At 46.4% G+C, this 288,358-nt stretch overlaps 2 protein-coding genes and 1 pseudogene across 3 annotated transcripts; 1 reads left to right on the top strand and 2 right to left on the bottom strand.

Annotated features, from left to right (window-relative positions):
* Nucleotides 1-74,832: 74,832 nt before the first annotated feature.
* On the top strand, nt 74,833-74,951 carry LOC134898355 (5S ribosomal RNA; annotated as a pseudogene).
* A 23,288-nt stretch (nt 74,952-98,239) lies between these two features.
* On the bottom strand, nt 98,240-266,797 carry SPADH (spermadhesin family member). Of its 2 annotated transcripts, XM_063961877.1 has the most exons (10): nt 266,666-266,797; nt 246,877-246,942; nt 235,149-235,181; nt 172,539-172,692; nt 169,761-169,975; nt 156,305-156,440; nt 151,293-151,513; nt 127,904-128,079; nt 99,513-99,901; nt 98,240-98,628 (listed from the first exon to the last, which is right to left on the bottom strand). In XM_063961877.1, the coding sequence occupies exons 1-10, from the start codon at nt 266,745-266,747 to the stop codon at nt 98,373-98,375; spliced, it is 1,728 nt and encodes a 575-aa protein (XP_063817947.1). In that variant the 5' UTR covers nt 266,748-266,797; the 3' UTR covers nt 98,240-98,372. The 2 variants fall into 2 exon arrangements, with proteins under 2 accessions (XP_063817947.1, XP_063817948.1); XM_063961878.1 differs by lacking the exons at nt 246,877-246,942; nt 266,666-266,797 and adding an exon at nt 245,330-245,505.
* Nucleotides 266,798-268,663: 1,866 nt separating this feature from the next.
* On the bottom strand, nt 268,664-269,894 carry LOC135056547 (deleted in malignant brain tumors 1 protein-like). Its single transcript, XM_063961879.1, has 2 exons — nt 269,510-269,894; nt 268,664-269,005 (listed from the first exon to the last, which is right to left on the bottom strand). Exons 1-2 carry the CDS (start codon nt 269,884-269,886, stop codon nt 268,756-268,758), a joined length of 627 nt encoding a protein of 208 aa, XP_063817949.1. The 5' UTR covers nt 269,887-269,894; the 3' UTR covers nt 268,664-268,755.
* Nucleotides 269,895-288,358: the final 18,464 nt, after the last annotated feature.

The following is a 288,358-nucleotide window of genomic DNA, read 5'->3' as shown; positions in this document are numbered from 1 at the left end:
GGTAGCACAGTGAATGTTCCACTGAGTGATACACTGTAACGCTGGTAGCACAGTGATTGTTCCACTGAGTGATACACTGTAACGCTGGTAGCACAGTGATTGTTCCACTGAGTGATACACTGTAACGCTGGTAGCACAGTGAATGTTCCACTGAGTGATACACTGTAACGCTGGTAGCACAGTGAAAGTTCCACTGAGTGATACACTGTAACGCTGGTAGCACAGTGATTGTTCCACTGAGTGATACACTGTAACGCTGGTAGCACAGTGAATGTTCCACTGAGTGATACACTGTAACGCTGGTAGCACAGTGAATGTTCCACTGAGTGATACACTGTAACGCTGGTAGCACAGTGATTTTTCCACTGAGTGATACTCTGCAAATGCTGGTAGCACAAGGAATGTTCCACTGAGTGATACACTAACGCTGGTAGCACAGTGAATGTTCCATGGAGTGATACACTGTAACGCTGGTAGCACAGTGAATGTTCCACTGAGTGATACACTAACGCTGGTAGCACAGTGAATGTTCCACTGAGTGATAACTGTAACGCTGGTAGCACAGTGAATGTTCCACTGAGTGATACACTGTAACGCTGGTAGCACAGTGATTGTTCCACTGAGTGATACTCTGCAAATGCTGGTAGCACAAGGAATGTTCCACTGAGTGATACACTGTAACGCTGGTAGCACAGTGAATGTTCCATGGAGTGATACACTAACGCTGGTAGCACAGTGAATGTTCCACTGAGTGATACACTGTAACGCTGGTAGCACAGTGAATGTTCCACTGAGTGATACACTGTAATGCTGGTAGCACAGTGAATGTTACACTGAGTGATACACTGTAACGCTAGTAGCACAGTGATTGTTCCACTGAGTGATACACTGTAATGCTGGTAACGCAGAGAATGTCCCACTGAGTGATACACCGTAACGCTGGTAGCACAGTGAATGTTCCACTGAGTGATACACTGTAACGCTGGTAGCACAGTGAATGTTCCACTGAGTGATACACTGTAACGCTGGTAGCACAGTGAATGTTCCACTGAGTGATACACTGTAACGCTGGTAGCACAGTGAATGTTCCACTGAGTGATACACTGTAACGCTGGTAGCACAGTGAATGTTCCACTGAGTAATACACTGTAACGCTGGTAGCACAGTGATTGTTCCACTGAGTGATACACTGTAACGCTGGTAGCACAGTGAATGTTCCACTGAGTGATACACTGTAACGCTGGTAGCACAGTGAATGTTCCACTGAGTGATACACTGTAACGCTGGTAGCACAGTGATTGTTCCACTGAGTGATACACTGTAACGCTGGTAGCACAGTGATTGTTCCACTGAGTGATACACTGTAACGCTGGTAGCACAGTGAATGTTCCACTGAGTGATACACTGTAACGCTGGTAGCACAGTGAATGTTCCACTGAGTGATACACTGTAACGCTGGTAGCACAGTGATTGTTCCACTGAGTGATACACTGTAACGCTGGTAGCACAGTGAATGTTCCACTGAGTGATACACTGTAACGCTGGTAGCACAGTGAATGTTCCACTGAGTGATACACTGTAACGCTGGTAGCACAGTGATTTTTCCACTGAGTGATACTCTGCAAATGCTGGTAGCACAAGGAATGTTCCACTGAGTGATACACTAATGCTGGTAGCACAGTGAATGTTCCATGGAGTGATACACTGTAACGCTGGTAGCACAGTGAATGTTCCACTGAGTGATACACTAACGCTGGTAGCACAGTGAATGTTCCACTGAGTGATAACTGTAACGCTGGTAGCACAGTGAATGTTCCACTGAGTGATACACTGTAACGCTGGTAGCACAGTGATTGTTCCACTGAGTGATACTCTGCAAATGCTGGTAGCACAAGGAATGTTCCACTGAGTGATACACTGTAACGCTGGTAGCACAGTGAATGTTCCATGGAGTGATACACTAATGCTGGTAGCACAGTGAATGTTCCACTGAGTGATACACTGTAACGCTGGTAGCACAGTGAATGTTCCATGGAGTGATACACTGTAACGCTGGTAGCACAGTGAATGTTCCACTGAGTGATAACTGTAACGCTGGTAGCACAGTGAATGTTCCACTGAGTGATACACTGTAACGCTGGTAGCACAGTGAATGTTCCACTGAGTGATACACTGTAATGCTGGTAGCACAGTGAATGTTCCACTGAGTGATACACTACCATCAGGGCCGGATTAACAATGGGGCGGATGGAGCTGCAGCTCCAGGCCCCACATCAGAATAGGCCCATAGCATCTCCTGTGCTGCTGTAGGCAGAAAAAAATGCTTTCCTGCTACAGCAGCCTGCAATGGCCACCCGAGGTCTCCCCGCCCTCCAGTAGTGGCTGTAAGCCTGCAGCAAACCCCGCACTCCCTTCTCCTGTGATGTCGGCGGTACAAAGACTACAAACCCCACCGCGGTGCAGACAATATCTTTATACGCATGATGGCGCAGTAAAAGGCTTCCCTAGCCTGATATGCGCCGCACGCGTGATTACACGGCACCTCCTCCAAACCGCGTGATGTCGCAAAGTACCGCCCCACCACCACCGCATCATGATGGAAGCATTGGCAGCGACTCCAGCGAGCATTTAGAGCAAGGCGCTCCGTGAAGGCGGCCTGTGTCTTACATGACTGATCATCCTGAGGTGAGCTGTCAGCCTTGCTGGCTGCTGCACGCTTTATATAATAATTATAAATAAGGCACAGACATATGAGATATATATATATATATAATATGTGTTGAAAGCGACACTGCTCAAAATGTGATAAGCTAAATCATAAAAAATGCACTAGCACAGTGCCCTCCAAAATGCTTCATGTACTGTTCAGCGTAATTCACCATGTTCTAATGGCAGCACTCGAAATGACAACACCAGGCCGTTATATGACAACATCGGGGTTATACACCCTGACGGAAATGCATATAATGGAGCATTGAAATATTGGTAACCATACTGCTTGGTGTTGTCATTTTGAGTGCCACTGTTAGATTATATATATATATATATATATATATGTATATATATATATATATGTATATATATATATATGTATATATATATATATATATATATATAAAACTTTATTTTTATTTATTTTGAAAATACAGTACTACTTGTGCATAAAAGTTGGACTCAGTGACTTCTAAAAATAATCAACACATAAAAGCAAAAGATGCACACCTACTACTTATATATTGGAAGTGTACATATGTGTAATATATACTATAAATATCTATGTGTATATATTAAAAATACTTAAAGCATGTATGATTTTTATTTTATATACACACATACATGCATATCTCTTGTGCTGCCTGACGGGCGTTAAACTCCCAAAACATTGCTTACCTCCAGTTTGTAGATGTGATGTCCTTGATATATATATATGTCCTTGAATTTGGGGTCCCTGGCACTCCGGACTTACATTCACCTTGCTCCGGTGCCCTGCCTGCAGACCAGCGCCTATATATAAATCCTTTATGTGGGCAGCACTCAGAGACTTGCAACCAAAGTTTTAAAGTGCAAAAAAAGACCCTAGTGGGCCAATTTATTAGTAACGTTTCGGGGTGTTCGGGGTCTGAGGAAGGGGAATAACACCCCGAAACGTTACTAATAAATTGGCCCACTTGGGTCTGTTTTTGCACTTTAAAACTTTGGTTGCAAGTCTCTGAGTGCCGCCCACATAAAGGATTTATATATATATATATATATATATATATATATATATATACACACAAACACACACACGCTGTTCTACCCGTTCTTCGCATGGGAGTTTCGAATTTTCTCGATTGTAAATATAGACGAGTGTTAAAAATCTGGAAAATATGTAGAGCTGTGAATTTGAAACGTCGTAATGTAAGTAAATATGAATCCATGGTTCTTGCCGTTTCCCAAGGAGCACCTGTAGCTGATATAGTAAAAAGTGACAATTCTACACACTGTAGGTGCAATCCAAATTTTTAGCCGATTGTCCGTTCGGGTGTAATCGTTCATGCAATGCAAGCCACGCATCGGTAATGACGTCATTATGTCACCCCCTTTTCATCCCCTTAGGGGAGGTTTATAAAAAATCTAATTACGTAGTTTTCCAATTTCCCACCTGAAGAATCCCTGTGTTACATCTCATCTTCCTGACATATCGGGGAGTGAGAAAATTAGTGATCAGTCAGTAAGTGAGTGAGGGCTTTTGCATATTTTATATATATATATATATATATATATATATATATGTATATATACATACATATATATATATATATATATATATATATATATATATACCAGTCTGTTAGGTCTGGCACTCCTCGTCCCGGCTGGGTATTTGCTCCGGTGCCCTCCCTGAGCAGGGTGGCTCTATGTAGGATACGTGGAAGGCGGCACTCAGGAGACTTTCAAAGATGTGAACAGCGTGCTTTAATATCAACGTTTCGGGAGGCGAACTCCCTTCCTCAAGATACAGCAAGACAAGTGACAAAATGGTGCAAACTACAAACTTAAATACCTTACCTTCCCCTGGCTCGGTCATCTCCGTCGCGGCTAGCGTCGTCCCGGACCACGGAGTCCGCACTTCCGGTTTCGGCAAACCCGCCCCTTCCGGATGACGACCTTCCGCTGCCGGGCGCCGCAGCCGCTGGGAGAAACCACGCAGGCAAGAGCCAGCGTTGTCATGGGGATGTGTTGCTATAACAACAAAACATAAACAAATAAAACTTTAGTGCAAATCTGATCACAGAACGTGAATCTCTAAGCAAATATAGTAAAAACATGTGAGACAACCTGGATGACACACGCTGTGCTAGCAGAGTGTGATATAAATAATCCTAGAACATAAGGGCCTGTGTATGTGTAATTAAAACATATCTAGAACAATAGTTCTAGAAAGTGTACAACTTCAAGTGCAATTATAAAATTTAAAAACTTTCGGGCACATCTTGTTAATGTCATATAGATACCTCTATATATCTCAATATGGCCGACAGCTAACTGGACCTGACTCTGTAGTCCATAACCTCTGGCGGGGACCAGAGAAGGGGAAACGAGAAACACGGAAAGAGGTGAAAGATAATGAATAAATGAAATGCAGGTGACCCGTGCCCTCAGGGGGTAGCTGTCGTTATGGGCATATGGAGGTTGCCTGTCATTACGGTTCCTGAATCAATGACTACATTCACAGGAAACAACTCAAGCTTAGGTATTCATTTAGGCCACGGGGATGGATCGTGTCTAGCTTATGGATCCATCTCGCCTCCAATTGCAGCAGTTGTTTAGCTCGGTTGCCTCCACGTGTTGAATCGGGCACCTGGTCCACTATTTTGTAGCGGACTGAGGCTAAACTGTGGCGCATCTGTGCGAAGTGACGCGCCACAGGTTGTTCGCTGGTCCCTGACACTAGTGCTGCTCTAATGGCTGACCTATGTTGGGCCATGCGTTCTTTGAATAAACATTGAGTTTTACCTATATAATACAGGCTGCAGGGGCAAATCAGCACATAGATGACAAACATGGAGCTACATGTCAACGGTTTAAGAATTCTCATCTTTTTCCCAGTATGGGGATGTGGGATGGAGTCCCCCGTCAGCATGTAGCTGCATGTGGTGCATCCCAAACATTTGAAACAGCCTGCCTTTCGGGTCAGAAAGTGTGTAGTTGGCCGTGCTTTCGTAAACCCTGTAACATCATTCTTGACTACCAGGTCTTTGATGTTAGAGCTGCGTGTATAACACGGCATTACTCTGCTGTTCTTTAGGCTGGACAGATTGGGGTCTGATGTAATCATGGGCCACCACTGTTTAACTCTTCTGGTGGTCCTTCTACTGGAGGTATTAAACTGATTCACCCAGGCCATTGTGGGAGCAGTAGGTGCTGAATCCTTGGCTTGTAGTAATTCCTGTCTGTTGAGGGATAAGGCCCTTGCTCGTGCTTTTTTTAAAAGACTATACGGGTAACCTCTCTGTAAGAAGCGGTTGGTCATTAGTTCTAGCTGGGCCTCCAATTCCTCCGGGGCGCTAGTAATTCTGCATACCCTGAGGTACTGAGAATATGGTAACCCCTGGATTAAAGCTGGGGGGTGGAAGCTATCGTACCTAAGGAGTGTGTTGCGATCCGTAGGCTTTGAATATAATGTGGTATGCAACATCTCTCCTTGCACCAGAATTTTGGTGTCTAAAAAGCATATCTCAGACCTGTGAGTAGTCAAAGTAAATTTGATCGGACTGGATGTATTATTGTGGACCTCTATTATTTTGGTCAGGGTTCCCTCTTCTCCTGTCCAAAACAATAAGAGATCGTCTATATATCTCAAGTACAGAAAAATGGACCTGGTAATCTCAGTATTCTCAAAGAAAATTTGCCTCTCAACCTCCCACATGTAAGTATTTGCTAGCGACGGGGCCACTGCTGACCCCATCGCACAACCGGTCTTCTGAAGGAAAAACCTGCCATTAAATAGAAAATAATTGTGGCTTAGGGTATATTCCAGTAGGTTGACGAATAGGTCCACATCCGGACCCGTGTACTTGGGATTATTGGTGATGAGATGTCTCACCGCTGCTAGTCCCGCTTGATGTGGGATGCATGTATACAGGCTGGCCACATCAAGCGTGGCCAGTGTAATACCAGGAGGGATGGGTCCTAACTCTGCAAACTGTCTTAACAGCATGCTGGTGTCCTTCAAATGGGTGGAAGTGGCTTGAATGCATGGTTGCAAGAAAAAATCTAAATATCTAGCTATTGGTTCGCATATGGAACCTCTAGCTGAGATAATGGGGCGCCCGGGCGGATGCTGTGCATCCTTGTGGAGTTTAGGAATGGAGTAGAAGACAGGGACTACAGGGTGTGGACACTGTAATCTGGTATAGATATCCTGGGAAATCAGCCCTTCCTCTTTAGCACTTGATAACATCTGCTCTAGTTCTATCTTAAACCGGGCAGTCGGATCACCATTAAGTAACACATATGTCTGACTATCAGAAAGCAAACGATCACATTCTGCTATGTAGTCGTCAGTGTCCAGGATGACAATGGCACCCCCTTTATCTGCGCCCCTGATAATGATATCCTGTCTGGCGCTCAGATCTTTGAGGGCGCTGTGTTCTTCTTTGGACATGTTTCTGTATACATGTGGAGGGGGCTCATCCTGCAAATGTTCTACCATCCGTGTGAATGTTTTAATTGCCGTGTTTTGAGACACCGGATCGAACTGTGAGCCAGACGTCAATCCTTTTATAAGGGGCATGGCAGTCCCTTTTCGTCTGTAATCGACCTGTTTGTCAAAGTGCTCTTTGAGTTTTAAGCTTCTATTAAACCTGTAGGTATCGATCTTCCACTGGAAGTCGTCTGGTGTTTTGGTCGGTACATATGACAGTCCTCTGCTCAAGACAGCAGTCTCAGCTGGCGTTAATGCTGAACGGGACAGATTGAAAATTAAGTCCGACGTGGCTTGGGTGGTCTTCCTCCCCGCTTGCCGCCTCGACTGGCCACCCCGTCTGGTGGGTTTCTTCTTCTGCCTGATGCCAATGCCCGGGTAACTGCCCCTAAAGGGACACCCTGGGCAGATACCGCAGAGTCAGATACCGCTGTCTCGTCCGTTTCACTTGCCGAAGTACTTGCATGAGGTCTGTACGTCCTTCGCCGGTATGTCCTCTCTGTCTTTCCTCTAGTAACCACATCGTTGGCTTTTGCTAGCCAGGTGTAAACCCTGTGTTGCTCATAGTCAGCTTGCACACGAAGCAATTTGGTTTTCTTATATTTGAGCAACTCAAGCCGATATGTTTCTACCTGGTTCTTCAGCTTATCCAGCCAGTTAGTGGTTTTGTCATCAGAAAGGCTCTGGAGGTGTTGCTCCTCAAATGTGCGAAGCTTCTCCCTGGTTACATTGACCTCCCGGGTGGATTCCTCTATAACCAGGAGCATGAGGTCCATTGCACATTTATTTAGGATTGAAATCCATCTTCTACAGAAGTTCGCATTGTGGCGTCCAATAGTAGGGATATTTTGTACCCGAAATCCCCTGGGGATCTGCTTACTTCTGTAATAATCTGATAATGTACGTCCGTGGTACATAAAGTCCACTTCTCTCTTACGTAGCTTGTACAACTCACGGAACAGTTCCTCATTAGAAGATGTCAACTTTTCTTCAAAGGCAGGCTCTTTCAGCAGGATGTTTTCTGCCTCGATGTCAGAAAAACTTAAGACGTCGTAATTGTCACATTGTAGTAGGTATGTCTGCGCGTCTCCAGGGTCCCCTTCGGAGGTAGCCATGTTGAATCCAGGGGGAAAGCCCCTTCCGTGACTTACTGTAAATGTGAGTCACCTGCTGTCGCTGTGGATCTATGACATGTGCCAGAAAGTACACAGTGGAGTGCAGCGTGCTCTGTGCTGGGTGCTCGTGTGGCTTGCCGAGCCAGTGTCTGAATAAGTGATTCAAGAATGTCTCAGGAGGGTGCCCCGACCTGGTGGAACTAGGAGAAAGCGGCTCCAAGTCCCCCAAATGTACCAGTCTGTTAGGTCTGGCACTCCTCGTCCCGGCTGGGTATTTGCTCCGGTGCCCTCCCTGAGCAGGGTGGCTCTATGTAGGATACGTGGAAGGCGGCACTCAGGAGACTTTCAAAGATGTGAACAGCGTGCTTTAATATCAACGTTTCGGGAGGCGAACTCCCTTCCTCAAGATACAGCAAGACAAGTGACAAAATGGTGCAAACTACAAACTTAAATATGGACTACAGAGTCAGGTCCAGTTAGCTGTCGGCCATATTGAGATATATAGAGGTATCTATATGACATTAACAAGATGTGCCCGAAAGTTTTTAAATTTTATAATTGCACTTGAAGTTGTACACTTTCTAGAACTATTGTTCTAGATATGTTTTAATTACACATACACAGGCCCTTATGTTCTAGGATTATTTATATCACACTCTGCTAGCACAGCGTGTGTCATCCAGGTTGTCTCACATGTTTTTACTATATTTGCTTAGAGATTCACGTTCTGTGATCAGATTTGCACTAAAGTTTTATTTGTTTATGTTTTGTTGTTATAGCAACACATCCCCATGACAACGCTGGCTCTTGCCTGCGTGGTTTCTCCCAGCGGCTGCGGCGCCCGGCAGCGGAAGGTCGTCATCCGGAAGGGGCGGGTTTGCCGAAACCGGAAGTGCGGACTCCGTGGTCCGGGACGACGCTAGCCGCGACGGAGATGACCGAGCCAGGGGAAGGTAAGGTATTTAAGTTTGTAGTTTGCACCATTTTGTCACTTGTCTTGCTGTATCTTGAGGAAGGGAGTTCGCCTCCCGAAACGTTGATATTAAAGCACGCTGTTCACATCTTTGAAAGTCTCCTGAGTGCCGCCTTCCACGTATCCTACATAGAGCCACCCTGCTCAGGGAGGGCACCGGAGCAAATACCCAGCCGGGACGAGGAGTGCCAGACCTAACAGACTGGTACATTTGGGGGACTTGGAGCCGCTTTCTCCTAGTTCCACCAGGTCGGGGCACCCTCCTGAGATATTCTTGAATCACTTATTCAGACACTGGCTCGGCAAGCCACACGAGCACCCAGCACAGAGCACGCTGCACTCCACTGTGTACTTTCTGGCACATGTCATAGATCCACAGCGACAGCAGGTGACTCACATTTACAGTAAGTCACGGAAGGGGCTTTCCCCCTGGATTCAACATGGCTACCTCCGAAGGGGACCCTGGAGACGCGCAGACATACCTACTACAATGTGACAATTACGACGTCTTAAGTTTTTCTGACATCGAGGCAGAAAACATCCTGCTGAAAGAGCCTGCCTTTGAAGAAAAGTTGACATCTTCTAATGAGGAACTGTTCCGTGAGTTGTACAAGCTACGTAAGAGAGAAGTGGACTTTATGTACCACGGACGTATATTATCAGATTATTACAGAAGTAAGCAGATCCCCAGGGGATTTCGGGTACAAAATATCCCTACTATTGGACGCCACAATGCGAACTTCTGTAGAAGATGGATTTCAATCCTAAATAAATGTGCAATGGACCTCATGCTCCTGGTTATAGAGGAATCCACCCGGGAGGTCAATGTAACCAGGGAGAAGCTTCGCACATTTGAGGAGCAACACCTCCAGAGCCTTTCTGATGACAAAACCACTAACTGGCTGGATAAGCTGAAGAACCAGGTAGAAACATATCGGCTTGAGTTGCTCAAATATAAGAAAACCAAATTGCTTCGTGTGCAAGCTGACTATGAGCAACACAGGGTTTACACCTGGCTAGCAAAAGCCAACGATGTGGTTACTAGAGGAAAGACAGAGAGGACATACCGGCGAAGGACGTACAGACCTCATGCAAGTACTTCGGCAAGTGAAACGGACGAGACAGCGGTATCTGACTCTGCGGTATCTGCCCAGGGTGTCCCTTTAGGGGCAGTTACCCGGGCATTGGCATCAGGCAGAAGAAGAAACCCACCAGACGGGGTGGCCAGTCGAGGCGGCAAGCGGGGAGGAAGACCACCCAAGCCACGTCGGACTTAATTTTCAATCTGTCCCGTTCAGCATTAACGCCAGCTGAGACTGCTGTCTTGAGCAGAGGACTGTCATATGTACCGACCAAAACACCAGACGACTTCCAGTGGAAGATCGATACCTACAGGTTTGATAGAAGCTTAAAACTCAAAGAGCACTTTGACAAACAGGTCGATTACAGACGAAAAGGGACTGCCATGCCCCTTATAAAAGGATTGACGTCTGGCTCACAGTTCGATCCGGTGTCTCAAAACACGGCAATTAAAACATTCACACGGATGGTAGAACATTTGCAGGATGAGCCCCCTCCACATGTATACAGAAACATGTCCAAAGAAGAACACAGCGCCCTCAAAGATCTGAGCGCCAGACAGGATATCATTATCAGGGGCGCAGATAAAGGGGGTGCCATTGTCATCCTGGACACTGACGACTACATAGCAGAATGTGATCGTTTGCTTTCTGATAGTCAGACATATGTGTTACTTAATGGTGATCCGACTGCCCGGTTTAAGATAGAACTAGAGCAGATGTTATCAAGTGCTAAAGAGGAAGGGCTGATTTCCCAGGATATCTATACCAGATTACAGTGTCCACACCCTGTAGTCCCTGTCTTCTACTCCATTCCTAAACTCCACAAGGATGCACAGCATCCGCCCGGGCGCCCCATTATCTCAGCTAGAGGTTCCATATGCGAACCAATAGCTAGATATTTAGATTTTTTCTTGCAACCATGCATTCAAGCCACTTCCACCCATTTGAAGGACACCAGCATGCTGTTAAGACAGTTTGCAGAGTTAGGACCCATCCCTCCTGGTATTACACTGGCCACGCTTGATGTGGCCAGCCTGTATACATGCATCCCACATCAAGCGGGACTAGCAGCGGTGAGACATCTCATCACCAATAATCCCAAGTACACGGGTCCGGATGTGGACCTATTCGTCAACCTACTGGAATATACCCTAAGCCACAATTATTTTCTATTTAATGGCAGGTTTTTCCTTCAGAAGACCGGTTGTGCGATGGGGTCAGCAGTGGCCCCGTCGCTAGCAAATACTTACATGTGGGAGGTTGAGAGGCAAATTTTCTTTGAGAATACTGAGATTACCAGGTCCATTTTTCTGTACTTGAGATATATAGACGATCTCTTATTGTTTTGGACAGGAGAAGAGGGAACCCTGACCAAAATAATAGAGGTCCACAATAATACATCCAGTCCGATCAAATTTACTTTGACTACTCACAGGTCTGAGATATGCTTTTTAGACACCAAAATTCTGGTGCAAGGAGAGATGTTGCATACCACATTATATTCAAAGCCTACGGATCGCAACACACTCCTTAGGTACGATAGCTTCCACCCCCCAGCTTTAATCCAGGGGTTACCATATTCTCAGTACCTCAGGGTATGCAGAATTACTAGCGCCCCGGAGGAATTGGAGGCCCAGCTAGAACTAATGACCAACCGCTTCTTACAGAGAGGTTACCCGTATAGTCTTTTAAAAAAAGCACGAGCAAGGGCCTTATCCCTCAACAGACAGGAATTACTACAAGCCAAGGATTCAGCACCTACTGCTCCCACAATGGCCTGGGTGAATCAGTTTAATACCTCCAGTAGAAGGACCACCAGAAGAGTTAAACAGTGGTGGCCCATGATTACATCAGACCCCAATCTGTCCAGCCTAAAGAACAGCAGAGTAATGCCGTGTTATACACGCAGCTCTAACATCAAAGACCTGGTAGTCAAGAATGATGTTACAGGGTTTACGAAAGCACGGCCAACTACACACTTTCTGACCCGAAAGGCAGGCTGTTTCAAATGTTTGGGATGCACCACATGCAGCTACATGCTGACGGGGGACTCCATCCCACATCCCCATACTGGGAAAAAGATGAGAATTCTTAAACCGTTGACATGTAGCTCCATGTTTGTCATCTATGTGCTGATTTGCCCCTGCAGCCTGTATTATATAGGTAAAACTCAATGTTTATTCAAAGAACGCATGGCCCAACATAGGTCAGCCATTAGAGCAGCACTAGTGTCAGGGACCAGCGAACAACCTGTGGCGCGTCACTTCGCACAGATGCGCCACAGTTTAGCCTCAGTCCGCTACAAAATAGTGGACCAGGTGCCCGATTCAACACGTGGAGGCAACCGAGCTAAACAACTGCTGCAATTGGAGGCGAGATGGATCCATAAGCTAGACACGATCCATCCCCGTGGCCTAAATGAATACCTAAGCTTGAGTTGTTTCCTGTGAATGTAGTCATTGATTCAGGAACCGTAATGACAGGCAACCTCCATATGCCCATAACGACAGCTACCCCCTGAGGGCACGGGTCACCTGCATTTCATTTATTCATTATCTTTCACCTCTTTCCGTGTTTCTCGTTTCCCCTTCTCTGGTCCCCGCCAGAGGTTATGGACTACAGAGTCAGGTCCAGTTAGCTGTCGGCCATATTGAGATATATAGAGGTATCTATATGACATTAACAAGATGTGCCCGAAAGTTTTTAAATTTTATAATTGCACTTGAAGTTGTACACTTTCTAGAACTATTGTTCTAGATATGTTTTAATTACACATACACAGGCCCTTATGTTCTAGGATTATTTATATCACACTCTGCTAGCACAGCGTGTGTCATCCAGGTTGTCTCACATGTTTTTACTATATTTGCTTAGAGATTCACGTTCTGTGATCAGATTTGCACTAAAGTTTTATTTGTTTATGTTTTGTTGTTATAGCAACACATCCCCATGACAACGCTGGCTCTTGCCTGCGTGGTTTCTCCCAGCGGCTGCGGCGCCCGGCAGCGGAAGGTCGTCATCCGGAAGGGGCGGGTTTGCCGAAACCGGAAGTGCGGACTCCGTGGTCCGGGACGACGCTAGCCGCGACGGAGATGACCGAGCCAGGGGAAGGTAAGGTATTTAAGTTTGTAGTTTGCACCATTTTGTCACTTGTCTTGCTGTATCTTGAGGAAGGGAGTTCGCCTCCCGAAACGTTGATATTAAAGCACGCTGTTCACATCTTTGAAAGTCTCCTGAGTGCCGCCTTCCACGTATCCTATATATATATATATATATATATATATATAAGATATCAGTCCAACTCAGCCGGCACTCACATTAAATACTGAAATGCTCCGGTGTCCATTTCAATAAATCACTTGATCGTTGTCTGTGGTCCTGAGAAAGAGGCTGTGTCCCCGAAAATGTTTGATCTGACCTAACCTTAATACAGTTTTGTACACGCTGACAGCCTCCTGAGTGCCGTTCTTACTTGGAGTGGTATATATATTAGATAGATATACATATACACACAGGGGCGTATCTAGAGAGGAGGGGACCCGTGTGCAGTCTCCGGGTTTGGATCCCCTCCACTCCCATCCCATAGCCGGCAGCAGCACTTTTAGCGCTCTGTGTGAGCACTAGAGACTCTGGCACAGTGCCAGACTTTACAGCGCATGCGCAAGTCTCAGAAAAAATGGCGCTGCAACCATGTTTTCGAAGACCTGCGCATGCACTGTAGACTCTGGCACTGTGCCAGATTCTCTAGTGCTCACACAGAGCGCTAACAGCTCTGCTGCGGCTGCCGGCTATGGGACTCGGGAGAGGAGGGGACCCACACCCAGACACCAGAAAGATAAGTATATAGAAGAAATGGGTGCAGTGTGTGCACCCATTATAGATACACCACTGTATACACACACTTACACATACATACATGCTTACATATATATTTTGGATAAGATTTACTGTGTCCTTGGACATAGAAAGGGGAATCCAATTGTTTCTTGCATGCCCATAAGTAATGGCAGCACGACAGAGCTATTCAATTGCTTATCATGGCCAAAAGCATCGGGTTTAACTGCGGAAAGTGCCTAAATCTGTCTAAAACTATTGGGCATGCTGCCAAAACAACAGCTTGCGTGTTACAACAGCCAATTTTTCTGAGATTTCTGCTCACCACCTCAAGTGGCTGTGAGCAGAAATCATACAGTCATGGCAATACAACTGAATAGTTCCGTCAGGTGCCCATTACTATGGGCACCCAAAAGTAGAGAAAAAATCCCCCCCAGTGACTCTCTCCATTCTATCTCCTTTTTCTCTCTCAATTGATAGATAGATAGATAGATAGATAGATAGATAGATAGATAGATAGATAGATAGATAGATAGATAGATAGATAGATAGATGTAGAGAGATATAGATTTTTAGATAGATTTTTTTATTTTCCAAACACAAAAGTGTGTGTGTGTGTGTGTGTGTGTGTGTGTGTGTGTGTGTGTGTGTGTATATATATATATATATATATATATATATATATATATATATACTGGCCACGCACACATATCAGTAGCCCCCGTCACACCCCCCTGCGGAAGCACACAATAGGCCCTTTGAAAATTTCAGCTCCAGGCCCATGAGGACCTTAATCTGGCACTGAACGCTGGTAGCACAGTGAATGTTCCAATAGGTGATACACTAACGCTGGTAGCACAGTAAATGTTCCAATAGGCGATACACTAACACTGGTAGCACAGTGATTGTTCCACTGAGTGATACACTAACGCTGGTAGCACAGTGAATGTTCCACGGAGTGATACACTGTAACGCTGGTAGCACAGTGAATGTTCCAATAGGCGATACACTAACACTGGTAGCACAGTGATTGTTCCACTGAGTGATACACTAACGCTGGTAGCACAGTGAATGTTCCACGGAGTGATACACTGTAACGCTGGTAGCACAGTGAATGTTCCACTGAGTGATACACTGTAACGCTGGTAGCACAGTGATTGTTCCACTGAGTGATACACTGTAACGCTGGTAGCACAGTGAATGTTCCACTGAGTGATACACTGTAACGCTGGTAGCACAGTGAATGTTCCACTGAGTGATACACTGTAACGCTGGTAGCACAGTGAATGTTCCACTGAGTGATACACTGTAACGCTGGTAGCACAGTGATTGTTCCACTGAGTGATACACTAACGCTGGTAGCACAGTGAATGTTCCACGGAGTGATACACTGTAACGCTGGTAGCACAGTGAATGTTCCAATAGGCGATACACTAACGCTGGTAGCACAGTGATTGTTCCACGGAGTGATACACTGTAACGCTGGTAGCACAGTGAATGTTCCAATAGGCGATACACTAACGCTGGTAGCACAGTGATTGTTCCACTGAGTGATACACTGTAACGCTGGTAGCACAGTGAATGTTCCACTGAGTGATACACTGTAACGCTGGTAGCACAGTGAATGTTCCACTGAGTGATACACTGTAACGCTGGTAGCACAGTGATTGTTCCACTGAGTGATACACTGTAACGCTGGTAGCACAGTGATTGTTCCACTGAGTGATACACTGTAACGCTGGTAGCACAGTGATTGTTCCACTGAGTGATACACTGTAACGCTGGTAGCACAGTGATTGTTCCACTGAGTGATACACTGTAACGCTGGTAGCACAGTGATTGTTCCACTGAGTGATACACTGTAACGCTGGTAGCACAGTGAATGTTCCACTGAGTGATACACTGTAACGCTGGTAGCACAGTGATTGTTCCACTGAGTGATACACTGTAACGCTGGTAGCACAGTGAATGTTCCACTGAGTGATACACTGTAACGCTGGTAGCACAGTGAATGTTCCACTGAGTGATACACTGTAACGCTGGTAGCACAGTGAATGTTCCACTGAGTGATACACTGTAACGCTGGTAGCACAGTGAATGTTCCACTGAGTGATACACTGTAATGCTGGTAGCACAGTGAATGTTCCACTGAGTGATACACTGTAACGCTGGTAGCACAGTGAATGTTCCACTGAGTGATACACTGTAACGCTGGTAGCACAGTGAATGTTCCACTAGGTGATACACTGTAACGCTGGTAGCACAGTGAATGTTCCACTGAGTGATACACTGTAACGCTGGTAGTACAGTGAATGTTCCACTAGGTGATACACTGTAACGCAGGTAGCACAGTGATTGTTCCACTAGGTGATACACTGTAACGCTGGTAGCACAGTGAATGTTCCACTAGGTGATACACTGTAACGCAGGTAGCACAGTGATTGTTCCACTGAGTGGTACTCTGCAAACGCTTGAAGCACAAGGAATGTTCCACTGAGAGATACTCTGCAAACGCTGAAAGCCCAAGGAATGTTCCACTAAGAGATACTCTGCCAACGCTGGTACACAGGAGACGTTCAGTTTAGAGAACTCACTGAACGCTGCTAGCACTGGTGATCATAGAAGAGACAATACTCAGGCGCCGGAGCGCTGCACGGCGTCTTCCTTTGAACTTACCGCTCTCTCCCAATTGGTGGAAGGGGCCGATGACGTCACTCGTCCACCATGCTCCCGTGAATGCCAGGCGCAATGGCGGCGCCCACACCCCGGGAACCTGCCGGAGGAAGCAGCAGCAAGATGCAACAACCCGGAGCCCACCAGGGGCGGCGACCGCCGGGAGACCCAGCGCAGCCGGAGCGGTAAGCGTGGCAGCTGCAGCGCCGCGAGTGTGACACTACTACTTTCATAGATAGGACGCAAGCTTCTATGTAATATATCCATTGAGGATTTCACTTATTACTGAAGGAAGATTTTCTGTGAGTGAAAAGGAGATCGTATAGTGAACTAATTCCAGTTATGCTCTAGCAAGGTCTGGCACCTAAAAGTGAGAGATCTTGGGAGATTGAACCATAACATATAGGGGGTCATGTATGGTTTTGAGTCACAACAAGGATCTGACATTATCAAATGAGAGATCCACAGGTGACATTAATTTACAAACCATTTTAAAACACACTCACTACCTTGAACGTACAATACTGGATATTGCGAGTGAGAGGTAGAGGGACTTTACATCTGACACTATAAGTGAGAGATGATCCACCAATTTTCACTGTGGAAATATATGTGAGCGACACCTGACATTATATGTGAGAGGTGAAAAGTTGACCTAACCTATATGTAAAGAATTTCTCTATTTTTGAAATCTGACATTTTACGTGAGAGATACTATAAATTATATTTCATCATATCTCTTTCCATCTTTCTGTGTGTCAGGATAGATTCTTCTATACAGAAATATCTAGCATACTAGCCCTATCTACTTACATTCGGACTAAGAGGATGTATATATCATGATGACCTTCTATTAAATGGATTTGATATGAAAAGATATAACGGGATCCGGACTGAATGTCGACAGTAACTAGGTCGACAATGTCTAGGTTGACCACTATTGGTCGACAGTAACTAGGTCGACAGGGTGTCTAGGTCGACGGGGTCTTTAGGTCGACATGTTCTAGGTTGACAGGTCAAAAGGTCGACATTAGTTTTTCACAATTTTTTTTCTTTTTTTGAACCTTTTCATACTTAACGATCCACGTGGACTATGATTGGAACGGTAATCTGTGCCGAGCGAAGCGGTAGCACCATGCGAGGGGACGCGGTGCACTAATTGGGGTTCCCGGTCACTCTACGAAGAAAACAACACCAAAATAACATTAAAAACTCATGTCGATCTTTTGACCTGTCGACCTAGAACATGTCGACCTAAAGACCCTGTCAACCTAGACACCCTGTCGACCTAGTTACTGTCGACCAATAGTGGTCGACCTAGACATTGTCGACCTAGTTACTGTCGACTTTCAATGCCACACCCGGATATAACATCCAGTTGCAGAATACAGATAATCGCCATGCTATAGAACTCCATCTAACATACTGTAATTTCTGGGAAATGAGCCAAGGCTTTCTACAAGAGCACAAAAGTGATACTTTGTTACAAACCCATGACCACAAGAAATACAATTGTATCCAATTTTCTTTCCAGGCTATATACTATAATCCCTATAAAAGCACAAGGATATTATATTTCATGAATACTTACAATATTTTCTGAAGCAGAAATATAACATAAGGAATTTGTACAGAGACATTAATTATAGAGGGTCATAAACGCCATACAAAATGAAGCAGTTACAGCAACAGGTTTGTCAGTCTGACTCACTGTTAACATGCATAAGATTTGTAAACCTTCCAGGCCTAGGCACTCTAATGCTAACCACCACATCAGCCTATCGCCTGGCCAGCTTTATACCAGCTCACGGGTGGGCTGATTGCTTGATTGTGAACCTCACTGCAAAACTTGATAACCAGACCAGCCTACACCCTGAAGTTAGGGACACAACTTTTGGGATGCTTATCTGTGCAGTCTAAAAGCAAATCAGTAGGCAGCAGCTCCCAAACCCCTACACCTGTGCCAACACCACCCCAACAAATAGCCCACACCAGAGGTGGGTCTCGGCAGGCCTGGGGTGACAGGGGTGTAGGTAGCCGCAGGCACTTACAAGCTTAATCTGTTAACAAAACCAAATTTTTTTTCTAAAAAAAAAAAAGATTTGTTGTGTTTATAATTGTGTACTTTGTTATTAAAGTGCCATAATAGTTTTTTGGAACCTTTTCATGCAGGTTTGACTGCTACAAAAGAATGGTTTAAATTAAAATAAATATATTATTTTGGAATATTTGTGTGCTTTATGAGTCCAACCCCATTTAGATAATTAATGTTTTAAGTATCCATGAGCAAGGTATATGTGTTTTATTTAAGGTTTATTATACTGTATTTGTAACCTCTAGAACAGGGCTGGCCAAACCGGTCCTCGAGATCTACCAACAGTACACATTTTCCAGACCTCCTAGCTGGTGCACAGGTGTAGTCATTGCTAATTAAGATGTGCTGCATTCATTCCTAACTGACAATTCTACAGATCTCCAGGAGGCCTGGAAAACATGAACTGTTGGTAGATCTCGAGGACCGGTTTGGCCAGCCCTGATCTAGAAAGTATCAACATGTCACAACACCTTTTACATTTCTCTAATCCAGAGTTTAAAAAGTAACCCTGTGTACAGATGGAGCCTTTCTTATCCATGCCTGCCTAGTCGCAGGTGTGCACTCCCAGCGTGACTAGGCGCTCCATCCACATAGTCACGCCAGGAGTGCACAAGCTGCTTACCATTCAAAGCATCACTGTCCGAGCGCGCGGTCGGAGACGCTCTCCATTAAAGTGAATTGGGAGCGTCTCCGTCCGGGCACGAGTGTCTCTGTCCAGACAGAGACACTCGCAGTGACTAAGGGCGTCCAGGTGGGTGAGCCTAGTCACACAGAGAGCCTGAATAACGGAGGATCCATTTACATGTATGGTTGTTTTAATCTAAATCATTGGGTACTAATATATGTATATATATATATATATATATATTCGGCGTGTAGGCGGCACTCACGGCATGAAATAAGACAACAGACGCAAGTCTGGATTGCAAAATCAACGTTTCAATGTTATGTGAACATTTTTTGTCAGGATCAAAATATATAACCGTGCCACTCACCTATATACCCCCGTCTGATGGTCCATGGCGCCAGCGGCCCGTCGCGTCTCGCTCGTTGAATGACGTAATGCTGAGGCGCCGGCTTCGGCGTCATGGAGCACCCGGACCGGAACACCTCTAAAAAGTGATAAACAAGAATTGTCTCATGTGTAGAAATAAATCCGCAGTACAAGTCTAGACAACATATCATGAAATCCAATGCTTAATTAATAATAAACATAGAGCTAAGTGCTCGATGCTAAGAGGCGTTAATTGCACCATTTTTGTCTGACTTTAACTGTTGAATGTAACACACGCTGTAGGACACAAATTCGGAAACATGTATACATAATAACAATCACATTGTAGCAAATGCTGTCCAGATTGAATCAGCGCATCAAAAGATAAGATGATGTAAAGTATAGTAAAGAGAAAAATGAATGTATGTCAATGGACGATGGAGATAATACAAAGTTTGGAAACGTGTGTAGTGGAAGTGATAAAGCTCGCTATCTAATGCTGCATTTAGATCGCAAATGCCGGATCCTACCCGGTAAGAGAAACGTGTCCTTACCGGGTGAGATCCGGCATTTGCGCTCCGTTGCAGGCTTTCCGTCCCGGCAATATACCGGGTCGGTTGCCATAACAACGGAGCGCGAAGCAGCAGCAGGGGCAGGGGTGGAGGCGGTGCTGGGAGATGAGCTCATCTCCTGCGCCGCCTCTCCCTATCTTGTGAATGGGAACCGTGTCGCATCGACACAGCTCCCATTCACACCGCACCTGACCCGGTAATCAACCCGGGTAAAACCCTTCTTTTTTACCGGGTTGATTTACCGGGTCAGGCGACCCGCTAAATCGCCCAGTGTACTTTCACATCGCACACTGACCCGGGTCGACACGGCAATATGCCGTGTCGATACCGGGTTATTTGTGCGATGTGAAAGGGGTATAAATGAATGCAGATAACCCTGCATGTTCGTTAAGCCCACGAGGGGACAGGGTGTCCAACAAACATATCCACTTAGCTTCTGCTTTCAATAAGAGTTGGCCACGGTCACCACCTCTGTATATACACCACTGTATATACTGATCTACCTCATAAGGGACACAAATTTGCATTTACTACCGGGTAAACGTGAGAGTTTATTCTTAATGCACACTAACCACACTGAAGTGTATCTTATTGCTGCTCTTTCTGAAAAATTCCGATTTATGAGAAAAGATATTTAAAAGTGTTTGTTAAGTGTGTTTTATTATCCAGTCCTTTTACTCCTGGGAATATAGCTTTGCTACACCTACATATCTTACTTATAACATAAATAGAATGTAAGTTTAATAGTTCTGTAAAACCTCAAATTACCTCACAATACTGCACTATTGTACTTCTCCTTGTTTATTCTATTCAAATATATAATTGTTGGCAAATGTCTACTTATGTTCAATAAAGACATTACAAAATATTCAATAGTCAAAGCCAAACATAATTCTGTAAAATACTAGCCAACAAGGAAGTCTATCTTACTCTGTTTATACAAATGCTTCCTGAACGAATACTTTGTCTAGAATCAGGAAGTCTTCCTGTAAAATACATTTCTGTAAATCAGCTTTAATTTCCCCATATAAGCACAATTAATTACTCACTTAATATGTCACTCACAGTTGACCTAACAAAGTTCATATATAATTAAACAGGAAGTAAAATAAATCTAAGATGTAAGCAGTCCAGGAAGGTATGTAGTCATAATGTTGATAATGAAAATCTAGACAATCATAAGGCCGACATGAAAGTGTTCAATGTTATAAAGTCAACACCCAAAATGTTGACACTGACATTATGTTGATACGGTCATTAGGTCAATAGATAAATAGTTGTTATTAGTATTATGCTTTATACTACATAAAAATCTTAAGGGCCCCATACACTAGAACGATAATGCCCAATTTCATCCAATTTCGGCACTCAGGCCGATATATCAGATGAAATCGGGCATTTTGGAGGTGTTTCCGATCCAATCCAATGCGCGTTCCCATGACTGTTATGTCGGATTCCCTAGGTCGCTAGTGCTGCACTCATGAGATATCATAATCTCCTGGAACTGTATGGAAAAAGGTGTGTTTTTTTGTGCCTGTGATATATCGCCTGCAATATATCGTAGGAAGTTTGACTGACATTCTCAGGACACTCCCATCAGCGGCAGCAGCAGCAGCAACGCAGCAGGAGAGCTCATCAGATAAATCCAATCAAATTGGATATTTCATTGGCCATAGAAAGTATTTCCACACTGTCCACCAATGTAATCACACTGTCCACCAATGTAATCACACTGTCCACCAATGTAATCACACTGACCACCAATGTATTCACAGTGACCACCAATGTATTCACACTGACCACCAATGTAATCACACTGTCCACCAATGTAATCACACTGACCACCAATGTAATCACACTGTCCACCAATGTAATCACACTGACCACCAATGTATTCACACTGACCACCAATGTAATCACACTGACCACCAATGTAATCACACTGTCCACCAATGTAATCACACTGTAATCACACTGTCCACCAATGTAATCACACTGTCCACCAATGTAATCACAGTGACCACCAATGTATTCACAGTGACCACCAATGTATTCACACTGTCCACCAATGTAATCACACTGACCACCAATGTAATCACACTGTCCACCAATGTAATCACACTGTCCACCAATGTAATCACACTGACCACCAATGTATTCACAGTGACCACCAATGTATTCACACTGTCCACCAATGTAATCACACTGTCCACCAATGTAATCACACTGACCACCAATGTATTCACACTGACCACCAATGTAATCACACTGACCACCAATGTAATCACACTGACCACCAATGTAATCACACTGACCACCAATGTAATCACACTGACCACCATTGTAATCACACTGACCACCAATGTATTCACACTGACCACCAATGTATTCACACTGTCCACCAATGTATTCACACTGACCACCATTGTAATCACACTGACCACCAATGTATTCACACTGTCCACCAATGTATTCACACTGATCACCAATGTATTCACACTGACCAGCAATGTATTCACACTGACCACCAATGTATTGTAAATTATTCACATTTTATTTATTTCTGTGTGCCTAAAGTTATTTTAACGCCCAAATGGCCATGTGTTTTCCCCACCATTGTACCCTAATACTGCACCTTGGGGGTAATTCCAAGTTGATTGCAGCAGGATTTTTGATAGCAATTGGGCAAAACCATGTGCACTGCAGGGGAGGCAGATATAACATGTGCACTGCAGAGGAGGCAGATATAACATGTGCACTGCAGAGGAGGCAGATATAACATGTGCAAAAAGAGTTAGATTTGGGTGGGTTATTTTATTTCTGTGCAGGGTAAATACTGCCTGCTTTATTTTTACACTGAAAATTAGATTGCAGATTGAATACACCCCACCCAAATCTAACTCTCTCTGCACATGTTATATCTGCCTCCCCTGCAGTGCACATGGTTTTGCCCAATTGCTAACAAAAATCCTGCTGCGATCAACTTGGAATTACCCCCCTTGTGTCTCTGTGTTCCCAAAGTCATTTTAACCCCCAAATAGCCATGTGTTTTCACTGCCACTGTACCCCCATGCTGTACCATTGATGTTTGTGTAATGAAGAAAGTTTTTACAAAAAAACCTTCATTTTAAAAACATCAGTCATTTTAAAAACATATATTATACAAATTTAAACACCATTTAACCATATAAACATTTAACCATAGAAACATATAATGATTTAACCATATACCTTAAGTAAACCCATTTGTAAAAAAACAAAATGTAACAGTTTGTGCGCTACTTTTTTTTCCATTAAAGATATGACTCTAGATCAAGACAGACTTCATCACCAGCCTACTAGAAATGTACCGTGGAATTGAGTGTTTATGGAAGATCAAAGACAAGGGCTATTCTGATAAAGTGCGACGGAATGTGGCCTTGGAGTTGCTAGTGGAGTAATGCAGGCCCTCTGTGTCCAGTGCTGACAAGGAATGGGCCAAGAAAAAGATACAGAACCTGCGTACTGTGTTCCGCGAAGAACACAAAAAAAATGGAACAGTCCAAAACGTCTGTAGCAGGTTCTTCCCAGGTTTACAAGACCTCGCTCTGGTACTACCCCATGCTGGAGTTTGTCCTGGACCAGGAAGCTACCCAGACAGGTTTCACCTCCCTCCCTTGGACTGCAACACCAGAGCCTGAAGACGGTGACCTATCTTTGTCTGCCTCTGTAAGCATATTTTTTTGAATACATTTTTAAGTTTTTGCAAGTTCCATCATCAGTCCAACACAGTACACTTAAATGTGGGCCTCCTGCCAATCGACTGCACCCACCCCGTTAAAATAGGCCAGGTACTCGTCCCTGACCTCTTTTGCCCATTGACTTGCCCTAGAATGGAGTGGAGGTGGTTCCACAGAGGGAAATGGTGAAGTCTTGTCTGGGTCTCCTGGCGCTGCTCTGGTCTGTGTCCTATGCTGAGTTGTTTAACTGCGCAAATAGTTATGCAGGAGACAGCACTCGGTTACCACCCAATCTATCTTCTCCACCTTCAAATTGATAGCCATTAGGAATATGTGGAAGTGGCTAGACAGGATGCCAAAGTGTTTGCTACAATTCGTCATGCCCTTGTCAGCTGCCTTTGGGGGTCTGGCTTCATAATGTTCTCGTGAAGTGCGAATGCCTCATCAGCCACGAAAACAAAATTGAGGCCACGCTGGGTTTGCTCCCTAGATGGCAAGTTCAGGGTTTTTGTGGTGAGCCGCTCATAGAAGGTGGTATTCTTCAGCGACCCACCGTCTGATGCACAACCGTTTTTGCCAACATTAATGAAGATGAATTCATACTTGGCATTCACCACTGCCATCAGCACGATGCTGTAATACCCTTTATATTTATAATAAAGGGATCCTCTGTTTGCAGGAGGGTTGAAGCAGATGTGCTTGCCATCTATCGCTCCACCACATTTAGGGAAATGCCAGTTGGTGGCAAACTCCTCTGCCACGGATTGCCATTCTGATGTACTTGCAGAGAGTTATTAAAAAAATAGAAATAAAATATTAAAACATGTATTTATACAGTGTATTTTTTTTACCTACTACAGAGTGGAAGTGTGGAGATTCCCGCCACCCCAGACCTCAGCATCATCCAGGATACGGAGGAATCCCAGCCCTAAGTTCCTACCCCTGAAACACCAGCTACCCCTGTTACCTCTGCATCACCAGCTCCTCCGCTGCGCCCACAGAAGAGAACACATAAAAATTTAATATCGACCAGGAGAGCAAATACATTATATTTCAAGAGATCAGGGCAAGACTGCCCTTTACAGCATATGTGTGTTCTCCCAATCAAATCTGTGCCCAAAACAACATATAGCCCTCCATCTTAAAATACCACACCATATTTATTGGGAATTAGAACATTGTTTAGGGTCTTGTTTTAAAGTTAGTAATTCCCAATAAATATGGTCTGGTATAGGATATATAGTGTTTTGGGGTCAGATTTTTGGGGTAGGATACACGCATGCTGTAGGTGCATGATAATGGGGCTGGGACCATTAATTCTGCACTTTACAGCATGTGTGTATTCTCCCAATCCAATCTGTGCCCAAAACACCATATAGCCTTCCATCTTAGGAGTAAACGTATCACCCCATAATTATTGGGAATTAAAAGTTAAATAAACTGTTATTTAATCCTTTTAATTATTTATATATATATATATATATATATACTCACACCAAACGCCGGCACTCGGTCCGCCCCACAGGGCTATCTTGCTCTGGTGCCCTCCACAAGGGTAAATACCCCATACATGCACAGCCAAATGATGAGGCGGCACTCAGAGACTGAAATTTCAAAGTGACTTTAGTGCAAAAGCTGCATCAGCAAATCATGATTTGCTGATGCAGCTTTTGCACTAAAGTCACTTTGAAATTTCAGTCTCTGAGTGCCGCCTCATCATTTGGCTATATATATATATATATATATATATATATATCAGAAATGTAAAAGACATCATATCACATTTTGATGTGCCATGTTGGCAAATAATTGCATAAAGTTCTATGTGCCATGTTGGCCAATAATTGCATACATTTGCAGTTGTTTAAAAGAAAGAAAAAAACACTTTTTTTCTATAAACAGTTTAAAAGTAACTAAACAATACTGGTCCTGCAGCACCTTGACAATTGCCTTGCAGTTGTCAGGGATGATCTGACCCAAAGCCTGGAGGGAGATGAGGGTCCCGATCTTCATGTCTTCCAATGACCACCCTGTAGCCAGGAACCTTTGAGTAGCAGTCAGCCTCTCCTCAGCAGGGATGGCCCTCCACATCTTGGTGTCCTGCCTCTCAATGTAGGGAGTCTCAAGGCCCAGCAACTCCTGGAAGGTAGCGTCATCCATTCAAAGGTAGTTGCGATAATCTTCAGGGCTGTTGTCCTTAATCTCGTTAAGGAGCGACATGTGAGAGAGAGTCCTCCCTCTTCATCAGCCACTCCTTGCTCCAAACAGACCTCAGCCTCTTCCATTTCAGATCCCTGTCATGTTTCAGCTTCAGGTAGCCATAGGCTTTCAGAAGTTGATTACTCTAGAAATCCCTTTGTGAGGAAGCAACTCTTCAGTACCTGACCGCAGACTGAAAATAGATAACATCACAAAAACACTCTTAGGTTATAAAACTTAACTTTGAATAATTGTTATGATAAAAGGTTTCCAGTATAATCAGAACCTGTGGGTTGGGTTTAAAAGGTGAAGTATAAACAAACAAATGACACTAAACATGCAGCATTTTTAAAATTGACACCAGGCATCCTAATTCAATAAGATAGATCAAAAATATTATATTGATATTTATCAGAGTGTATCATGCAAGGTATAGGCATCAGTTTGTGATAGGAGAGGCATGGCTACTGGGGTGGTTAAGGGATTCTGCTTCTCCGTATCTGCCTGAGGCATCGAATATGGGGTGAGAGATCCTTAACAGCATCAGCCAATGGAAAGGCTGAAGAGATTGGACTTCGAGTGCGTGTCTTCGTTTCTGCTGTTGGATGATGACCTAACAGTCAGTGCATACGACATACTTGCCTACTTTTGAAAAAGCATTTCAGGGAGATTGTGAAAGTAACACCTATCAGCGCGGGCGCATACTACTACATCGGGGAGGCGTGTCATGAAAATGACTTACATCCAAATGTAAATGAGCCCCAAAGTTAGTAAGATCTATATGTTGAATAAAAGACTCTGATATTTTGCAGGATTTGTTTGTGTATTGTGACTTACAAGAGGTTCAATATACTGTAAGTGGCCATAGGGATCATTGTGCCTTATAACCAATGCAAGGAAATGGCACTAAGGATCCCATTTGAATGTATGTATCTCTGATTTATTTTTCTCCCAAGAATGAGGGAGATTGATGGACTTTTCAGGGAGTGAGGGAGATTGCTGCTATTTCAGGGAGTCTCCTGCAGAATGAGGGAGGGTAGGCAACTATGGCATACGATGAGAGAACTATTTACGCTTCCTTCTAATCCAACTTGAAAAAAATGTAGAAATAATGGACTAATGTTTTCCAGATTGTCCATACTGCAAGCTGAATAGATTATTCCCTCAATAAATACAGTATCAATCATAGCAGTGGCTTAAATTATATGATTCTGCAATGTAATAACAGTGTCTAGAATCTCTAAATAGGCAGAATAAATGCTGCTGACTGAAATTCTGTGTCTTTAGGATATTGACACATATTGTGACAGTATAATATATCACACCTGAATAGTAGTGCACAATAAATAACCAGAAATTGAGAGGGCTGATCACCAACAGTAATCGATTCCTTGTAGGTGAGAGACAATGTATTTAGCAAAACGTGCTACAGGTTGAATAAGTTGTTTCCACAAATAGATACAATATTAATTGTAGCAGCAGTTTATATATTAGCATCAGTGTTTCACATTACTGCAGAGATGACCATATATTCTCTACCTCATTAATAGCCCTCAATGGTATAAACACATTCTAACATACAGTACTGATGAACAGTGTGCCTGAGTTACAGCATACAGTAAATTGTAGTGGACTCCTGTCAGTCAGGAATAAAAATTCCCTGTTATCTTAAGTCTGCCAACTTCCCAGAATATTTATCCATATATTAATCTCCTAGATAAACAGGTATTCCACGTGTGTGGCTCCTATGGAGGATATATGCTGCTGTATATACAGTACATAGCCTCTAATACATCAGGTAGAGCCCCTATTACACATTATGCCAGGTAGAGTCCCCTTTTACACATTATGGCAGGCAGAGTCTCCTTTTAAACATTAGGCCAGCTAGAGTTACACGAGAGGGAGAGAGAGGTAGAGAGAAAGTAAGGTGGCAGGTAGAGAGAGAGAGTGGTGGGAAGTAGAAAGAGTGGGAGAGGTGGGAGGGGGAGAGAGGTGAAGGGGGGGGACACACTTGTATATGAGACATACCATTAGCCTGCAGGTGGGTGGCTACCTGGGGCTGGCTTTATGTGCCATTTAGAAATTATTGGCAACCGCAGTACGTCACCAGACATGCCGAGAGCAGAGCCAGCGGTGAGCGCTAGCGCCCGGGGTCTTCCGTGTGTTGCAGCGTGACATGCAGACGCAACTGGCTGTGTTTGATGAAGGGATTCCTGGGCCCTCATATAAGTAATCTCCCAGACCCCCGCAGGGGGTTACACTGCACTGCTCCAACACACATACACACAGGGTTACACTGAACTGTTCAATCACACATACACACAGGGTTACACTGCACTGCTCACACACACTTGGTTAAAGTACACTGCACACACACATATTGTACATATATAGCTGCCGCCTGTCCCTACCTACTTTTAGTGCTGATCTGCTGTGTCAGTCAGGGCCCCCTCCTCTCCATTTCTGAAGTGCGCTGTCACAGTGACAGTCACACACACACAGCGCTGGCAGAAGCGACGGCTGTGTTTCCGGGAAGCAGCTGTAGCCTCTACGGAAGCGTCCTGGCACAGCGGAGCGGGACGGTACCTCTTCAACCATGCGCAGTACTGCACTGGTCGTTCCCGCTTACTGCCTCGCGCCGAAGCGTCCTGGCGCAGCGGGACAGCACATCATCAACCATGCGCCGTCCTGCACTGGTCGTTCCCGCTTACTGCCTTGCGCCGAAGCGTCCTGGCGCAGCGGGACAGCACATCATCAACCATGCGCCGTCCTGCACTGGTCGTTCCCGCTTACTGCCTTGCGCCGAAGCGTCCTGGCGCAGCGGGACAGCACATCATCAACCATGCGCCGTCCTGCACTGGTCGTTCCCGCTTACTGCCTCGCGCCGAAGCGTCCTGGCGCAGCGGAGCGGGACAGCACATCATCAACCCTGCGCCGTCTTGCACTGGTCATTCCCGCTTACTGCCTCGCGCCAGCGCCCTCTCCTTTTTAGTAAGTCTGGAGCTACTCTAAAACTGCTAAGTAGTTTGTGATCGCAATAATGCGAATACATCGGTCGCAATTTTAGGATGCTAAGATACACTCCCAGTAGGCGTAGGCTTAGCGTGTGTAACTCTGCTAAATTCGCCTTGCGACCGATCAACTCGGAATGAGGGCCATTGTGTCGTACAGTGATAAAATACACATGATTACTTTCCTGGCCCTGGTCCTACCTATTAACTCCACCAATTGCCAATATGTTATTATTCATATGCTAGGCAATATTGTATTGTGTTATTATTATAGTGTACAGTTATGTTTTATCTGTTATATTTGGAATATGTATTTTATTTGGTTATACTCTGTTCAATGTGTGTAAATATTAACAGGAATAAATCTATGCCAGAGTGTTATTTAATATAGATAAATATTCCCATAGGTGGTCATTCTGAGTTGTTCGCTCGTTGCCGATTTTCGCTATGCTGCGATTTGTTGCTAAATGCGCATGGTACGTAGTGCGCATGCGCTAAGTTATTTTACACAAAACTTAGTCGATTTGCTGGTGTTCCTGCTCCGCTTTTCAGTCGCTCTGCTGATCTGTGAGTGATTGACAGGAAAGGGTCATTTCTGGGTGTTAACTGAGCGTTTTCTGGGAGTGTGCTAAAAAACGCAGGCGTGTCAGGGAAAAACGCGGGAGTGTCTGGAGAAATGGGGGAGTGGCTGGCCGAACGCAGGGCGTGTTTGTGACGTCAAACCAGGAACTAAACTGACCGAGCTGATCGCAATCTAGGAGTAGGTCTGGAGCTACTCAGAAACTGCAAGAAAATATTTAGTAGCAATTCTGCTATGCTAAGATACACTCCCAGAGGGCGGCGGCCTAGCGTGTGCAATGCTGCTAAAAGCAGCTAGGGAGCGAACAACTCGGAATGAGGACCATTGTTCTAAAACCCCTGACAGTGCAATTAGATGTGATTAGGATGAGTAGGTTCAGTAGTAAACAGGTTATGTATGAGCCTGGAAAAAATAATTTAGCTTTAGGGCACTGTACTGAATGTCGCTCCTGTCTAATGTATATCAGCAGCTGATTGGGATTAAAGAGGTATGCCAGCCTCTTGAACCAAACCAAAAACACAAATAATCCCAGTTGACGCTTAATAATATAAATGCAACCAATATTATAAATAAAATACAATTTATTCACATAAAATCGAAATAACCTCCCAGGGGTTTAACTATACATTTAATATGATGTTTGAAAATAGTATATTAAGATGATCAACAACAGTAAAAACCTATACCAGTACACCATGGATTTTATTATCCCAATTAATTGGCTAACTGGTGTTGTTTTTTATGTTCATGTTACCAGCTTGATGATATCCAAAAGGAAGGCTGTCAGTAGTCATGTAGTCTGTCCCGACATTGATAAATGGTATCCAAACAGTCGCAACAATGTATTAGCCTGTACTGTGGAAAGGAGAAAAAGTGTCCACTGAGCTCCGGCACGCTATGTGCTGGCTGGCAATTGCAGGATGCCCGAAGATTAATGTTTATGTCCTGTTTATACAACATAAGGGTGGATGGGAGGGCCCATGGACAATTCTATCTTGCACCTCTTTTTCTTCTTTGCATCATGTGCTGTTTGGGGACTATTTTTTTAAAGTGCCATCCTGTCTGACACTTCCGTATATGTCCAATGGTACTGCCATTTAAATCCAGTGATTTTGCTATACAATTCCAGTGATTTGGACGTTTAATTCCAGTGATTTGGACATATAATTCCAGTGATTAGGACATATAATTCCAGTGATTTGGACATATAATTCTAGTAATTTTGCAGTATAATCCAGTAATTTGGATGTATAATTCCAGTGATTTTGCAATTTAATTCCAGTTATTTGGACATATAATTCCAGTAATTTGGACGTAAAATTCCCGTGATTTGGATGCATAATTCCAGTGGGAATTATTTGTATCGCTTGGCTTAGTTATACAGCTACCTCATTGCACCTCTTCGACATCTTTGCATGAGGTGATGTTTGGGGCCTAGTTTTTGAAAAGTGCCATCTTGTCTGACACTGCTGTATGAGTCATGGGGTACTGCTGTATTAGTCCTGTGGTACTTCTGTATAAGTCCACCAATTGCAGAATTTTTTAAAAATGACAGGGGTGCGCAGGAAATGCTGTCAGTAAACCAAACAATTGCGGCCCACTCTCGACATTCAGCCACTGTGTGACACTACTGGATGTGTCGCTTGGCTTAGTCATACAGCTACCTCATTGCACCTCTTCTACATCTGTGCATGAGATGCTGTTTGGGGCCTAGTTTTTGAAAAGTGCCATCCTCTCTGACACTGCAGTGCCACTTCTAGATGGGGTGGTATTCATGTGACCGGCGGTCTGCTGACCGACAGTCACATGACCTCCTCCACCATCCCGCCGGCTCAGTATCCCGATGGTCGGCATACCGACCAACAGGGACTATGTCCACCCGTGGGTATCCACGACACCCATAGAGTGGGAATAGAACTTGTGGCGACCACAGGTCGCCACCTAGCCCGCAGTGTGGCGAGCGCAGCGAGCCCGCAAGAGGCTTGCTGCACTCACCCCTCCCCGCCGGGATCCCGGCGTCGGTATGCTGCCGGGATCCCGGCGTCGGTAAGCTGACCGGCAGTCAGGAGACCGCCGGTCAGCCATACTACACCCCCTAGATGGGCCATGTATTTGTGCTGCACACTTGTGTCGCATGGCTTAGTCACACAGCAGCCTCGGTGCACCTCTTTTTCTTCTTTGCATCATGTGCTGTTTGGGGCATTTTATTATATTTGCCCTCCTGTCTGACACTGCAGCGCCACTACTAGATGGACCAGGTGTTTGTGCCGCACACTTGTCATTTAGCTTAGTCATACAGCCACCTCGGTGCAACCTTTTGGCCTAAATACAATATTGTGAGGTGTTCAGAATATACTGGAAATGAGTGGAACTAAGGCCCTTATTCCGAGTTGATCGCTCGCAAGGCGAATTTAGCAGAGTTGCTCACGCTAAGCCGCCGCCTACTGGGAGTGTATCTTAGCTTCTTAAAATTGCGAACGATGTATTCGCAATATTGCGATTACAAACTTCTTAGCAGTTTCAGAGTAGCTTCAGACTTACTCGGCATCTGCGATCAGTTCAGTGCTTGCCGTTCCTGGTTTGGCGTCACAAACACACCCAGCGTTCGCCCAGACACTCCCCCGTTTCTCCAGCCACTCCTGCATTTTTTCCGGAAACTGTAGCGTTTTCATCCACACGCCCATAAAACGCCGTGTTTTCCGCCAGTAACACCCATTTCCTGTCAATCACACTACGATCGCCGGAGCGAAGGAAAAGCCGTGAGTAAAAATACTATCTTCATAGCAAAATTACTTGGCGCAGTCGCAGTGCGAACATTGCACATGCGTACTAAGCAGAAATCTGCTGCGATGCGATGAAATTTACCGAGCGAACAACTCGGAATGAGGGCCTAAATGTTATTGAGGTTAATAATACCATAGGATCAAAATTACCCTCAAATTCTTTGATTTTAGCCATTTTTATGTTTTTTTCAAAAATCATCCATATTCAAAACCAAAACACGAAAGGGTTGTTTTGGTAAAACCAAGCCACAACCAAAAGACAAAACACAAAAAGTGCCAGCCGCACATCTCTAATTTTACACTGCAATTTAGATTTCGGTTTGAACATACCCCACCCAAATCAAACTCTCTCTGCACATGTTATATTTGCCCCCCTGCAGTGCACATGGTTTTGCCTAACTGCTAACAAATTTGCTGCTGCGATCAACTCTGAATTAGACCCAATGTTCAGGAGAAATATTGATGGTGACTCATTTGCTATCAAGCTTTCTATCTATGGGGGTCATTCCGAGTTGTTCGCTCGCAAGCTGATTTTAGCAGATTTACTCACGCTAAGCCTACTGGGAGTGAATCTTAGCTTCTTAAAATTGCGGACGACGGATTCGCAATATTGCGATTACACACTTCTTAGCAGTTTCAGAGTAGCTTCAGACTTACTCGGCATCTGCGATCAGTTCAGTGCTTGTCGTTCCTGGTTTGACGTCACAAACACACCCAGCGTTCGCCCAGACACTCCCCCGTTTCTCCAGCCACTCCTGCGTTTTTTCCGGAAACGGTAGCGTTTTCATCCACACGCCCATAAAACGCCGTGTTTCCGCCCAGTAACACCCATTTCCTGTCAATCACACTACGATCGCCTGAGCGATGAAAAAGCAGTGAGTAAAATACCTAACTGCATAGCAAATTTACTTGGCGCAGGCACAGTGCGGACATTGCGCATGCACACTAAGTGGAAAATCGCTGCGATGCGAAGAAATTTACTGCGCGAACGACTCGGAATGACCCCCTATGCTCTTAAATGAATGCAGACAAGTACAGTTTTTACAGTAACTTGTAAACTGATAAAAACAGCTAGAATCCTGTAATGTAGACCTCTTTTTCTGCATACAGTATAATTAACATCGATAACAGCATAAGTACGGGTTCAGTATATAGACGTGTGGCTTCATGGGGATGGGACATGGCCACAGAATAGCGCCAATTTACATCACCCCACACAGTAGTGTCCATAAGTTACATTACACATACTGTACAGTAGTGTCCATTATTCATATCACACCACACAGCAGTGTCCATAAATCACATTACACCACACAGTAGTGTCCATACAGTAGTATTCGTAAATAAAATTACACTACACCAGGGGTGTCCACCCAGTCAGAGGCAAAGAGCCAGAAAAGATCTGTAGTCAAGGGTAAGAGCCACTATAATGCGCATGCCACTATCAAGCCACACCCCATTTTTGTGCACTCACCTTTCGGTATGACCCTTGTAGGAGTATGACCTTGTGTCATAACCCTGTTTTTAGTCATGTTATACAGTGCCACATACATATAATGCCCCAGTACAAAGTCACATACATATAAAAATGCCAAAAAATCGGTGCCTCCACAGGCCTCCACAGTGCCAGATACATATATGCCCCCAGTGCAAGATACACATGTCGACACAGTGCCAGATACATATATGCCCCCAGTGCCAGAGACACATGTCCTCACAGTGCCAGGAACACATGTCCCCACAGTGCCAGATACATATATGCCCCACAGTGCCAGATACAAATATGCCCCACAGTGCCAGATACAAATATGCCCCACAGTGCCAGATACAAATATGCCCCACAGTGCCAGATACACATGTCCCCACAGTGCCAGATACATATGTCCGAACAATGCTTCCCCCCAAGTGCTGCTCACAATGCTGCTGCGGTTTGTGAGGGCAAGGAGGAGAGCGCAGAGTGCGCCTCTCCTGCCACTCAGTCTCTGGTGGCAGAGGTGTTGGAACAGGAGGAGCAAGGGGGAAAATCACCCCCCCCCCAAACATGAGAGGTGCCGGCTGATATAAAGGAGAAGCGATGTGCGGTCAGTTGAAAGACCACACATCAATCCCCATGTAGTGCAGGGACCAATCAACGCTCCCCTACCCTTGACTCCCAGCAGGGTAGTGCCCTAATTAGCGGCACAGAAACAAAATAACCCATCCAAATCTAACTGTCTCTGCAGATGTTATATCTGCCCCCCCCCCGCCCTACAGTGCACATGGTTTTGCCCAGCTGCTAACAAATTTGCTGCTGCGATCAACTCTAAATTACCCCCACTGTCTCTTGCTCTACCTGACATTCTTCCTCTCTCCCTCCCTGACACATGTCCCTCTCTCTCTCTTTCTATCCTTGGCACTCTTCCTCTCTCTCTCCTGACCATGGTGTCGCCTCCATTTCGTTCCTGTAATTTGGCCTCCTCTTCCGGTGGTTTCTCCACCAGGGGTGCCAAAAAGATATTCTAACTTGCCTTCCCCACCTATAAATGTACTGACATCCCTGTCTGGTAAGGTCGTCACTCTGTCTTCAATTAGGCGCCGGTCCATGAGCCAATCAAATCTTGCAAATACAAAAAAAAAATCCTTTAGGACCTATAAATTGCGCAAAAGTCACAAGGCAGCCTGCTAGGTACTCACAATCTCCAAGGTACCCCTCCAAAGTACCCAAAATCTAAATCAAGAGTGAAGCGGGTGGTGGAGAAAGTATTCCCTCAGGCGCTCAGCACAAGGGTTTAGAGAGAGGAGATACTGAAATGATCCCCCTCTCGATGTAAATATGAGAGGTGGAAATTATAGAAGGAATTTTAGAATGAGGTCTCCATTGCAAACATCACTACCTGTGAGAAATCGGTATGTGGTGTTTGAGGATAAAAAGACGCATAGAGGTAAAAGGGGTAGAAATAACAACAAAAAAAGAAGGAAGGGCCCCAAAAAATGGAAAAGAAAGAAAAAAATCTAGAATAAAGTCCAAAAAAAATTCTGCTCAATCATAGGAGTGTATAACTCAATTACCGGTGAGTTTGGGAACAGGGAATGAAATAGGCGTCAACAGGGAAAAGGGGGTTAAAATTTGTAATATCAGTACACCGATTCTTAGTGAATATGAAACTAAGGTCTTAGAAAAAGGTTATAAATATGCCCCAGCTGTTCCCATAAACAAATTCCAGACTTTCATAGATATCCATATATTTATAAGGAAATTATGCATCAAAAAATTCTTCTTAACAAAAGAGACGGTGGAAGAAATATGAAATACGGAAGTAACAGAACAAACACCTTTTAAACCCAAGTCCGTTTTTTATCCAGCACATGTCAAAGGTAATTTTATTGAAAATTTTTGCCAGTCAGTACAGGAAGATTTAAGAGAAATCAAACCGACAGGGATTAAATATAATTTAACAAGAAAGGAAAGGGCAGCATTGAAAGATTTACAGTCAAATAAGGAACTTGTTATTAAATCGACAGATAAAGGGGGAGGTAAAGTGGTAATGGACAGAGAGTGGTACACAAGGGAGGTTGAAAATCATTTGGGGGACCGACAAACTTATCAGAAATTGAGGTCGGATATAACTGAAAAGATTAAAACCAGTTTTTCGGAACTCATTGAGAAATATAGTAATTTAGGGGTTCTAGAAGAAAAAGAGGTAAAATTCCTTATAAATTAAAAAACAGTTGTCCCCACTCTGTACTTATTACCTAAAGTGCATAAAAATCCCACCCATCCCCCAGGAAGACCTATAGTCGCAGAGATAGACTATGTGACTGCTAATTTGTCAGAGTATATCGATTATTTCTTACAGTATCTAGTTTTGAAAAATGTTTCACATCTTAAAGATACAAAAGACCTTTTAACTTCAATATCCATGGCCCCATGGGAAGAAAATGTAATTATGGTCACGGCAGATGTAAAGTCACTTTATTCGATCATTGAACATGAGGCTGGGATTAAAGCTGTCACTTCCGCACTTTGCAATAGCACTTTAGAGGGCAAGATGCAAATTTTTATTTTAGAGGGGATTCATTTTATCTTAAATAATAATTATTTCACGGTAGAAAGAGATTTTTTTATTCAGAAGGTCGGTACAGCCATGGGCACCAGGTTCGCTCCAAGTTGTGCCAACATTTTTATGGGGCAATGGGAAATAGATTATATTTGGAATAACAACCCATTTGGAGTGAACCTGGTGTCCTGGAAAAGGTATATTGATGACATTTTGTTTATAAGGAGAGGAAGTAGGGAAGCACTCAATTGTTTTTGTGCCTATTTAAATAATAATGATCTCAATATCCAACTTACTTTCAATATAGATATATGACAAGTAGATTTTTTGGACATCACTCTTTCTCAGGAAGATGGCGGTTTCTGTACCAAGACCTTCATTAAAGAAACTGATTCACAGGCTTTTATTAATATCACTAGTTGTCACCATCATAGCTGGTTAGATTCGATTCCACAAGGGCAGTTGAAAAGGTTTTAAAGAAATTGTACCAGTGATGAGGTTTTTAAACAGCAGGCGGATCAATTGAAGGACAGATTTGAAAAAAGCGGTTAGAACAGTGAAAAGATAGATAAAGCTATACAGGAAGTGGGTTTGATAGACAGGAAAAATTTGTTATGTGATAAGCCGTGGGAACAACTAAGAAACAACATTAAATGAAAGAAGAATTTTGATTGGGCTTTTATTACAAGTTTTAATGCACAACACAGAACTCTCAAAAGGTCTTTTAGAAAGAACTGGGATATCCTTAAATGAGATCCAGTTGTTGGAAAGGTAATCCCGGACCAATCAGTTTTTATTATAGAAGGGTGCCCAACTTAAAAAATTCATTAGTTTAGAGTTATCTCCCCCCAAGAAAGGGAGAAGGTAGAGTTTTAACGAAAGGCTTTCATCGTTGTGGAGATTGCATTGGGTGTAAGGAAATAAAAAGTGATGGGACAAAAAAACTGGATGTAGTATGCATGAATGCAGTGGTTCCCAAACTGTTTTGAATCACGGTGCCCTAGAGTATCAGAATTTTCTTCATGGCATCGCTAGGCCAATAAGTTCTTATTGAGAAATTTAGAAAGAAATATTAAATTAAGTAGATTGTGTTTATATGTCATCCTTAGGCTCAATTTTGTGGTAAGGGTCAAGATGTGCTTCTGTTTGTCCATATATTTTCTGATTGGCAGCCACCAGCACTAGTTTTGCCCTTTATATTGAACGTAAATAATTTTAATTGGTCCTGGACTACCAATCCAAGGCACCACTGCAAGTGTCCTGAGGCACCCCAGGGAGCCACGGCACACAGTTTGGGAACCACTGCATTAATGGAAAGACAGTCAAGATATATGACTTTATTACCTGCAATGTTAAAACGTGGTATATTTTATAGTGTTCATGTCATCTATTTTATATTGGACGCACCACAAGATCATTAAAAATATGCATAAGTGAACACTGCAGGAACATTAAAAAAAGGTCTAATTACCCATGCACTATCTAATCACTTCAAGATTCACCATAATAGTTCTGTAAATGGAATTGTTAGATTTGCGGGTTTTAAATGAATCAAACCTACAAATAGACAAAAGGATACTATGACGATGTTGGCAAAAAGTGAAATGCAGTCTATTTATGAATTTAATACACTGCATCCATCTGGGTTAAATAATGATTTCGAACTCAAATGGTTTTTATACATTTTTATGTATTTATATGTTTTCGCTATACCCTTTTTAAATGTTTTAATGTAATTTATGTTTCCTTTTAGGCTTTTAGGTTTTACTACCTCTGAGAGTTGGATTTTTCTATCTGGAAATATCATAATGTATTTTATATATGTATGTGCCGTGGAGATGCAATCATATCAATGAGACCGGTCACCACCTCCGGGTCTTTTGGATGGCAAAATGGGGAATGAATGGTTGGCGGAAGTACTGAGCCACATGCAGAGGATCAAAGTGCCGCATGCAGCTCGAGAGCCATGGGTTGACCACCACAGCACTACACAGTAGTGTCCATACAGTAGTGTTCGTAAGTCACATTTCACCACACAGTATTACACCTTATACACGTTATGCCACACAGTGAAACTCCTTAAACATGATATGTCAGACACAAACCTTCCTCCTTCTCATTCATTCCTGACTTTGATTGAATGCTTGCCCTTGTGGTTCTCCATCTATAAAGTCCCCCTACTCTCCCCTGAACTATGCTGTAAGAGTCCCGTAATGTTCTGAGTGAGTGGCTGGTTCTGTTGCTAAGGGACATTGGAGCCCCACAAATGAGGTTAGGGGAGGTACATTGCTGCTGTGCACCCCTTACAGGTATTAGTAAGGGGACACAGGAGAAGGGTGTATGGCTGTGAATGGCTGGGCACAGGTATTAGAGAGGACATAGGAGAAGGGGGTGTAAATTTGATTGGCTAAGGTCAGGTATTAGAGGAGTGACATGGAAGAAGGGGGTGTGGATGTGAATGACTGGGGACCAGTATTAGTGAGGGGACATGGGAGAAGGAGGTGTAAATGTGAGTGGCTGGGGACAAGTATTAGTGAGGGGACATGGGAGGAGTTGTAAATGTGAGTGGCTGGGGACATATATTAGTGGGGGACATGGGAGAAGGGGGTGTAAATGTGAGTGGCTGAGGACATATATTAGTGGGGGACATGGGAGAAGGGGGCGTAAATGTGAGTGGCTGGGGACATATATTAGTGGGGTACATGGGAGAAGGGGGTGTAAATGTGAGTGGCTGGGGACAGGTAGTAGAGGAGTGACATGGAAGAAGTGGGTGTGAATGTGAATGTCTGGGGACAGGTATTAGTGAGGGGACATGGAAGAAGGGGGTATAAATGTGAGTTGCTGGAGATATATATTAGTGGGGGACATGGGAGAAGGGGGTGTAAATGTGAGTGGTGGGGGACAGGTACTAGTGAGGGGATGTGAAGGGGATTGCCACCTTCCCCTCCACGGAGCGACGGGCGGCGGAGCGACGGGCGGCGACGCAGCGGCGGTTTCCAGTCTGGAGGGGCTTACATCCGAAAGGATTCAAGCCCCTCCAATCCCAGCGGCGCATTTCAAACGGCGCGCCAAGCGCGAGCCAATCAGGGCTCGCGCCTTGGCCGCCAATCAGAGCTCGCCGCGGCGGGCCAATCGGGGCTCGCCGCGTCATAGCTCCGCCCGCTCCCGGCGCCATATAAGAGGCGCTGCGGAGCGGGAACAGTCAGTCGGGCGGCGGACGGCAGAGAAGAAAGAAGAGCTCCAGCGGAAGAAGACGTCAGCGGGACCCAGCAGGACGGCGGAAGGCGGCGACCAGCGGCGGGAGTCCGGCGGAGAGTGCTGCAGCGTGTGGAGAGCAAAAGAGCTAACGAAGCTCCCCGCTGCAGCCTCTCCCTCCGCGACAGGTAGGCGGCCTTGGGCCACCTCCACCTACTTGTAGTCCTCCCTAGAGCACCAGGGACAGGCACTAGGCCTGCGAGGAGAGTCAGGCCATGTCGGCCTGTGCGCCCAGTAGGCAGGCCTCCAGCCTGTGCCCACTCCAGGCTTCGGCCTGTGCCCACTCCAGGCCTCCGGCCTGTGCCCACATCAGGCTTCGGCCTGTGCCCATTCCAGGCCTCCGGCCTGTGCCCACACCAGGCTTCGGCCTGTGCCCACCCCAGGCTTCGGCCTGTGCCCATTCCAGGCCTCCGGCCTGTGCCCACACCAGGCCTCCGGCCTGCGCCCTCAACAGGCCTCCGGCCTGCGCCCTCAACAGGCCTCCGGCCTGCGCCCTCACCAGGCCTCCGGCCTGCGCCCTCACCAGGCCTCCGGCCTGCGCCCTCACCAGGCCTCCGGCCTGCGCCCTTCCCCCAGGCGCCGGTCTGCGCCCCTCTGGCTGGAAGTGGGCTGTGCAGTAGCTCCTGAGGGATCCACGGCTGGTGTTTGAAGTCGACCGGCCCCACGCGGTGTATAGTCCTGGGTATTGGTAGTGTGGAGTAACGTTCCCGTCCCACACGTCGCCATCCCCCGGCCGCCGGAAGTGGGCCACCGTCTGCGCCAGACCCCCGTCCTTCAGTGTGGGCCGGTGCCCAACACCTGGAAGGTAGGATTGGTAAACCGGGGTATACTGTTGGGCCGGGGAATTATTCCACTGACTTGCCGGGTAGTGAACGTGATTAATTAGTCCGGTCTCTGTTAGATTGGGGTAGAACCAGTAGCCTCCAGTTGTTTAAGTTTGTTTGTTTAGGCAGGCGTAGTTGGCTGTAGCGTTGTTTGCCGTAGTGTAGCCTGCAAGTAGGGAGGCTGTTCTTGTCCCAACAGGAGCGGAGAGTCGCGACAATCAAGGTGACCTGCAAGTTGGAAGTGAGTATCACCCTGTGCCCGTCTGTCTGTCATCCCTTTCCCCGGATACCGGTCGAGAGGGTCGGCTCGCGGACGCGAGGGCCCTCCCCTCTCAACACACAACGTGCGAGAGCGCGAGTGTGTGAGAACAGGGTAGCTGAGGCCTAAGGGCCAGTGATGACCTTCCGCCCAGCCGGTGAATGTCGCGGCTACCCCTGACGCGCCCCGTACTCTAGACGAAGGTCGGGTGCACGTCTCAACCGGTATATCCCTTTCTTTGCAGACCCCCGTCATCCGCGGTGAGGTGGTGTCCGCCCTGGAGAGTGGTCTCGAGAGTGAAGTCTCTGACGCGTCTGGATATCGTCTGTGGCGGTGTTGCACAGGTGGGTGGAGTGACGACACCTGCACAGCAGCAGGCGGTACATCCTTGTTAGCCGCTCACATTTGGCGTAGTCGGCAGGATGGACGAAGATCAGTCACTACCCACAGCCGAGAAGCCATGGGCAGAGGTGCCGAAACTACCCTCTCGGAGAAGCTCGACTGCCAGCACCACTGATGTGGTACCGAGGAGAACGGACGACGAGCGACGAAGGTCATCGCGTCGACTTAACGTCGGACCAGCCCTCGCCCACCTACCCCGTTACGACGGTCGCAATATGACCCTAGAGGACTGGAAGGCCCGACTAGAGGCGACGTTCCTTATTTATCGGGTGCCCGACGACCTACAGGTGCCCCTCGCCCTGAATTCTCTGGAAGGCGAGGCTCGTCGGACGATTCTTTTGCGGCCCGACGATGAACGCGATGAGCTGGAGGAGATCTATAATATCCTGGGGGATATTTATGGGGACACCTCCTCGGCGGGGACCCTCCGGCAGCGTCTGTTTGGCCGGTTCCAGAGGGAGGATGAGTCCATCCCCCAGAATGCAAACGCGCTCCAGGAGATGATGGGAGAAGTACGTCGGAAAGACCCCGATGGGTTTGGGGCGCTCACCAACACCAGCCAGATATTGCGGGATCAGTTCGCCATGGGACTCCGGAACGTGCCGCTGAGGCAGGTGATGCTGGATAAGATATCCCAGGATGACACCCTGACCTTCCATCAGGTGGAGATCGACGCCATAGCCAGGGACCGCAATGCCAATTACGGGCCACACGCCGTTTTTCCCCATTGGGTACAGCCGATCTCCGCGCCCGTGGCTAGCAGGGAGACCAATCCCTTAGAGACCTGTGTGCAAGACCTGAAAGAGGCCTTCCTCCGGGTGACCAAAGAAATGAGGGAAGAGGTCTCCCAGCTGAGGGAGGAGGTGTACCGGCGTGACCAGCGGGGCACGGAGTCCCGTGAGCGGGACACCAGGTGGCCCCGTGGACGAGGCACGGAACCGGACGGCCGTCCGGGCGAGGGCCGAGGCCCTCATTGTTACCGATGCCATCGGTATGGGCATATTGCGCGGACCTGTACCGAAGCAATCCCGGAGGCGCAGTTAAACTGACCTCCCTCGCGGTAACGGGACCACCCGTGGGGGACAGCGATGAGGGGAGATCAGCCATTAACGAACAGGCTGAATTGGTAGGAGAGTGTCCCGTGGTAGTCAGCCGAGGCGGGAAAGATCAGTCCTGCCTGTTGGATACCGGCTCTCAAGTATCCACCATTTCCGAGGCCTGTTTCCTTGAACATTACGCCCATCTTAAAAGTGAGGTGTCCGAGAGCTTCATTACCCTCACGGCAGCTAATAACCTACCCATTCCCGTGGTGGGGTTGGTGTGGATGGAGATGGTAGTTTGTGGCCGAGAGCTGGGTAGGAAGGGGCTGCTGGTAGTCAGCAGCCCGGGGCTGAGCCATGGCCCAGTGATCCTCGGGATGAATGTACTCCGACATCTCGACCAGCTCTTGTTCCAGGAAAATGGGCCACAATATTGGAAGAATCTGGGAGTCCGGCGCCCCGTCCAGCAGGCACTCCAACAAGTGGGACGACGGGGGACCAGGGCCCTAGGGGCAATCGATGAGCACCTGGGTCTTTTGAAGGTCGGTCACCACCAGCGCCTGGAGTTGCCACCTCGCCAAGAAGTCCTGATCCCTCTGGAAGTACGGACTCATCAGAGCCTAAATGGCATGGAGGTGATGGTAGAGCCCACTGATGTGCTGAGGGTAGGGTCTGGAGTGATGGTGGCACGGACCGTGTCGGTGGTGACCGGGGGAAAGGTCTCCGTCCGCTTTTGCAATCTCACCGACCAGCTTTGCCGAGTCCCGGCTGGGACAGTCATTGCTCAGGTGGTGGCGATTCACAAGGATAGCATTCAAGGTATGCGAAAACTCTCCCTACAGCCAGAGGCTTCCGAAGCATGGGCATTATCTGTTCAAGTGGAGGAGCAGGAGGGGGCCTGCCCCGAGTGGAACGGCACAATTATCCGTACGCAGATGGACGTGTCGCTGGAAGAGTGCGCGGCCGGGGACGTAGCCAAGCTGGACCAGATGCTCTGGAACCGTCAGAAGGTGTTCTCCCGGCATGAGGAAGATTTCGGGTATACGGAGGACCTGCAGCATGAGATCCGCACCAGAGACGCCCCCCCGGTTCGGGAGCGGTATCGGCCGATACCGCCCCGGTTGTACCAAGAAGTAAAGAGCATGTTGCGTCAGATGCTGGACAACCATGTGATCCAGGAGAGCAAAAGTCCCTGGGCTGCACCCATTGTCTTAGTCCGGAAGAAGGACGGGACTATCCGGTTCTGTGTGGACTACCGGAAGTTGAACAGTTGCACCGTCCGGGACGCTTACCCTCTCCCTAGGATCGAGGAGTCCCTAGCTGCACTGGGCAATGCAAATTTTTTTTTGACCCTGGACCTGGCCAGTGGGTACTGGCAAGTGCCGGTGGCCCCCCAGGATAGGGAGAAGACCGCATTCATTACTCCCATGGGGTTGTTCGAATTTTGCCGCATGCCGTTTGGGTTGAACAATGCGCCCGCCACATTCCAGCGGATGATGGAGAGGTGCTTGGGAGACTTGAACTTTGAAGCTTTGCTGGTTTACTTGGACGACATCATCGTGTTCGCCGCGACCTTGGAGGAACACTTTGCTCGACTCGACCTGGTTCTTCAGCGGTTGGAAGCATACGGCCTGAAGCTCAAGCCCTGGAAGTGCCACCTGTTGAAATCCAGTTTGGAGTACCTCGGGCATGTGGTGTCACGCGATGGGGTGTACCCAACCCCCAGCAAGGTGGCGGCCGTCCAGGAATGGAAGGTGCCCACCATTGTCACGGAATTGCGGGCATTTCTGGGTTTGGTGGGGTACTACCAGCGCTTCATCAAGGATTTTGCCCGGATTGCGGAACCCCTACATGCCTTGCTTCGAGGGATTGCGACCACGAAGAAAGCTGCCCTGGAGACTTGGGGAGAAGCGCAGAACCTGGCCTTTGACCAACTGAAAGGAAGTCTCACGGAAGCTCCGGTGTTGGGATACGCAGACTTTGAGAAGCCCTTCGTCCTATACACGGATGGGAGTCTGCAGGGGTTGGGCGCGGTCTTGGCTCAGGTCCAGGATGGGCAGGAGCGGGTGATTGCTTACGGCAGTCGTAGCCTGCGAGAGACCGAAAGGAACCCAGACAACTACAGTTCCTTCAAGTTGGAACTGCTGGCAGTGGTGTGGGCCGTGACCGAGAAATTTGCGGAGTACTTGACCGCCGCTCACGTGGATATTTTTACGGATAACAACCCCTTGGCGTACCTGGAGACCGCCAAGTTGGGTGCCTTGGAGCAACGGTGGGTGGCCAGGTTGGCCAAGTTCTCCTACAAGATCCGCTATCGATCGGGGAAGAGTAATACCAACGCAGATGCCCTGTCTCGCTTTCCGGTGGAAACCCCCGAACCTGGTGGGGAAGAAGAGGACTGCGGCGAAGAAATGCCGGATCTCACTCGTGTGCGGCAGCCCACGGCCGGAGAGTTGTGCCAACAAAACGCCCAGACTGCCTTACTTAGGTACACGGAGATGGACTGGGCACAGGAACAGCAGGCCGATGAGGGTTTGGACGTCGTTCGACAGTGGGTACAGAGGGGTCATATGCCATCTCGCCGAGAGCAGGATGGACTGACCGGGTTCTGTAGGAAGGTGGTGCGTCGTTGGGACCAATTGCGGGTCTGCGCTGGTACCCTACGGAGACACTGCTACTTGGAACAGGAAATGCGTACTGTTGAGCAGGTGGTCGTGCCAGAAGCCCGGGTGCGGTCGCTGGTGGAAGAGGCGCACGAGCAAGGGGCCCATTTGGGACCCTATAAAACATACCATTGGTTGAGACGCCAATATTTCGCCCCCCGGCTGCAAGCAGTCGTGGACCAGGTGTGTCGTGAGTGCAGGCGGTGTGCGGTAGTTAAGCCGCAGGAACAGCATGTGCCCATCCAGACGATCCGGACCAGTCGGCCGCTGGAGATGCTGATGATCGACTACGTGTTGATCGGGGAGTCTGTAAGTGGGCACCAGTATGCCCTGGTAATGACTGACCACTTCACTAAATTCACGGTAGTGGTTCCCACCCGAAACCAGACCGCGGAGTCGGCAACACGAGCGATCGTCGAACATTTAATTCGGCAGTACGGTTGTCCTGATCGGATCCATTCGGATCAAGGTGCCTGTTTCCAGGGGCAGCTGATGGAGCGCCTCTGCCAGCTTTATGGCGTTCAAAAGTCCCGCACAACACCTTACCATCCGCAGGGGAATGGCGCCTGCGAGAGATTCAACCGGACTCTGCTGCAGATGCTCCGCGTGTTGGAGCGTGCTGAGAAGCAGCGATGGCCCGAACGTGTTCAGGAGCTGGTCTGGACTTACAACAACAGAGTTCATCACACCACGGGATTTTCCCCTTTTTTCTTGTTGTTCGGCCGACCCGGACGGGAGGCACACGACTTACAACTGTCCGGGACTGAGGAGGTAACGCCCCTCGCCCCTGCCGAATGGGTCGAGGACCATCGCCTACGTCTGAAGGCGGCACACGAGTTGGCTGGGAGGCTGATCGCAGACCACCAGCATCCACCTGTGAGGTCCCACGAACCTGGATCGTTGGCCGTGGGCCAGCGAGTGTTGGTGCGAGAGGTTCGCCCAGGGGGGAAATTGTCTGAACGGTGGGAAGTTACCCCATATCTTGTTCGCCGTCGCTTGGACCCAGGTGGACCAGTGTATCAAGTGGAGTCTACCGATGGGACGGGACGCCTGCGCACGCTACATCGGAGTAAACTGCGACCTTGTCCGTTCCCGGATCCGGTGAGCGGGGCTGAGTCCCCTGTAGCGGAGGACGGGGTGGGGGCCCCTATCTGGGAAACTCTGACCCCTCTGTCAGACGAGGAATGGTGTTGCCGGTTGAGGAGAATCAGCCGGAGGAGGCATCAGAGCCTCAACCCCCAGCCGAAGTAGTGGCCTCTCCCCTGCCAAGACGCTCTCTGCGTTCAAATAGGGGCGTCCCGGGCCCTCGCTACGCGGATCCAAACATTGTATGGTCGGATTCTTGCTTTGTGGGGACCACAAAGGACAAAGGGGGGGGAAATGTGAAGGGGATTGCCACCTTCCCCTCCACGGAGTGACGGGCGGCGGAGCGACGGGCGGCGGAGCGACGGGCGGCGACGCGGCGGGCGGTTTCCAGTCTGGAGGGGCTTACATCCGAAAGGATTCAAGCCCCTCCAATCCCAGCGGCGCATTTCAAACGGCGCGCTAAGCGCGAGCCAATCAGGGCTCGCGCCTAGGCCGCCAATCAGAGCTCGCCGCGGCGAGCCAATCGGGGCTCGCCGCATCATAGCTCCGCCTGCTCCCGGCGCCATATAAGAGGTGCTGCGGAGCGGGAACAGTCAGTCGGGCGGTGGACGGCAGAGAAGAAAGAAGAGCTCCAGCGGAAGAAGACGTCGGCGGGACCCAGCAGGACGTCGGAAGGCGGCGACCAGCGGCGGGAGTCCGGCGGAGAGTGCTGCAGCGTGTGGAGAGCAAAAGAGCTAACGAAGCTCACCGCTGCAGCCTCTCCCTCCGCGACAGGTAGGCGGCCTTGGGCCACCTCCACCTACTTGTAGTCCTCCCTAGAGCACCAGGGACAGGCACTAGGCCTGCGGGGAGAGTCAGGCCCTGTCGGCCTGTGCGCCCAGTAGGCAGGCCTCCAGCCTGTGCCCACTCCAGGCTTCGGCCTGTGCCCACTCCAGGCCTCCGGCCTGTGCCCACATCAGGCTTCGGCCTGTGCCCATTCCAGGCCTCCGGCCTGTGCCCACACCAGGCTTCGGCCTGTGCCCACCCCAGGCTTCGGCCTGTGCCCATTCCAGGCCTATGGCCTGTGCCCACACCAGGCCTCCGGCCTGCGCCCTCAACAGGCCTCCGGCCTGCGCCCTCAACAGGCCTCCGGCCTGCGCGCTCACCAGGCCTCCGGCCTGCGCCCTCACCAGGCCTCCGGCCTGCGCCCTTCCCCCAGGCGCCGGTCTGCGCCCCTCCGGCTGGAAGTGGGCTGTGCAGTAGCTCCTGAGGGATCCACGGCTGGTGTTTGAAGTCGACCGGCCCCACGCGGTGTATAGTCCTGGGTATTGGAAGTGTGGAGTAACGTTCCCGTCCCACACGTCGCCATCCCCCGGCCGCCGGAAGTGGGCCACCGTCTGCGCCAGACCCCCGTCCTTCAGTGTGGGCCGGTGCCCAACACCTGGAAGGTAGGACTGGTAAACCGGGGTATACTGTTGGGCCAGGGAATTATTACACTGACTTGCCGGGTAGTGAACGTGATTAATTAGTCCGGTCTCTGTTAGATTGGGGTAGAACCAGTAGCCTCCAGTTGTTTAAGTTTGTTTGTTTAGGCAGGCGTAGTTGGCTGTAGCGTTGTTTGCCGTAGTGTAGCCTGCAAGTAGGGAGGCTGTTCTTGTCCCAACAGGAGCGGAGAGTCGCGACAATCAAGGTGACCTGCAAGTTGGAAGTGAGTATCACCCTGTGCCCGTCTGTCTGTCATCCCTTTCCCCGGATACCGGTCGAGAGGGTCGGCTCGCGGACGCGAGGGCCCTCCCCTCTCAACACACAACGTGCGAGAGCGCGAGTGTGTGAGAACTGGGTAGCTGAGGCCTAAGGGCCAGTGATGACCTTCCGCCCAGCCGGTGAAGGTCGCGGCTACCCCTGACGCGCCCCATACTCTAGACGAAGGTCGGGTGCACGTCTCAACCGGTATATCCCTTTCTTTGCAGACCCCCGTCATCCGCGGTGAGGTGGTGTCCGCCCTGGAGAGTGGTCTCGAGAGTGAAGTCTCTGACGCGTCTGGATATCGTCTGTGGCGGCGTTGCACAGGTGGGTGGAGTGACGACACCTGCACAGCAGCAGGCGGTACATACTTGTTAGCCGCTCACATTTGGCGTAGTCGGCAGGATGGACGAAGATCAGTCACTACCCACAGCCGAGAAGCCATGGGCAGAGGTGCCGAAACTACCCTCTCGGAGAAGCTCGACTGCCAGCACCACTGATGTGGTACCGAGGAGAACGGACGACGAGCGACGAAGGTCATCGCGTCGACTTAACGTCGGACCAGCCCTCGCCCACCTACCCCGTTATGACGGTCGCAATATGACCCTAGAGGACTGGAAGGCCCGACTAGAGGCGACGTTCCTTATTTATCGGGTGCCCGACGACCTACAGGTGCCCCTCACCCTGAATTCTCTGGAAGGCGAGGCTCGTCGGACGATTCTTTTGCGGCCCGACGATGAACGCGATGAGCTGGAGGAGATCTATAATATCCTGGGGGATATTTATGGGGACACCTCCTCGACGGGGACCCTCCGGCAGCGTCTGTTTGGCCGGTTCCAGAGGGAGGATGAGTCCATCCCCCAGTATGCAAACGCGCTCCAGGAGATGATGGGAGAAGTACGTCGGAAAGACCCCGATGGGTTTGGGGCGCTCACCAACACCAGCCAGATATTGCGGGATCAGTTCGCCATGGGACTCCGGAACGTGCCCCTGAGGCAGGTGATGCTGGATAAGATATCCCAGGATGACACCCTGACCTTCCATCAGGTGGAGATCGACGCCATAGCCAGGGACCGCAATGCCAATTACGGGCCACACGCCGTTTTTCCCCATTGGGTACAGCCGATCTCCGCGCCAGTGGCTAGCAGGGAGACCAATCCCTTAGAGACCTGTGTGCAAGACCTGAAAGAGGCCTTCCTCCGGGTGACCAAAGAAATGAGGGAAGAGGTCTCCCAGCTGAGGGAGGAGGTGTACCGGCGTGACCAGCGGGGCACGGAGTCCCGTGAGCGGGACACCAGGTGGCCCCGTGGATGAGGCACGGAACCGGACGGCCGTCCGGGCGAGGGCCGAGGCCCTCATTGTTACCGATGCCATCGGTATGGGCATATTGCGCGGACCTGTACCGAAGCAATCCCGGAGGCGCAGTTAAACTGACCTCCCTCGCGGTAACGGGACCACCCGTGGGGGAGAGCGATGAGGGGAGATCAGCCATTAACGAACAGGCTGAATTGGTAGGAGAGTGTCCCGTGGTAGTCAGCCGAGGCGGGAAAGATCAGTCCTGCCTGTTGGATACCGGCTCTCAAGTATCCACCATTTCCGAGGCCTGTTTCCTTGAACATTACGCCCATCTTAAAAGTGAGGTGTCCGAGAGCTTCATTACCCTCACGGCAGCTAATAACCTACCCATTCCCGTGGTGGGGTTGGTGTGGATGGAGATGGTAGTTTGTGGCCGAGAGCTGGGTAGGAAGGGGCTGCTGGTAGTCAGCAGCCCGGGGCTGAGCCATGGCCCAGTGATCCTCGGGATGAATGTACTCCGACATCTCGACCAGCTCTTGTTCCAGGAAAATGGGCCACAATATTGGAAGAATCTGGGAGTCCGGCGCCCGGTCCAGCAGGCACTCCAACAAGTGGGACGACGGGGGACCAGGGCCCTAGGGGCAATCGATGAACACCTGGGTCTTTTGAAGGTCGGTCACCACCAGCGCCTGGAGTTGCCACCTCGCCAAGAAGTCCTGATCCATCTGGAAGTACGGACTCATCAGAGCCTAAATGGCATGGAGGTGATGGTAGAGCCCACTGATGTGCTGAGGGTAGGGTCTGGAGTGATGGTGGCACGGACCGTGTCGGTGGTGACCGGGGGAAAGGTCTCCGTCCGCTTTTGCAATCTCACCGACCAGCTTTGCCGAGTCCCGGCTGGGACAGTCATTGCTCAGGTGGTGGCGATTCACAAGGATAGCATTCAGGGTATGCGAAAACTCTCCCTACAGCCAGAGGCTTCCGAAGCATGGGCATTATCTGTTCAAGTGGAGGAGCAGGAGGGGGCCTGCCCCGAGTGGAACGGCACAATTATCCGTACGCAGATGGACGTGTCGCTGGAAGAGTGCGCGGCCGGGGACGTAGCCAAGCTGGACCAGATGCTCTGGAACCGTCAGAAGGTGTTCTCCCGGCATGAGGAAGATTTCGGGTATACGGAGGACCTGCAGCATGAGATCCGCACCGGAGACGCCCCCCCGGTTCGGGAGCGGTATCGGCCGATACCGCCCCGGTTGTACCAAGAAGTAAAGAGCATGTTGCGTCAGATGCTGGACAACCATGTGATCCAGGAGAGCAAAAGTCCCTGGGCTGCACCCATTGTCTTAGTCCGGAAGAAGGACGGGACTATCCGGTTCTGTGTGGACTACCGGAAGTTGAACAGTTGCACCGTCCGGGACGCTTACCCTCTCCCTAGGATCGAGGAGTCCCTAGCTGCACTGGGCAATGCAAATTTTTTTTTGACCCTGGACCTGGCCAGTGGGTACTGGCAAGTGCCGGTGGCCCCCCAGGATAGGGAGAAGACCGCATTCATTACTCCCATGGGGTTGTTCGAATTTTGCCGCATGCCGTTTGGGTTGAACAATGCGCCCGCCACATTCCAGCGGATGATGGAGAGGTGCTTGGGAGACTTGAACTTTGAAGCTTTGCTGATTTACTTGGACGACATCATCGTGTTTGCCGCGACCTTGGAGGAACACTTTGCTCGACTCGACCTGGTTCTTCAGCGGTTGGAAGCATACGGCCTGAAGCTCAAGCCCTGGAAGTGCCACCTGTTGAAATCCAGTTTGGAGTACCTCGGGCATGTGGTGTCACGCGATGGGGTGTACCCAACCCCCAGCAAGGTGGCGGCCGTCCAGGAATGGAAGGTGCCCACCATTGTCACGGAATTGCGGGCATTTCTGGGTTTGGTGGGGTACTACCAGCGCTTCATCAAGGATTTTGCCCGGATTGCGGAACCCCTACATGCCTTGCTTCGAGGGATTGCGACCACGAAGAAAGCTGCCCTGGAGACTTGGGGAGAAGCGCAGAACCTGGCCTTTGACCAACTGAAAGGAAGTCTCACGGAAGCTCCGGTGTTGGGATACGCAGACTTTGAGAAGCCCTTCGTCCTATACACGGATGGGAGTCTGCAGGGGTTGGGCGCGGTCTTGGCTCAGGTCCAGGATGGGCAGGAGCGGGTGATTGCTTACGGCAGTCGTAGCCTGCGAGAGACCGAAAGGAACCCAGACAACTACAGTTCCTTCAAGTTGGAACTGCTGGCAGTGGTGTGGGCCGTGACCGAGAAATTTGCGGAGTACTTGACCGCCGCTCACGTGGATATTTTTACGGATAACAACCCCTTGGCGTACCTGGAGACCGCCAAGTTGGGTGCCTTGGAGCAACGGTGGGTGGCCAGGTTGGCCAAGTTCTCCTACAAGATCCGCTATCGATCGGGGAAGAGTAATACCAACGCAGATGCCCTGTCTCGCTTTCCGGTGGAAACCCCCGAACCTGGTGGGGAAGAAGAGGACTGCGGCGAAGAAATGCCGGATCTCACTCGTGTGCGGCAGCCCACGGCCGGAGAGTTGTGCCAACAAAACGCCCAGACTGCCTTACTTAGGTACACGGAGATGGACTGGGCACAGGAACAGCAGGCCGATGAGGGTTTGGACGTCGTTCGACAGTGGGTACAGAGGGGTCATATGCCATCTCGCCAAGAGCAGGATGGACTGACCGGGTTCTGTAGGAAGGTGGTGCGTCGTTGGGACCAATTGCGGGTCTGCGCTGGTACCCTACGGAGACACTGCTACTTGGAACAGGAAATGCGTACTGTTGAGCAGGTGGTCGTGCCAGAAGCCCGGGTGCGGTCGCTGGTGGAAGAGGCGCACGAGCAAGGGGCCCATTTGGGACCCTATAAAACATACCATTGGTTGAGACGCCAATATTTCGCCCCCCGGCTGCAAGCAGTCGTGGACCAGGTGTGTCGTGAGTGCAGGCGGTGTGCGGTAGTTAAGCCGCAGGAACAGCATGTGCCCATCCAGACGATCCGGACCAGTCGGCCGCTGGAGATGCTGATGATCGACTACGTGTTGATCGGGGAGTCTGTAAGTGGGCACCAGTATGCCCTGGTAATGACTGACCACTTCACTAAATTCACGGTAGTGGTTCCCACCCGAAACCAGACCGCGGAGTCGACTTAACGTCGGACCAGCCCTCGCCCACCTACCCCGTTACGACGGTCGCAATATGACCCTAGAGGACTGGAAGGCCCGACTAGAGGCGACGTTCCTTATTTATCGGGTGCCCGACGACCTACAGGTGCCCCTCGCCCTGAATTCTCTGGAAGGCGAGGCTCGTCGGACGATTCTTTTGCGGCCCGACGATGAACGCGATGAGCTGGAGGAGATCTATAATATCCTGGGGGATATTTATGGGGACACCTCCTCGGCGGGGACCCTCCGGCAGCGTCTGTTTGGCCGGTTCCAGAGGGAGGATGAGTCCATCCCCCAGAATGCAAACGCGCTCCAGGAGATGATGGGAGAAGTACGTCGGAAAGACCCCGATGGGTTTGGGGCGCTCACCAACACCAGCCAGATATTGCGGGATCAGTTCGCCATGGGACTCCGGAACGTGCCCCTGAGGCAGGTGATGCTGGATAAGATATCCCAGGATGACACCCTGACCTTCCATCAGGTGGAGATCGACGCCATAGCCAGGGACCGCAATGCCAATTACGGGCCACACGCCGTTTTTCCCCATTGGGTACAGCCGATCTCCGCGCCCGTGGCTAGCAGGGAGACCAATCCCTTAGAGACCTGTGTGCAAGACCTGAAAGAGGCCTTCCTCCGGGTGACCAAAGAAATGAGGGAAGAGGTCTCCCAGCTGAGGGAGGAGGTGTACCGGCGTGACCAGCGGGGCACGGAGTCCCGTGAGCGGGACACCAGGTGGCCCCGTGGACGAGGCACGGAACCGGACGGCCGTCCGGGCGAGGGCCGAGGCCCTCATTGTTACCGATGCCATCGGTATGGGCATATTGCGCGGACCTGTACCGAAGCAATCCCGGAGGCGCAGTTAAACTGACCTCCCTCGCGGTAACGGGACCACCCGTGGGGGAGAGCGATGAGGGGAGATCAGCCATTAACGAACAGGCTGAATTGGTAGGAGAGTGTCCCGTGGTAGTCAGCCGAGGCGGGAAAGATCAGTCCTGCCTGTTGGATACCGGCTCTCAAGTATCCACCATTTCCGAGGCCTGTTTCCTTGAACATTACGCCCATCTTAAAAGTGAGGTGTCCGAGAGCTTCATTACCCTCACGGCAGCTAATAACCTACCCATTCCCGTGGTGGGGTTGGTGTGGATGGAGATGGTAGTTTGTGGCCGAGAGCTGGGTAGGAAGGGGCTGCTGGTAGTCAGCAGCCTGGGGCTGAGCCATGGCCCAGTGATCCTCGGGATGAATGTACTCCGACATCTCGACCAGCTCTTGTTCCAGGAAAATGGGCCACAATATTGGAAGAATCTGGGAGTCCGGCGCCCCGTCCAGCAGGCACTCCAACAAGTGGGACGACGGGGGACCAGGGCCCTAGGGGCAATCGATGAGCACCTGGGTCTTTTGAAGGTCGGTCACCACCAGCGCCTGGAGTTGCCACCTCGCCAAGAAGTCCTGATCCATCTGGAAGTACGGACTCATCAGAGCCTAAATGGCATGGAGGTGATGGTAGAGCCCACTGATGTGCTGAGGGTAGGGTCTGGAGTGATGGTGGCACGGACCGTGTCGGTGGTGACCGGGGGAAAGGTCTCCGTCCGCTTTTGCAATCTCACCGACCAGCTTTGCCGAGTCCCGGCTGGGACAGTCATTGCTCAGGTGGTGGCGATTCACAAGGATAGCATTCAGGGTATGCGAAAACTCTCCCTACAGCCAGAGGCTTCCGAAGCATGGGCATTATCTGTTCAAGTGGAGGAGCAGGAGGGGGCCTGCCCCGAGTGGAACGGCACAATTATCCGTACGCAGATGGACGTGTCGCTGGAAGAGTGCGCGGCCGGGGACGTAGCCAAGCTGGACCAGATGCTCTGGAACCGTCAGAAGGTGTTCTCCCGGCATGAGGAAGATTTCGGGTATACGGAGGACCTGCAGCATGAGATCCGCACCGGAGACGCCCCCCCCCCCGGTTCGGGAGCGGTATCGGCCGATACCGCCCCGGTTGTACCAAGAAGTAAAGAGCATGTTGCGTCAGATGCTGGACAACCATGTGATCCAGGAGAGCAAAAGTCCCTGGGCTGCACCCATTGTCTTAGTCCGGAAGAAGGACGGGACTATCCGGTTCTGTGTGGACTACCGGAAGTTGAACAGTTGCACCGTCCGGGACGCTTACCCTCTCCCTAGGATCGAGGAGTCCCTAGCTGCACTGGGCAATGCAAATTTTTTTTTGACCCTGGACCTGGCCAGTGGGTACTGGCAAGTGCCGGTGGCCCCCCAGGATAGGGAGAAGACCGCATTCATTACTCCCATGGGGTTGTTCGAATTTTGCCGCATGCCGTTTGGGTTGAACAATGCGCCCGCCACATTCCAGCGGATGATGGAGAGGTGCTTGGGAGACTTGAACTTTGAAGCTTTGCTGATTTACTTGGACGACATCATCGTGTTCGCCGCGACCTTGGAGGAACACTTTGCTCGACTCGACCTGGTTCTTCAGCGGTTGGAAGCATACGGCCTGAAGCTCAAGCCCTGGAAGTGCCACCTGTTGAAATCCAGTTTGGAGTACCTCGGGCATGTGGTGTCACGCGATGGGGTGTACCCAACCCCCAGCAAGGTGGCGGCCGTCCAGGAATGGAAGGTGCCCACCATTGTCACGGAATTGCGGGCATTTCTGGGTTTGGTGGGGTACTACCAGCGCTTCATCAAGGATTTTGCCCGGATTGCGGAACCCCTACATGCCTTGCTTCGAGGGATTGCGACCACGAAGAAAGCTGCCCTGGAGACTTGGGGAGAAGCGCAGAACCTGGCCTTTGACCAACTGAAAGGAAGTCTCACGGAAGCTCCGGTGTTGGGATACGCAGACTTTGAGAAGCCCTTCGTCCTATACACGGATGGGAGTCTGCAGGGGTTGGGCGCGGTCTTGGCTCAGGTCCAGGATGGGCAGGAGCGGGTGATTGCTTACGGCAGTCGTAGCCTGCGAGAGACCGAAAGGAACCCAGACAACTACAGTTCCTTCAAGTTGGAACTGCTGGCAGTGGTGTGGGCCGTGACCGAGAAATTTGCGGAGTACTTGACCGCCGCTCACGTGGATATTTTTACGGATAACAACCCCTTGGCGTACCTGGAGACCGCCAAGTTGGGTGCCTTGGAGCAACGGTGGGTGGCCAGGTTGGCCAAGTTCTCCTACAAGATCCGCTATCGATCGGGGAAGAGTAATACCAACGCAGATGCCCTGTCTCGCTTTCCGGTGGAAACCCCCGAACCTGGTGGGGAAGAAGAGGACTGCGGCGAAGAAATGCCGGATCTCACTCGTGTGCGGCAGCCCACGGCCGGAGAGTTGTGCCAACAAAACGCCCAGACTGCCTTACTTAGGTACACGGAGATGGACTGGGCACAGGAACAGCAGGCCGATGAGGGTTTGGACGTCGTTCGACAGTGGGTACAGAGGGGTCATATGCCATCTCGCCGAGAGCAGGATGGACTGACCGGGTTCTGTAGGAAGGTGGTGCGTCGTTGGGACCAATTGCGGGTCTGCGCTGGTACCCTACGGAGACACTGCTACTTGGAACAGGAAATGCGTACTGTTGAGCAGGTGGTCGTGCCAGAAGCCCGGGTGCGGTCGCTGGTGGAAGAGGCGCACGAGCAAGGGGCCCATTTGGGACCCTATAAAACATACCATTGGTTGAGACGCCAATATTTCGCCCCCCGGCTGCAAGCAGTCGTGGACCAGGTGTGTCGTGAGTGCAGGCGGTGTGCGGTAGTTAAGCCGCAGGAACAGCATGTGCCCATCCAGACGATCCGGACCAGTCGGCCGCTGGAGATGCTGATGATTGACTACGTGTTGATCGGGGAGTCTGTAAGTGGGCACCAGTATGCCCTGGTAATGACTGACCACTTCACTAAATTCACGGTAGTGGTTCCCACCCGAAACCAGACCGCGGAGTCGGCAACATGAGCGATCGTCGAACATTTAATTCGGCAGTACGGTTGTCCTGATCGGATCCATTCGGATCAAGGTGCCTGTTTCCAGGGGCAGCTGATGGAGCGCCTCTGCCAGCTTTATGGCGTTCAAAAGTCCCGCACAACACCTTACCATCCGCAGGGGAATGGCGCCTGCGAGAGATTCAACCGGACTCTGCTGCAGATGCTCTGCGTGTTGGAGCGTGCTGAGAAGCAGCGATGGCCCGAACGTGTTCAGGAGCTGGTCTGGACTTACAACAACAGAGTTCATCACACCACGGGATTTTCCCCTATTTTCTTGTTGTTCGGCCGACCCGGACGGGAGGCACACGACTTACAACTGTCCGGGACTGAGGAGGTAACGCCCCTCGCCCCTGCCGAATGGGTCGAGGACCATCGCCTACGTCTGAAGGCGGCACACGAGTTGGCTGGGAGGCTGATCGCAGACCACCAGCATCCACCTGTGAGGTCCCACGAACCTGGATCGTTGGCCGTGGGCCAGCGAGTGTTGGTGCGAGAGGTTCGCCCAGGGGGGAAATTGTCTGAACGGTGGGAAGTTACCCCATATCTTGTTCGCCGTCGCTTGGACCCAGGTGGACCAGTGTATCAAGTGGAGTCTACCGATGGGACGGGACGCCTGCGCACGCTACATCGGAGTAAACTGCGACCTTGTCCGTTCCCGGATCCGGTGAGCGGGGCTGAGTCCCCTGTAGCGGAGGACGGGGTGGGGGCCCCTATCTGGGAAACTCTGACCCCTCTGTCAGACGAGGAATGGTGGTTGCCGGTTGAGGAGAATCAGCCGGAGGAGGCATCAGAGCCTCAACCCCCAGCCGAAGTAGTGGCCTCTCCCCTGCCAAGACGCTCTCTGCGTTCAAATAGGGGCGTCCCGGGCCCTCGCTACGCGGATCCAAACATTGTATGGTCGGATTCTTGCTTTGTGGGGACCACAAAGGACAAAGGGGGGGGAAATGTGAAGGGGATTGCCACCTTCCCCTCCATGGAGTGACGGGCGGCGGAGCGACGGGCGGCGGAGCGACGGGCGGCGACGCGGCGGGCGGTTTCCAGTCTGGAGGGGCTTACATCCGAAAGGATTCAAGCCCCTCCAATCCCAGCGGCGCATTTCAAACGGCGCGCCAAGCGCGAGCCAATCAGGGCTCGCGCCTTGGCCGCCAATCAGAGCTCGCCGCGGCGAGCCAATCGGGGCTCGCCGCGTCATAGCTCCGCCTGCTCCCGGCGCCATATAAGAGGCCCTGCGGAGCGGGAACAGTCAGTCGGGCGGTGGACGGCAGAGAAGAAAGAAGAGCTCCAGCGGAAGAAGACGTCGGCGGGACCCAGCAGGACGTCGGAAGGCGGCGACCAGCGGCGGGAGTCCGGCGGAGAGTGCTGCAGCGTGTGGAGAGCAAAAGAGCTAACGAAGCTCACCGCTGCAGCCTCTCCCTCCGCGACAGGTAGGCGGCCTTGGGCCACCTCCACCTACTTGTAGTCCTCCCTAGAGCACCAGGGACAGGCACTAGGCCTGCGGGGAGAGTCATGCCCTGTCGGCCTGTGCGCCCAGTAGGCAGGCCTCCAGCCTGTGCCCACTCCAGGCTTCGGCCTGTGCCCACTCCAGGCCTCCGGCCTGTGCCCACATCAGGCTTCGGCCTGTGCCCATTCCAGGCCTCCGGCCTGTGCCCACACCAGGCTTCGGCCTGTGCCCACCCCAGGCTTCGGCCTGTGCCCATTCCAGGCCTATGGCCTGTGCCCACACCAGGCCTCCGGCCTGCGCCCTCAACAGGCCTCCGGCCTGCGCCCTCACCAGGCCTCCGGCCTGCGCCCTCACCAGGCCTCCGGCCTGCGCCCTTCCCCCAGGCGCCGGTCTGCGCCCCTCCGGCTGGAAGTGGGCTGTGCAGTAGCTCCTGAGGGATCCACGGCTGGTGTTTGAAGTCGACCGACCCCACGCGGTGTATAGTCCAGGGTATTGGAAGTGTGGAGTAACGTTCCCGTCCCACACGTCGCCATCCCCCGGCCGCCGGAAGTGGGCCACCGTCTGCGCCAGACCCCCGTCCTTCAGTGTGGGCCGGTGCCCAACACCTGGAAGGTAGGACTGGTAAACCGGGGTATACTGTTGGGCCGGGGAATTATTCCACTGACTTGCCGGGTAGTGAACGTGATTAATTAGTCCGGTCTCTGTTAGATTGGGGTAGAACCAGTAGCCTCCAGTTGTTTAAGTTTGTTTGTTTAGGCAGGCGTAGTTGGCTGTAGCGTTGTTTGCCGTAGTGTAGCCTGCAAGTAGGGAGGCTGTTCTTGTCCCAACAGGAGCGGAGAGTCGCGACAATCAAGGTGACCTGCAAGTTGGAAGTGAGTATCACCCTGTGCCCGTCTGTCTGTAATCCCTTTCCCCGGATACCGGTCGAGAGGGTCGGCTCGCGGACGCGAGGGCCCTCCCCTCTCAACACACAACGTGCGAGAGCGCGAGTGTGTGAGAACTGGGTAGCTGAGGCCTAAGGGCCAGAGATGACCTTCCGCCCAGCCGGTGAAGGTCGCGGCTACCCCTGACGCGCCCCGTACTCTAGACGAAGGTCGGGTGCACGTCTCAACCGGTATATCCCTTTCTTTGCAGACCCCCGTCATCCGCGGTGAGGTGGTGTCCGCCCTGGAGAGTGGTCTCGAGAGTGAAGTCTCTGACGCGTCTGGATATCGTCTGTGGCGGCGTTGCACAGGTGGGTGGAGTGACGACACCTGCACAGCAGCAGGCGGTACATCCTTGTTAGCCGCTCACATTGACATGGAAGAAGTAGGTGTGAATGTGAATAACTCTGGTCAGCTATTAGTGAGGGTACATTGGAGAAGGGAGTGTGAAAGGTTGGGGTTTGAACAATAGCCCATCTGTGAGATGCAGGGAAGCTGCCAGGCCTGTTGGTCACCCAGTAGAATGATGTTGCCACCATTGTAAAAGTGAGGTATGTACCTCCTCACAAAGCTGTGTACAGTTACCAGCCAGGGAGGCAGACCATCACTTCATGTGCTCTGTACAACAACACAGGTGACCACACCCTATCACTTGCCAGATTCCGGCTGACCTGCTGAAGATTGCAATGGGATAGAGTGCAGCTCAGAGGAAGAGAAAGAAGGAAACTGGAAGCTGAGGTGGGGTGGTGAGAACAGGAAAAAGCACAAGTAACAGAATAGATGGAGGTGTAGAAAGGGAGGGAGGGAAGACATAAAATGGGTGAGAGTAAAATAGTGAGAGTCAGGAAGGGCGGGGGGAGGAATGGGTATGAGTGTGAAAATGTTTATGTATATTGTATATGTGTGTAAATCACTATAAATCATTTACACACCTATTCAATACACATATACATTTTCACACTCATACCTCCTCCACCTTTCCTGTCTTCCCTCTCTTGCCCTTTGTTCATCTCTATACATTCTGTTGCTTGTGCTTTTTCCTGTAAGTCCCCACTCATTCTCTGTGCTGTGCTGTATCCTATCGCATGATGCACTTTATATACCCCCCCCTCCGGTTTCCACCTTTCTCTTTGCGGTATCATATCGCATGCTGCACTTTATATACCCCCCTCCAGTCTCCACCTTTCTCTTTGCGGTATCCTATCGCATGCTGCACTTTATATACCCCCCCCCCCCCCCTCCGGTTTCCACCTTTCTCTTTGCTGTATCCTATCGCATGCTGCATCTGCACTTTTAACTTGAAATAATGTATGAAATGTTAAAGATGAATATAAATATAAAATTTAACTTTTATTAGTATCACTGGATAAAAACAATCAGTGGTCAATAAGGTAAGGTAACATTCAAATATTATGATGACGTGACTAGCAAATAAATGCTGATGCTAACTAGAATAAAAATAAAAAGAACTAAATAATAGTGCAATTAATAACAATGAAATGCTAATATTAGCATAATAAATTCCGGCTGCCAGGATCCAATCAGAGTGTCCTAAGGAATTGACCTAAATCGTTTTCGGAGACAAATAAGCTACCAATGTGTCTTAGCCCCGCATTAGTAAATAATTGGAACAATTTATGAAAACTGAAGTATTCAAAAGACAGGAGATTATAATATAACCAGCTTTCATGAGAGAAACAGCAGTAGGAAATAAGATAGCAAGGTGAATCTGCTTTCAGTGTTAGACTCTGAGCATAATGGACCAGTCTGAACTCTACTAAACTGAGTCTTCCTCAATGGTCTCCCACTAGAGTACTGACCCTGCCCAACACTGATTAGCTTCCAAGATCGGACGGCTTTGGGCGTTTCCAGTGTGGTACAGTATAATAGTAGAGAAAAATGAACGATAATGGAAACTCTGGAATCACTGATAAGAGTTCACGAAATTTATAGTATAAAGAATTAGATGGATCTGCTGCCAATGTTTGACATGGGTGAACCCTGAATCAATGGTGACAGTCCATAAAAGATAGGTAAAATTAGAATGAAAAGAGGAAAAAAAAAGGGGGGGGGGGAGTGTGACCAATATAGAAGGCCCTATCGGAGAATTTAGAAGTTAATTCACAATGAGCATTTCAAAGTATTAATAATTCCTAATAGCAGTTACTGGCGTAAAGCAGAGGCTAAGGAGACAGCTGTACTGTCCATAAATAAACCGCATGGATTATGGTAGGATACCTTGTAGTTTCCACATCAGTGATAAGAATCTAAGGTGTCTATACTTAAAGATTGTAGGCCCACAAAAAAATATCAAAATAACCGAGTGGCAAAACTGCAATACAACAGAGATATTTCTAGTGCCAGATACAAAAAAAGTATCAAAAGTTGAGCCAAAGAAGAAAGGAATAACAATGTAACCAATACTCAGTAAGTATCTGAGACTGTGAGTGCATATGATCAGTATAAAAGAATATCTGAAAACATAAACACAATCAAGCTAGATAGGAGACTTCAAACATAATATTAATGGACAACTGAGTGCTGATTAACACACTGGCGTGTATTGTATTATTTAATTAAACTAATAATGGCTGCTAGAGACGATAAATGCAAGTAAATCATTTAGTGCGGATGACAGTTAAATGATTATACCTTCAAAAAATAGGAGAAATAAAACAAGGTAGCAATGCTGGGGATAAATAAATAAATGGATATACTGATGTTACCCATAGCAGGTCATTCAGCGAGGATGTCAGTTGAATAATTATAAAAGATGGACAAAAATTAGGAAAAGGATTGCAATGCTGGGGGTAAATAAACAAATGCAATGATATTACCCACAGCAATGACAGAGGGAGAGTCCTGATCCTAGTGCATAAAGTTTCCGTCACTGTAGGGGATGAACGTGGTGGCCGTGCTGGGAAAGTACCAGGCGCAGGTGGATGCAGACGTCCCGTGCTACGGTCGACCTCAGCAGTAATCGTGAAGTAGAAAGTCCTGTAACATGCGGAAATAGGTCTCCGTCAGTGAAGGACAGAACGTGCGGCCAAGCTGAGGGGACATACGGCGTAGGCGGATGTTAATGTCCCATGCAGCAATCAGTCCACTGCAGCGGCAGGTGTCAGTGGATACATGTCATGACACTACCATCCTATTTTCTTACAAAAACTGCATGACATCTGTCTGGATGGGGAATGTATCCTGGTCAACCTTGATGTGGAAGCCCTATACAGTAGTATCTCTCACCACCAAGGGGTCCAAGCAACTAAATTCTTCCTTGATATGAAAGAAAAAAACCAATTCAATGACTTCCTCTGTGAAATGCTAAGCTTTGTACTTAACAAAAATTTCTTTACATTTTGTGATAAATTTTTTCAACAAATTCGGGGGACAGCTATGGGAGCAGCGTGCGCTCCCACATATGCCAACCTGTTCCTCTGTGGGTGGGAGCAAACAATAGTTTTCAGTGACGACAATCAGGAGTATACACAACACATTTTGAACTGGCTCAGTTACATAGATGACATTCTGGTAATCTGGGACAGTAACGAACAGCTCCTATTAGATTTCATTACCCTTCTGAATGACAACGACCTCAATATCTTCTTGACCCACACAATAAGTAAAAACAAGGTATCATTTCTGGACCTTAACATTTACAAGGCAGATAATGGGACACTGGCCACGGAGCTTATTCGGAAAGACACAGCTACCAATAGTATCCTATACCAGACAAGTTCACATTTTCCGCCTACTATCGAGAATATTGACAAAGGGGAATTTCTCAGACTTAGACGCAACTGTATAGAGAATAATTTGTACAAACAAAAGAGTTGAGAACTTGCGACACGATTACAAGCCCGTGGATATAGTAAACGTGCCCTAAAGAGAGCTGAAAATTCTGTTCTCAAAATCAAAAGAGACACCCTGATCTTCCAAGACAAACAGAAGGTTAAATGCGATGATTCTCAGATCCGGTTTGTGGGCACTTTCTGCCCAGAGTGGCGTCAAATAAAAAATGCAATTCAGAAACACCTACCGGTCTTACATCAGAATGCAGACCTATCACCCTTTTTGGACTCCACTCCTCAAATAAGTTGGAGAAGATCTAAAAACATGAAGGATATGCTCGTCCAGAGACACTATACACGTGATCCCATTAAATCCAGAAATATAACAGGATCTTTTCCTTGTGGCCAGTGTAGAGCCTGCCCTCAGATTCAGATAACAGATCAAGTACAAGACAGATGGGGACGAAACATCCCCCTGCAACATTTTTTTCAATTGTGACACACAGGGTTTGGTCTATTGTTTAATTTGTAGCTGTAATTAATGTTATGTTGGTATGACCTAGAGATGAGCGGGTTCGGTTTCTTTGAATCCGAACCCGCACGAACTTCACTTTTTTTTCCACGGGTCCGAGCGACTCGGATCTTCCCGCCTTGCTCGGTTAACCCGAGCGCGCCCGAACGTCATCATGACGCTGTCGGATTCTCGCGAGGCTCGGATTCTATCGCGAGACTCGGATTCTATATAAGGAGCCGCGCGTCGCCGCCATTTTCACTCGTGCATTGAGATTGATAGGGAGAGGACGTGTCTGGCGTCCTCTCCATTAGAATAGAGATAGATAGATTAGATAGAGAGAGATTGTGCAGAGTCGCAGACAGAGTTAGTTTACCACAGTCAGTGACCAGTGCAGTTGCTAGTTAACTTTTATTTAATATAATATATCCGTTCACTTCTCTCTGCTATATCCGTTCTCTGCCTGAAAAAAAAAACGATACACAGCACAGTCAGTCACACAGTGTGACTCAGTCTGTGTGCACTCAGCTCAGCCCAGTGTGCTGCACAGTCATCAATGTATAAATTAAAAGCTTATAATTAATTGTGGGGGAGACTGGGGAGCACTGCAGGTTGTTAGCAGGAGCCAGGAGTACAATTATATTAATTAACAGTGCACACTTTTGCTGCAGGAGTGGTGACCAGTGCCTGACCACCAGTATAGTATTGTTGTATACTACTAATATCTCTTTAAATATCAACCAGTCTATATTAGCAGCAGACACAGTACAGTGCGGTAGTTCACGGCTGTGGCTACCTCTGTGTCGGCACACGGCAGGCAGTCCGTCCGACCAGAATTGTATTATTTATTATTATATACCTACCACCTAACCGTGGTTTTTTTTTCATTCTTTATACCGTCATAGTGTCATCCTAATTGTTACGAGTATACTACTATCTCTTTATCAACCAGTGTACAGTGCGGTAGTTCACGGCTGTGGCTACCTCTGTGTCGGCACACGGCAGGCAGTCCGTCCGACCAGAATTGTATTATTTATTATTATATACCTACCACCTAACCGTGGTTTTTTTTTCATTCTTTATACCGTCATAGTGTCATCCTAATTGTTACGAGTATACTACTATCTCTTTATCAACCAGTGTACAGTGCGGTAGTTCACGGCTGTGGCTACCTCTGTGTCGGCACACGGCAGGCAGTCCGTCCGACCAGAATTGTATTATTTATTATTATATACCTACCACCTAACCGTGGTTTTTTTTTCATTCTTTATACCGTCATAGTGTCATCCTAATTGTTACGAGTATACTACTATCTCTTTATCAACCAGTGTACAGTGCGGTAGTTCACGGCTGTGGCTACCTCTGTGTCGGCACACGGCAGGCAGTCCGTCCGACCAGAATTGTATTATTTATTATTATATACCTACCACCTAACCGTGGTTTTTTTTTCATTCTTTATACCGTCATAGTGTCATCCTAATTGTTACGAGTATACTACTATCTCTTTATCAACCAGTGTACAGTGCGGTAGTTCACGGCTGTGGCTACCTCTGTGTCGGCACACGGCAGGCAGTCCGTCCGACCAGAATTGTATTATTTATTATTATATACCTACCACCTAACCGTGGTTTTTTTTTCATTCTTTATACCGTCATAGTGTCATCCTAATTGTTACGAGTATACTACTATCTCTTTATCAACCAGTGTACAGTGCGGTAGTTCACGGCTGTGGCTACCTCTGTGTCGGCAGTCGGCAGGCAGTCCGTCCATCCATAATTGTATTATTATTATAATATATACCACCTAACCGTGGTTTTTTTTTTCATTCTTTATACCGTCATAGTGTCATACTAGTTGTTACGAGTATACTACTATCTCTTTATCAACCAGTGTACAGTGCGGTAGTTCACGGCTGTGGCTACCTCTGTGTCGGCAGTCGGCAGGCAGTCCGTCCATCCATAATTGTATTATTATTATAATATATACCACCTAACTGTGGTTTTTTTTGCATTCTTTATACCGTCGTCATAGTGTCATACTAGTTGTTACGAGTATACTACTATCTCTTTATCAACCAGTGTACAGTGCGGTAGTTCACGGCTGTGGCTACCTCTGTGTCGGCAGTCGGCAGGCAGTCCGTCCATCCATAATTGTATTATTATTATAATATATACCACCTAACCGTGGTTTTTTTTTCATTCTTTATACCGTCGTCATAGTGTCATACTAGTTGTTACGAGTATACTACTATCTCTTTATCAACCAGTGTACAGTGCGGTAGTTCACGGCTGTGGCTACCTCTGTGTCGGCAGTCGGCAGGCAGTCCGTCCATCCATAATTGTATTATTATTATAATATATACCACCTAACCGTGGTTTTTTTTTCATTCTTTATACCGTCGTCATAGTGTCATACTAGTTGTTACGAGTATACTACTATCTCTTTATCAACCAGTGTACAGTGCGGTAGTTCACGGCTGTGGCTACCTCTGTGTCGGCAGTCGGCAGGCAGTCCGTCCATCCATAATTGTATTATTATTATAATATATACCACCTAACCGTGGTTTTTTTTTCATTCTTTATACCGTCGTCATAGTGTCATACTAGTTGTTACGAGTATACTACTATCTCTTTATCAACCAGTGTACAGTGCGGTAGTTCACGGCTGTGGCTACCTCTGTGTCGGCAGTCGGCAGGCAGTCCGTCCATCCATAATTGTATTATTATTATAATATATACCACCTAACTGTGGTTTTTTTTGCATTCTTTATACCGTCGTCATAGTGTCATACTAGTTGTTACGAGTATACTACTATCTCTTTATCAACCAGTGTACAGTGCGGTAGTTCACGGCTGTGGCTACCTCTGTGTCGGCACACGGCAGGCAGTCCGTCCGACCAGAATTGTATTATTTATTATTATATACCTACCACCTAACCGTGGTTTTTTTTTTCATTCTTTATACCGTCATAGTGTCATCCTAATTGTTACGAGTATACTACTATCTCTTTATCAACCAGTGTACAGTGCGGTAGTTCACGGCTGTGGCTACCTCTGTGTCGGCACACGGCAGGCAGTCCGTCCGACCAGAATTGTATTATTTATTATTATATACCTACCACCTAACCGTGGTTTTTTTTTCATTCTTTATACCGTCATAGTGTCATCCTAATTGTTACGAGTATACTACTATCTCTTTATCAACCAGTGTACAGTGCGGTAGTTCACGGCTGTGGCTACCTCTGTGTCGGCAGTCGGCAGGCAGTCCGTCCATCCATAATTGTATTATTATTATAATATATACCACCTAACCGTGGTTTTTTTTTCATTCTTTATACCGTCGTCATAGTGTCATACTAGTTGTTACGAGTATACTACTATCTCTTTATCAACCAGTGTACAGTGCGGTAGTTCACGGCTGTGGCTACCTCTGTGTCGGCAGTCGGCAGGCAGTCCGTCCATCCATAATTGTATTATTATTATAATATATACCACCTAACCGTGGTTTTTTTTTCATTCTTTATACCGTCGTCATAGTGTCATACTAGTTGTTACGAGTATACTACTATCTCTTTATCAACCAGTGTACAGTGCGGTAGTTCACGGCTGTGGCTACCTCTGTGTCGGCAGTCGGCAGGCAGTCCGTCCATCCATAATTGTATTATTATTATAATATATACCACCTAACCGTGGTTTTTTTTTCATTCTTTATACCGTCGTCATAGTGTCATACTAGTTGTTACGAGTATACTACTATCTCTTTATCAACCAGTGTACAGTGCGGTAGTTCACGGCTGTGGCTACCTCTGTGTCGGCAGTCGGCAGGCAGTCCGTCCATCCATAATTGTATTATTATTATAATATATACCACCTAACCGTGGTTTTTTTTTCATTCTTTATACCGTCGTCATAGTGTCATACTAGTTGTTACGAGTATACTACTATCTCTTTATCAACCAGTGTACAGTGCGGTAGTTCACGGCTGTGGCTACCTCTGTGTCGGCAGTCGGCAGGCAGTCCGTCCATCCATAATTGTATTATTATTATAATATATACCACCTAACCGTGGTTTTTTTTTCATTCTTTATACCGTCGTCATAGTGTCATACTAGTTGTTACGAGTATACTACTATCTCTTTATCAACCAGTGTACAGTGCGGTAGTTCACGGCTGTGGCTACCTCTGTGTCGGCAGTCGGCAGGCAGTCCGTCCATCCATAATTGTATTATTATTATAATATATACCACCTAACCGTGGTTTTTTTATACCACCTAACCGTGGCAGTCCGTCCATAATTGTATACTAGTATCCAATCCATCCATCTCCATTGTTTACCTGAGGTGCCTTTTAGTTCTGCCTATAAAATATGGAGAACAAAAAAGTTGAGGTTCCAAAATTAGGGAAAGATCAAGATCCACTTCCACCTCGTGCTGAAGCTGCTGCCACTAGTCATGGCCGAGACGATGAAATGCCAGCAACGTCGTCTGCCAAGGCCGATGCCCAATGTCATAGTACAGAGCATGTCAAATCCAAAACACCAAATATCAGAAAAAAAAGGACTCCAAAACCTAAAATAAAATTGTCGGAGGAGAAGCGTAAACTTGCCAATATGCCATTTACCACACGGAGTGGCAAGGAACGGCTGAGGCCCTGGCCTATGTTCATGGCTAGTGGTTCAGCTTCACATGAGGATGGAAGCACTCAGCCTCTCGCTAGAAAACTGAAAAGACTCAAGCTGGCAAAAGCACCGCAAAGAACTGTGCGTTCTTTGAAATCCCAAATCCACAAGGAGAGTCCAATTGTGTCGTTTGCGATGCCTGACCTTCCCAACACTGGACGTGAAGAGCATGCGCCTTCCACTATTTGCATGCCCCCTGCAAGTGCTGGAAGGAGCACCCGCAGTCCAGTTCCTGATAGTCAGATTGAAGATGTCAGTGTTGAAGTACACCAGGATGAGGAGGATATGGGTGTTGCTGGCGCTGGGGAGGAAATTGACCAGGAGGATTCTGATGGTGAGGTGGTTTGTTTAAGTCAGGCACCCGGGGAGACACCTGTTGTCCGTGGGAGGAATATGGCCGTTGACATGCCAGGTGAAAATACCAAAAAAATCAGCTCTTCGGTGTGGAGGTATTTCACCAGAAATGCGGACAACAGGTGTCAAGCCGTGTGTTCCCTTTGTCAAGCTGTAATAAGTAGGGGTAAGGACGTTAACCACCTCGGAACATCCTCCCTTATACGTCACCTGCAGCGCATTCATAATAAGTCAGTGACAAGTTCAAAAACTTTGGGTGACAGCGGAAGCAGTCCACTGACCAGTAAATCCCTTCCTCTTGTAACCAAGCTCACGCAAACCACCCCACCAACTCCCTCAGTGTCAATTTCCTCCTTCCCCAGGAATGCCAATAGTCCTGCAGGCCATGTCACTGGCAAGTCTGACGAGTCCTCTCCTGCCTGGGATTCCTCCGATGCATCCTTGCGTGTAACGCCTACTGCTGCTGGCGCTGCTGTTGTTGCCGCTGGGAGTCGATGGTCATCCCAGAGGGGAAGTCGTAAGCCCACTTGTACTACTTCCAGTAAGCAATTGACTGTTCAACAGTCCTTTGCGAGGAAGATGAAATATCACAGCAGTCATCCTACTGCAAAGCGGATAACTGAGGCCTTGGCATCCTGGGTGGTGAGAAACGTGGTTCCGGTATCCATCATTACTGCAGAGCCAACTAGAGACTTGTTGGAGGTACTGTGTCCCCGGTACCAAATACCATCTAGGTTCCATTTCTCTAGGCAGGCGATACCGAAAATGTACACAGACCTCAGAAAAAGAGTCACCAGTGTCCTAAAAAATGCAGCTGTACCCAATGTCCACTTAACCACGGACATGTGGACAAGTGGAGCAGGGCAGGGTCAGGACTATATGACTGTGACAGCCCACTGGGTAGATGTATGGACTCCCGCCGCAAGAACAGCAGCGGCGGCACCAGTAGCAGCATCTCGCAAACGCCAACTCTTTCCTAGGCAGGCTACGCTTTGTATCACCGCTTTCCAGAATACGCACACAGCTGAAAACCTCTTACGGCAACTGAGGAAGATCATCGCGGAATGGCTTACCCCAATTGGACTCTCCTGTGGATTTGTGGCATCGGACAACGCCAGCAATATTGTGTGTGCATTAAATCTGGGCCAATTCCAGCACGTCCCATGTTTTGCACATACCTTGAATTTGGTGGTGCAGAATTTTTTAAAAAACGACAGGGGCGTGCAAGAGATGCTGTCGGTGGCCAGAAGAATTGCGGGACACTTTCGGCGTACAGGCACCACGTACAGAAAACTGGAGCACCACCAAAAATTACTGAACCTGCCCTGCCATCATCTGAAGCAAGAAGTGGTAACGAGGTGGAATTCAACCCTCTATATGCTTCAGAGGTTGGAGGAGCAGCAAAAGGCCATTCAAGCCTATACAATTGAGCACGATATAGTAGGTGGAATGCACCTGTCTCAAGTGCAGTGGAGAATGATTTCAACGTTGTGCAAGGTTCTGATGCCCTTTGAACTTGCCACACGTGAAGTCAGTTCAGACACTGCCAGCCTGAGTCAGGTCATTCCCCTCATCAGGCTTTTGCAGAAGAAGCTGGAGGCATTGAAGAAGGAGCTAACACGGAGCGATTCCGCTAGGCATGTGGGACTTGTGGATGCAGCCCTTAATTCGCTTAACAAGGATTCACGGGTGGTCAATCTGTTGAAATCAGAGCACTACATTTTGGCCACCGTGCTCGATCCTAGATTTAAAGCCTACCTTGGATCTCTCTTTCCGGCAGACACAGGTCTGCTGGGGTTGAAAGACCTGCTGGTGACAAAATTGTCAAGTCAAGCGGAACGCGACCTGTCAACATCTCCTCCTTCACATTCTCCCGCAACTGGGGGTGCGAGGAAAAGGCTCAGAATTCCGAGCCCACCCGCTGGCGGTGATGCAGGGCAGTCTGGAGCGACTGCTGATGCTGACATCTGGTCCGGACTGAAGGACCTGACAACGATTACGGACATGTCGTCTACTGTCACTGCATATGATTCTCTCAACATTGATAGAATGGTGGAGGATTATATGAGTGACCGCATCCAAGTAGGCACGTCACACAGTCCGTACTTATACTGGCAGGAAAAAGAGGCAATTTGGAGGCCCTTGCACAAACTGGCTTTATTCTACCTAAGTTGCCCTCCCACAAGTGTGTACTCCGAAAGAGTGTTTAGTGCCGCCGCTCACCTTGTCAGCAATCGGCGTACGAGGTTACATCCAGAAAATGTGGAGAAGATGATGTTCATTAAAATGAATTATAATCAATTCCTCCGCGGAGACATTGACCAGCAGCAATTGCCTCCACAAAGTACACAGGGAGCTGAGATGGTGGATTCCAGTGGGGACGAATTGATAATCTGTGAGGAGGGGGATGTACACGGTGATATATCGGAGGGTGAAGATGAGGTGGACATCTTGCCTCTGTAGAGCCAGTTTGTGCAAGGAGAGATTAATTGCTTCTTTTTTGGGGGGGGTCCAAACCAACCCGTCATATCAGTCACAGTCGTGTGGCAGACCCTGTCACTGAAATGATGGGTTGGTTAAAGTGTGCATGTCCTGTTTTGTTTATACAACATAAGGGTGGGTGGGAGGGCCCAAGGATAATTCCATCTTGCACCTCTTTTTTCTTTTCTTTTTCTTTGCATCATGTGCTGATTGGGGAGGGTTTTTTGGAAGGGACATCCTGCGTGACACTGCAGTGCCACTCCTAGATGGGCCCGGTGTTTGTGTCGGCCACTAGGGTCGCTAATCTTACTCACACAGCTACCTCATTGCGCCTCTTTTTTTCTTTGCGTCATGTGCTGTTTGGGGAGGGTTTTTTGGAAGGGACATCCTGCGTGACACTGCAGTGCCACTCCTAGATGTGCCCGGTGTTTGTGTCGGCCACTAGGGTCGCTAATCTTACTCACACAGTCAGCTACCTCATTGCGCCTCTTTTTTTCTTTGCGTCATGTGCTGTTTGGGGAGGGTTTTTTGGAAGGGCCATCCTGCGTGACACTGCAGTGCCACTCCTAGATGGGCCCGGTGTTTGTGTCGGCCACTAGGGTCGCTTATCTTACTCACACAGCGACCTCGGTGCAAATTTTAGGACTAAAAATAATATTGTGAGGTGTGATGTGTTCAGAATAGGCTGAAAATGAGTGTAAATTATGTTTTTTGAGGTTAATAATACTTTGGGATCAAAATTACCCCCAAATTCTATGATTTAAGCTGTTTTTTAGGGTTTTTTTAAAAAAACACCCGAATCCAAAACACACCCGAATCCGACAAAAAAAATTCGGTGAGGTTTTGCCAAAACGCGGTCGAACCCAAAACACGGCCGCGGAACCGAACCCAAAACCAAAACACAAAACCCGAAAAATTTCCGGCGCTCATCTCTAGTATGACCACAAGAAAATTTAAAACCAGAATCCTTGAGCACATGGGAACCATCAGAAATGCCTCATCAGACTTGTTAAAGGGGAAGAAATTAACAACTTTAGCAAGACATTTCCACGCACAACACCAAGACTCTCCCCATGAGATACGTGCATTTGGGCTTGAGAAAGTCCATTTAGGTATACCTGGAGGTGACCTGAGCAAAGAGCTCATTCAAAAAGAAAGTGAGTGGACATTAAGGTTGGGAGGATTAAAACCATTGGGCCTTAATGAGTACATTAATTACAGTGTCTTTTTATAAACACACATTCCTCTTCAATTCCAATCTACTCCAATGAGGACGGGATCTGTATATCTTATATAGGACCCATAATTCAGCCACATTTGCATTAATGAATCTCTGTAATATCTCATACACCACACATTTACCCTCACTTCATACCACTGCCATTACCGTATTTTCACTCAATTTTCCTTCTCATACTGTTTAGATTTTTTCTATCTTGTTTTCAATAATAATTTGCAATTTTTCAGATTCCCACTGATATATACTTTCTGACACCGTTTACTTTCACTGATTTTTGATAAAAAATTCTCTTTTACTTTTACTTTAATCTATAAATTTGCCAAGGTGTATAATTGTATTCATTATTTTTACATTGCACATGTCCTACCTTATACAGTCATTACACTATTCTCTCACTTTATTTCACTACATATCCCTTTTTCTCACATCATTATCTTTATCTCTTCATCATTTATTAGACACTTATATTTTCACTGATCAGTATCTCACTTTATTCATTTTGATTATATCTGTAATTGTTCATCCCTTCAATTATTATCTTTTCCTCGTCTATTCATTTTTCTCATACCTTTTTTTTCACACATTTCTCTAGACATTTGTTTGTATTTATTAATTTCTCACACATATCACACCCATTTTTTCTTATTGTTATAGCCATATCTAGCGACTTATAACTCAGCTCTTATCAAGAGCCTAACGTCTAACAATCTTTTCTGTTTTCGCTACAATATTTCAGCATCCAATTTATCATCCAGAGGGTTAATTATTGTTAATTTAATGAGCTATTACTTGTTTAATCTATTTGGGTTATTCTTATAATCTTTATAATGTTCCATTTATTTTATTCCTCTTTATTTATTTATTTTTCTTTTCTTGTAGAGGGTGTATTAATGATATTATGGCCACATCTCCCTTAATAAGCGTTTGTCCAATAAGATCGATTAGAACTAGCATTTAAGCTTTTTCTCTGGCCCGGTACTCTAGGCCATTAGCTTCTTATAACCTCTTAATATATTACCTACATTATATATATTCCCTCCTCTAGTAATAATATTAAGGTATCCATGGTCCTGTCATGTAAACGCGTGTAAACTTATATTTTAAAAATTATTTTTTTATTTGGCTGTGTTTTAACTTTCTCTGTTTTACATATATATTTTTTTCTCTTTTATGTGATATCACCTGCAGGTTTTCCCTGCCGAGTTCAATTGGTCTTTGACTATAATATACAGCCTGGTTAGGCTGCATGAGCCTAATGATTGCAGCTGGCAAGAAACCAATCCGTTTATTTATCTCAGCTGCTATGATATACATCCGTCTAATGATTGGATACGAACCGGCTCAGACCACGTTAAAAACCTGCAGAGATATAGGCCGCAACAGGTAGTGATCAAGCCCGGCAGACGGGTGAAATGCGTCTTCCGACCGCCTCTCCTTTCCGGCTCTCCAGAGTGCCGCTTATCCACTGACACCTGCCACTGCCCTGCGCCTTTCCAGCCCCGCTGATCTGTCCACAGCGATTGAGACTGTTTCCAGCCTTTTGACCGCCTCTCCTTTATCCATGCCCGGAGTGCTGAATATCAACTCACGCCTGCCGCTGCCCATTCTCAACGATAGAGACTGATTGCTGCATGGGACATTAACATCCGCCTACGCCGTATGTCCCCTCAGCTTGGCTGCACGTTCCGTCCTTCACTGACGGAGACCTATTTCCGCATGTTACAGGACTTTCTACTTCACGATTACTGCTGAGGTCGACCGTAGCACGGGACGTCTGCATCCACCTGCGCCTGGTACTTTCCCAGCACGGCCACCACGTTCATCCCCTACAGTGACGGAAACTTTATGCACTAGGATCAGGACTCTCCCTCTGTCATTTGCTGTGGGTAATATCATTGCATTTGTTTATTTACCCCCAGCATTGCAATCCTTTTCCTAATTTTTGTCCATCTTTTATAATTATTCAACTGACATCCTCGCTGAATGACCTGCTGTGGGTAACATCAGTATATCCATTTATTTATTTATCCCCAGCATTGCTACCTTGTTTTATTTCTCCTATTTTTTGAAGGTATAATCATTTAACTGTCATCCGCACTAAATGATTTACTTGCATTTATCGTCTCTAGCAGCCATTATTAGTTTAATTAAATAATACAATACACGCCAGTGTGTTAATCCGCACACAGTTGTCCATTAATATTACGTTTGAAGTCTCCTATCTAGCTTGATTGTGTTTATGTTTTCAGATATTCTTTTATACTGATCATATGCACTCACAGTCTCAGATACTTACTGAGTATTGGTTACATTGTTATTCCTTTCTTCTTTGGCTCAACTTTTGATACTTTTTTTGTATCTGGCACTAGAAATATCTCTGTTGTATTGCAGTTTTGCCACTCGGTTATTTTGATATTTTTTTGTGGGCCTACAATCTTTAAGTATAGACACCTTAGATTCTTATCACTGATGTGGAAACTACAAGGTATCCTACCATAATCCATTCGGTTTATTTATGGACAGTACAGCTTTCTCCTTAGCCTCTGCTTTACGCCAGTAACTGCTATTAGGAATTATTAATACTTTGAAATGCTCATTGTGAATTAACTTCTAAATTCTCCGATAGGGCCTTCTATGTTGGTCACACTTTTTTCTCCCCCTCCCCCCCCCCCCTTTTTTACTCTTTTCGTTCTAATTTTTCCTATCTTTCATGGACTGTCACCATTGATTCAGGGTTCACCCCTGTCTAACATTGGCAGCAGATCCATTTAATTCCTAATACTATAAATTTCGTGTACTCTCATCAGTGATTCCAGAGTTTCCATTATCATTCATTTTTCTCTACTATCATACCACACTGGAAATGCCCAAAGCCGTCCGATCTTGGAAGCTAATCAGTGTTGGGCAGGGTCAGTACTCTAGTGGGAGACCATTGAGGAAGACTCAGTTTAGTAGAGTTCAGACTGGTCCATCAGTGGCGCACGCAGGGGGGGTTTCCGAGTACCTGGAAACCCCCCTGGCCGCCGATCTAACGTGCAGCTGACCGATTTTTATTATTATTATCGTGGGTCCTGGAGAGGAGAGACCCACCTGCAGTCCTGAGTACCAGTGATCGCAGCATGCACAGAAGAAGTAGGCCACCGGGAGTGTGAGATCGGGAGCCGGATGAGCTGAGCCTGCAGAGTCAAAAGGACCAGCGACCACAGAAAGGACCCCTTTCCGGAGGATAGTTGCCCGCAGCACTGCCTGACTGTACGGAGCGCCTGGAAGAGCCGCCGTTGGTGGAGGGACGTCAGCACCGTGGTGGAGGGACAGCAGCCGCATAACAGACTTAGGGGAAGACGGCTATCCTGACATGGAAAGTGGAGGAGCAGTGCTGGCCGGTGACTGAAATCGCAGGCACCGCAGAAGACACCCCGCCTACCCGGAGAAGGACCCTAGAAGGACATCCTGCTGCTGCTGTGCGGAGGAAGGCGCTGACACGATCCCAGAGCGTAGAGGAAGACCCCGATAGAGGACCAAGAGACGACACCTGTATGCGGAGCACAGAATCGGACCTTTGTCGGCGAGACCTGTGACAAAGTGCACAGCTCGGTGCGGTGCTCAGCATCCCGGGCAGTGCTGAAGACCAACAGCCGATCCTAGGTGGCAGAAGAGCCCCAGCTTGGGGTGAGCCCTTCCGCTGCCAATATTGCCCTTTTAACCCCTTCCGCTGCAATACTCTGCCTGAGTAAAGTAATGGGGTAGGCTCACCTGTGTTTTTTTCCTCGCTGCCTCAGTGTAGTTAATGAGGGGGTAGGAACAAAGTGCTTTGCATTGTGCTAAAGTTTAAAGGGGTAGGTTTCCCTGTTGTTATCCTCTTCCCATTATTTAATTTATAAAGGGGGAATGTTCCCCTTATCCTTGTGAGTGCAGGGAACAACGGCTCCTCGGGTCCTCCCGCTTTAGGTAAGGTACCTGTCCAGCCGTGCAGTGGTGCTTTTCTTTTCTTCAAGAACCCCCTTTTCCGCGTTTTTGTCTCTCTTTTAAGGATCCTCAGTCACTTTGGGACCTCCTCTGCTCCCTCGGCTTCTCACTACCACTGGCTACAGGGTCCTCAGCGACAGGCCGCCCTCTGGTCACTCTGCACTACAACATGGGTACGGATGATAATGATGGTGTCTCTGTGCTTTCTGTTTACGAGGGGGGTGGGGGGGGTGTCAGTAACTGTGCTCTTTTTCTTTGGCTCTGTAACCAATTATTTGGAAACCCCTATTTCAAAATCCTGCGTTTGCCACTGTCCATTATGCTCAGAGTCTAACACTGAAAGCAGATTCACCTTGCTATCTTATTTCCTACTGCTGTTTCTCTCCTGTCTTTTGAATACTTCAGTTTTCATAAACTTTTCCAATTATTTACTAATGCAGGGCTAACACACATTGGTAGCTTATTTGTCTCCAAAAACTGTTTAGGTCAATTCCTTAGGACACTCTGATTGGATCCTGGCAGCCAGAATTTATTATGTTAATAATAGCATTTCATTTTTATTAATTGCACTAATATTTAGTTCTTTTTATTTTTATTCTACTTAGCATCAGCATTTATTTGCTAGTCGCTTCATCATAATATTTAAATGCTACCTTACCTTATTGACCACTGATTGTTTTTATCCAGTGATACTAATAAAAGTTACATTTTATATTTATATTCATCTTTAACATTTCATACATTATTTCAAGTTAAGAGTGCGCCTACAAAAGAGTCTTTTTTTTTTCTCCATATTGCTGTCGTTAGTAGTTATATTGACTCGGGGTGCACCACCAAATTAGAATTAGAAAACCACGTTTTCTTTGTATATTTTATTTTGGTAATTAAAATTGACACTTGATATCTATTATACACTGGTGCGGTATTTCTCCAAACATATGCATCTGCACTTTATATACCCCCATTCCCCCACCCCGCATGAGCGCAGTACAAATTTGTTTTGTTAAAATGGGCCAGTCACACATTCATCACACAAACACTCTCCATCCTCACCTGCAGAATGGGCTGGGCACCATTGATTATGAACCGCCCCTTGTAACAAAATGTTATGATTCACTTTTTCCCTGGGAGGGTGCAGAGACAATAAAACGTGAGTCCTTTAGAATCATGTCTTATTGTCCCCATCTCCTCCCCATTGGCCTGCAAATCATGGTATTTTGCTAAGGAGCTCTTTGCATCTCTTAAGATCTGTGTCAGTTAAAAAGAAAAATGTTGCATAGAACTTAAACCTATGTTGCTGAACTGTATGGATCCAAATGAAGATGTTGCAAACCATTAGGACCTGCGAAGCAAAAAAAAAAACCTTGATCTCTAAGTACAACATGCTTAGCAGAATCACATTGTTTAATTTCCTCGTTCACATTCCCTAGCTTCTTTTCCAGTATTTTAATTAAGGGCAGGGATTAAAGTGAGCCGGAATGGGGTGGAACTGCGTTCCATCAGTTCCACTTGGATACGGAACACAGTTCCACCTCCTCCAGCTCACCTAACCTGATATGTGCCCGGCGCCGCAGGGAGATGCCGGGCGCCCGCTGAGATTTTGTTATCAGCGGGCACCCGGCTCCCTCTCCACAGAGGAAGCTGACAACAGGAGCGTGCTATGGGAGAGACGTCATGATAATAGAAAATAATCCCTCTCCTGGCGCTGCACAAAAAGAGCTGCAAATAAAAAGTACCAAATAGACCACCAATCTTTAACAAATTGCAAAAAAGAAAAAGATACTCTCACTTTTGCGCTCAATGTCCCAGAAGTCCAAGTTTGTCCCAATGGACAGATATCATCCAATCAACATGAAAAATAAAAATAGAAATACAACATAGTGTAATCCTGTAACGAAGATTGATCTTTCACCACTGTGTACCACGTAGGATGAGGGTGTTGATATAGTCCCAGATAAGAAGATCATACATCCACCTCTTTTTTCAAAGGCACCGCGTGTGATATGCAGTGTCTTTTTCAAGATTCACAGTGTGACAAACCCTGGAGCGTAGTGTGTCCTGTCTGATCAGATCAGGACAAACTACGCTCCAGTGTTTGTTACACTGTGAATCTTGAAAAAGACGCTGCATAGCGTCGAAACGCGTCGACACAGTGCTTTTGGTGGATCTCACAGCAGCCAACCATAGTGGGGTTATATCAGCAATTGATATCCGGATCCTTTGCTGTTAACTGAATACCAACTTATTTTTCCCCATATGGTATGACTGTTTTGCTTCCTACTTTTGTCCACTCTGATATTAAAAGGAGTTTTTTCCTAATTGGAATATATTTCTGGCTTTTCATTTAACACGGGAAATAACATGATTCATCCGTTTGTGTGAGGAGAGTCTTGAAGATCACTAAAGAAACCTTTATGGGCCTTCAACACGCTTCTAGAAGTAAGCATACATGTAAGAGTTCATCACCTTAATTCCTGCATATCACACTCGGTGCCTTTGAAAAAAGAGGTGGATGTATGATCTTCTTATCTGGGACTATATCAACACCCTCATCCTACGTGGTACACAGTGGTGAAAGATCAATCTTCGTTACAGGATTACACTATGTTGTATTTCTATTTTTATTTTTCATGTTGATTGGATGATATCTGTCCATTGGGACAAACTTGGACTTCTGGGACATTGAGCGCAAAAGTGAGAGTATCTTTTTTTTTTTTAGAGACGTCATGATGTCTCTCTCATAGTGTTGAGGAGCGGACGCCAGGAGGATCACAGCGGTCGGACGCGGGAGCGGGTGTGAAAGTCGAAATTGCATTTTACTCTCAGAATGCAATATTAGCATGTGTACGTACGCAATTTTGCGTACTACGGTACTTGCGGATTACCGCATCTTACCCTTATAACTGTAGAACATACAGACAAAAGGGGGTGCAGATGCACTAAGCGATCATTACAGTATAATTTGGTAAATTATAAGAGGTTGTTAGTATATCGTTGGTCAATGATATTGGCCTACCCACCAAACGTCCAGGTCACCTCTTGTCGGGCAGGTTCCTAACACTATGGGGCCAACATCCGGAACGCAGGAAACCCCCAAACATGATCCAGCAAAGGACCCCCCCAGGGCATCACACTAAAAAATAGTGATAGTAAAGGGATATAAAGTGTGAGTATATGGAGGTCCCTACTATGAGTTTAAAGGTAGAGAGTATGTGAAAAAAAATGTGCATACATAAATAATAGACAAACAGGATATAAAAAGTGACTGTGTATTTAAATGGTGATGCCCTGAGACAGTCCAGCCAAAACAGGCACGGGGGACCCTACGTCCAAACGCCGACCCCAAGTTGACTGACACTATGTATAAATAAATAGGACTTATTTAAAATTATGCCTGCGTCACTGTGCAGTCCTTGTTGGTTTCCCTGCTTAAAAACATAGAGGGTGGTGGAGGAGGGGTGCCAATCTAGATTTGAGGCATTCTCAAACCTCAGGTGTGTATTTCTACACATATACATAGTAGGGGAAACGGTTCTAAATTGCACACCCTCCAGTAATGAAAGGTGCTATGCTGATGAGAATAAAGTAGTACACACAGACAAAAGGGGGTGCAGATGCACTAAGCGATCAAACAGTATAATTTGGTAATTCATAAGCGGTTGTTAGTATATCGTTGGCCAATGATATTGGCCTACCCACCAATCGTCCAGGTCACCTCTTGTCGGGCAGGTTCCTAACACTATGGGGCCAACATCCAGAACGCAGGAAACCCCCAAACATGATCCAGCAAAGGATATATATATTTATTTATACATAGTGTCAGTCAACTTGGGGTCGGCGTTTGGACGTAGGACCTCTCATTTATTTAGGTATTAGTGGGCATATAACTCTATTGGGGGGGTGGGTGTACACAAATAGATGCAGCTTGCGTCTACAGTAAACTATTTTGTAGTGCTTTAAAATATAGTGAATTTCACAGGGGCTTGGTAAGTATGGTGTTTTTTAATTAAAAAAAATATGTGCGAGAGTGATTGCGGGCAAGCTACAGAGGGCTAACTACTGGGGGCAATCTACTGGGGGAAAACTGCTGGGGGAAAACTACAAGGAGGCAAGCTACTGAAGGAAAACTACAAGGGGGCAAGATACTGGGGGAAAACTACAAGGCGGCAAGCTACTGGGGCAAACTACAAGGGGACAATATACTGGGGGCAAACTACAAGGGGAATAAATACTGGGGGAAAACTACAAGGGGGCAAGCTACTGTGGGCAAGCTACAAGGGTGCAAACTACTGGGGGCAAAATACAGGGGGCCATTACTACTTGGGGCCAAACTATTGGGGGCATAACTACTGGGGCATTTCTACTGGGAGCAAACTACATGGGGCTAAACTACTGGGGGGATAAACTACAAGGGGGCAAACTACTGGGGGCATTACTACTGGGAGCAAACTACATGGGGGCTAAACTACAGGCGCTAACTACTGGGGGCTAACTACAAGGGGGCAAGCTACTGGGGAAAACTATAAGGGGGCAATCTACTGGGGGCAAACTACAGGGGCGCATTACAACTGTGGGCATAACTACAGTTGCTCAGTACTACTGGGGGCATAACTACAGGGGCGCATTACTACTGGGGGTATAACTACAGGAGCGCATTACTACTGGGGGCATAACTACAGGGGCTAAACTACTGGAGGCATTATTAATTGGCGGCTAAACTACAGGGAGGATAAACTGCAAGGGGGCTAAACTACAAGAGGGCAAACTACACGGGGCATTACTACTGGGGCTAAACTACTGGGGGCATAACTACAGGGGCTGAACTACTGGGGCATTGCTACTTGGGGCAAACTAGTGGGGGCAAACTACATGGGGCTGAACTACAGCGGCTAAACTACTGGGGCATTACCAGGCCCGGCGACAGGGGGGTTCAAAGGGGACACTTGTGACGGGCCCCATGATTCTGAGGGGCCCCGGACCCTCAGGAAACTCGGAAGTCCAGTTGTTGCCATGTATGCTGTTGATCTAGAAAAAGGCAGCCGGCATAATCAATCAAAGATCTTTGATCCTGGCAATGCAGTACTTTGGAGAAATGGAAATGGGGAGGTTGATAGACAATGGGAGGCTGAACGACACAGAACAATTGGAAGGCTAAGAGCCATGGGAATGGGGAGTCTGATAGACAGTGGGAGGCTAAGAGACACAGGGGAAAGGGAAAGATGGTGCTGGAGGACTGGAGCGATACAGGCAAGGAGTGAAGCCGGGGAGAGAAGGAGGAGGGGGTAGGTGAATAGGCCAGTGGCTGACTTGTACCTACCTTGAAGGGATGGGGGGCCCCAAAAATATGAGTGTACTGGGCCCCAAAATTTCTGTTGCCGGCCCTGCGCATTACTACTGGGGGGCTAAACTGCAGGGGGCTGAACTACAGCGGCTTAACTACAGGGGGCATTACCACTGGGGGCTAAACTACATGAGGACTAAACTATAGGGGCTAAACTTCTGGGGGCATCTCCTATATGGACCTGTGGGTTTGTTTTTTTTAAGAATCTTTTAACCATCTAGTTTATTGAATGCACAAAACATGGCATGTGTTCAAATTCACCCAGTTATGATGGTTGTACAATGTTATCGGAAGTTACAAATCCTGAGGAGTAAGCCATTTTACTACCACATACCTGAGTTTTCTCTACAAACTGACACTCTGACTTCTTGGTGAAGCCAGTGAGTATGAGTAGCCTGCTTGTGAATGAAATGGTGTTGTGCAACTTGTGTGTCAGATGTTGCTGCTGATACACCCACCCAATGGGCTGTCACAGTCATGTAATCTTTAGTTACCAGAACTGCTCATATCTGTAGTTAAGTGGATAGTCAGTACAATGGCAATTTGTAGGCAAAAGACTAACTTTTTGTTTTACTGCCCGGTACAGGTGAGGAATTGCTATTATTGTCAAATGGAATTCAGATGGAATTTGCGAGTGGGGACATATGACTTCAATTAACCAGATGCATTAATGATGGATATTGGATGCAGGTCTGCTACAGTACTTACATAACCATCATAGCTTCAGTGATTCGCTGTGCAGCAGGATGGCGGCTGTCGTACTTTACTCCTCTTGAAAATTATTGTTTCATAGACAATTGTGTGAAACTAGTACTAGCTTTGTCCCCTTCTTAGGTGAAGATTTACCCCCAGCAGCATAGCAGCCCTAGTGTGTAATGATTCTTCTTGTGACTACTGGATAGGGGAGGAGTTAGTTTGCATTGCAAATTGGATGCAGGGATGCCTCTGATTGCTACTGATTTTGATGAAGGTATTGGTGGTGGAGATTGCATGTGCTGTTATCTATCCATGCTGCCAGTAGCTGATGCTGGACTACAGGTTTATATGAATTTCCAGATTTTTATATATTATTTAAATGAACTTTCTGCAAATGCCATAACAGGGAGGAGGTGTCTAGATGATTAAGATCGCTACCTCTGCTTTATTTGGCACAAAAAGGTTACAGATGCCTTGACAAATGTGAGGATTTGGGTAATAAATGTACCCATGTGGAAGAAGTGGCTTTTTCCATCTTTTGCCAACTCATGACAACGTGCTTGTTATTATCTCTGGCAAGAACTTTTGTCACTGGTGGCTGACTTACTTTGACACAAACATCATCATTAATATCTTCATACACATATTCCCCTAATCCTGTTGCACATTCACAGTAGCTTCCTCAATTTCTATCTACCATCATTACTTTTAGTACTACTCATCCTCACACAGGGTTGAACATGGAGGAAGGAGTGTTGTCTATGATAACAGTGTCAGAATCAAAAATGTCAGACTCACATATAGCACCAGTGCCAGATTAAGACCATATGGGCCTGGAGCTGAAATTTATGATGGACCTATTGTGAGCCTTGGCAGAAGGTCTGATAAGCACTGCAGTGGGGGTGGTCTAAATAGGGGGTGTGGCCTGTGTAATGGGTCTGGACTGTCACAGTTATACTTTTAATTGCATTGCTTTCCAGTGTGCATATCTGTGTCATAAATATCTGAATGAAACCAGTGGCGAAATTACCACTGTTGTAGAGGGTGCACCGGATATGAGATCCTGAAGGCAGTAGGTTCCTGTTGTCACTGAGGTGGATGGACTGCCTCTGTATACCCTCTTTCCCAACAATTATGCTATTTGGTCTGGTGATGTAGTGTCCCACCACAAACTTTCATTAAAAAAACATGCATGCAAGTGAAAGATATACCTCCAAAGCTTGGACCTAACTATAGTGGGTGAAAGGGGTTACATTGCTATTGGGCCTAGAGGCTTAGGGTGTCTGGACCCAGATAAATTGCATAAATTGCTAAGCAATTGGGTCTGATCCATTTGTCCAGCTTGAGTTGTGTGAAATTACATTTTCAGTAAGCGGAGTGTGTAGTGGATGTCATAATGGTAAGAGGGCATGTGTGTGGGCATGTAGCATTATTCAAACTAGAGGCCACTGTAATGTGCCGCAATATGAACTGGAGAGCACTGTAATGTTTCATAATTTGATCTGCTGATTGTAATGTGGAGGGCACTATAATGTTACATAATATGAACTGGGGCACTGTTATGTGGCATATTTGGACATTCTAATGTGGCACAGTATGAACAGGGAACACTGAAATATCAATAATATGAACTGGGCACACTGTACAGTATGTCATAATGTGAATTGGGGATAGTCTGTACTGGCAGCCCTACAATGTAACATACAGTAAATGAAGGAACTACAATGGTTTATATAATAAACTAGGGCACTATTATGGGGCATAACATTAACTAGGGCACTACTATGGTTCAGAAAACCAACTAAGGGCCCTATTATGGGGTGTAAAATTAATAACTGCTGTGGAGAGATGTCTCTCAGGAATCATTGGGACAGGGGCCCTTTCAACATGTTGCCATGGGGCCCCCAAAGTTCTGGTTACGCCTCTGCCTCAAAGCTTGTTTAGTCATCTACTAATTTAATTATTTAAATAGGTGGCATTCAGATCCCCAAAAGACTGGATCACCCAGCATCGACAATAGTACAAAGATGACGTCTAACCACACAACCAGAGCCGTATTGAGGGGGGGTCACAGGGGGTAGTTTACCCTAGGCCACCCTGCTGCTAGGGGCCATACAGTTCAGTGTGCAGCTGCAGTGCAAAGTGCCCCACAAGCTGCATAAATGTTAAAGAAAAAAGAGGGACAGGGCAGAGGGGTGGAATCCAAGCTGGTGGGCGGGGCTACACGGCACTGCTTTCAGTTTCCCTGCAGGCAGCATGTGAGAGGAGGGAGGAGAGAAGGCAGTAGGAGCAGCAATAGACAATGTGCCCACAGCCCACCCAGTCAATGGGGGGAGATTCAAATTAGTGATGAGCGGGTTCGGATCCTTGGGATCCGAACCCGCCTGAACTACACCTTTTTTTTCACGGGTCCGAGCTACTCGCATCCTCCCGCCTTGCTCGGTTAACCTGAGCGCGCCCGAACGTCATCCCGCGGTCAGATTCTCGTAAGATTCGTATTCTATATAAGGAACCGCGCATCGCCGCCATTTTTCACTCGTGCATTGGAGATGATCGTGAGAGGACATGGCTGGCGTCCTCTCAGTTTCTATGTTCAGTGTGCTGCAAATATCTGTGCTGCAAATATCTGTGCTCAGTGTGCTGTAAATATCTGTGCTCAGCGTGCTAATTGCTTTATTGTGGAGACTGGGGACCAGCAGTATTATATAGTAGGAGGACAGTGCAGAGTTTTGCTAACCAGTGACGACCAGTATTATACGTTCTCTGCCTGAAAAACGCTCCATATCTGTGCTGCATTTGTAGTATATAGGAGGAGGACAGTGCAGAATTTTGCTGACCACCAGTATAACTATATATATATATATATATATATATAGAAATAAAGACTACGGCGCTTAGGTGCGGCTTTGTGTTATCTATACCTTAAATTTTAAAAATAACCTTTTTGTAAGAAATAGAAAAACACTTCTCACAATATTAAGTGAGTGGCAGCTTATAATACAAGAAAATGTGCTTGGCATGCACACATAAAAATTAAGGAATTGGTGACAATAAGCGCCCAAGAGTGTGATTTATATAACAAGGTAAGTATAAATGAAGGTATCAAGGGTGGGTATATTGAAACTAGTTAAAATAACTTATCTGAAAACCAGAGAAGCTAATTTCAGGCGATGCTTCTTGGATGCTTAATACATGTTGAAAAGAAGAAGAGCAAACATAGGGGTAAATTTACTAAGGTCCCGATTTTGACCGAGATGCCGTTTTTTCTTCAAAGTGTCATCTCGGTCATTTACTAAACTCAAATCACGGCAGAGATGAGGGCATTCGTATTTTTTTGAAAGTAGTTGTAAAAAAATACGAATGAATACACCATCGGTCAGAAAACGCCAGCAAATTAGTAGAACTCGGTCATTTACTAAAAAGTGCAAATCTCCAAAGAGGAAAACACTGCCGTGAAAAATTACAAATCGCAAAAAAGTGCTAAAAAAAAGCAGACCTGCTTTTTTGAGCCGTGAATGCATAGACATGCAGGGATCCATGAGATCCGTGCATGTCTATCAGTGGGAAGGGGTGGGAAAGTTGATTTTTTTCACACAAAAAAAATGCGTGGGGTCCCCCCTCCTAAGCATAACCAGCCTCGGGCTCTTTGAGCCGATCCTGGTTGCAGAAATATGGGGAAAAAAATGACAGGGGTTCCCCCATATTTAAGCAACCAGCATCGGGCTCTGCGCCTGGTCCTGGTTCCAAAAATACGGGGGACAAAAAGAGTAGGGGTCCCCCATATTTTTAAACCAGCACCGGGCTCCACTAGCTGGACAGATAATGCCACAGCCGGGGGTCACTTTTATATAGTGCCCTGCGGCCGTGGCATCAAAAATCCAACTAGTCACCCCTGGCCGGGGTACCCTGGGGGAGTGGGGACCCCTTCAATCAAGGGGTCCCCCCCCCCAGCCACCCAAGGGCCAGGGGTGAAGCCCGAGGCTGTCCCCCCCCCCCCATCCAATGGGCTGCGGATGGGGGGGCTGATAGCCTTTGATGTAAATGAAAAGATATTGTTTTTAGTAGCAGTACTACAAGTCCCAGCAAGCTTCCCCCGCATGCTGGTACTTGGAGAACCACAAGTACCAGCATGCGGCGGAAAAACGGGCCCGCTGGTACCTGTAGTACTACCACTAAAAAAATACCTAAAAAAACACAAGACACACACACCTTGAAAGTATAATTTTATTACATACATACACACAAACATACATACATACATACTTACCTATGTTCCCACGCAGGTCGGTCCACTTGTCCAGTAGAAACCAAGGGTACCTGTTGAATAAATTATACTCACGAGATCCAGGGGCCCAGGGTCCTCGTCGCATCCATTTATAATCCAGGTACTTGAATAAAAAAACAAAACGCAGAGCCGAGCCACGAACTGAAAGGGGACCCATGTTTTCACATGGGTCACCTTTCCCCGAATGCCAGAAACCCACTCTGACTTCTGTCTAAGTGGGTTTCTTCAGCCAATCAGGGAGCGTCACGTTGTAGCACTCTCCTGATCGGCTGTGTGCTCCTGTCCTAACTGACAGGCGGCACACGGCAGTGTTACAATGTAGCGCCTATGCGCTACATTGTAACCAATGCTGGGAACTTTCTGCTCAGCGGTGACGTCACTTTAGGTCGAAAATGTACACAGACGTCAGAAAAAGAGTCACCAGTCTCCTAAAAAATGCAGTTGTACCCAATGTCCACTTAACCACGGACATGTGGACAAGTGGAGCAGGGCAGACTCAGGACTATATGACTGTGACAGCCCACTGGGTAGATGTATTGCCTCCCGCAGCAAGAAATGTAGTGGCGGCACCAGTAGCAGCATCTCGCAAACACCAACTCGTTCCTATGCGGCTACGCTTTGTATCGCCGCTTTCCATAAGAGGCACACAGCTGACAACCTCTTACGGAAACTGAGGAACATCATCGCAGAATGGCTTACCCCAATTGGACTCTCCTGGGGATTTGTGACATCGGACAATGCCACCAATATTGTGCGTGCATTATATCTGGGCAAATTCCAGCACGTCCCATGTTTTGCACATACATTGAATTTGGTGGTGCAGAATTATTTAAAAAACGACAAGGATGTGCAAGAGATGCTGTCGGTGGCCCGAAGAATTGCGGGCCACTTTCGGCATTCAGCCACCGCGTGCCAAAGACTGGAGCACCAGCAAACAGTCCTGAAACTGCCCTGCCATGATCTGAAGCAAGAGGTGGTAACGAGGTGGAATTCTATCCTCTATATGCTTCAGAGGATGGAGGAGCAGCAAAAGGCCTTTTAAGCCTATACATCTGCCTACGATATAGGCAAAGGAGTGGAAAGGCACCTAGCGCAGTGGAGAATGATTACAATGTTGTGCAAGGTTCTGCAACCCTTTGAACTTGCCACACGTGAAGTCAGTTCAGACACTGCCAGCCTGAGTCAGGTCATTCCCCTCATCAGGCTTTTGCAGAAGAAGCTGGAGAGATTGAAGGAGGAGCTAAAACAGAGCGATTCCGCTAGGCATGTGGGACTTGTGGATGGAGCCCTTAATTCGCTTAACCAGGATTCACGGGTGGTCAATCTGTTGAAATCAGAGCACTACATTTTGGCCACCATGCTCGATCCTAGATTTAAAACCTACGTTGTATCTCTTTCCGGCAGACACAAGTCTGCAGAGGTTCAAAGACCTGCTGGTGAGAAAATTGTCAAGTCAAGCGGAACGTGATCCATCAACAGCTCCTCCTTCACATTCTCCTGCAACTGGGGGTGCGAGGAAAAGGCTAAGAATTCCGAGCCCATCCGCTGGCGGTGATGCAGGGCAGTCTGGAGCGAGTGCTGACATCTGGTCCGGACTGAAGGACCTGCCAATGATTACTGACATGTCGTCTACTGTCACTGCATATGATTCTGTCACCATTGAAAGAATGGTGGAGGATTATATGAGTGACCGTATCCAAGTAGGCACGTCAGACAGTCCGTACGTATACTGGCAGGAAAAAGAGGCAATTTGGAGGCACTTGCACAAACTAGCTTTATTTTACCTAAGTTGCCCCCCCCCCTCCAGTGTGTATTCCGAAAGAGTGTTTAGTGCAGCCGCTCACCTTGTCAGCAATCGGCATACGAGGTTACTTCCAGAAAATGTTGAGAAGATGATGTTCATCAAAATGAATTATAATCAATTCCTCTGTGGAGACATTCACCAGCAATTGCCTCCAGAAAGTACTCAGGGACCTGAGATGGTGGATTCCAGTGGGGACGAATTAATAATCTGTCTGTGAGTTGGATGTACACAGTGAAAGGGGTGAAGAATTGGAGGAAGAGGAGGAGGTGGACATCTTGCCTCTGTAGAGCCAGTTTGTGCAAGGAGAGATTGATTGCTTCTTTTTTTGGTGGGGGCCCAAACCAACCAGTCATTTCAGTCACAGTCGTGTGGCAGACCCTGTCGCTGAAATTATGGGTTTGTTAAAGTGTGCCTGTCCTGTTTATACAACATAAGGGTCGGTGGGAGGGCCCAAGGACAATTCCATCTTGCACCTCTTTTTTCTTTCATTTTTCTTTGCATTATGTGCTGTTTGGAGACAATTTTTTTGAAGTGCCATCCTGTCTGACTCTGCAGTGCCACTCCTAGATGGGCCAGGTGTTTGTGTCGGCCACTTGGGTCGCTTAGCTTAGTCATCCAGCAACTTCAGGGCAAATTTTAGGACTAAAAATAATATTGTGAGGTGATCAGAATAGACTGAAAATGAGTGGAAATTATGGTTATGGAGGTTAATAATACTTTGGGATCAAAATGACCCCCAAATTCTATTATTTAAGCTGTTTTTGAGTTTTTTTTGTAAAAAAAAAACACCCGAATCCAAAACACATCCGAATTCAACAAAAACATTTCAGGGAGGTTTTGCCAAAACGCGTCCGAATCCAAAACATGGCCGTGGAACCAAATCCAAAACCAAAACACAAAACCCGAAAAATGTCCGGTGCACATCACTAATTCAAATGTTTGAAAAGTCAGTTGTGAGTCTATTTTTTCCTATCTAATAGACAGGAAAAAACCATTGGCCCAGTTCAGTTATACATGCACAGCCACATATACACGTATACACACTTACATATATACAAATACACACCCAGCCACATATACACACAGACATATACACACACACACACACACACACGATACCACCAATACACACACAGCCACATATCTACATACTCACAGCCACAGATACACAAACACACACACAGCCACATTACACACACACACCGCCACAGCAATATTTACACACACACACACATTGCCCCCACCCTGACACTCTCCGCCATCAGTTCCCTCTTCTCACCTGTTGCCGGGCAGCCGTGGTGTCAGCATGTGGGAGCTGGAGCCGGGCATCTGCTCTGTTTGGTGGGAGCTGGCCAGCCATGGTCCAGAAGCGGGAACTGGGCTGCTGCTCTGTAGGGGGCGGGAGCCAGGCAGCCAGGGGGTGTTATGCGGGAGCCGGGCGTGTCATGCAGGTTCCAGGCAGCCGGGTGTGTCTGGCGGGAGATGGGCAGCCGATGGTGATATGCAGGAGCTCGGGCGTATCATGCGGGTGCCAGGCAGCCGGGGGTGTCTGGCGGGAGTTGGGAAGCCAGGTGTGTCATGTGGGAGCCGGGCACACAGGGTTGTTTTGCAGGAGACGGGTAACCAGGGGTGTCATGTTGGGCAGCAGCACTGTCACCAGAGGCAATAGAGAAGGTGCGCCCTTCAGAGCTGGAGCCCGGCGGCAGCCGACTCCATTGCCTCCCGGACTTCCGCTACTATATATACAGTGTATGGTATGTGTGTGTATGTATATATATATATATATATATATTATACATAGTATGTGTGTGTGTATAAATGCATGTATTTCCTGCCAACCATCACGTTTTAGTGGACTGTCCTGTTTTTCAGGTACTGTCCCACCTGTGGGCTGGAGAAAAGGTAGGTGTTAGGCGCCGGGGTCCGCTCGTCGGTGCGGCCCGGCGCCTAGCAACCAGGGACGCCGTGCACGTACAGCCGCCGGCTCCCTGGCAACGCTAGACGCCGGGCGCACGGAGCCGCGCAGACCCTAGCAACGGGGACGCCACGTTCGGGCCGCGTTCCCCGTTGCTGGGTCTTTTCTAATTGTATAATGGTGTGCTGGCCGTGCAGCATGCAAGCTGCACGGCATTACTTGTGATTACCCAGTCTGGCTCCTGATTGGGGAGCTCACAGTTATAAGCACCCTTTGGACTTCTCACAGACGCCGGTGATAGCTTCCTGTTTGCCTGTGTCGGTTACAGAGAGTTTCCAGTCCTGCTCAATCCGGTTGTTCCTGTCCTCAGTGATCCTATACTCGGAAGTTGTCATCTATTCCTGGAGTCTGACCGAGCACCTTTAACATCCTGTGGTGTTCGTGAGTCGCGGCGTAGCCGTGTGTTGCGGCTTGACCGCTTACTGTTTATTATTTTGTATCTTTGTGTTCTGGAGCTTTTGCGGAGGATTCCGCTCCCCCTGATCCACTCTGGTATCCAGCGGTGCTGGATAGGAGTGACGGATCAGTGGATCTTTGGTTGTCCTTTTCCCTGGCGGCTAGTCCGCACATACTTTTTGGTTTAGTTAGTTAGCTTGTAACCCCTGGCCTGGTTGCTTAGTCAGAGGGCCCCTTGTTATCACCCTGTCTCGGATTTCCCTTTGTCTCCCATTAAGACCTGAGGGGGCATCGGAGTTGGGCAGACTTAATCCGCCCTTCAAACGCGGCTGCCATGGGCTCAAGCAACCATAGTCTCGCAGGGGATTTCTGATAACACGGGCGAGACAACGGAGTTAGGGCGCCAGGGGTTACTAGGCTCTCCTGCTCCCACAACCAGTATATCTTTCCAGTACTCAGACCTCTGCCATAAGATCTCCTCTGGTCTGGAGTACGGGAATCATAACATTATCACCGGCCAGACTAAAATTTAAAATTAAACAGGAGTAATTTTTCCCTTGTTCAGTTGGGAGATTTGTCGGCCTCATGAATCCCACCGGTGTCGGGCCAAATCCTGGCCAGCTTCTAGTTAGCCAGATTCAAGAACTTACTCAGATGGTTCAGGATCTGTCCCTTCGGGTGAGGTCACAGGAAGATCTGTTACGGACTTCCCCGAGGGTCATTCCTGAACCAAAAATGCATCTGCCTGACCGTTTTTCTGGGGATAGAAAACAGTTTTTTAATTTTAAAGAGTCTTGTAAACTTTATTTTCGTTTGAGACCAGTCTCCTCAGGTACGGAGGCTCAGCGGGTTGGAATTATTATTTCTCTGCTTCAGGGGGATCCTCAGACCTGGGCTTTTGGTTTAAAGACAGACGATCCGGCTTTATTTTCTGTAGACGCCTTTCTAAAGTCTTTAGGGCTATTGTATGACGACCCTGATAGAGAGGCATCCGCCGAGAGTCAGTTACGTGCTCTCAGACAGGGTAGGAATCTCGCAGAGATTTATTGTACGGAGTTTCGCCGTTGGTCGAACGACTGTGGATGGAATGACCCAGCCCTGCGCAGTCAGTTTCGCCTCGGCTTATCTGAGTCTATAAAAGACAGTCTCCTTCAGTATCCCGCTCCTGAGACTCTCGATAAACTCATGGAGCTCTCTATTAAGATTGATCGTCGGCTCAGAGAGCGGAGGGCTGAAAAAGGAGCATCTGTCGGGTCAACTCCTTGTGTTTTTTCCATCCCTGTGGACATAGAGGAGCCTATGCAGATAGGTCTCTCCAAACTGTCTCCTGAAGAAAGAACCAGAAGGCAAAATTCTGGTCTTTGTTTATACTGTGGAGGTAAGGGACATTTTGCCCGTAGTTGTCCGAACAAGTCGGGAAACGTCTCGACCAAGTGAATTGTGAGGGGGTTCACTTTGGTCTGCAGCTTATCTCCTCAAATAATTCACTGTTAGTCCCAGCTAAAGTTTCCTTTGGCAGCCTCTGTTCTTCAGTCTCTGTTTTTGTGGACAGTGGAGCTGCAGGGAACTTTATGGATTTAACATGGGCCAAGACCTTAGGTATTCCTCAGTTAGCCTTGGGTAGGTGCATCACCATGCATGGTTTAGATGGGAGTCCCTTGTCCAATGGGGTTATTTCTCTCTGTACACCTCCTGTTCTACTCTCGGTAGGAGCTCTGCATTCTGAAAAAATTGAGTTTTTCCTCACCCATTGCCCAGCAGTTCCAGTGGTTCTGGGTCACCCTTGGCTGGCCTTTCATAATCCCATCATTGATTGGCAGTCGGGGGAGATCTCACAATGGGGTACCATCTGTAATAAGGAATGTATTACGCTTCCCATCAGAATAGCTGCTGCCATTCCCGCACCCATTCCTGTGGAATACCAGGATTTTGTTGATGTTTTTTCCAAGGGCAATGCGGATATTCTGCCTCCCCATAGGCCTTATGATTGTGCTATTGAGCTAATTCCTGGTGCCACTTTGCCTAAGGGAAGGTTATATGCATTGTCCGGACCTGAAACTGTGGCCATGAATGAGTATGTTAAAGAAAGCCTAGGGAAAGGATTTATCAGGCCATCTAAATCCCCTTTAAGTGCAGGCTTCTTCTTCGTAGAGAAGAAGGATGGTTCACTCAGACCCTGCATTGACTTTAGAGCCTTGAATAAAATCTCAGTAAAAAATACTTACCCTCTGCCACTGATCTCTGTCCTCTTTGATCAGCTACGTTCGGCTGTGATTTTTTCTAAGATTGACCTGAGAGGAGCATATAACCTTATCAGAATCAAGTCAGGGGATGAGTGGAAAACGGCATTCAGTACTCAGTCAGGCCACTATGAGTATCTGGTTATGCCATTCGGCCTGTCTAACGCTCCGGCAGTTTTCCAGGATCTCATTAACGATGTGCTCCGTGAATTTCTTGGAAAATTCGTTGTAGTCTACTTAGACGATATTTTGATTTATTCTGACTCTGTAGAACAACATGTTACCCAGGTGCGTCAGGTTCTAAAAAAATTACGTGAAAATCACCTATATGCCAAGCTGGAGAAGTGTGAATTTCATGTCACGGAGGTATCCTTTTTAGGATACATTATTTCCCCTCGGGGATTCCGTATGGAACCAAAGAAGCTCCAAGCCATCCTTAGTTGGGCGCAACCCACCAACTTAAAAGCAATTCAGCGCTTTTCAGGGTTTGCGAACTACTATAGAAGATTTATTCACTCTTTCTCTGACCTAGTTGCTCCCATTGTGGCACTGACTAAAAAGGGAGCAGATCCTACCAATTGGTCACGTGAAGCTGAGTTATCTTTTCAGGCCTTGAAACAAGCCTTTGTCTCAGCCCCTGTCCTCAGACACCTCAACCCAGAATTGCCTTTCATTGTTGAGGTTGATGCCTCAGAGGTTGGAGTAGGGGCTATCCTATCTCAGAAGGATCCGGATTCCCTTGAATTACATCCTTGTGCCTTTATGTCCAGGAAATTCTCTTCTGCTGAATCCAACTACGATGTTGGTAACCGGGAATTTCTGGCTATTAAATGGGCTTTCGAGGAGTGGAGGCATTGGCTTGAGGGAGCGACTCATATCATTTCAGTTTTGACTGATCACAAAAATCTTCAATACATTGAATCAGCTAAACGACTGAATGCCCGGCAGGCTCGTTGGGCTTTATTTTTTACTCGTTTCAAATTCATTATCACCTTCAGGCCAGGTTCCAAGAATACCAAGGCAGATGCCCTGTCACGCAGTTTTCTTCCAGTTCAAGACAACAGTCCTGTTACTCCCATACTTCCGTCTTCAGTCATTCGGGCAGGCCTCACACAGGATTTATTTACCCAGTTAAAGCTGCTTCAACATGAAGCTCCTGGAAATACTCCTGCTGGTCGTCTTTTTGTCCCTGAGTTTTTGAGAGCAACTGTTTTGACGGAGTTTCATGATAGCAAAGTTGCCGGGCATCCGGGAATCGCTAAGACTTTGGAATTAGTCTCCCGCTCAGTATGGTGGCCTGGTCTTTCCAAAGACATTAAGGAGTTTGTTTTTTCGTGTCAGGTCTGTGCACAGCATAAAGTTCCCCGTTCTTTGCCTATCGGTCAGCTTATGCCCTTGAATGTTCCTCTTAGGCCATGGTCTCATATCTCCATGGATTTTGTGGTGGACCTCCCTCTGTCAGCCGGATGCCGAGTCATATGGGTGGTAGTGGACCGTTTTAGTAAAATGGCCCATTTTATTGCTCTTCCCCGATTGCCATCTGCCCAGGGATTGGCAGTCTTGTTCCTCCGCCATGTTTTCAGACTCCATGGGTTACCCACTGATATTGTTTCCGATCGGGGTCCACAATTCATTGCACAGTTTTGGAAATCTTTTTGTGTCTCATTGAAGATGAAATTATCTTTAACGTCAGGCTACCATCCCCAATCCAACGGGCAGACTGAGCGAGTTAATCAATCACTAAAACAATATTTGCGGTTGTACTCGGCCAAACTCCAAAATGACTGGTCTGAGTTTCTTCCATTGGCGGAGTTCGCTTACAATACTGCCTGTCATTCCTCCACCAATGTGTCTCCATTTTTTGCAGTTTTTGGTTTTCACCCCAGAGCTAATTCCTTTTTTCAACATTCCTCTGTCTCCTCACTGACCTTGACCTCTCATCTTAGGCTCATTTGGAGAAAAGTGCACCTGGCTCTCAGAAAAGCGGCATTTCAGGAAAAGAGATTTTCTGACAGGCTCCGGCGGCCGTGCACTTTTAAAGTAGGAGATAGGGTATGGTTGTTGACTCGCAACATTAAACTTCGACAAACCTCAGCCAGATTGGGTCCTAAATTTATTGGACCATTTCACATTATCAAAAAAGTCAATCCAGTTGCCTTCCGGTTACGTTTACCAAAAACTTTACGGATCGGAAATACTTTCCATTGCTCATTGCTGAAACCATATGTTTCGTCCAGTAGATTTCCTCGTAAGATATCTCAGGGGAGATCACCTATAGATGTACAAGGTCAGCAGGAGTTCTTGGTGGAGAAGGTTCTCGATTCCAAGTTGTCCCGGGGTCGGCTTTATTTTTTGGTGCATTGGAGAGGGTATGGTCCAGAAGAAAGGTCTTGGGTCCTGGATAAGGATCTCCATGCCCCGAGGCTCAAGAGGGCATTTTTTCGAGAATTTCCTCGGAAACCTGGCTTTAGGGGTTCCTTGACCCCTCCTCAAGGGGGGGGTACTGTTAGGCGCCGGGGTCCGCTCGTCGGTGCGGCCTGGCGCCTAGCAACCAGGGACGCCGTGCACGTACAGCCACCGGCTCCCTGGCAACGCTAGACGCCGGGCGCACGGAGCCGCGCAGACCCTAGCAACGGGGACGCCACGTTCGGGCCGCGTTCCCCGTTGCTGGGTCTTTTCTAATTGTATAATGGTGTGCTGGCCGTGCAGCATGCAAGCTGCACGGCATTACTTGTGATTACCCAGTCTGGCTCCTGATTGGGGAGCTCACAGTTATAAGCACCCTTTGGACTTCTCACAGACACCGGTGATAGCTTCCTGTTTGCCTGTGTCGGTTACAGAGAGTTTCCAGTCCTGCTCAATCCGGTTGTTCCTGTCCTCAGTGATCCTATACTCGGAAGTTGTCATCTATTCCTGGAGTCTGACCGAGCACCTTTAACATCCTGTGGTGTTCGTGAGTCGCGGCGTAGCCGTGTGTTGCGGCTTGACCGCTTACTGTTTATTATTTTGTATCTTTGTGTTCTGGAGCTTTTGCGGAGGATTCCGCTCCCCCTGATCCACTCTGGTATCCAGCGGTGCTGGATAGGAGTGACGGATCAGTGGATCTTTGGTTGTCCTTTTCCCTGGCGGCTAGTCCGCACATACTTTTTGGTTTAGTTAGTTAGCTTGTAACCCCTGGCCTGGTTGCTTAGTCAGAGAGCCCCTTGTTATCACCCTGTCTCGGATTTCCCTTTGTCTCCCATTAAGACCTGAGGGGGCATCGGAGTTGGGCAGACTTAATCCGCCCTTCAAACGCGGCTGCCATGGGCTCAAGCAACCATAGTCTCGCAGGGGATTTCTGATAACACGGGCGAGACAACGGAGTTAGGGCGCCAGGGGTTACTAGGCTCTCCTGCTCCCACAACCAGTATATCTTTCCAGTACTCAGACCTCTGCCATAAGATCTCCTCTGGTCTGGAGTACGGGAATCATAACAGTAGGGAGGGAACGCTCCCACCTGCTGTGTGCATGATGCTGGAGGCAGCACAGCAGCTGTGGAAGTCATGGGCATGCCCTCTGCGTGAAGTGATATTTTTACGTGACGTGTGTCCATGCTCGCTGTTTATGTACACGCAGAAGGCTTGCGCACTATGGCTCTTATTGAGAAGTGGATGAGTAGCGGCTCATGCAGCAAAGTACTGATGTACAGTATTTTGTGCATGGACCAGACCTGTACTGCATGTGCGCAGTACGGGTCTGTGGCGCCAGACATAAGACGGCATCAGACTGTCAGTGATTGACAGTCTGATGCCGTTTGGGGGCAGCAGCGGCCTCCATTTCTCCAAACAGAGGCATGTCTCCGGGGACACAGTAGGTCAGGATCTCTGTCAGAGGATGGAAATTTCCTGGCCTTTGGTAGGTATTGTGGCGGCCGGCTTGCTCAACCCCTTGGGTCACGCAGCCAGCCAATGCTTGTCGGGATTTAGGGGGTTCAGGATGTAACCAACGAAATCCCCATCCTTGGACATAGTTCATATCAGTAATGCAGCTGGAGGCATGACGCCTACTGCTGCATTACCACATTAGTGCTATCGTCAGTAGCGGCTCTTGCCACAGACAAGCAGGCTTTTTGCCCAGGGCGCCGCTACCCTGAGGGCGCCGCTGTGGCAAGAGCGCTACTATTATCCACCCTCCCCGCTCCCCGGCTCCTGGCCTCCGGCTGCAGCGAGCACCATGTGCGCCCGCTGCAGCCGGCGTCGCTGACTGACGCTAGAGGTCAATATTGACCTCTAGTGTCAGTGCGGCGCTGCTATGGGAGAGACGTCATGACGTCTCTCCCATAGAGAGGAGCCGGCGTCTGGAGACAGCTGAAGCAGCAAAAGCATCGGTCCGGAAGCAGAAGCGAGGCTGGTAAGTATTGTGATTTTTCTTTTAGGGTTTCAAAGCAGCTACAGGGGGCACATACTGGGGGCACATCTACAGGGGGCACAACTACTGGGGGCACATACTGGTGGCACTGCTACAAGGGGCACAACTACTGGGGGCACATACTGGGGGCACTGCTAGAGGGGGAACAGCTACTGGGGCAAATCAACTAAGGGCACCGCTACTGGGGGCACTACTGCAGGGGGCACTACTGCAGGGGGCACTACTACAAGGTGCACAGCTACAGGGGGCACAACTACTAGGGGAACAACTACAGGGGCACTGCTACAGGGGAAACAGCTACTGGTGGCAAATTAACAGGGGCACAACTACTAGGGGCACAGCTACTGGGCAAATCTACAGGGGGCACAACTACTGGGGGGCACAGCTATAGGGGGCAAATCAACTGGGGGGCACAGCTACTGGGGGCACTTCTACAAGGGGCACAACTACTAGGGGAACAACTACGGGGGCACAGCTACAGGGGGCAAACAAACTGGGGGCACAGCTACTGGGGGCATTATTACATGGGGAACTACTACGGGGCACTGCTACAAGGGGCTCAACTACTGGGTGAACAACTACAGGGGGCACTGCTACAGGGGAAACAGCTACTAGGGCAAATTAACTGGGGGCACAGCTACTGGGGGCAAATCTACAGGAGGGCACAACTACTGGGGGCATAGCCAGCTACAGGGGGTAAATCTACTGGGGGGCACAACTACTTGGGGCAAATCAGGGGGCACAGCTACTGGGCGCATAACTGTGACCACAACCCTCCCCTATGAAGCCATGCCTCTGTTTTGCCATGAAGGGGGGGGTGTCAGTGGAAACTTTCGCAATGGGAGCCATAAGGTGTAGACTCGGCCCTGGCTATCGCTGCTGCTTTTATGTAAGCGGCAGTGATAGCTACTCCGTCCACATCTGGATGAGGACCTCCCAGTTTTAAATGCCCCGGGCCCCCCAAAGCCATAATCCAGCTCTGCACACAACAGATGTACAGTAGGTGTGATGGTGTCACAAATGAGTTTTCTGCACTACATTTTTTTTTTTATCAAATGTCAATTTATCCAAAATGTCTTTTTGATAACTGTTTATTTCGTTTTTTTTTATTTACTTTTTCAATTAAAAGCAAAGGATTAAAATATTTTAATTTATTGTTAATACATTTTAGAATTATGATTTATCTAGCATTAATTTATTTAAAACTGAGAATTTCTGTTCTGTTCTTTATTTCTTTATAACCACATTAGGTTAAAACTTGTTGACACTTTATTTGTGTTCCAGAAGTTGTACAGGTCCTGCGACAACATGAACTTGCTCATTATGGGGTTCAAGCGATCTCTTGTGTCTCTTCACACAGCCCCGACTGCAGCGAGACTGGTAGTCGTACTGCTTACACACAACAAGCTTGCACTGTATATACAATTTCAGATGTTGCCTTAAGAAGCTAGCAGCACTGAATCCAAACCGAGCTGTCCTCCATGAGGGAGTATTGTAGGTTTTATAGTCAGGGATTGTTCTGCACCTGATAAACAAAGAAAAAAAATATATGTTTTCACTTTCTGGTATCACAGGGCTTATTCATTTCATAAGGCAGTACGATTCCTATTTTTCATACAGTGAACTGGATTTCTTTTAATAGGACAGTGTGGTTACAGTGTCTCTTAGGGGCCTTTATCATTAAATATTTGTGGGATATTCCCCTATATCCACAAATATTAAGTATCCTCCAGATGTACTATGGAGGTATCGCTGCACATATCTCATATATCTGCATCAGTCCTATTTTTGTCCACAAATGCAGCTCTTACAGGTATCTATGGGGACTGAGAAGCTGGCGGCATTACCAGGCTCTGGAATGAAAAGCATTCTGGAGCTTCTCTATGATAGGATAACACCATCTCCAGATCACATTATCCTAGTAGCTTATCGGCTACTAATCCGTACATTTTTCCTCCAGCTCCCGCTCCATCAGACCCCCAGGGAACATGAACCAGGAAGCAGTGTGATAGCGTTTCTCTATGACACTGCTTCCAGCTCTTTGCCAGGATGGGCTCTTATTGGAGACTATCTCCTGGCAAGAGCATTTTAGTAAATTTGTGTGAAAAAATACATTTTTACATTGTGAATTTGGGAACAATTTTTTTTTATCCCAACTGCTTTAAAAATACAGAGTAATAAATATGCCCTATAGAGTGAACTTGTTCAATATCTGCATCCTGGCAACAATCAAGCAATTGACAGCTACATTTGGTTCATAGTCTACTACATTGACTATACTGTTGTAAAGTATAGTATACATAATGAAGAATTCAACTCACAAAGTAACTGTTCTCTTTTGTTTTTAAGCAACAGGCACTTTAAAAAAAGAAATACAAATACAAATAATAAACAGGTATTCCTACTTACCCATTACGTATGATGTAATTCACATTTTTTGTGAAATCTAAAGGATCAGGGGAAGCCACACATGTATCTACAAATAGAAGTAGCTCCTGGTCTGCAGTGTCCAAGGTTATTTGCAGAAACAAGTTCTGGTTGATGTTTACATAGTACGGATACTCATTCACTGGGTATGTGAAACTTGGAGACTGGAAGACCGTTAAATTAGCGGAATATAGGCCATATTGAGTTAAAGTGCTCTCCACTATGTCATCAGTGTTGTAGAGGGCCTTCACCATAGTGTATTGGTACATCTGGCATCTCAAGGTTAGTCTTAACTGTTTTCTGTGAATTAGCATTGGGCCAGTAGAGCGAGTGAAAAGAGTGTTTGTATAGCTGATCACGTCATTTTGAACCTGATGAATAAAATACAAAAATTAGCTGCTAGGCAACTGTTGAAAACTCATATAATGTGGAAATTGAGGCTAAATTACAGTCAAACGCAGATATATTTTTATATTTTAACATGAAAGGCTCAGCATTGTGAACAGAAGCAGAACTCTGGGAGGCAACGGAGTCATCTGCTGCCGGGCTCCTGCTCTGAAGGGGGGCACCTCTCCTCCCATTCTGTGACACCATTGAATTAAGTTCATTGATAGCTGTCACTGTCTTTTCAGTGGCCGACTTCCTCACTGGTCCCTGCACCTTACAAGTCACACCATCTTTATTATATTGTAGATACATATTTTACAAGAATCACACCCAAGATTAGAAACCACAACCAATTACACTGGAAGCAGACACATTACTGATGAACATGTGTGCCCCATGTATAGGAAATATGAGAATTCTACCTATATGAAATTACTTCTCTGAAAATTACACGTAAGTTCATATAGTTACAATTCTTATCCTTTCTGTACAGGAGCAAATAGCTCCATCAGTAAAGTATCTGTTATCAGTGTAACAGGTCATGGGTTCTCATCCTGTGTATGACTGCTAAGAAATGTGTGATTTAAAATAAAAGACAATTAAATGTATAAATACAGTATATATTTTTTTTTCCAGAACCCTCCATACGTACACACACACACACACACACACACACGCACACACGCGCACACATACATACATATATTTATCTTAATATAGGAAATAGGGGGGCACCAATATTTATCTTTCCTCCTGGCGACTGTGACGAACTTACGCCACTGATTGTGAACAACAGATTTTTCTTGAGGTGCTGTCTTTGTCATTGACTTATAAGAGCCTATTATGCAATAACTTATATAGTAACTTACAGTACATTATGTGAACATGTGTCTCTGAATCTAAAGTTTCAGAAAAAGTTGTATCTGGAGTAAGTTCTATAGGAAAAGAATATTCTGGTGGTACTGCAAGGTCTATCCCATCTTACTGTACATGGGAAGCAGTTAACTTCCCGAATATCGATATACTAAGAATGCCGCAATTCCGGTCTCTAGATACCGACGCCACACACATGGTACTCGGTGTCACAATACCAACAGCCGGAATCCCGAACATCCATTCAGTGGCATGTGCTGGCGTTTTGCCACGGTTAGGTTTAGGTAGGAGAAGGAGGTTAGGGTTAGGTACCGGGAAGGGAGGGTTAGGTTTAGGCACTTAGAAGGGGTGGCTAGGGTTAGGCACCAAGCGGGGAGGGTTAGGTTTAGGCAGCAGGGAAGGGAGGGTTAGGCATCCACATGGGAAGGTTCGGGTAGGGGGCAGAGGAGAGTTTGGTAGTGCTGGGCCCTGACCCTCAAAAGAATGCACAAATTACTTGAAATACAGAATGTGAAGTGCTGTGTAGAACATAAGATGACAGTGGATCAAATATAAACAAATTTTAATAAATGACATTCATATATTGCATAAAATACATAAAATACAAATCTAACAACCACAAATCCTATAGGCTGATGAACTGTCCTGTGAATGTGTAGAAATGTGTTTTCCGGCGCTGGGACAGTGTGCCCACTCCCACCACAACCAGCAGCATGCAGGGGACCTTCGTTCCCTGCAGGACAAAGTGGCAGACAGCGCTGGGGCAGTGTATCTGTCCCCAGCACTGATGGGGCTACAGCAGCAGAGTGCAGGGGATCTGTGTCCCCTGCAGAGTGCGGTTTACAGATCGGCGGCCAATCACAGGTGGGCGCGTCATAGGCCCCACCCCTGGGTGACATCAGATGCCGCCAGGATGTGAAGAAGAGAGGAGGCCACGTGGAAGAGCGGCAAAGAGTTCCTGAGGCCGCGGAAGAGGCCAGAAGATGCCACAGTCCAGGAGGATGTCCAGCGGCAGCTGAAGGCGAAGAAGAGACGGTGGTGCCGCTGGCCAGGATGGGCCAGCGACAGAAGAGCACATCCAGACTGCAGCCTTCTCCACCGTTAGGTAGGCCTTCTAAGGCCCTACACCTACAGTATCCTCCCTAGGCCACCAGGGATCATGCATTAGGCACATTCAGGCCATAGGCACAGTAGGTGGGCACTAGGCCCACAGCCTAATTCAGGCACACATTAGAGGGCATTAAGCCCTAGTTCCAGTGCGGCCCAGTAGGTACATAAGTTGACCCTGGGCATTAGGCCCAGGTCACCCATCTGGATCCACGTTAGGTGGGCACTAGGTAATTGGCAGGCCTTAGATCTGGGAGGACAGCTAGGGGGCACTAGGTCCAGTATAAATAGAGTGCCCCCACATGTGAATAAGAGTGATTTGAGCACCAGGTCCAGTCACTGTAAATGGGAGTGATCCCCAGTAATTTCAAGTAAGTTTTCCCCTATGTCAAGGAGCGGTCCAGCTCCACACATGTAGGCACAACAGTTCTAGGAGTTAGGAATTTAAAGGGACAGGACGTTGTTTGTTTGTTCTGTGATATTGTGATGTGTGCTGTTTCGTGTGCAGGGCAAAGTTGTTTTTTTTAATTTGTGCATTGTTTGTGTTGCACCACACACATCTGAGCTAGATTGAGGGCTCTGTAATAGAAGCTAGTGTAGCGGATGCACGCTAGGTTAGCTTTTGGCCCTGCACAGCTGTTTTGCCTCCTTACAGGGACCTGTAAGCGAAGAAAATTATACCCCTTTCATACCAGCAGCTTTGAACACAGGTTTTTGGCACATAAGTGCGCATAACCCGTGTTCCTGTGCGGTGTGAAAGGTTCCAGGGACAATATACCCAGTTGAGTGACCAGGTATTTCAACCCTGCTAGCGAGCAGGGATGAACTCGTGTGCAACCCGGTTCGCTATGCGGTGTGAACGGGAGCCGGGTCAGTGTGAACCGTTTCCTCTTCACAGAGTGGATGGGCGGCACTTGGAGATCATGTGATCTCCCAGCACCACCCACGCCGTGTCACCGCCGTCGTCAGCATCCCGGCACTATGCCAGGTTGCAGTCTGTGGTGTGAAAGTGGTACTGAGGTGGGTCGCACAGTGGGAGTTCCCGTGTCAGGCTCCTGGGTGCGACCCGCCTCAGATGATGTTAAAGTGGTATTAGAGTACAAGTTTGGCAACAGTAAGCATCATCTGTGTCTGTCTGTCCCATGAGCACCGGTTCAGCGGACCAAGCTCAGACATGCAAGGTCCAGCTACATCTCAGCGCGTGAATGCTGCATAGATGAGAGTTGGGTGGCTGAGGCTATGTGCCAATGATGATTTTCACCTAACCGGTGAAGATCGCCGCCACCCCTGGAATATCATCTTTTCCGGTGGAAAAAGTTGATACTCCTTCATTGGTTTGCTTTCCTTCCTAGTTCGGCTGTCGTCTGCTTCTGGGAGGGGATCGCCGTGTTCAGGTCCAAGTGAAGATTCCAGGTCTTTTGAGGTTTCCGTGACCTGAAGGTGAGAGTGTGGCACGAGGTAAGCAGTGGGACTACACCTGCACGGCAACAGGTACTGCACCCGCACCCCTTTCACACATGCACACACTCTAGTCTCAGTACAGTAATGTGTCTTTGCTGTTAGTTTTTTTATAAAATGCAGAGTGTGCTGCTTAAGTAAAAGTCACTTAGCCAGGGATTAATAGTTAAAGTTTGTTAGTGTAAAAGAAAAGCAAAGTTGTAAAGTGGAAGTTAGGCTGAAATAGACAATATGTTAGTGCAATTGTTTTCCTCCTCAGAATAATGGGCAGCAACACAAATCTGATGCATATGGTATCCGAACTCCAAGTCGACAACAAAAAGGTTGACACATACCTAAGGTCGACGCCAATTGGTCGACACACCTTAGGTCGACATGGACAAAAGGTCGACAGGAGTTTTTCAAAATTGTTTTATTTTTTGGAACCTTTTCATACTTAACGATCCACGTGGACTACGATTGGAACAGTAATCTGTGCCGAGTGAAGTGGAGCGGAGAGAAGGCACCATGCCCGAAGCATGGCGAGCAAAGCGAGCCATGCGAGGGGATGCAGTGCACTAATTGGGCTTCCCTGTCACTCTACGAAGAAAACGACACCAAAAAAACATAAAAAACTCATGTCGACCTTTTTCCACGTCGACCTTGTTCCTGTCGACCGTTTGTCCATGTCAACCCTTTGTCCATGTTGACCTAAGGTGTGGCGACCATTTGGCATCGACCTAAGGTGTGTCGACCTTTTTGTTGTCGACCTGGAGTCCCAGACCCATGCATATAAATCAGAAGCTGAAAGATGTTTGAGCTCACACAGTGCAATGTGGTCCAATCGCAGGACTGTCATAATAACCCTTTGTGTGCTTATCAGGCACTGAGGTTTAACTTATGTGTGCTGATAATATCACTGATTGCGCTCACTACAGGCGGATTTCCCATAAGGAAACCTAGGGCCCAGCGGGTCTCAAGGGGCCCCATAAATATATCTTGGTTGTCCAAAACATTCCCAGAGGAGCATTGCACGATTACGCGTGACATCATGACTCCACGAGTACCCGTCAGCAGTGGCGGAACTAGCGAGCGGTGGGCCCAGGTGCGACAAAATGCTTTGGGCCCCCTCATCCCATCCAAGTACACCCCCTCACCCCTGGAGAGGTTCTGGTGAGGGGGACCTGCTCAGGGCCAGAGAAATGGATACCTAGCAACAGTGCCGTAACTAGACATTTTAGCACTGTGTGCAAGAAACGGCATCGGAAAACAGGGGCAGTGTGTGCCGTAGGCGCGCGCAAAAATACATAGTGGCATGGCTTCGTGGGGAAGGGGTGTGGCCACAAAATAATACCAATTCATAAAACGGTGCACAGTAGTCTCCATTGTTCAAATTACGCCGCACAGTAGCACCACTACACCAGGTAGAGACCCTTTTACACCTTACGGCGGACAGATTCCTGTTTTTACACATTACTGCAGACAGCGTCCCCTTTTTACACATTACGGCAGACAGCGTCCCCCTTTTTACACATAACGGCAGACAGTGTGCACTTTTTACACATAACGGCAGACAGCGTCCCCTTTTTACACATAACGGCAGACAGCGTGCCCTTGTTACACATAGCGGCAGACAGCGTACACTTTTTACACATAACGGCAGACAGCGTGCCCTTGTTAAACATATCGGCAGACAGCGTCCCCTTTTTACACATTACGGCAGACAGCGTCCCCTTGTTACACATTACGGCAGACAGCGTGCCCTTGTTACACATTACGACAGACAGCGTCCCCCTTTTTACACATTACGGCAGGCAGATTCCCCCTTTTTACACATCACGTGAGGCAGATTCCCCCTTTTTACACATTGCGGCAAAGATTCCCCCTTTTTACACATTACGGCAGACAGATTCCCCCTTTTTACACATTACGGCAGGCAGTTTCCCCCTTTTTACACATTACATCAGGCAGATTCCCCCTTTTTACACATTGCGGCAAGCAGATTCCCCATTTTTACACATTGCGGCAAACAGATTCCCCATTTTTACACGTTGCGGCAAGCAGATTCCCGATTTTAAGAAAGAAAGAAAGAAAGAAAGAAAGAAAGAAAGATTATACTTACCCTCTCCGCTGGCTCAGGCTCCTCGGTGCAGCTTCTCGTCACGATTCCCGGGCAGGAGAGAAGGAGGAGGAGGGAGATGGAGGAGGGAGCCGCAGCAGCGCTGTGTTATTGGTGGAGGCGCTGCTGCTGCTGTCCCTCTACTTCACTATAGGCTGTTCTCGGAAGACAGCCTATAGTGAATCAGAGGGACAGCAGCAGCAGTGCCTCCACCAGTAACAAAGCGCTTCTGTGGCTCCCTCCTCCACCTCCCTCCTTCTCCCCCGTACCGCTGCTCCTCTCCTCTCTGTCCGGGCGGCTGTGTGCTGCGGGCAGCGGTTGCCCGCAGCACACAGCGGCATGTAATGTGTCAGTTTGACTCATTACATGCTTTGGGCCCCTGGACAGAGGCGGGCCCCAGTGCAACGCACTGGTTGCACTGGCGGTAGTTCCGCCTCTACCCGTCAGCACTCCCAGAGTTCCGCTGTCTGCATTGTGCCTCGGACAGGAGGGCCTGCCACCAGTCCCAGCACAGTAGCAGCTGCCAGTATCTAGCAGCGAGAGACAGAGGCAGAGTCAGACTGGCAGTCACTGGCTGAGTGAGGAATCGTGATCTAGATGACATTTACAGAATGTGTAAACAACAAACAATATATATTATTACTTAGGTTACCATATAATGATGACTGAATTATATATGATTTATTTTTTATAGTAGGCGGGGAGTGTACAGGACTGTCTTATATTACAAGTATATTGTAATATACATCATAATCATGATATTATAAGTATTAGTACATCAATTCAGGAAGATGGCTCATGTACCAATTTTTTTGATGTTAGGTACTTAGAATATACTGGTATTAAAAGGCAATCTGTCCACTCCCCATCTACCATACATTCTAAATAAATACCATACCATGCATTCTAAATAAATACATTCTATAGTGTAGTGTAGTCACTGTCTAGTTTTTGAAATGACCCTGGCACCCCAGGCAGGCACCCAGTGCTTGCAGTCTGAAAACCTTTGTTGCATGTCATGTTCCACTAAGCTGGGCACAGGCACGCACATCACTGTGCATGTACCCTTACCTACCCTGATCCACCACACCACCAACTATTTGTGTCTAAACCACAGCCTCCCCTGCAGATGCCAGCTCACAGTGCCCCACTGCAGATACCACCTCGCAGCGACCTTCTAATCCCTAGCACTCAGATCAGTCTTGTTCGTGTGCTGTATGTATGGAGTAATGGGAAAAGGGCCCCGCCTTTGTAGTACTAAGAGGGAAAAACTTAGGGTTAGGGTATTGGAGTTAGTTTAGGAGTTTGGATGTGGCTATTAGGAATAGGGTACTAGGGTTGGTGCAGCAGATTGGGTAAGAGTATTAGGGTAAGGTTAAGGAATTAGGGATAAATTATTAGGGTTGATGTAGGGTTTATCAGCTTGAGTTCCGGGTTGGGTTTGGGGTTAGGGTTGAGTTAGGGTCAGCATTATAGTAAGGATGCTATGCATTCTTGATTTACCAATACTAAGGGGCAGATTAATTAACTAGCGATATTCTTATTATCACTTGTCGGTTTACTTTAAATGTGACACAGGTTTTAAGAATACTTCCAAGGGCCTGATTAAGATTTGTGCACAATGCCAGTGTTCACGCAACTGAGTGATTATCAGATACCACCTGCAATCAGGAACAAAAATATAGTGTTATGGATTGTTTGCAGAAGGGGGGGTTCCCAAACTGGTATCTTGCCTTGGCCCTATGAGTTCTAAATCCGGCTCTGGCGCTCACAGCTTATACCTTCGTCTCTCAGTCTTAAGACTCAGCTGTTTGGTAAGTATTGCTTAGTAATGTGAACGTATATTACCCAGTGCCGAGCCAGTCAGCCTACTGGAGATGAGGTGAGACTCGCTGTCCACAGCGTCCTTGCTGATGATTCATGCTCTGCTAAACCTGCCACCCCTGATTTTGGTCTGTAAGGTGTAATCATCCCAGCGCTGGTGCCCTCAAACACACTAATCTATAACTTGCTGCACTGTTAGATGTAGTTGCAGGCACTGCTGATTCAGCATGCTGGCTGGCTCCCCTCACTGCTGGTAACTTCCATAAACGTCATCCAATGAAACGTGGCTTAACAGCTTTTTGTCTCATCTCCTCACTAAGCGTTAGGGGCCAGTGCTTCTCCTGTGAAAGAGCCACCGGGCACCGTTCGGTAACAAAATCTCAGTGGGTGCTTGGAAATGGAGAAGGCAGCAGTGGCTCCCTCCACAGTGTTGCACTCTATACAGCTGCATACCCAGTGTAATGGTTGGGCCAGCCCTGCCTACCAAATGTACATGCACACTAGAGATGTGGGCCGGACCATTTTTGCTGGATTTGGTTTGGTCTTCCAGATTTGGATTTGCAAAACCACCGTGACTGGTTTTGGATTTGGATTTTTTTCTCCAAAATTTACGAAAAAGATGAGATCACATAATGTGGTCCTTTTTTTGTTCCTAGGTTATTATTAACATTAATTTTAGAGATGAGCGGATTCGGTTCTCAGAGAATCGAACCCTACCGAACTTCACCACCCGAGCCTAAATCCGAGTCAGGCTCGGGTTTTCCCGCTTGACTCGGAAACCAGAACGAGGCTAAACGTCATCATCCCGCTGGCCGATTCTCGCGGGGTTTGGATTCCATATAAGTAGCCACGCATTGCCGCCATTTTCACTCCGGCATTGGAGAGTGTAGAGAGAGAACGTGTCTCCATCCTCAGTGTCCGTGTCTTGTGCTACATCTGTCCAGTCACAGTGGTTGTGTCCTCTGCTGCCATATGTCCAGTGCTGCTGTTTAAGTCCAGTCCAGTGGTGCTGTGTTGTGCTGCATCAGTCCAGTGGTGGTGTGTTATGCTGCATCAGTCCAGTCACAGTAGTGGTTTCCTCTGCTGCCATATGTCCAGTGCTGCTTTATAAGTCCAGTCCATTGCAGTGGTGCTGGGTTGTCCTGCATCAGTCCAGTGGTGGTTTCCCTGTGCTGCCGTATATGTCCAGTGGTACTGCCATATATGTCCAGTGAACCTGCTATATATGTCCATTGATAGTTACTGCCGTATATGTCCAGCGGTACTGCCATATAAATCCAGTGATCCTGCCGTATAATTCCAGTGATCCTACATTATAATTCCAGTGATCCTGCCATATATGTCTATTGATACTGCCGTATATGTCAAGCAGTACTGCCGTATAAATGCAGTGATCCTGCCGTATAATTCCAGTGGTACTGACATATAAATCCAGTGATCCTGCCGTATAATTACAGTGGTACTGGCGTATAAGTCCAGTCCAGTGATACTGCCGTATATATCCAGTGATACTGCTGTATTTGTCCATTGATACTGCCGTATATGTCCACCGGTACTGCTGTATATGTCCAGTGATACTGCCGTATAATTCCAGTGTTCCTGCCGTATAATTGCAGTGATCCTGCCATAAATGTCCATTGATATTGCAGTATATGTCCAGCGGTACTGCCGTATAAATCCAGCGATCCTGCCGTATAACTACAGTGATGCTGCCATATAATTGCAGTGATCCTGCCGTATAAGTGCAGTGATCCTGCCGTATAAGTGCAGTGATCCTGCCGTATAAATCCAGTGATCCTGCCGTATAATTCCAGTGGTACTGGCGTATAAGTAAAGTGATCCTGCCGTATAAATCCAGGTATCCTGCCATATAATTCCAGTGATCCTGCCATATATGTCCATTGATACTGCTGTATATGTCCAGTGGTACTGCCGTATAAATGCAGTGATCCTGCCATATAATTCCAGTGGTACTGGCATATAAATCCAGTGATCCTGCCATATAATTACAGTGGTACTGGCGTATAAGTCCAGTCCAGTGATACTGCCGTATATAATCCAATGATACTGCCGTATTTGTCCATTGATACTGCTGTATATGTGTACACCGGTACTGCCGTATATGTCCAGCGGTACTGCTGTAGAAATCTAGTGATCCTGCTGTATAATTCCATTGCACATGCTGTATAAATGCAGTGATCCTGCTATACATGTCCATTGATACTGACGTATATGTCCAGCGGTACTGCCGTATAAATCCAGTGATCCTGCCATATAATTCGAGTGATGCTGCCATATAATTGCAGTGATCCTGCCGTATAAGTGCAGTAATCCTGCCGTATAAATCCAGTGATCCTGCCGTATAAATCCAGTGGTACTGGCGTATAAATTCAGTGATACTGCTGAATAATTCCAGTGATGCTGCCGTATAAATGCAGTGACCCTGCCGTATAATTCCAGTGATACTGCCATATAATTGCAGTGATCCTGCCGTATAATTCCAGTGATACTGCCATATAATTGCAGTGATACTGCCGTATAAATGCAGTAATCCTGCTTTATAAATCCAGTGATCCTGCTTTATAAATCCAGTGATCCTGCTGTATAATTCGAGTGATGCTGCCATATAATTGCAGTGATCCTGCCGTATAAATCCAGTGATACTGCCGTATAATTCTAGTGATCCTCCCATATAATTACAGTGGTACTGGCGTATAAATTCAGTGATCCTGCCGTATAATTCTAGTGATCCTCCCATATAATTACAGCGGTACTGCCGTATAAATCCAGTGATCCTGCCGTATAAATCCAGTGATCCTGCCATATAAATCCAGTGATGCTGCCATATAATTGCAGTGATCCTGTCGCATAAATGCAGTAGTCCTGCTTTATAAATCCAGTGATCCTGCCGTCTAATTTCAGTGATGCTGCCATATAATTGCAGTGATCCTGTCGTATAAGTCCAGTGATCCTGCCGTATAATTCTAGTGATCCTCCCATATAATTACAGTGGTACTGGCGTATAAATCTAGTGATCCTGCCGTATAATTCTAGTGATCCTCCCATATAATTACAGCGGTACTGCCGTATAAATCCAGTGATTCTGCCGTATAATTCCAGTGATGCTGCCATATAATTGCAGTGATCCTGCCGTATAAATGCAGTAATCCTGCTGTATAAATCCAGTGATCCTGTCGTATAATTCGAGTGATGCTGCCATATAATTGCAGTGATCACTCCGTATAAGTCCAGTGATCCTGCCGTATAATTCTAGTGATCCTCTCATATAATTACAGTGGTACTGGCGTATAAATCTAATGATCCTGCTGTATAATTTCAGTGGTCCTGCCGTATAAATCCAGTGATCCTGCCATATAACTCCAGTGGTACTGGCGTAAAATTCCAGTGGTACTGCCGTATAAGTTCAGTGATACTGTGGAATAATTCCAGTGATGCTGCCGTATAATTGCAGTGATCCTGCCATATAAGTCCAGTGATCCTGCTGTATAATTCTAGTGATTATCCCGTATAATTCCAGTGGTACTTGCGTATAAGTCTAGTGATTCTGCCGTATAATTCCAGTGATCCTGCCGTATAATTGCAGTGATCCTGCCATATAAATCCAGTGATCCTGCCATATAAATCCAGTGATCCTGCTGTATAATTCTAGTGATCCTCCCGTATAATTCCTGTGGTACTAGTGTATAAATCCAGTGATCCTGCCATATATGGCCATTGATAATGCCGTATATGTCCAGCGGTACCTCCGTATAAATCCAGTGATCCTGCCGTATAATTCCAGTGATCCTGCCATATAATTCCAGTGATCCTGCCATATAATTCCAGTGATCCTGCCATATAATTCCATCTAAGTCCATATAATTCCATATAAGTCCCGTCCAGTGGTGCTGCCATATAAGTTCATTGGTGCTGTCCTGTGCTGTATATTATTTACTCCAAATAAAGGGGTTATTAATATTTAATCCAAATAATTTTCACAGGGTTTGCCCTGTGTGGTGTAGAGGTACGCTCTCCTGTACCGCATATTGATATATAAAACTCCCAAAAAATAATGGAGAACAAAAATTTGTAGTATAAAATAGGGAAATATCAAGAACCACTTCCTCCTAGTGCTGAAGCTGTTGCCACTAGTCATGACATAGACGATGAAATGCCATCAACATCGTCTGCCAAGGCCAATGCACAATGTGATAGTAGAGGGCATGTAAAATCCAAAAAGCCAAAGTGCAGTAAGAAGACCTAAAAAAAGAAATGTTAGGAATAGGGTACTAGGGTTGGTGCAGCAGATTGGGTAAGAGTATTAGGGTAAGGTTAAGGAATTAGGGATAAATTATTAGGGTTGATGTAGGGTTTATCAGCTTGAGTTCCGGGTTGGGTTTGGGGTTAGGGTTGAGTTAGGGTCAGCATTATAGTAAGGATGCTATGCATTCTTGATTTACCAATACTAAGGGGCAGATTTATCAACTAGCGATATTCTTATTATCACTTGTCGGTTTACTTTAAATGTGACACAGGTTTTAAGAATACTTCCAAGGGCCTGATTAAGATTTGTGCACAATGCCAGTGTTCACGCAACTGAGTGATTATCAGATACCACCTGCAATCAGGAACAAAAATATAGGCCCTCATTCCGAGTTGTTCGCTCGGAGTTTTTCATCGCATCGCAGTGAGAATTCTCTTAGTGCGCATGCGCAATGTTCGCACTGCGACTGCGCCAAGTAACTTTACTATGATGAAAGTAAGTTTACTCACGGCTTTTTCATCGCTCCGACGTTCGCATTGTGATTGACAGGAAATGGGTGTTACTGGGCGGATGCACGGCGTTTTAGGGGCGTGTGGCTGAAAACGCTACCGTTTCCGGAAAAAACGCAGGAGTGGCCGGGGAAACGGTGGGTGTGCCTGGGCGAACGCTGGGTGTGTTTATGACGTCAGCCAGGAACGACAAGCACTGAAATGATCGCACAGGCAGAGTAAGTCTGAAGCTACTCAAAAACTGCTAACTCGTTTGTGATCGCAATATTGCGCATACATCGGTTGCACATTTAAGAAGCTAAGATTCACTCCCAGTAGGCGGCGGCTTAGCGTGTGTAACTCTGCTACATTCGCCTTGCGAGCGAACAACTCGGAATGAGGGCCATAGTGTTATGGATTGTTTGCAGAAGGGGGGGTTCCCAAACTGGTATCTTGCCTTGGCCCTATGAGTTCTAAATCCTGCTCTGGCGCTCACAGCTTATACCTTCGTCTCTCAGTCTTAAGACTCAGCTGTTTGGTAAGTATTGCTTAGTAATGTGAACGTATATTACCCAGTGCCGAGCCAGTCAGCCTACTGGAGATGAGGTGAGACTCGCTGTCCACAGCGTCCTTGCTGATGATTCATGCTCTGCTAAACCTGCCACCCCTGATTTTGGTCTGTAAGGTGTAATCATCCCAGCGCTGGTGCCCTCAAACACACTAATCTATAACTTGCTGCACTGTTAGATGTAGTTGCAGGCGCTGCTGATTCAGCATGCTGGCTGGCTCCCCTCACTGCTGGTAACTTCCATAAACGTCATCCAATGAAACGTGGCTTAACAGCTTTTTGTCTCATCTCCTCACTAAGCGCTAGGGGCCAGTGCTTCTCCTGTGAAAGAGCCACCGGGCACCGTTCGGTAACAAAATCTCAGTGGGTGCTTGGAAATGGAGAAGGCAGCAGTGGCTCCCTCCACTCCGCCGTATATGTCCAGTGGTACTGCCATATATGTCCAGTGAACCTGCTATATATGTCCATTGATAGTTACTGCCGTATATGTCCAGCGGTACTGCCATATAAATCCAGTGATCCTGCCGTATAATTCCAGTGATCCTACATTATAATTCCAGTGATCCTGCCATATATGTCTATTGATACTGCCGTATATGTCAAGCAGTACTGCCGTATAAATGCAGTGATCCTGCCGTATAATTCCAGTGGTACTGACATATAAATCCAGTGATCCTGCCGTATAATTACAGTGGTACTGGCGTATAAGTCCAGTCCAGTGATACTGCCGTATATATCCAGTGATACTGCTGTATTTGTCCATTGATACTGCTGTATATGTCCACCGGTACTGCTGTATATGTCCAGTGATACTGCCGTATAATTCCAGTGTTCCTGCCGTATAATTGCAGTGATCCTGCCATAAATGTCCATTGATATTGCAGTATATGTCCAGCGGTACTGCCGTATAAATCCAGCGATCCTGCCGTATAACTACAGTGATGCTGCCATATAATTGCAGTGATCCTGCCGTATAAGTGCAGTGATCCTGCCGTATAAGTGCAGTGATCCTGCCGTATAAATCCAGTGATCCTGCCGTATAATTCCAGTGGTACTGGCGTGTAAGTAAAGTGATCCTGCCGTATAAATCCAGGTATCCTGCCATATAATTCCAGTGATCCTGTCATATATGTCCATTGATACTGCTGTATATGTCCAGTGGTACTGCCGTATAAATGCAGTGATCCTGCCATATAATTCCAGTGGTACTGGCATATAAATCCAGTGATCCTGCCATATAATTACAGTGGTACTGGCGTATAAGTCCAGTCCAGTGATACTGCCGTATATAATCCAATGATACTGCCGTATTTGTCCATTGATACTGCTGTATATGTGTACACCGGTACTGCCGTATATGTCCAGCGGTACTGCTGTATAAATCTAGTGATCCTGCTGTATAATTCCAGTGCTCCTGCTGTATAAATGCAGTGATCCTGCTATACATGTCCATTGATACTGACGTATATGTCCAGCGGTACTGCCGTATAAATCCAGTGATGCTGCCATATAATTGCAGTGATCCTGCCGTATAAGTGCAGTAATCCTGCCGTATAAATCCAGTGATCCTGCCGTATAAATCCAGTGGTACTGGCGTATAAATTCAGTGATACTGCTGAATAATTCCAGTGATGCTGCCGTATAAATGCAGTGATCCTGCCGTATAATTCCAGTGATACTGCCATATAATTGCAGTGATCCTGCCGTATAATTCCAGTGATACTGCCATATAATTGCAGTGATCCTGCCGTATAAATGCAGTAATCCTGCTTTATAAATCCAGTGATCCTGCTGTATAATTCGAGTGATGCTGCCATATAATTGCAGTGATCCTGCCGTATAAATCCAGTGATACTGCCGTATAATTCTAGTGATCCTCCCATATAATTACAGTGGTACTGGCGTATAAATTCAGTGATCCTGCCGTATAATTCTAGTGATCCTCCCATATAATTACAGCGGTACTGCCGTATAAATCCAGTGATCCTGCCGTATAAATCCAGTGATCCTGCCGTATAAATCCAGTGATGCTGCCATATAATTGCAGTGATCCTGTCGCATAAATGCAGTAGTCCTGCTTTATAAATCCAGTGATCCTGCCGTCTAATTTCAGTGATGCTGCCATATAATTGCAGTGATCCTGTCGTATAAGTCCAGTGATCCTGCCGTATAATTCTAGTGATCCTCCCATATAATTACAGTGGTACTGGCGTATAAATCTAGTGATCCTGCCGTATAATTCTAGTGATCCTCCCATATAATTACAGCGGTACTGCCGTATAAATCCAGTGATTCTGCCGTATAATTCCAGTGATGCTGCCATATAATTGCAGTGATCCTGCCGTATAAATGCAGTAATCCTGCTGTATAAATCCAGTGATCCTGTCGTATAATTCGAGTGATGCTGCCATATAATTGCAGTGATCACTCCGTATAAGTCCAGTGATCCTGCCGTATAATTCTAGTGATTCTCTCATATAATTACAGTGGTACTGGCGTATAAATCTAATGATCCTGCTGTATAATTTCAGTGGTCCTGCCGTATAAATCCAGTGATCCTGCCATATAACTCCAGTGGTACTGGCGTAAAATTCCAGTGGTACTGCCGTATAAGTTCAGTGATACTGTGGAATAATTCCAGTGATGCTGCCGTATAATTGCAGTGATCCTGCCATATAAGTCCAGTGATCCTGCTGTATAATTCTAGTGATTATCCCGTATAATTCCAGTGGTACTTGCGTATAAGTCTAGTGATTCTGCCTTATAATTCCAGTGATCCTGCCGTATAATTGCAGTGATCCTGCCATATAAATCCAGTGATCCTGCCATATAAATCCAGTGATCCTGCTGTATAATTCTAGTGATCCTCCCGTATAATTCCTGTGGTACTAGTGTATAAATCCAGTGATCCTGCCATATATGGCCATTGATAATGCCGTATATGTCCAGCGGTACCTCCGTATAAATCCAGTGATCCTGCCGTATAATTCCAGTGATCCTGCCATATAATTCCAGTGATCCTGCCATATAATTCCATCTAAGTCCATATAATTCCATATAAGTCCCGTCCAGTGGTGCTGCCATATAAGTTCATTGGTGCTGTCCTGTGCTGTATATTATTTACTCCAAATAAAGGGGTTATTAATATTTAATCCAAATCATTTTCACAGGGTTTGCCCTGTGTGGTGTAGAGGTACGCTCTCCTGTACCGCATATTGATATATAAAACTCCCAAAAAATAATGGAGAACAAAAATTTGTAGTATAAAATAGGGAAATATCAAGAACCACTTCCTCCTAGTGCTGAAGCTGTTCCCACTAGTCATGACATAGACGATGAAATGCCATCAACATCGTCTGCCAAGGCCAATGCACAATGTGATAGTAGAGGGCATGTAAAATCCAAAAAGCCAAAGTGCAGTAAGAAGACCTAAAAAAAGAAATGTAAATGGTCTGAGGAGAAATGTAAACTTGCCAATATGCCATTTATGACACGGAGTGGCAAGGAACGGCTAAGGCCCTTGCCTATGTTCATGACTAGTGGTTCAGCTTCACATGATGATGGAAACCCTTATCCTCCCACCAGAAAAATTAAAAGAGTTAAGCTGGCAAAAGCACTACAAAGAACTGTGCGTTCTAAGATGGTATCACAAATCCCCAAGGAGAGTCCTAGTGTGTCGGCAGTTGCGATGCCTGACCTTCCCAACACTGGACAGGAAGAGGTGGCTCCTTCCACCATGTGCACGCGCTCTGCAAGCACAGGAAGTAGCACCCACAGCCTAGTTTCTGATATTCAAATTGAAGATGTCACTATTGAAGTACACCAGGATGAGGATATGTCCACTGACACCTAAATCCCTTCTTCCTCTTGTACCCAAGCTCCTGCAAGCCTCAGTCAGGAACGTCAGTAGTCCTGCAGGCCATGTCACTGTCAAGACAGAGGAGTCCTCTCCTAACCGGGATTCCTCCGGAGGATCCTTGAGTGGTAAGCCTGCTGTTGCTGCCGCTGCTGCTGTTGTTGCTGCTGGCAGTCGATCGTCATCCCAGATGGAAAGTCGGAAGACCACTTGTACTACTTCAAGTAAGCAATTGACTGTCCAACAGTCCTTTGTGAGGAAGATGAAATATGACAGCAGTCATCCTTTTGCAAAGCGGATAACTGAGGTCTTGACAGCTATGTATGTGTTAAACGTGCGTCCGGTATCCGCCATTAGTTCAGTGGTACTTAGAGAATTGTTTGAGGTACTGTGTCCATGGTATCAAATCCCATCTAGGTTCTACTTCACTAGGCAGGCGATACCGAGAATGTACAGAGACATCAGAAAAAGTGTCCTCAGTGTCCTAAAAAAATGCAATTGTACCCACTGTCCACTTAACCACGGACATGTGGACAAGTGGAACAGGGCAGACTAAGGACTATATGACTGTGAAAGCCCACTGGATAGAAGTATGGCCTCCCGCAGCAACAACAGCAGCGGCACCAGTAGCAGTATCTCGCAAATGCCAACTCGTTCCTAGGCAGGCTACGCTATGTATCACTGCTTTCTGTAAGAGGCACACCGCTGACAACCTCTTACGGAAACTGAGGGACATCATTGCACAATGGCTTACCCCATTAAGAGTCTCCTGGGGATTTGTGATTTCAAACACCACCACCAATATTGGTGGTCATTCCGAGTCGTTCGCTCGGTAAGTTTCATCGAATCGCAGCGATTTTCCGCTTAGTGTGCATGCGCAATGTCCGCACTGCGACTGCGCCTAGTAATTTTGCTATGAAGTTTGGATTTTTACTCATGGCTTATTCTTCGCTCAGGCGATCGTAATGTGATTGACAGGAAATGGGTGTTACTGGGCGGAAACAAGCCGTTTTATGGGCGTGTGGGAAAAAACGCTACCGTTTCCGGAAAAAACGCAGGAGTGGCTGGAGAAACGGGGGAGTGTCTGGTCGAACGCTGGGTGTGTTTGTGACGCCAAACCAGGAACGACAAGCACTGAACTGATCGCAGATGCCGAGTAAGTCTGAAGCTACTCTGAAACTGCTAAGAAGTTTGTAATCGCAATATTGCGAATACATCGTTCGCAATTTTAAGATGGTAAGATTCACTCCCAGTAGGTGGCGGCTTAGCGTGAGCAACTCTGCTAAAATCGCCTTGCGAGCGAACAACTCGGAATGACCACCATTGTGCATGCATTACATCTGGGCAAATTCCAGCACGTCCCATGGTGGTCATTCCGAGTTGTTCGCTCGCAAGGCGATTTGAGCAGAGTTGCTCACGCTAAGCCGCCACCTACTGGGAGTGAATCTTACCATCTTAAAATTGCGAACGATGTATTCGCAATATTGCGATTACAAACTTCTTAGCAGTTTCAGAGTAGCTTCAGACTTACTCGGCATCTGCGATCAGTTCAGTGCTTGTCGTTCCTGGTTTGACGTCACAAACACACCCAGCGTTCGCCCAGACACTCCCCCGTTTCTCCAGCCACTCCTGCGTTTTTTCCCACACGCCCATAAAACGACCTGTTTCCGCCCAGAAACACCCATTTCCTGTCAATCACACTACGATCGCCTGAGCGATGAAAAAGCTGTGAGTAAAAATACTAACTTCATAGCCAAATTACTTGGCGCAGTCGCAGTGCGGACATTGCGCATGCGCACTAAGCGGAAAATCACTGCGATGCGATGAAACTTACAGAGCGAACGACTCGGAATGACCACCCATGTTTTGCACATACAATTAATTTGGTGGTGCAGATTTTTTTTTTTAAAGTGACAGGGGCATGCAGGAGATGCTGTCGGTGGCCAAAAATTACGGGCCACTTTCGGCATTCAGCCACTGCGTGCCGAAGACAGGAGCACCATCAATCACACCTGAACCTGCTCTGCCATCACCTGAAGCAAAAGATGGTAACGAGGTGGAATTCAACACTGTATATACTTCAGAAGATGGAGGAGCAGAAAAAGGCCATTCAAGCCTATACATCCACCTACGATATAGGCAAAGGATGGGGAATGCACCTGACTCAAGCGCAGTGGAGAATGATTTCCATCTTGTGCAAGGTTCGCCAACCCTTCGAACTTTCCACACGTGAAGTCAGTTCAGACACTGCCAGCTTGAGTCAGGTCATTCCCCTCATCAGGCTTTTGCAGAAGCAGCTGGAGAAATTGAAGGAGGAGTTAAGATGGAGCGATTCCGCAAAGTATGTGGGTCTTGTGGATGGAGCCCTACATTTGCTTTGCCAGGAATCAAGGGTGGTCAATCTGTTGAAATCAGAGCACCACATTTTGGCCATCGTGCTCAATCCTAGGTTTCAATCCTACGTTGTATCTCTCTTTCCGGAAGACACAAGTCTGCAGAGGTTCAAAGACCTGCTGGTAAGAAAATTGTCAACTCAAGCGGAACGTGACCCATCCACAGCTCCTCCTTCACTTTCTCCCGAAATTGGGACTGCAAGGAAAAGGATAAGATTTCCTAGCCCACCCACTGGCGGTGACGCAGGGCAGTCAGGAGCAAGTGCTGACATCTGGTCCGGACTGAAGGACCTGCCAATGATTACTTCCATGTCTACTGTCACTGCATATGATTCTGTCACCATTGAAAGAATGGTGGAGGATAATATGAGTGACAGCATCCAAGTAGGCATGTCAGACAGTCCGTATGTATACTGGCAGAAAAAAGAGGCAATTTGGATGCCCTTGCACAAACTGGCTTTATTTTACCTAAGTTGCCCCCCTCCAGTGTGTACTCCGAAAGAGTGTTTAGTGCAGCCAGTAACCTTGTCAGTGATCGGCGTAGGAGGTTACTTCCACAAAATGTGGAGAAGAGGATGTTCATCAAAATTAATTATAAATTCCTCCAGAAAGACCTTTACCAGCAATTGTTTCCAGAAAGTAAACAGGGACCTGTGATGGTGGATTCTAGTGCGGACGAACTAATACCCTGTAAGGAGGATGATGTACACAGTGAAAGGGGTGAGCAATCTGAGGATGAGGATAAGGTCGACATCTTGCCTCTGTAGAGCCAGTTTGTGCAAGGAGAGATCGATTGCTCCTTTTTTGGTGGGGGCCCAAACCAACCAGTCATTTCAGCCACATTCGTGTGGCAGACCCTGTCGCTGAAATGATTGGTTTGTTAAAGTGTGCATTTCCTGCGTATACAACATAAGGGTGGGGCCCAAAGACAATTCCATCTTGCACCTCTCTTTTTTTCTTTTCTTTGTACCATGTGCTGTTTGGGGCCAAGTTTTTTTAAGTGCCATCCTGTCTGCCACTCCTAGGTGGGCAGGTGTTTGTGCCGCACACTTGTATCGCTTAGCTTAGTCATACAGCTACCTTATTGCACATCTTTTACTTCTTTTCATGATGTGCTATTTGGGGCCTAGTTTTTTAAGTGTCATCCTGTCTGCTACTGCAGTGCCACTCCTAGATGGGCCAGGTGTTTGTGCCGCACACTTGTGTCGCTTAGCTTAGTCATACACCTCGGTTCAACCTTTTGGTCTAAAAACAATATTGTGAGGTGTTCAGAATAGACTGGAAATGAGTGGAAATGAATGTTATTGAGGTTAATAATACTGTAGGAGCAAAATTACCCACAAATTCTTGATTTTAGCTGTTTCTATGTTTTTTTCAAAAATCATCCAGATCCAAAACCAAAACACGAAAGGGTGGTTTTGGCAAAACCAATCCAGATCCAAAACATGAGGATGGAACCAGAACCAAAACCAAAACACAAAACACGTAAAGTGCCCGCCACACATCTCTATTTAATTTCCGGTAATTTTATGTACATCTTGACCACCTCACAGCTCACAATATTGTTTCACCAATATTGGCCATAAGCTGCAGCGAGCTGGCTTGCTACTTAGTGACAGAGCAGTTACACAAACACACGGCAGTATCGCATATCTATGAAACATTGGGCCTAATTTAGACCTGATTGCTCCTCTGCGATCAGATAGCCGCTGCCCATTGAGAGTGAAAATCTGCCTCGTGCAAGTGTGCGAATGCATGTGTACACCGTGCGAAAACTTCACCAGACTGTGGACAGCTGCAAATCCGTTCACAACAGACTCACCATCAAATTATTTTTCCAGTCTGTGCATAGCCCAGGACTTACTCCTACAGTGCAATACAAACATGCTGATCAGGGCCGGAGCTGATGTCACACACCCTCCCTGAAAACGCATAGAAATGCCTGCGTTTTTCCTGACACTCCCAGAAAACAGCCAGTTACCACCCATAAATGTCCGCTTCCTGTCAATCACCTTCCATACACCTAGCGATTGCAATTTTTGCACCATTCTATTGCTGTTTGTCGTCATGCTCGCGCATAGCAGTGCATTCGCATGCGAGTCATTCCATAATCAGCCGCTCTGCGATTTCGCACAACAGTAATCAGGTCTGAATTAGGTCCTTTGCCACAGCGTACTGGTAAACAGTGCACAGAACAGTACAAACAATAGATCTATGGCCAAGATGTAATGGCCGGTGAGTTTGCAGAAATGAGCGACTCTTACGGACATAGCTGAAAAAGTCAGGCATTTTGCAAAGTCAGGCATTTTGCAAAGTCAGCCAATGTACTAGCGGCTGAGTACATTAAAACTTGGCTACTTTACAGCAGCTGGGAAAAAGTCAGATCCAAATGTTTTGCCTATGTTAAACATACAACTCCAGTGGCAAACGCAGGATTTGCATGGGGGGGTTTCCAGAACTGGGTGGAGCCAATCACGGGGGTGGGGACTGAGGTGACCCACTATATGCTGGGTCCGTAAAACTAGTGTGTCTGTGTGTGTGTATATATATATATATATATATATATACACATATCTACACATATATATACCGTGTATGTGTATATATATATATATATATATATATATACACACACATACATATACACATATACATAGCATATTAAACATGCATACATATATATACACATACAGTACAAGTATGTATACACATGTATATATATCATATGTGTGTGTTTATATGTATGTATGTATATACATGTGTGTGTGTGTGTATATATATATATATATATATATATATGCACATGAATATATATGTACTATAATAAAAATAAAGTAAACTTTTATTGCACTTACAAGTGCCACCAGGAAGGAAGCTGGCTGCAGAGGACGCTAGACAGCCATTAATAATACTCATGCAGTAAAAAAAAAATAAAAAAAAATCTTTTTTTAGTGGAGGGGGTTTATGGGTACTCGGAAACCCCCCCTGGGTGCGCCACTGAACTCGGCCAATGTAATGTTGTCCAAGTTTGGAAATCTCATACAAAACAGCTCTACAAAGTTGGTCATAAATAGACCTGTTTTTTGGGGGGGCGAGCTGTATTTGACAATATTCAAAATCAATTATAAGTACAAAATCACAGCACATTTACAGCAAAAAAAATGTAAACAATTATTTCTAACCTTAAAAACAAAAATAAATACTTTGAACTCTCAAAATAGTCCATACATGTACATGTAATATTTGCATATTTGCACATTTTTCTCCCGAAAATGCGCCTTAGATGCAAAATTATGTTATTAGGACACACCAACAACTTTTGCTTATTAAATGATATGCAACATGACTATAACATGGCAGTAAGAAGCTGATTGGCTGGTACTTTTATTGGCTCTTCCTACTATATCATTCTCAAACACTTAGTACATATCCCCCAAAGAGAGATATATACAGAGAGATATAAAGTGCATCCGGAAAGTATTCACAACGCTTACCTTTTTCCACATTTTGTTATGTTACAGCCTTATTCCAAAATGGAATAAATAATTTTTTCCCTCAAAATTCTACACACAATACCCCATAATGAGAATGTGATAAAAAGTTTTTGGAGATTTCTGCAACTTTATTTAAAAAAAAACAACTAAGAAATCACATTATGTAAGTATTCACAGCCTTTGCCATGAAGCTCAAAATTGAGCTCAAGTGCATCCTGTTTCCACTGATCAGCCTTGAGATGTTCCTATAGCTTAATTGGAGTCCACCTGTGGTAAATTCAGTTGATTGGACATGATTTGGAAAGGTCTCACACTTGACAGTGCATGTCTGAGCACAAACCAAGCATGAAGTCAAAGGAATTGTCTGTAGACCTCCGAGACAGGATTGTCTCGAGGCACAAATCTGGGGAAGGGTACAGAAAAATATCTGCTGCTTTGAAGGTCAAATCACCCAAGATCGGCCTTTAGTAAATGTAAGTGCTGGTATATTCAGCCTGTGTCACCCCTGTGGAAGTTTCCTGCACAGGAAGTGGTCAAAACCTATTGGGCAGGATACATCAACCTGCCATTTTCTGAGATTTGGCCACTTACCACAAATGCACCATGCTCCGGAATGCAATACATTCTGGAGCTTGAATTTAAACCCTATGGACTTCTCTCTGCATTTCCCTCTTAGAGGAATTCAAGTGAATCCCTTCCAGCATCCAACATTGCATGTGCAACACTCAACGCAGGACTCTGGGTCCTTAAACCCAGACATTTTATTCAAGCATACAGTGTTAGTAAACTCTGTTGTGTTTGCAATGAGTGGCAGAATGCATTGGTTTCAAAATGCCATTTGTATGCGTCATGCATTCCATCCCCGGGAGAGCTTTCCATTGCTTTAATATTCATATGGCTTTAGTAAATGTCAATATGCATGCGATGAGTGGCAGGATGCAGTGCATTAAAAATGCAATGCTTGATACATCCCGCCCAGTGGGGGTCATTCTGACCTGATCGCACGCTGCCGTTCATCGCAGCGCAGCGATCAGGTCAGAAGTGCGCATGCGCCAGTGCCGCAGTGCGCCGGCGCATGGCTGACGTTACCTAGCGATCACCTCTGCCTGATTGACAGGCAGAGGAGGTCGCTGGGTGGGAGGGGCATGACAATGGTTTTCTTTTTATCACAGGCAAGAACTGTTGCCACTGATGGCTGACTTACTTTGACACAAACAGCATCCTCATCATCAACATCCTCATCATAAACATCCTCATTTGTATCAGATACACAAATATCCTGCTTATCCTGTTGCACTTACACAGTAGCATCCTTATTTTCTATATCACCTTCTTTATTTGTACTGCTCATCCTCACATGGTCAGAGGGTACAGAAATGGTGGAAGGAGGCTTCTCTACAAGTACAGTGTCAGAAATGTCAGACTCACACATAGTTGTCGTGGACACCCCTATACTCTCCTCAGGGATGTTCTTCAGCTTTAATGTTCTTTTTTTCTGCTGTAAGCGTTCCCTTCATTATTAGAGGTGATGTTTTCTTTAACATTGTGAATACAGGTTGAGTCTCCCTTATCCAAAATGCTTGGGACCAGAGGTATTTTGGATATCGGATTTTTCTGTATTTTGGAATAATTGCATACCATAATGAGATATCAAAGCGATGGGACCTAAGTCTAAGCACAGAATGCATTTATGTTTCATATACACCTTATACACACAGCCTGAAGGTCATTTTAGCCAATATTTTTAATAACTTTGTGCGTTAAACAAAGTGTGTGTATATTCACAAAATTCAGTTATGTTTCATATATACCTTATACACACAGCCTGAAGGTCATTTAATACAATATTTTTAATAACTTTGTGTATTAAACAAAGTTTGTGTACATTGAGCCATCAAAAAACAAAGTTTTCACTATCTCACTCTCACTCAAAAGATTCCGTATTTCGGAATATTCCGTATTTCGGAATATTTGGATATGGGATACTCAACCTGTATTATTTACATTTCTTAAACTTTATATCCCATGGACTACCTCTAGATGATGTTGAAGTACTGACATGACTATCAGCAGCTGCAGCACTAGTACTGGGTTGCTGCTCCTGCTCTTCCGTTGCTTAGTAATGGTGGTACCTGATCAACAATATTTTGGAACACACCTGAAGAACACACTCTACATCTCACAGTGCTTTTAGTAATGGTGGCACCTAATGAATATCATTTTACAACACAGTGGCTGAGCCTGAACACACAATTTTTTTTGTTTTTATTTTTAACACATTGCAACTCACAGTGCTTCCAGTAATAGCACCTAAAAAAACTTCATTTTTTAATAGTTTTATTTCACATTTTTTGACATGGTGCATGCCCTGAACATACAACATAGTGCCTCACAGTGCTGCAGACTACAGTCCACAGTGCCTCTTTGTTTTTTAATGACAAAGTACCCCTTTCAGTTATAATAATACAGAGCTCCTACTGGCTATTTTTAATACTAGACACAGTGTCCCTTTAAACATACTTCCCAACATATAAGACCCATGGGGATGGACATCTGCGTGCGCCCGCCCTAAAAGGGGAATTGGCCTATGGAAAAGGCGTGGCTTCAAGGGAGAGCTGGAGATCATGAGCCACGCCCCCTGTTTTCATCACTGAGGAGGCATGCCCAGCATTTTGTGAGCTGCTGGCATGCCCATAGGCAAACGCAGGGGGTTCCCAGAAACGCCCCTCTTATTGGCCAGTGGCTCAAATGATAACAAATGTAGCATATAATACGATTACTAGAGCTGTCGCCACATCATGCAGTGTAAAGGACAGAGCATTGCTGCGGCACATGCCCAGTGGTAGTACCTTCTTCTGCCAAGTTTGCTGTGAGTGCGGATCTGAGTGCTCAATCAGTGTTCTGGACTAGAGAGTAGCTGCCAGGAAGAAGAGACAGGAGCCTTATCATGAGGTGGAAGAATGTGTGCTTAGAAAGTGCAGTTCTGTACTGGGTCTATTATATTTGCATATTTATTTATTATGGGACGTTTAACCTTTTACTGACCACTTATTGTATTTATATTAGTTAAAAATGTTTGATACAGTCTATACTATAGACCAAATATAGTGTTAATTATTAATACTGCTAGTATTTAAAAGACTAATGTGCACATATATGTTCCAGGGTCGGTACTAGGTTCTTCTGCTGCTCCCCCAGATTCCCGTTCATGGGTGGTCATTCCAAGTTGATCGATTGCTGCATTTGTTCGCAGCGCAACGATCAGGCTAAAAAACTGCAGTTCTGCGCATGCATATGCGGCGCAATTCGCACGTGCGACGTACGGGCACAACGAATGATACAGATTTGCACAGGGTCTAGCGATGCATTTCAGTCACACTGGTTGCCGCAGAGTGATTGAAATTAAGTGGGCGTTTCTGGGTGGCAACTGACTGTTTTCAGGGACTGTTTGGAAAAACGCAGACATGCCAGGGAAAATGCAGGAGTGGCTGGGCGGGTGTGTGACGTCACATCCGGAACTGAATAGTCTGAAGTGATCGCAAGCGCTGAGTAGTTTTTGAGCTACTCTCAAACTACACAAATTTTTTTTGCAGGCTCTCTGCAATAAAAACGTTCGCACTTCTGCTAAGATAAAATACACTCCCAGTGGGCGGCGGCATAGTGTTTGGACGGCTGCTAAAAACTGCTAGCGAGCGATCAACTCGGAATGACCCCCATGCTCCAATGTTCTGCAGAGTGGTAGATTGTGGATTGCATTTGGAACCCCCCCCCTAGAAATCCTGCGTTTGCCATTGCATGCCCCCTCTCCCTCTGTCTCCACTAAATAGATGTTGTGCGCATGCAGTGACAGGAGCCTCCCAACTGCCCCCCCCCCCGCGGGACACTGCAGCCCGTGGGTGGGACAGCTGGAGATATGCTTTAAGTATAGTAATGCAGAGCTCCTACTTTTCTTTTTATAACAAATGATGACCCTTTAATACAATACTCCTACTGAAGTTTTTATTATTATCATTATTATTATCATTATTATTATTAATTATTTGACAGTGACACAGTGCACCTTACTGGATTTGCCTTAAGTACACCTGCTCCAGTCCAATTCCTAAGTATCCTAACTTAAGGCGTTTAGTATACTATATGGCTCTGTCTCCCATCCACAACAAGAGACCAACATCTTTCACATCTTGGTGTGTTATTTATTTACTGTATTAATGGTCTAATTCAGCATGGAACGCTGCTCCAACAGCGTTCGCATGCTGATGCCCTCTGCAGGGTGCGCACAAGCAGAAGACGCGCTGCACGTGCGCACACAGTGTGATGTGATGACATCTCACATGTGTGAACACCGGGTGGTCTTCAGTTTGCCGGCTGTCGGGATCCCGGCGCACAGTATACCGGTGCCAGAATCCCGACAGCTGGCATACCCACACTTTTTCTCCCTCTTGGGGATCCACGACCCCCCTGGAGGGAGAATAAATAGAGTGGCGAGCGCATTGAGTCTGCAAGGGGCTCGTTTGCGCTCGCCACGCTGTCGGTATGCTGGTCGCCGGGAGCCCGTCCGCCAGCATACCATACTACACTCTGAACACCTCTGCCTGATTGACAAGCAGAGATGTTGGCGGCGCGGGAGGGGTGTTGCGGTGGCGTTTTAGGGGCATCGTGGCAGCATTGGGAGGGCACAGCCTGGACAATGCAGGCCTGTCTGGAACGATTGCGGGGCAGGCCTGGTGGCTGCGTGACATCATGCGTGGCTGCTGCAAGCCAAAATATGGCCGGTAGCCACCTGCCTTCGCAGCTTGGAATGACCCGGCAGACCCCACCTGTAAAGGGTTGTAGATGTCCAATTGTTCGCATATCTACAACCTATGCTGAATTAAGATCTGATCAGCTCCCTTTGAGGGCGATATTTTGCATCTAATATACAGTGCACATTGGAAGGGTTGACCTAGATGCACATTCCATATCCTCCAGTTCCAATCCTCCCCACTTGTTGCTCACTTCTACGTGATGCAAGGAAAAAACAGCAAAGATACTGTTTGAGGAGCTCCACACTACTGTTCTGGAGGCACTCTGTGCACATTGCTAGGGACTGATTGCCCCCACAATCTAAGCTGGCAGCTATAAAATATTGTGTGAATTTGGTCATGTGAAAACTACATTTTGACTCGCTTTTGACCATAAGCAACATCTACATCCCCCTAACACTGCAGAGCTGAAAATCGGTACAAATAAGGTAATGGGCGTGGCCATGGGCAAAGGGGGCATGGCTAAGCAGAGCCCCCATAGGCTTCAATAGGAATGGGAGACACTGAAAACCAGTACATAGTCCCTTTTGGCTGGTACAGGTAATTAAAAAAAGGTACAATTGGAGGGTATGGACCTAGCCTTTGCAGGTCAGATAACTCAGATTTGTTGGATTAACCTAAATTAGAGCCATCATCTCTAATAAAAACACTTCCACCTCTTACACACTTATGCATAAAACTTGTCAAGTTAAAAAGTTTAGTACTTGCATAGGGAACTCATGTGACTTGTACTATGACCACCATAGATCTTTTATTACCTTTTTCACTGTCAGACACCTTTGATAAGGGATGTGAAACTCCAACCAGCCTGAGACAATCCGAGGACGGCACTGTGGATCATTTAGGAAAATGTTACTAGCAGAATGGCCTAAAGTCTCAAGATACCAAGGAGAAACTCGAGCTTCCATGTAATATGGGTTGCAGGAGAGAGTCACTGGAAAGGGAAAATAAGGGTTGTGCTTTACTAAAGCAGGCAATGCATACATATTCACAGATAGTCACACTGAAAGCAATAAGATGAATATACTGTATAAATGTACAGTGTGATTATGATATATATTCGATTTTTTTAACATCACACAACACACAAAAGTATGCAGTGCCTAACAAACATAAAGCACACAGCATTGAAGCAATAGAACACAATAGGAATTAACCTTCTTCACAAATGGCGTTGAAACTGGAGGAGGTGAGATGTACAGTAGCAATCAAAATTCAGGGTTCTGCTTTTGCTTGACCATACTGTAGAATGTCATTCTGTGTATTTGTAAATTTGTATAGTTCCCAGGGTAACCTGTGATGTGACCAGTGTTTGGGATCCCGGCAGTTACCATGTTGACGTCAGGATTCTGCCTGCCTACCAGCCCGACAGTTGCATGCCAACTGACAGGAACTATTCCCACTCGTGGGTGTCCACGACACCAACAGAGTGGGAATAGAACCTGTGGCGAGTGCAGCAAGCACGACAGGGGCTTTGTGGCACTTGCCCCAACCCCCCCACCCCCACCCCCACGGACGGCATTCTGCTGCCAGGGGATCCCGGGGCGGTATGCTGACCGTCAGGATCCCCAGCCCCAACCCATTCTCAGCTCAACACAACTGATAGGAAGGGGGACTGGTAAACCTCATACTTACACCTGCCTCATATTTTCACACACTCACACACACACACACACACACACACACACACACACACACTGGTAAATTTAATAAGCTACTGTATTTGGCACATTTACTAGAGTAAACGGCCGTACAGACTGGGAGATGTGTGGTGAGCGGTCTAGCAAAGACCGCTCAGCACACATCTCCCCCCCCCCCAGGACAATCTAGCACTGGAGATAGCGACGAGCAGGACCACGCATCACTGTCACCGGCACCCCTACACACGGATCAATGTGTTTCTAATTTCTAAGCAATCTAGTCAGATTGCTTAGAAATTAGGTGAGCATCGCTCCATGTGTACCCCCTCAAAGGTCTGTTAATGTTACCTATAGCCTGACACGCCCCACGTTCGGCCAGCCACTCCCCCATTTCTCCAGACACTCCCGCCTGCGTTTTTTAGCACACTCCTGGGAAACGCTCAGTTACCACCCAGAAACGCCCCTTTCCTGTCAATCATTCACCGATCAGCAGAGCGACTGAAATGCACCGCAAAATCCACAGCAAAACTGCTAAGTTTTTAGTTAAATAACTAAGTGCATGCGCCCTGCGTGCCTTGCGCATGCGCAATTAGCAACAAATCGCAGCATAGCAAAAATCGGCAACGAGCGAACAACTCGGAATGACCCCCTGAGCGATACTGCAAATGATATCGCTCAGTGACATCACGCCGTGGCCAGCCCACACATGTAGTTTTGGGCGACATAAGGGGTCATTTTGAGTTGATTGTAGCTGTGCTAAATTTAGCACAGCTACGATCTTCTTCCCTGACATGCGGGGGGACGCCCAGCACAGGGCTAGTCCGCCCCGCATGTCAGCCTGGCTCCCTCCGCAGAAGTGCAAAGGCATTGCACAGCAGCGATGCCTTTGCACAAGAGTAGCTCCCGGCCAGCGCAGCTTTAGCATGCTGGCCGGGAGCTACTCATCGCTCCACGGCCCACGGAAACCGAACCCCCCGAACTTCACCCATTTTACAGGGGTCCGAGGCCGGTTCGAACCTTCCCGCCTTGCTCGGCTAACCCGAGCGCGCCCAAACATCATCATCCCGCTGTCGGATTCTCGCGAGATTCGGATTCTATATAAGCAGCCGCGCGTCGCCGCCATTTTCACTTGTGCATTGGAGATGATAGGGAGAGGGCGTGGCTGGCGTCCTCTCCGTTTATTGTTGAACTTGATTGCTTTATTGCTTAATTGTGGGGAGGACTGGGGAGCAGCTGTTAGGAGGAGTACAGTGCAGAGTTTTGCTGATCAGTGACCACCATTTTCATCCGTTCTCTGCCTGAAAAAAACGCTCCATATCTGTGCTCAGTGTGCTGCATAATATATCTGTGCTCACACTGCTTAATTGTGGGGACTGGGGAGCAGCTGTATTATATAGCAGGAGTACAGTGCAGAGTTTTGCTGACAGTGACCACCAGTATACGTTGTCTGCCTGAAAAACACTCCATATCTGTGCTCAGTGTGCTGCTTTATTGTGGGGACTGGGGACCACCAGTATAATTAATATTATATAGGAGGATTACAGTGCAGAGTGACCACCAGTATACTATATATAGCAGTACGATACGGAAGGCCACTGCTGTGCCTACCTCTGTGTCGTCATTAAGTATACTATCCATCTACATTCTATACCTGTGGTGCATTTTAGTTTTGCAGTTTGCCAACACAGTGACCACCAGTATACTATATATAGCAGTACGATACGGAAGGCCACTGCTTTGCCTACCTCTGTGTCGTCATTAAGTATACTATCCATCTACATTCTATACCTGTGGTGCATTTTAGTTTTGCAGTTTGCCGACACAGTGACCACCAGTATACTATATATAGCAGTACGATACGGAAGGCCACTGCTGTGCCTACCTCTGTGTCGTCATTAAGTATACTATCCATCTACATTCTATACCTGTGGTGCATTTTAGTTTTGCAGTTTGCTGACACAGTGACCACCAGTATACTATATATAGCAGTACGATACGGAAGGCCACTGCTGTGCCTACCTCTGTGTCGTCATTAAGTATACTACATTCTATACCTGTGGTGCATTTTAGTTTTGCAGTTTTCTGACACAGTGACCACCAGTATACTATATATAGCAGTACGATACGGAAGGCCACTGCTGTGCCTACCTCTGTGTCGTCATTAAGTATACTATCCATCTACATTCTATACCTGTGATGCGCCTCTTTTTTTCTTTGCATCATGTGCTGTTTGGGGACAATTTTTTTGAAGTGCCATACTGCCTGATACTGCAGTGCCACTCCTAGATGGGCCAGGTGTTTGTGTCGGCCACTTGTGTCGCTTAGCTTAGTCACACAGCGACCTTGGTGCGCCTCTTTTTTTCTTTGCATCATGTGCTGTTTGGGGACAATTGTTTTGAAGTGCCATCCTGCCTGACACTGCAGTGCCACTCCTAGATAAGCCAGGTGTTTGTGTCGGCCACTTGTGTCGCTTAGCTTAGTCACACAGCGACCTTGGTGCGCCTCTTTTTTTCTTTGCATCATGTGCTGTTTGGGGACAATTGTTTTGAAGTGCCATCCTGCCTGACAATGCAGTGCCACTCCTAGATGGGCCAGGTGTTTGTGTCGGCCACTTGTGTCACTTAGCTTAGCCATCCAGCGACCTCGGTGCAAATTGTAGGACTAAAAATAATATTGTGAGATGTGAGGTGTTCAGAATAGACTGGAAATGAGTGGAAATTATGGTAATTGAGGTTAATAATACTATGGGATCAAAATGACCCCCAAATTCTATGATTTAAGCAGTTTTTTAGGGTTTTTTGAAAAAAACACCCGAATCCAAAACACACCCGAATCCGACAAAAAAATTTCGGTGAGGTTTTGCCAAAACGCGTCCGAATTCAAAACACGGCCGCGGTACCGAACCCAAAACCAAAACACAAAACCCGAAAAATGTCCGGTGCACATCACTAGTTAAAACGCAGCGAGCGCAGTAGGGGCCTGTTCACTCTGCTGCGTTAAAACGCAGCGAGCGAACTGGTCAGAATGACCCCCATAGCCAAAATTGGCCTGCAGGTACAGCTGACAAAGGAGGGAACGCACTTTGGCCGTCATTTGTGGCATACACACTGTGCAATATTTTAGTCAATATCATTCAGAAGGGGGAAAATGAGCGATATTGACTAAAATATTGCACGGTGTGTATGCAACTTTAAGGAACAGAAAAGATCAGTTGGAGACATAAAGCAGGGGATCAGTAGGTGGCTGATTGTAGGGCCTAGGGCCAACAAGAGGGAAAACAAGTGAAAAGCTGTGTCAGAATCACTATAGAGCAGAGGTTCCCAAGGCACCCCAACCGTCCAGGTTTTAACTGTATATCCATGCTTGGCCACAGGTGACATAAAGTAATTAGTACCTCAGTCAATTTGATTTAACCATCTGTGCTGAGCCATGGATATACTTAAAACCTGGACTGTTGGGGTGCCTAAAGGACTGTGTTTTAGAATCTTGGGCATAGAGATAGAGAATTTTGACAGCAGATCAGTACCCCCTTACATAAGAACCACTTGGCCCATCTACTCTGTGTCACAAGCCTACCAGTATATTTTTGAATTGTGGGAGGAAACCAGATTACCTGGTGGAAACCCACAGAAGCACATGGAGAACATACAAACTCCACACAATTAGGTTGATGGAGGGAATCAAACCCATGACCTTAGTGCTGTGAGGCCATAATGCTAAACATTACACCATCAATATTGCATATACCTGTGTTTTGTCAGCTGTCACAACTCTATGATCCTACTCAGGGGCGGATCCAGAACAAATGAAAGGGGGGGCACCATGATAGGGGATTGATAATAGTTATATTTACATGCACCTAAGGCACGCGTGCTCCCAGATAAGGGGTGTGGTATCACAGGGGGCGTGGGCTCACAGAATACGCCATCAGGTAATGACTGGCTGTAGTAGCGCATCCTGGTTTATTGTCAATGTTTCACGCTCATGAAAAGGCTGATTGGGCCTTGAAATGTTGGTCACCTGTTCCATTAGTTATGGGAGCCTGGAAGGCACCCGAGCACAATATAATTATTATAGTTTATAGTTGGTGGTGGCAGGTGCAGAATACCTTGTTTTGGGCACTGCACTGAGACTCAGACTGCAGGACACGAACTGCCCATCTTTGATCAGCAGAATCAGCCAGCTGGATCTCCTTTAAGCAGCATAAGACATCTGCAGGACAGCCCTGTCACAATCACATGGGCCGCCTTCTCAAAGCTGAGGCTGAGTTTGACTGCACCTAGCATGGTGGTAAAGGAAGTGGAGGAGGAAGTGCTGGGAAACTGCGGTGCAGTGAGGGCTAATGAAGCCTTCTGCGCCGTCATAAGTAACAGTCTTACTCGATGCTGACATTTAAACCGCGCGCCTGGGCTGGACTCTGGCCGGCTGACAGTGGGGGAGGTAGGTTGCGGTGTGAGCAGGGGGAGACTGGAGCTGCAGCTCCAGCCTCCCCTTTGGTTACCACACGGACTGGCTGTTAGAGCCGCAGTGGGTCCAAGTGCCTGCTGGCTCTTTTATCAAATCTGACTGACGGAAATAGCAGTAGTGTTGCTACTGTTCTCCTTTTGAAAAAAAAAGAAGAAGTCAGAAATGACAGGGGGGGCACAGGCCGAGTGCTCCCCCTTCCCCCCCTGGATCCGCCTATGATCCTACTATACCAACTCTCACTACATTTCCCAATTTAAAGTTGTGTGGTCTGAAATGTACTATGTATTTCTATATTGAAAAATATGGGTATGTTTATTTGTTGATCTCCTTATTATTACTTTTAATCATCATACATACTATATATATATGTAAGACTGGCCCATTGATCTTAACCAGATTTTAGCCGACATTGAGTTAAAAAGGTTGCCGACTGCTGTAGACCATTGCATTTTATTTATTTTTTATTTTTTGGGGGGGAATACAGAAAACAGTATTAGTGTAAATATTAATAAGACTAATTAGGAAAGGGGTGCAGAGGGAACAATTTTTATGTTTGGTCAGTGTCTCATGACACTTTCCGAAATGGTTTAAGAGTACATGCTTTGTATTTTGGATTTGTAGGTATAAATACTAAACAGTGTAATAGTGTCCTAATTTCTCTTCAACCATTATTAATTAGTGCCATAAATTAGGCTAGTTTTAGGAGTATTGTAGGAGATTGGGCTTTGATGTGACAATTACACTTTTGCGCAATATGCTAGACATTTTTTTATATCTATAAGGGATATTGTATCCATAATAGATTTTGTATCCATATGGATATTGTATCCATAAGGGATATTGGGGACACATTAGTACGATGGGGTATAGATGGGGTCCAAAGGAGCCAGTGCACTTTAAATTTCTTCAACAGGGTGTGCTGGCTCCTCCCCTTTATGCCCCCTTCCATGGGCAGTTTAGAAAAAAGTGCCCTCAGGAGAGGATGCACACTCTGCAAGCTCCAGAGTTTTCTTCGGTTTTATTTCAAACTTTTATTATTTTCTTTATACTGTTTCGGCAACAGCATACCTGCACCGAGTGGTGAGTTGGAGGGGGGGGGGGGGGGCGGTCACCGGTGTCAGATCTGCTTCCCCACTGCAGGACCGTCCTGAGAGGTTGTTTGTTCAGCGGGGCAGTGTGCCTTAGCTGTCGCAGCACGCCGCACACCCCTAACCAAAGTCTGAAGGTGACAACAGTGGTGAGTACAGCTGACACGCAGGGGAGGCATATGGGACCCTCCGGGTGGGGGGGGGGGGAACCCGCTATAGTCCCCTGTGTAAACTGACTAACGGGAGCTTAACCTAACACTTTTGTGACATTTTAAGCTCTTTTGGGAGACTTTGCTAGTATAAAGATATCAGTTGCTCTGACACCATTGGAGGGGGCAGAGCTACCTCAGAGCGGACTCAGCTGCATTTTGACACCTTCCCCTGCACAGTAGCAGCAGCCTCACACAGCTCCTCCAGACGCTGGGACACACTGGATCTCTGGTTCAGGGTGTATCTCAGGGGGAGAGCCGCTATTGTGCACATTCCTACACCCCATTAAGGAAGACAGATATGTAAATACAGTGTTTCACTGAGTTACAGCAGCAGCCTCAATGAGGCTATATAGATTGGATGTGCTGGTGCCTTCTCTCTCTCCTCTCACATACAGTGAAGCAGGCTTGCATTATATTATATGTATTGTATCTTTATGTTGGTGTATTAATGTCATCATGGTAAAACACAAGTTATGCAGTGTGTGCGTAACACCAGGTTCTCCCCACTTTCTTATGGCTCCATTTCTTATAAACAATGTAGTCAGTTTTCACAAAACATTGAGGAGACTGTGGGGGAGGATCAAGAGCCTCCCTGGCTTGGTGCCATAAAAAAGGAGATTAATGGTAAGAACTTACTTTTGTTAAATCTCTTTCTCAGAGGTATACTGGATTCCACAGGGAATTACATCGGGGTGTAGAGTTGGATCTTGATCCGAGGCACCAACAGGCTAAAAGCTTTGACTGTTCCCAGGATGCATAGCGCTGCCTCCTCTATATCCCCGCTTCCAGGCACTGGAGCTCAGTTTTGTCAACCAGTCCAATGCAGTAGCAGGTAAGAGAGACGACAACAGTTAGTAGCCACATACAACTACATTCTCACCACAGGAGAAGGTACCAGCGGCTAATGCCATACAAAGGTCGGCGCCCTGTGGAATCCAGTGTACATTGCAGAAAGAGATTTAACAAAGGTAAGTTCTTGCCATAAATCTCCTTTTCTGCAGCGGGGTACACTGTAATTCCACAAGGAATTACATCTGGGATGTCCTAAAGCAGTTTCACATGGGAGGGGACGCACTGTAGCTGGCACAAGAACCCGGCATCCAAAGAAGGCATCCAAAGGAGGCATCCTGGGAGGCGGAAGTATCGAAGGCACAGAACCTTATGAACGTGTTCACTGAGGACCACGTAGCAACCTTGCACAATTGTTCAAGGGTCGCACCATGGCGGGCTGCCCAAGAAGGTCCAATCGACCGAGTAGAATGGGCTTTGATGGTAGCAGGACCCGGAAGGCCAGCCTGTACATAAGCATGTGAAATCACCATTCTAATCCATCTGGCCAAGGTCTGCTTATTAGCAGGCCAGCCACGTTTGTGAAAACCAAAAAGAACAAAGAGAGAATCAGATCTCCTAAGTGAAGCTGTTCTCTTCACATAAATATGAAGAGCCCGTATCACACCCAAAGACCGCTCTTTGGAGGATAAACTGGGAGAGGTAAAGGCCAGAACCACAATCTCTTGGATAAGGTGGAAAGATGACACCACCTTAGGCAGAAAACCAGGGCAAGTTCTAAGAACCGGCCGGTCATGGTGAAAAATCAGAAAGCCTGACCGACAGGACAAGGCACCCTAATCGGAAACCCGTCTAGCAGAGGCAATAGCCAGAAAAAACAAGACCTTAAGAGTAAGCCACTTAAGGTACACCGACTCAAGAGGTTCCAACAGGGACTCCTGTAAGGCATCCAGAAAAACCAACAAATTGTAAGGAGCCACAGGTGGAACATAGGGAACATAGGGAGGTTGAATACATAAAACACCCTGAGTGAATGTATAAACATCAGGCAAAGTCACAATTTTTCTCTGAAACCATATCGACAAGGTCAGACGAAGGCCTAAGTCTAGGCCCTGTTGCAGGAAAGCGTTTGTCAGTACTGAACTTGTATGCATCATAATTCTTAGCCGCACACCAGGTTAAGTAAAAATTCCAGACTCTATGATAAATCCGGGCAGAAGCTGGTTTACGGGCCTTCAACATAGGTTGAATGACCTTCTCATAAAATCCTTTGGCCCTCAGTACTGAAGCTTCAAGAGCCACGCCGTCAAAGCCAGTCAGGCCAGATCCTGGTAGACGCAGGGGCCCTGAACGAGAAGGTCTGGTCATTGAGGAAGTAGAAGAAGATGCTCTATCGAGAGACTCTGTAGGTCTGAGAACCAATGCCGTCTGGGCCAGGCTGGAGCGATTAGAAGTAGCATTCCTACTTCTTGCTTGAACTTCCTTATTGCCCTGGGCAGGAGTGAAACCGGTGGGAACACGTATGGCAGCCGAAAGTTCCATGGAATTGCCAGTGCATCCACGAATGCTGCTTGAGGATCCCTTGTTCGTGCTCCGAAGACAGGAACCTTGTGATTGTGTCGAGACGCCATCAGGTCTACATCTGGTAGGCCCCACTTGTCCACTAGGAGTTGAAAGACTTCCGGATGAAGACTACACTCTCCAGCGTGTACATCCTTATGACTGAGGAAGTCCACTTCCCAGTTGAGGACCCCCGGAATGAACACCGCTGATATGGCCTGCAGATGGCGTTCTGCCCGAAGAAGAATCCTTGACACTTCCATCATTGCCATGCGGCTTCGAGTGACACCCTAATGATTTATGTACGCAACCGTGGTGGCGTTGTCCGACTGTACTTGAACAGGCCTGTTCTGTACCAGAGGCAGGGCCAGTTTCAAAGCATTGTACACTGCCTGCAACTCCAGAATGTTTATCGGGAGGAGAGATTTCTCCCTGGTCCATCGACCCTGAAGAGAGTGCTGCTCGAACACAGCATCCGTCGTTAGAAGGACCCGGTTGGAGATCCAGAAGGAACGAGCCCTGCTCAATTGTAGCCACCAGGTTAGTGACCTTTCTCTGGAGACAAGAACAATCGTTGGTTGTGGGTGTTCAATAATGCCCCCAGGTGCACCATGCTCTGAGCAGGAGCAAGTGAGGATTTCTTCCAGTTGAAGAGCCACCCATGGGCTTGTAGGAAGTGGACCGTCAGTTCCAGATGACGGAGGAGAACCAATGGAGAGTTAGCCAGATCAATAAGTCGTCCAGATATGGCAGGATCCTGATACCCTGACGGCGGAGCAGAGCTGTCATGACCACCATGACCTTGGTGAAGATTCTCAGAGCCATGGTCAGACCAAAAGGTAAGGCCTGGAATGGAAAATGTAGGTTGCCAATAGCAAACCGCAGGTATTGCTGATGCGACATGGCAATAGGTATATGCAGGTAAGCATCCTGTATGTCCAGGGATACTATATAGTCCATGGGCTCCAGGGCCAGAACAATAGAGTGAAGAGTTTCCATACAGAATTTGGAAACCTTCACAAATTTGTTCAAAGTCTTGAGGTTGAGAATGGTCCGGGAAGACCCATTCGGTTTCGTAACTAGGAACAACGTTAAATAGTACTCCCTGCCTCTCTGTGTCCAGGAGGGATTGTACCACCAAATGGATAGTTTTTGCTTTTACCGAATCCAAAATTATGTTTGATGAGCAAAACCGGTGAGGGGGACGTTTCTTGAAAGAGATGGTGTATCCGTGAGTGACGATTTCCTTTACCCAGGCGTTTGTAGTGGTCTGTAACCATACCTGAGCAAACCGCAGAAGTCGGCGTCCTTCCCTGGGGTCCCCCAGGGGGAGGCCCGCCCCGTCATGCAGCAGGCTTGTCTGTTTTGGAAGCAGGCTGACGGGCAGCCAAGGAGCGTTTAGGTTTGGGCTTAGTGGATTTGGAAGTGCGAGCCTGTTTCGAGTACGCCTGACCATTTGCTTTACTTAGAGGGCGAAAGGGGCGAAAGGAAGTACTTTTAGCCTTCGGAGCTGAAGGATTAGTACTAGGCAGACAGGCAGTCTTAGCGGATGCTAAGTCAGCAATAATCTTGTTGAGATCTACCCCAAAAAGGATGTTTCCCTGAAAAGGGATCACCTCCAAGGACTTTTTAGAGTCCAGATCTATAGACCAGGACCGCAACCAGAGAATCCGGCGAGCCAGAATGGATGTAGTAGACGCTTTGGCCGCCAGGACACCGGCATCAGATGTCGCCTCCTGAATATAATGAGAGGCTGTAATAATATATGAAAGACACTGTCTAGCATTATCAGGAAAATCAGATGGTAGCTCCGCTTCAACCCAGGCTTCAATAGCTTTTGCAGCCCAAGAGGCCGCAATGGTAGGCCTTTGCACAGCTCCTGCAAAAGTATAAATAGACTTCAAGCAATCCTCCACACGCTTATCCGTCGGTTCCTTCAGAGAGGTGACGGTAGTGACAGGTAGAGCAGAAGACACCACCAGATGTGCGACCTGTGAGTCCACCGGAGGCGGTGTTTCCCAATTTTTATTTAGTTCCGCAGCAAGCGGATAACGAGATAGCATCTACTTAGACAGGGAGAATTTCTTACCTGGACACTCCCAGGATTCCTGACATACTGTATGTCAACCAAATGGTCAGAATGGGGTAAAACTAATGTAGTTTGAACTTATCAGGTTTCTTAGAGGTATCTGGAGGTTCTGCATCATCATCAATTTGAAGAATCAGCCTGATAGCTTTCAAGAGGTCAGGAACATCCACCTGTGTAATAGATTCCCCATCAGAAGCATCTGCATCAGTGTCTGAGGGGTCAGTATATACTCCATCTTCATCGGATGAAGTATCCGAAACATGTGTGGATTGTGAGGAAGTAATAGCCCGCTTAGAAGACCCCTTGGTCCTAGGCGGGTGAGGGTTAGGTTTTTGTTTAGCCATAGACTGATTTAATTGCTGTAACTGAATGGACAGATTATCTGCCCATGGCGGATTAACTGCAGGGACAATATGTGGCTGTAATGGCACAGGAGGTCCCACAGGGGGCGCAAGTCTAGTTACTAGCGTAGTCAGTAAATTAGAAATGGCAGCCCAAGGAGGGTCTTGGTTGCCCCCGGTGCTGCAGACTGACTGAGGGGTATAGAACCCCCAGCATCTGAACCCTCAGCTGCAATGTTTTCCTGTACGCAATCCATGGCGTCAACACTGCATGGTGCAGGATCAGCCATGGATATACCGCCCTGTTAAGCAGAAATTAAGTGGAAGCGTAACCTTAGGGCGTAATAGTACAATAAAACCAGCAAAGTACCTGACATAAAAACCCTGTATAGTGTGACTGCAAAGCAGAGCACAAACAGATAATTTAAGAGGTATATGGTGACTGAAACACACAGAGAAAAATACCAAAGTAGTATATCCTGTGTAACACTATATTTTATGAGAACCCTGATGCACTTGGCCCCCTCAGGGTACAGAATATAAGGATAGCAATACTGTATGTGTGATATACACGGAATAGAGACCACACAGCAACTAATGGCACACACAGTCACATGCAGTGGCGGATCCAGGCGGGGGGGGGGGCACTCGGGCCCATGCCCCCCCTGTCATTTGTGGCCTCCCCCCATCCCCGTCCCCCCCGCGGCGTCGGCGCAGCACAGGGAGATGACGGGCGCCAGCTGAGATTGTGTTACCAGTGGGCGCCCGTCTCCCTGCACAGCGGTAGCCGGAGGCAGGAGCTCAGTACTGAGCTCCGGCTTCCGGCGCTGTCACTGCGCCGTGCGCTATGGGAGAGACGTCAGTCATGACGTCTCTCTCATAGTACTGAGGAGAGGACGCCAGCCAGGAGGAGGACTGCAGCGGCGCGGGAACGGGGCTCGGTAAGTATTATGTTTTTTTCTTCCTTAATGCAGCGGGTGCATCTCCTGGGGGAAAACTACGGGGGGACATTACTACTGGGGGGGCATCAACAAGGGGCATTACTACTGGGGGCATTATAACTGGGGGCATCTACTGGGGGCATCACTACTAGGGGGGGCAGCTATTGGGGGCATTACTACTGGGGGGTCATCTATTGGGGGCACCTAATGGGGGACATTTTTACTGGGGGACATCTACTTGGGGCATTATTACTGAGGGGCATCTACTTGGGGCATTACTACTGTGGGGGTCATCTATTGGGGCAGCTACTGGGGGCATTATTACTGGGGGCATTACTACTGGGGGGTCATCTATTGGGGGCAAAGTCCTAGGGGGCATTACTACTGGGGGCAAACTACTGGAGGACATTATTACTGGGGGACATCTACTGGGGGCAAACTACTGGGGGGCATCAACTGGGGGCAAACTACTGGGGGACATTATTACTGGGGGGCACCTACTGGGGGCAAACTGCTGGGGGACATTATTACTGGGGGCATCTACTGGGGGCAAACTACTGGGGGACATTATTACTGGGGGCAAACTGCTGGGGGACATTATTACTGGGTGGCATCTACTGGGGGCAAACTACTGGGGGACATTATTACTGGGGGCCAACTACAAAGGTGCTAACTACTGGGGGCATACTACAGGAGGGCATTACTACTGGCGGCTTAACTACAGGGGCATTACTACTTGGGGGCTAAACTACAGGGGCATTACTACTTGGGGGCTTAACTACAGGGGCATTACTACTTGGGGGCTAAACTACAGGGGCATTACTACTTGGGGGCTAAACTACAGGGGCATTACTACTTGGAGGCTAAACTACAGGGGGGCCAAACTACTGGGGGCATAACTACAGGGGCCAAACTACTGGGGGCATTACTACTGGAGGCTAAACTATAAGGGGGGCATAACTACAGGGGCTAAACTACAATGGGGCAAACTACAGGGGGGCATTACTACTGGTGGCTAAACTAGTGGAGGCATTACCACTGGGACGCTAAACTAAAGGGGGGAGGTAAACTACTGGGGTCATAACTGCAGGGGCATTACCACTGGGGGCATAATGACTAGGGGCATTACTACAGGCAACATTACTACTGGGGGCAATACGGGCATTGCATAAGGGACACCACTATGGGGTCTATATAAGGGGCACTACCAGTACAGTGGACATTGCATAATGAGGGCTACAACTGTGGGCATTGTATAAGAAGCGCCACCTCACATGCACCGAAGCCGCACGCAAATGTACTTGCCCCTTCCATGGTGCCCCACGCTATAATTTTCTTCTGGATCCGCCCTTGGTCACATGTACAATGCAGAAATGATTACAAACAACAATAAAACTGCACTGCACTAGCAATACTAAGTAACTGGACTATTAAGTAAAGCTATGTATGTATACAGATATAATAATGCACAGTAAAGACTGGATGTATAATCACAGGATACTTATACTAAATATCCCTGTAGTGATGCACTTGTTCTTAACTAACACTGTCTAAATGACATGTAGAATACTTAAGTGTCCTGTAAATGCACAGCGCTGATGATGCAGGCGGCTTTACAGAGGAGACATTGCCCAGCAGTCCCAGGATCGGCGCAACTCTATGTAATGGCGCCCACACGGGAGTGAGGGAGAGGAGAGATGCAGCTCCAGGGTGGGAACATTTGCAGTAAATGGCGCCTGGGAATGGGGGGAGGGGCTACAGGTCAGCGCCTTTTCCCCTCTGCTGGACTTCACCACAAGGTACTGCGGGGCTTATAGAAAATGGATTATGAGAAATCTGACCTGTGCCCCTATCCCTGGTGGTCCTGTATAGCCACAGTGTCCAAGCCAGCATCAGCACCTGGGGGACCCTCCTACCTCCTCCTGAAGATGCGGCCACGCCTGAAGTCACTGGAGCCCTCCGCTGTAAGCACCCGGCAACCAGGGCGCAGGAGTATACAGCACAACTGGGGGAGGTGAGGGAGCCGCAGCACGATACGTCAGACTGACGTAGAGCACTTCTAAGTGCCTGTGCTGTGGCCCTTGAAGTCTTCTTTTCTTCAAAAAGCTCTTTTCAGAGCTGCCTAGCGCAGCCGCCCCTGTTAGCTGCCTGAACTGCAGGCACCAACTTACAAACTGAGCTCCAGTGCCTGGAGGCGGGGATATAGAGGAGGTGGTGCAATGCATCCTGGGAATAGTCAAAACTTTTAGCCTGTTGGTGCAACTCTACACCCGGATGTAATTCACAGTGTGCCCCACTGCAGAAACTATGATGTCTGCTATGTCATCTCAGATCACTGAAATGCCCATAAAACGCAAGAATTGCAGCAGGCTGTTACAAATTTAGCTGCTGGGGCTGATGTCCCCATCCCCCCCCTCCCCCGCCCCCCTTTGCTGCAGGTCCATAAAAGCATGCATTACCTGCATTACTATCAGACTTTGAGGAGGATATACAGGAAGATGGGGTAGATGTGGACCCGGTATGTGGGGACTCCACTCCTACACAGGGTATTGAACCCCTCATTCTGGCTAATCGGGATATGCTAAAACTCCCTCTTAAGGACGCTGCGACACAGCAGTCGTTTTTCCTCACACAAAACAAACTGAGTGTCACCCTCCCTGATTCTAAAAAATTAGATGACTTATTTACGTTAGCCTGGGAAAATCCAGATAAGAAATATCAGGTGTCAAAACGTTTTTTGCATACTTTCCCTTTTGCCCCTGAAGGCAGAAAATTCTGGGAAGAATCCCCGGCTGTAGACGTCTCTGTCTCTCACATATCTTAGAAGGCGGTACTCCCTGCTCCGGGCTCCTCTACCATGAAGGTCCCCGGGGATATGAAGATAGAGACCACTCTGAAATCTATCTACACAGCTGCAGGTATTTCTTAAAGACTGGTCATAGTAGGTTGTTGGATAACACATGCTATTCATATTACACATGCTATTCATATGTGGGATACTCAAATTCAGGAGGGCCTCTCTGAGGATATGACCCTGGTTACTACAGTGACTCCTAAAACACATTTAGGACGCGGCATGCATTCTCTGTAATTGACTAAAAGAGATTGGCAATATTAATGCTATGACTACTGCTATGGCAGTGTCAGCACGCAGGGCCTTGTGGTTGCGTCAGTGGATTGCGGGCACAGAATCCAAGTACAATATGGAATCCCTTCCCTTTACAGGGGAATGGTTCTTTGGGGGCGAATTGGATGCATGGATCTCTAAGGTAACTGCTGGAAAATCCACGTTTCTTCCCTCAGGGGCCCCGTCAGCTAGACGTACCTATCCGGGACCATCTACTCAGTCCTTTCAGTCCACCAGATTTCGATCTAGGGCCAGAGGGGCCTCCAACGCAGCTAGAGGCACCAGAGGTAAGCCTAAGAAACCAGCCGTTGCCGGCTCTCAGGAACAGGGCGCCAATTCCGCTTCCACTAAAGCCTCAGCATAATGGTGCCCACCCACCCTGAGGGGATCTCGAGGTGGGAGTTCGGTTGCGTCACATCAGCCACATCTGGGACAGTTCCTGCCAGGATGCCTGAGTAAGGGACCTCATCTCTCAAGGCTACAAGCTGGAGTTTGACGGTGCTCCTCCGCAACGATTTTTCAAATCAAGCTTTGGAGGATATGCGCGTTACGCTGCTGCTGGCCATCAACAAGCTGGTTCGGTCCCAGGTCATTGTTCCAGTACCACTACAACAACAAGGACAGGGTTACTACTCTAATTTGTTCGTAGTGCTAAAACTGGACAGGTCAGTAAGACCCATTTTAAATCTGGAGTCTTTGAACCCTTACATGAAAGTTTTCAAATTCAAGATGGAATCTTTGAGAGCAGTGATTGCAGGCCTGGAAAAACAGGAATTCCTGGTATCCCTGTATATTAAGGATGCCTATCTCCATATCCCGACTTGGCCTCCTCATCAGGCCTATCTGAGGTTCGCACTGCTGAACGATCACTACCAGTTAGAAGCGTTACCATTTGGCCTGTCTACAGCTCTGATGGTGTTCACAAAGGTGATGGCAGAAATGATGTTCCAGCTCCGAGTCCAGGGGGTCACCATGGTCCCTTACCTGGACAATCTCCTGATAAAAGCGAGTTCCAGGGAGCTTCTATTGCTCCATATAGATCGCACTATACAACTTCTGTCACGACATGGGTGGATACTCAATATACAGAAGCCCCACCTGGAGCCGTCTCAGCGGCTCCTGTTTTCTGGGAATGCTACTGGATACTGTAGCACAGAAAGTGTTCCTCCCAGAGGACAAATCGAGAACACTCCAGGAAATGGTTCACATGGTTCTCCATCCTGCTCGAGTATCCATTCATCTTTGCATCAGGATTGGATACTCCTCATGATGGATGTAAGTCTGAGAGGATGGGGAGCTGTCACCCAAGGGGCACAGTTCCAAGAGGCCCTACTTGCGATCAACATTATGAAACTTCGGGATATTTACAATGCTCTGATTCAGGCCTCCCCTCTGCTCAGGGATCATGCAATCCAGGTACAGTTGGACAATACCACGACTGTCAATCAACAAGGATTCTCCTCTGGGTGGAAAAAAAATGCAAGATCAATGTCCACAATCTTCATTATGGGTGTGGACAACTGGGAAGCGTATTTCCTGAGTAATCACGATCTTCACCCAGGAGAGTGGGGAGTATACCTCCTGGTGTTTCAACAGATCATCGACAGGTGGGGATGCCCACAGAATGACATAATGGCATCTCGCCTCAACAAGAAACTTCACTATTATTGCTCAGGTGAGCGCACTGGATGCACTGATGTCGCTTTAGCCTTACCGGCTGGTCTATTTCCTCCAATTCCATTGATCCCAAGAGTGCTCAAGAGGATCAGACATCAGGGAGTGCAGGCAATCTTGATTGCCCCGGATTGGCCCCGGAGACCTTGGTACATGAATCTTCTGGGCATTTCTGTAGAAGCAGTGCCGTAACTAGGCATTTTAGCGCTGTGTGCAAGAAACGACATTGGCGCCTCCCCATGCGCTGTAGGCGCGCAAAAAATATATAGGGGCATGGCTTCATGGGGAGGGGGCGTGGCCACAAAATAATAGCAATTCATACTACGGTGCACAGTAGTCTCCATTATTCAAATTACGCTGCACAGTAGTGCCACTACACCAGGTAGAGCCCCTTTTAAATATTACAGCAGACAGCGTCCCCCTTTTTACACATTACAGCAGACAGTCTCCCTTTTTACACATTACAGCAGATGGCGTCCTCTTTTTACACATTATGGCAGACAGCGTCCCATTTTTTACACATTACGGCAGACAGCGTCCCCTTTTTTACACATTACGGCAGACAGCGTCCCCCTTTTTTACACATTACAGCAGACAGCATCCCCTATTTACACATTACGGCAGACAGCGTTCCCTTTTTACACATTATGGCAGACAGCGTCCCCATTTTTACACAGTACAGCAGACAGCGTCCCCCTTTTTACACATTACGGCAGACAGCGTCCCCTTTTTTACACATTATGGCAGACGGCGTCCCCTTTTTACACATTACGCAGACAGCGTCCCCATTTTTACACAGTACGGCAGACAGCGTCCTCCTTTTTACACATTACGGCAGACAGCGTCCCCTTTTTACAAATTACAGCAGACAGCGTCCCCGTTTTTACACATTACGGCAGACGGTGTCCCCCTTTATACACATTGCAGCAGCCAGCGTCCCCCTTTTTACACATTGCGCCAGCCAGTCCCCCTTTGTACACATTGCGGCAGCCAGGCCCCTTTTTTACATATTATGGCAGACGGTGTCCCCCCTTTTTACACATTGCGGCAACCAGTCCCCCTTTTTACACATTGCTGCAGCCAGGCCCCCTTTTTATACATTACGGTAGCCAATCCCCCTTTTTACACATTGCGGCAGCCAGGCCCCCTTTTTACATATTACAGCAGACGGTGTTCCCCTTTTTACACATTGCGGCAGCCAGTCCCCCTTTTTACACATTGCGGAAGCCAGGCCCTCTTTTTACACATTGCAGCAGCCAGGCCCACTTTTTACATATTACGGCAGACAGTGTCCCCATTTTTACACATTATGGCAGACAGTGTCCCAGAGAGAGAGAGAGAGAGAGAAAGAGAGAGAGAGAGAGATACTTACCATCTCCCCGCTGACAGGGTCCTCGTGCTGGCAGCTCCCTTGGTGCAGGCATCGGACAAGGAGGAGGAGGGAGGGGGACTGGATCCGCAGCAGCGCTATTTCATTGGTAGTAAGCGCCACTGCAGCTGTCCCCTCTCCTTCAGTATTGGCTGCCCGGTGCTGCGGTGGATGCTGGGATGGAGGAACCGCATCCTAGCATTCACAGCAGCGCCGGGTATCCAATACGGAAGGTGAGCGGACTGCTATAGCGGCGCTTACTACCAATGAAATAGCGCTGCTGCGGCTCCAGTCCCCCTCCCTCCTCCTCCTTCTCCGCTGCCCGGCGCTGCTCTCTCCTCCACAGCGCGGCGGCGCACACAGCAGAGGCGGCATGTAATGAGACAATTTGGCTCATTACATGCCGCTGGCCGTGCGCCCTCAGGGCAACTGCGCTGTGTGCCAGGCCCACTTGGCACACATGTAGTTACGGCCCTGCGTAGAAGACCGTTGGCCTCTGCCAATAAGTAGGGATCTTCTTCAGCAAGGACTGTTCATCTACCCGGACTTACGGCAGCTTCATTTGATGCCATGGAAGTTGAGCGGAGTATCCTAGCTCATAAGAGTCTTTCCAAGAAGGTCATTGCCACCATGGTGCAAGCTAGAAAGCCTGTGACATGAAGACACTCTCATATCTGGAGGAGATATGTCTCCCGTGCAAGGAGCGCACATATCAGCCTGCAGAGTTCCACTTGGGGAGGTTCCTCCATTTCCTGCAGGCTGGTGTGGATAAGGGCTTAAGGCTGGGTTCCCTAAAAGTCCAGATTTCAGCTCTTTCAATCTTCTTCCAAAAGAAGTTGGCTGTGTTGCCTGAAGTACAGAACTTCTTGCAAGGGGTGCTTCACATACAACCACCGTTTGTGCCGCCCGTGGCACCTTGGAATTTGGATGCTGTGTTGACATTTCTACAGTCCTCCTGGTTTGAACCTCTGATGATGGTAGAAGACAAGTACCTCACGTGGAAGGCGTTGATGTTGCTGGCCCTAGCTTCTGCTAGAAGTGTCCCAGAATTGGGGGCCTTATCGTGTAAAAGTCCCTACTTGGTCTTTTACGAGAACAGAGCGGCGCTCAGGACTAGGCAGCAGTTCCTGCCAAAGATCATCTCTGCGTTCCACTTGAATCAACCTATTGTGATCCCATCTAGTTCTGGCGCTTTTGCCCCTCCGGAGGCATTGGATGCTGTGCGAGCCTTGAAGATCTTTTCAGCAAGCCTATGTGTCGGTAGCATTTTCTGTTCCACAGTCTCTGAAGGCCCACTCTACAAGATCGGTGGGGTCTTCCTGGGCAGCTGCCTGTGGAGTCTCTGCCCTGCAACTGTGCTGAGCGGCTACCTTGTCGGGGAAGAACACCTTTGTGAAGTTCTACAAGTTTGATACCCTGGCCGAAGAGGATACCCAGTTTGGGAAGGCGGTGCTGCAGATGTCTCTGCACGTTCCCGCCCATTCTGGAAGCTTTGGGACATCCCCATCTTACTAATGTGTCCCCAATATCCCTTATGGATGCTAGAGAAAATAGGATTTTAATACCTACCGGTAAATCCTTTTCTCGTAGTCCAAAAGGGATATTGGGCGCCCGCCTCTGTGTGGTGACTTTTTGCAGGTTATCTTATATGGTTACCTGTTCAGCTGTTACTGTTTGTTGCCAGCCATTGCTGGCCAAGTTTTGTTGTGGTGTTCTAGTATATGAATATCACCATTACTTGTTGTTTTTTTCCTTCTCTCAAGTATGTCCTTTCTCCTTTGGGCACTGTTTTACCTATAACTGCCTGTGGGAGGGGGCATATAGGGGAGGAGCCAGCACACTCAGTTGAAGAAATGTAAAATGCACTGGCTCCTTTGGACCCCGTCTATCACCCTTCGTACTAATGTGTCCCCAATATCCCTTATGGACTACGAGAAAAGGATTTACTGGTATCCAGAGCATGTCGCCAATGAGATCTACAAATGAATCAAAGAAATGAGACAGCGCTATTCACTTTGTATAGAACCTTTTTGTTCACTTTTTTATATATATATATATATATGTAAAAATACAGCATAAAAATATATACAATATCTAAATATATAGTGCAAATTTTATACAATAGCACCGGCCGGTACTGGTATTAATCTATTCAAGAATTAGTAATTATTAAAAACATCTGCTATACCAAAGCTAGATATTTCCACAATGAAACAGCTTTTTAACACCTGTGATAAAGGACTCTATGTCCCTTTAAAGAGAGTTATTTTATAGAGTCTCTGTATCACAGTGGTTAATCAAAAAACAGATAAATAAATTTCTCAATATAATATCAACACGATGTCAATCCGCAACAGCAATTTATCAATATTGTTGCCGTAGCTATAAACATTGATTAATCCTAGCAGGCAATATGTTAAACCATTTAAAAATGTGATCAACGACACAATGTTAATTTATAATCAGCTGTTTTACGATCTATCCAGCAAGATGTAATTATCAAATGTGTCACCTCCTTTATAATGGTTAAAGTCCATATAATTCAACACAGTCACCTGTTATAGATTGGTATGGTTAAACCCACTGATGGATCTCTTTTATGATGATTACCGTCCATACATATTAATCAATTTTGGTTGTTACAATCTGTAAGGTGGTTGATAATTCCGTTGTTAAATATTTGATTAAATGAAAAATTGAAAAAACGGCTCCTTGATATATAATTGAGAGTTAATACTTGATCAGTATTGGTTAGAGATTCAGCTGCTATTTTGGATATAATTATAATGATATATTGTAGCTGTTTATACTCAGAGGGTCCCAAATTTCACCTATAGTGCCGTGTATTAAGCACTCAGATATGTACCTTTCCTCAAAATGCTGTAGGCATGGCAGCCGCTCCAACGAGGATTGATCTCAATACAGATACTCCACACCTCACTGCGCTACTGCATATGTGGCTGGCTGAAGGGCTCTCATCAGCGTATGCTGTGGAATAGAGAGCAGAAAGTAGAGGCTGTTGCTGGGACGAGCAGCACTATATACAGCTGCCGCTGGAGCTGTTTGAAGTGTGTATGTTTTTCAAGCTATACTAAGGAGAGAAGCTTAATACCGGAGAGTGCTGCATAGATCCCTATCACCACCAATCCTCGTTGGAGCGGCTGCCATGCCTACAGCATTTTGAGGAAAGGTACATATCTGAGTGCTTAATACACGGCACTATAGGTGAAATTTGGGACCCTCTGAGTATAAACAGCTACAATATATCATTATAATTATATCCAAAATAGCAGCTGAATCTCTAACCAATACTGATCAAGTATTAACTCTCAATTATATATCAAGGAGCCGTTTTTTCAATTTTTCATTTAATCAAATATTTAACAACGGAATTATCAACCACCTTACAGATTGTAACAACCAAAATTGATTAATATGTATGGACGGTAATCATCATAAAAGAGATCCATCAGTGGGTTTAACCATACCAATCTATAACAGGTGACTGTGTTGAATTATATGGACTTTAACCATTATAAAGGAGGTGACACATTTGATAATTACATCTTGCTGGATAGATCGTAAAACAGCTGATTATAAATTAACATTGTGTCGTTGATCACATTTTTAAATGGTTTAACATATTGCCTGCTAGGATTAATCAATGTTTATAGCTACGGCAACAATATTGATAAATTGCTGTAGCGGATTGACATCGTGTTGATATTATATTGAGAAATTGATTTATCTGTTTTTTGATTAACCACTGTGATACAGAGACTCTATAAAAGAACTCTCTTTAAAGGGACATAGAGTCCTTTATCACAGGTGTTAAAAAGCTGTTTCATTGTGGAAATATCTAGCTTTGGTATAGCAGATGTTTTTAATAATTACTAATTCTTGAATAGATTAATACCAGTACCGGCCGGTGCTATTGTATAAAATTTGCACTATATATTTAGATATTGTATATATTTTTATGCTGTATTTTTACATATATATATATATAAAAAAGTGAACAAAAAGGTTCTATACAAAGTGAATAGCGCTGTCTCATTTCTTTGATTCTTTTCTATATATCTTTGGGAGAACTGGGATCAGTCCCCCGAGACTAGCTGCTTTCACCTTGTAAGGTGACAGCGCCAGGTGTAAATTCTTGTAATATTGTTTTAGATCTACAAATGGAGAGATACAGGAAATACTCCAATATACAGTATTTTACTTTTAAAATTAACTATAGTGCACTGCTTTGTACAGGCACTTATAATGTAAAACCAACCAAAATATTATTATTATTATTATTATTATTATTATCTTGTTAACTTCTAATATAATGCCATATACAATAATAAAATACAGGTTGAGTATCCCTTATCCAAAATGCTTGGGACCAGAGGTATTTTGGATATCGGATTTTTCCGTATTTTGGAATAATTACATACTATAATGAGATATCATGGTGATGGGACCTAAATCTAAGCACAGAATGCATTTATGTTACATATACACCTTATACACACAGCCTGAAGGTCATTTTAGCCAATATTTTTTATAACTTTGTGCATTAAACAAAGTGTATCTACATTCACACAATTAATTTATGTTTCATATACACCTTATACACACAGCCTGAAGGTCAATTAGTACAATATTTTTAATAACTGTGTGTATTAAACAAAGTTTGTGTACATTGAGCCATAAAAAAACAAAATATTCACTATCTCACTCTCACTCAAAAAGTCTGTATTTCGGATATTTGGATATGGGATACTCAACCTGTATTCCTTAAAAATCTACAAAAAAAATTATACTGTAATAAACCTGATAATCTGTATAATAAAATGCAGTACCATTTGGATTGTTGTTAATGACAGAGTAATACAAGGCCAAGAATTCCAAGCCAGAGTCAGTATCATTATCGAGCCTGGAGTACACAATGCTCATGCTATTTGATGAAGAGGTGAAATCTCGGGCAGTTTTATCACAGAGTTGTCCAAGTAAAGGTGACCCATGCGGAGTACCATCGTAGACTGACAGCGAGAAGGCGCGACAGGACAGGGCAGTTTTCATCCTGGTGTACAAAATAACAAAATCAGAAAATGGCTATAGTGTGAAAAAGACCTCGGAGGAAGCACACTTAAAACATATTTTAGGCTCACCAAAACATAAAAAAGTAGTAAAAGACAGCAAACATACAGTATAAAGTACTGTAGCTAGAAGAGTTTGACTATGATCTATAACAGTGAACATACAGTATGTAAGATAATATTAGACAATATAAAATTAAATAAAAGGATCTGTGCTAGTTTGATAACATATTGATTGGTTTTACAGCACAATGCTAGGCTAGAAAATATATATATTATTATAGTACAAGAAAGTCAGTAAAAGTCAATAAAAATGTCAGTCACTTTAACCATTTCACATTTTCTCTGCTTTGTACAAGACGATTCACATATTATACATAGGGAGACATTTATCAAACCATCTAAATAGGACAAGCGGATGTGTTGCCCATGGTGACCAATCAGATTCTAGTGATCATTTTATAGTATACACTAGATAACTAGAATTTGATTAGTTACTATGGCAACTCTTTGGAAGATTTGAGAAATCTCCCCCTTAGAGAGGTATAGTAATGGGCTCCCTCACCACCCTGAAAATATCACATAATGCCTACTCCTCTTAAAATGTAACAAACTAATACAATACACTCATATCTCACATCTACATTATTTCCTTTATGATGCATGCTTTTCCCCAGTCAATGGAAAATCTGCCTCCCAAGGGTGTAGCTACCATAGTGGCAGAGAGTGCAACTGCTATGGGGCCCAGAGCTGAGAGGATCCCATCTTCCCTGCAAAGTTACATGTGCTATATACATTTTTCCACCATTAGATGGTACACAGGAGCCCTAACAAAACAACATAATGTGTTTAATAATGAACTGGAGGGCATTATAATGTTCAATAATATAAACTGGGGAACTGTAATGTGGAATAATATGAACTGGGTGCCCTGTAATGTGGCACAGTATGAACAGGGGAACACTGTATGTCATAATGTGAATTTGGGGTACTGTGTGGCATAATGTGTACTGGCAGTCGTACAATGTGACATAATGTGAACTAGGCAGTACTATGGGGCATGAAATTAACTAGGGCACTGTTATGGTGTAAAAAAGAAACAACTACTGTGGAGAGATTTCTCTAGAAGCATTGGGGCAGGGTTCCCTTAAACATGTTGCTATGGGGTCCACAAAGTTCTGACCTCCTTTCCATTATCTGCTTTCTTTTCTTATTGTGCCTCCATTAATGTTATTTGTTCTGTCCCTATATCTTGTGTCTTTGTACTTTACTTTTTGTCTACCCTCTTTGTCTCCTTTTTATACTTATACCTTGCCTTTAACATTGTTTAATCCCATTAACTCTGTTCTGTCCCATTGCTTGTCCCTATTATTAATATTGTTTATTTATATAGGAAAGAAAAGGAAACTCTCTGGAGAAGTCTCACTGACGAAGCTCATAGCGAAACAGCTGTCTGAGAGGTGCAGCTGGCCGCGAGTGCACCAGTGGGCCGCCACTAAAGCAGCATAGCTGGACCATAGCAGCAGAAGCAGCCATATTCACATCACACTACTGTACAGGTACCTCATATTCTCAAACATTGGTTAAGGTACATGACCGCATGGTGGCTCAGAGATCCTGCAAGACTAGTATCAGGGTCTCTCCGCCATTAGGGGAATGGAATTAACCATTTGACTGACTCTTTCCAGCTCCTTTAAACAGTATCTCGCTCACTCTGCATCAAGGCTATAGGCATATGCAGAGAAGCAGCATTTGCTGGATGGTGCACCCTGCTTTTCCATTCCCTACTACTTCCTCATCTATATATTTAGTCTATGCTCTCTCATAGTGATTTGTAATCTTGGGGACCCTTGCGCTGATTTAACAGGGTGACCCAGAATATCACCAGAAAAGCAGAAGCAATACTTGCCTAAATTTCTAACCCTGAGGTGCACAAGGTACACACTCACTCGCTGTACTAATGCCTAGCACACAGTGAGCAGCAGCTGTTCAGCTGGCACCAAAGACAGGTGTGTCTCCATGCTTATACCTGTACACTGGTAAACAGACATATGGTGTAAAAATTGCAAGGAATACCTGTTTTTCTTAATATTTGCAAGGAGTGGGACTGGTATACTGGATGGTGTATGAGATATGAGAACAAAAGACATGGGGGGTCATTCCGACCCGTTCGCTCGCTGCGTTTTAATTCAGTAGAGCGAACGGGTCCCTGCTGCGCATGCGCTGGTGCCGTAATGCGCCTGCGCATGGCGGACGGCCAAATGCCGTAGCAGTACAGCGATCGCCTCTGCCTGATTGACAGGCAGAGGTGATCGATGGGCGGGAGGGGGCGAAACGGCGGCGTTTGCCTGCCGTTTCGTAGGCACGGCCCAGCCAACGCAGGCATGCACGGACCGAATGGGGGCGGGCCGCAATGACTGCGTGATGTCATACGCAGCCGCTGTGGGCCGGGGATCGAGGAATAGCTCCCGGCCAGCTCGCTAAAGCTGCACTGGTCGGGAGCTACTCCTGAAGTGCAAAGGCATCGCCACTGTGTGATGCCTTTGCACTTCTGCGGGGGGGGCCGGCACTGACATGCGGGGTGGGCTAGCCCTGTGCACAGCGTCCCCCCTCATGTCAGGGAACATGATCATAGCTGTGCTAAATTTAGCACAGCTACGATCAACTCGGAATGACCCCCATAATACAATAAACATCTCCTCCCATATTAAACGGAGGAATTAATATATTTTTTTTCAAAACATTACCGATTTTTCTACTTTGCTGATACTCAAAGAGTTTCTCTGTACAGTTGTGATTTTCTACTCTGCGTATCCGTATAACAGTGATATACAGTATTGACAAATAACCAGACTTGTAAATCCGGCGATCTGTGCTGCTGTCTATTTGCTACATAGCAAGGGTATATAACCAATTAAGATATTAATCTGAGTAGTATAGGGTATCAGTACCCCACATGATATTTAGCATTATATAATAACACTTCGCTAAGCTTGCCAATAAGAACCGTCTCATTGCTCAAACCTATCTGCATATGAGCAATTATGTTTTTTATCTATATGTAATGTCTATGTTTTTCTGTCTGTTTTTCTTTTGATATACTCACCCCCCTTTTTTAATAGATCTAATAAAAGTAAATTTTTAAATATATCATACAACATAAGAGTGCCCCCAAAACTAGAGTTTCTTCTTCTTTCCTTTGTGCCATATTACCTGACTCTCCGGAGTGCACCTCCACATGAGATATTTCACAGAATAAATACAGCCACTTGATTAAATTATTGTGGATCACATCACAAATTCCTACCCTGTGTAGGGAATAATCATTACCTGTGCTTGGTTTCTCCCAATCTACCCTTTCCCTCAAAAGCTCCATAAATTGTCCATAGAAACATACAACGAAATTACAATAAAACACACAAATAATAAACTATATTCTAACAGAAAGTGCAAAGGGAAACAACAACTAGTGTAATTTCTATACAACTGAATGACAGATAGTAACAATGGCAGTCAGTGACCCAGTAATATAGAGATCAAAAAGACAAGATTAGATCTACTGATTGAGAAAGGGTGAAACCAAGAGGGTGAAGGGCCCAGTATGTACTAGTCAGATTGTTAATGGTGGCAATGTCGACTTTATAATGTCAACACCATAATGTAGACATTTATGATGTCAACATGGTTAAAACACCTGGTAAATGTTGTTATGGATAGAATGTATACATATGAAATGTTGATATTGTCAAAAAGTCAACATTAGAATTAAGCTTAGGTTTGGGTTTATGGTCAGAGTTAGGGCTAGGTACAGGTTGAGTATCCCATATCCAAATATCCGAAATACGGAATATTCCGAAATACGGACTTTTTGAGTGAGAGTGAGATAGTCAAACCTTTGTTTTCTGATGGCTCAATGTACACAAACTTTGTTTAATACACACAGTTATTAAAAATATTGTATTAAATGACCTTCAGGCTGTGTGTATAAAGTGTATATGAAACATAAATGAATTGTATGAATGTACACACACTTTGTTTAATGCACAAAGTTATAAAAAATATTGGCTAAAATTACCTTCAGGCTGTGTGTATAAGGTGTATATGTAACATAAATGCATTCTGTGCTTATATTTAGGTCCCATCACCATGATATCTCATTATTGTATGCAATTATTCCAAAATACGGAAAAATCTGATATCCAAAATACCTCTGGTCCCAAGCATTTTGGATAAGGGATACTCAACCTGTATAAACTTTCCTTAAGACCACATTGTTAACATTCTGGCTATGTTGACATTTCATCAGTGTCAACAGTTATGTTTTAATTATGATTGTGCATTATAGAAAATTAGCTTTACCTTCTTACAGTATGCAAAGACCCTGGACTGGCGTGCTATTTGGCTGCTGCCCTAACCCAGGAGAAGGCATCCTTACCCTGATCTTGCCACAATACACACACAAACTACACTGTAGTAAATAACTGTCAACTGATAACAAAATCTGTATTTAAGAAAGTAAGGCAAAAGGGTAACATAGCCACCATAATGCAGGCAAATATTCAAATGAAAAATGAAAAAAGACATACCAGTTTTATCACTGCAATCTCTAGAACACAAGAAGGGCTGTTTTACATTTAAAATAACTATTTTTTGCACTAATGTTTTCAGAAATGACAATTACTGTAAAGTTTCTATATGATAACTAATTTGATTTCTTCCAATACATTTCAGAAAGAGGTTCTGTATTCACAGAAAAAAAATATTAAAATGCTTACCAGAAATTTGTAAAATTAAGATTAATTTGATAATTATTTTTAACACTGATGTACCAGATACGGTCATTAGAAGGAGCATCCTCGCTGACGGCATAAATTTCTCCATCTAAATCAGTTAAAATACCTCCAGATTTCTCTGCCAAAAAAAGCAACAATTGTTAAACATATTCTCCTATTATACATCATTTATTATATTGTGATTATTCTATTTGCCATGTACAAGAACTGTTTGTTCATCAGTTTTATGGCCTTATGGACAGTAGCAGAGAATTTACACCCACTGTTATAATTTACAAGGAATGTTTGATGTCTACTGCAAAACAACAGGTCTGTTTCCTCCCTGACTGCCATATTCAAACAATCAACCATCGGCACGGTTCTTGCAGATGTCAAAGGGCCTTAGATAAGATGATTGTCAAGAAAGGTAGTTGGTCTTAACTGGGTTAAAGAGGAAGATATTGCTAAATTAAGCAGCGGAAGTGATTACGCTAGAGTAGAGGGATTTGTAGAGGTGGTCAGCAGTGCTGCCGAGGGGGGGATGGGGAGGGTACAAATTACCCGGCCCAGGTCCGAAGGAGGGGCCGAGTGAGGGTCCAGTGGGGGCCCAGGCCCCCTCCCCTTACCACGAAGCAGCAGCTACAGCTCCTCTCCCCAGCCCAGCACATGCTGGTATGTTCTGGGATGCAGTGTGGCCATGGAGGTGCTTAAAATAATATTTGTTTTCAGTATTTTATTCTAAGGGTGCATGACCACATCTCCTGTGATTAGGCCACGGCCTTGGAAAAGTACCTGGGCCCAGCCCGGCTCTCGACTGCCCTGGTGGTTAGCATATGCCTGGCAGGCAGGGTAGGATTAAGGGCCACATGGGCCTGGGCTAAACATGTTCAAGGGCATATACTGAGAATGGGGGAGTTGGGACTCATACTGTGTGGGTGTGACAAGTGACATGTGGATGTATACACCCCCCTACACTATTAACCCCAATATCTCCCTAAATAAATAACAAATAAAACATGTGCATAAGATTGTGATAAAACTAGAATTTTAATACAATTGTAATACAACAAGTCATCATCATACTGCCATAATGATGGGCCTATTTATTTGTGGAGGCCTGGGGCTTTAGTTTCATCCATCCCATTGTTAATCTGGTCCTGCTGGCAGTACTGGTTTGGCTAAAAGCAGAAGGGACACTTAGCTCCTCCTGTACACAACATTTCAGATTAGTTTTGTTTCTCTATCCCACCCAGAACAGATTAGTTAATGAGGAAGGCATAGGGTGTTGTTTTATTGGTTATGGTATATTGTGAATTAATATGAAATTGTGTAAATTGCGTGCCAAAGCAAAAAAAATACAAATTTAGTTATTTATATATATGTATAAAGAACAGGATATATGGTATTAATACGCTAAAAAAATTGTTGTTCTTGATGTCTGCTACAGCCTGTCTGTCAGTTAAGGAAATGGGCATCATTTATTGTCAACTTCAAAGTGGAGTTGTTTGGTTATATTTGTATAGTACCTTAGTAATGACTAGGGCCAGTGGTCTGGGAGTTGTTGTCCTCCCTTGGTTTTGGGTTATTATGCCACGATTTTGGTTTGTTATACAGATGGATCATCAGGTGACCAGTTGGATGGTACACTGCAGAGTGCAGACATAATGGATTGTTTGAATTATCCAGCTCATTATACATGGTCTGTGGGGCAAATTACAGGACAGTTGTTTGCCCTGTATACCTCTCCACCTAAGCATTTTAAAATGCAAGATGTTCAATAAAAGACAGTGGCCATATCCACTGCTTGGTGTCGTACATATAATTGGATGACTGGTTGCAGTTTTATTGGAGGACAGGGGGCTTGCTAATATTCATTTCTAAGATCGTGTTTTTCACAATTTGACTAGGGCATTTTTTAAGGTATATTTGCCTATCAGTGGAATGTTTTATTGGGGTGCAAGCACATATTGTATTCATTTTTCAGTCTCAATCCTACATTATTTTTTATTATTATCATAATTTTTTAAGGTGCCACAAAGTTTCTGCAGTAGTGTAAAAGGTATGCACACAGCAATAGTAAAAATAAGAATTTACTCACCGGTAATTCTATTTCTCGTAGTCCGTAGTGGATGCTGGGGACTCCATAAGGACCATGGGGAATAGACGGCTCCGCAGGAGACTGGGCACATCTAAAGAAAGATTTAGGACTATCTGGTGTGCACTGGCTCCTCCCCCTATGACCCTCCTCCAAGCCTCAGTTAGGACACTGTGCCCGGAAGAGCTGACACAATAAGGAAGGATTTGGAATCCCGGGTAAGACTCATACCAGCCACACCAATCACACCGTACAACTCGTGATAGGAACCCAGGTTAACAGTATGATAACAACGGAGCCTCTGAACAGATGGCTCGCAATAACAACCCGATTTTTGTAACAATAACTATTTACAAGTATTGCAGACAATCCGCACTTGGGATGGGCGCCCAGCATCCACTACGGACTACGAGAAATAGAATTACCGGTGAGTAAATTCTTATTTTCTCAGACGTCCTAGTGGATGCTGGGGACTCCGTAAGGACCATGGGGATTATACCAAAGCTCCCAAACGGGCGGGAGAGTGCGGATGACTCTGCAGCACCGAATGAGAGAACTCTAGGTCCTCCTCAGCCAGGGTATCAAATTTGTAGAATTTTGCAAACGTGTTTGCCCCTGACCAAGTAGCAGCTCGGCAAAGCTGTAAAGCCGAGACCCCTCGGGCAGCCGCCCAAGATGAGCCCACCTTCCTTGTGGAATGGGCTTTTACAGATTTAGGCTGCGGTAATCCCACCGCAGAATGCGCCAGCTGAATAGTGCTACAAATCCAGCGCGCGATAGTCTGCTTAGAAGCAGGAGCACCCAGCTTGTTGTGTGCATACAGGATAAACAGCGAGTCAGTTTTCCTGACTCCAGCCATCCTGGAAACATAAATTTTCAGGGCCCTGACTACGTCCAGTAACTTGAAATCCTCCAAGTCCCTAGTAGCCGCAGGCACCACAATAGGCTGGTTCAAGTGAAAAGCTGATACCACCTTCGGGAGAAACTGAGGACGAGTCCTCAACTCTGCCCTATCCATATGGAAAATCAGATAAGGGCTTTTACAAGACAACGCCGCCAATTCTGATACACGCCTGTCCGAAGCCAGGGCCAACAGCATGACCACTTTCCACGTGAGATATTTCAAATCCACAGTCTTAAGTGGCTCAAACCAATGTGATTTCAGGAACTCCAAAACCACATTGAGATCCCAAGGTGCCACCGGGGGCACAAAAGGAGGCTGAATATGCAGAACTCCTTTGACAAAAGTCTGAACTTCAGGCAGTGAAGCCAGTTCTTTCTGGAAGAAAATCGACAGAGCCGAAATCTGGACCTTAATGGACCCCAATTTGAGGCCCAACGTCAACCCTGCTTGCAGGAAATGCAGGAATCGACCCAGTTGAAATTCCTCCGTTGGGGCCTTTCTGGCCTCACACCAAGCAATATATTTCCGCCAAATGCGGTGATAATGTTTTGCAGTGACATCCTGCCTGGCCTTGATCAGGGTAGGGATGACTTCCTCCGTAATGCCTTTTTCCTTCAGGATCCGGTGTTCAACCGACATGCCGTCAAACGCAGCCGCAGTAAGTCTTGGAACAGGCAGGGCTCCTGCTGCAGCAGGTCCCGCCGTAGCGGTAGAGGCCATGGGTCCTCTGAAAGCATCTCTTGAAGTTCCGGGTACCAAGCTCTTCTTGGCCAATCCGGAACCACGAGTATAGTTTTCACTCCTCGCCTTCGTATTATTCTCAGTACCTTGGGAATGAGAGGCAGAGGAGGAAACACATAAACCGACTGGTACACCCACGGTGTTACTAGAGCGTCCACAGCGATCGCCTGAGGGTCCCTTGACCTGGCGCAATATCTTTTTAGCTTTTTGTTGAGGCGGGATGCCATCATATCCACCTGTGGTCTTTCCCAACGGTTTACCAGCATTTGGAAGACTTCTGGATGAAGTCCCCATTCTCCCGGGTGGAGGTCGTGCCTGCTGAGGAAGTCTGCTTCCCATTTGTCCACTCCCGGAATGAACACTGCTGTCAGTGCTAACACGTGATTTTCCGCCCATCGGAGAATCCTTGTGGCTTCTGCCATTGCCCTCCTGCTTCTTGTGCCGCCCTGTCTGTTTACATGGGCGACCGCCATGATGTCTGATTGGATCAGTACCGGCTGGTTCTGAAGCAGGGGTCTTGCTTGGCTTAGGGCATTGTAAATGGCCCTTAGCTCCAGAATATTTATGTGAAGTGAAATCTCCTGAGTTGACCACAGTCCTTGAAAATTTCTTCCCTGTGTGACTGCACCCCAGCCCCGAAGGCTGGCATCCGTGGTCACCAGGACCCAGTCCTGTATTCCGAATCTGCGGCCCTCTAGTAGATGAGCCCTCTGCAGTCACAACAGCAGCGACACCCTGGTCCTTGCCGACAGGGTAATCCGCAGCTGCATCTGGAGATGGGACCCGGACCATTTGTCCAACAGGTCCCACTGGAAAATCCTTGCGTGGAACCTTCCGAATGGAATTGCTTCGTATGAAGCTACCATTTTTCCCAGGACTCGTGTGCATTGATGTACCGACACCTGTCCTGGCTTTAGGAGGTTTCTGACTAGAGATGACAACTCTTCGGCTTTTTCCACTGGAAGAAACACTTTTTTCTGGTCTGTGTCCAGAATCATTCCCAGGAACAGAAGACGTGTCGTCGGGACCAGCTGTGACTTTGGAATATTGAGAGTCCAGCCGTGCTGTTGCAGCACTTCCCGAGAAAGTGCTACCCCCACTACCAACTGTTCCTTGGACCTCGCCTTTATCAGGAGATCGTCCAAGTACGGGATAATTAAAACTCCCTTCTTGCGAAGGAGTATCATCATTTCGGCCATTACCTTGGTAAAGACCCTCGGTGCCGTGGATAACCCAAACGGCAGGGTCTGGAACTGATAGTGACAGTTCTGTACCACAAATCTGAGGTACTCCTGGTGAGGAGGGTAAATGGGGACATGCAGGTACGCATCCTTGATGTCCAGGGAGACCATGTAATCCCCCTCGTCCAGGCTCGCAATAACCGCCCTGAGCGATTTAATCTTGAACTTGAATCTTTTGATATAAATGTTCAAGGATTTTAAATTTAAGATGGGTCTCACCGAACCGTCCGGTTTCGGTACCACACACATTGTGGAATAGTAACCCTTTCCTTGTTGAAGGAAGGGTACCTTGACAATCACTTGCTGTGAATACAGTTTTTGAATAGCCACCAACACTGCCTCCCTGGCAGAGGGAGTTGCCGGTAAGGCAGATTTTAGGAAACGGCGGGAGGGAGACGTCTCGAATTCCAGCCTTTACCCCTGAGATACTACTTGAAGGACCCAGGGATCCACCTGTGAGAGAGCCCACTGTGCGCTGAAATTTCTGAGACGGGCCCCCACCGTACCCGGGTCCGCCTGAGCAGCCCCAGCGTCATGCTGTGGACTTACCGGACGCAGGGGAGGACTTCTGCTCTTGGGAACTAGCTGTGTGCTGCAGCTTTTTCCCTCTACCTTTGCCTCTCGGCAGAAAGGATGAGCCTCTAGCCCTCTTGCTTTTCTGGGCCCGAAAGGACTGTACCTGATAATACGGTGCTTTCTTTTGCTGTGGGGTAGTCTGTGGCAACAAAGTAGATTTCCCAGCAGTAGCTGTGAAAACGAGGTCTGAAAGACCATCCCCAAACAGTTCCACCCCTTTATAGGACAAAACTTCCATGTGCCGTTTCGAGTCGGCATCGCCTGACCATTGCCGAGTCCATAACCCCCTTCTGGCGGCAATGGACATAGCGCTTATTTTTTATGCCAGCCGGCAAATATCCCTCTGTGCATCACGCATGTATAAGACGGCGTCTTTTATATGCTCTATTGTCAGCAAAATATTGTCCCTATCCATAGTATCAATATTATCCGACAGGGAATCTGACCACGCAGCTGCAGCACTGCACATCCATGCGATGCAATAGCTGGTCTCAATATAATGCCCGTGTGTGTGTGTATATAGCTTTAAGGGTAGTTTCCTGCTTTCTATCAGCAGGTTCCTTTAGGGCGGCCGTATCCGGAGACGGTAGTGCCACCTTTTTTGATAAGCGTGTCAGCGCTTTATCTACCCTAGGGGGTGTTTCCCAATGTGACCTATCCTCTGGCGGGAAAGGGTACGCTGCCAATAACCGTTTAGAAATAATCAATTTCTTCTCTGGGGAAGTCCACGCTTCCTCACACATCTCATTTAATTCCTCAGATGCAGGAAAAACTACTGGTAGTTTTTTCTCACCAAACATAATACCCTTTTTTGTGGTACCTGGGGTATTATCAGAAATGTGTAATACATTTTTCATTGCCTCAATCATGTAACGGGTGGACCTATTGGAGGGTACACTAGTCTCATCGTCGTCGACACTTGAATCGGTATCCGTGTCGACATCTGTATCTGTCATCTGAGGTAGCGGGCGTTTTAAAGCCCCTGATGACATTGAGACGCTGGAACAGGCACAAGCTGAGTAGCCGGCTGTCCTATGTCATCAAACCTTTTGTGTAAGGAGTTGACACTGTCACGTAATTCCTTCCATAAGTCCATCCACACAGGTGTCGACCCCGCAGGGGGTGACAGCACATTCACAGGCATTTGCTCCGCCTCCACATCATTTTCCTCATCATACATGTCGACACAGCAGTACCGACACACAGCACACACACAGGGAATGCTCTGACAGAGGACAGGACCCCACAAAGCCCTTTGGGGAGACAGAGGGAGAGTATGCCAGCACACACCAGAGCGCTATATACAACAGGGATATCACCTATAAAAAAGTGTTTTCCCTTATAGCTGCATATATATTCTATACTGCGCCTAAATTTGTGCCTCCCCCCCCTCTCGTTTTTACCCTTTCTGTAGTGCAGGACTGCAGGGGAGAGCCAGGGAGCGATCCTTCCAGCGGAGCTGTGAGGGAAAATGGCGCCAGTGTGCTGAGGGAGATGGCCCCGCCCCTTTTTTGGTGGGCTTTCTCCCGCTATTTTAATAATTCTGGCAGGGGTTAATTTACACCTATATAGCCCCTGGGGCTATATATGGTGTCAGTTTGCCAGCCAAGGTGTTTTTTATTGCTGCTCAGGGCGCCCCCCCCCCCCCCCCCCCCAGCGCCCTGCACCCATCAGTGACCGCAGTGTGTGGTGTGCATGAGGAGCAATGGCGCACAGCTGCAGTGCTGTGCGCTACCTTGGAGAAGACAGAAGTCTTCAGCCGCCGATTTTCCGGACCTTCTTGCTTCTGGCTCTGTAAGGGGGGCGGCTGCGCGGCTCCGGGAACGGACGACGAGGTCGGGTCCTGTGTTCGATCCCTCTGGAGCTAATGGTGTCCAGTAGCCTAAGAAGCCCAAGCTACCACGGACGTGCAGTCAGGGGAGGCAGGGGAGGCAGTGCCTCCCCTGTCATAATTATTAAAATAATACTAAGATACTTATGACATGTTCAGTGCCATAAGTATCTTCTTTAGTCTTTATATTATTTTAATCATCTTTTCTATAAAGTCTACAAAGTTTTAAATAAGTTTAGGAGGCACCGCTGTCGGTGCCTCCTGCTGTGAGTGTGAAAGGGCTGGAGGCGGGGGGCGGGGCCAAACAACGGGCAGTAAAAGCCCATTAAAAAAACCCTAGTAAGCGGCACCCACTGGAAGTGCCTCTATTACAGGGGCGTGCTTTCAGCCCATATGAAAGCACGCCCCTGTCACCTAGGTTGATCTGAGTGGACAGTGGGCAGAGTCCGACTGGCTACCCGTCCCCCAAACCACCATCATTCTAGGGCCGGCTACCGCGAGTGCGCGCCGTCCCCTCCCCTTCCCCTGTCCCCTGCAGGAGTTTGTAGCTGTGGCTGCCGTGAGCTTACAGCAATGGCGCAGATTGTGCCAATCCACACAGAAGTATACAGCAGCGGCTTTACCGCTCCTATTGCAGGCCTGCAGCGGAGGTCCTGGCCGCCAACCGCACTCAGGGGAATGTCTGCATTGGCCGACACCAGTAGTGAGGCGGACACTGTTGGAGGCACTGAAGAGCTGAGGATGCGCCCCTCCCCGCAACCCACGGGACCGTGCAGGAAAAGATGTGTGTGAGCTGCCTGAGAAGCACGACCCTGCTGTAAAGAGGTGAGGTTTAACTTATGCTCAACAGGTCCCTTCCACTCCCATCCTGCCCACTTCACACCACTACTCCCATCCTGCCCACTCCACGCTACTACTCCCATCCTGCCCACATCACACCACTACTCCCATCCTGCCCACGTCACCACACTACTGCCATCCTGCCCATTTCACACCATTACTCCCATCCTGCCCATTTCACACCACTACTCCCATCCTACCCACTCCACGCCACTACTCCCATCCTGCCCACTCCACACTACTACTCCCATCCTGCCCACGTCACCACACTACTCCCATCCTGCCCACTTCACACCATTACTCCCATCCTGCCCATTTCACACCATTACTCCCATCCTGCCCATTTCACACCATTACTCCCATCTTGCCCATTTTACACCACTACTCCCATCCTACCCACTCCACACCACTACTCCCATCCTGCCCACTCCACGCTACTACTCCCATCCTGCCCACGTCACCACACTACTCCCATCCTGCCCACTCCACACCACTACTCCCATCCTGCCCACTCCACGCTACTACTCCCATCCTGCCCACGTCACCACACTACTCCCATCCTGCCCACTTCACACCACTACTCCCATCCTGCCCATTTCACACCGTTACTCCCATCCTGCCCATTTCACACCATTACTCCCATCTTGCTCATTTCACACCACTACTCCCATCCTACCCACTCCACACCACTACTCCCATCCTGCCCACTCCACGCTACTACTCCCATCCTGCCCACGTCACCACACTACTCCCATCCTGCCCACTTCACACCACTACTCCCATCCTGCCCATTTCACACCGTTACTCCCATCCTGCCCATTTCACACCATTACTCCCATCTTGCTCATTTCACACCACTACTCCCATCCTACCCACTCCACACCACTACTCCCATCCTGCCCACTCCACGCTACTACTCCCATCCTGCCCACGTCACCACACTACTCCCATCCTGTCCACTTCACACCACTACTTCCATCCTGCCTACTTCACACCACTACTACCATCCTGCCCACTTCACATAACTATTCCCATCCTACCCACTCCACACCACTACTCCCATCCTGCCCACTTCACACCACTACTCCCATCCTGCCCACTTCACACCACTACTCCCATCCTGCCACCTTTTTATTACTCTCTGCCTGCTCCTCCCGGCGTTTGATATATTGACCACAGAATCCCGAAGGATGACAAAAGCCCGGCGTCTAAATACCAACGCTGCTCGGGATACCGGTGTCAGAATACCAACAGTCGGATTCCCAAACGTCCTACCAGCGAGACGTGCTGGGTCAGGTTTAGGCATGAGAAGGGGGGTTAGGATTAGGGCCGGGAAGGTACCAGGGAGGGTGGGTTAGGTATAGGCACGTAGAAGGGGAGGTTAGGGCTAGGCACCAAGCGGGAAGGGTTAGGTTTAGGCACCCACGAGGGAGGGTTAGGGTACTTTACAGTGGGCTGTCGGCAATCATACTAAACCCCTCTGCAATACTATTACTCACTGCCTGCCCCCCTATTCTGAACTACTATTACTCCCATCCTGTCCCCACTACTATTCCCAGCCTGCTCTCTGCTCTCCACCATTACTACTCCCAGTCTGTCCCCCAGCTCCTCACTACTACAACTCTCAGCTTGCCCCCGCTCTCCATCATGACTACTCCCATCCTCTCCTCTGCTCTTTCTCACATCTCCCCATATTCCTTCCTTTCCAATACATTTAAAAAAAATGAACAATATACATATGGAGCCACGCTAATCGTGGCTCCACCTGTGCCTGTGCGTGCCTATCGGCCTATCTGTGACGGAGATGCGCTCCATTCGCTAGAATGGGAGATCGTCCTTGTGCACTCCCGGCAGGGTTAGGCGGACGGATCGCCTAGTCACACCGGGAGTGCGCGCCTGTGATGGAGCCGCACAGGATGAGTGCGTCTCCATCTGTATTAGCTGCCTGCTCTTTACAAGTTTGATGAGCAGGCAGGGTGCGGCATTGGCAGTGGAATCGGACTGAGATGTGGATTAGCAGATGGAGGCTGGGCGGTTGATGGCGGCGATTTTGTAGGCCATTGGCGGGGGCAGCGGCAGTAGCGGACATTGGCTCGGCAGTGGTAGGAGTCATTGGTGGGACTCGACGGACATTATGGCTGCAGTGCCTCACCAGCCACTAACCTCACCGCACGTCATTGCAAGCTACCACCACTTAGGTAGGTTCGCTTCTTCCCTCGTTGCAGTGAGCCTGTTGCCAGCAGGTCTCACTGTAAAATAAAAAACCTAAACTATACTTTCTTTCTAGGAGCTCAGGAGAGCCCCTAGTGTGCTTCCAGCTCGGCCGGGCACATAAATCTAACTGAGGCTTGGAGGAGGGTCATAGGAGGAGGAGCCAGTGCACACCAGATAGTCCTAAATCTTTCTTTAGATGTGCCCAGTCTCCTGCGGAGCCGTCTATTCCCAATGGTCCTTACGGAGTCCCCAGCATCCACTAGGACGTCAGAGAAACATGACATATCAATGATACAGTAAGCTGACATATTTTTGGACTGCATTACACTGTATTAGCAGGACTTGTTCAATTTGCCGGCTGTCGGGATCCCGGTGGTCAGGATACCAATGCTGGAATGCCGACAGCCGACAATGCTGCCAGCCAGAATCCCGGCAAAACAAGACTATTCCCATTCGTGGGGAATCCCGGCAAAACAAGACTATTCCCATTCGTAGGTGTCCACGACACCCATAGAGTGAGAATAGATCCTGTGGTGAGCGCAGTAAGCCACCGAGCCTGCAGCGTGGCGAGCATAGTGAGCCCGCAAGGGGACTCTTTGCGCTTTCCCTACTGCTGGCATTCTGGTGGGTAGAACTCCGCTGTCCGGATATGGACAGCTGGCATCCTGCCCGCCGGTAAATCATACTGAGTCCGTATTAGCAAGCTTGAAATTGTCAATGCTAAAATAAATCTTCCACCACACTGGTAAAGAAATCCCTAAATTAGCTCCACTCCACATTGAATGGATCATGCTCCAGTGGCAGTTTTAGGTGCAGGCTAGCAGGTAGACCACCCATGGTGCTGCAGCCTGAGGGCATGGCTGCAGTCACGCCACAGGCAATCGCCGCCAGCCTGCACACCGCACAGTAACAACTGCTGCAGCAGTTGGAGGAGAGTGGAGAGACAGACACTAGAGGTCCAACTTGACCTCTAGCATCTGACAGTGAATGGCATGCATATCGTTTCCCAGAAGCTTGGGGAATGCTGGTGCCACGGGAAGAATATGCAGAAATACATTGTCTCCCATGTAAAAGACACCTGCTAATGAGAAGGGAACACCTAGCAATGAGCATGGAACTCACAGCATGAAACTTCTGACAATGAGCATGAAACCCTTTGCAATGAGGACTGAGACCCCTGGCGACAAGCAGGAGACTCCTTGCAGTGAGAATGGAACCCAGAGCATGAAACCCATGCAACAAGCATGAGCCCCTGGCAATGAGCATTGAACCCAGAACATGAAACTCCTGACATCGAGCATGAAACCCCTGACAACAAGCATGAAACATTTGGCAATGAGCATTAGACCCCTGACAATGAGCAGATAATTTAAAACTAATTAGAAGCCTTACCATGGGGCATACTTTGTAAGGGACATTTTTGTGTGTGGAGCATAAATGGTGTCAGGGGCATAACTGCATGTGGCATAATGTGTAATAGGCAGTATGGAGTATGGCATAATGTGTAATAGGCATTACGGTGTGTGTAATAAGGCATTACGGTGTGTGGCATAATGTGTAAGCGGCATTACTATAAGGAGGAAAAATTACAAATAATGTAAACGTCATGAATCAGGTTATTTTTTTCCTGTGTTTTTGTTTTCCTGTGTTGTATAAGGGGCTCTACCTGGCGTAATGTGTTTAAGGGGCTCTAACATGGCATAATCTGTATAAGAGGTACTACTGTGTGGTATGACTGACAGACACTACTGTGCGATGTAATGTAAATTGGTACTATTTTGTGACCAAGCCCCTTCCCCATGAGGCCATGCCACCTATTTTTGCAACGTACCTTTGGCGTGCACTGTACCTGTTTTGAATGGGCGGGGGGCGACAAAGTTAACTTTCGTCCTGGGTACCACAAGGTCTAGAACCGGCCCTGCCCTGATCATGCTTAGAAGAGCAGCTCAGTGTCCCCACTCACTGGTGGGCACCATAGCAGCTGGATAGGCTTCCATCTGTTGGAATTGTGTGCACATGCTTGAGGATGTAGCAGAGTTTCTGTACACAGCAGTGGATAAAGCAGGTACAGCCAGACGCATTGTTATACACATTGGTAGGTGGAGTCAGGGCCGGTTCTAGGTATTTTGGAGCCCCGGGCGGAAAATAGGAGTGTGGCTTCATACAGGGGGCGTGGTCAGTTACGCCCTCTGTAGAGTTGTGCCCCCATTTGTGCCCCTGCAGCATAGCGCCGCTTGCACACACACACACAAAAAAAAACTTTCAATCCCCGCTCCTGACCGCTGTAGACCTCCACCAGCGCCGTTCCTCTCCTCGGATCTATGGGAGAGACGTCATGACGTCTCTCCCATAGTACAGCATACACAGACACTAGAGGTCAAATATGACCCCTAGCGTCTGTCAGTTCCACAATGCTGTGCGGTGTGCGATGACGTCATCGCGCACTGCACAGCAAAGGTCCTTACCAGGAAGGGAAACTAGACGCGTAGCGTCTAGTTCCCTTCACTGTGGGGGACCAGCAGGGGGAAACAGCATGGGGCACAGTAGCGGATCTTGCCATGGTGCGGCGCCCTCCGGAAGGCAGTGCCCCGGGCAAAAGTCCTGCTTACCCGTGGCAAGATCCGCTACTGGGTGGAGTGTAGCTTGAGCAGAGTGACATGTCATACAGCTCACCTGCCGGTGAGTGCATGTAGGTACAGGGTAGTGGTGTAGGGTACTGGAAAATGTTGTGGATCAGCAGATAATCTCAGGTCTCTCTGGAGCTAAGTGGAAGACTACTGTCTTCCACTGTGGCACACGAACACAGTCCCAAGATGTCTCCAAACATTTTTAGTAGTAACTTTGGTGGCCATCTTGGCACAGTGAATGAGGCTTCCCGTGAGGAGTGGCAACACTGAATTAGCATATGAGTGTGAAAGATTATACACAAAAATCTGTATTATACATGATATAATGAAAAAGATGATACTTTAACATCTGTCAGTAATACCATACTACTACTGTGTTGTGATTTTTACCTGGCCCATTATATGTTGCCACCAATGTGATATACTGAGCTTCAAAGCCAATATTTTGGTTAGAATTATCACTTCTGAACTCAATGTTCATTACATTAGATGATGAGCGGTAAGTGTGGTTTCCTGGCTGGCATATTTTCGCGAGCACAGAGCTTCCAGGTAGTCCATCATATATGGTCACTGAGTCATATCTACAACTTGGGTGACTTTCCAACCTGATTAAAGAAAAAAACATAAAAACAGGAACAATGGCACAATACAAAGCCAAATACATTCTGAATATTTAGGAGCAATATGTTCTACTACAGCACATTTAGACATTTAACCATAAATTATTTTTGCAACATCTCTGCAATGCACATTATTTCAGAAGAAGTGCAATGACAACTGCAGCAGTACCAATGAACAGTGCGGACCAGGCAGTGATGACCCTACTGTACTTCAGTTAACAAACAGCCTCCTGGATGACCCTCCTTTTCCCTCTACCCCGGTGTCTCACTTGATCATAAGTCGTGAACTGTTGCTTAGGGGAAGGAGTGTTACCAGTCCAGTCAGTTCTGGTGCATCTACAGTGATTTCCATACCCAGCACACCACCTCTCTGCCTCAGGCTTCCATCTCATTGACGCCTACATGAAATGCCTTCCTATGCTTGACACCCAATGCATAACTAGTGTAGCTGTCAGGCTGCTCCTGGGTGACAACCAAAGCTATTTTCAACTGTTAATCTCTTAGAAAAGAGTCAGTGCAGGCATATTATCTTTGAACAAGGTGTGTCACGGTGATCTAAGTGGTAAATATGTGGTAAGTATTATGAAAGGTAACAAGTTGCAGGTAGTGTGATACTCTGGATGATGGTGTTACTTTATTCTTCTGGTATTCCTCACCTAAACATTCTGTTCTAACAGGAAGCAAGTTTTACTGTTAATTCCCAATACAGCTCAAAATACATTACACACAGACATTAATTGTACAATTTCCTTTCAGTCATTGGCGTTTCTATAATGGGTACAATGTGTGCGGTGCACACGGGCCCCTGGGTCCAGGGGGGCCCACACCGCACACACTGCACCCATTGTAATACTTACCGTTCCAAAGTCCAGCATTGCGCGGTAGCCAAATTGGTCTCCAAATCATGGCGGACTCTATGTTTCCGGAGACCTGCGCATGCACAGTAGACTCCGGCACAATGCCGGAGTCTATAGCGCCGAACAATTGAGGGGGCCCACACGGAGGTGCATACAGGACCCCTCCTCTGTTGAAACGCCCCTGCTTTCAGTATTACACTGGAACGATTTTGCGAAGCCTTTTGTCTACTGAAAGAACTTGGAATGGGTATTCACCAACAAAACACATAAAATGCAATGTCAATAAGTAGCAATCTAAATATACAATAAAGAAAAACTGTTACTCTGTTAATCAGGGCCCCCTATACCTCTATAATGTTCAGACAGCTGGATTGAGTTTATAGTGCACTTTTTACTGAGAACATTTAGATTTCAGTTTGAACACACCCCACCCAAATCTACCTCTCTCTGCACATGTTACATCTGCCCAACCTGCAGTGCAACATGGTTTTGCCCATTAGTGTGCATTTTTTGTTTGCTAACAAACCTGAATAACCCCCTGTGTTCCTCCTTATAAGTCTCTGTATAAAGTCAAAGATCAGCGTTGTTTCTTCTGTAATAGCTAGCTATAAATTATTCTGGCAGGTGTAAGACAAACTGTTCTTTAGTGACAGTTGTCAGTGTTGTCACACTGCATGTGCTTAGTCCTGCCACCTCATTTACCGGTAGTAAATTGTGGCTATCTGTTAATGATGAAGTTGCTGCATGTTTCTGGATAAACTGTCCACTTATACTGTCTAGGGACAGAAGGGGTCATTCCGAGTTGTTTGCTCGTTATTTTTTTATCGCAACGGAGCGATTAGTCGCTAACGCGCATGAACAATGTCCGCAGTGCGACTGCACCAAATACATTTGCTATGCAGTTAGGTATTTTACTCACGGCATTACAAGGATTTTTCTTCGTTCTGGTGATCGTAATGTGATTGACAGGAAGTGGGTGTTTCTGGGCGGAAACTGGACGTTTTATGGGTGTGTGGGAAAAAACGCTACCGTTTCTGGGAAAAACGCGGGAGTGGCTGGAGAAACGGGGGAGTGTCTGGGCGAACGCTGGGTGTGTTTGTGATGTCAAACCAGGAACGAAACTGACTGAACTGATCGCAATGGCAGAGTAAGTTTCGAGCTACTCAGAAACTGCTAAGAAGTGTCTAATCGCAATATTGCAAATCCGTCGTTCGCAATTTTGAGAAGCTAAGATTCACTCCCAGTAGTCGGCGGCTTAGCGTGTGCAAAGCTGCTAAAAGCAGCTTGCGAGCGAACAACTCGGAATGACCACCATAAAGTTTTTCTATCCCAGCTCTTCTGCCCATAGTATTCAATCTACTCATAAGAGTGCAGATGAGGTTGCTGGGAAGTATTAAATTATCTTTGGGGAAGTTCTGTCCCTATCCGCCTGGGTGGTATGAGCAGTGCAGTGTAATTGTGAATTACAGACCTCTTCCGTGATATACTGTATACAGCTATAGACATGAGCCCTGTTCGACATGAGCAGGTATATTACATATACAATACTCACTTCATACTATTAAAGCTGAGTTCCACATTGAATTAAATGTATTTGTATTGTGAGCCCTTACATGTACGGTGCTGCATTAAATATAGGCACAATCTAAATAAATAAATTAAAAATAATGCTGCACACATGCTATACTTACCTTATAGTATTAAAGTAAAGCTCCACTGAAGTATTTGGTGTGGCTCGGATTTCCCATGTACATCGGCTTTTGGGAGGGTAATTGTTGGGATAAAAGGGGCTAGAAATGATTCCTGAACTTTGTTCCAATAGCCCCCCACACATGTAATTCATTGCTGTAACACAAATATATATCACATTTACATGATTTTACCATGCAGTATTTATAGAGCTCTAAGTATTATAGATTTTCCTCATAACATCAGATAAGGTTTCAAAAAAGTAATGACAGCATAACATTAGTATTCTATCATTGGCCCTCATTCCGAGTTGTTCGCTCGCAAGCTGCTTTTAGCAGCATTGCACACGCTAAGCCGCCGCCTACTGGGAGTGTATCTTAGCTTCTCAAAATTGCGAACAAAAGATTAGCAAAATTGTGAATAGACCTTTCTTAGCAGTTTCTGAGTAGCTCCGGACTTACTCTGCCATTGCAATCAGTTCAGTCAGTTTCGTTCCTGGTTTGACGTCACAAACACACCCAGCGTTCGCCCAGACACTCCCCCGTTTCTCCAGCCACTCCCGCGTTTTTCCCAGAAACTGTAGCGTTTTTTCCTACACACCCATAAAACGGCAAGTTTCCAGCCAGAAACACCCACTTCCTGTCAATCACATTACGATCACCAGAACGAAGAAAAATCCTTGTAATGCCGTGAGTAAAATACCTAACTGCATAGCAAATTTACTTGGCGCAGTCGCACTGCGGACATTACGTATGCGCAGTAAGCAGAAAATCGATATATAGCGAAAATCGCCAACGAGCGAACAACTCGGAATGACCAGCATTGTTACTGTACTTGTGTATTTGCAGCATTTTTCCACCAAGAGATACAATTATCATTCAGAAACTGAAACAAAGCAGTTTAGTTAAATTTTTTTGTCACATAGGGGGTAATTCAGACCTGATCGCTGCTAGAATGCGCACGCACAAAGTCATGAGTGTGCATGTGCCGGGCTCGCTGTGTGACAAATGTGCAGGCATATACATGGAACTTGTGAACGCTGACAGGCAAAGACAAAGAGGCGTGGTGAAGGCGGTGTGGGGGCATGGCTTCGCAAGCTAGCGAAAATGTGCGTGAAGGTGGGTGTCTTGCGGGGGAGTTTGCCAAGGGCTGCAGGCGTGGTTTTAGCACTGCTGCAAAGCAAAACATTGTCAATGCACACTGGGCATTCACAGCTGCCGAGTAAGTCTAGGGCAGGGGTGAGGAACCTTTGGCCCTCCAGCTGTTGTTGAACTACGCATACCAGCATGCCTTGCTACAGTTTTGCTATTTGGCCATGCTAAAACTGTTGCAGGGCATGCTGGGATATGTAGTTCAACAACAGCTGGAGTGCCGAAGGTTCCCCATCCATGGTCTAGGGCTATGCACAGCATGCGAACGCTCAGCACAGGTGTCCTGTCAGGGTTCTCCCAGCAAATAATTGCAAACCAAACACACCTGTTTGCAATGCAACGCCTCAACAGTTCATTGCATCTGTAGCTCTCTCAGAAATGGTATGTCGTTTTTCACTCCCTGGATATGTGCAACACACAATCTACATTTGTTTACAACTATTACATGTGTACTGTACATGTAGTACATGTGTTGTTTGTCAAGCAATTGTACACATTACACACAACAGATTTTTTTTAAAGGCCCACTTTCTGTGATCACATTGCTTAGAGCTGACACATTGTTTTGATTTGAAGCGTAAAAGATCACACAGACCTGCAATGTACTTAATTTTTTGTGTATTATTGTCCTTTCCCCGTTTAGAGAAAGACTGCGTAGGTCATGAATGTGGCCGAGACAGCATAAACTCACCGGCTGGGCATGTGGCACGCCTCTTATGCATCACTCTGGCACGGAAGGGGTTACAGTTTTTGTGGGAGGAACGTAAGGGAAACTGCCTGGATTGTGATTGGCTGGATGCTGTATAGGGGCTGGTCTGACATACATATACTCTTCAGACCCAGGATATCCTCCCTCTTTCAAGTTTTCCGTGTCCCACCCTCCCGCCCTGGGGAGTTGTTTTTTTGTAGCTCCAATATGGTTACTTGTGTTTGGTGGCCGGTTTCTGAACGGTTATTTTAGTTTAACTTAAGGAGTTTATCGGTAGTAAGTTCGGGTGAACTTTTAGGTAATTTTATAGTCTTATTATTAATTGATGGGCACCACCGTACCTGTTGGGCCCATATGATAGATCATAAACGTGTGTGGATATCGGGGCTGGTGGCCCTATTTTTTACACCGTAGGGGCGGAACGTACCTCCGTCCCTACAACTGTTGGTGGGCTACCCCCGTCCCTACAACTGTTGGTGGGCAGGGGTAGTGGCAGAAGGTCGACCACTGGCCTTGGATTTTTGGATTTCCGATGTCTGGGATGGAGGCAGGAGGCCGATCCCGGAACATCTGGGGCAGAAGGCCCCCCTCAATCATATGTTTTTATAGCTCGGGATGGAGGCAGGAGGCCAATCCCGGAGCATCTGGGGCAGAAGGCCCCCTCACACACACATGTTTATATTTCGTCATATAATTTTGGATTACCCTTATTAAGTTCTTTATCATGCTTAACCGTTCTTCTCCCCGCCACCTTAGTTAGAGAGGGAAGTCTGCAATTTTAGTTTTAGTATTAATAGGCCTCCCTCTCAGTCAAACTAAAGAGCTGACCCCTTTCACGCCAATTACGGTTGTTGTGTCTGTATTTACTAGATAAGTGTGCTTGAGTGGCGTGCGTATGCATCTGACGTGTGAAGTTTATGATTTGTCTAAAGAAATAAATGACAATATATCTATGGGGAGGTGCTCCTGGAATAGAAATTGAACATTTGGGCAAACAGAAGAAAAGTATTCCTTTGATAGGGCACACAGAGACTAATACAACTTGAATTTACTAAAAGTCATTAACCCTTAGGATAATGACCACTAATGTTAAAATATAACTTTTATTGGATATCGTTAATAGCTAGCGAAATATTTGAAGTGAAAAAATATATAATTGTGAAAAAATAAAGTGATGTTAAAAGGCTAAACCACTGAGTATATATGCTTGATTTATTATTCCTTATTAGGATAAATTCCTGATTGCTGACACAGTGTGTTGTCACTATATAACACTTTTAAGGAGATGATGTGTTGTGAATTGTTAAACTTGGCATTAGTCCAAATGTAATCCAAAAACTGTTACTGTACTTCAGTTAGATGTAAACAGCTTCCTACTAGTGGTGTGCGCATCACCATTTATTAGCCGCTTCTATTCTATATTTTAGACAGTAACCATCATACTTCGATCTTGGAAATATATACCATAAAATATCCCTCAGTTTACACGAGCCACTGAATCTGATGGCTGTTGTACACTTCTATATGCTAGGAACAGCTATGAATATGCGGTAGCTCTATTGCTAATTCAAATACACATGCAACTCATATATACTGTATTCATGGGTTGTATGTGTTTCGTATCCGTTGCTGTGCATACTTAATTAAAGGTAGGCATAGCCCACTGCCAATATATCAAGCAGCCGTGCGTGTGTAATAGTTGGTCCTTATAATGAAATATTCACAGAGCCAAATACATGTAGGATATTGGTTTTAACTAATGTTCCAATATCCTATTGCCGACAGCCTTATGTGTCACTTAATTTCTATTGTTGCTAATTTCATGTCTTATAAACTAAATTAGAACGGACATAAATCACTTTTAATAATCTGCAGCTATATTTACAACTGTGAGCTTGATCTAATTAAGATGCTCAAATGTGACTCAATATTCCCGCTATCAGCGGCTAGAAATTAACAACTTTTCAATATTTATTGAGTTAATCCTCAGATGTATCCGCTACAGACAGCCTTATGTATTGACCTATAATTGATAGTTCATTATTTAGGATATCTATAATCTTAATTCAGGTAGGTCAAAACCGCTTTTATTAATCACATCACAGTGCATATATAATTAATAGCTGAAGTGAAACACATGCTGCATCGGACGTACACACAATGCTTTGGAATTCACATGTGATTCATGTACACTGAGCTGTGTCACTGATGCGTCTTATGAACTCGTTCTGCATGCAACGAATTACAAATTAGAATTCGGAGCAGTATGTTACACTACCTGCGGCTAGGTGTGGTAACGAATGCGGGCTCTCCTGTTAGCGGCAAGATATATAGGCTCATTGATGTTGCTATTGTGACACACATATTGCGCTGTCTAAAATCTAATCTATTCCTGCGTACACATATAATCGTTAACTGTTACAGCAGCATATACATAGCACCAAGCATATATTCAATAATTATAGGGCTTTCACACCCATTAACAGTAAGTTTAGCTAAATAAAAACGGACACGTTTTCACGTGTACCGCTCAGCCTAACGATCATTTCGCTTATACAGTTTAATTATAGGACCTACACATACAACCCATGAATATATATGAGTTGCATGTGTATTTGAATTAGCAATAGAGCTACCGCATATTCATAGCTGTTCCTAGTATATAGAAGCGTACAACAGCGATCAGATTCAGTGGCTCGTGTAATCGTTTACAATAGTTTGTCAATTCATGAAGTAATTACCAATAGCGGAAAAGTGTCATCAGGTTGAAACTGAGGGATATTATATGGTATATATTTCCAAGATCGAAGTATGATATGATGGTTACTGTCTAAAATATAGAATAGAAGCGGCTAATAAATGGTGATGCGCACACCACTAGTAGGAAGCTGTTTACAATTAACTGACGTACAGTAACAGTTTTTGGATTACATTTGGACTAATGCCAAGTTTAACAATTCACAACACATCATCTCCTTAAAAGTGTTATATAGTGACAACACACTGTGTCAGCAATCAGGAATTCATCCTAATAAGGAATAATAAATCAAGCATATATACTCAGTGGTTTAGCCTTTTAACATCACTTTATTTTTTCACAATTATATATTTTTTCACTTCACATATTTTGCTAGATATTAACGATATCCAATAAAAGTTATATTTTAACATTAGTGGTCATTATCCTAAGGGTTAATGACTTTTAGTAAATTCAAATTGTATTAGTCTCTGTGTGCCCTATCAAAGGAATACTTTTCTTCTGTTTGCCCACATTGGCCCTCATTCCGAGTTGTTCGCTCGGTATTTTTCATCGCATCGCAATGAAAATCCGCTTAGTACGCATGCGCAATGTTCGCACTGCGACTGCGCCAAGTAACTTTGCTATGTAGAAAGTAATTTTACTCACGGCTTTTTCATCGCTCCGGCGATCGTAATGTGATTGACAGGAAATGGGTGTTACTGGGCGGAAACACGGCGTTTCAGGGGCGTGTGGCTGAAAACGCTACCGTTTCCGGAAAAAACGCAGGAGTGGCCGGAGAAACGGTGGGAGTGCCTGGGCGAACGCTGGGTGTGTTTGTGACGTCAACCAGGAACGACAAGCACTGAACTGATCGCACAGGCAGAGTAAGTCTGAAGCTACTCTGAAACTGCTAAGTAGTTAGTAATCGCAATATTGCGAATACATCGGTCGCAATTTTAAGAAGCTAAGATTCACTCCCAGTAGGCGGCGGCTTAGCGTGTGTAACTCTGCTAAATTCGCCTTGCGACCGATCAACTCGGAATGAGGGCCATTGTTTTGAGTTGTCTATCAAGATGTATTGTGCTTGCAAGATACACATACTCTATTCATATATCCCACATACATGACATGTTTTCTTGAGGAATTTATTTGTTGTGTGTCTCATATTACAATATTCCCACCATAATGCAAGTTTACCTATAATGTTCATTAACAATGCTTCAGGTACTACATTCATAGGGGTCAATTTTCTAAGATGGGAGTTATATTTAAGATGGGATGTTTCCCACAGCAACCAATCAGATTCTACTTCTCATTTATCTAGCACCTTCTAGAATATAATACCTGGAATCTGATTGGTTGCTATGGCCAACATCCCATCATAAATAGACCTCCCATCTTAGTTCATTTACCCCCTAGGGGGTATATTTACTAAAATTCGTATTTTTCTGAATTCGGTTAAAGTTCAAACACGAATGACATCGAATGTGTGAATTTGCAACTTTTTGAATTTTGTACACCTCATTTACTATGCTGTCGTATTCTGCATTTTCGTTTTTTCCGATGTCGATGTCATTCGTATTTTCGGCCAGTGTTTTATGGGAGCGAATAGTAAAACACTGCCGAAATTAACACAATGAGTCTCGGCCGGATCTGTGAGATCCGTGCAGGGCTTCAATATGCACCTTTTTAAAAAAAATGAAAGTATTAAAAATCAAGAAAAATTTGCGTGGGGTCCCCCCTCCTAAGCACAACCAGCCTCGGGCTCTTTGAGACGGTCCTGGTTGTAAAAATATGGGGAAAAAATTGACAGGGGTTCCCCCATATTTGAACAACCAGCACCGGGCTCTGCGCCTGGTCCTGGTGCAAAAAATATGGGAGACAAAAAGTACCCCGTATTTTTTGAACCAGCAACGGGCTCCACTAGCTAGAGAGATAATGCCACAGCCGGGGGACACGTTTATCTTGGTCCCTGCGGCCCTGGCATTAAATCACTAACTAGTCACCCCTGGCCGGGGTACCCTGGAGGAGTGGGAACCCCTTAAATCAAGGGGTCCCCCCCTCCAGCCACCCAAGGGCCAGGGGTTAAGCCTGAGGCTGTCCCCCCATTCAAGGGTGGCGGATGGGGGGCTGATAGCCATAGTGTAAAAAAAAATGAATATTGTTTTTTTGTAGCAGTACTACAAGTCCCAGCAAGCCTTCCCCGCAAGCTGGTACTTGGAGAACCACAAGTACCAGCATGCGGGGGGGGACCGGCCCGCTGTTACCTGTAGTTCTACTACAAAAAAAATACCCCCCAAAAAACTGAAAATAAACACAATTACCTTCCAAGGCATGTAGACATTCAAGGGCAGGTGTATCGGTGCCCATTTTGGACACACCTGTACTTCCTCATACGACACACAGGCCAAGGCTTGGTCTTACATAAAACAATCACAAATATCGTACCCAGGAGTTAAAGTGAGCCGGAACGGTACGGAACTGCGTTTCGTCAGTTCCCCATGGAGACGGAATGCAGTTCCGCCTCCTCTGGCTCACCTAACCCAATGGGTGTCTTGCGCCGAACGGAGATGAAGGGAGCCCGCTGAGATCGCCCGACTCTTGCTCTCCACAGCGGAAGCCGAAGCTCACTACTGAGCTCCGGCTACCGGCCCTGGCAGTGTACGCTATGAGAGAGACGTCATGACGTCTCTCTCATAGTGCCGTGGAGCGGAAGCCAGGAGGACTGCTGCGGTCAGTCGTGGTAGCGAGGCCTGGAAAGTATGTTTTTTTTTTTTGTTTTTAAATATGATTCAGCGTAAGAGGCGCTGGTACTGGGGGCAAACTACAATGGGGCAAACTGAGGGGGCAAACTAGACAGGGGCTAACTACTGGGGGCAAATTACTGGGGGCAAACTAGACAGGGGCTAACTACAAGGGGGCAAACTACAAGGGGGCAAGTTACTGGGGGCAAACTAGACAGGGGCTAACTACTGGGGGCAAACTACAATGGGGCAAGTTACTGGGGGCAAACTAGACAGGGGCTAACTACTGGGGGCAAACTAGATGAGGGCTATTTACAAGGGGTCAAGCTACAAGGGGGCAAACTACAGGGGGGCATTACTACTGGGGGCAAACTACAAGGGGGATAAACTACTGGGGGAATTACTACAGGGGGCATTACTACTGGGAGCATTACTACAAGGGGGTAATCTACTGGGGGTATAACTACAAGGGCATTACTACTGGGTGCTAAACTACAAAGGGGCAAACTACTGGGGGTAAATTACAGGGGCATAACTACAGGGGGGCATAACTACAGGGGGCCTAAACTACTGGGGGCAAACTACATGGGGGCTAAACTACTGGGGCCATAACTGCAGTGGCTAAACTACAGGGGGCATTACCACTGGGGGCTGAACTACATGGGACAAACTACATGAGGGTTAAACTACTGGGGGCATTACCACTGGGGGGGTTAACTGCTGGGGTCATAACTGCAGGGGCATTACTACTGGGGGCTAAACTACTGGGGGCATAACTACAGGGCTAAACTACAATGGGGCATTACTACAGGCGACATTATGGGGCAATACTAAACAGGGGCATTACCATGAAAGGTATTACTAATGAGGGCATTGTAAAGGGGGCACTTCATAAGGGGCATCACTCCTGGGGACATAAGGGGCACTACTACTGGGGGCATTGCAAAAGGGGCACCACTACTATGGGCTCTATATAAGGGGCACTACCACTGTGGGCACTACCAGTACAGTGGACATTGTGTAAGGAGTACTACTACTGTGGGCATTGTATAAGGGGCACTACTGCTGTGGGCATTATGTGTATTACAGGGTGCTACTACTGTGGGCATTATGTGCATTAGAGGTGCTTCTACTCTGGGCATTATTACTATAGTGTGACCACGCCCCTTTCTTTTTGAGACCACGCCCCTTTTGGCGTGCGCAATACGTTTATTACATGGGCACTGGGGGAGAGGGGTGACCACCTCTCTAGGACCACTTTAAGCACTGATAATACCTTACATTATTAAAGGACATTCTACTTGTATACATACATAGCACTAAATATTGTAATTTATAATATGTCCTTCAAGATAGATTTTGAAACATACCAAACATTATTCTGCTCATTTATCTTGCACCATGTAGAAAGTTACATATATAATAGTCTTAGCTACTATAGGCAACATCTAAAAACGATATACCATCTTAGTAAATGCAGACAATAGTGTTTTAGAGTGTAACTCAGTATGTTCTTACCTTCTCACTTCTTGGGGTGTGCGGACAATTGGTCCCACCGCATTCACAGCATCCGTGATCTTCCTCCAGATATGGGGGTCATTCCGAGTTGATCGCACGCTACCGATTTTCGCAGCGCAGCGATCAGGTTACTACTGCGCATGCATATGCACTGCAATGCACATGCATGTCATACGGGTACAAACAGCATTGTTGCTGTGCAATGCTTCTAGCAACGATTCCATTCGCACAGCCGTTCGCAAGGAGATTGACAGAAAAAGGGCGTTTATGGGTGTCAACTGACCGTTTTCTGGGAGTGGTAGGAAAAATGCAGGCGTGTCCAGGCGTTTGCAGGGCGGGTGTCTGACATTGATTCCGGGACCGAACAGACTGAAGTGATCGCAAGGGCTGAGTAAGTTCAGACCTACTCAGAAACTGTTGAAAACTTTTTCGTCCCGCTCAGCTGCACATGCAATTGCACACTTGCAAAGCGAAAATACACTCTCCCATATAGCTAGTGAGCGATCAACTCGGAATGAGGGCCATGGTCCTTGGTCCCAGCGCCCATGTTCTTATTTCCGAATGAATTTTATCAATTGTTTGTGGGACAAGAATGGCCAACTCCCTCCTGGTAAATGGGGGTTGGCGTTTTCTCTTTTTTTTTGTTGGCTGCGATACAGTAGGCTGTATACTTGTCCCAGCTTCCTCTTCACTGTGTGGGCCTGATTGTTGCGTTTTGGTATTGGGCCACAATCTTCCTCAGTTTGGCCCACATCTTCCTTAGGAAGGGACCAGTTTCTTGATGTGTTGGTTGCAGAGATGGGGGTACATCACTACTTGGTCCTGCTCCTCTGTCCTCTGCACAGCCAGATGCTTGTTGTTGTTTTATTTAGTGTAGTCTTTCTTTCCTTTGTCTCTGTTGTTCTTTAATGGCTGCATATTGAGCTTTAAGTTGTTGGATCTCAAGTGTAATCTCAGTGCCTGAGTACGTGATGCTGGCAGCATGTGCGTATAGTTCAGGGGGTGTTTTATACATGCGTATGCATGCGTAGCGTAATTTAGCACAGGTGATGCATATACAAATGGAACATTTGCTTTGATTTCTTATACTATTTAAGCATGTTCTTCTAGCTATCCGTGGTTTGGGGGTGTATGGACAGGGCTGGAGCTACCATTAGGCAGCTTCATGCAGCTGGCTATGGGTGCTGGCACTTGAAGGGCAGCGCTGAGTAGAACAATATTTTTTTTTTTAAGGAAGTGACTGTGCAGATGTGCCCACCATGAGGGATGTGAGGGGGACCCATTCCATGCTCACCCGGTGTCGGATATGCTGGGTCAGAGCCACCACCACCCCCTCCTGCGACGCTCGCTCACTCCCCCGCCCCCGGCCAGCCAGGACCACAAACCATGCAAGCAGGACACAGAGCTGCTGGAGGAGGAGGCAAGGGGCCAGTGGCATTTAGTACATTACTTATTTATAATGCAGCCTGGGTCCCGCCAACTGGAGCCACAGGCTGACGGCTCCGGGTGCTACTGACTGCCTATAAGCCAGCTTCAGGGCACATCACTGGGGCTGGCTAAGCTTACCATGTACTTGCAAGTGGCTTGCTGACCCCTCCCCAGGGACAAGCAGCTGACTCTCTGCCAAAGCTCCTCAGGCTCCAACCCCGATCATATGAGGTTGGTGTGGAAGTCGGTAATTACGCCCTTCACAGGATCTGCCATGGGAAGTGAAGTGAACATTCCAGGATCCAGAGCATTGGACACAGAAGGCCAGGGGCATTGGGACTGGCACTGCTGCTGCTACTACCTCAGGTCAGTCACTGTCACTGTCTCTACTTGCCTGATGTACAGTATACTCACAGCAGGTCTCTAGTACAGCCCCATTCCATACATTATGCTGCTGATCTGACTACTCCCTATGCCCCTGACTACTCCCTATTCCCCTGCTCCCTATGCTCCTAATATACCCCCTGAATGCTCCCTATGCCCCTGGTAGACCCCTGACTTTTCTCTAGGCCCCTGATAGACCTCTGACTGCTCCCTAGGCCCCCTAACCCCTGCTCTTTATGCCCCTGACTGCTCCCTACGCCCCTGACTGCCGCTATACCGCTGACTGTCCCTTAATCCCCTGACTGCCTCCTATTCCCCTGCTCCCTATGCTCCTAATATACCCCTGACTGCTCCCTATGCCCCTGATACCCCCCGGTTTGCTCGTTAGGCCCCAGATACACCCCAACTGCTCCCTATGTCCCTAATACTCCCCTGACTGCTCCCTATGCCCCTGGTACACCCCGGACTGCTCCCTATGCCACTGATACATCCCTGACTGCTTCCTAGGCCCCCAATACACCCCTGAATGCTCCCTATGTCCCAGGCTGAACCCCAGTAGTGAATTTACTGTAATGTAACCCAAGCAGCTGCTTAAGACCCAGATGGTACATTGGAGGGAGTTCTTATTTCTGGTGGACCGCAAGCTCCACCAAAATGTCCGAGCACTGGGCTGGCCGAGTCCCGGAAAGCTGTCAGTACTCAGTGTGCTGTGAATATAATGTCACATGCACAGTGAGAGGAGCCAAGACATGACCAGAGGAGAGTGAAGCAGGTGAGTGAGCCTGAGTCTGAGGTACATGATTCTGGCACAATGAGGCAGCGATCCAGTGCAGCAGGAATCTCTCTATGCTGGCATCAGTCATCTTACCCTGACTCTACCACTGTTAGCAGCTGATGGAGCTCGAGGAGAAGGGCGGGAAAGAGCTTTCCCAACCATTGGCTGATCTGTTCCCCTCACAGCCAGCACTGACCAGCGGCAGCGACAGGGAGTCCAAGCCCGGAAAAACCTAATTAATTCAAAATAATAAAATACAAACCACACTTTACACTAATCCTACAGATAGGAACAACTTGTTGAGACACAATAGTTTTCATGCACGCTTCACTATAAAAGGGTTACCCTATTCTAGAGATGTGCGGCGGGCACTTTTCGTGCTTTGGTTTTGGGTCTAATTCCCCGCTCGTGTTTTGGTTTTGGGTTGGTTTTGCCAAAACTACCCTTTAGAGTTTTGGTTTTGGATATGGATATTTTTTTTTATAAACATAAAAACAGCTAAAATCACAAAATTTGGGGGTAATTTTGCTCCTACGGTTTTATTAACCTCAATAACGTTAATTTCCACTAATTTCCAGTCTATTCTAAACACCTCACACCTCACAATATGGTTTTTAGGCCAGAAGGTTGCACCGAGGTGGCTGGATGACTAAGCTAAGCGACACAAGTGTGCGGCACAAAGACCTGGTCCATCTAGGAGTGGCACTGCAGTGGCAGATAGGATGACAGATTTAAAAAATAGGCCCCAAACAGCAGATGATGCAAAGAAGAAAAAGAGGTGCAATGAGGTAGCTGTATGACTAAGCTAAGCGAAACAAGTGTGCGGCACAAACACCTGGCCCATCTAGGAGTGGGCAGTAGCAGACAGGATGGCACTTAAAAAAACTAGGCCCCAAACAGCACATCATGCAAAGAAGAAAAATAGGTGAAATGAGGTAGCTGTATGACTAAGTTAAGCGACACAAGTGTGCGGCACAAACACCTGGCCCATCTAGGAGTGGCACTGCAGTGTCAGACAGGCTGGCACTATTCAAAAACTAGGCCCCAAACAGCACATGATGCAAAGAAGAAAAAGAGGTGCAAGATGGAATTGTCCTTGGGCCCTCCCACCCACGCCTATGTTTTATAAACAGGACATGCACACTTTAACAAACCAATCATTTCAGCGACAGGGTCTGCCACACAACTGTAGCTGAAATGACTGGTTTGTTTGGGCCCCCTCCAAAAAAGAAGCAATCAATCTCTCTTTGCACAAACTGGCTCTACAGAGGCAAGATGTCGACATCATCCTCATCCTCCGATTCCTCACCCCTTTCACTGTGTACATCCTCCTCCTCCTCGCAAAGTATTAATTCGTCTCCACTGGAATCCACCATCACAGGTTCCTGTGTACTTTTTGGGGGAAATTGCTGGTCAAGGTCTTCCTTTTCATTTTGATGAACATCATCTTCTCCACATTTTGTGGAAGTAACCTCTTACGCCGATCGCTGACAAGGTTACCGGCTGCACTAAACACTCTCTCAGAGTACACACTGAGGGGCAACTTAAGTAAAATAAAGTCAGTTTGTGCAGGGGCATCCAAATTGCCTCTTTTTCCTGCCAGTATACGTACAGACTGTCTGACATGCCTACTTAGATGCTGTCACTCATATAATCCTCCACCATTCTTTCAGTGGTGACAGAATCATATGCAGTGACAGTAGACATGTCAGTAATCGTTGGCAAGTCCTTCAGTCCAGACCAGATGTCAGCACTCGTTTCTAACTGCCCTGCATCACCGCCAGCTGGTGGGCTAGGAAATCCTATCCTTTTCCTTGCAGCCCAAGTTGCAGGAGAAAGTGAAGGAGGAGCTGTTGACGGGTCACGTTCCGCTTGAGTTGAATTTTTCTCACCAGCAGGTCTTTGAACCTCTGCAGGCTTGTGTCTGCCAGAAAGAGAGATACAATGTAGGCTTAAAACCTAGGATTGAGCACGGTGGCCAAAATGTAGTGCTCTGATTTCAACAGATTGACCACCCTTGAATCCTGGCAAAGCAGATGAAGGGCTTCATTCCTAAGTCCCACATACTTTGTGGAATCGCCCTATCTTAGCTCCTCCTTCAATTTATCCAGCTGCTTCTGCAAAAGCCTGATGAGGGGAATGACCTGACTCAAGCTGGCAGTGTCTGAACTGACTGCTTGAGTCAGGTGCATTCCACCTGCTTTGCCTATATCGTAGGTGGATGTATAGGCTTGAATGGCCTTTTGTTGATCCTCCATCCTCTGAAGCATATAGAGTGTTGAATTCCACCTCGTTACCACCTCTTGCTTCAGGTGATGGCAGGGCAGGTTAAGGAGTGTTTGATGGCGCTCCATTCTCCGAAAGTGGCACGCAATTTTTCGGGCCACCGACAGCATCTCCTGTACACCCGTCATTTTTGAAAAAATTCTGCACCATCACATTAATTGTATGTGCAGAACATGGGATGTGCTGGAATTTGCCCAGATTTAATGCACGCATAATATTGGTGGCGTTTTCTGTTATCACAAATCCCCAGGAGAGTCTAATTGGGGTAAGCCAATGTGCAATGATGTCCCTCAGTTTCCGTAAGAGGTTGTCAGTGGTGTACCTCTTACGGAAAGTGGTGATACATAGCGTAGCCTGCCTAGGAACGAGTTGGCGTTTGCGAGATGCTGCTACTGGTGCCGCTGCTGTTGCTGCAAGATGCCACACATCTACCCAGTGGGCTGTCACAGTCATATAGTCCTTAGTCTGCCCTGTTCCACTTTTCCACATGTCCGTGGTTAAGTGGACAGTGGGTACAACTGCATTTTCTATGACACTGAGGGCACTTTTTTATGACGTTTCTGTACATTCTTGGTTTCACCTGCCTAGTTAAGTCCCACTGAACTAATGGCAGATACCGGACACACGTCTCTCACCAACTGTTATGCACACCAGTGCCTGCAGGAATGTACTGGTGTTTGAACTGTTATGCACACCAGTGCCTGCAGGAATGTACTGGTGTTTTGAACTGTTATGCACACCAGTGCCTGCAGGAATGTACTGGTGTTTGAACTGTTATGCACACCAGTGCCTGCAGGAATGTACTGGTGTCTGAACGGATAGGGATGCAAAACAAATGAACTCACAGACAGACTAGGGAATATGACATTACGTACACAGAAGGTGATAGGGTAACAAAATAAACACAAAGTGAACAGAGAAGCCCAGAGGCTAAGAAACTGGGTGTCTCCCTAGTATTAGTAATGCTCAGATGGAAAAAGCAAGATGTTGTGTTTTAATACGTAGAGAACCCGAAATGCTGTTGCTAAGGGCAACAGCAAAACCCTAAAGGGTTACCAACGGGTGTGGCAGTAAACTCCTTGGTCAGAGATGGAATGATAGACACAAGGAGAGTCCCCACAATCCTAATTCTCACTTGCAGTGCACAGGTTTTAGCTTACTGCCACTAAACTGACCCCTGACACCTAGCACAGTGAGACAGGATTAGACAGGCAAGTCTTAGAATACAGCCGCAAACTTGCTAAGTTCACAGAGTAGTAACAGAACCCCAGCAAGCTAAACGACTGACTCCAGTCTTACTGCTAGGTCTGGATTGGCAGAGTGTAATACCAAATCCCCAGGCCTATTTGCAGTAAGCAACAAACAAATACAAAGCTACACAGTACTGGCTAACTTTCATGAACTGACTAACCAACAAAGATTCAGCAGCATCTGCTTACCCTGAAAAGAGGCCTTATAAAGCAGGTGCTGTCCACGCCCCACTCAGACCTCACAGACTGTGAGCACAAAAACCAGCACCGGATCCCCTGCCGTGCACAGAGCCTATAACCACTGCACAGCAAAAGACCCGAACCGGAGTATCAGCTGCGCTCAGGTTACTCCACTAGCACTTGTCTCCCGGTTGCCATGACGACGTGGCAGCACAGGGCAGGAGACCCTAACAGTACCCCCCCTCTGACGAGGGGTCAAAGAACCCCTACCACCGGGTTTATCGGGGAACTGCGAGAAGAAAGAGCGTATCAGTCTGGGGGCATGAAGATCACAACTGCGCACCCACGACCGCTCCTCCGGGCCATACCCCTTCCAGTGCACCAAAAATGACAGCCGACCCCGAACCACCTTGGAGTCAAGAATCCTTTCAACAACAAACTCCCTCTGGCCACGTATCAGAAGAGGGGAAGGTCTTCCACTGGAAGAAGGATTACTAATCGCCCGTTTTAAAAGGGAACAATGAAATGTTTTATTGATACCCAAAGAACGGGGCAGATCTAACTGAAATGCCACCGGATTGATAACCCTGGTGATCTTATAAGGGCCGATGAACCGGGGCCCTAACTTATGAGATGGCTGTCTCAACTTCAAATTCTTGGTAGACAACCAGACGAAGTCTCCTAATTTGAAGCTGCAGGGTCTTTTCCGCTTATCAAAAACCCTTTTGGTCACTAATGACACAGACACAAGGGCTTTCTTCACTTTCCGCCAAATACCTCTAAGGACCGAAACCACAGAGGAACCACCAGGCGTGGAGTCCAGGGGGTCAAAAGAATTGGCCTTAGGATGATGCCCATACACACAAAGGAAGGGAGAGATCCCTGTAGCAGAGTGAGCCGCGTTGTTATAGGCAAACTCCGCCATGGACAGATGAGCAACCCAGTCAGTCTGACACTTGGAGACATAACACCTGAGGAACTGCTCCAAGGACTGGTTCACCCTTTCAGTCTGCCCATTAGACTGCGGATGGTAGCCTGACGACAAGCTGACAGAAATCTGGAGATCGGAACAAAATGCCCTCCAGAATTTGGCCACAAACTGGGATCCGCGGTCAGAGACCACATCAAGTGGCAACCCGTGGAGACGCACAACATGCAGCATAAATAATTCAGACAGGCGTCTGGCTGATGGCAGCCCAACCAGTGGAACGAAGTGCGCCATCTTCGAAAACCTGTCAACGACAACCCAGATGGCTGTCATCCCCGAGGATTTGGGCAAGTCCACCACAAAATCCATTGAAATGTGGGTCCATGGCTTAGATGGGATAGAGAGTGGATGTAATGGGCCAACAGGAACCCCTCTAGGAGTCTTATTTCGGGCACAGATGTCACATGCCCGAACCCACTGATCCACATCCTTAGCCACCGAGGGCCACCACACCGCCCTAGATAGCAACTCCCGAGTTCTGGCAATACCCGGGTGACCTGCCGACTTCTTGGCATGGAATTCCAGGAACACTCGCTGTCTTAACCTAGGAGGCACAAACAAAAGACCTACCGGAAGGTCTGGAGGAGCCTGCTCCTGTGCTCTAAGGACTAATGATAAGAGGTCCTGGGTAATGCCCACTTTAATACATGATGGGGAAACAATGGGCAACGGCTCCTCGGTGGTCTCCTGGATTGGAGCAAAACTCTGCGAGAGCGCATCAGCCTTGATGTTTTTTGACCCAGGGCGATATGTTATCAAAAAATTAAAGCGAGCAAAAAACAAAGCCCATCGTGCCTGCCTGGCATTGAGACGCTTCGCTGACTCTAAATATGCCAGATTCTTATGGTCAGTGAGAATTGAGACCACAAACTTAGCCCCCTCAAGCCAGTGTCTCCACTCCTCGAGTGCATCCTTAATAGCCAACAATTCCCGGTTACCCACGTCATAATTCATCTCGGCAGGCGAAAATTTACGGGAAAAGTAAGCACAGGGATGAAGGCGATTATCAGACACTCCCATCTGAGAAAGCACTGCCCCAATACCCATCTCAGAGGCATCCACCTCCACCACAAAAGGACGCTCTGGATCTGGGTGTCGCAGCACCTTGGCCGAAACAAATGCCCTTTTGAGACGGGCAAAAGCCGCTTTAGCCTCACAAGACCAGTGAGCAACATCCGCCCCTTTCTTAGTGAGTGCCACCAAGGGCGCCACTATAGACGAAAATCCAGCGATAAATCGTCTATAAAAATTCGCAAAGCCCAGGAAACGCTGAAGCGCCTTCAAACTAGTGGGCTGCACCCAATCCAGGACTGCCTGTACCTTGGAACCCTCCATTTGGAAACCTTCTGGGGAGATAATATATCCTAGAAATGCGATTTGCTGAACTTCAAATTCGCACTTCTCCAGCTTCGCCCCAAGCCGGTGGTCTCTGAGTTTCTGGAGGACTAAGCGTACATGCTTCCGATGTTCCTCCAGGGAATGGGAGAAGATTAGGATGTCATCTAAGTATACAACTAAGAATCTATCCAAATATTCCCTGAGCACATCATTCATGAAATCCTGGAAGACTGCCGGAGCATTACAGAGCCCAAAAGGCATCACCAAATATTCATAATGCCCTGAGTGGGTATTAAAGGCAGTCTTCCATTCATCCCCCTCTCTTATTCGGATTAGATTGTACGCACCGCGTAGGTCAATCTTAGAAAAAATGGTGGCAGTACGAAGCTGGTCAAACAAGACCGAAATGAGAGGCAGTGGGTATGAGTTTTTAATCGTGATACGGTTCAATTCCCTGAAGTCGATGCAGGGTCGCAACGAACCGTCCTTTTTACCCACGAAGAAGAACCCCGACCCAACTGGAGACTGTGAAGGTCTGATAAATCCCTTAGCCAAGTTCTCCTGAATGTACTCTGCCATAGCCTGAGTCTCAGGACGTGACAGGGAGTACAACCTGCTCTTGGGAAGCTTAGCATTTGGCAACAAATCAATGGCACAGTCATAGGGGCGATGGGGAGGTAGTACCTCTGCAACTTTTTTGGAGAACACGTCCGCAAAATCTGCATAACACCCTGGCAATCCTGGCAAACTTAGCTGCGAGAGCCTGACTGGAAGGCTCAAGCAACTCCTGAAACAATCAGTACCCCAACTAAGAATTTCCCCAGAGACCCAGTCAAATTGAGGATTGTGGGCCCTTAACCAGGGTAACCCCAACACCAATGGGGCAAAAGTACAGACAGTCACATAAAAGGACAATTTTTCAGAGTGTGTGGCTCCAATAAACAAAGAAATCTGGCTAGTGCAAGAGGTAATTTTACCTTGGGATAATGGTTCCCCGTTTAACCCACAAATCTCAATTTCCGATGCCAAGGGTACTAAGGGAACAGAGTGTTTCAGGGCGAATTGGCGGTCCAAAAAAACCCCGTCGGCCCCACTGTCCACAAAGGCCTCAGTCTTGACAGTTTGACCGAGGATCTTCAAGGTCACCGGAATGATAAAAGTCTTCTTGGGAAATTCTGACTTCTGGCCTGACAGGATATTTCCCATCACCCTCAGGCCCTGAAGTTTTCCGGCTTTTCTGGGCATGATACTACCACATGACCTTTATTCCCACAGTACAAACACAACCCCTGCTGTCTCCTCCGCGTCTTCTCACGCGAGGAGAGGCGGGTAGCCCCAATCTGCATAGGCTCCTCAGAAAATTCCTCAGAGTCTGAGGTTCCCTTGGGAAGGAAGGAAATCTCAGTCTCCCTTTCAAGCCTACGCTCTCTCAGCCGTCTATCCACCCGGATGGATAACTGCATGAGCTGATCCAAGCTATCAGGCAAGGGATATTGTACCAGTTGGTCCTTTATCTGGTTAGAAAGACCTCTTCGGTACTGGTGTCTCAGGGCTGGGTCATTCCACTGGGTATCATGGGCCAACCTCCGAAACTCCGTACAGTAAACCTCAACTGGCCTTCGCCCTTGCTTAAGGATCGAAATCTGAGCCTCGGCTGAGGCCGTCTTGTCAGGGTCATCATACAACATGCCCAGTGCCGTAAAAAAAGCATCAACACTTTTAAGCGACGGACAGTCAGGCTGCAACCCATATGCCCAGACCTGTGGGTCTCCTTGTAGCAAGGAAATCACTATGCCCACCCGCTGAATCTCCGACCCAGAAGACTGAGGCCTAAGCCGGAAGTATAGCTTGCAGCTCTCCTTGAAACAAAAGAACTGCGAGCGATCTCCAGAAAAACGATCCGGGAGATTTACTTTCGGCTCCTTAACCCCTGCAGGTGCTGCTGCTGCGGGAGCTCTGCCAGCAGCCTGGGAGGTGTGCATTTTAATGGACAAATCATTAAATTGTCGAGTCAGGACCTGCACCTGATCGACCACCTGTTGCAACGTATTTTGAGGGGTATGCTCCATATTCCCACAAAATTTCAACAGGAGTATTAGGCTGCTGAATATGTTATGCACACCAGTGCCTGCAGGAAAGTACTGGTGTCAGAACTGTTATGCACTCCAGTGTCTGCAGGAATGTACTGGTGTTTGAACTGTTATGCAAAACAAATGGACTCACAGACAAACTGGGGAACATGACATAACGTACACAGAAGGTGATAGGGTAACAAAATACACACAAAGTGAACAGAGAAGCCCAGAGGCTAAGGAACTGGGTATCTCCCTTGTATTAGAACTGCTCAGATGGAAAAAGCTAGATGTTGTGTTTTAATACGTAGAGAACCCGAAATGCTGTTGCTAAGGGCAACAGCAAAACCCTAAAGGGTTACCAACGGGTGTGGCAGTAAACTCCTTGGTCAGAGATGGAATGATAGACACAAGGAGAGTCCCCACAATCCTAATTCTCACTTGCAGTGCACAGGTTTTAGCTTACTGCCACTAAACTGACCCCTGACACCTAGCACAGTGAAACAGGATTAGACAGGCAAGTCTTAGAATACAGCCGCAAACTTGCTAAGTTCACAGAGTAGTAACAGAACCCCAGCAAGCTAAACGACTGACTCCAGTCTTACTGCTAGGTCTGGATTGGCAGAGTGTAATACCAAATCCCCAGGCCTATTTGCAGTAAGCAACAAACAAATACAAAGCTACACAGTACTGGCTAACTTTCATGAACTGACTAACCAACAAAGATTCAGCAGCATCTGCTTACCCTGAAAAGAGGCCTTATAAAGCAGGTGCTGTCCACGCCCCACTCAGACCTCACAGACTGTGAGCACAAAAACCAGCACCGGATCCCCTGCCGTGCACAGAGCCTATAACCACTGCACAGCAAAAGACCCGAACCGGAGTATCAGCTGCGCTCAGGTTACTCCACTAGCACTTGTCTCCCGGTTGCCATGACGACGTGGCAGCACAGGGCAGGAGACCCTAACAAATTCTGACTTCTGGCCTGACAGGATATTTCCCATCACCCTCAGGCCCTGAAGTTTTCCGGCTTTTCTGGGCATGATACTACCACATGACCTTTATTCCCACAGTACAAACACAACCCCTGCTGTCTCCTCCGCGTCTTCTCACGTGAGGAGATGCGGGTAGCCCCAATCTGCATAGGCTCCTCGGAAAATTCCTCAGAGTCTGAGGTTCCCTTGGGAAAGAAGGAAACCTCGGTCTCCCTTTCAAGCCTACGCTCTCTCAGCCGTCTATCCACCCGGATGGATAACTGCATGAGCTGATCCAAGCTATCAGGCAAGGGATATTGTACCAGTTGGTCTTTTATCTGGTTAGAAAGACCTCTTCGGTACTGGTGTCTCAGGGCTGGGTTATTCCACTGGGTATCATAGGCCAACCTCCGAAACTCCGTACAGTAAACCTCAACTGGCCTTCGCCCTTGCTTAAGGATCGAAATCTGAGCCTCGGCTGAGGCCGTCTTGTCAGGGTCATCATACAACATGCCCAGTGCCGTAAAAAAAGCATCAACACTTTTAAGCGACGGACAGTCAGGCTGCAACCCATATGCCCAGACCTGTGGGTCTCCTTGTAGCAAGGAAATCACTATGCCCACCCGCTGAATCTCCGACCCAGAAGACTGAGGCCTAAGCCGGAAGTATAGTTTGCAGCTCTCCTTGAAACAAAAGAACTGCGAGCGATCTCCAGAAAAACGATCCGGGAGATTTACTTTCGGCTCCTTAACCCCTGAAGGTGCTGCTGCTGCGGGAGCTCTGCCAGCGGCCTGGGAGGTGTGCATTTTAATGGACAAATCATTAAATTGTCGAGTCAGGACCTGCACCTGATCGACCACCTGTTGCAACGTATTTTGAGGGGTATGCTCCATATTCCGACAAAATTTCAACAGGAGTATTAGGCTGCTGAATATGTTATGCACACCAGTGCCTGCAGGAATGTACTGGTGTTTGAACTGTTATGCACACCAGTGCCTGCAGGAATGTACTGGTGTTTGAACTGTTATGCACACCAGTGCCTGCAGGAATGTACTGGTGTCTGAACGGATAGGGATGCAAAACAAATGAACTCACAGACAGACTAGGGAATATGACATTACGTACACAGAAGGTGATAGGGTAACAAAATAAACACAAAGTGAACAGAGAAGCCCAGAGGCTAAGAAACTGGGTGTCTCCCTAGTATTAGTAATGCTCAGATGGAAAAAGCAAGATGTTGTGTTTTAATACGTAGAGAACCCAAAATGCTGTTGCTAAGGGCAACAGCAAAACCCTAAAGGGTTACCAACGGGTGTGGCAGTAAACTCCTTGGTCAGAGATGGAATGATAGACACAAGGAGAGTCTCCACAATCCTAATCCTCACTTGCAGTGCACAGGTTCAGCTTACTGCCACTAAACTGACAACTGAACACCTTGCACAGTGAGACAGGATTTAGGCAGTTAAGTCTGAGAATACAGCCGCAAACTTGCTAAATTCACAGAGTAGCAAAAGAACCCCAGCAAGTTAAACGACTGACTCCAGACTTACTGCTAGGTCTGGATTGGCAGAGTGTAGTACCAAATCCCCAGGCCTATTTGCAGTAAGCAACAACAAATACAAAGCTACACAGTACTGGCTAACTTTCAGGAACTGACTAACCAACAAAGATTCAGCAGCATCTGCTTAACCTGAGAAGAGGCCTTATATAGCAGGTGCTGTCCACGCCCCACTCAGACCTCACAGACTGTGAGCACAAAAACCAGCACTGGATCCCCTGCCGTGCACAGAGCCTGTAACCACTGCACAGCAAAAGACCCGAACCGGAGTATCAGCTGCGCTCAAGTTACTCCGCTAGCACTTGTCTCCCGGTTGCCATGACGACGTGGCAGCACAGGGCAGGAGACCCTAACACCAACATAGCTGTCAAGGCTTCAGTTAACCGCTTTGCAAAAGGGTGACTGCTGTCATTATTCATCTTCCTCACAAAGGACTGTTGGACAGTCAATTGCTTAGTTGAAGTAGTACAAGTGATCTTCTGACTTCCCCTCTGGGATGACGATCGACTGCCAGCAGCAACAACAGCAGCGGCAGCAACAGCAGGCGTACCACTCAAGGATCCTCCGGAGGAATCCCGGTTAGGAGAGGACTCCTCAGTCTTGCCAGTGACATGGCCTGCAGGACTACTGACGTTCCTGACTGAGGAGGAAGTTGACATTGAGGGAGTTGGTGGTGTGGCTTGCAGGAGCTTGGGTACAAGAGGAAGAAGGTATTTAGGTGTCAGTGGACTGCTTACTCTCTTACCCAAATTTAACAACTTGACACTGACTGCTGATGAATGCGCTGCAGGTGACGTATAAGGTAGAATGTTCCTAGGTGGTTAACGTCCTTACCCCTACTTATTACAGATTGACAGAGGCAACACCTGTTGTCCGGATTTGTGGAGAAATAATTCCACATCGAAGAGGTGGCTTTTTTGGTATTTTGCCCAGGCATCACAATGGGCTTCTTCATCCCACGGACAACTGGTGTCTCCCCCGGTGCCTCATTTAAACAAACCACATCACCATCAGAATCCTCATCATCAACTTCCTCCTCAGCGCCAGCAACACCCATATCCTCATCCTGGTGTACTTCAACAGTGACATCTTCAATTTGAATATCAGAAACTGGACTGTGGGTGCCCCTTCCAGCACTTGCATGGGGCTTGCAAATGGTGAAAGGAGCCACCTCTTCCCATCCAGTATTCCAGTGTTGGGACAGCTCCACTGAATTTATTTATATGGCAGCACCACTGGACTGGATTTATATGGAATTATATGGATTTATATGGAATTATATGGCAGGATCAGTGTATTTATACAGCAGTTCCACTGGACTGAATTTATACGCCAGTACCACTGCAATTATACGCCAATATCACTGGAATTATACGCCAGTATCACTGGAATTATATGGCAATATCACTGGAATTATACGGCAGTATCACAGGAATTATATGGCAATATCACTGAAATTAGACGCCTGTATCACTGGAATTATACGGCAATCTCACAGGAATTATACGGCAATATCACTGGAATTAAACGGCAGTATCACAGGAATTATATGCCAGTATCACAGGAAATATACGGCAAAATCACTCAGTATCACGGGAATTATATGGCAATACCACTGGAATTATACAGCAGTATCACAGGAATTATATGGCAATATCACTAGAATTATACGCCTGTATCACTGGAATTATACGGCAATCTCACAGGAATTATACGGCAATATCACTGGAATTAAACGGTAGTATCACGGTACTTATACGCCAGTATCACAGGAATTATACGGCAAAATCACTCAGTATCATGGAAATTATATGGCAATACCACTGGAATTATACAGCAGTATCACTGGAATTATACGGCAATATCAATGGAATTATACGACAGTATCACGGGATTTATACGCAATATCACTGGAATAATATGGTAGTATCGCAGGAATTATACAGCTATATCACTGGAATTATACGCCAGTATCACAGGAATTATACGCCAGTATCACTGGAATTATACGGCAGTGTTACGGGAATTATACGGCAATATCACTGGAATTATACGGCATTATAACAGGAATTATACGGCAATATCACTGTAATTATATGGCAATATCACTGGAATTATACGCCAGTATCACGGGAATTAAACGCCAGTATCACTGGAATTATACGGCAGTGTCACGGGAATTACACGGCAAAATCATAGAAATTATACAGCAATATCACTGGAATTATACGGCAGTACCACTGGAATTATACGGCAGTATCACATATACCGCAATATCACTGAAATTATTCGGCAGTGTCACGGAATTATACAGCAGTATCACAGGAATTATACGACAATATCACTGGAATTATAGGCCAGTATCACAGGAATTATACAGTAATATCACTGGAATTATATGGCAATATCACTGGAATTATAAACTAGTATCACAGGAATTATACGGCAATATTACAGGAATTATATGGCAATTTCACTGGAATTATATGGCAGTATCATGTGAATTATATGGCAGTATCACAGGAATTATGCGGCATATCACTGGAATTATACGACAGTATCACAGGAATTATACAGCAATATCACTGGAATGATACGACAGTATCACAGGAATTAAACAGCAACATCACTGGAATTATACGGCAATATCACAGGAATTATACGCCAGTATCACTGCAATTACACGCCAGTATCACAAAATTTATACGGCAATATCACTGGAATATACGGCAGTATCACAGGAATTATACACCAATATCACTGGAATTATATGGCAATATCACTGGAATTATATGGCAATATCACTGGAATTATACACCTGTATCAAGAGAAATATACGCCAGTATCACAAGAATGATACGCCAGTATCACAGGAATTATGCAGCATTATCACTAGAATTAAACAGCAATATCACAGGAAATATACGCCAGTATCACAGGAATTATACACCAGTATCACAGGAATTATACGGCAATATCACTGGAATTATACGCCAGTATCACAGGAATTATGCAGCAATATCACTGGAATTAAACTGCAATATTACAGGAAATATACGCCAGTATCACAGGAATTATACACCAGTATCACGGGAATTATACGGCAATATCACTGGAATTATACGCCAGTATCACAGGAATTATACACCAGTATCACAGGAATTATACAGCAATATCATTGGAATTATACGGCAGTATCACAGGAATTATACAGCAATATCATTGGAATTATACGGCAGTATCACAGGAATTATACAGCAATATCACTGGAATTATACGACAGTATCACAGGAATTAAACAGCAACATCACTGGAATTAGATGGCAATATCACAGGAATTATACGCCAGTATCACTGCAATTACACGCCAGTATCACAAGATTTATACGGCAATATCACTGGAATATACGGCAGTATCAAAGGAATTATACACCAATATCTCTGGAATTATATGGCAATATCACTGGAATTATATGGCAATATCACTGGAATTATACACCAGTATCAAGAGAAATATACGCCAGTATCACAAGAATGATACGCCAGTATCACAGGAATTATGCAGCATTGGAATTAAACAGCAATATCACAGGAAATATACGCCAGTATCACAGGAATTATACACCAGTATCACGGGAATTATACGGCAATATCACTGGAATTATACGCCAGTATCACAGGAATTATACACCAGTATCACAGGAATTATACAGCAATATCATTGGAATTATATGGCAGTATCACAGGAATTATACAGCAATATCATTGGAATTATACGGCAGTATCACAGGAATTCTACAGCAATATCACTGGAATTATACGGCAGTATCACGGGAATTATACTGCAGTATCAGAGGAATTATACGGCAATATCACTGGAATTATACGCCAGTATCACAGGAATTATACAGCAATATCACTGAATTATATGGCAATATCACTGGAATTAGACGCCAGTATCACGGGAATTATACGGCAAAATCACAGGAATTCTATGGCATTATCACTGGAATTATACGGCAGTATCATGGGAATTATGTGCCAGTATTACAGGAATTATACAGCAATATAACTTGAATTATACGCCAGTATCACTGGAATTATACGGCAATATCACTAGAATTATATGCCAGTATCACAGGAATTATACAGCAATATCACTGGAATTATACGGCAATATCACTGGAATGATACACCAGTATCACAGGAATTATACGTCAGTATCACTAGAATTATACGCCAGTATCACGGGAATTATACGCCAGTATCACGGGAATAATACAGCAGTAACACTGGATATATGGCAGGACACTACCACTATGACTGGTCACTGAACTGATGCTGCACAAGACACTACCCCTGTTCTGATGCAAGACAACACAGCAAAACTGCAAGGGATTTATACAGCAGCACTGGGAACATATAGCAGCAGAGGACACCACCACTGTGACTGGCTGGACTGATGCAGCATAAGACACTACACTAGACTGAGCAGCACAAGATAGCACTGGAATCGACGCACTTTTCTGCCCACTCAGACACAGAGACACATCCACTCACTACACTCTCCAAGACTGGAGTAAAAATGGCGGCAACGCGCAGGTCCTGATATGGAATCCAAACCCTGCGAGAATCTGACAGCGGGATGATGACATTTTGCCACGTTCTGATTTCTGAGTCAGGCGGGAAAACCTGATCCAGGCTCGGATACAGGCTCGGGTGGTGAAGTTCGGGGGGTTTGGTTCTCTACTTAATACACATATAATGCATCACAAAAAAAACACATTATGCAGCAACATTTACACATTCCCATACAAAAACATGGAAATGTGTAAAGTAACACTTAGCCTCATTGTTATTATTAAAACAAATATATGTTGCCAACACAACACTACTTGTACAGTGATGTTGTGCATTAACTCTTGACATGCTTATTTTGACGTTTTACAACATTACAATATGTTTTACAGTATGTACAGCCACTAACATTGCTGTAAATAGGAATATTTTACCCACAAATGCAGTAATATTGTATACAGAGGCACAGGAATGGTTTGTGGTGGGTAAGGTAAATAAATTCTCCTTTTTGGTGCTCCCACCTGATTTGCCACCACCCCATCCCAAACCCCCAACCCCTTCCCTGCCCCCACCGTGTGGGGAGAGCTTACCTCCTCCAGCTCCCCGAGGAAACTCCTACTGTAAAAAAAGCTGCCAGCACCGCATCCTGCTGCCACTTGTCCTGTCCGGTCCTGGTCAGGTCTTCACTCTTCAGGAATGCATTAGTGGGAGGAGACATGGCCATGCTGGTACATCCCCGCCTCCTCCCAGTAATACATTAATGGTGAAGAACCCACTGGGACAGGACAGGGAGCAGCACACTGCAGCGTCGTCGGCAGACTTTTATCTCAGCGGGGATCCGGAGGTAAGCGCTTCCCTTCCATAGTGCCTGCGCCTCCTTCATGTTTGGGGGGGCATGCTGGCATGCTGCCCCCCTGCCACTGATTGTATATATATGTATATATATATATATATATATATATATATACACATTATAAGAAGAAGAAAGCAGCACTCAGAGTCTCCGAATAAAGTGCAAATAGCGTTTTAATCGTTTTGTGGTTACCCCCCTCATCAGGATAACAAACATATCACCAAAGAACATATTTATAAATACCCTCACCAATCCGATCCCCTGGCATCTCCCACCTGCCGGTACGGGACCGGGCCGCCACACCTCCGGTCACGTCGCTTACCGGAACCGGAAGTGACGTGACCACCCCTGGCCGGCATCGGCATATACGGCAGTACACCCCTGGCCGGCATCGGCATACACGGCAGTATCACTGGACATATACGGCAGTATCACTGGACTGGACTTATACACCAGTACAACTGGAATTATACGTCAGAATCACTGGACTTAAACACCAGTACCACTGGAATTATATGGCAGGATCACTGGAATTATATGGCAGGATTACTGGAATTATATGGTAGGATCACTGGATTTATACGCCAGTACCGCTGGACATATACAGCAGTATCAATGGACATATACGGCAGTATTACTGGACATATATGGCAGTATCACTGGACCGGACTTATACGCCAGTACTACTGGAATCATACGGCAGGATCACTGGACTTATACACCAATACTGTACCACTGGAATTATATGGCAGGATCACTGGAATTATATGGCAGGATCACTGGATTTATATGCCAGTACCGCTGGACATATACGGCAGTATGGACATATACGGCAGTATCACTGGACATATACGGCAGTATCACTGGACTGGACCTATATGCCAGTACCACTGGATTTATACGGCAATACCGCTGGACATATACGGCAGCATCATTGGACATATACGGCAGTATCACTGGACATATACAGCAGCACAGGGACACCACCACTGGACTGACAGGGACAGCATCACTGGACATATGGTAGCAGAGGACACCACCACTGTGACTGGACTGATAAAGCACAAGTCACAACCACTGGACTGATGCAGCACAACACAGCACCACTGTACTGGACTTATACAGCAGCACTGGACATATGGCAGCAGAGGACACAACCACTGTGACTGGACAGATGCAGCACAAGACACTACCACTGAGGACATTGTTAATGTGTATTAATACCAATAAAGCTTATTTGTAATTATGAGCATCACAGCTGTCGACCAATCAACAGAAAGCAGACAGTATAAATATTCGCAATTTAGATTAATACGCCATTGGCACCATGCGAGCTATCGCATTTAGCATTAGGGAGCTGCGGCTCCTCACATCTGTTATGGATCGCCGCGTAGGCTGCACGTGCCCATATGTTTCTAACACCCGTAAGCATGCGGCCTACGCAGAGGTTTGCCAGAAGCTATGTGAGAAAAGTTGCACAGCAGGCGGACCATCGTCCAACTAGAAAGGCAGTGGTCCGACCTGCACCGAAGGCAGGCGCGTCTGCTGGCGGAGTTATGCCAGCAAATTTGCGACCGTAAGTAATGCATACTGTAGCATTTGTGTGCACATGAGTGTGTTTGCAGTTTAAAGTTGTGCAATATTTGCAACCATAAGTGTGTGTATGTTGATTAGCCTGGAAATATTGTAAATGTATGTTGGTATGCATAGATGTTTGTCTGGATGTATAGAGTATGTGTGTGGGTTGTATGTTAAATAAAGCACAAACATTAGCATACCAGTATTAATTTTGTGCTTATTTGTAGTATAAAATAAGCTGAAGGCTGCATAAGCCTGAGCCAATATAAGAGCTCAACTTTTTGTGATTGGTTGTTTAATGACTAAGCAGTTGCTAGTCAGATCAGTTTTTCCTGTGGTTTTCCCTATTGAATTAGAAGGTTGTCCATCAAGCTTAATAGGTTGGTCTTAGGATAGTATATAGGGGAGAGCATTTGCCTCAGACTTCCTCTTGCCATTCATTGTATGGCCCAGGAAGGATAAGTATATCAATACTTGTGTTCTTTTGCTATTGATTATTGCTTTGTTTCCTTATACACCCCTTTTCCCCCTTCTTTGTGTCATTTATTGTGCTCTGTGGTTTGCTATTATAGATCCTGCAGTTTCTCCTGTCATGCCGCGTCCACGACGTTCTGCCCCTCCCTCCCGCCGCCTCGTGGAGGCTGTGGGCACCCTCCGCTCCTGCTCCCCCAGTGCTGGGCCCCGGAGGCTGCCTACGACGGCTGCGGACATGCGGCGGGGTCAGGCCGCGACGGCCCGCTACCCTGCCAGCCAGAGACAGGCGGCCTGTGGCCGCTCTGCACGTGGCGCCGGGACGCGCGGCCAGGCCGGGCCGCGGTCGCCGGCATCCCGGCAACCCAGGCTCCAACAGCGGCTCCCTCACCCGGCGCCCTGGTCAGCGCCGGGTCTCCCCCACCTTCCCCGCAAGCGGCTCTCAGCGGCGGCTCGGGCGCCCACGTGGTGCCGGGCGGCCGCGGCGGGGCTGCGAGTGGGGAGGGGGGGCCAGTGCGCAAGTGGTGCTATGAGTCTGGGGCAGCAGGGTGAGGTGCCCGCTGTCCCCAGAACGGTTAGCGAATTACACACACCCCTCCCTGGGATGGGGCCTATGGCACCCAGATACAGAATTGGGGATGGGGGCTGGCGGCCCCTGGTGTTGCCGGGGTGGGGGGCGTGGCTGTGGCTGCCGCAGCGCCCGCCCCTGCTGCGGTCGCATGGCAGGGGTTCCCGGATGAGTATCCCGCAGCGGGGGCCTTTTGGCTGGGCCCCCGGTCGCCCGTCGCGCGACCACCTGTGTCGGCATCCCCGTACGTAGGGCTTCAGGCGCTCCCCCCCGTCCTGCCGGGGGCATTGCAGTTGGTGGCGACACAGTCGTCTGTCGCAGCGTCTTACCATTTACCCGGCCCTGCTCACTCGTTCGAAGCTCAGCAAGGCTTTGCTGGGGACCAGTTCTTCCCCGGGGGCTTTCCATGGCCTCTTGCGCCGGCGTTCCCTGCAGCTGCCAGTGCGCCCTCCATGGGCCTAACGGTGGCGTTCGGTCCACAATTTTCCCCGTACGTAGCCGGCTCAGGCGCCGGCGTACAGACCACATGGTCGGTAGGCGGCCCCCGGGTTTCGGTGCCCCTCCCTGCCTTTGCGGGCTCGCATCCCGTCCCTGGCCGGAGCAAATCCCTGGGCGCATATTTTGCCACCCCCCCGGCACCCCCACGTTTTCCACAGGTTTCGCCCGGACTTTAGGGGGAGAGCGGTTATGCGCCGCATACGTCATGGCGGCCTTCTTACTCCATGGGGGTTGCTACGGGGGTCGGGACTGCTTTCCCCCACTCCGTTGCGTACCCCTCGGTCGGGGGTCCTCCCCTGCAGCTTCCCGCCGGCCCTCCACCGCGGAGCGGCTGGGCTGGGCCTCCTCCCCCGCATGTTCTCCCCATTGCTACTGATGCGCTGGTTTCCCCCGCGCTTGTTGTCCCCTCTGTTTCTCCCTCACAGGTACTGGCTGGCTCCGGGGCTGCGTCACGTAGGGGGCGAAGGTCGACCGCGGCCGCGACATCGATGGGGGAGGTTCGGCCACCAACGGAGTCGGGTGCAACGGACGACGCTGTTCCGGGTCCCTCTAACACCGGTAAGCAAGCCCTTCCTTTACACAGTTCAACCAGTAATTCATCATCTTCTAGCAGTGTTTCGTCAGGTTCTCCGCGGCGCCCGCGTAAATTAGCTAGACTTATCGCACGGTGCATGGCGAAGGAAGCGCAGTAAGTGTCAATGCCAGCGGCGGTGCTCCCGCTTGACCCCCCGCGTTATACGGAGATGGTGCATTGTGCCAACACGGCAGTTACGCGGGGGATACGTAAGCGAATGCGAGAGAAAATCCGGAAGGGGAAGTACGTGGACATCTTCACCCTTACGGATGACATGCGACAGGGTTTGGACGCAGCCAAGAAACCGGGCGGCATTGGGGAAAATGCGTTCCGCAATTTTCAACAGTGGTTGCGGGGGTTTTTGGTTTTTACCGCTTGTTACACGGAATCGCGACCCGCAGAGTATTCACGCTTAGTTAAGTATTTGTTTTTAGTCCATGACATGTACTTAAAATCCAAGGGTTCCGCTTGGCGGGATTACGATGAGAAGTTCCGTCGCAATCAGGATGGCAACCCCACCCTGCCCGCGGGTTTTAAGGATGTCGAGGTGTGGTTGGAGGTCACGCAACAGGTTAAGCCCACCCCGGACATCACGGTCAAGAAGCCCGGGGCGGCCAGGGCTTCGGGTTCCCGCTTGATAGGGAAAGGGAAGAGTTTTGCCTACAACGAGGGCAAATGTGCCAAGGGGGCGAATTGTCGTTTTCGCCACTCGTGTAAGTTGTGCGGGGCCAGTCACCCGGCCAAGGATTGCACCTCGGCTGCGAGCGGTAAGCCCTCCGCTCCTGCCGAGGCCGGGGGAGTTGGCAAGTAAGGCCTTCTCTCCGATTCGAGTTCCCGAGTTACGGCGCTGGCTGAGCTTATACCCCGACAGGTCGGCTGCGTCATTCCTTTTGGAGGGTTTTCGGCAATCTTTTCAAAAATACTGTATTGTTTTTCATAACATATTTTATAAAAAAATAAAACATCTGGGTATTGCGCAAATAGGACAACAAATATAATAAACTCATGTTTGTTGCCTTAATTGCTGAATGTTATTGGACAATTAGGTTGTAAAACTTTATTTTGCAGTGTTTGAAACTTAATTGTTCAATCACATTACAAATACTTTGGGTAATTGTTATTGTAAAAAAAAAAACATTGTGCGATCATTTGCAAGCTAGCGAATGCAACGCACATGTACGACAAGCTGCATGTTGCTAGTGATGCAAATCACAGCCTTGCGAACACATCGCTCCCGTGTCAAGCAAAATAGTAAATACCTCTTTTGTGCACTGCTGCACATTTTTGTACACTCGTGCATGGTGGGTGTGATTTTGCACTCTTGCGTTGTGTTCGCATTGAACAGTGATCAGGTCTGAATTAGGCCCATAGTAAAATACAGTAGTAACATAGGGCTTTATTCAGATCTGATCGCAGCAGCAAATTTGTTAGCAAATGGGCAAATCCATGGGGGTCATTCCGAGTTGTTCGCTAGCTGCTTTTGGTCGCAGCGCGGCGATTAGGTGAAAAAGTGGCATTTCTGCACATACGTATGGTGCGCAGCGTGCACGCGCGATGTACTTTCACACAAAACTATGCAGTGTCACACAAGGTCTAGCGACGCTTTTCAATCGCACTGCTGATCAGTGAGTGATTGACAGGAAGTGGGTGTTTCTGGGCGGAAACTGACCGTTTTCGGGGAGTGTGTGTAAAAACGCAGGCGTGCCCGATAAAAATGCAGGAGTGGCTGGGGAAATGGGGCAGTAGCTGGCCGAACGCAGGGCGTGTTTGTGACGTCAAAACAGGAACTAAACAGTCTGAAGTGATCGCTAGCTAGGAGTACGTTTCGAGCTGCTCAGAAACTGCACAATCTTTTTTTGGAGCAGTTCTGCAATCCTTTCGTTCCCTCTTCTGCTAAGCTATAGGTGCATACACACGGAGAAATTTTGACTGTGAGAGATTTTGACTGAGCGATTTCCCTTGAACTGGCTGTAGGAGATTTTGACTAACTACCAGAGATTTTGACTAACGTTTCCAGCGATTTTGGCTATGGGCGATTTTGGCTAACTCATTCAAGCAAGGGGATGCTTTTTCTTTTCCAGCGACATAGCCAAAATTGACTTACCTGCACAGTCTATTTTTAGCAGCGATAGCGACCTGGTGGGGATGCGCTTCGCTATCGCTGGCTGCGTACACATGGAGAGATATGCACTAACTTTCTGAGCGATTTTGACTATATAGTCTCTCCGTGTGTATGCACCTTAAGATACACTCCCAGAGGGTGGCGGCTTAGCGTTTGCACTGCTGCTAAAAGCAGCTAGCGAGCGATCAACTCAGAATGAGGGCCTATGGGCACTGCAGGGGGAGCAGATATAACATGTGCAGACAGAGTAAGATTTGGGTGGGTTATATTGTTTCTGTGTAGGGTAAATACTGCCTTTATTTTTACACTGCAATAAAAATTTCAGTTTGAACACAACACACCCAAATATAAAGGCCAGTACCAGTGCCTGGCACACAGCGCAGTTGCCCTGAGGGCGCACGGCCAACGGCTTGTAATGAGTCAAATTGACTCATTACAAGCCGCATGTTCTGTGCCGTGCACCGCGCTGGAGAAGAGCAGCAGCGCCGGAGGCAAGGAAGGAGGAGGAGGGAGGAGGACTGGAGCCACAGCAGCGCTATGTCATTGGTAGCGGCGCCACTGCAGCAGTCCCCTCTCCTTCTGTATTTGCTGCCCTGCGCTGCTGTGAATGCTGGGATGCAGTTCCCTCATCCCAGCATTCACAGCGGCGGGTAGCCAATGCGGAAGGAGAGGGGGCTGCTTCAGTGGCGCCTTCACCAATGACATAGCGCTGCTGCAGCTCCAGTCCCCCTCCCTCCTTCTCCGCTGCCCGGGAATGGATCTGCCTGTACGAGGAGCCTGACTGCCAGCGGGGAGAGATGGTAAGTATCTCACTCTCTCTTTCTCTCTCTCTCTCTCTCTCTCTCTCTCTCTATCTTTCTCTCTCTCTCTCTCTCTCTCTCTTTCTCTTCTGTCTGCCACAATGTGTAAAAAGGGGGACTGGCTGCCGTAATAGGTAAAAAGGGGTATGCTGTCTGTCGTAATGTGTAAAAATGGGGGATGCTGTCTGCCGTAATGTGTAAAAAGGGGGACACTGTCTGCCGTAATGTGTAAAAAGGGTCGCTGTCTGCCGTAATGTGTAAAAAGGGGGATGCTGTCTGCCGTAATGTGTAAAAAGGGGGACGCTGTCTGCTGTAATGTGTAATAAGGGGGACACTGTCTGCCGTAATGGGTAATAAGGGGACGCTGTCTGCCGCAATGTGTAAAAAGGTGGACGCTGTCTTCCGTAATGTTTAAAAAGGGGGACACTGTCTGCCGTAGTGTGTAATAAGGGGGACGCTGCCTGCTATAATGTGTAAAAAGGGGGACTGTCTGCCGTAATGTGTAATAAGGGGGACGCTGTCTTCCGTAATGTGTAATAAGGGACACTGTCTGCCATACTGTGTAAAAAGGGGGACACTGTCTGCCGTAATGTGAAAAAGGGAGACTATCTGCCGTAATGTCTAAAAAGGAGGACGCTGCCTGCTGTAATGTGTAAAAAGGGGGACTGTCTGCAGTAATGTGTAAAAAAGGGACGCTGCCTGCTGTAACTTGTAAAAAGGGGGATGCTGTCTGCCATAATGTGTAATAAGGGGGCGCTGTCTGCCGTAATGTGTAAAAAGGGGAATCTGTCCGCCGTAATGTGTAAAAAGGGGCTCTACCTGGTGTAGTGGCGCTACTGTGCTGCGTAATTTGAATAATGGAGACTACTGTGCACCGTAGTATGAATTGGTATTATTTTGTGGCCATGCTCCTTCCCCATGAAGCCACACCCCTATATATTTTTTGCACGCTTGCGGCGCACACTACCCCTATCTTGAATAAGGGGAGCGCCAATGCCGTTTCTTGCACACAGCGCTAAAAATGCCTAGTTACGGCACTGGCCAATACACACTGGCAGAGATGTGTGCTGAGCAATCTATCACAGACCACTCAGCACACATCTCTCCCCCTGCTCAGCACAGCGTGATGTGTGCTGAGCGAGGGGGCAGATGGGGTGGGGGGGCTCAGCGATGTGCTAGATTGTGCCTGCATGTGGTTCCCTCATCCCAGCATTCACAGCAGCAGGTAGCCAATGCGGAAGGAGAGGGGGCTGCTTCAGCTGCGCCTCCACCAATGACATAGCGTTGCTGTGGCTCCTGACCCCTCCCTCCTTCTCCTCTGCCCGGGAATGGATATGCCTGCACGAGGAGCCTGACTGCCAGCGGGGAGAGATGGTAAGTATCTCTCTCTCTCTCTCTTTCTCTATTTCTCTCTTTCTCTTCTGTCTGCCACAATGTGTAAAAAGGGGGACTGGCTGCTGTAATGTGTAAAAAAGGGGACGCTGTCTGCCGTAATGTGTAAAAAAGGGGGACACTGGCTGCCGTAATGTGTAAAAAGTGGGACGCTGTCTGCCGTAATGTGTAAAAAGGGTCGCTGTCTGCCGTAATGTGTAAAAAGGGGGACGCTGTTTGCCGTAATGTGTAAAAAGGGGGGCGCTGTTTGATGTAATGTGTAATAAGGGGGACACTGTCTGCCGTAATGTTTAATAAGGGGATGCTGTCTGCCGCAATGTGTAAAAAGGGGGACGCTGTCTGTCGTAATGTGTAAAAAGTGGGGCGCTGTCTGCCGTAATGTGTAAAAAGGGGGACACTGCCTGCTGTAATGTGTAAAAAGGGGGACTGTCTGCCATAATGTGTAAAAATGGGGACGCTGTCTGACGTAATGTGTAATAAGGGACGCTGTCTGCCATAATGTGTAAAAAGGGGGACTGTCTGCCGTAATGTGTAATAAGGGGGGACGCTGTTTTTCGTAATGTGTAATAAGGGACACTGTCTGCCATAATGTGTAAAAAGGGGGACGCTGTCTGCCGTAATGTGTAAAAAGGGGGACTGTCTGCCGTAATGTCTAAAAAGGAGGACGCTGCCTGCTGTAATGTGTAAAAAGGGGGACTGTCTGCAGTAATGTGTAAAAAAGGGACGCTGCCTGCTGTAACTTGTAAAAAGGGGGATGCTGTCTGCCATAATGTGTAATAATAAGATTTTACTTACCGATAAATCTATTTCTCGTAGTCCGTAGTGGATGCTGGGACTCCGTAAGGACCATGGGGAATAGCGGCTCCGCAGGAGACAGGGCACAAGAATAAAAGCTTTAGGATCAGGTGGTGTGCACTGGCTCCTCCCCCTATGACCCTCCTCCAAGCCTCAGTTAGGATACTGTGCCCACGAGCGTACATAATAAGGAAGGATATTGAATCCCGGGTAAGACTCATACCAGCCACACCAATCACACCGTACAACTCGTGATCTGAACCCAGTTAACAGTATGATAAAACGCAAAGGAGCCTCTGAAAAGATGGCTCCCAACAATAATAACCCGAATTTTTGTAACAATAACTATATACAAGTATTGCAGACAATCCGCACTTGGGATGGGCGCCCAGCATCCACTACGGACTACGAGAAATAGATTTATCGGTAAGTAAAATCTTATTTTCTCTGACGTCCTAGTGGATGCTGGGACTCCGTAAGGACCATGGGGATTATACCAAAGCTCCCAAACGGGCGGGAGAGTGCGGATGACTCTGCAGCACCGAATGAGAGAACTCCAGGTCCTCCTCAGCCAGGGTATCAAATTTGTAGAATTTAGCAAACGTGTTTGCCCCTGACCAAGTAGCTGCTCGGCAAAGTTGTAAAGCCGAGACCCCTCGGGCAGCCGCCCAAGATGAGCCCACTTTCGTTGTGGAATGGGCTTTTACCGATTTTGGCTGTGGCAGGCCTGCCACAGAATGTGCAAGCTGAATTGTACTACAAATCCAACGAGCAATCGTCTGCTTAGAAGTAGGAGCACCCAGTTTGTTGGGTGCATACAGGATAAACAGCGAGTCAGATTTTCTGACTCCAGCCAGCCTGGAAACATATATTTTCAGGGCCCTGACAACGTCAAGCAACTTGGAGTCCTCCAAGTCCCTAGTAGCCGCAGGTACCACAATAGGTTGGTTCATGTGAAATGCAGAAACCACCTTAGGTAGAAATTGAGGACGAGTCCTCAATTCTGCCCTGTCAGAATGAAAAATTAAGTAATGGCTTTTATATGATAAAGCCGCCAATTCTGAGACACGCCTGGCTGAAGCCAGGGCTAACAGCATCGTCACCTTCCATGTGAGATATTTTAAGTCCACAGTGGTGAGTGGTTCAAACCAATGTGACTTTAGGAAACTCAACACAACATTGAGATCCCAAGGTGCCACTGGAGGCACAAAAGGAGGCTGTATATGCAGTACCCCTTTTACAAATGTCTGAACTTCAGGCACTGAAGCCAGTTCTTTCTGGAAGAAAATCGACAGGGCCGAAATTTGAACCTTAATGGACCCTAATTTTAGGCCCATAGACAGTCCTGTTTGCAGGAAATGGAGGAAACGACCCAGTTGAAATTCCTCTGTAGGGGCCTTCTGGGCCTCACACCACGCAACATATTTTCGCCAAATGCGATGATAATGTTTTGCGGTTACGTCCTTCCTGGCTTTGACCAGGGTCGGGATGACTTCATCCGGAATGCCTTTTTCCTTCAGGATCCGGCGTTCAACCGCCATGCCGTCAAACGCAGCCGCGGTAAGTCTTGGAACAGACAAGGCCCCTGCTGGAGCAGGTCCTTTCTTAGAGGTAGAGGCCACGGGTCGTCCGTGAGCATCTCTTGAAGTTCCGGGTACCAAGTCCTTCTTGGCCAATCCGGAACCACGAGTATAGTTCTTACTCCTCTCCTTCTTATGATTCTCAGTACTTTTGGTATGAGAGGCAGAGGAGGGAACACATACACTGACTGGTACACCCACGGCGTTACCAGAGCGTCCACCGCTATTGCCTGAGGGTCCCTTGACCTGGCGCAATATCTGTCTAGTTTTTTGTTTAGACGGGACGCCATCATGTCCACCTTTGGTTTTTCCCAACGGTTTACAATCAGGTGGAAGACTTCTGGGTGAAGTCCCCACTCTCCCGGGTGAAGGTCGTGTCTGCTGAGGAAGTCTGCTTCCCAGTTGTCCACTCCCGGAATGAACCCTGCTGACAGTGCTATCACATGATTTTCCGCCCAGCGACGAATCCTTGCAGCTTCTGCCATTGCCCTCCTGCTTCTCGTGCCGCCCTGTCTGTTTACGTGGGCGACTGACATGATGTTGTCCGATTGGATCAATACCGCCTGACCCTGAAGCAGGGGTTTCGCTTGACTTAGGGCATTGTAAATGGCCCTTAGTTCCAGAATGTTTATATGAAGAGATGTTTCCATGCTTGACCACAAGCCCTGGAAATTTCTTCCCTGTGTGACTGCTCCCCAGCCTCTCAGGCTGGCATCCGTGGTCACCAGGATCCAATCCTGAATGCCAAATCTGTGGCCCTCTAGTAGATGAGCACTCTGCAGCCACCACAGAAGAGACACCCTTGTCCTTGGCGACAGGGTTATCCGCTGATGCATCTGAAGATGCGATCCGGACCACTTGTCCAGTAGATCCCACTGAAAAGTTCTTGCATGGAATCTTCCGAATGGAATCGCTTCGTAAGAAGCCACCATTTTTCCCAGGACCCTCGTGCACTGATGCACTGACACCTGGCTTGGTTTTAGGAGGTTCCTGACTAGCTCGGATAACTCCCTGGCCTTCTCCTCCGGGAGAAACACCTTCTTCTGGACTGTGTCCAGAATCATTCCTAGGAACAGTAGACGTGTCGTTGGAATCAGCTGCGATTTTGGAATATGTAGGATCCACCCGTGCTGACGTAACACTACCTGAGATAGTGCCACTCCGACTTCTAACTGTTCCCTGGACCTTGCCCTTATCAGGAGATCGTCCAAGTAAGGGATAATTAAGATGCCTTTTCTTCGAAGAAGAATCATCATTTCGGCCATTACCTTGGTAAAGACCCGAGGTGCCGTGGACAACCCAAACGGCAGCGTCTGAAACTGATAATGACAGTTTTGTACTACAAACCCGAGGTACCCTTGGTGAGAAGGGTAGATTGGGACGTGGAGATAAGCATCTTTGATGTCCAGAGACACCATATAGTCCCCTTCTTCCAGGTTCGCTATCACCGCTCTGAGTGACTCCATCTTGAATTTGAACCTTTTTATGTAAGTGTTCAAGGATTTCAGATTTAAAATTGGTCTCATCGAGCCGTCCGGCTTCGGTACCACAAACAGCGTGGAATAATACCCCTTTCCCTGTTGTAGGAGGGGTACCTTGATTATCACCTGCTGGGAATACAGCTTGTGAATGGCTTCCAAAACTGCCTCCCTGTCGGAGGGAGACTTTGGTAAAGCAGACTTCAGGAACCGGCGAGGGGGAAACGCCTCGAATTCCAGTTTGTACCCCTGCGATACTACCTGTAGAATCCAGGGGTCCACTTGCGAGTGAGCCCACTGCGCGTTGAAATTCTTGAGACGGGCCCCCACCATGTCTGAGTCTGCTTGTAAAGCCCCAGCGTCATGCTGAAGACTTGGCAGAAGCAGGGGAGGGCTTCTGCTCCTGGGAAGCGGCAGCATGGTGCAGTCTTTTCCCTCTTCCTCTGCCCCGGGGCAGGAAAGAGTGGCCCTTTGCTCGCTTGTACTTATGGGAACGAAAGGACTGAGTTTGAAAAGACGGTGTCTTTTTCTGCTGATGTGAAGTGACCTGGGGTAAAAAGGTGGACTTCCCAGCCGTAGCCGTGGCCACCAGGTCCGATAGACCAGCCCCAAATAACTCCTCCCCTTTATACGGCAATACTTCCATATGTCGTTTGGAATCCGCATCCCCTGACCACTGTCGCGTCCATAACGCTCTTCTGGCAGAAATGGACATAGCACTTACTCTTGATGCCAGGGTGCAAATATCCCTCTGTGCATCACGCATATATAGTAATGCATCCTTCAAATGCTCTATAGTTAACAATATATTGTCCCTATCCAGGGTATCAATATTTTCAGTCAGGGAATCCGACCATGCGACTCCAGCACTGCACATCCAGGCTGAGGCGATTGCTGGTCGCAGTATAACACCAGTATGTGTGTATATACTTTTTAGGATATTTTCCAGCCTTCTATCAGCTGGTTCTTTGAGGGTGGCCGTATCAGGAGACGGTAACGCTACTTGTTTAGATAAACGTGTGAGCGCCTTATCTACCCTAGGGGGTGTTTCCCAACGTGCCCTAACCTCTGGCGGGAAAGGATATAGTGCCAATAATTTATTAGAAATTAGCAGTTTTTTGTCGGGAGAAACCCACGCTTTATCACACACCTCATTTAATTCATCTGACTCAGGAAAAACTATGGGTAGTTTTTTCACACCCCACATAATACCCTTCTTTGTGGTACTTGTAGTGTCAGAAATGTTCAATGCCTCCTTCATTGCCGTGATCATGTAACGTGTGGCTCTACTGGACATCACGTTTGTCTCCTCACCGTCGACACTAGACTCAGTATCTGGGTCTGTGTCGACCCACTGAGGTAACGGGCGTTTTAGGGCCCCTGACGGTGTCTGAGACGCCTGGACAGGCACTAATTGATTTGCCGGCTGTCTCATGTCGTCAACAGTTTTTTGCAAAGTGCTGACATTATCACTTAATTCTTTAAATACGATCATCCAGTCAGGTGTCGACTCCCTAGGGGGTGACATCACTAACCCAGGCAATTGCTCCGCCTCCACATCATTTTCCTCCTCATACATGTCGACACACACGTACCGACACACAGCACACACACCGGGAATGCTCTGATAGAGGACAGGACCCCACTAGCCCTTTGGAGAGACAGAGGGAGAGTCTGCCAGCACACACCAAGCGCTATATATATATATATATATACAGGGATAACCTTATATAAGTGTTATTCCCTTATAGCTGCTGTTTATATTATTATTTGCTGCCAATAGTGCCCCCCCTTCTCTTTTTTACCCTGATTCTGTAGCAGGTCTGCAGGGGAGAGTCAGGGAGCCGTCCTTCCAGCGGAGCTGTGAGGGAAAATGGCGCTTGTGTGCTGAGGAGATAGGCTCCGCCCCTTCATGACGTCCTTATCTCCCGCTCTTTTCTGTAAAAATGGCAGGGGTTAAAATACATCCATATAGCCCAGGAGCTATATGTGATGTATTCTTTTGCCAACCTAAGGTATTATCTATTTTTATTGCGTCTCAGGGCGCTCCCCCCCCAGCGCCCTGCACCCTCAGTGACCGGAGTGTGAAGTGTGCTGAGAGCAATGGCGTACAGCTGCGGTGCTGTGCGCTACCTTAGTCTGAAGACAGGACCGTCTTCTGCCGCCGATTTCACCGGACCTCTTCGTCTCTTCTGGCTCTGTAAGGGGGACGGCGGCGCGGCTCCGGTCACCCATCCAGGCTGTACCTGTGATCGTCCCTCTGGAGCTAATGTCCAGTAGCCTAAGAAGCCCAATCCACTCTGCACGCAGGTGAGTTCGCTTCTTCTCCCCTTAGTCCCACGATGCAGTGAGCCTGTTGCCAGCAGGACTCACTGAAAATAAAAAACCTAAAATAAACTTTTATTCTAAGCAGCTCAGGAGAGCCACCTAGCCTGCACCCTTCTCGTTCGGGCACAAAAATCTAACTGAGGCTTGGAGGAGGGTCATAGGGGGAGGAGCCAGTGCACACCACCTGATCCTAAAGCTTTTATTCTTGTGCCGTCTCCTGCGGAGCCGCTATTCCCCATGGTCCTTACGGAGTCCCAGCATCCACTAGGACGTCAGAGAAAAGGGGACGCTGTCTGCCGTAATGTGTAAAAAGGGGAATCTGTCCGCCGTAATGTGTAAAAAGGGGCTCTACCTGGTGTAGTGGCGCTACTGTGCTGCGTAATTTGAATAATGGAGACTACTGTGCACCTTAGTATGAATTGGTATTATTTTTTGGCCACGCCCCTTCCCCATGAAGCCACGCCCCTATATATTTTTTTGCACGCTTGCGGTGCACACTACCCCTATCTTGCATAAGGGGGAGCGCCAATGCCGTTTCTTGCACACAGCGCTAAAAATGCCTAGTTACGGCACTGGCCAATACACACTGGCAGAGATGTGTGCTGAGCAATCTATCACAGACCGCTCAGCACACATCTCTCCCCCTGCTCAGCACAGCGTGATGTGTGCCGAGCGAGGGGGCAGATGGGGTGGGGGGCTCTGAGCGATGTGCTAGATTGTGCCTGCATGCGGTTCCCTCATCCCAGCATTCACAGCAACAGGTAGCCAATGCGGAAGGAGAGGGGGCTGCTTCAGCTGCGCCTCCACCAATGACATAGCGTTGCTGTGGCTCCAGACCCCCTCCCTCCTCCTACTTCTCCTCTGCCCGGGAATGGATATGCCTGCACGAGGAGCCTGACTGCCAGCGGGGAGAGATGGTAAGTATCTCTCTCTCTCTCTCTTTCTCTATTTCTCTCTTTCTCTTCTGTCTGCCACAATGTGTAAAAAGGGGGACTGGCTGCTGTAATGTGTAAAAAAGGGGACGCTGTCTGCCGTAATGTGTAAAAAAGGGGGACACTGGCTGCCATAATGTGTAAAAAGGGGGACGCTGGCTGCTGTAATGTGTAAAAAGGGGGACGCTGTCTGCCGTAATGTGTAAAAAGGGGGACGCTGTCTGCTGTAATGTGTAAAAAGGGTCGCTGTCTGCCATAATGTGTAAAAAGGGGGACGCTGTCTGCCGTAATGTGTAAAAAGGGGGGCGCTGTCTGATGTAATGTGTAATAAGGGGGACGCTGTCTGCCGTAATGTTTAATAAGGGGATGCTGTCTGCTGCAATGTGTAAAAAGGGGGACGCTGTCTGTCGTAATGTTTACAAAGTGGGGCGCTGTCTGCCGTAATGTGTAAAAAGGGGGACACTGCCTGCTGTAATGTGTAAAAAGGGGGACTGTCTGCCATAATGTGTAAAAATGGGGACGCTGTCTGACGTAATGTGTAATAAGGGACGCTGTCTGCCATAATGTGTAAAAAGGGGGACACTGTGTGCCGTAATGTGTAAAAAGGGGGACTCTCTGCCTTAATGTCTAAAAAGGAAGACGCTGCCTGCTGTAATATGTAAAAAGGGGGACTGTCTGCAGTAATGTGTAAAAAGGGGACGCTGCCTGCTGTAACGTGTAAAAAGGGGGAAGGTCTGCTGTAATGTGTAAAAAGGCATGCTGTCTGCCGTAATGTGTAAAAAGGGGGACGCTGTCTGCCATAATATGTAATAAGGGGACGCTGTCTGCCGTTATGTGTAAAAAGGGGAATCTGTCTGCCGTAATGTGTAAAAAGGAGCTCTACCTGGTGTAGTGACACTACTGTGCAGCGTAATTTGAATAATGGATGCTACTGTGCACCGTAGTATGAAATGGTATTATTTTGTGGCCACGCTCCTTTTCCATGAGGCCAAGCCCCTATGTATTTTTTGCGCCCTTGCGGCGCGCACTGCCCCTATCTTGCATAGGGGGAGCGCCAGTACCATTTCTTGCACACAGCGCTAAAATGCCTAGTTACAGCACTGGCCAATACACACTGGCAGAGATGTGTGATGAGCAATCTATCACAGACCGCTCAGCAAACATCTCTTCCCCTGCTCAGCACAGCATGATGTGTGCTGAGGGAGGGGGCAGATGGGGTGGGGGGCTCTGAGCGATGTGCTAGATTGTGCCTGTGTGCAGGCCAATCGGCCAATCTAACACCGGCGATAGCGATGTGCATCGCTATCACTGTGGGGCATACACACGTAGAGATCTGTGCTTAACTTCTAAGCAATCTAGCTTACAATTTAAACACGGATCTCTCAGTGTGTACCCCCCTTAACTCTCTCTGCACATATTATATCTGCCGTCCCTGCAGTGCACATGGTTTTGCACATCTGCTAACACATTTGCTGTTGCGATCAGATCTGAATTAGGCTCATAGTTTCTGAGGTTGAAAACAGACAATTTGTCCATTGAGTGTAACCTGTTAGTGATCTCCTATGCGTTAATATTTTTAATACTAATTTCAACTTTTGTGAATGTTTAACCATTATGTCTATTTCTTTTTTTATTTTATTTCCTTTTATACTATTGCACATAATTTACCCACCATAACCCTGTATATCCTTATCCAGTAGGTATTTATCCAGCCCATTCTTAAAAGCAATGACCAAGTCTGCCAATACTACTCTCTCAGGCATTGAATTCCAAACACGTATTGTCCTTACTGTGAAGAAACCTTTTCGTCTCTGTGTGCAAAATCTCCTCTCCTCCAACCTAAGTGGGTGTCCATGTGTCCTTTTTGTTGATCTTACCAAAACAAATTCCCTACTAGCTCTGTGTATTGCCCCTTATATATTTGTACATGTTAATCATGTCTCCTCTTAATCTCCTTTTCTCCAGTGTAAACATGCCTAGCCTAACAAGCCTTTCCTCGTATTCGAGCGTCCCCATCCCCTTAATCAATTTGGTAGTCCATCTCTGAACCTTTTCTAGTTCCAGGATATCCTTTTTGTAGTATGATGCCCATAACTGTGCACAGTATTCAAGATGTAGCCTTACTAGTGATTTATATAATGGGAGTATAAAACTCTCATCCCTTGCATCAATTCCCCGCTTTATGCATGCTAATACCTTGTTTGTCTTATTTGCTGCATTCCTACTTTGGGTACTACTGCACAGTTTAATATCAATGTTAACACCTAGATCTGTTTTCCAGTACAGAATCCCATTTAGTATGTAGGTAGTGTTTCTATTCTTGCTACCAAAGTGCATTACCTTACATGTGTCTATAATGAACCTTTTCTCCATTTTTCTGCCCATGTTTCTAGTTTAAATAAGTTGTTCTGAAGAGATGCAGCATCCCCCTCCAAATTTATAACCTTACACAGTTTGGTATCATCTGCAAAAATTGACACCATGCTCATTACATCTACTTCTAAATCATTTAAGAAAATGTTGAACAAAAGTGGTCCAAGGGGGTCATTCCGAGTTGTTCGCTCATTGGCGATTTTCGCAACGGAGCAATTAAGGCAAAAATGTGCATGCGCATGGTTCGCAGTGCGCATGCGGTAAGTATTTTAGCACAAAACTTAGTAGAGAACATCCTGAAAGCCGGGATACACAAGTTACTTTAAAGGACCCCACTAAAGTATGGTGATCTGATTCAGGTACGGAGCAGGGGTGCCACTGGAGAAGTCAGGGACTTCTCCACGGTAACTCGCTCTGTGAATTGCGGTAAGCAGAGAAAAGCAGTGTTTAACGCAAAACAGGGCTTTTCTCTGTTTTATGAATAGACCCCTAATTGAATCAACCCATAAAAGAATGCTATAAAACATCTTTGACCGGTGGTGTATCTATAATGGGTGCAAGGTGGGTGGTGCCCCTGAGTCCAGGGAGTACACACCGCACACACTGCACACATTTCTTGAATACTTACCCCTACGGAGTCCCCAGATAAAGAATGCCCCTGTCTGAGACTTTAATAAGCACACAAAAATAGAAAGATGTTCTACAGTGTTTTACTAATGCGGAATTTGAAGCAGAAACAAAGTTTGTGTTACTTTTTGTATTATCAAATAAAACACCATTGCTCTGTATCATTATACCAATACCACATCCAGCATCACTGTAATTGTTACATGTATTAGACACATGCATTATATAGTGGTTACGTGCTGAACAAATGCTAATTGCATAATGTTTGACATAATTAGTAGGTAAATCTGGGGAAAATATTGTTTACATTTGTAATTTCTAAGATCATTAAAATATCTACACAACATAGGAATTGCCCTAGTCAATGTGTATGACCATACCTCTTAAATAAATAATACAGTAGACGCTATTGTCAATAACTGCTGATGGCAGGATTTTGGCTCTTGTCTGGAGGTTGACAGATAGGAAGTCTATACTATGAGTCTATATTTAAACAGCAACTGGCTGCTGTGGCTTTCTAGACAAAGTTACCACATCTAGAAGCACAGGACCAGGGCTCAAGTCCCGATGAGTGCATCAGCATTTTTGTTTTCATACGAGATTGTGACATATATTATGCAAGAAACTATACATTTCATATGGTAAGCATTGCATAATCCTATAGATAACACCAACAGCATGGTGCTAAAATATCCACCCATAAAGACAAAGCAGCAATTAGTACAGCCAGTATAATGGTAGATATCAGGTTTCAAAGCAAACTAAAGGGAGGTACTCACATAGAGATGTGTGCTTAGAATTCTAAGCAATGCTTAGAAATGAAGCACACATCACTCCGTGTGTATAGCCCCATAGGCGTGCGCAGAGACTGACTGGCGGGTGCCGCTCTGGACTTCCCCCCCTCCACGGCATTATAGTGTTCTCTCACCTCCCGTGTCCTGGATATAGACTGCTCACCTGGGCCGCCCAGGCGAGCAGTTTATGGGCTGCCCAGGTGAACAGTCTATATCCAGGACAGGTGAGGTGAGAGAACACTATAATGCCGTGGAGGGGGGGAAGTCCGGAGCTGCACCCGCCAGTCAGTCTCTGCGCACGCCTATGTATAGCCCATAGCGATAGCCAGAGCCGGCCCTAGGCATAGGCAAACTAGGCAAATGACTAGGGCATTTGGAATGCCTAGGGGCACAAGCAGCTTCTTCTGATTAAAATGATATGCGGCATGCCTATATTTTGTGTGCGGCTGTATCTGTATACAAAATGCTATGTTACAGTGTATTCCTGGAAATCACTGTAACATAGCTGTTTGTATGCAGATACAATACACAGAATATAGACATGCTGCATATAATTTTAATCAGCAGATGCTGCTTGTGCATCCTAGCCACACAGTAATGCAAATAAGATGCATTTTTGGCAAAAAAGGCACCCAACTTTTCGGCAAAAATAGGTTGCAGGGTCAGAGGTGGAACTAGCGGCGGTGCTAGGAGGCACCAGCCAAAAACTTGCCTAGGGCATCATATAGGTTAGGGCCGGCTTTGGCGATAGCAATGTGCGGCCACGCGCGTCGCTAATGCTGACTCTAGATTGGCCTGCATGCAGGCTGTGTGAGATGAGCAGGTTTTTGTTTTTTTCCCCTCGCTCAGCACCTCCGGATGGACCCCCTCCCCTGTACGGCGCTGTAGACTCTGTCATTGTGCCAGAGTCCACTGCGCATGCGCAAGTCTCCAGAAACATGGCACCTTCCATGATCCGGAGACCAATTTGGCTACCATGCATGCGCGGCAGCCATTTTGGTGTCGATTTCCACTGAGATCGCATCGTCCGATGCTGGACCCGGAAAGATAAATATTAAAATGGGTGCAGTGTGTGTGGTGTGGGTCTCCCTGAACCCAGGGGCCCGTGTGCACTGTACACATTGCACCATTATAGAAACGCCAATGCTCTGCACACATTGCGCTGTGTGCTGAGCATCCTGAGATGTGTGCTGAGCGATCTGTGCGAGCAGCACACATCTCTGGTACACATCTCTCTGTGGGCGGGATGTACTAAAGCAAAAATGCGGTAAAACCCCCGAAAACGGGGGTTTTACCACGTTTTCATATTTACTAAGACCCTACCGCAGCGTTTTCGGCGTCCAGGGCTTCGCCATCTCTGGATGGCGAAACCCTATAGAAGCCTATGGGCTTCTTTTCGCCGACCGCCGCAACCCGCCGACACCGTCGACCCACGCCGCAGACGCCGACTCCCCTTCCCCCTGGCTTACCTTCCTCCAGGCTGCCCTGGACCCGGAAGGTAGTGTCCTCCTCCCCCTAGCAACGCAGCCGGACGTCCTTCCGGCTGCAGGGGGGAGGAGGAGGTGCCGGGGGCAGCCTGCTGCTGCTTCCCGGCATCTAGCCAGTGTGGGGACCCCGGGGAGGTGACAGAGACCCCCCGCAGACCACCTAACAGGTATCGCGGGGGGCCTCCGTCACCGCATCGCGATGTTGATCGCATATGTTAGTACATATGCAATCAACATCGCTGCGGTAACCGGCGAGGGGCGGCGATGTATGTTAATACATCCCGCCCTGTGTGTTACCCCTTTAACTCTTAGGTTTAAAAAGAGGTACTGTATATCAATCTTTATCAGCATAGGCTTATATAACTAGAAAAGAAACTAAGCATATTGAGATAAATGCTGTCATATACAGTAGTTCCATGAGTAGATATGATCAGTTTACTAGGAAAATTGACAGAAATTAATATAATATTTGGAAACACCTGTATTTTATTTTAATTTTTATTATTATTCTTACATAAGAAAATGTACAATTGGCTCCTGTATCATAATAGCTGGTGTCAGAATGTTAGCTACTAATCTAATTTAAATAACATTCACAATACAGAAGCCCCTCCCCTTAATCTGTTGGATGAATAACAATAGTTCAGTTATTTCAGGGATACAGTGAACTATCCTTTGAATTAGGTTAGAGGTTGCTAGATAACGTTTTCTGTTTATTAATAAAATGATGGGTCAAACACCAAGTAACCCAAATCTATACATGGTTTTTTGGAATCAGATGCAGTTCCAAATGCAGATGGATCCCTGTGAACTGTGCATGCTCCACAGAAAGCAATAGCAGACTGCACCGTGGCCAGACCATGTATACACCCATAGACAGAGAACGAAAGATCGGATGAATCAATGTGTCCATTGACGGACTACTCTTTCCATGAAATGGGCGTGGCTGGGCAGTGGCCGATCTCGTGGAAATGATCTGTCTCATGGGAGTGGCCTGGGTTTGCAGGCCAAATGATGTGCTTGTTTACAGTGTATAGAAAATACTAATGATGACGACTGTGGCTTCAGATGGATAAACAGTGGGCGGCCCCACTCTTTTGCATACAAATATTCTATGGAGTGGATCAAGGCTGACAGACACAGATGTGGAGGCTTAGAGACACAGGGTGAGGATGAGGGACACAGAGAGTGAAGCTGAGGCACACAGAGGGTGAGGCTGAGAGACACACAGGTTGAGGCTGAGCGACATAGGGGAGGAAGTTAAGTCTGAGAGACACAGGGGACAGGAGGCTGAGTGACAGGAGGTTGAAGTGATAGGGCAGGATGCTGGAGAAAGGGGTAGGAGGCTGGAAAAACAAGATAGGAGGCTGGAGTGAGGGGCCACGAGGCTGGAATGGCAGGGTAGGCGGCTGGAGAGACACAGGGAAGCTGGAAAGACAGGCAGGAGTCTGTAAGGACTGAGGGCAGGAGTCTAAAAAGACATGAGGATGGAGAGACACAGAGCAGGAGACTAGAGTGGTTACAGGGTGATACAGTACACATCTGGTTGAACCTATGTTGTATGATGATGACATTGGTTATATTATTATACAAATACATAGTTGTTGATGTTGAAAAAAGACAAATGTCCATCGAGTTCACCCTATATTATATTTTTCTCTGACGTCCTAGTGGATGCTGGGAACTCCGTAAGGACCATGGGGAATAGCGGCTCCGCAGGAGACTGGGCACAAAAGTAAAAGCTTTATGACTAGCTGGTGTGCACTGGCTCCTCCCCCTATGACCCTCCTCCAAGCCTCAGTTAGATTTTTGTGCCCGAACGAGAAGGGTGCACACTAGGGGCTCTCCTGAGCTGCTTAGAGTAAAAGTTTAAATAGGTTTTTTTATTTTCAGTGAGTCCTGTTGGCAACAGGCTCACTGCATCGTGGGACTAAGGGGAGAAGAAGCGAACTCACCTGCGTGCAGAGTGGATTGGGCTTCTTGGCTACTGGACATTAGCTCCAGAGGGACGATCACAGGCTCAGCTTGGATGGGTCCCGGAGCCACGCCGCCGGCCCCCTTACAGAGCCAGAAGAGCGAAGAGGTCCGGAAAATCGGCGGCAGAAGACGTTCCTGTCTTCAATAAGGTAGCGCACAGCACTGCAGCTGTGCGCCATTGCTCTCAGCACACTTCACACTCCGGTCACTGAGGGTGCAGGGCGCTGGGGGGGGGGCGCCCTGAGACGCAATAAAAAACACCTTGGATGGCAAAAAAAATGCATCACATATAGCTCCTGGGCTATATGGATGCATTTAACCCCTGCCAGTTTTCCTAAAAAAAGCGGGAGAAAAGGCCGCCGCGAAGGGGGCGGAGCCTATCTCCTCAGCACACAAGCGCCATTTTCCCTCACAGCTCCGCTGGAAGGACGGCTCCCTGACTCTCCCCTGCAGTCCTGCTACAGAAACAGGGAAAACAAGAGAGGGGGGGCACTAATTGGCAGATAATACAAATACAGCAGCTATAGAAGGGAGAAACACTTATATAAGGTTATCCCTGTATATATATAGCGCTCTGGTGTGTGCTGGCAAACTCTCCCTCTGTCTCCCCAAAGGGCTAGTGGGGTCCTGTCCTCTATCAGAGCATTCCCTGTGTGTGTGCTGTGTGTCGGTACGATTGTGTCGACATGTATGAGGAGGAAAATGATGTGGAGGCGGAGCAATTGCCTGTAATAGTGATGTCACCCCCTAGGGAGTCGACACCTGACTGGATGGTCGTATGGAAGGAATTACGTGACAGTGTTAGCACTTTGCAAAAAACTGTTGACGACATGAGACAGCCGGCAAATCAGTTAGTGCCTGTCCAGGCGTCTCAAACACCGTCAGGGGCTCTAAAGCGCCCGTTACCTCAGATGGTCGACACAGACCCAGACACGGATACTGACTCCAGTGTCGACGGTGAGGAGACAAACGTAATGTCCAGTAGGGCCACACGTTACATGATCACGGCAATGAAAGAGGCTTTGAACATTTCTGATACTACAAGTACCACAAAAAGGGGTATTATGTGGGGTGTGAAAAAACTACCCATAGTTTTTCCTGAATCAGATGAATTAAATGAGGTGTGTGACAAAGCGTGGGTTTCCCCCGATAAAAAACTGCTGATTTCTAATAAATTATTGGCATTATACCCTTTCCCGCCAGAGGTTAGGGCGCGTTGGGAAACACCCCCTAGGGTAGATAAGGCGCTCACACGCTTATCAAAACAAGTGGCGTTACCGTCTACTGATACGGCCGCCCTCAAGGAACCAGCTGATAGAAAGCTGGAAAATATCCTAAAAGGTATATACACACATACTGGTGTTATACTACGACCAGCAATCGCCTCAGCCTGGATGTGCAGCGCTGGAGTGGCTTGGTCGGATTCCCTGACTGAAAATATTGATACCCTGGATAGGGACAGTATATTATTGACTATAGAGCATTTAAAGGATGCATTACTATATATGCGAGATGCACAGAGGGATATTTGCACCCTGGTATCAAGAGTAAGTGCGCTGTCCATTTCTGCCAGAAGAAGTTTATGGACACGACAGTGGTCAGGTGATGCGGATTCCAAACGGCATATGGAAGTTTTGCCGTATAAAGGGGATGAGTTATTTGGGGTCGGTCTATCGGACCTGGTGGCCACGGCGACGGCTGGGAAATCCACCTTTTTACCCCAGGTCACCTCTCAGCAGAAAAAGACACCGTCTTTTCAGACTCAGTCCTTTCGTCCCCAGAAGGGCAAGCGGGCAAAAGGCCACTCATTTCTGCCCCGGGGCAGAGGAAGGGGAAAAAGACTGCAGCAGGCAGCCTCTTCCCAGGATCAGAAGCCCTCCCCCGCTTCTGCCAAGTCTTCAGCATGACGCTGGGGCTTTACAAGCGGACTCAGGCACGGTGGGGGCCCGTCTCAAAAATTTCAACGCGCAGTGGGCTCACTCGCAAGTGGACCCCTGGATCCTGCAGGTAGTATCACAGGGGTACAAATTGGAATTCGAGACGTCTCCCCCTCGCCGGTTCCTGAAGTCTGCTCTACCAACGTCTCCCTCCGACAGGGAGGCAGTATTGGAAGCTATTCACAAGCTGTATTCCCAGCAGGTGATAATCAAGGTATCCCTCCTACAACAGGGAAAGGGGTATTATTCCACGCTGTTTGTGGTACCGAAGCCGGACGGCTCGGTGAGACCGATTTTAAATCTGAAATCCTTGAACACTTACATAAAAAGGTTCAAATTCAAGATGGAGTCACTCAGAGCAGTGATAGCGAACCTGGAAGAAGGGGACTATATGGTGTCTCTGGACATCAAAGATGCTTATCTCCATGTCCCAATCTACCCTTCTCACCAAGGGTACCTCAGGTTTGTGGTACAAAACTGTCATTATCAGTTTCAGACGCTGCCGTTTGGATTGTCCACGGCACCACGGGTCTTTACCAAGGTAATGGCCGAAATGATGATTCTTCTTCGAAGAAAAGGCGTCTTAATTATCCCTTACTTGGACGATCTCCTGATAAGGGCAAGGTCCAGGGAACAGTTAGAGGTCGGAGTAGCACTATCTCAGGTAGTGCTACGTCAGCACGGGTGGATTCTAAATATTCCAAAATCGCAGCTGATTCCAACAACACGTCTACTGTTCCTAGGGATGATTCTGGACACAGTCCAGAAAAAGGTGTTTCTCCCAGAGGAGAAGGCCAGGGAGTTATCCGAGCTAGTCAGGAACCTCCTAAAACCAGGACAAGTGTCAGTGCATCAATGCACAAGGGTCCTGGGAAAGATGGTGGCTTCTTACGAAGCGATTCCATTCGGAAGATTCCATGCAACCCTATCTCCAAGGACAAGGGTGTCTCTCCTGTGGTGGTTGCAGAGTGCTCATCTTCTAGAGGGCCGCAGATTCGGCATTCAGGACTGGATTCTGGTGACCACGGATGCCAGCCTGAGAGGCTGGGGAGCAGTCACACAGGGAAGAAATTTCCAGGGCTTGTGGTCAAGCATGGAAACGTCTCTTCACATAAATATCCTGGAACTAAGGGCAATTTACAATGCCCTAAGTCAAGCAAGGCCTCTGCTTCAGGGTCAGTCGGTATTGATCCAATCGGACAACATCACGGCAGTCGCTCACGTAAACAGACAGGGCGGCACAAGAAGCAGGAGGGCAATGGCAGAAGCTGCAAGAATTCTTCGCTGGGCGGAAAATCATGTGACAGCACTGTCAGCAGTGTTCATTCCGGGAGTGGACAACTGGGAAGCAGACTACCTCAGCAGACACGACCTCCACCCGGGGGAGTGGGGACTTCACCCAGAAGTCTTCCACGTGATTGTAAACCATTGGGAAAAACCAAAGGTGGACATGATGGCGTCTCGTCTCAACAAGAAACTAGACAGATATTGCGCCAGGTCAAGGGGCCCTCAGGCAATAGCGGTGGACGCTCTGGTAACACCGTGGGTGTACCAGTCAGTGTATGTGTTCCTTCCTCTGCCTCTCATACCCAAAGTACTGAGAATCATAAGAAGGAGAGGAGTAAGAACTATACTCGTGGCTCCAGATTGGCCAAGAAGGACTTGGTACCCGGAACTTCAAGAGATGCTCACGGAGGACCCGTGGCCTCTACCTCTAAGAAAGGACCTGCTCCAGCAGGGACCTTGTCTGTTTCAAGACTTACCGCGGCTGCGTTTGACGGCATGGCGGTTGAACGCCGGATCCTGAAGGAAAAAGGCATTCCAGATGAAGTCATCCCTACCCTGATCAAGGCAAGGAAGGATGTAACCGCGAAACATTATCACCGCATTTGGCGAAAATATGTTGCGTGGTGTGAGGCCAAGAAGGCCCCTACAGAGGAATTTCAACTGGGTCGTTTCCTGCATTTCCTGCAAACAGGACTATCTATGGGCCTAAAATTAGGGTCCATTAAGGTTCAAATTTCGGCCCTGTCGATCTTCTTCCAAAAAGAACTGGCTTCAGTGCCTGAAGTTCAGACGTTTGTCAAAGGGGTACTGCATATACAGCCTCCTTTTGTGCCTCCCGTGGCACCTTGGGATCTCAATGTAGTTTTGAGTCTCTTAAAATCACATTGGTTTGAACCACTCACCACTGTGGAATTAAAATATCTCACATGGAAAGTGGTCATGCTGTTAGCCCTGGCTTCAGCCAGGCGTGTCTCAGAATTGGTGGCTTTATCATATAAAAGCCCTTACCTAATTTTTAATTCAGACAGGGCAGAACTGAGGACTCGCCCTCAATTTCTCCCTAAGGTGGTTTCAGCGTTTCACATGAACCAGCCTATTGTGGTACCTGCGGCTACTAGGGACTTGGAGGACTCCAAGTTGCTGGACGTAGTCAGGGCCCTGAAAATATGTTTCCAGGACGGCTGGAGTCAGAAAATCTGACTCGCTGTTTATCCTGTATGCACCCAACAAGCTGGGTGCTCCTGCTTCTAAGCAGACGATTGCTCGTTGGATTTGTAGTACAATTCAGCTTGCACATTCTGTGGCAGGCCTGCCACAGCCAAAATCTGTAAAAGCCCATTCCACAAGGAAAGTGGGCTCATCTTGGGCGGCTGCCCGAAGGGTCTCGGCTTTAAAACTTTGCCGAGCAGCTACTTGGTCAGGGGCAAACACGTTTGCTAAATTTTACAAATTCGATACCCTGGCTGAGGAGGACCTGGAGTTCTCTCATTCGGTGCTGCAGAGTCATCCGCACTCTCCCGCCCGTTTGGGAGCTTTGGTATAATCCCCATGGTCCTTACGGAGTTCCCAGCATCCACTAGGACGTCAGAGAAAATAAGAATTTACTTACCGATAATTCTATTTCTCGTAGTCTGTAGTGGATGCTGGGCGCCCATCCCAAGTGCGGATTGTCTGCAATACTTGTATATAGTTATTGTTACAAAAATCGGGTTGTTTATTGTTGTGAGCCATCTTTTCAGAGGCTCCTACGTTTATCATACTGTTAACTGGGTTCAGATCACAAGTTGTACGGTGTGATTGGTGTGGCTGGTATGAGTCTTACCCGGGATTCAAGATCCTTCCTTATTATGTACGCTCGTCCGGGCACAGTATCCTAACTGAGGCTTGGAGGAGGGTCATAGGGGGAGGAGCCAGTGCACACCAGCTAGTCATAAAGCTTTTACTTTTGTGCCCAGTCTCCTGCGGAGCCGCTATTCCCCATGGTCCTTACGGAGTTCCCAGCATCCACTACGGACTACGAGAAATAGAATTATCGGTCTGTAAATTCTTATTTTTTTTAATGTTAATTAAATGCTGTATCTCTGGATATTTTTTCCCGCTAGGAATTTATCTAATCCATTTTTAAACGTATTGATTGAGTCCACCATTACTACCTTCTCTGGCAGAGAATTCCAAATCCTTACTGCTCTTAATGTGAAGAACCCTTTTCTCCGTTAAGTACGGAAATTTTTTTCTTCTAACCTCAGGGGAGGTTCTCGTGTCCTATGTAGTGTTTTTTTGGTAAACAAATAGCCATCGCCTGGACCATAAGATCTCCTACATAAATAGTGAATACACTGTCTGCCCAGGGAGGATCGAATTCTTCAGAGGTTTCCTTTTGCAGAGAAACCACAACATAGGTAAGGTGTATTTGGAATGGAATGAAGAGGAATGTTACCAGAGTGATGAGAAATAGGTTGGGTGCCATGCTGACTAGAGATGAGCGCCTGAAATTTTTCGGGTTTTGTGTTTTGGTTTTGGGTTCGGTTCCGCGGCCGTGTTTTGGGTTCGAACGCGTTTTGGCAAAACCTCACCGAATTTTTTTTGTCGGATTCGGGTGTGTTTTGGATTCGGGTGTTTTTTTTCAAAAAACACTAAAAAACAGCTTAAATCATAGAATTTGGGGGTCATTTTGATCCCAAAGTATTATTAACCTCAAAAACCATAATTTACACTCATTTTCAGTCTATTCTGAATACCTCACACCTCACAATATTATTTTTAGTCCTAAAATTTGCACCGAGGTCGCTGTGTGAGTAAGATAAGCGACCCTAGTGGCCGACACAAACACCGGGCCCATCTAGGAGTGGCACTGCAGTGTCACGCAGGATGTCCCTTCCAAAAAACCCTCCCCAAACAGCACACGACGCAAAGAAAAAAAGAGGCGCAATGAGGTAGCTGTGTAAGATTAGCGACCCTAGTGGCCGACACAAACACCGGGCCCATCTAGGAGTGGCACTGCAGTGTCACGCAGGATGTCCCTTCCAAAAAACCCTCCCCAAACAGCACATGACGCAAAGAAAAAAAGAGGCGCAATGAGGTAGCTGTGTGAGTAAGATTAGCGACCCTAGTGGCCGACACAAACACCGGGCCCATCTAGGAGTGGCACTGCAGTGTCACGCAGGATGGCCCTTCCAAAAAACCCTCCCCAAACAGCACATGACGCAAAGAAAAAAAGAGGCGCAATGAGGTAGCTGTGTGAGTAAGATTAGCGACCCTAGTGGCCGACACAAACACCGGGCCCATCTAGGAGTGGCACTGCAGTGTCACGCAGGATGTCCCTTCCAAAAAACCCTCCCCAAACAGCACATGACGCAAAGAAAAAAAGAGGCGCAATGAGGTAGCTGTGTGAGTAAGATTAGCGACCCTAGTGGCCGACACAAACACCGGGCCCATCTAGGAGTGGCACTGCAGTGTCACGCAGGATGTCCCTTCCAAAAAACCCTCCCCAATCAGCACATGATGCAAAGAAAAAGAAAAGAAAAAAGAGGTGCAAGATGGAATTGTCCTTGGGCCCTCCCACCCACCCTTATGTTGTATAAACAAAACAGGACATGCACACTTTAACCAACCCATCATTTCAGTGACAGGGTCTGCCACACGACTGTGACTGATATGACGGGTTGGTTTGGACCCCCCCCAAAAAAGAAGCAATTAATCTCTCCTTGCACAAACTGGCTCTACAGAGGCAAGATGTCCACCTCATCTTCACCCTCCGATATATCACCGTGTACATCCCCCTCCTCACAGATTATCAATTCGTCCCCACTGGAATCCACCATCTCAGCTCCCTGTGTACTTTGTGGAGGCAATTGCTGCTGGTCAATGTCTCCGCGGAGGAATTGATTATAATTCATTTTAATGAACATCATCTTCTCCACATTTTCTGGATGTAACCTCGTACGCCGATTGCTGACAAGGTGAGCGGCGGCACTAAACACTCTTTCGGAGTACACACTTGTGGGAGGGCAACTTAGGTAGAATAAAGCCAGTTTGTGCAAGGGCCTCCAAATTGCCTCTTTTTCCTGCCAGTATAAGTACGGACTGTGTGACGTGCCTACTTGGATGCGGTCACTCATATAATCCTCCACCATTCTATCAATGTTGAGAGAATCATATGCAGTGACAGTAGACGACATGTCCGTAATCGTTGTCAGGTCCTTCAGTCCGGACCAGATGTCAGCATCAGCAGTCGCTCCAGACTGCCCTGCATCACCGCCAGCGGGTGGGCTCGGAATTCTGAGCCTTTTCCTCGCACCCCCAGTTGCGGGAGAATGTGAAGGAGGAGATGTTGACAGGTCGCGTTCCGCTTGACTTGACAATTTTGTCACCAGCAGGTCTTTCAACCCCAGCAGACCTGTGTCTGCCGGAAAGAGAGATCCAAGGTAGGCTTTAAATCTAGGATCGAGCACGGTGGCCAAAATGTAGTGCTCTGATTTCAACAGATTGACCACCCGTGAATCCTTGTTAAGCGAATTAAGGGCTGCATCCACAAGTCCCACATGCCTAGCGGAATCGCTCCCTTTTAGCTCCTTCTTCAATGCCTCCAGCTTCTTCTGCAAAAGCCTGATGAGGGGAATGACCTGACTCAGGCTGGCAGTGTCTGAACTGACTTCACGTGTGGCAAGTTCAAAGGGCATCAGAACCTTGCACAACGTTGAAATCATTCTCCACTGCACTTGAGACAGGTGCATTCCACCTCCTATATCGTGCTCAATTGTATAGGCTTGAATGGCCTTTTGCTGCTCCTCCAACCTCTGAAGCATATAGAGGGTTGAATTCCACCTCGTTACCACTTCTTGCTTCAGATGATGGCAGGGCAGGTTCAGTAGTTTTTGGTGGTGCTCCAGTCTTCTGTACGTGGTGCCTGTACGCCGAAAGTGTCCCGCAATTTTTCTGGCCACCGACAGCATCTCTTGCACGCCCCTGTCGTTTTTTAAAAAATTCTGCACCACCAAATTCAAGGTATGTGCAAAACATGGGACGTGCTGGAATTTGCCCATATTTAATGCACACACAATATTGCTGGCGTTGTCCGATGCCACAAATCCACAGGAGAGTCCAATTGGGGTAAGCCATTCCGCGATGATCTTCCTCAGTTGCCGTAAGAGGTTTTCAGCTGTGTGCGTATTCTGGAAAGCGGTGATACAAAGCGTAGCCTGCCTAGGAAAGAGTTGGCGTTTGCAAGATGCTGCTACTGGTGCCGCCGCTGCTGTTCTTGCGGCGGGAGTCCATACATCTACCCAGTGGGCTGTCACAGTCATATAGTCCTGACCCTGCCCTGCTCCACTTGTCCACATGTCCGTGGTTAAGTGGACATTGGGTACAACTGCATTTTTTAGGACACTGGTGAGTCTTTTTCTGACGTCCGTGTACATTCTCGGTATAGCCTGCCTAGAGAAGTGGAACCTAGATGGTATTTGGTAACGGGGGCACACTGCCTCAATAAATTGTCTAGTTCCCTGTGAACTAACGGCGGATACCGGACGCACGTCTAACACCAACATAGTTGTCAAGGACTCAGTTATCCGCTTTGCAGTAGGATGACTGCTGTGATATTTCATCTTCCTCGCAAAGGACTGTTGAACAGTCAATTGCTTACTGGAAGTAGTACAAGTGGGCTTACGACTTCCCCTCTGGGATGACCATCGACTCCCAGCGGCAACAACAGCAGCGCCAGCAGCAGTAGGCGTTACACGCAAGGATGCATCGGAGGAATCCCAGGCAGGAGAGGACTCGTCAGAATTGCCAGTGACATGGCCTGCAGGACTATTGGCATTCCTGGGGAAGGAGGAAATTGACACTGAGGGAGTTGGTGGGGTGGTTTGCGTGAGCTTGGTTACAAGAGGAAGGGATTTACTGGTCAGTGGACTGCTTCCGCTGTCACCCAAAGTTTTTGAACTTGTCACTGACTTATTATGAATGCGCTGCAGGTGACGTATAAGGGAGGATGTTCCGAGGTGGTTAACGTCCTTACCCCTACTTATTACAGCTTGACAAAGGGAACACACGGCTTGACACCTGTTGTCCGCATTTCTGGTGAAATACCTCCACACCGAAGAGCTGATTTTTTTGGTATTTTCACCTGGCATGTCAACGGCCATATTCCTCCCACGGACAACAGGTGTCTCCCCGGGTGCCTGACTTAAACAAACCACCTCACCATCAGAATCCTCCTGGTCAATTTCCTCCCCAGCGCCAGCAACACCCATATCCTCCTCATCCTGGTGTACTTCAACACTGACATCTTCAATCTGACTATCAGGAACTGGACTGCGGGTGCTCCTTCCAGCACTTGCAGGGGGCGTGCAAATGGTGGAAGGCGCATGCTCTTCACGTCCAGTGTTGGGAAGGTCAGGCATCGCAACCGACACAATTGGACTCTCCTTGTGGATTTGGGATTTCGAAGAATGCACAGTTCTTTGCTGTGCTGCTTTTGCCAGCTTGAGTCTTTTCATTTTTCTAGCGAGAGGCTGAGTGCTTCCATCCTCATGTGAAGCTGAACCACTAGCCATGAACATAGGCCAGGGCCTCAGCCGTTCCTTGCCACTCCGTGTGGTAAATGGCATATTGGCAAGTTTACGCTTCTCCTCCGACAATTTTATTTTAGGTTTTGGAGTCCTTTTTTTACTGATATTTGGTGTTTTGGATTTGACATGCTCTGTACTATGACATTGGGCATCGGCCTTGGCAGACGACGTTGCTGGCATTTTATCGTCTCGGCCATGACTAGTGGCAGCAGCTTCAGCACGAGGTGGAAGTGGATCTTGATCTTTCCCTAATTTTGGAACCTCAACATTTTTGTTCTCCATATTTTAATAGGCACAACTAAAAGGCACCTCAGGTAAACAATGGAGATGGATGGATTGGATACTAGTATACAATTATGGACGGGCTGCCGAGTGCCGACACAGAGGTAGCCACAGCCGTGAACTACCGCACTGTACTGTGTCTGCTGCTAATATATAGACTGGTTGATAAAGAGATAGTATACTCGTAACTAGTATGTATGTATAAAGAAAGAAAAAAAAACCACGGTTAGGTGGTATATACAATTATGGACGGGCTGCCGAGTGCCGACACAGAGGTAGCCACAGCCGTGAACTACCGCACTGTACTGTGTCTGCTGCTAATATATAGACTGGTTGATAAAGAGATAGTATACTCGTAACTAGTATGTATGTATAAAGAAAGAAAAAAAAACCACGGTTAGGTGGTATATACAATTATGGACGGGCTGCCGAGTGCCGACACAGAGGTAGCCACAGCCGTGAACTACCGCACTGTACTGTGTCTGCTGCTAATATAGACTGGTTGATAAAGAGATAGTATACTCGTAACTAGTATGTATGTATAAAGAAAGAAAAAAAAACCACGGTTAGGTGGTATATACAATTATGGACGGGCTGCCGAGTGCCGACACAGAGGTAGCCACAGCCGTGAACTACCGCACTGTACTGTGTCTGCTGCTAATATATAGACTGGTTGATAAAGAGATAGTATACTCGTAACTAGTATGTATGTATAAAGAAAGAAAAAAAAACCACGGTTAGGTGGTATATACAATTATGGACGGGCTGCCGAGTGCCGACACAGAGGTAGCCACAGCCGTGAACTACCGCACTGTACTGTGTCTGCTGCTAATATAGACTGGTTGATAAAGAGATAGTATACTCGTAACTAGTATGTATGTATAAAGAAAGAAAAAAAAACCACGGTTAGGTGGTATATACAATTATGGACGGGCTGCCGAGTGCCGACACAGAGGTAGCCACAGCCGTGAACTACCGCACTGTACTGTGTCTGCTGCTAATATATAGACTGGTTGATAAAGAGATAGTATACTCGTAACTAGTATGTATGTATAAAGAAAGAAAAAAAAACCACGGTTAGGTGGTATATACAATTATGGACGGGCTGCCGAGTGCCGACACAGAGGTAGCCACAGCCGTGAACTACCGCACTGTACTGTGTCTGCTGCTAATATAGACTGGTTGATAAAGAGATAGTATACTCGTAACTAGTATGTATGTATAAAGAAAGAAAAAAAAACCACGGTTAGGTGGTATATACAATTATGGACGGGCTGCCGAGTGCCGACACAGAGGTAGCCACAGCCGTGAACTACCGCACTGTACTGTGTCTGCTGCTAATATAGACTGGTTGATAAAGAGATAGTATACTACTAATATTATATATACTGGTGGTCAGGTCACTGGTCACTAGTCACACTGGCAGTGGCACTCCTGCAGCAAAAGTGTGCACTGTTTAATTTTAATATAATATTATGTACTCCTGGCTCCTGCTATAACCTATAACTGGCACTGCAGTAGTGCTCCCCAGTCTCCCCCACAATTATAAGCTGTGTGAGCTGAGCAGTCAGACAGATATATAATATATATAGATGATGCAGCACACTGGCCTGAGCCTGAGCAGTGCACACAGATATGGTATGTGACTGACTGAGTCACTGTGTGTATCGCTTTTTTCAGGCAGAGAACGGATATATTAAATAAACTGCACTGTGTGTCTGGTGGTTACTCACTATATAATATATTATGTACTCCTGGCTCCTGCTATAACCTATAACTGGCACTGCAGTAGTGCTCCCCAGTCTCCCCCACAATTATAAGCTGTGTGAGCTGAGCAGTCAGACAGATATATATAATATTATATATAGATATTATGATAATAGATGATGCAGCACACTGGCCTGAGCCTGAGCAGTGCACACAGATATGGTATGTGACTGAGTCACTGTGTGCTGTGTATCGCTTTTTTCAGGCAGAGAACGGATTATAAATAAAACTGGTGGTCACTATCAGCAAAACTCTGCACTGTACTGAGTACTCCTAATGCTCCCCAAAATTAGTAAATCAAGTGTCTCTCTAATCTATTCTAAACGGAGAGGACGCCAGCCACGTCCTCTCCCTATCAATCTCAATGCACGTGTGAAAATGGCGGCGACGCGCGGCTCCTTATATAGAATCCGAGTCTCGCGATAGAATCCGAGCCTCGCGAGAATCCGACAGCGTCATGATGACGTTCGGGCGCGCTCGGGTTAACCGAGCAAGGCGGGAAGATCCGAGTCGCTCGGACCCGTGAAAAAAAACATGAAGTTCTGGCGGGTTCGGATTCAGAGAAACCGAACCCGCTCATCTCTAATGCTGACATGGACCCATTTTGAGTGGCTATTCCCACATATGCATTTATTTTGCACACACACCTTCGAAAGGCACACAGAGTTCCACCAACACATTTCCTCTATTTGCACCACTGCTGTAGACTGATGTAGTGTTTCTGTATTACTGTTTTCAGAGAAGCTAGTGTGGCTATTGAATAACATGGTACATGATTTACATATATAGACAGCAATTATCACACAACAATAAGCAGACATCATTAATTCCACGTTCCTCTTAAAATAGACAACAAAAATATATACATACGAGTAAAAGCTCCTTCAGAAGTAGTTGTGAACCCTGATGAGAAAACAGATAAACATTGTAAATATTATTCAAAAATTACTTTCAGTACAGTAATTAGTCAATTCTGAAAATGAGATGGCTTCAATCAGCATTCATTTAGTGTGATTTAATTTTAATCAAGAAGGGCTTTGGTTACAGAAATGTGTGTGCAGATGCCAGCACAGGGATATGATTGATATTTTCAGTATCAGAATTTTACACTATAATCATTCCAGGGGCGTTTTAAGAGAGGATGAGGTCTTTGCCCAGGCTCCTTCCTAGATGCTAAGATAACAATTTTAATACATATATATATATATATATATTAAAATTGTTATTTTAACAAAAATATCGCTTCTGTGGTTGTGAGCGCCTACCTGGTATATTTTTTATTTCTAGTGTTTACTATACAGAAGAGGCTGGATACCTCTTCACCAGGTGGCTGCTGATCTACAGGGGCGTATCTACACATGCCTACACAGTGCCAACAAACTTTATTCCCTACTAGGTGCTAAGACTCTAATATATAGTAACATAGTTATTGAGGTTGAAAAAAGACAAAATGTCCAACTAGTTCAACCTGTATTATAACTCTTACACTAATCTGTATTTAACACTATTTTAACTATACTGACCCAGATGAAGTTAAGTTATTAAGTCTAACTAACACTATAAATCATGCTTTTTCTAAAATGCACTCACTTTAAAGGCTATATCCTTGAATATTTCTTTCAGTTAGGAATTTATCTAATCCATTTTTAAACATATTGAGTCGACCATTACTACCTTCTCAGGCAGTAAATTCCAAATCCTTAATGCCCTTACTGTGAAGAACCCTTTCCTTCGTTGGGTATGACATTTTTTCTCCTCTAACCTCAGAGGGTGTCCTGTGTAGAGGTCTCTCAATAAACAAATCTTCTGATAGATCCTTGTATTGTCCCTTTATATATTTGTAAATATTAATAATGTCTTCTATTAGCCGTCTTTTCTCGAGTGTGAACATATCAAACCTAGTAAGCCTTTCCTCATAATCCAGTGCCTCTAACCCTTTTATCAATTTGGTGGCTCACCTCTAAACCCTTTCAAGTTCTAAGATGTCTTTTTTGTGGAGCGGTGCCCAGAACTGAACACAATATTCAAGGTTTGCCCATGCCAATGATTTGTACAATGACAGGATTTCACTCTCATCCCTTAACTCAATTCCCCGCTTTATTCATGCTAACACCTAATTTGCTTTTGATGCTGCACTATGACATTGTGTACTGCTACTACGTTTATTATCAATGAGCACCCCCAAATCTTTTCCAACTACCGTTTCCGTAAACATTTTCCACATTTAGTTTATAGGTTGCATGATTGTTTTTAGTCCCAAAGTGCATAACTTTACATTTTTCTATATTGAACCTCATTCTCCAATTATCTGCCCAAACTTCCAATTTAAATAAGTCTGTAGAGACTCAAGATCCTTATCTGAATTAACTCTTCTAAACAGTTTAGTGTCATCTGCAAAAATTGAAACTGTGTTTTCCGGACCTTCTCCTAGGTTATTAATAAATATGTTAAACAGTAGTGTCCCGAGTATGTACCCTTGCGGTATTCCACTGAGTATTGGGCCCAGTGAAAAACATCCTATTAACCACCACTTGATGTTTCCTATTATCCAGCAAATTAGTTACCCAAGTACAAATAGTGTTTCCTAGACCAAGCTCTCTTACTGGTCTATTTACTAAGCCTTGAACAGAGATAAAGTGGGCGAAGATAAAGTACCAGATAATCAGCTTCTAACTACCATGTCACAGGCTGGGTTTGAAAAATGACAGTTAGGAGCTGGTTGGCTGGTACTTTATCTCCATGCACTTTATCTCCATCTAAGACTTAGTAAATAGACCTCTTAATTTGAAAATCAGTCTTATGTGTGCCACTGTGTCGAAGGCTTTTGCAAAATCTAAATAGACCACATCCACTGCCTTTACCTGATCAATATTTTCGCTCACTTTCTCATAGAAGCTAATTAAGTTAGTTTGACATTACTTATCCCTCACAAAACCATGCTGGTTGATATTAATAACCTTGAAGTTTTACAAGTAATCCTGTATGCTATCCCTTACTATATCTTCTAGTACTTTCCCCACTATAGATATCAAACTTACTGGTCTATAGTTACCGGTATGACATTTAATTGCCTTTTGAAATATTGGGACTACCTCTGCTATTCGCCAGTCCTTCGGTATCATGCCTATTGCACATGCGATTTCAATACTACATATGGGCAACAAAATGCTAGGAAAATCGTAAATTCCCAATGATGATTTGTGCTCTTGCTGCCACCGACCGGGTACTCAGAAGAGGTGAGTATTAAAGAACTGGGTGCAGCGTATGCAGTGTACACCTCCCTCCCCCATGGACACTGCACCCATTATAAATACGCCAGTAAATCATTCTGCCCAATGTAAAACATGAAGAGCAGCACATAATACTGTTATGTACAATTTAGATATTAGTGTTATGCATAACATGCTTATTCAGCTATAGCAGATATATATTAATGGTTGGCTTATTGATTACCTTTCTTGTTTTTATTAATGTTACACATAACATAATTTATATGCATATAGGGATGGACTTGAGCTTAAAATAGGCCCCTGAATTCTTTCTGTGCACAGGGAAAAGGGGACATGGCAATGCTACAAGGGGGCATGGCCTCCTGTCACCCCTTTGTAAACATGCCAGGTGGACAAAGCACCAGAAGGTGAAGCTGCTTGGCCAAGCCTACAGACAGCCGGGCAGACCCATCAAGCCATCGACCTCTCTGGCATTTGCCAGATGTCAGGAGTCGGCGTTCAGTGGCATCTCACTTACCAGCGCGCTGGTGTGCAGGCCTCCGGAGGTCACGGCCCCAGTCTGTGGCTGCATGAATGCACTGTCTGCGGGCACGGTGACTATTGTCATTGTGTACCCTTGAAGTCCATCTAGTGTGTACCCACCATCTGTGCAGCATAGGCAACGCCATGACACTCGCGGTCAGCTGACCTGCAAACACCCAATCATGCGCTGTGTCCATACACGTGATTCAAGCATCCAATGCCTGCTGACCAAGGGGTATAAATCCAGAACATCGGCTCAGTCTTATCGCCTTGAACAACGCGTCACATCCAGTGTACAGCGTCTCCTGGCTCCAGTCTCCTGTCTCCAGTGATTTCCTTGCCCCAGTGTCTCCGTGGTACTACAGGCTCCATCATTCCTGCTCTGCTACAACTCCTTCCACAGTCAGCTTTCACCTCTGCATGCAGTAAGAGACTCTCTCCAGGTGCTACTTACCATTCTCACCTGTGTGTTGTTTATCTGCATTCAGTACTGTGCTATTCCATCTGGCACTTAAAAACAACCAGCTTGCAATTTACAAACTGTCTCCTGCTTTGGCTTTGCTTGGCTTTGTGGACTTGTGAATATATACAGACTGTGTGAATTTCTTGCTGTTGGTTTTCAGACCAATCTCCGGACTTACTATTTCCTGTGTTCACTGTCATCAGCTGCATTACTATTGTCTGCATATTTGATCCTGTTACCATCGACTTCCAAGTCGACCATCAATGTTTGCCATCGGCTTCCATGCCGGTCATCACTGTTATTAATTTCACTGGTTTACAGATCATCACCTGTGACTGTTATTATACCTCTGTCAGCTTCTCTGCTCAAACCATCAGTATTGTTATTGTGCTTCAGTGACTGTTCATACATCTGTGTGCTAAATAAATATAATTGCGCACATGCGAAGGAATCTTCTACAGCCTCCTCCTTTCCTCCACTGCACCACCACTGACCCACTAGTGCCTCCTCCGGACACAGTTACAGACCTGACACCAGAATTGCCAGATGGACAGTTATATATGGGTTCAGTATGTTTGACTAGCGGATGGGATGCTGGTGGTCACAATACCGATGCTGGCATCTCGATTTTATAAATCCCAACAGGGGTGAGGTACAGTAAGTATGTTATACTCTATCCGCTACCACCTAACTTCCCTTCCTGCAGCCTAACCCTAACCTCCCACTTAGTGCCTAACCCTAACCTCCCCCCGGTGGTGTCTAACCTTAACCCTCCCTCCCTGCAGCCTAACCCTAACCCCTGCCCCCAACGCAGCCTAACCCTAGGGGCAGTGGTGTATCTAGGGGTCCGAGCGCCCATGGCAAAGTAAGGGGCTGGCGCCTCCCCTACACAAATTTGAAATAAGGTGTGAGTATTGGAAATGGGGCATGGTCTTGTGGGGGAAGGGCGTGGACACAATAGTACTTCCAATTCAAATTATGCCACACAGTAGTGTCCTTTATTCACATTACACTGCAAAGTAATGTCTCGTATTCACGTCCCACCATCCCTCGCCAATAACCCACCTTTCCCACAGCCTGACTCTAACCCCCCCCAGCCTATTCAGTGGTGCCTAACTCTAACCCATCCTTCCTAATCTCCCTCCCTGCAGCCTAACTCTAACTCTCCCACTCAGCTTACCAGTGGAGACTTTGGCACCAACTCGATCTGGAATTTGGCATTCTGCATCGCTATCTATGTTGGGATGCCAGCATCAGCAATCCGAGCAGTTTCGGAATGCTGGCGTCAGCTTTCCAACCGCCAGGATGCCAAATGCCGGCATCTTTACTGCATCCCGAATGAAATGCTAATGAGATGCTGTGAGATGAGCCTCAAATGGATCCAGCCATTAACCAAACACCATTACGTGGATGGTAGAAATGCTTCCTGTTAGAAAAAACATCAGGGTGCCATCACTTCCAAGATAAAATTATCAATTATACAATTAACTGATATACATTTCCTTATACATGGCCTTGAAATGGTTAATATCAGTATTTTCTTTATTGCACTCAACAAGTTAAAGTTTTCACTTACTTACTACTTACCTACATCTAACATGGATGAAAATCGTGTAGTTTTCCAGGTACTACAGTCCCTTCTCCCAAACACTGACACTTTTTTATTATCTTCAACAACAAATAGATCTATAGCACTGTGCTATATAACAATTGCAGTGTACCTGGTGAGACTCTGTTACTGCCGGCACAGCACCAGTGTCCATCAGCACTGCACTGCACTGCACTAGTGATCAGACTAGTATACGGCAGAACTGCACTTGTAATCAGACTCAAAATAAACTACAGTTCCCAGCAGCACATGCTGCCGGGAGCTCCCAGCAACAAGGGCTACTGTGAGCTGTAGTTTATTTTGAGTCGGATTACAAATGTGGGCTAACGGACACCGGCGCCACTCCAGTAGTAACATACTCTCACCAGGTACAGTCTGACAGTACTACTTTTCTACCCTTTGGCCGCGGGTGGCACCACCAGGCGGTGCTCCCTCCTTGCCTGCCACCCCTGGCAAGTGCCATCCTGGCCAATGGGTAGATACGCCACTGCCTGGGGGCCACCTTTACCTTTACAAATGTGATTGGCATCTGAGTGGGGCAGCAGCATGTCTGCTCTTTAGCTGCCTTAGTCACACACTGTGTGTGTGTGTGTGTGTGTGTGTGTGTGTGTGTGTGTGTGTGTGTGTGTGTGTGTGTGTGTGCGTGTGTGTGTGTGCTGCTGCTGCATGTGTGACAGTGACAATTGGAATACAGCCTGCTTTAGCTGGGACAGAGCGGAACTCCCTCCCAGGGCTGCACTGGTAGAGAGGTTTCAGAATTATTTACTTACTTCAGGGGCCACTTCCGCTGGTTCTGCAGGCAGGGGCAAGGCTGTTCCTACTATCTACCCTCTGGCCACAATCATCATCCCGCCAGCACTGCATCCTCATCAGCCCTCATGAAGTCAGTGTCACTCATGAGCAGTGTTGGACTGGGTCATGAAGGGCCCACCGGGGAATGCCGGAGTAGGGGCCCATGTTTAGGGGTGTAGCCAGTGTCCAAAGGGGTTGTGGCCAGCCACTACATTGGTTTGCCTAATCATCTCAGAGTGCATGGACTTGTCCCCTTGATAAATAAATATATACAGTAAACACTGCTAGTGTATGCATGATAATAACAAGAATACACCATAGTCCTGTGCAGTATAAGGTAACATATTTATAATATATAATTCAGGTGCACAGCCTGGGACCTGATCCCTAGAGGAGGAGGTGAGCCCCGAGGTAGTGGGGCCCACCGGGGGTTACCCCTGTGGGCCAGTCCAACCCTGCTCATGAGGCAGATAGGAGGTGGGGGGTGAGATGACACGCGGAAGCCCTCATTGCCCCTCCTCCTGACCTCCACCAGCTGGAACTCATCCCTACTCCTCTACATCACCGGAATCCCACAGAGCAGCACGGCGGCTTAATGAGTCTGTGTGACTCATTATAAACCTGACAGCTGTGGGCCCCTAAATAATGGCGGACCTCGGTGCAATGCACCGGCTGCACCGCCGCAAGGTCCGCCACTGGGTTATAGTAAAATAAGCAAGGAGTGATAGGAAAAACCTCAGGAGGCAACAAATCAGAGACAAGGAAGGGAGAGAGTGGGAGAATCCAAAGTACTAGGCAGATTGCAATAGTAACTTCCTAAAGAAAGACCAAGCAGTTACCAGAGTATCAGATGGTATAGAGAAGAAGATTAAGGGGTCTATGTACTAAGCCTTGGATGGAGATAAAGTGCATGGAGATAAAGTACCAGCCAATCAGCTCCTAACTGCCATGTCACAGGCTGTGTTTGAAAAATGATTATTTAGTACATTATTTCTCCCCAATTTATCTCTCTCCAAGCAGCAGCCAAAACAAAAAAGAAAGTGATCGCTAGCGTGATCGCAAAAATATTGACAGGGAGGAGGCGTTCCGGGGCGTCTACTCACTGTTTTCCGGGCGTGGAGATCCGAACGCAGGCGTGTCCAAGTGTTTGGAGGGCGGATGTCTGACGTCAATCCCGGGACCTTCGTCGCTGGATCTGTCGCACAGGGTAAGTAGGTCTGACCCTGGTCTGGTTTTGCAGGAAACTTTTTTAGCATAGTAGGGCTGCACAAGCGATCGCAGCCCTGCTATGCTAAAATACACTCCCCCATAGGTGGCGTCAAGTTGATCGCACGAGAAGCAAAAAGTTGCTACGTGCGATCAACTCGGAATGACCACCAAAGTTGCTGGAGATAAAGTACCAGCCAATCGGCTCCTAACTGTCATTTTTCAAACACAGCCTGTGACATGGCAGTTAGGAGCCGATTGGCTGGTACTTTATCTCCAGTGACTTTATCTCCATGCAAGGCTTAGTAAATAGACCCCATAGTCACAGCTACTATCCCACAACATCAACCAGTTTCAAAGGACTTTTCTTTTATGTCCCATTTACTTCCAAATATGCATTGACCACTATACTGTGTGAGCATTTATTAAAAAGAGTAAGAGCAGCTTAGCAGGGAAAGTGTTTAAAATACCGGTAGTCAGGATCCCGGCAGTCAAAATGTCAATGCCGGAATACCGACTAGAGGTGAAATCCCGCCGCCGGAATACCGCCGCCACAGGCTATTCTCCCTCTGTGGGTGTTCACTACACCCATAGAGGAAGAATATAACTGTGGCAAGCGCAGCGAGCCCGCAAGGGGCTCTCTAGCACTCGCATCACTGTTGGTATACTGCCAGAATTCCGCTGTCTGTATACTGACGGCCAGCATCACGGCGGCTGGTAATTCATACTGAGGGCCTAATTCCGGTTGGATTGCGAATTTTGCAAGTAGCAGAATTTGCAGTCCTTGTAAACGCATGTGGGGTGCCGTTCATCACAGGGCAAGGCTGCCCAGCATGCTGACCTCTGCTCCCCCCCCCCCCACCCCGATCAATCAGAAATTGCGATCGCATCGCAATTTCTGCTTGATCGTAGAAATTAGGGTTGCCTCCTGCCAGTGCAGCTTTGCATCTTTCTGATCACGGCAGCCGCGTGTGACATCACGCACCGGCCACGATCATGCCCCAGCCATGCATGTTTTATCCAAGTTACCCATGATGCATGTCTATTTCCTGTTAATTGGTATAAATATGGTTGCCATTCACTGTCTGAGCATCTACCTTGATAAAGACTTTATGTCGAAACGGCGTTGGTGATACCAGACAGTGCTTATTTTAATCCTCCTATATTCATACCAATCCAAGGTAATATGCAACATTTGTGTTCGCAAGTGTAAGTCCGGAATTCACTTGTGACTGTCTTATTCCATTCTGACACACATTTGTTCTACCCTGGATTTTTTGGGGAATTGAATAAGGAAATTTTATCTAGTTGTTTTTTATAAATTGTATTACGCACCAATAAATTAATTATTTTTGGAAGAGAAGAGTGATTCATCTGTTTAAAGAAACCGCTACGTGTGGAATACCATCTGCTGAAAACGTGAGTGTGGTACGTTTCATTGAATAGAACCTGCCTCACATGTTAAGAAGTATAAAAGAAACCTTTATGTGTATGGTGATATTTTACTCTAAGTGAGTTTTGGTACGTTTACCTATGTTTGTGAAGTGGTGGTGAGAAACTATCCTTATCTTCTATCAAGAAAACCTCCACAATATAGGGCTCTGTTTCATCGGAGAATTCACAAAAAATTGGACTCATCATAGACAATATTACACATTTGTTGTTTATTTTTGTTTATATTGCATGTAAACATCTGGTAATCATTGGAGTAATAGAAAGAGATTAACGAAGGTCCACGAAGTTTGCAAGTACAGTATATCACACCTTCCTTCATTTTTCTCGTTATTTGTATAGCAGCGCCTTTGATCTTCCTTCCACCCATCATTTTCTACCCAGCCATGCCCTGTTCGCGCCACCATGCCCCCCGTTTTGATGACACGCCCCTGCAATGATCTGTCTCCGCCTAGGAAATGGAGCGTTGCCGCCCCTCGCCCTGCGAATGCCTCTGCCTGATTGACAGGCATTTGCATTTTCTGTGGGCACCAAGCAGAAAATGCGGGAGCATGTGCAAGACGGGCGCTACGCAATGTGTCCACATCCTTTTCATAATTTTTGTGGTTAGATCGCTTATTGCGATCCAACCTGAATCGGGCCCTTAATCCCTGAGCCCAATGCCAATGGCATATTATAGGTGAGTGCCACCAATTACCAATTCTTTCTGAAAAATGATTGCTGTAACGTATTCAGATTTAAAGCCTATTCTGTATGTAATAGTAATCTTATTTAATTGGTCCTCAAACAATTTGCACAAGTTCCTCTTAAAAAAAAAAAAGCAGATCATACTAGGAGGCAGATAATCCACCACTGGTCAGGTGGGAACTACATGACATCTCTAATCAAATAATGAAGATCACCACTTTGCTATGTGGAATTTACTGTATAAAGAGCATACAGAGAAGACAACAGTGGGTAAATATAAAAAGGAGAAAGAAAGAGGAAAAAAGTACCAGAAGGAAAACGAGATGGGCAAGAGACAGTGCGGAAAGATTGAGATGGAATTTGTGAGATGGAATATGAGTGAATAGAGAGAAAGCAAAAACGGCTGGAGAAGAGATGGCAAAAGATAGAGAAGAGCAAAGAGAGTAAAACAGAGAGGGGTATATTTACTAAAGTGTAGGTATTTTAGAAGTGGAGATGTTGCCCATAGTAACCAATCAGATTCCACTTATCATTTATCAAGCACATTGTAGAAGATAATAGCAAGAATCTGATTGGTTGCTATGGCCAACATCTCAACTTCTAATATACCCTAAGGAGAGAAACCCAGATGACGCCTGAGAAAAAAGCGAACATATAATTTATAAAATAGTGTATATACAGTATCAGTCACAAAGAATCAAACTACAAAACTTATTGGGAAGTTAAAATGTAGAAGTGATTGGTGGTCTATTCATGAAGCAGTGAAAAGAGTGGAGAAGAAAGCCAGTAGAGAAGTTGCCCATGGCAACCAATCAGCATTTATAAAGTGCATTCTATAAAAGTATACGTAGCAGTTAATTGGTTGCTATGGGCAACGTCTCCACTAGCTCACTTCTATACCCTTTTCACTGCTACAATAATAGACCCCTTGGAAATTTCTAATAGATGATTCATCCAAATCTGCCAGCCCTGTCTTGCTTATGAATCAATAAATATCTGCAATATTTTTAGATTTATACCTATATATTTTTTTACAAAAAAAATCCTTATGCAGGTACTGATGCTATTGGGCAAATGGTCCCACTCTTACCTGTAGTAAAGGGAGGAGGCAATGTTAGAAGCACAAGGCAGAGTACTAGAGCCACTGAATCCATGCTGGCTAATGACTGTATGACCACACAGGGGTTGGATGCAAATATTTTAGCAGGTAAGGTAGCAGAGTACTGGGCAGCCTGAGCACCAATCCCCGTCTGACCCTACCTCCCCCTCGGGCACTCCTTTTAGGTAAAAAAAAAAAAAAAGTCAAGCATATTTTTACAAAATGCTTATCTTTCATCTATAAACTTCCTCTTTTAAGGAATAAGGGATATAAGCAATAGAATTTCATCACTACAACTGTGCTTCATCTCCTGTCATGGGGGCAATGTAATAGGTTGTCTTTTTCCTGGCGACTTTCAACTCAAAATTGTTGTATGTACAGTATTAGCCATCAATGTTGAGGCTTAGCAAGAGTATCAACGGCGATTATCAAAGATTTGCGGTGATTTTTAACATATGGAAAATGCTCCCTTAAACTTATTGAAAGCATGGGGACTTCTTTACCCCTTGTTGGTTCAAGCATAACAGTGGTGAATTTGCATTATCGACCATCTATAAACCAGGGTCTGTGGGCTTTATTCAGGTTTGTTAGCAAACCCAAAAAGATAACAATTGGGCAAAACCATGTTGCACTGCAGGTGTGACCGATGTAACATGTGCAGAGAGAGTTAGATTTTGGTGTGGTGTGTTCAACTTCAAACTGAAATCTAAATTGTAGTGTGAAAAGCAGACAGTACTTACTATGCACAGAAACAATATAACCCACCCAAATCTAAACCTCTCTGCACATGTTACATCTGCCCCACCTGCAATGCAACAGGGTTTTGCCAAAAAGCTACCTTTTTTGGTTTGCTAACAAACCTGAATAACCCCCAGTGCTCAAATTAGTAGAAATGGTTAATAGGATAGAGATATGCGTCATGAGTGTTGGTTTTTGAGTAATTTTGATCTGGTGACTGTATTTTTCGATTGATTTCTCTCTGTCTTCAGCTGTTTTGTCTTTGTTATTTTTCTGGGTGTACGGACTCTGGGTCGACACCACTTAGGCCGACACCCATTGGTCGACAGTGAATAGGTCGACACTAGAAATATGTCGACGCAACCATTTGGTCGACATGCAAAAGGTCGACATGCGTTTTTCACATTTTTATTTTTGACCTTTTTCATACTTTACAATCCACGTGGACTTCAATTTGGAACGGCAACCTGTTCCGATCACAGTGAGGCACCTTGCCCGAAGCATGGCGACCGAAGTGAACCGTGTGAGGGGACACGATGCACTAATTGGGGTTCCCGGTCACTTTACGAAGAAAGCAATACTAAAGAAATATGAAAAACGTATGTCGACATTGTTCATGTCGACCTAATGGATGTGTCGACCAATTTCTAGTGTCGACCTAGCCACTGTCGACCAATAGGTGTCGACCTAATGGGTGTCGACCAAGACACTGTCAATCCTGAGTCCCATACCCATTTTTTTGTTTGTTTTTATTACAGTAAGGTGTTCCAGACTGACTATTATATTTATTTTATACCCACCAGCCTCCTGCGCACCCATTTGAGTGCGCTGCCTTTTTGCTGGAGCTGTTCTCTTTGGTGCACCTGCTGAAGAAAAACAAATGCTGTTTAATGGTTTGTAATACATGTACCTTTTGCAGAATATGCATCATAAAGAATATTAAACATACATCCTTTATGTGCTAATGGCCTTGCCTACACAAATAATGTTTATTGGTTGTTGGTTGCACATTGCACACATTAGCACTCTGCTAGGGTGTCACAAGTCATTTGATTGAAAAGATTTACAAGATTTCCAAATACAAACTTAACCTCTTCAGGGATACTGCCACTTACAGTATGTGTACATTTCTTTATTTATGGCTATTTTTAAATGCATTACTTTTTTACTTTTCAAGCTATATGTTTGTGAACATTGGTGATTATATTAATTTCTTAAATTTGTTTATAGGCAACACAGTTAAAAATAAAATTAAATATACATAAACTTATTTTTGTAACATATTAATGTGTCCCTGAAGAGGTTAAAAAAGGAACAACTGACATTGATTTAGGTTGGTACAGTTGAGAGGGGGGCATTTGTTTGTTTCGGCGTGTGTTCATGGAAATGGGGGCGTGTCCCCCGGTTTCTGGGAGAGAAGAGAGCCAAGGGTCTATGTGTCACCACATAGACTTCCTGGCATCACAGACCTCCCTTCGCTATTGATCGCAATGTTGGATCCCAGCTTGCCACGTCAGTAACAATGCTAAGATCACAGCTACATGCAGGAGTCATCTCGTCTACCGAGATGTCTCCTGCATGTTCCTCCTTCTTTCAAATCGGAATGCAAGCAGTTTGCATTTCCATCCATCTCTGAATCAGGCCCACAGTTACTAGCTAAGTTTATGTAATATTATTGCAATAAGAACTTTTAAAGTGCAAATACATGTTGAGTATCCCATATCCAAATATTCCGAAATACGGACTTTTTTGAGTGAGAGTGAAATACTGAAACCTTTGTTTCTTGATGGCTAAATGTACACAAACTTTGTTTAATACACAAGTTATTAAAAATATTGTATTAAATGACCTTCAGGCTGTGTGTATAAGGTGTATATGAAACATAAATGAATTCTGTGCTTAGATTTAGGTCCCATCACCATGATATCTCATTATGGTATGCAATTATTCCAAAATACGGAAAAATCCCATATCCAAAATTCCTCTGGTCCCAAGCATTTCGGATAAGGGATACTCAACCTGTATAAGCTTGTAGTGTGGCTGATGGTATATTTTAGAAGTGACGCAGTATTTGATACTATAACAGTGCTGGTAATTGCACTCCATTCCTAGCCAAACAAGTCACTAGTGACTAGTGGTTATGAGATGTCATCAGCTTCTGTGTCCAGCATGATAATGAGTACGAGGTGTACAGCAGGTTAGGTGCCGAGTTCCATGCTCCTCACTAAGCATATGTAAGGTGACGTATTCACAGTGATTAGCCCACAGCCCAGTAAATAAGCAATGCATTTCATCCACTTCTGTGGACTCTATCAAGCTGAATACCTTTCCTCTATTGTCCATAGGTTTAAGAAGGTGGATATATATATATATATATATATATATATATACAAAACAGATACTCTCCCTTTTGCGCTATTAAACAGAAAGTGAGAAAGGATTGGGTTAAGGCTGTCAAATTCCACTAAGTCCCTTGTTAGGAGGGACTAAAAAGATTCAAATATGTGCCAGTAGAGGAATGGGCGCACTTGGGTTGTTTTTCCACCCAATATTCAATGGGGAAAAACAGCAGTCTCCCTAAGATATTTACTCCTAATTCGTGAGCATAAAACCACATTTAACATGTTCCATGTAAAATTTATTACAACATAAAAGCAATGATACAAAATGGTATAGTATCTCTTCTTGCAGATAACACCATATAGTACAGAGGACCAGTTGAAATAACTTTGATAGATTCCTCCTTCTCCTTTGACAATTCGGAGATTTGATGTTTATGAACAAATAACCCGACGCGTTTCGTCTTACTCTAAGACTTCATCAGGGGTATGTCTCTAGTGCTTGATAAATACTGTTAGTGTATCAATGAAATGACAATTACGTATTCTGGATACTTGAAAAAAACACACACCGGTGGGGTACACAGCTGAAAGTTAGATTAAGCCTTATGGTTAAGTGCTTGAATAACAAGTTCAAACGCATAGGCCTGAACGCAAGTTCAAATAGGTATGTGACCTTATGATTCAGGGATTTGGATAACAAGTTCAAATACACAGGTCTACCACAATTTCATATGCGTGTGTAACCTTACCAGTAGCTACATTAGCTTCAAGTCACAACCAGTGTAATCAGACTGTGGCTGAAATGATTGGTTCATTTGGGCCCCAACAAAACAAGCTGGCAATTAATCTGTTCCTGCACAAACTGGCTCTACAGAGGCAAGATGTCGTCCTCATTCTCATCGACCAATTCCTCACATCATTCAGTGTTGTGTACATCCTCATCATCACAGAGTATTAATTTGTCCTGGCTGGAATCAACCATGACAGGTCCTTCTGTACTTTTTGAAGGCTGGTCTTCCTGGAAGAATTGATAATTCATTTTGATGAACATCATCTTCTCCACATTGTGTGGAAGTAACCTCCTACAAGGTTACCGGCTGCTCTAAAAACTCTTTCGGAGTACACACTGAAAGGGGAGGCAACGTAGGTAAAATAGAGCCAGTTTGTACAGGGGCCTCCAAATTGCCTCTTTTTCCTGCCAGAACAGGTATGGACTGTCTGAAATGTCTACTTGGATGCTGTCACCGATTTAATCCTCCACCATTCTTTCAATGGTGACAGTATCATATGCAGTGACAGTAGACATGTCTGAAATTGTTGGCAGGTCCTTCAGTCCAGACCAGATGTCCAAAGTTGGTCCTGCCTGCCCTGCATCACAACCAGCTGATTGGTTAGGAATCGGATATCTAAGTTGTTTCCTAGCAACCCCAGTTGCAGGACAAAATGAAGAAGGAGCTGTTGCCATGTCACATTCCACTTCAGCTGACAGTGCTTTCACCTTTGCAGACTTGTGTCCACCAGAAAGAGAGACACCACGTAGGTTTAAAACCTAGGATTGAGCACGGTGGCCACAATGTAGTGCTCTGATTTCAACAGACTGACTAGCCTTGAATCCTTGCAAAGCAAATGAAAAGCTTCATCTACAGGTCCCACATGCTGAGCAGAATCGCTCCATCTTAGCTCCTCCTTCACTTTCTCCAGCTGCTTCTGCAAAAGCCTGATGAGGGGAATGACCTGACTCAAGCTGGCAGTGTCTGAACTGACTTCACGTGTGGCAAGTTCAAAGGGTTGGAGAACCTTGTACAAGACAGAAATCAATCTCCGCCGTGCTTGAGTCAGGTGCATACCCCCTCCTTTGCCTATGTCATAGGTGGGTGTATAGGCTTGAATGGCCTTTTCCTGCTCCTCCATCCTCTGAAGCATATAGATGATTGAGTTCCACTGCATTACAACCTGTTGCTTCAGGTGATGGCATGACAGGTTCAAGAGTATTTCCAGGTGCTCCAGTATTCGGCACACAGTTGCTGAATGGCGAAAGTGTCTCAAAAATTTTCATGCCACCGAAAGCGTCTCCTGTCGGCCCTGTTGTTTCTCCAAAAATGCTGCATCACCAAATTTATTGTGTGAGCAAAACATGGGACATGCTGGAATTTGCTCTGATTTAATGCCCATACAATATTGGTGGCTTTGTCTGATATCACCAATCCCCAGGAGAGTCTAAGTTGGGTAAGCCATTGGGCGATGATTTCCCTAATTTTCTCTAAGAAGTTGTCGGTGGTGTGCCTCTTACTGAAACCGGTGACACACACCGTAGCCTGCCTTTGAGCGAGCTGGCGTTTCTGAGATGCTGTTACTGGTGCCACTGCTGTTGTTGCTGCGCAAGGCGATACATCTACCCATTGGGCTGTCACAGTCATATAATCCTTAATCTGCCCTGTTCCACTTGTCCACATGTCCGTGGTTAAGTGGACAGTGGGTACAACCAAATTTTTTAGGACACGGAGAGCACTTTTTCTGACATCTCTCTACATTCTCGGTATCGCCTGCCTAGTGAAGTGGAATTTAGATGGGATTTGGAACCTGGGACACACTACATCAATTGTCTAAATCTCCCTGCACAAATGGCGTATACCGGACACACCTCTAACACCAACATAGCTGTCAAGGCCTCAGTTATACGATTTGCAACAAGATGACTGCTGTCATATTTCATCTAACTCGCAAAGGACTGTTGGACAGTTAATTGCTTAGTTGAAGTTGTACAAGTGGTCTTCTGACTTCCCCTCTGGGATGACAATCGACTCCCAGCAGCAACAACAGCAGTGGCTCCTGCCAGCAGTAGGCATACCACTCAAGGATCCTCCGAAGGAATCGCGGTTAGGAAAGGACTTGTCAGTCATGCCAGTGACATGGACTACAGGACTACTGATGCTCCTGACTGAGGAGGAAATTGACATTGAGGGAGTTGGTGGTGTGGCTTGCAGGAGCTCGGTTACAAGAGGAAGAAGGGATTTAGGTGTCAGTGGACTGCTTACGCTCTTACCCAAAGTTTCTGAACTTGTCAATGACTTCTGATGAATGTGCTGCAGGTAACGTATAAGGTAGAATGTTCCTAGGTGGTTAACGTCCTTACCCCTACTTATTACGGATTGACAAAGGCAACACATGGCTTGACACCCGTTGTCCAGATTTGTGGAGAAAAAATTCTACACTGAAGATGTGGCTTTTTTGGTATGTTGCCCAGGCATGACAATGGGCTTATTCCTCCCATGGACAACAACTGTCTCCCCCGGTGCCTGATTTAAACAAACCACATTACCATCAGAATCCTCCTCAGCTCCAGCAACACCCATATACTCATCCTGGTGTACTTCAACAGTGACATCTTCAATTTGAATATCAGAAACTGGACTGTGTGTGTTCCTTCCAGCACTTGCAGAGGGCGTGCAAATGGTGGAAGGAGCCACCTCTTCCCGTCCAGTGTTGGGAAGGTCAGGCATTGCAACCGCCGACACACTTGGACTCTCCTTGGGGATTTGTGATACCATCTTAGACTGCACAGTTCTTTACTATGCTTTTTGCCAGCTTAACTCTTTTCATTTTTCTAGTGGGATGAGGGCTTCCATCGTCATGTAAAGCTGAACCACTAGTCATGAACATAGGCCAGGGCCTTAGACGTTCCTTGCCACTGCGTGTCGTAAATGGCATATTGGCAAGTTTAACTTTCTCCTCAGGCGATTTAAATTAATTTTTTGGATAATTTTACTGAACTTTGGCTTTTTGGATTTTAAATGCCCTCTACTATGACATTGGGCATCGTCCTTGGCAGACAACGTTGATGGCATTTCATCATCTATGTCATAACTACTGGCAGCAACTTCAGCACTAGGAGGAAGTGGATCTTGATCTTTTCCTATTTTATCCTCCAAATTTTTGTCCTCCATTATTTTTCTGAAGTTATATAACAATATGTCACACAGTAGAGAGTACTCCTAAACCACACATATAGGGCAAAGCCTGCAAAAATTATTTGGATAATAACCTTTTTATTTGGAGTTATAAATAATAATATGCAGCACAGGAGAGCGTACCCCTAAACCACACACACACAACAAAGCCTGTAAAAATTAATTGGATAATAACCTTTTTATTTGGAGTTATAAATAATAATATTCAGCACAGGAGAGCGTACCCCTAAACCACACACACACAACAAAGCCTGTAAAAATTAATTGAATAATAACCCTTTTATTTGGAGTTATTATAATAATATGCAGCAAAGGAGAGTGTACCCATAAACCACACACACACTGCAAAGCCTGTTAAAATTATTTGGATAATAAACCTTTCATTTGGAGTTATTATAATAATATGCAGCACAGGAGAGCGTACCCCTACACCACACACACATGGCAAAGCCTGTAAAAAATATTTGGATTAAATATTAATAACCCCTTTATTTGGAGTAAATAATATACAGCACAGGACAGCGCCTGAGGAAGCTGGACATATTATACACCAGTGAAACGCGTTGAGCTTGCAAGCCACCAGCACCCTAATAAGAGGCTATCCATGATTTTTGGCACATTCTTGGGAATCAATACCTTCAATTTGCAATTCATTTCTACTCACCTCAGCAGCTTTTGGACACTTTATACAGCATGTAAAGGACATTCCAGCTGATCCTACAAGGAGATTGCCTTCTCCTAACATGTCATCTTGCTTCAGTGGTTTGGACACCCCTTCAGCAACTAAAAGGACATCCCAGCTGACGAAATAAAGGGACTGCTCTTTCCAACAAACACCACTGGTAAAATCTACATAAAAGCTATATACCTTGATCTATTACCTGCTGTTTTATAATATGTCTATTTAGACTCTAAGGTTGTTTCCTAGCCATATTAAGTGGAAGATTGGGTGAATAGTGGCTGCAATATTGGCAAATATTATTATATATATTTGTGATCATATTAATTATTTATTTTAATTTTTTTAATCTAATTTTATGATAATAAACATGTATTGAATGTAATATAACAAGCCTAATAGTTATTTACTAACTTATACAGCCAACGCTGGTATATCTCTATTTATACAGCAGCACCACTGGACTTATGGCAGCACAGGACACCACTACTGGAGTGACTGGACTGATGCAGCACAAGACACCACCACTGGACTGATGAAGCACAAGACAGCACCACTGGACTGGACTCATACAGCAGCACTGGACTTATGGCAGCAGAGGACACCACTGGAGTGACTGGACTGATGCCATACAAGACACCACCACTGGACTGATGCAACACAAGACAGCACCACTGGAATGATGCAAAAGAGCAGGTCGCCACCCCACGCTCCATGCCACTTTCTCGCACAGACACTGAGGAGACACTTCCTCTCGCTACACCCTCCAGGACTGGAGTGAAGATGGCGGGGCAGGAGGCGCAAAATATACAAAGTCCGGATCTCACGAGAATCCAACAGTGCGATGATGACGTTTTGCCTTGTTCTGGTTTACGAGCCTGGTGGAAGTCCCGAGCTGGGCTCGGATCCGGACTCAGATTTTTGTCAATACTGGTGCATGGAAATGTTCCCAGATACTGGCTTGTCTAGTTGTCTTTACTACCTCAGTGCCGCTGTACAAACCAATTTGTGCATTGGGTACATTTCATCCCTGTACTGTGGAGGGTGACAGGGCAAATATTATTTTATATGCAGAGAGTGCGCTTCATAAAGTGGATGTGTGTGTGTGTGTGTGTGTGTGTGTGTGTGTGTGTGTGTGTGTTTTTAGATGGGTGCAGTGTGTCCAGTATATATAGTATGGGGCGTTTTAAGAGAGGAGGGGACCCGCATGCAGCCTTTGTTGTGGGACCCCTCCTCCATGGCAGCAAGGAGACTCTGGCATAATAATGCTATAATGCCAGGTCTCCCAGAACATGGTGCCCTCGCCTTGTTCCTGGGAACATATCTAGTGCGCATGCTTAAATTACTCCGGAGGGGTAAGTATAATATATGTGAGCAGAGTGTGCGGTCTGGGCCCCCCATGGTAACGTCACATTATTATGACCACCAGATAATAGCCAGAGTAACCGCCGTGTGCTGCATTGACAGCAGCTACACGGTTTAAAGTGTCATTTTAGATAGACATCAGGTAGCCATCAGGTTCATTTTGATGGTGAGCTGCTCCACTGTGGCGTGTCGGTCAGCCCTCACACACACCTTCATCTCTCACATTAATGGCATGTGGTGCTCCACAGTTTCTACGTTGGTTATTCGCAAAGATGCCATTTGTCCTGTCATGATACACCTTGCGCTGTTTCAGAAATACTGCCACCCTTGGCCCGAAAGCCAAAAAACATCCCTTTTTGCATCTCGGAAAAATCACCCCTTTTGCCCATGATAGCAACAAGTGATATGTGTGCAGATGGCTTATCGCACACCTTATATTCCCACCAAGCCAGCGCACAACACGTGACGTACATCTTTGGCTATGCGCTGCTACGAGCAGGGACGGTTTTTGCCCTAGTGGCGCCCTGGGGGGAAAGTATGGCGTGGCTTAATATGGGGGTGTGGTCAGTTACGCCCCCATTTGTGCCCCCTATAGAGTAGCACCGCTGAAAGAAGAAAATAAATAAATGAATACTTACTATACCCGCTCCTGATTCCCGACCGCTGCAGACCTCCGCCGGCGCCGCTCCTCTCCTCAGATCTATGGGAGAGACATCATGACGTCTCTCCCATAGCACAGCATAGACACTAGAGGTCAATTATGACCCCTAGCGTCTGTGCCAGTCCCACAATGCTGTGCGGTACGCAATGACGTCATCGAGCACCGCACAGCAAAGGTTCTCTCCTCGAAGGGAAACTAGATGGGTAGCGTCTAGTTCCTTTCATAGCGGGAGGCCAGTGGGGGACACAGCGGGGGGGCACAGTAGCGGATCTTGCCATGGTGCGGCGCCCTCCAGATGGCGCCGGCACCCTCCGCAAGGCGGCGCCCCGGGCAAAAGTCCTGTTTGCCCGTGGCAAGATCCGCTACTGGCTACGAGGTCAAATGTGGGAGGTGACCATAATAATGTGTCTTGACCATGTATGTGTGTGTGTATGTACATATATATATATATATATATATACTACATGTAGGAGCATGGCTGTTGCCAAATCTTTCCATCACCCACATAGGAGCAAGAAAATATCTATACATAACAGAGTGAGCTGTACCTCTGATTTTGTCATTTACATACTGACCTGTCCGTGCTCCTTGGTTAACGTGGGCAAGACCATCCTATCATTTCGTGAGAGAATGGCCAACCACCATCCTTCGATCAGGTCAGCATTAACAAGTGGCAATTCCGATAAAACTGTTGCCAGGCACTTCTATAAAGCTCGCCATTCTCTGGCATCACTATTATTATTAATAGAGTTGATATACCAAGGAGAGGTGGAGACCAAGCCAAAATGTTATTAAAACGTGAGGCAGCATGGATCTATCGGTTGGACACTTTTTGACCCCATGACCTTAATGATGGAATCCATTATGCCCTTTTTTTGGATTGACCTGGATATATTTACTAATATCTTATATATTTCTTAGATTATTTTTTTTCGTCCTAATTTTTTCTTTTTCTTTTTTGTGGATCCGGTTTAATCTTTCTAAATAATAGTCTGTGGCTATTAAATCAAATATTGCTTCTTTTAGCAGTAAGCCAAGGTTAGTGATGTGATTAATGTTGTAATGAATAAATATCCTAGATGTATTATTGACCACTATAGCTCTTTATAGAAATTAGAAGTATTTTTCTGCCCCCTGCTGTTTGTGCAAAACAGCATTTTTTGTAATTTTCTTAATAGTAATCAATGTTTGAGATACATATCTAAATTAAAAAGATTATATGATGAGACCTGGGGTAAGTAGCGCTCCACTGAAAACCAGCTGTGGAGGGTTAGTAGCACCCGGGCGCACTGTCAGGAAAAGAGACCAGCAGCGGAACGCATGAACTTCCGATCAGGAAGTGCAGCCGGTGGTGGATCGCACACTGCCTACTGTACCATACATGGCGGCGATATGGCCGTTTGGCCACACTACCACGGGAACAGTTCACCCCTGGATGATATGAAATACATGCACTGGTGAGGATGCTTTTACTGTTATAACACTAAATGTATTTTATGTTTATATATATGTATGTGATGTGATAATGGGGGAAGGTCTGTGACTAATTGGTGGGAGGGCTTTGTGGGTATATATGGTGCTGTGTCCATTGCACTGTTATCTTGACTAAGGCCCGAAACGTTGATGTGATATACATCTTTATATGATGGTCTGATTAAATACTTGCAAATGGTAGACTGGTGAGTGCTCCCATTTATTACAATTATATACAGTGCATCTGAAAAGTATTCACAGCGCTTCGCTTTTTCCACACTTTGTTATGTTACTAGATAAAAATATGTTTCCTAACTAATTATAGTGTACAACATAAATTACTGGAAAATTCAATCAGGAAACATTGGAAAATATTGAAAAAAGATCCAGTATTGTCAGGGGCACTTCCAGAAAAACCGATCTTCATTTACAAGAAGGCACCCAACTTGAAAAACAGTCTAGTTAGGAGTGATCTCCCTAACCTAAAAAAGGAGGGTCAGATTGCAACCAAGGGGTTTCATCGCTGTGGAACATGTATAGGGTGCAAAACCATCAAAACCGACAGCGGTAAGAAACTAGAAAAACTGGATATCAATGGACAGGTTCACATAATAGATGAATTCATAACATGTAATGTAAAGAACGTGGTATACGCCATGGAATGCACGTGTCATCTGTTCTACATAGGGAGAACATCTAGGCCCTTGAAAATACGTGTTAGCGAACACTTGAGAAATGTGAAAAAGGGGCTAGAGACTCATGCATTCTCTGACCACTTTAAAAAGGTGCATAACTGTGACCCAGGCCATATCTTGAGGTTTATGGGTATAAAAAAAATAACAGCAAACCACCGTCAAAATAATATCAATAAAGTATTGGCCAAAACCGAGATGCAGCTAATATATAAATATAACACACTAATACCTAAGGGCCTTAATTCTGATTTTGAGGTGAAGTGGTTCTTATAAAGATGTATTACTCTATTACTCTGTCTGTGATTTTTTGTGCATTGATATATGCATATTAGGAGACTCGAATCGAGCCTTTTTGAGTCATCTTGCTTGTAATTTAGGGCATTAGACCATATGGTTTATTGTAATTCATTGATGTCCTTCTCTCCACTAGGACAAATATGAATTCCGACTCACCGTTCAGGGAAAAATGAATGTTTCCATTAGGAGAAATTTATTGCATGCAAATTTCTAAATTTGTCTTAGTATTATGAGAACATTATGTAAGATGGACTTGGATACTGCCTGACATTCCCTATTATGAACAAACATACAAGGGACGGCACAGAGTTTGTTAAGACCAGTCACCTAGCAACAGGATGCTTCTGGCGTCATTTACATCACGCCAGGGAGACAGAGAGTATCGTCGCGTCAGGACCGGAAGCGACGCGACACATTGCTTGAAAACAGCCGTCGCTTAGCAACAGGGATAAGTGTCAGGACTGGAAGTGACGTGACGCATTGCTTGAATGCAGCCGTCACTTAGCAACGGGGACAAACGGTAGTAACCATTGGAATTACGTCACGGGCAAGATAACCGGAAGTGACGTATCGGGATCACAAAGAACTTATTCATATGGACTATTCAGAATCTTTTTCCCGCTTTATAGAAGGTGGGGATAATAGTTTAATAAGGGTGATCTACATGTGATATATCGTGCATTGTTTTGTCTAGAGGAAAGAAAGTTCACTAGAGAAGGTTGCCATGACAACCGTGTACGACAAATGGAGGTGGCCATGTTTCATTACACATGAAACACATTCACCTCCAATTAATGATTTCATTGGTCGATCAGGGAATAAAAGGGGAGATCTGTTAGTTGTGAGCACACTAGCCTTGAGAAAGGGACCAGCAAGTCCTGAAACGCGTTGGCGCAGTTGAAGGTGGCGTTTTTCTTTCTGTGGGAGAGGTGATTGCTGCAAAAATCCAGGACGCCATTTCCCGGGAGGCCGACTGGTGTTTGAGATCTTTTGCTGTAACGAGGACTTTGTTTCCTCTAACAATCTGGTAATTATCCGATTCTCACATTTAGTAAGCTGCACACCGCCGCATGTGCTCTATCTGTACCGGATTAGGAATATGTTTTTAGTTGTTTTTAAAGACGTTCTGTTTTAGAAAAGAATAAAACGGTGTTATACTAGGATTTTCCTCCTTTGTTTGTTTTTTATGACATTGGATGTTGTAAAGAGATCCTGAGAACAAAGATTGGTCGACTCAGGAGAACAAAAGAACTCTCTACACGTTCAAAACCAAGTAAATATAAGGGACGTATCCCATCATCTGTTTTCTAAATACTTGTTTACATTATATCTTGAAATATCTGTAATAGAGGTTTTTGTCACCTGTGGTTTGGCGCCCCCTACTGTCACCACCAAAATATTTTTATCTAGTTTGCTTCATTTGGGGATAGGGAGACATCCCCTTCATTGGTGGTTACGGTTCAGGCAGCCATCCCTGCGCATTTATTAGGTGCTCCAAATTTTGTTTTTTTGTTATGTTACTGCCTTATTCCAAACTGGAATAAATTCATTTTTCCCTCAAAATTCTACAAACAATACCCAATAATGACAATGTGAAAAAAGTTTTTTTGAGATTTTTGCAAATTTATTAAAAATAAAAAACAAACAAATTACATGTACATAAGTATTCACAGCCTTTCCCAGGAAGCTCAAAATTTAGCTCAGGTGCATCCTGTTTCCACTGATCATCCTTGAGATGTTCCTACAGCTTAATTGGAGTCCACCAGTTGATTGGATATGATTTGGAAAGCCACACACTTGTCTATATAAGGTCCCACACTTGACAGTGCATGTCTGAGCACAAACCAAGCATGAAGTCAAAGGAATTGTCTGTAGACCTCTGAGACAGGATTGTAAAATCTGGGGAAGGGTACAGAAAAATATCTGCTGCTTTGAAGGTCCCAATGAGCACAGTGGCCTCCATCATCCGTAAATGGAAGAAGTTCGGAACCATAAGGACTCTTCCTAGAGCTGGCTGGCCGGCCGTCTAAACTGAGCGATCAGGAGAGAAGGGCCCTAGTCAGGGAGGTGACCAAGAAACCTATGATCACTCTGTCAGAGCTACAGCATTCCTCTTTGGAGAGAGGAGAACATTCCAGAAGGACAACCATCTCTTCAGCAATGCCCCAATCAGGCCTGTATAGTAGAGTGGCCAGATGGAAGCCTCTCCTTAGTAAAAAGCACATGGCAGCCTACCTGGAGTTTTCCAAAATTTACCTGAAGGACTCTCAATCCATTAGAAACAAAATTCTCTGCTCTGATGAGACAAAGATTGAACTCTTTGATGTGAATGCCAGACGTCATGTTTGGTGGAAACCAGGCACCGCTCATAATCAGGCCACTACCATCCCTACGGTGAAACATGGCGGTGGCAGCATCATGTTTGCCAGCAGCAGGAACTGGGAGACCAGTCAGGATAGAGGGAAAGATGAATGCAGCAATGTACAGAGGCATCCTGGATGAAAACCTGCTCCAGAGCGCTCTTGACCTCAGACTGTGGCGATGGTTCCTCTTTCAGCAGGACAATGACCCTAAGCACACAGCCAAAATATCAAAGGGGTGGCTTCAGGAGAACTCTGTGAATGTCCTTGAGTGGCCCAGCCAGAGCCCAGACTTGAATCTGATTGAATATCTCTGGAGAGATCTGAAAATGGCTGTGCACTGATGCTTTCCATCCAACCTGATGGAGCGTGAGAGGTGCTGCAAAGAGGAATGGGCGAAACTGCCCAAAGATACAGATGGGTCCATGTTTATCTTGACCTTTAATAGGATTAACTGAGACTGGGCATTCGGACTTAGGCCCTCATTCCGAGTTGATCGCTAGCTGCCGTTGTTCGCAGCGCAGCGATCAGGCAAAAAATTGGCACTTCTGCGCATGCGTATGGTGCGCACTGCGCACGCGAAAGTACTTTAACAAAAGCCGATGCAGTTTCACACAAGGTCTAGCGACGCTTTTCAGTCACACTGCTGATCGGTGAGTGATTGACAGGAATGGGGCGTTTATGGGAGGTAACTGACCGTTTTCCGGGAGTGGGCTGAAAAACACAGGCGTGTCTGATAAAAACGCAGGCGTGCCTGGGGAAACGGGGGAGTGGCTGGCCGAACGCAGGGCGTGTTTGTGACGTCAAAACAGGAACTAAATAGTAGAGATGAGCGGGTTCGGTTTTACTCGGTTCTCAAAACGGCATCTAATTGGCTCACGGATGTCACGTGTTTTGGATAGCCAATAAGATTCGGTTTTGAGAACCGAGTAAAACCGAGTAAAACCGAATCCGCTCATCTCTACTAAATAGTCTGAAGTGATCGCAAGGTAGGAGTAGGTCTGCAGCTACTCAGAAACTGCTTGAAAAAATGTTGACCCCGTTCTGCGATCCTTTCGTTTGCACTTCTGCTAAAATAAAATACACTCCCAGAGGGCGGCGGCTTAGCGTTTGCACTGCTGCTAAAAGCAGATAGCGAGCGATCAACTCGGAATGAGGGCCTTAATCCCCTGCTGTAATGACTTAATCCCCTGCTGTATTGTTCTCTGTATTGTATTGCAGCTGAGAACAATAGATAAAGGGTTTATGTTAATAAACCATGTTGTGCCTAGGCGCAGCAAACTAACCAAGATAACCATGGACCCATCTGTAGGTGTGCCAAGCTTGTGGCATCATATTCAAAAAGACTCAAGGCTGTAATTACTGGCAAAGGTGAATCAACAAAGTATTGAGCAAAGGCTGAATATTTCTGTAAACGTGATTTCTTAGTTTTCTAGTTTTAATAAATTAGCAAAAATCTCCAAAAACTTTTTCACATTGACATTATGGGGTATTGTGTGTAAAATATTGAGGGGAAAAAATGAATTTATTCCAGTTAGGAATAAGGCTGTAACATAACAAAATGTGGAAAAAGTGAAGCGCTGTGAATACTTTCTGGATGCACTGTGTATGTATGTATATATATATATATATATATATATATATATATATATATATAGAGAGAGAGAGAGAGAGAGAGATAGATAGATATAAATGTATACAGTATATGTATAAATATATATATATGTGTGTATATAATATATATGTATATATATATCAATATCTATATATGTTTGTGTGTATATTATACTATAAAAAAATAAGAAAAAGTGAAGCGCTGTGAATACTTTCCGGATGCATTGTGTATGTGTATATATATATATATATATATATATATATATATAGAGAGAGAGAGAGAGAGCGATATAAATGTATACAGTATATATATAAATATATATATATATATATGTGTGTGTGTGTATATATATGTATATATATCAATATCTATATGTTTGTGTGTATATATATATATATATATATACATATGTATGTGTGTGTGTGTGTGTGCGTATATATATATATGAACAGCATAGGTTCTTTTATATAAAAAGACAATGGCCCTCATTCCGAGTTGATCGGTCGCAAGGCGAATTTAGCAGAGTTACACACGCTAAGCCGCCGCCTACTGGGAGTGAATCTTAGCTTCTTAAAATTGCGACCGATGTATTCGCAATAATGCGATTACTAACTACTTAGCAGTTTCAGAGTAGCTCCAGACTTACTCTGCCTGTGCGATCATTTCAGTGCTTGTCGTTCCTGGTTGACGTCACAAACACACCCAGCGTTCGCCCAGGCACTCCCACCGTTTCTCCGGCCACTCCTGCGTTTTTTCCGGAAACGGTAGCGTTTTCAGCCACACGCCCCTGAAACGCCGTGTTTCCGCCCAGTAACACCCATTTCCTGTCAATCACATTACGATCGCCGGAGCGAAGAAAAAGCCGTGAGTAAAAATACTTTCTTCATAGTAAAGTTACTTGGCGCAGTCGCAGTGCGAACATTGCGCATGCGTACTAAGCGGATTTTCACTGCGATGCGATGAAAAATACCGAGCGAACAACTCGGAATGAGGGCCAATGTTCCCACTATAAAAAAAATTAGCAGAGTTGTGTTCCTTAGTTAAAATAACCTGTACTAGTCCAATAAATTATCTTGACTTTAATCACAGGAATCTAACTATTTCATAACTTCATATTTTTAATCTTCAAAAATAAATATATAAAAAAGAACAAAAAAGAACAAAAAGAAAAACTCAGAGGAAGAGAGAAAACAAAACTTAAGGGAGATGAGCACTCCTCCAAAACTAAAAGTCCATACTCTAAAGCCCCGGGTCATGCAATCAAGGAAAAATCTATGAGAGAAGATGATTAACTAGGAGAGAGAATAAATAGTAGGGCCATATATTAACCAACACAGGGGTCCTATCCCCACCAGCTAAACTAATTCCAAACCGAAGACTACAGTATGGAAACCAAGCTAACTAATCACAAGCCCCTCCAAAAAAGTATTATAGTAACCAAAAATATTTTATTCTCAAAACCTCTCATTACAAGCAGTTAGGGATGGGTGTGCAGTGCTCCTCCCTCTTTTAATTCACAAAACTCAAGGGCTTCTTTAAGGCTGTCTGGACTGAGCATTTGTAGAAATACACATGCAAAAGAGAGAGAGATGTGATTATAGCAGGTGTGCTTAGTATCAGTGTGCAAGCAGACCGTTCTATACCAAAAGGAGGTTGCCTCCTTCCTCCACTAAATGTATACAATAAGAAAAAAAAATAGGTATAACTTATCCGTCGCTACTGTCTAGATGACTCTCGTAAATTTTCTTCAACAATGTTCCTTTATAAGTCTCAATCAGGATTGGTTCAAATGTGCCCAAAACAATAAAGGAATGTATATAGCGAAGTACAGTTTTTTTATTTTTAAATAAAACAATTACACACAAAAAAACAAATCACATATATATAGAAAATGCTCCACCCATATATACTGTGAAATGGTAGCCTGGATGGCTGTGATATATAGCAATTACCAGAGGAGTATGAACGGGTATAAACAGTTCAAAAGCAGCTTGGTAAATGTGAGTCCCGGGTCCCCCACAAATTCTGTTCCCCAGGTCCTGCTGGTCACAGCCTCTGCTGGCAGCCAGTCACAGATGCCTCCAACGCGTTTCTACACTGGCACTGGGGTCTTTTTCAAGGAATACAGGGCATATGAGTCATTTGTAGAGCCTCTAAAAGACACTGTGCTAGATAGAGCCCACATTATGCCAGGTAAAGCCCCTTATACACATTATGCCAGGTAAAGCCCCTTATACACATTATGCCAGGTAGAGTTCATATTATGCAAAATAGAGTAAGAGCAACTAACTACCACGGGAAGCCAGAGGGACCACATACCGCACCCAGCCATAGCAAGTAGCAGCTTACTACTGTGGACTCACATTGTGGTGCTCAAAATGGGTGTTGCCAGTGGTTCTGTGCCCCAGTGCATATGTGCTGTGTGCCAGGCACCGCTGGCGCACTTAGTTACGGCCCTGCCAGCCAGTCCTCAGGACACCACAACCTTTTTGGTTGTGGGGACAAGATATAATTTCATTTTGCTTCCCTTAAATTGCTGAATGTCGCCCCCTAAAGGGCAGCTGGACTAACCACTAACTTTACAACAGAGATGAAAAATTGGGAAAGTGCAGCAGATATCTTTGATATCTGCTGCAGGACACCTGTAATACTTTTAGGTGATACTTATATTTTTAGGGTATCCTAATATTTCAGGGGATTTCCCACAAAATGTGTATAATAAATATGCCCCAAAAACGTAACTGTAACATGTGAGGGACTTTCTGTAGAAGGCAAAGAGACAGGATCTACTCATAGCTCACACCCTGGCTGAGGCTGTGCATGGAAAGTAATGAGGCTTTACAGGGTAAATTTTCAGCTGAACCCGATTGAAAATGGGGGGAGGCCAGGGGGTGTCATGAATAAAGGGGGTGGGAGAACAAAGGGGAGCTGAGGGGGAAGAGGTGAGGAACATATGAAGATGGAGGTGAAAAGGGCAAAGGGATGGACCCAAAGAAGGAGCAAGGCCACAGTAACTAGCCACATAATGTAAGGGTAGGAACTGGGTGCATGTGGGAGTAGGGCTCTGTAGGGTATGCGGTCAGCATACCAATAGTCAGCATCCCGGCTGTCACTATATCGTCACCGGAAACCCGACAGGACCAGTATACCGGCAAGGTAGGTGATTCCCCCTCTATGGGTGTCCATGACCATTCCAGTCACCAATCCGGTCCCAGTTCTGCTGCTACCTGCCCCTATCCAGTCATTACTCTGGTGCCAGCTTACTCATGGGGCGAGATGTAATGAAGTCCGAGTTTGGCGGCAGTTTGGGATGCCGGCCAACCTCAGATGGTTTTTTTAAAGGGACAATCATGTAAATGGCATGATTTAGCCTTGTACAGGATTGCCAAATTAAAAAAAAACATTTGAGTTCAGCCAGCATCCCGCCCGAACTCGGACTTCATTACATCCAGGCCATGATATTGGTCTCAGGACAAATCCAATCTGCAGCACTATCCAGTCTAATAAAGTTCCTTTCATTCCTGTTGTTGTAAGTTCAGGCCTTTGGGGCAGTTCATGAAATGACAACTGCAGAACAAGATACACATCCTAGCAAGTTCCAAGTACCATAGTGCATTCCATTAAATCTTACATCTTCTGTTCCATGAGTAGGAAATGGATTAGGCTTCCCAGTTTCAGCACACTACCTCCAGCTCTGTTAAAGCAACTCACGTATTTCCCAACAAAGCCCAACCCTCAGGCGAGCCATCTATATGGTTGTGCTACCTCTGTTGTCACTTTTTTGGAGTCCAGAGTTGTTTCACCACTTTTTAAAGCACTGCACCCAGGTAACATTTTATAGAAAAGTCGCCACAACTACCACAAACTGTTCTAATTGAATCTCACATTTCTCAGGTGGGCGCATTCAGGTGATTTACTGTATGCGAGTTTCATGAAACAAACTTGCTCTCACAAACTCACTCCTAGTTGAATTGACCCCTAAGATTAACTTATATCTAATCAGTAATATTTCTAAACTCAAAGAGAATAACTTTTCTTGCAATTTCTCTGGGTATATAATGTCATTATGGAATTACTACACAAATCAATCAAATGCATATTAGTAAGATCTGGTAAAAGTGATATATTTGGTATAAGATAACCAGATCCATACATATATCCTAGCTTAGGAAAAAACTGCTGTTATATACGTATTTTCTGATATTTGAATGTTTGTAGCATACGTTATCTATATTTTCATGTTGGGTAGTTATGTATTTTAAGGGCCAAATGTAATAGAGTGAGTTTCAGAAAGTGAGAGATTTGGTAAGGTTTTTCACAGTTTTTTTTAAAGTGGCAATCATTTACACTACAAAACTAGGTTGATCTTGCTGTGTAAATGATTGCCACTTTTAAACTGCAAAACCTTACCAAATCTCTCACTTTTTGAAACTCTCACTCTATTACATTTGGCCCCATGTGTTTTAATTAAGTAAAGTATTTTAAAGTAAATAAATCTGTGGTTCAAGTCAGTATTATTTTTCTGTAGACACACGATCACCTCCTTTTCCAATTACTGTATATTCTTGAATAACTGACTTCTGCTGAACTAACCATTCCTCTGTGGAGGCAGCTGTGACTTCTGCAGAAAGATCATGTTTGTTAGCACCAGACAGTTCTCGTGTTAGATAATGGGGATATAGTCAGGATGCCGGCAGTCGGGATCCCAGCGGTCAGAATACAGATGCCAGGATCCCAATCGCCAGAATGCCAGCAGTCAGGGACGAATTATGGCTTTGGGGGGCCCAGGGCACTTAAGATATGGGGCCCTCCCCCCCTTTGCCAGTGACTCTACATACAGCTGAAAGTTTCAGGGGCGTGGCCTAATTGCGGATGGCGTGGCCACGCCCCTTATGCAAATTACTGAAACCTAAAAAAAAATCAAAGATTTAGCCCCCCAGCCAGGGTCAAATCCACAGGGAGGAGTGATCCGTGTGATCGCTTCCCCCTGGCCCCTGCACAGGCAGAAGAGGCTGCTGGTATGCGGCAGCAGCCTCCCTGCACTCTCACAGACCAGCCAACACACAGCAGCGTGTGCTGGCTGGAGTACAATACTGCTGCTGGCAGGAGGAGGGGGGGGGGGGAGACTGAGTACCTGCACCGTGCTCACTGATAGATACAGTAACTTCTCCTTCCGAGCCTCCCCGGCGCACCACATGACACTGCGGTGCCCTCATTAGCCGCCGAGCCCTGGCTGCCGCTCACTTATTCATGAGCTCTTCCTCGCTGCGCTTTGCCAGGCGGACACGTGACCTCCCGCCACCCTATTGGCCGGCCGGCGCTTTGCATAGATGAATATGTATAAGTGGGAGCAGAGGGTGCCGTGACCCAGAGACAGGGGTCGGCAGTAGATCAGGGTAACTAGTACCCGCTCCATCCCATCTCTGCTGCGCTGCAGTGTGTGCGGCATTTCCCTCCCCCTCCGTCTCAGGCAGCGCGAGATTCACGGATTCTGTAATCTCCAGCCAATGCTGCCGCTGGAGATTACAGAATCAGTGAGTCCCCGTGCTGTGGCATAGCTGCTCCCCCTGCCCCCCCCCCCCCCCCCCCTTAATCCTGCTCTGCCGGCAGTGCCACCACAGCTATTCCTACTCCCGGGTGTCCATGACACACATGGAGTGGGAATAGAATCTGTGGCGAGCGCAGTGAGTCCGCAAGGGTATTTGTTGCACTCTCCCGCCTGTCGGCATTCTGGCGGTCGGGATCCCGGCATCTGTATTCTGACTGCCGGGATCCCGTGCCCAACCCAGATAATGTTTCCAAAACGACTAATTTGTGTTCTCATTGCATTTCCATTTCACTTTAATACAGATGTCTTAGCTGAACATTTATTGTGTAACACCTGGGAAATCACTGGGAGGGCTGCAGAGTGAGGAAGGTAGTGTCTGTGAGAGGCAGCGAGACTATTGGGCAGAATCTAATGTGTCCCATGCACTGCAGTGTTGCGTCACTTGGGAGCGGTTTCTCGTGTTTGATTTAAACCAGATATAGGAGTGGGGAAGGCAGGGCCGCAAGAACTACTTAGCCAGAATGGCACTTTCCGGGGCACTAGTCAGGAGATGGATGCACCACATGAAGCAGCCAGCCATGAATGAAACCCTGGGAAGCCTGTGTTGAAGGTGGCTCTTTACAAATTATCTTTCAAGTCAAGTCCTTCACTTTGCCAAGGGCATCCCGACCACTAGTTATGTTTCTGGCAGTAGGTACAAGGCTTTGATGTTTGTGGAGGGTGTATGCCACAAGCCAAAATGATCAGTAGTAATGGAGTGGGAATGTCATCTGACATACAAGAGAAAAGAAGGTGTTCCCTGTAAGGTAAGGGGTCCATTAGGAGTTGCCACCAGTAGAAAAGAAGGGGAAAATCCTACAGATAAGAGGCCCCATCAGCAATGGGGAATTGCTGCAGAGGAAATGAGGCTGGAGATAATGAATACCTACATGGTGTGACAGACTCATACAATGGTCATGAGGGGATATTTTTTGCACTGCACCTGTTGCCCATATATATCTCCACCAGGTAGGATGTGCTAAATACCCATTTATCTGGTGGTCTTTCATGTAGCCGGTGCAATACCTGCACCATAGCTGGACACCATAGCTGGAGCAGAGGAGAGTTGCCACATGGGGGTGTGCCACATAGCATCCAGGTAGCCCATATAAGTGAGCCAGAGCACCAGCAATCATAGATTAACCTTTGTTTAAGTCTAGCTGCTTATAGGGACTTTAGTTAAGCATATAAATATATCTCTTTCTAGGTAGAGTATTCCTTCTGTTCTGTGGACCAAGTTTTGTTTCAGGGAGAAACTAGTGATAGGCAGAAGAGGCAGCTAGCATGGGTGCAGTGGAAATTAGCACGTACCATTTTTTAACTTATTGATGGTTATTTTTGGCATTTTAAGAATAAACAACTTGATTAAATTGGGCATGAAGTGTCTGAGTATCACTCTGGAGTCTGGCCTGTCACACGTATGCTTCTCTTTCATGCTCCATTTGATAACAATCAATTTTATTAGATTTTGAAAACAACTACATTATAAAGAAATGGATCCAAATTTTCCTTTTATTTATTGTTAATTGATGTTTATTGTACTGTTAATACATCTTATATTATGATTTACTTTGTAATTATATTTTATTTGAGCCGAAACAAAGGACCTAATCCTTTTAACCTGTGTGAAGCTAACTCTAGTTTTTCAGAAGCACAGGTCCTACAGAGACATGAACATGATCATGATGTGCGTTAGGTGATCTCTTCTGTCTCATCACACAGCCCTGATTGCATCGTGACTGGCTGTCATATTGCCTACACACGACAAGCTTGCACTGAAGATACACGCCTGAATGTTGGCTTAAGAAGCTGAAAGCACTGAACCCAAAGCGAACTCTGCTCAATGAAGAAGAATGGTAGGTTTTATAATCAGGGACTTTTCTGCACCTGAAAAAACAAAGATAAAATAATAAATAGAGTATACAATTACAGACAACAGTGTAGACCATTGGTTCCCAAAGTTAGTCCTCAATGACCCTTAACAGTTCATGTTTTCTAGGTCTCCTCACAGAATCGCAAGTGAAATATTTAGCACCACCTGTGGATTTTTTTAAATGTATCAATGAGTAATGAATACACATGTGCACCTGCTAGGTGACCTGGAAAACATGAACTGTTGCTGGTTCCTTGAGGACCGAGTTTTGGGAACCAATGTTGTAGACCCAGTGCTTCCTAGATTAACTAGATTTACATAATACATTCTATAATGAGTGCATACTGACCAAAGTTAAGTCATTGAGGGCTACATTTGGTAAAGTCTACTCCTTGTACTCTATTAGAAATTGTGATGGAAATTCAGTGACGTATTCGGCTCACAAAGTAGCTATTCTCTATTGTCAAAAGCATTGGGTGCTTTTCCAAAAAAAAGCTTACAGCTAAAAAAGTTCTTACCCATTACGTATGATGTAATGCACATTTCTTGTGAAATCAAATGGATCAGGTGAAGCCACACAGGTATCTACAAACAGGACTAGTGCTGGGTCTGAAGTGTCCAAGCTGGCTTGCAGAAACAGATTTTGATTGAGGTCTACACAATACGGATACTCGTACACTGGGTATAGGAAGCTTGCAGACTGGAAGAAAGTTAGATTAGCAGAATAGAGGCCATGTTGAGTGTAAGTGCTCTCCATTATGTCATTAGCATTGTACAGGGTCTCCACCATGGCGTCTTGGTACATCTGGCATCTCAGGAGCAGACTTAACTTTTTTCGGTGAATTACCACTGGTTTAGTAGAGTACGTAAACAGTGTGTTTGAATAGCTGATCATGTCACTTTGTACCTGATAGATAGATAAATAAATACACCAATTAGCTGCTATGCTGCTCAGTATTTATACAAAATCTGTAAAATTGTATAATTTGGGCCATTTGTAAACCTCCAAAGGCTCAACTGGAGTCAACCCAATCAATATTTTCTCTGTTAACATAAAAGGCTCAGCATGGTGAATTACCTAACTTGCTATAGAGCAATAGCCCCTCTAGTTGACTTACTGTATACGAAGATCCAATTACTGTACGCATTTATTTACCTCCCACTTAGAGTGTATGAATATGTTGCTCTGATTCTTTGTTGCCATATTGGAGGCTGGTACTATAGGAAAAGGAGATTACAGCAGCACCACCTTACCTGGGGAATAGATATAGGCTTCTCATAAATTGTCTAACAATTGACTATAGCGTAATAAGCCCAGATAAGTAATACATTAATCAATAAAACAATCTTTATTAGTTCAAACACATTAACATCTGCTGCACATGTGTATTATTGTAAAGATTATTGTACCATCCATACTGTATATGCTACTTTATTTCCTGAATTTAGGAGTGGGTGCATTCTCCAGTTTTTAAAAATAATGACTGCTGTGTGCTTTATAGGATTTCCCTATGGATCCAGCATGGTATTTGTGGTTGAATAGGTTGTATTAAATTATACTGTACATATACAGTAGTTATCTTTTTTTACCCTATGCGGCCAATTTATCATACTGTTTTTGGAGAGTTGCTACATTTTTTTAGTACTGAAACCATTTTGCAAGGTGCTACCACAGCAGATACAGTATCTTTAGATGGCTTTAGTCACTGTAGCCTATAGGCTACAACAAAACAAGTATTTCCTATGGATCCCTCTCCATTAACCACTGCTTGCACATGTGTAACATAATGGCTACACATGCACATTGGCTCAGCAAATATTTTTTTCTAGTTTGCCAGCATGAGCTCTTATCAGAGCCTGTGTCCCTGCATCTGACTAATGTAAGTAGCCCCAAAAAGGCGCCAAAATGCCAGCTCCTTCTCAGTGACCGGGAGCCAGGAGCTGCACTGTGACATTATAGTGCAAAGGCCACCTGCTGTGACTATGGAAGAGCCAGCAAAGCTGGGAGAGTCTCTGGGGGTAGCCCAGCATCTCCGGGAATGCTGGGCACACCCCAAGAGTGATGAAAATGGGGGGTGTCATGAGATCACAATCCACATCTCCTTTTCAAATGCGCACGTAAAACCTAAGACATATGAGGCTACTTTTTTTCTGTATGTGTACTTTTGTTCATGGTACTATTTTATATGTGTACAATTAAATAGTATATGCTATGGCTGTGAGTCAGTGTCATCATGCATTCTCCTTTTTTAATATTTGATTTGTGTGGGATTTGCAAATTATCCCTTTAATAGAATTGCTGCTGATGAATAAATACAAATTTTTATGTGGAGTAATTGGTTCACTAGAGCAGGACGGTTTTTGTAGATTCAAGTCATGATCAAAAATCCAGTCAGACTGAGACACTATTAGGCATATTCATTTAGTGCCGTTTTCTTCGGCTAGCGGAAAAAACGCCACTAATTCGACATTAGTGTATTCAATTGCGAACGATTTCGCCCATTTTGGAGTCACTTATCGTCCATGCCTTTTCGATTTTTTTTTGTGGACGAATTGGAATGGGAGAAAATGAATCCAAAAACGGGCAAAAACACCCGCAAATTTGCCCAAACATGTGGATCGGCGGCGAATTTGCCAATCCACATGGTTTTCGTCTGTGACGTTTTTTTCCTCCAGTCGAAAAAACAGCACGGGCATTGAATAGGTTGAATGTAAACACTATGGGGTAAAATCCAATCATACTGAGACACGATGGGGTAAAATCTAATCAGATTGAGACACTGGGGTAAAAAATCTCATCAGACTGAGACATTATGGGGTAAAATCCAATCAGACTGAGACACTGTGGGGTAAAATCCAATCAGACTGAGACACTGTGGGGTAAAATCCAATCAGACTGAGACACTGTGGGGTAAAATCCAATCAGACTGAGACACTGTGGGGTAACATCAGATCAGACTGAGACACTGTGGCCCAAAATCCAATCAGACTGAGAAACAACGGTTCTCATTTAAAGTCAGAATTAAGTTAATTTGCACTGCCTAAAAACGTGCTTTGATGCCCAAATATTTACACACAAATTGTGTTGATCATAACTTGCTTTTGTAGTCCCTTGCATCTAGAGTGGCAAATATGGGTCATTAACCTCGATGTTCAATACAACAGGGTACTGCTCAGATAAGAGAAGTACACACCCTACAGGATCATTCTAGTTACGTGCTTCTCTAAATACAAGGGGACGTATGTGATGCCATCCGACCTCGGACGTTTTTTAAAGGGGCAATCACTTACAAGGCATGGTTTTGTTATATTTCTTAGGAACTTGGGGCCAGGGGTCAAACATTCATAGGGTTCCTTTGTTAAAGTGCTAACATGCACTAGGCTTTGTCAGGCTGGGCTGATGATACAATAACAAACCAAAGTCAGGTGTCCCCCGTAATAATGTTATCTACTTGCTGTCTGTTTATCTGGTAGCTGGAGTCCCCTGAAACCCCTATAACACTCATTTATTCTCAACATACTCAAATTGGAATCTTCTTTTCAGACATAGGGGTTTATGTACTAAGCCTTGGAGAGAGATAAAGTGGACGTAGATAAAGTATCAACCAACCAGCTCCTCACTGCCAGGTTACAGGCTGTGTTCGAAAAATAACAGTTAGGAGCTGATTGGCTGGTACTTTATCTCCGTCCACTTTATCTCTCTCCAAGGCTTAGACCCCATAATTCAATTGGAACTAAAACATAAATTACCTCAGTAAATGACAAGAACTGCTCTTTATGGACCAGCCAATGCTACAGAACTAAACTGACCAGGAGGATTAATGTCTCCTCAGCCAATCCCAATCAATTCAGTTCCATGTAATTTTACAGTACGTTTGCATAGGACCGGTTATTGTGGTCCAGAGGTTTTTTTATTTATTTTATTTCCACTTGGACTGTGTCCCTTTGTACTATTTCAGGAAAGACCAGTTTGGAGCCTTATAAAGTGGTGAAATGAATGTTGAGGTTTACTTATGTCATTATAATGCATTATTATGGTATTTAACTCTAATTGAGGCCCTGTGTGTTGAACTCTGGGCCCTATTCAGGTTGGATCGCAAAATGTAATCCAACTGCAAAAATTACAAAAAGGATACGGGCGCATGGGCAGGGCATGTCCTGAGCATGCGCCTGCATGTTCTGCGAGCACCTTGCAGTAAATGTGAATGCCTCTGTCAGTCAGGCAGAGGCGTTCGTGGGGCGGCAACGCTCCGTTTCCTAGGCGGAGACGGACCGTTGCGGGAACGGCGTCATAGAAACGGGGTGGCAGCAGTCAAACGGGGTGCGTCGTGTGGGTGTGATCAGGGTGGCTGCGTGACATCACACCCAGCCGCTGTGATCATAAAGATGGAGTCAGGCCTCCTGCAGTCACAGCCAGGCTGCGTCGGCAGGAGGCTGCGATATTTTTAGCGATCACGCTAAATTTTAGATGTGACCGCAATTTCAGCGTGGCCTCAGAGAGGGCTGGCGGATAGCATGCTGGGCTGCCATGCCCCCAGCATGCAATCAAAAGGATTGCAAATTCTGCTACTTAACAGAATTTGCAATCCTTACTGAATCGGGTCCTCAGTTCAGCTTCCCGTTCTGTGTCTGCTGCTGCTAAGTAAGCTTAACTGTAACTTCCTATTTCTATCTCAGTAAATTAAAACGTTGCAGATTTTCGCACTTTAGCTGAGTTAAGCAGAAACTGGACATACACGAGCTACCATCTAAGTTTTGTTTTGTTTCTAAAACATCCTCATTCAGATGTGTCCACTTACATCTTTGCTATTTTGCTGAATTTGGCACAACATGCAAAACACGGCTTTTGTTTTGCATTGTTTTTATATTTCCCTTAAAAAATTTAAATTTGACAATTGCTGAAAAAAGTTATAAAATAGTTGTAGCTGTTTTTTGTTCCTATTTTAGTTTTATATGACTTAGTTTATTTAGTTTTTTTTTTTTATGTGGATGATTGATTGTTTTTGCCAACACAATTGCATTACACACTGCATTGATGACCCAAGTAGTCTTTAGAAGTTTGTGACTTTGTTTTTATGTAGAATCCTTTCCTATCTTTTCTCACCATCTGTTCTTATTATCATACAGTATTTATCCCAGTTATCGACATTATATAAGCACCGCTATTTCAAATCAAATGGCATCACAATCGGCACAAATAGCCCAATAATAAACTTAATGTACCCAGTTATGAAGAGCGAGTGCAAATAGCGCAAGCGAGGGTAAACTTCAAGGCTGTTAGGACTGCATGGGCTTTGCACAATTAGTAGGTTATCAAACAGTTAATAGGCTTGGGGGGTTGGATTTAATTAGAATAGTGGGAGTGTTAGGGAGGAGCTAGCGGACATTTTAGGAGACAGGAGCTTCATTCTGTCTCTTTTTCTCAGGATTTTCCCACTCTCCCTCCCCAAGTCATCTTTTTCCCCACCCTTTTTTTTTTCTTTGCCGGTTGGGGTTTGTCAATTAATATCTGTGGCTGGAAAGAATGGCAGTTACAGTGGCTATTGCACCGCTGTTTTTGGAGGTGCGCTCTTTGCCCAATACATTGTATACGCTGGCCCTCCTTATCGGGGGTCATTGGGCTTGGCTGTCTGGCCGGCCCTATAATGGTGTATTGGGGAGAGAGTTGGAGACTCAGCATTTATAAGTTAAGTTAGTTCATATTTAGTGGTAAGGTTATTGTGTAATGATGTTATACGGTCCGACAGCGGCCGATAGAAAGTTTATTTTAAATCAAATAACATAATTTAGTAGGTAATGATATCATGCACATTTACTAAATTCATGCAGAATGAAGTCCAGTGTATAGAAGCACCTCTGAAACCCATAGGATTTAATAACACAATTAATCAATGACCAACCATTCACAGAGTACAAGGCATGGCAAGCCCTGCTAAAAAATGGACCATCAAACACATTGCAATAAAGACATAGGAAATAAAATACACACTAACCTGCCTTACTTAAACGTCCTTACATAACTGAAGCCTGTGGTGCTCTGATGCTGGTCAGGTTTTCAACATATTTCTATCCCTTATACAGTATTAAGGGGGTAATTCAGACGGCATCGCAGTCTGCATTACTCTGTGTGGAGTGCGGAGGCGTGTACGGACCGTTGGGTGGGCAGCCTGCAGTGGATGTGTGACGCAGCACGCAGCTACTGCGGCCCGGGATACAGCGAGTAGCGGCCTGCCAGCGCACAGGAGCTGCACTGACAGGGAGCTACTTGTCAGGTGCAAAAGCATCCCCGCCGTGCAATGCTTTTGTATCTGTGCGGGGGGGGGGGGACACAGAGCTAGACATGCAGAGCAGACTAATCCAGTGCTGGGTGTCCCAACGCATGTCTGTGAAACTGATCGTAGATGTGCTAAATTTAGCACATCTATGATCAGATCTGAATTAGGCCCTAGGTCAATAGACATGAGTAGGATTATACAGTACTTCCTGGGCTGGCAGCAACCAAATTATGTGAGATCTGGGGCGATTTTTAAAGGGGCAATCACTTACAAGGCAAAACCATGCCTTGTAAGTGATGTGCCCTTTAAAATAATGTACAAGGTCGGACAGCATCTCGCCCATAAGTCATGTATCAATGACATTTCAACTTTCTTTGAATTCCTAGAACATGGCCCTTTGGGGTCTAATTTATGAAACAGTGAAAAGCGTGGAGAAGTGAGCCAGTTTCTATGGCAACCAAGCAAGGGCTACGTATAATTTTATTGATTGCACTTTATAAATGTTACCACAACACTGATTGGTTGCCATGGGCCAGAGCCGTAACTACGTAACACCTGGCACACAGCACAGTCACCCTGTGGGCGCAACTGGCCACATCCCCATGAATTTAGTCAGCGGCATTGTAATGAGTCAAACTGACTCATTACAAGCCGCCTGAGAGGAGAGGAGCAGCAGCGACGGAGGCAGGAGAGAAGGAGGGAGGGGGATTCGGGAGCCGCAGCAGCGCACTGTAATTGGTGGCGGTGCTGCTGCAGCTGTCCCTCTCCTTCCACATAGGCTGGCCGACAAGCCTGTGGTGCTCTGATGCTGGTCAGGTTTTCAACATATTTCTATCCCTTATACAGTATTAATGGGGTAATTCAGACGGCATCGCAGTCTGAATTACTCTGTGTGAAGTGGAGTGCGGAGGCGTGTACGGACCGTTGGGTGGGCAGCCCGCGGTGGATGTGTGACGCAGCACGCAGCTACTGCGGCCCGGGACACAGCGAGTAGCGGCCTGCCAGCGCACAGGAGCTGCACTGACAGGGAGCTACTTGTCAGGTGCAAAAGCATCCCCGCCGTGCAATGCTTTTGTATCTGTGCGGGGGGGGGGGGGGACAGAGCTAGACATGCAGAGCAGACTAATCCAGTGCTGGGTGTCCCAACGCATGTCTGTGAAACTGATCGTAGATGTGCTAAATTTAGCACATCTATGATCAGATCTGAATTAGGCCCTAGGTCAATAGACATGAGTAGGATTATACAGTACTTCCTGGGCTGGCAGCAACCAAATTATGTGAGATCTGGGGCGATTTTTAAAGGGGCAATCACTTACAAGGCAAAACCATGCCTTGTAAGTGATTTGCCCTTTAAAATAATGTACAAGATCGGACAGCATCTCGCCCATAAGTCATGTATCAATGACATTTCAACTTTCTTTGAATTCCTAGAACATGGCCCTTTGGGGTCTAATTTATGAAACAGTGAAAAGTGTGGAGAAGTGAGCCAGTTTCTATGGCAACCAAGCAAGGGCTACGTATAATTTTATTGATTGCACTTTATAAATGTTACCACAACACTGATTGGTTGCCATGGGCCAGAGCCGTAACTACGTAACACCTGGCACACAGCACAGTCACCCTGTGGGCGCAACTGGCCACATCCCCATGAATTTAGTCAGCGGCATTGTAATGAGTCAAACTGACTCATTACAAGCCGCCTAAGAGGAGAGGAGCAGCAGCGACGGAGGCAAAAGAGAAGGAGGGAGGGGGATTCGGGAGCCGCAGCAGCACACTGTAATTGGTGGCGGTGCTGCTGCAGCTGTCCCTCTCCTTCCACATAGGCTGGCCGACAATGCTGTGAATGCTGGGATGCGCTTTCCTCATCCCAGCATTCACAGCGGCGGTGGCCAGCCAATGTGGAAGGAGAGGGACAGCTGCAGTAGCGCTGCCACCAATTACAGTGTGCTGCTGCGGCTCCTGAGTCCCCATCCATCCTCCCCTGCCCGGGATCTGCCAGCAGCTACACCGAGGAGCCTGACTGTCTGAGCCAGCGAAGAGACCGTAAGTATTTATCATCTATTCTGTCTATCTATCTATCTATCTATCTATCTATCTATCTATTCTGTCTGTCTGCCGTAATGTATAAAAAGGGGGACTGGCTGCCGTAATGTGTAAAAAGGGGGATTGGCTGCCGTAATGTGTAAAAGGGACTCTACCTGGTGTAGTGGTGCTACTGTGCGGCGTAATTTGAATAATGGATGCCGTTTCTTGCACACAGCGCTACAATATCTAGTTACGGCACTGCCATGGGCAACTTCTCCACAGGCTCACTTCTCCACTATTTTCACTGCTTCATGAATAGACCCCTTAGTATTTGCAAAAGTGACCCAGTTATGTGACTAGTCCTGTCTGTATGCACAGTATACCGCAGATCTTTTCCTACCTGTTTCACTGTCAGACAACTTTGATAAGGGATGTGAAATTCCAACCAGCCTGACACAACCCGAGGGCGGCACTGTGGATCATTTAGGAAAATGTTATCTGAAGAATGGCCCAAAGACTCAAGATACAAAGGAGAAACTCGAGCTTCCATGTAGTCGGAATAGCAGAAGAGAGAGACTGAAAAGTGAAAAATTAAGGTTGTGGTTTATAAAAGTATGCAGGGAATTCATATTCAAGGATAGCTATTAAGTCACACTACATAACCTTGCAATACAGTATATAAATTGGTTAGTTTAAATAGACCCACACTCTGGGGCAGACGTACTAATGCTTGGATGGAGATAAAGTGGAAAGATATAAAGTACCAACCAATCAGCTCCTAACTCATTGTTCAAACACAGCCTTTAACATGTCAACTAGAAGCTGATTAGCTGGTACTTTATCACTCTCCAAGGCTTAGTACATCTCTTCCACCAATGAAACCCAGCCATTACAATGGCTAGTGGGGTTTACTGCTGATAATATTTTCCTGATGCACAGAGCAGAGCCCTATAGCGGCCAAATTACCTATTTTTGCTGGCCGTAAGGCTTTTCGTCCCATACTAACACAAATAAAATAGCTAATAATATAGCAAACTATTATTTTAACTTTAATCGTAGGGATGTACTGTGAACAGTCGACATTTGGGATGTCGACAGTAAGTCAACAAGGACATTAGGTCGACGAGCAATGTCGATATTCACAAATGTTGACATGGTTGTGCACCAGAATGTCAACATGCAGTTTTTGCTTATTTTAGCCTAAACCTATAACTAACACAAACATGTACTGTTGACATTCTGGTGTTCATATGTTAAATTTTTACATTATAAACAAGCCATCATATGTTTTATACAGAGCCGGATTAAAGCAGGGGCGACAGAGGGCGGTCGTCCCGGCTGCCCCAGACATTAGGGGCCCCCACATTCAGATGTGTTCTCCTGACAGTGGAAGGGAGCTGCTGGCTGCTGCTCCTCCATGATGGTCCAGGTGCGTGTGTGGTGTGCGCTTGGCCTTCTGGCTTCTGTTCCGTGACTTCTGCCAGCTGCTGCTCCTCCGTGATGGTCCAGGTACGTGTGAGGAATGCACTTGTCCTTCCGGCTGCTGCTCCGTGATTCCTGACAGCTGCTTCTGCTCCTCCTCCGTGATGGTCCAGGTACGTGTGTGGTGTACACTTGACCTTCCAGCTACTGCTCCATGATTCCTGCCAGCTGCTTCTGCTCTTCATCCATGATGGCTCAGGTACATGTGTGGTGTGCGCTTGTCCTTCCGGCTGCTGCTCTTCCATGATGGTCCAAGTCTGTGTGTGTTACAAACGGGGGGAGGGGGTTATACAAAGTTTTACTGGGGGGCCCCCACAACGTCATTGCCCAGGGGCCACCACCAGCCTTAATCCAGCCCTAGTCTTATACCTTAGTTCCATGTCAGCATTCTGATTGTTGACATTCTGACAGGATACCAACCATTAAGCTATAAACCATGGTAATAAAATAATCCTTGGAAATCTATAAAACAGTATTTTTTTAACATTAGCAAGAATGATGACATGAGATAAGGGCTGAGGAGGGCATATTTTTATGGGCATTCCCTTCAGTAATACGGGAACATAGGTATTCCCCTCCGCAACCAGACTTGAATACTGTATTGCAGAGCAGAGTAGCAGTGACAGAGTGTCTCCCAACCACCAACGGGACACTACGGCTGCGGGTGGGACAGTGGGATAGTTCCAGAAAAGCAAAACTGTCCTACTAAAACTGGAACATACTGCATGCATCAATGCGTATCCTGTGTAGGTTGTGAATGAAGTACACAGATAGAGCAGGTAAGGAAATACTCCAACATAATTTAATTTTGGCAAGCTACTGTATATAAATTATATAGTCAAAATCGTCGTAAGCACACATCGTACCGTGTGTATGCACCATACTTACCAACTTCCTGGCTGCTCTTTCCGGGAGATAACACCGAGGTCGGCTCAGCAGGAGGGTGGGGCAGGGCAATGATGAGCAGAGGTGGCGGTGTGGAGGTGGAATGGGGCGTGGCAAAGTCAGTGGGAGTGGTTATCATGTTGCATCATTTAAGCCACTCCCCCACTCTGTAATGCCAAAATTACCGGCATTATACTGCAGGGAGCGTGGCTATGTTACACGATTCAACAAGAATCACTCATTCATAAGGAAAGATGCTAAGCTGAAACAGCAGCCTGGCTGAACAGGATTGTCTTAGAAGGGTTGTTTTAAATAGGTTAAGAAAATATTACAATATAGATTTACCCAAGACTTGCATAGTCGCTGTATCTTTGCCATATCTTGAAGGGCTGTGCTGGACCAATGTGACTATTGCTCTCCTTTCTCATCATTTGGAGTTTAAGTCTGCTTAGAATATGCATGCTGCAGTGATATTTTTATTATATTAGGTAATCTACACTCATCATTTGGAGTTTGGGTCTGCTTGGACTATACATGCTGCAGTGATATTTTTATTATATTAGGTAATCTACACTCATCATTTGGAGTTTGGGTCTGCTTAGAATATACATGCTACAGTGATATTTTTATTATATTAGGTAATCTACACTGTTATTCTTTATATCATAAGCTATATTGTATTCTAGAATGATACTTTATTTAAACTTTGAAATAGTTGGTAAACTCCTATCTCAGTGTTTGTTTTAGTTGAGTTTTATGGCATGCTCTGTAACTGGGGGTGGGGTGTTAGGCCTTGATTGCAATTATCAGAGACACATGGATACTTACCATTCATAAGGAAAGATGCTAGGCTGAACAGGGTTATCTTAGAAGGGTTGTTTTAAAAGGGTTAAGAAAATATTACAATATAGACTTACCCAGGACTTAAGCAGGATGAAAACACAGCAACATAGAAATCCAGCTAACCTCATAAACATCACATATCTTTCATCACCCTCCAGGTCACTAAAATGTGCCTTATGGAATGCACCCTCTGTATGTAACAAATTAACATCCATCCATGACCTCTTCATATCTCACAACTTCAATCTGCTGGATATAACAGAAACCTGGCTCACACAATCAAACACAGCCTCCCCTGCAGCACTGTCACATGGTGGTCTCCACTTTACACACACCTCCAGGCCTGGTAAGCATAAAGGAGGAGGAGTTGGACTATTACTTTCCCAATCTTTCACATACACTGTTCTACCACAGGTTCCATCACTCACATTTATATCATTTGAAGTACATTCCATCACACTCCACGTAAGCCTAGATGTCAACCATGGCACTCTAAATTAACAAGACAACTACAAAAACTCACACGTAAACTTGAACGTCATTGGTGTAAATCTCTTATTTCAAGTGACTTCATCACATATAAGACTGTCTACCACTCCTATAGAAATGCCCTGGACACTGCCAAACAAACATATTTCCAAACTCTTATCTCTGGTCAAGCCTCTAACCCCAAACAACTCTTTAATACATTTAAATCACTACTGAATCCTCCCTCACCTACCCCACCAGCCACTATCAAGGCACAAGATCTTGCTTCCTACTTCAAGGAGAAGATTGATAAAATCCAAGATGAAATGGTATGCTCTTTGGCAGCCAGTGACCTACTCAGTTCTTTACCTGAACCCTCTGGCACTCTCTCTTCATTTGATCCCACAAATGAAGATGAAGTATCATCACTCTTCTCATTCTGTTTCTCTACTACCTCTTCTCTTGATCCTTTACCCTCACAAATAAGTAAAGCTCTGTCTCTGGTGCTCATCCCTACCATAACTAACATATATAATATCTCTCTCTCTCTCTCTCTCTCTCTCTCTCTCTCTCTCTCTCTCTCTCTCTCTCTCTCTACTGGTATTTTTCCTTCACTCTTCAAGCAAGCAGTAATTGCTCCCATTTTGAAAAAACAATATTTCTAACCTTAACTCTCTCTCTCAAACTACTGCCCTATCTCTCAGCTCCCTTGTCTTTCTAAGCTACTTGAGAGACTTGCCTACACTCAACTAACACACTTTCTTAACTCACACAAATTATTGGACCCACTTCAGTCAGACTTCCGTTCCCAACACTCCACAGAGACAGCACTGACTAAAGTGGTTAATGATTTGGGGGGTCATTCTGAGTTGTTCGCTCATTGCCGATTTTCGCTATACTGCGATTAGTCGCTAACTGTGAATGCGCATGGTACGCAGAGCACATGCGCTTAGTTATTTTACACAAAACTCAGCTGCGGCGCTTTTCAGTTGCACTGGTGTTCGGTAAATGATTGACAGGAAAGGGGCGTTTCTAGGCGGCAACTCAGCATTTTCCCGGTGTTGGTTAAAAAACGCAGGCGTGTCAGGGAAAAACACGGGAGTGTCTGGAGAAACGGGGGAGTGGCTGGCCGATCGCAGGGCGTGTTTGTGATGTCAAACCAGGAACGAAACGGGCTGAGCTGATCGCAGTGTAGGAGTAAGTCTCGAGCTACTCAGAAACTGCTAAGAATTTTCTATTCGCAATTCTGCTAATCTTTCGTTCGCAATTCTGCTATGCTAAGATACACACCCAGAGGGCGGTGGCCTAGCGTGTGCAATGCTGCTAAAAGCAGCTAGCGAGCGAACAACTCGGAATGAGGGCCTTGGTCACTACAAATTCTAAAGGCCAATACTCACTACTTATTCTTCTAGATCTATCTGCTGCCTTTGACACTGTTGATCACTCTCTTCTCATACAAACACTACAATCCCTAGGTCTTAAAGACAGAGCCCTTTCTTCGTTCCTATCCTACTTATCTAATCGCTCCTTCAGTGTTCGCTTCTCTGAATCTACCTCCTCTTCGCTACCTCTTTCAGTTGGAGTACCGCAAGGCTCAGTCTTGGGTCCTCTGCTTTTCTCTATCTATACCTCATCTCTTGGTAAACTAATCAGCTCCTTTGGATTTCAGTATCATCTGTACTCAGATGATACTCAAATCTACCTATCCTCCCCTGATTTGTTCCTATCTTTACTGGGCTGTGTCACTGAATGCCTATCTGCCATTTCATCTTGGATGACATCTCGCCACCTCAAACTTAATATTTCAAAGTCAGAGTTAATTATATTTCCACCGGACAATAGTAGGTACCAACCTGATATCTCTATCACTGTTGAAAACTCGACAATCTACCCTACCCCACAAGCTCGCTGCCTAGGTGTCATCCTTGACTCTGATCTGTCCTTTGTTCCCCACATTCAATCTGTCTCAAAATCATGTTACATGCATCTAAAAAAACATATCCAAAATACGACCATACCTTACACAAGACACTGCTAAAACTCTAATCAATGCTCTCATTATCTTCCACCTTGATTATTGCAATAGTGTCCTAACTGGTCTTCCCAAAACGAGACTCTCACCACTACAATCCATTCTGAATGCAGCTGCGAGGCTAATCTTCCTCGCTAGATGTTCATCATCTGTAGATCCACTCTGTCAGTCCTGTCAGAGAAATTTGGACCCCTTATACTGGGACTGAATGCGTATAGGGTTAAAAGCTTGATGTATCAATATATTCCTAGGTGCAGAAAACATAGTCTGAACCATGTATAAGAAGTGTTCTGCTTTTGTCTGCACCTGCTTTTTGTTAATTGTGCTTTATATGCATGACCTACTGATAAGGGCCACTTTCCATCATTAGGGGGCTTACAGTGGTGTATAGTGCTTCATTACTAACTCGTGGCCCCTAAGTGACTGCCCGGGGTCGTTCTTGGCTCATAATTATGAATAAGTATTGTATTTGGATGACAGTAATAAAGACGAACTATGTTCCCTGTCACGTAAGCCATTTCTGATGTAATGTGTATTGTATACTATATAAACTGTGATGACTGTAATGCAAATTGTCTCAATGAGCCTGCGTGCTCTGTTGACACCCATCTGGGCCTAGATGCAAAATAAACCATATATGCTTTTTCATCTGATCCTAGCGCATCTCCTCGATTGATTGACTATCACATTTGGTGTTTCTGCCCGGTTGGACGATTCGCTTCGCATACGGGACGACGCGACTGCTGGGTCTTCTGCCGCAGAAACTAAACAGCACTGTGAGGTGAGAAACTTTTCATACCTTCCTTTTTTCTGCAGCATAAGCGAAACAGCATGTCTGTCCCGTGTGTGCAGTGCTCGCCCCAAAAAGAACCTCGTTCCTGAGGTAAGGACTAGACGAAAAAGCATATTTTTCTGTGTTGTATGAAATGTATGAATAATACTTCTTTTTTAAACTAACATCTAACACCATTCTTTCCAGTAACCATTACTATTTCTATTTTTCTGCAATATTTAAACTTGTGCATATATTGTTTTTATCAGGTCTTAACCTTATTGTCCGTCAAAGATATAAAGGGTATACATTGTATAACTTACAGTTGTATTACTAAACAGAGTTGAAATCATATAGGGTTAAACTGATGCAATAACTGTTACAGGTTTTTCTGTCACAATGTATGTATGTAAGAGATGAATGACACTGAGTGTGTGTGTGCAAACTGAACTCTGTACCCGTGTCAGGGACGGAGAAAAGGTGAAGCTTCTCATATCAGCCTTTATAACGCAGGGGAAAGAAATAGATTTGTGTGACTCTTTCTTGCCCAAGGTATGATGAAGGTATAAGGAAAATTGTGAGACCATCTCTCATGGCAGGTATTGTAGGTGTTTGGTAAGAGATAGATCAGTAAGACTGCTTTCTCTTGTTAAGAAACATACAACATCCTGGGGAGAGAGAGGTTTAGCACTCTCGTCAGACGTGACACTTGTGGGTATACTTTACTGTATTGAAAATAATTGATTCATCTCCTTGCAAGTGGCAGTAGACTCCATTTGCTTGTGAGAGCCGGTTTTTGAGGTAACAATTGTGTACACTAGTGAGAAGGCAAATGGGGCCAAATCAGTCCACAAAGAGGGAAACCCCTCTGAGTGTACTGGCCAGTATTGTGAGTCGCAAGCATGGTGTTATGGCAGTAAAATTCTTGAAAAAATGGAATAAGAGAACACATAATTATCTAACCTTTCCTCTTACAGGTACCTTTGATGCAAATGTTTTAAATAATTTAGTAAATAAGTTGAAAAGTTGTGATGAATGGAAATCTTATTGTTTATGGGTAGTAGAAGCATTGTTATTTCCATCAGTAGTGCAAAATCCTCCGCCTTATGTGGCAAGGACTATGGTCCTAAAAACAGATAAAGATGAGGAAATACACAGAGTCAGGCAGCGCAGGCCGTGGGCACGTCCCCAATCACTGCTTCTGCTCCTTCCTCTGTCAGCAGAACAGGGGATGAACAGTCCGTAGCAACCCCCCAAGGTGCTGCATCCTTTTCATCCCTCCCCGATAACACTACACTACAGGAAACTTCCCTCCAGATTCAGTCACCCAATTCTTCTGGTACTGGGACCCTGGATTACGTTGTAACGCCCCTAGGCAGAGGTAGAGGCCAACGCATGATACAGCAAACCTCGACCCCTGCAGTACCCGGTATGTTGCAGCCCACACTTTACCCAGTGAGGCTCATCACAGCCCCACCGGCTGGAGGTGCAGGGCCGGCTGTTACATACTCCATGCATGTTCCCTGGACGGCATCAGACCTTAGAGCCCTAGCAGAAAAGATGCCCGACCCTAGAAAAGATCCCAGGGCAGCGTGGGATCATTTAGTTCTGACTAGAAATATTCACCAGCCCACATATAGAGATATGTTGCAATTATTACTTGCTGTGTTCAAACCCAATGATTATATCACCCTGATGCAGCAATTAAAACGGGACACTGCTGCTGCTGCTGCTGCTGCTGCTGAACTCACTAGTGATCAGCTGGCTGTTAAGTGGTTGGAACTAGAAACAGCATTTAACAAAACATTCCCTGTCACTATTGATTGGACCAAAATAATGGGAATTGCCCAGGACCAAAAGGAATCAGTTGCATCTTATACTGCCAAATTCTTCAAAATTATAAAATGTCACAGTGGCATCCCCGATATACAAGGGAAACCAGATCTAGCTCCTTTATTAATCACTTCATACGTAGAAGGATTGAAAAGACCCATACAGTCCAGACTCAAAACTCAGTCCCCTGATTGAAAAACCAAAACCCTTGCTAATATTATTGAGTGGAGCAGACACCACGAGGCCAACTTGGTTGAAAAAGATATAAACAGACAACAGAAGTTAATGAATATGCAGACTAAAGCAGCTGAGCAAATGGCTCAGCCAGTTCACAACTCACTCTCCAGTGGGAGGGGGCCAGCTCCCCGGAGAGATATATTGTGTTACAACTGTCGGGAAAAGGGACACTTGTCATATGATTGTAAGAAACCCTCTGTGCAAAGGAAGCTTACTTCCTCTGGCAATTACAATCATAGGGACTTTAGACACCGTCCCGGGAATAGGGATTGACAGGAGGACAAGGCTCCGGTGTATCCAGTATTGGCTGCAGATAATCATGACCCCATGGTACATTTACTTATAAATGATAAGCCAATTCCTTGCTTGATAGACACTTTTCCTACCTCTGACAAGACTGTCACTGCAGTAGGAATCTCAAACAGCCCCGTTGAAATGGCACTCTCAGAACCCTTGACTGTCACACTAGGTCCACTGACAAACACGCACTCTTTCTTGTTATCCACTAGTGCCCCTGTCAGTTTGCTAGGTCGTGACCTCCTTGCAAAACATAGATGTACTATTAGTTGTTCACCCGATGGGGTCTTCCTGCATGTCCCAGAGAAGCATGCTGACACAGTGCAGGATGCCCTCTGGCAGAATGAGGACAATAGGCTCATGCCTCTTTTACAGACATTGCCGGACTTGGTGTCAGAAATCCCTGAACAGCTCTGGACAACAGACAGTTCAGATGTAGAGCCTGTACATATCAAGCTTAAGCCACATAAGCAACCTCCAAGGCTTCCCCAGTACCCCCTTCGGCCAGAGGCAGAACAAGCCATTTTTCCCCGTGCTCCAAAGGCTTTTGGAACAAGGGGTGATTGTTAAAACCATGAGCCCAGCAAATACACCAATCCTGCCAATTAAAAAGAAGAAAGGGGGGCCTGCGGGGGCTCAGATAGAACAGCAGGAAGGGACAAACAAGGAAAAACAGACCACTTCATGGAGATTTGTGCAGGACCTGAGAGCTGTTAACGCTGTGGTTCTCTCTCTATTCCCTGTGGTCCCAAATCCAGCTACCATCCTGACGCAAGTCCCTCCCAATAGCTCACATTTTTCTGTAATCGATTTATGCTCAGCATTTTTCTCTGTCCCTATACATCCTGACAGTCAATACTTGTTTGCATTCACCTACAGTGGACAGCAGTACACCTGGACCCGTCTCCCAATGGGCTTTACCGATGCCCCTGCCATATTTGCCAGGCATTACAGAAGGATTTAAGCCACCTTTCCCCACCAGGTGGCTCCACCCTCATCCAATACGTGGATGATATCCTGCTCTGTTCACCATCGCTAGAAATATCTGAACTAGATACCAAAGCTGTTTCTTAGCAGACAAAGGACACAAAGTGTCCAAAGAAAAAATGCAGTTATGCTCTCCCAAGGTGGAATACATAGCGCATTGCATATCCCAGGGGTACAGACACATAACCACTAAAAGAGTGGAGGCGATTCAACAGGTACAACTGCCCCGAAACAAAAAGCAAGTTCGTGCTTTTTTGGGCATGACTGGTTACTGCAGGCAGTGGATACCTAATTATTCCCAATTGGCAGCGCCACTGTATGCCTTAACAACGCACGTGGTTGCAGAACCCTTACAGCACACAGACGAAACTAACCAAGTTTTTCAGACATTGAAAGAATCATTGTTACAACCACCAGCACTAGGCATACCAAACTATAACAAACCTTTTTCCTTGTTTTGTCATGAGGTAATGGGACATTCTGCAGGTGTGTTAACTCAATGGCATGGCGATAAATAACGCCCTGTAGCATACTACAGTGGGGTTTTGGATCCAGTTGCCAGGGCCTTGCCGGTATGTTTGCGAGCAGTGGCTGCTGTTGCCGCACTCTTAGTTCACAAATCTGCAGATATTGTCCTAAATCAACCGTTGTATCTGTACGTGCCTCATGCAGTAGCTACTTTACTTACTTGCAAGCAGACTCAGCATTTAACCACTTCACGGCTCACTAAGTGGGAACTGGCTTTGCTAGCACCCAGTAATCTCATCCAGCGTTGCAATACATTGAATTCCGCCACCCTGCTGCCTATACGGGATGAGTCTTTACAGACTCAGAGGGAGGAGGGGGAAGGTGAGGGCACACAAGACACACATGACTGCCTCGCAATTGTGGCACAGAATTTCTCTCCACGACCTGACCTCACTGATGAACCTATCCCTCATGCAGATTTAACACTGTTCGTGGATGGAAGCTGCTTATGACGAGAAGACGGCAGCCTGGGGTCTGCATATGCTGTGTGTACACAGACTGAAACGTTGGAAGCCAGACCCCTCCCAGCCCCTCACTCAGCTCAAAGTGCTGAGCTTGTAGCCTTGACCAGAGCTTGCAAAATAGCAAAGGGTAGAATTGCAAACATTTACACTGACTCGCGCTATGCGTTTGGGGTGGTGCAAGATTTCGGAAGTTTGTGGAAAATGAGAACCTTCCTAACATCTAATGGGGCACCTATTGC

This window comes from Pseudophryne corroboree, chromosome 3 (genome assembly GCF_028390025.1).
Source record: "Pseudophryne corroboree isolate aPseCor3 chromosome 3, aPseCor3.hap2, whole genome shotgun sequence".
Lineage (NCBI taxonomy): Eukaryota > Metazoa > Chordata > Amphibia > Anura > Myobatrachidae > Pseudophryne > Pseudophryne corroboree.
The sequence above is the reverse complement of the archived record's forward strand: the minus strand, read 5'-3'. Positions and strand labels throughout refer to the sequence as shown.

Coding starts and splice junctions, on each gene's coding strand:
- SPADH (XM_063961877.1), bottom strand. CDS start 266,747: ATGAGGGCACCGCAGTGTCATGTGGTGCGCCGGGGAGGCTCGGAAGGA. Junction 246,943..266,665: donor TATCAGTGAGCACGGTGCAG/GTACTCAGTCTC, acceptor GTTTTTCTTCAG/CAGGTGCACCAAAGAGAACA. Junction 169,976..172,538: donor CTTTACTTTAATACTATAAG/GTAAGTATAGCA, acceptor TTCTTTAATCAG/GTTGGAAAGTCACCCAAGTT.
- LOC135056547 (XM_063961879.1), bottom strand. CDS start 269,886: ATGATCAGCTATTCAAACACACTGTTTACGTACTCTACTAAACCAGTG. Junction 269,006..269,509: donor CATTACATCATACGTAATGG/GTAAGAACTTTT, acceptor TTGTTTTTTCAG/GTGCAGAAAAGTCCCTGATT.